Raw genomic sequence first — 288,358 nt, forward strand, 5'->3', positions numbered from 1 at the left:
GCCAAATAATAAGAGGATAAATACTCAATCCAATCCAAACATGGCCATGCTTTCAGAGGGCAGCACTTAATTAAATTGAGTTACAACTTTGCCTCATGCATACATAAAATAACAAGGAACAGCTACATTTCAAAATCATTTATGATGTATTCAAATATTAAACAAACCCCTAGTCTTAAAGTATGTTTGTTAACATTGTTAATTTAACAATTTAAGATGTTTTTGTCCTCTTTGTACCTACAGCTCCTGGTCCTGTCCGTGTCTATGTATCCTGGGTTAAGGTCCATTGGGATCCAGCTTCATTCAGCGCTGACAGGAAGTTATATACCAGGCCACCACTCCCTCCTTCTCATCAACAGTCCCAATGAACAAGCAGCAAAAGACATTGGCAGGTAATTCTTATAGTCTGCTTACTGTATTTATACACTACTATTCAACAGTGACTACTTGTAGCTCATGTATAGAGTTTTAGCTGGTGAAAAAAGACTGAATGAAATACTGATGGCTAACGGCTAATTTCACTTAAAAAAAACAAAAAAATCCTAGACAGCTCAGTTGAAAATTCAAAAGTAATATCCACCTTGTGACATCAGACATACTTTTTTTTTTTTACCATGTTCTGTTTTTCTGTTGTGAAATTATCACAAGTTCCTTATTTTCTAACAAAATAAAAGCAGGTCTGTATCCAAACAGGAAGTAAAGTACCCTTAGTTAAGACAGTATGAAAATAAAAAAATAAAAGCATAACAAACATTTTTCAAAGGCAAATGAATGGAATTTCAAATACGTGATAAAAAATGGGATTAACTATTGAATTTTAATGTTTAATCCCGATTTAAATTTTGTATTTATTTGACAGCCCTACTTTAAAGTGATTTGACTTACAACACAATACTGAAAGTGCCTTGGTTAATGGTTTACTTGCTTAACTTTAAATAGAAAGCAAGATAAGATATTATATGAGAAAAACTTCTTACATGTCTTTGAGACAGGATAAGCCAAGAGATAAGCCTTTTTTTTCCACATGGGTCACCTATAACTTTGAATTTAAAATGAAGTCAAAGTCAAATTTTGAAAGTGTGGTTTAATATTTAATTATAATTCAACCTCAATACATCAAATAGTTTGCTCCAAATTTCAGAAGGGGGCATATGGCCCATTATCAATAAGAACATCAGTACTAAAAACTTGGGAGTTTGATAAACATTTACTATTTCCGGGCAAACATAATTGATAGTGTCACAGGTTATTATAGGAGAACAGTTATAAACATCCAACATCTTGAATATTAATACCATTTCCTTTTGTATCCTGTCATACTATTAAACAGCATTGTTTGCAAGGGAGTGTCTAACGCTTAGCTAGCTAATAATAAGCTGATGTCTACTGGTAGCTAATCAGTCGTCCAACATGTACTTTTAACTTGTTTGGAGTTATGCTCAGCACGTGGGGTTAGAGAATAGAACAATGCTAGCCTTGCTCGGTCCAAAGGTTAAAAATAACAAACCAACTTACCACATCCCTTAAATTCCGTAATGTCTTCTCTTATCTTGTTTGTTGAATCCGTAAAAAACTGTGTAAAAACACAAGTTGTGGTTTAGCTTATATAGCATATTTCTATGGCACACATGGTGAAAACAACACTTCAGGGAGACCCCTCCAAGAAAACCACAAAAGTAAGGGTTTTACACTTTAGTTTTTCTACTTATTAAACACAAGCAACAAAATATTAGTTACAAGTATTTTAAAGGTTTTGGACTCGTGTTTGTCCCTGCCCCCAGACCTTGTGCTAAACTAGGCCAACCCCCGAGTGTTTCAATCTTCTTGTTGACCATACTGACATGAGAGTGGTGTCAATCTTCTCATTCAACTCCTGGCAAAAAAGAAAACTTATCCCTGAAATCAATCACACTTTTCCTTTTGCATGGATTTATTTTGTCATTTGGTGTTAATTTATTATTTTTATTACTTAAGTAAATCAGAGTGACTTGAACATTTCAAAATCAGTCAGCCAGGCCATTCAGTGACTTTTCTGTATTGAGATGAGAAACAATCTCGTCATGAGTAGAGCGCACTGTGTTAGTGTTCTCATCTTCTTTGTTGGTATTTTAGCTGCATGTAAATGAGCTCTATTTACCACGTGTCCGGGCATAATGAAGCCAAAGTGCGGGTGCCAGTTATGTAAATCAACTCCTTCAGAGACACTGGCTCGAGGAAGGGGCACGCTGGAAATGAACTTTAATATCAGGCGAGCAAAAAACAGAAAGCAAAGTTTATCATCTTGTGCATGGAAGTATTTTCCTGCAGGCTGCTTTAAGAGCACCTGGATGAAGGGCTCAGTTACATGCCGCAATTGATAAACAGCTGGTGGTTTGTAAGTGTTTCATTTTTTCTTTCCTCTCTTTCCACGTCTGTTTCCCTCTTTTTCCATCCACTTTCCCTACCGTTCTATCTTTTTTTTTCAGGGCAATCATGGAGAGGCGGATGGCAGCCAGCATTAACATTCTCTCCAGGACCTCCACAATGTAAATCATAATTTACCCATTACCTTGAATCAACTTGGCTTCTGACGCTCAACCACAAAGCTTGGCTTAGTTGTGATTTCCCTCACATAACACATAAATACATAAACACTGATGTAATTGCCAAGGCAACGACAGGCTGAATGGGCTGTATTTGAATGCTTTGATCAGTTTTTCCATCACTAGATACTGACTGGCAGTTAGCATTCAAAGGGGCCCATATGTTTCTATGCATGGCTGAACTTTCCTGTTAATGCATAACCACAAAAGGAAGGGGAAAAAACTCAGGGTGTAGAGGACGGAGTGTTGCTGCATAGAAGAGACAGTGTTAAGTCCTGTTTGCCAAAAAGAGGTTTACGCTAAAAATACAAGATGTGGTTGGGTTAGTTAAGGAGTGAGGGTGTTGATGGAGGTGGTAGGGGTGGTGCAGGTTTGTAAGGAATGTGTTTCAGTTAGATCCAGTAGTGTTGTACTCCAATTCTGACGTGTCAAAAGCCTAAATACAGGTTCTTAGTTTGTGTTTTGCTGTCTTTCACATATTTAAAGCAAAGAATACTTTATTTAGCTTACAACACCATAAAAGCCTCTAAGGAACAATTTGACAGTATTTATGTGAACTGTAGCCAATAATAAATGGTTGGTAAGGTTAGATTGATGTATTCTTCAGGAAAATATCGTTTTAATGAAAGCTTTCGTTCACTTGATTTATGAGCTTTGCGTAATGTGCTGGTAAGATTCAGGCTTTAGGTACATGGTACAGTTCTAATTCCTTGTGCTTGACGCTTCTTCAGGTACTATTGGAAAGGTGAAATCCAGGATGCAAGTGAAATTCTGATGGTAAGCTGGGTGAGAAAGTCACATTGGGATCACCATTAAGTCAGCAGTTTAAGCGCAGTGTTTGAATGGAAAGCCAACGTTTAAGATGAGATGTCTCTGTTGTTGCAGCTGGTGAAAACAAAGACCTCCAGGATCCAGGAGGTCGTGGACTACGTGAGGTGAGAGGTTGCTTTATGTAATCGTTATTAAAAATTGTTGTAATCTAAACATTACATTTCCTGTGTACCTTTTGAATTGCTTCACCTCGGCCCACTATACTGTAGGAGTGCATTAAAGATTCACTGCGGTAATTTTCAACTTGGGCCCTGTTGTGTACTTAAACTTTCATGACTTCCTTTTTAGACTGAATACATAGAGCATCTCGAGGGCAGCTGTGCTGTTCAACAGAGGCAGTCACTGTGATCAGACAATTAAATCATATATTTATGGAAAGCATAATTGAAAATACATCGGTGTTGCTCACATACTTTCTCATTTACCGTTGCTGTGTGGAGAGGAAACTTAAACAACTACAACAGGATGTACCTGCCTCAACTTCAACATTAAAAACATTACTTAAAAATAATCTTAATAACCTTTGTTCATATCATGCAATTTTTTTTATTGAGTTGAACTGTTGTGTCTGTACTAACATTTCTACAATTAGGATGATATACGATTAGAAATATACACTACGTGAAATATAAGCCTATGAAATAACTATTTAGAGTTAATTGCAATGACTTGTAATTGCACCAGTTATTTAAAAAAAAAAAAAAAAAAAAAAGAGGTATCTCTTACAACATACAGCCCGTCAGTATTGGATTATCAGAACATTGGATGATGGCATGTCTTGTAATCTGACTACTGTTGTGTTGAGAAGCATTTGAAGCACTTTTTGGTAACAATAGAGGAGCCTTATTTTCCTCCTTTAGGCATACTGTGGAATCCTTATTCCAAATTAATGGAGGTACAAAGCTGCTATGTCAAGTGTCAAACACCATAATGAAAAAACACTTAGTCCAAGTTGAAAAAAGTTGTAAACAGTAAAATCTAGTAAATGCTTGTGCTTTCTGTTTTGCTTTAGTTTAATGCACTTCTGAGTACACTCAGCGTAGCTCTTATTATTTCTGTTCGAGAAGAGCTGGTAAAAGCTTGAGGCAGTCTCCTTTAGCATAGGGCAGAAGTACATTTCTGGTCTTCTGCTCCATTATGAACTGACAAGACCTTAAAGATCGGTTTACTCTCCTTAGAGTCAAACCTTAGAAACAGAATAGAATAGAATGTTTATAGTCATTGGACAGGTGTACACAACAAAAATGTGCTGTCAGCCTGAGTGTAGCTCAGCCCCCCAACACACACACACACACACACACACACACACACACACACACACACACACACACACACACACACACACACACACACACACCAACACCAAGCGGAAACCTCTGGTGTTAAAAAAAATGCAGCTGATGCCGAAGTGCGAAATCATACAGTTTGTCGAGTGTCTGCTTGAGGCTGGTTGCTGAAGCACCAGAAGTCACACATTCACCCTTTCAAAAAAGCAGTTTTTAAAGCAGAAATTAGCATAAACTTACAGCCTAGTTCAAAAAACTAAATAGGTCTGATAAGCTCATACCTTGCACATACTGTGCGGAGGTTGATTTTTTGGATAACTCATTCCTTTTCATTTGATGAAGGATAAGCATTATTCACAATAAGGTGCGCAGTTGACCTGATTGATAGGCAGGCCAATATAACAGTGTGTCAAGAGGCTAAAAACCCGCCTCCAGCCTTTAGCATATCTTTAGGTTGACTGAAAGTTTGGTTGAGACAGCATTTACAGCATGGCGACCTCCATTGATAGGACTCCAAAGCCTCCTGCATTAACAGATGGATGACACACGCGTATACTTACAAAATAAGTTGCATTCATAGTACAAACGTATACTTGAGGTAGCCGTTAAAGACAGCATAATTGCACTGGTGGCAGTAGTCTATAACGGTATTGGACTTGTTAGAATATTTTACACAAAAGCAACATTGCACTGTAATTGTCTATCTGGACTATAGTGTTCAGTATGGTGATGACTTTAGGCTGGAAACTGTACTTTAGTCTCTTGGTGCGTGCTTTGATTGATCTGAAGCACTTTCCCGTGGGCAGGAGGTCAAGCAGGTAGTGGGCAGAGTGAGATTTGTCCTTGAGGATGCAGAATGTCTTGCGTAGGCAACAGGAGGTGTAGATGTCATCCAGGGCAGGCAGATGTGTTTTTGTGATCTTCTGTGCTGCGTTGATGACCCTCTGTAGGGCCTTCCTGTCAGCCACAGAGATGCTGCAGTATCCCACTAGGTTCCTGTGTGGCAGTATACTCTCAGGTAGAAATCCACCAGCAGCTGCTGTGTAATATTGACCTTCCTGAGTGTTCTCAAGAAGTTGAGCCTCAGTTTTGCCTTTTTAAAAATGTAACTTTTATTTTATCAGGAAAATATTCTCGCCGAGATAAGTAGAAACGTCACTTTTCCAAGAGAGTCCAGGCTAAGGCAGCAGCATAAAATACAGACAATAAACAAATATAACAAAAATCAGCCAATCAGAAGTGTTAAGCAGAGAAACATGTGCATACAGCGGTTGAATGATCATTTATTCTGTGTTTAACATCTTCCAAGCCAACTAAATGCTCTAGCTGAAGGTGACTCTGCAACTCAGATCGAGAGATGAAGGAGCAAACACACTAAAAGCACTTTCACCAAAGACAGAGTGAGTTCATGGAATGACGTACACGATGAGTCCTACAGCTCCTGAGAGCTTTAGGAATCAGCAGAGAACATACAGTAAATAAGAAGGCAGTTCATGTAGTATGGCCTTAGAACGAAAAATGTACAGATGCTCCATCCTTGGGTTGTACAAGGAATACAAACCTTCTCTCTCGTAAAAGACACAATGACCTCAACCAGAGACAAAGTGCAGAGCAGCATGGTACACGGAGTCCAACACTGTTAGTGAGGATGAGGTAGCATGCATATAAAAACTATCTCCGTAACAAGGGAATGTTTGTTGATAGTCCAAGTCAGTTCGTCTGAGAATTGGATGCCCAGAAACCTACAACTGCAGACTTTCTCCACTGTCTGTACATTTATGTGCAGTGCAGTTTTTTCTGAAGTCAACAATCAGTTCTTTTGTTTTTTTTAGTGTTGAGTGCCAGATTGTTTAGAGAAGCAGCCGTTTGAATGTACCAAACACAGAAAACTGATATCAATATCAAACCTTACTTCCATTTTTTTTTATCTGGGTTGAAGTGTCTTCTTTTTGCCACACCTTTTTTTTTTTTGCGTAATATTTGGGACTATTTGTTTGTATCTTACACATCTCATAGAAAACCATTTGAATTGCCTTGTGTTTAAACAGCTAAATTAACTTGCTTGGCTTTTTTTCTTCTCGTACTATTTCTCTATAAGAAGGAGCTTTACAACGTATATGACATGTTTTTGCCTTTGTTGGTCCCTTCAAGGTCTGTCCACCCCTATGCGAACCCAGAAGTCCTCAGCTTCCCTGTGGAGGACGGCAGTCTGGCTTACATGAAATGGATGGATGAAGCCATTCCAGATGACTAATGTGTCATTACAAATCAAAGACAATCTCTATATGGACCTCATCTCAATAAGGAAGCTGAGCCATGAGCCTGAGCTGGTTTAACAGCTTTGGATTGAAGAGTTAAGTGAGCACTCTACTGAACAACAACCATAATATATTTATACTGTTTTGGATCTCTGACCTTTTAATTGCGCTGTAGAGATTTGTTTTATACACCAGCTACAGAAAACACTTCAGTCAAATATTTCCATTTGACAGGTCAGTTTTCTACAAATGAAGCCTACCATAACAGGACTAATGCTTTGTGCTGTGGTAGTCTGATAAACATAAATGGATGAAAACATCAACAGCCTGTGGAAAATAACCACAGTATGGGCTTGAATGTGCAATCACTCCTCTGTATAATGCATTCTTTGCCCACCTCTCAGTATACATTATGCGTATGCATTATTGTACTTGCAATATGGATAACACCATCCTCTTAAAGCAGTAATCTTTCAGCATTTGCATTTCATTGACTATACTTTTTAGTCTGGCTTTTTATCTATTGAGATTATTTAAGATGTCATCATTCTTGTGTGGTTGTGTTCCAGATTTGCCTTACAGGAGGGTTCTAAATAGTATTAGATCTTGTTAATGACAATGCATAACTACTGCATTGTCATCAACATTGATGCCTGATGTTGAACACAACATTGTTTATGTATTTATTCTTATGAATTCAAAAGATCTTTAAAGCTCTTTTGGAAATCAGATGAGTTATCTTTTTCAAGGGAAATGTGAAGAGTGACACTCAGAGCAACATGTTTCTAGAGCAATCTATGTGTACTTTCAGTTCAATAAAGTATTGATCTGTCAGGCTGCAGAAGATTTCCTTTATTTGTACAAAAGGGGCTGTAAGCAACACACAACTGAATTACTTGCACACTGTAAGTAAAAGGAAAAGAGCAAAAGTGCTGAATCTCAGAGCTGCTCTATTCTGGGTTATCTCAGCGTGAACTGATTTACAACCATTTTGTGCAACATAAATTAAAACTACACAGAAGCACGGAGGATAAATTAACAGAGAGGTATAATCGCCACCCTGTCTTTATCCTTACAAATTATTAAAAGCTTTTTTTTGTATCCCAAAGAACAAATGCTGACTTGATCAGGTCTTCCTTAAAAGACACATCCTTGATCTCTGCAAGATTTAAAAATGCCAAGTAAAAATTTTCAAGAAAAAAATGTGATTGTTATTAAATCCAGACATCACTTGCACATATGAATAGCAGCACTGTATGTATTGACAGGAAATTTTGTATTTTGCTGGATTTTATTCCATACCTGTTTATATCCTGTCATCACAATTTCTAAAAAAGGCTTTGAAATTCACAACAAATATGCCAGCACTATGCCACATTCAGGATAATACAGGTCAGACAGCCATGCATGCTTACCTCATTCTACAAAGATACACACTAAGCCTCAGTCGGCAGAATGCGTTTCCGGCACGAGGCCTCAACAAAAGAACTGCAGACACATTTTAGTCGGCTGTTGTCTGCTGAGCCAAAATAATCCTCCCCATCAGGTCAGGAGCTCAGGCCATTTGGTGAGAGTGCGAGTGTGTTTTTGTGGATGCAAGTTTCTGCTTATGTGAATGTCTGTTATTTGAAAGTATTCTGTATGTATTCTCTGACATTAGTATGTATTTTAGGGACGTGTGTACAAGGCATGTTTGAATAAACCTTCATTTGCACAGGTACTTTTTGTAATTCATGATTGCTGGAAAGGTTTTTAAAATCTGCAGTGTGGTTAAAAGTCCACTAGATGGTGATGTTTCAATGCACAAAACAACACAATGATATTTGCATTTGAATCATATTGAGTCCTTACAGATTGCCTGTTATTTTTGCAGATATTCAAAAATATCGTCTTGTATGTTACAACTACTCGCTTATTGAAAGGCCATTTGAAATAGTTTCTTAAAGCAGCCTTAATTCTCTACTTAATATGAAATCAGACTCATCCTTATAAGTCTCTACGGAGATTAAAAAAAAAAAAAAGGAATGAGTGTAATGTGTGTTTTCCATTTATTGTAATTATTATTTCATGGTATTAACAACCTCAATTAACACTGGCTGCTGAACACCAGATGCATAATTAGTTTTCTCTTCTTGTATGATCAGACAGTTCATGTAAAGACTCTTTCTCACCTCCTATTCATTATTTCACCCTAGATCTCTCTTAGTCTGTTAAGACGGTGTCTGCAGAGTATTCAATCAAAGACTTAATTGGTTGAGGCAATTTAAGACATACCATATATTTTTGCATGAATATTATCCAAGTTGTGTAGACACACAGAGACAAATGACTGGCTCTTTCCCACCCCGTTTGTCATTAAATTCTCCATGGGATAGGGAGTTAGGAAGAGGGTAATTAAGAATAAGCTTTAAGAAGCAGATGCTGATAACATGCTCCCACTGAGCAATTCAATAAACTGGAAATAATAACACACACACACAGAGTCACACACACAGACAGCTCTCTGATCTAAGCAAGGAATTGATGTTGTGCCAACATAGAATTTGATGTGAACTTGATGACGATGGATTGGTATCAGAGCAGTTAGGAAACAATACTAAGAAAGGAAGTGTTAAGTAAATAAAATGTGTAGTAGGTCACAGCAGCAGCACGGTCAATGGCATTTAAGATTTGTTTTGCTAGGCTGTTACTGTGTCTATCTGATTGAAGTAACTACTGCTCCAACGTGCAAGATGTGCGAGTTCTGGCTAGGTTTTAATTTTTTTGGATTTATGTTAGAAACACTGTTCCTGATTTCCTAAGAGTTCAACGCGTTGTCATGTAATTACACTTTCTTTTTTTTTTAAATTAACATTGCATTCAAATTTCTTGCCAAGCCAAACCGTGCAAATCCCATCCTGCCAGGACACAAAACCTTGGTTTATTTTTGCACAAGTGCATTGTGTTACTTCTAGTGTAATCAAACATGACTTCAACCTAGGTTTGGGTGGGTTACAGGCAATACAGACCAGGTACTGAAATATTATCATTCAACTTTTTAAGCAAGTTTACCACATGGCAGTCAGTCAAAAGTGTATCATTCTCTTTAGAGTAGAAAAACAGGCAAGTGGAGCACTGAAACAGGTGAACAACAGATGTGGCAACTCAAATAGGTCAACATGGTAGAAGAAGGGGAGCAACAAGAAGTCAGCGCATGACAAAAATACTATCAGGGCTGCTCTTGTCTTTAAAAGTGTACCTAGTTTGAAAGAGGCTTGTCGATTCAGTTATGTAACTGATCCAGTTTTTTGTCTATTCCCATGCACACAGAATCACTAAACCGTTTTAACAACTAGGCTACAACACAGAATCTTGTGCAAGCAGTGACACAGTTTTAGTTTAGCTTAAGGAAGCTGACAAACAAAAGCATAAAACCAAGGTACAACATTCAGCAGTGTTTCTTCTAGCTGGATCATCTTAATAATGCTTAATCGGTTTCATATCCTCCCAAGCTGGTTAGGATGCGAGGTAAAATGCCTTATAATGATATCCACAGCAATCACGTATCAACATAATACTCCACTTGAGTTTTCTACAGAAGCAAGGACCCCAGAAAAAAAATATTTAAAAACAAGTATCCTGAAGATAGATTTTTCCTTTACTGAAAATGAATTTAAAATCTTAAGTGTCTCATGTGCTAAGGCTACAACAAGTTACTAAATACATCATCCCTGTCTGTTGTTTCTTCATTTCAGAGCTACGGTGTAAAACTGCCTGTCACCTGATTTGAACAATGAACAGTTAAAAAACTAAATTGCTGTCTGTTGTTTAGCAGTGTTGTTGCTATTACTGGGTTTTTAAGCACTCAAACAAACGAGGGTGGAGCAGGGTGAATACATTGAAGGTAGGAGGAATATTTTATCAAAGAAGGTTGACTAATCTGGGGTGCTGCTATTGCTTTCCTGGGGAGGTGAAACCTGATTATGCAACATACCAGAGCTGCTTCCAAGAGCATATTATCTACCCTTTTTTTTTGAATGCATATTTTAGAATCATATTATACATTATTTTTGCTTTCTTTAAAGTTTGCTCCATGATTTTTCTTGAATGTGTATTAGATAATAAGTCCTCCCATATGAACCAGATGCAATTTTAAAGTAGGGTGATAATTAGTTCTCACGTTTATCAAACTGGGTATTAATTTTTCACAAGGCAGGCCTGATTTCCTTCATCTATACATCATCTTACCTGTCATGGAGGAGGGAAGAGAGTTTGGTGTTACTGCCAGGTCCGAGTTTCTACTCCAGGCTGCATGGTACACAGTTTAGGCCTACATGAGAGACAGCCTACATGTCGGGCACAATTAGAGAGAGGAAACAGAAGAATGAGACTAATAAACTTTTGAGAGCATAAATAAGAGAAGGAGTACAGTGACTTATGATTCGTATCATAAGCCACATTGTCCAAAGTGTCATATGTTGTTATAATGACCAACAAACCCACCCGTCTATTTGCCATTTATACATTTTACTTAAATTCCTATGATCACTCCCCATATTAAAAATGCCCAACTTTAAAGAAGAATTCAACAATTGCTGGTGCAAAACATATTGGTCTCTGTAGCTGATATGTCAACCATGACAACTGTGCAGGGTTTACTGTACATTGATTGATTAATTGATTGATTCAATTTATTTCAGACATATCAAATAAAATCAAACATATCAAAAATACAAAACAAAATGAAAAGCACGAAAATACAATAAACAAAAAACAATGTTCAAATTATTTCACAAAAAAAAAGAAAAAGAAAACGAAAATTACATATATTCAATTGTAAATTCTGCTTGGCGTTTTTTTGTTTTGGATTTTGAAAATTTAAAAAAAATCTGAGAATCGAAAAAGTACTTTGAGTTTTCTGTTGTATCTTTCATCACTACACTGATTTACACAAAAAAACTGAAACTTTCGCCAAAAGAAAGTGTCAAGCGATAACTTACCTTCTTAAATTACATGAATGCTTTATGTTTAATTAGGGGCGTGGTCACTATGAGTGACAGATGAAGTGTCGTCACTGAGTATTCTAGCCACTGAACTTAAACCCCCCGGTTGTTTTTTTGGTGCTGCTGCCTGTGGTAGGGTTACCAATGCAAATATTGGACAGAATATGGAATGCTTTCCTGTTAATTGCACACAGACAACAACAGTCAGACCGTCCAGGAAGTCTTCGCTTCGTATTTTTTCGGTGAGTGAAAGTTCAGTAGTATTTCATTTGAAAGGTAGCACTTACTAGCAGGTGTTGTGTCTGCACTCGCCATCCCCATACGGTAATATATTTATGACGGCCTGTGTTTTGGATACAGGAGCTAGTTAGCTAATATTACCACCAGAAATAAATGGCTTTTTCAGGAGTTAACACTGTTGTTTATTATCTTACTGGCTAGCTAATGAATTAGCTTCGTCATGTTCTGCGTAACTATTTACTTTCGTGCCAGCCCCTCCTTCCGCACAGGGCGCCATCATTTGGCGGACTAAAAAACAAGATGGCTGCGGCCATTTAATTTAAAAAAAAATCACAGCCTTGTTGTGTTCAGAAGTGAAGGGTTGACCGTCTTTGATCTGAATTAGGGCTTAATGAGGATTTTATTTGTTGTCTGACACACTTTGAAATGTTTTTTAAAAAATGATTTTACTTGAGTTAAATTGCACAAATACGCCTTACAATCTATTTATCTAGTTGGTACATTTTTGAGTGTGTTTTCAGTTTAGGGTGAATAGTGGAGGGTTAAGGTAGCCCACAACTTTAGGGTTAATGTGAGTCAACGCTGGGCTGAATGTAATCTTAAAAAAAGAAGATTTGATGTTCTTTTAGTGAAGGCTCACTATCCCACAATGTATAAAACCCCTGAGGGCTCATTTATCAACAAAAAGTTGCTCTAAATTCTATCATATGAATGAAATTTAGAATGTTTCGAAGTAGTGGTGGGCGATATAACGATCTTAGATCCGACGAAGCAGAGAGATCGTAGAACCGGTCTAATGTGTTTCTTCATTTATCATGCTGCAGGTTATGCTCCGACACAGAGGCGTCTCCCCCGCAGGAAAACGAAATTTAAGAGTAGTCCGCAAAAACAACTCCATCCCGGTTATATGCAACTGTTCTGATATTTTTCCAAACCGACTCGGCGTGAGCAACAGTTAACTTATCTGCATAGTTTGCACAGTGAAGTTTACATGTCGGATAGCGACACAAGAAACCTTTTATGGAGCTGGAGAGACGTGAACAGTCTGCAGAGAGTCAGACAGTCAGTGATGAGAGATATAACCCCGGTGTTTAAAATGATGCTGTCTGTGTTTTCTGCTCTCTCTCAGTTTTTAAAAGTTACTTATCAAGCTTCTCCACCCGAAGCTCACCTGTTGTGATAACCGAATTTATAGGGATTAGGCTTAACGACCTTACACGTTGTGTACAGCGGCAGGCAGGTGAGAGTGAGTAACCATGGTGACTGTCTGTCTGTCAATCAACGATGTCCCGCCCCCTCTATGAATTAAACTCTTCTGTCAGTAAAACTTACTTTGATCATGTGTCACAGAATGAGATTATGTTTGATTATATATAAACAAAACTAAAGTTAGTCCAATGATGTCATAAAAAACAACAAATGCTGCAGAGCCTGTATGAAGCTACAGCTGTAGGAATTCTGCAGGGCTAAAATAGAACAGAAACACAAGAACTTGAAGTCTACATGTTTTTAAATGAATGCATCACTGTGTGAAAATGTTCCTGAAGAACATAAAAAGAGGACACATAACTAAATCATAATTTCAAAGTGGTGAGGAAAACCTTCAAATTGTTCATAAATATCGATCAAATTGAGGGAAAGACATTTCTGTTGCTAAAGATGTTCTGGGTGAACCTCCTACAAAGATGTTTTTCAAATAGACTAAACTTGTCAGCACAGTTTTTGTGCATTTAAAAACATTATACAGGGAAATAAGTTTGGTTGAACTGGTCAGTAACTTACAAATTTGTCTAAAGATCAGTATGAAAAAAATCGTGATAAAATCGTGATCGTGATTTTGCAAAAAAAAAATTGTGATATGATATTTTTCCCATATCTCCCACCTCTATTTCTAAGTACAAAAAAAACTGTATTTATCAAACATGCGGACGGCGATCGTACGCACATAGGTTGGTAATCAGTGTTGATAAATCCCACATGTTCTTAAACAGCAGGCTTGTGCATGTTCGGGGACATTTGCATTCAGAAATGCCTCCACTAAACCATTTATGGTAACAACACACCTCTTTAAAAACCACGTGAACATATTTACCTCGGCGGAATAATACGAGAGCAAAGAAAAGGAGCTTTATAACAGAAATGGAAGTGGATGAGGTTGAATAAAAAGCGGTAATAAATAAATAGATAAATAAATAAAATAAGGTTAGTAACTCTCGCGCTGTGATCCAATTAAATTATTAGTCTTTTCACTTAGTCGAAGTTACTAACAAAAGAACAAATGCTGCATGAGTGAAGGTGACAGGTCAGAGGAGAAAAGATGAAGTTTGAGATTAGGCTCAGTGCAAAAAATAAAACGCATCGCGGCACAAAAGCGAGAGGCATTTGCAACTGGAGCATAACAGAATAATCCACAATTTCACCCAAGAACGGTGCATTTACAGCGTCATCGGGGCACAGCTCTCTCTGGGAAAAAAATCAAACAGTGACGCTCTCACAAGAGGACAGGCTGGACCAAACAGATCAGTGCGCTCTTTTGAAAAGCCCTTACTGCAGAGCGCACAGTTTGCCAAATCATCTAACAAGGCAAAATGAGCCATGATGTAACATTTCATTCTGTCCCAGCGGTCTTTTTTAAGGTTTTGGAACAAATTTAGGCAACACATCTGTTTCAAACTTGACCAGGGGTTTTCCTGGCTCAGAATGGGCCTTTGGGGGGTGATTGTACGCGCTGTAGTAAACGTTCGACCTGCGTATAACAGTATAGTCTGTGAGTCTGTATTACCTTATTTGACAGAAATCTGTGCATTTCCTGTTATTTCTGAACATTTTATAAATAATATTATCATTATGCTTAAGTTACTGAAACCCCAATTAAATCTGGTAAGGAGTTTTTTTATTGCAACAGTGAAACATGGGAGGAGAGGGATTTTGAGGGAGAGGGGTGTAATGAGATTGGCAGAGGGGGAGGTCACATTCACCCTCTTCCTATGATGGCTGCTCTTTTCCTTTAAATTGTGTTTTCGTTTTACATACACATTTGTTTAAGTACATTTATTTGAGTTAAGGTATTATATCAAATAATCACAGATTTAAGTCACAGATAATTTGGATCATTTGATCAGATCAGAAAATTGAGAAATGATAAAAATATATTTGCTGGCTATAACGCAGCGCTGTTTGACAGTCTGTGTGGAGAAGTTCACAGACTACAGCTGGCTGACGTTACGGTCGTTAAGTTATTGATTGTTGATAAAAGCAGACACGGTGGAAGTGAATGGAGAAAAGTTGAATGTGCGTTCCTGACTCGGTCCATACGGATGTGTTCCGTTGCACAGTTTCACTACAAGTAAACAGGGGTGTACGGTGGTCGGCGGTCCTGTGTGTGTGTGTGTGTGTGTCTGTGCGTGCGTTTTCAGCCATGTATGTTGGTGTGTCTCGTCTCGGCGTACCCCCGCGATGACCCGTCTGCAGAGGACCAGGGACAAGTAGCCGCAGCTACATCATACGTGGTTTAGTATAGTTTTAACGTGACTGTTGGGATAAATATTTACCGCCATGAAGTGGATTGCTCTTTGAAATGAACTCGCCAAACAGAAAATCACCCCGCATTTAGCGCTTGTGGGAGTCTGCGTAGCGTCATGAACCAGAAGAAACGAACAGACAATCAGCTGGCTATCCAGCGCGAGCCACATGCGTAAATGGATGAGAGGGGAGATGACTGCTAGAAGTCAAAGACGTCGTATTTAAGTTTATGTTCTGATTGTTCAATAGTCGTTTGATGTATTGATATTTAACATACATTCAGAGATGATTTGAATCGTCTTTTTTTTTCTTTTGGCGCTCGTGATTTTTCTTTGGTGCTGGGTAAAACCTCTTTGGGGGGCGCCAAAGAATTCTCTATGCAGGAAAAACCCTGTTGACAAATCACTTATTTGGGGGTTTTAATTAAAGAAAACTCGGAACATGCATCTAAGTTGAGATTGATTCTGGCATGCTGTGACACTCGTAGTGCTTTTTATTTGTAGTTTCAATGTTCTACCGCTAGATTCTGTGCGGAGACACCAGCTCTGGTGTTAAATCACTGCTACCTGGTTCTAATCAAGTGACAAAGAAGAATCTGAATCATCTTTTAAGTGATCAAGAACAACACTATTAAGATTCTTTAACTAATATATCCAAGAATAAACATATTTGTTATTTTCAGTCAAAACTTAATTGTGTTTTCAGCCCATAAATGAGCAGTCTACAAAACCCCCCCAAAAAACCTTTTTTGTTTGATTTTAGGCGGTGACGAGAAGATCTAATATGGTAGTTTTTCTAAATGGCTTATCCTTTTTCTCATGTCCATGGTGGCATTTTTCCATTTAAGCCTGTAAATTCCTATAATGATAAGATCTTACACATCTAAACAGATGTTGTGGTACATGTAAGCTTTGAATTGGCTTAGCGTTGTGCGTTGCAAGGTTACATGGAGGGGAGGGAAGAGTAATGGCTCAGTGCCTGAATGAGTAAGCCTACACTAAAGGTGATTGCTTTCTTTCCCTCCTCAGAACCTCCTCTTTTTCAACCTCAACGGCTCCCTCCCCTCCCCGTGTTCCTCCCATGCCCCTGCCTCCCCGCGTGCGCCTCATAAATCACCATCTGAACAACATGTGTTTTGCGTGAGCACTCACAGAACATGAGAATGAGAGAAATTTAGGACGAGATTGGAGGCACTTGGCGAGGTTATAGAGAAGCTCTTTCCGCCTTCTCCAATACCCTCCTCCTGGCTCTGTCGCTTGCTCGCTTGCTCCCTGAGCTGCTACGCGGACTCCGTCATCAAAACACACAGTGAGGCGTGCTGGAGCGCTCACTCCCTTCAGCTTGTGGACGCACACACAGTCTCACACTGGAGCCAACACTCAAGATGCAGCAGCAAGATAGAATGTCTTCTGATTCCCTTTCAGGTAAATGCAAAAAAAGATGTGTATATCTTTGTCATCAATCCCCTTTTCCCGCATAATTATCCATCTTTTTTCTCTGTTAAGTGTCACAATTTTTTCTTGTTTCTCTGCTTCTCACTCTTGCCCACTCTCCCTCTCTGTATTCATCTGTCTATTATGCATTTTTCCTGTGTATTTTCCTGTTGATATGCCCATGAGTACATGTGTTGTTCTGTAAGGGGTGATGGCAGTGCTTTAAGGAGTGCATGACGGTAGAGTAGCTCCTGATACTATGACTGCCTCATCTTAAGCGCAGCTGTGAAAAGTACATATTGGCTAGAGAATATTGCATTCTTCTGACCTAGATACAGTGACACAGCTTGTGCTACTTTAGCTTGTTTTTCTTTAATTTATATCGTCTGCAATATGCTACAACTGACTGTAAAAAGTGTTGTTTTAGGATCCTCTGTTGGAACAGATTTTGCATACAGAGTGCTATGGAAATGATGTGCATATAAAACATTTAAAGAAAGGGTGGGAAAGTGAGAGATCAAAGCAAGTAACTTGGTTTGTGAAAGAGTGGAAAAGTCTGTCAAAATATGCTGTGCCTGGTCTGCGAAGGCTGATAATTGTCCTGGCTGATGAGGAAAAACCTGTCGATTACTGTGCTGGGAACCAGTTATGTAACTTGCTTGATTGGAGTCAGTTAACATTTTAACCCATTGTTTAAAAATAACTTAATTCAAAGTTTGGTTATTCTAGTGAGAATTATTGCATTTCAAATCCTGGTAGTCATACAAGGAGCTTGTTTATTCTAGTGTTGCACTGCATCAAACTCATTTAGCAACTTAACGAGAGCCTGGAAACTACAAAACCTGAGAGCAGCAAATAGTATGGCTTTGTTTGGTGAATGTTTATTTTTTTCCTTTGGATTCATTTAAACTCTGAATGACTCTGAGGATTTAAAGCTAAACTGAGGTTTTGGGGTTCAACAACCAGTATAAACAACTTCCTGATATGCTTCTGATTTGACATTGCATTTATGTAATTTTGTTGGTGCGGGTTTGGTGCGGGCTGTGTCAGGAAGATCATTTCCCAGCATGCTTTGGTAAAGTATCTCCTCTTGCGTTGCTTCAGAAAGTCTGAGGAACGCATCAAAACCACACAAACACATGAAAGGATACATTTGATATCATTGTGACTTGTGAGAATTATACTTTACCCAATCAGAGATTATGATATTGGTTAATTTTGGCAGGGTTTCTTGTCCTTGGCCAAGTTGTCAGGTGAATATTTTATCTTGAGTCTTATGATTGTCAAGAGAATAGTTTTTTATTTGCCCTCTGTGCCTGCAAAATGGTTGATAGTGTTTCATAGAGACAGGTGACTCAAATGAAAGGTTCACAGTGCTATTTACCATGTTGAATCCAAGACAACATACAGACAGAACTTTGTGGTATGAATTTTTTTTCAATAGCAAATCAAAACGATTTAATGTCGCTCATGTTAAATGCTTTTTACCAGGTGTTTTTGGGCTGCTGTTGTGTTATGCAACTTACTCTGGTACACTCTTTTTATTCTCTGTTGCGTGCCAATGTTTGAGATGCAGGAATAAATTAGTCATGCTACTGCTTTCAGTTGCCACACTCTTTACATAAACTTTGAAGCGGATAGTGGGTTTTTAGAGGTTGGACGCTGCAAGATGGAACCACTTCAAGAAGACTCGGGAGCCTTTTAAGGGGAACACTCGTAGCTTTTTTTTTTTTTGCTATGTTGACTTTTACCTGTGCACTCTATATATGAAAAACTGGCCCCCAGAAAAGCTTAATGTCAGTGTGGCTTCAATACTTATTTTAAAATGAAAATAGATATTCATTTCAAAACTTCATTTTAATTAATGTACATTTTTTTGCCAAACTCTACATGCAATCTAATAGATGAGCGCAAACAAACAAAAAAATCCAACAGTTTTAATACAAAGATCCCTTTCTCTAACTCTGCCTCTCTCTTAGCGTGAGGCTTGTTTGCCCTATGTAAAAAGCCGTCAAGATTGAAATAGAAGTGATTTTATTTAAAAACACAAAACTTTTCCAGAGTTTCACAGTTAAGCTTTGATCGTTTGACAGACAAAAATACTGTGACTTACAGTTGCACCATGGTGTTTGGAGGAAGTCAGAATCTAAATTGATATGTTGTTGTGCCTGCCTCAGTGTTGTTCGTGATTTAGTGACACTTCAAACATCACTCTTGTTCCTACTCCTTGTCTGTCACCCCTCGCTGAGCTCCCAGGTGAAATCATTATCAGTAAATTCTGCGGTTCAGGGTTGATTCACGTCACCGATGTTGCTGCACTTAATATGTGAACAAACCAACTACACAGCAGCACAGCTCTTAGGTGGTAAAGATGCACTGTTTGCCTCATGGGCTGCGCAGACAGATGGGCGTTATTAGTAGTGCAGTCTCAGCATGAACAGGAAAGAAATAATTTAGCCTCAAGTGTGTTGTATTGGCCTGCAGCAGTGACAATAGCAGGTGGCAGGCAGGCATTACACAATGTGTGAGTGCAAGACAGAAATGTGAAGGCTCACAGGAAGTTAATGCGAGAAAAAGTTTGAACCGCCAGAGAACCGACTTGTTAACAACATTAAACAGAGAGGTGAACAACATTCACCAGCATTTGCTGTTTGTTATGCTTTTCTGCAGCATGCCTCTCTGGTTTCCATACTGATGACAGTACACTTTCTGATTGCCTTGGCACGTTTTCTACAACAGTTTGGATACAGAAAGGTCTTAACCAGAGAGCCAAACTGCCCTGAAAAGAACTGGCAGACATTTCTTGAGATATGTGGTATTTTCCTAGAAGTATGAAAAAAAACAAAAGACACACATAGCTATGTACGGCTCTGACAAAAAAAATGAGACATGCACCAACAAGACCTGTGGACATGCATTAATTGAGAGATATCAGAGTCAGGCTGCTACACACTGTTACACAGGGAGCTCGTCAGATCTGTTGGGGGTTCTGTGCCTTGCTCAAGGGCACCTCTCCAGCCACAAGACCAACTTCCATACTTTGGTCTGCACTGGGACATGAACTGGCAATCCCTGTGGTTCCCAACCAAAGTCCCTACAGAGCTATTGCCACCCATCACGTGTGCATTTCATCAACAGTCAAGCAGGTTAGAGTGTACAGGTGTGTGAAAGATAAGCTTTCTGTACACTCCATTTTCTTGACACAACTCAACCATATAATACATAAACAGTTCATTATTGAAGACGCTAAGGGGGAAAAAACGTACTTCAAAGATGCCTTGAAAGAAAACATTTCTCTGGAAGATTGGCTTTTTGCAAAACCTTTTTCTAAAACAATGCCTCACCTTGAAGCTGACCATTGTTTTGTTATTTTCTGAGAACAGAATGAGCAACCAACATGGACATGAAGTCAATGTAAATTGGCATATTTCACTGTGAATATTCTATTGCGGAAAAGAAAGGAAAGGTAGGAATTCTTGCTCACCTGAGAGGGTGTAAAAGTATCCTTTAAAATAACTGTAGCGTGCACAGAGAAAAACAGGAGAGGTTGTTGGTAAACCACAATGGGCTAAATAAAACTAAAAGATGTACTGCAGCAGGTAACCTGGGACTGCAGAGTAGAAATAAATCCACAACAAACACAGGAATCTAGAACATAACTTGTAGCTCCCGTTCCATTCACAATGATTTTAGCCCACTAAAAGCCTTCAAGAGGGAGAGAATGGAATATAATTCCTAACACTTTGAAGAATAGAGGTTTCATATTAAAACACTGATATCCTTGAGGACCGACAATTCTGCTGTCAGATATTCATGGTCTGCTTCTAAACAGTTTGTTTGATATCAAATCCCTTAAATTCTAAAGTACATTCTCTAAAATTCACAGTTTAAGATACAAACATTGTTCACATGATTATCTTTCCTTATAATTTCCAAATGATTGCAGTTAATCCCTTTTAAGAAATTGTACTGTAAAGTGGGGGTCGTACTACAAGAGAATCAAGCTGATTCAATGTCCAGATGTTTTAATAGTTATTTTGCCAGATAATCCTGTGGTGTGAGTTGTGCGAAGAGTAATCCGATCTGCTGAGAAGAGATGGCGAAACAGACCAGTCTGGCTGCACAACTTTTTTCACATCTTTTCTCCCTCACGAGGTCATAATCATGCATTTACAGAAAACAGCGGTATATTGTTCCGTAAATAAACCTTGTGGAGTGCTCTTTTGATTGAAAGAGTCCTATATTAAAGTTAAAGAGTGACGAGCGGAGTCGGGCATCGCGACTCGCTAGCTAGTCGTCTGTGCCTCACAACTTTCCCTGCAGGCTGAGAGCTCAGCTACCGTACTGTAGCTAGTAGGAGGGCAAACTCTCGAACGTGAAAACAGACGGGACTAAATGAATGGCACAGCTGCACAGAAACTGCACGTTGTAGACGTTGCTGAACACAATATAAATTGTCATGCGGGAAGAGTTTAAACTTTTTTTTCTCTCCAAGAGACCTTCAAAACAGGATGCGTCTTATATACCAGTGCGACTTATATTCCGGATTTTACGGTAATTGATGAATCTCGATGATCTTGTTTTTATGATCGTGGGAAGACAACATTGTAATTGAAACTCAATTAATTGCCCAGCCCTAAGTAGGGTCTCTCACATTTCAAAATCTGTTAAGATTTGCATCATCTTCCTACAATCCTCTTACCTCTTAACTGAATCTAATCTCACGCACACCGGTTCTACTTTATGATCTGTCCGAGTCAAATTTGATGTTGACTCTAAATCAAAATGGTACATAATTTACTCCAAACTAGGCTACAACCGCTGGCTTTTTTTCAAGAATTGTCTTATTACTTATTACTTATTACTGCAGTCCCTGTATGTTTTGTATACAAAATTAGACCTGTACCATGTATCAGTGAAAACCTGGCTTGATAAGAAAACAGAGAGACTGCAAGACCATTAATAAAAAAATAAGTTTTTGCTGGCTTGTAGTTGTAGAATTTTACTTTTCTATGTCTATTAATATCCCAATGTTGTTTTGCTATATTGATCTGTTTGTATGTGACCTTGCATGTTTTAGCACATTCTAAAGTTTTTAGCACAAGCTAACGATTTTCCTCCACAACAAAAACTGAAGTGCAAAAAAGTACTGTTGAGCGGGGATGAAGGTTTGTACTAGAGGTGGGCAATATGGAAAAAATGTAATTTCACGATTTTTTTTTCGTCTTTGTATGGAGGTCTCCCACAGAACATTTTTAACACCAGAAATGTCTTCTGATCCGTTTTTATGAACAATTGAGCATCTTCTGATTTATTTTTTTCATTTTAAAATTATGATTTAGTTATCTTTAAATCTATTTTAGTTTACATCAGGTACATTTTCATCTCTGCATCGCGATGCAGTACAATTGATGCATCGATGCAGAGACAGGACATAATCGATGCTGATGAGGGTTGGAAAAAAATCTGCCAACCGCTAAATGCAGGTTTTTTGCGCAGCGTTGAGTGAGTTTGTTTTACCAGCCACAGTGGTGAGTGAACAAAAGTAAAGTAGGCTAACAGAGGGATTTGTGACAGAAAATAACGTTAATTGAATCCCGGTCCTGTGCTTGCTCACTTAATGAGCAGAGCAGCTGGTCCTGCATGCTCAGACCACAGTGCTCCTTGTGTCAGTGTTTACAGTGATAGGCTGAAACGGCTTGGCCTTGTGTCTCTTTAGCCGACCGCAGCACGGATAAGAATCTGCTGAAGGTGTGTTTAAACTGATGCCTCGCTGTCTTAAGTCCAAGATGACTAAAAGAAGGGGGCTGTGTTGGTGACTCGTGATTAAAGGAACGGATGTAAACACAGATGACTCCCGACAGCGTCATCGAGAATCACCGCTAAGTGTAGCTCCGCTAAAGCTGCTTTCTTTCAAGAATAAACACATTCTATTTCCTACATGTTTTTCACAATAAAAGTTCCCATTTTGTTTGACGTAACATTGTTTTTTTCGATGAACATGTATCTGTCATGGCGGCTCTGTTATGGCTGCTGTCACGTCACAACTATAAAATTACATATTTCTCTGGCTTTGACAACTGTTGGAAATATTTGAGGTAATGCAAGTACTCAACAACAAAACAGTTTTAATTTAGTTTTAATTAATATCCATTTTTTTGTGTAAAATTGTACGTTTAACGTCTCTTGGGCTCACTAGAAGGGTTTGTTGTCACCATCCAAAGTGTAAACATTTACAGTGCAAACTGCAAAAAAAACATTTCTTGTGCTGCATCGGTTTGGAAAATTCTGAAACAGAGTTATTTTTTTCAGCCTAGCTCTTAAGTTTTGTTTTCATTTTCAGCTATGAATTCTGATGCCATGCGCATTAAATGATAGAATGAACACTGTAGCCCTATTCTACGATCTCTGCTTTTGGAAATCTTCAACACATTTTAGTCCTTCATGATCTAAATCTGTTTTATCACAACACTACTAGTTGGTACATGCCGTCTTTTGTCATTTTAGATAACCTGTGTAGTTGTTGCAAAACCTCAGTTTTTGTTGCCTGGATCATTTCTGCACAAGTGTAACACTGTGTGCTTGGCAAGTAAAGTTACGCTGCTTCCAGAGCTCGACTTCATTCATATGTAGAACACTGATCTTTGATCATTTCCTCACTTGACTGAGGGCTGCAAATGTAGATTAAATTTTAATGAATGACCAGGAGCTACAAAACTGCTCAAGCTTAATATAAATGCAGAAGAGGTCAAAAGCAGCAGCAAATACTGACTTCTTCTTCTATCTTGCTCCATTGTGTTATTGACTGGTTGACACAGCACTTCTGGTCTCATGCCAGCAGTATCTCTCTGCTCCTACAGTGCATTTATTGCTGCCATCTATTTGAGCTAGATACTTGACAGTTTTGGTTTAGTGAGATTTACAACATTGACAATAAGAGCTTGTTGGTTACCAATATGAACCAATGCTAAGATGTAATAACTAAAGTCTTGTTTTTATTTTTTTGTGCATTTGCATCCTCACTGTCAATGTTGTACCTGTATCCTAAGGTGTTATTAGTGACAGTAGGAAGTTAAAGGTGCCAGGCAAACTCATGGCATTTATTTGCTTGACTGGCATTTCCAGAAAGCTTTGAGAGGAAGTTCAATCAGCGGCTCTGCATGTGGGCTTACCTCGTGCCCTTTGCAGTGCTGCAAATGAGATGAAGCTTCCAATCGGCAACACAGCGAATCCAGGGGCTCTCAATCTCTCAAAACTGCATCAGAGCATGCTGGAGTATCCAGCGGCATGCAGAAAGGCTGGATTTATCACTTGCACAGCCTGAAATTCATTTTTTCAATTGGGAGGGAATTCTACCCACTAATTTCTTCACATGGGGGGGATTTTTAAGCTTGCAGGGAGGGGGACAAACTGTGAGGAGATTTTATTTAGTTATGAAAAGACTGAAATAAATGCTGATGCCTCTTATATTACCTACAAAAACTAATAGCAACAAATATTTGAGTATACCAGGAACCTCTGTATGCTCTGAAAGGGTGTTCTCGTCAGCAGGTAATATTGTAAGTGAAACGAGAACTGTACTCAATCTCGATCAAGTTAAAAGTTGTGTTTTGCTTGGTAATTTTATTATTGCTACGGTAAAATGAAGTCTTTGCACGGAGGGGGGTTTGAATGTCTTAAAAAATTGCCATATCATGTTCTAAGTTCGATTCGATTAAAGTGGATTTTTTTGACCAAGGGACAGCACTCAACTACACTTACAGTCGACGGAATAAGTGAAATAATGTCATATTTCTGTGTCTGCTTTGTCAACAAGCCGTGGACGGTCCGCAAGACTAGCATCTGAAATGTTAGCAGCGATGGCTCTTGTTCTGCTTCTTGAATGAATTAAAACAAAACTTTGGCATGCCCACAATGCCTGGTGAGAGTGACAGCAGACCTAAAGACAGCACACAAGGAAACAAACATTTGTCAGATTTAGATATCCCTTTTATCAAACCCTCCCCAGTCCTGGACAACAGTTTTGAAATGCTGTTTCCATGACACGTTGACTTAATTCTGACTGTTAAAAATTAACTTTTTATTTGTCTCTCTCTGACTCGTTGACATGTACATAGCAATGTTCCAATAACCAGTTTTACCATGTCTTTATATATGTATTATCATTGTGTATTATTTTACAATACTTTGGCATATTGGAGCTTTTTATGCAACAAAGCTTTAACCAAGAACTGAGGTTGCTGAATATTCAATATAAATATAATGCATATAAAACTGCAATGATGCTGGAGTGGGAGTGAGACGAAGAGCATTTCAATCTGGCATAAATGTGAACGCCTTTTGATGCAGAGTACTAAATTCTCTGTTGTCTAGAGTCTCTACTAACAGAGAGTAATGGTGACAGCTGTCTCACATCACCGATCCCTCAGCAGGCTGAACATTATTTTGGTTATGTGTACGGTTTATTTTACATTTTTGAACAAATAACTGGTACAGACATGTCCTTAACGTCAGCAGAAAACTTTTAAAGTTTATGCCAGGTGTAAGACAGGTAATGAGCATTTCTGATCTGTTTTGTTATGTTTGGTGTTAAAGAAAAGCCAGTAGAAAACCTGCCTTCAAAATAAGAGCCGGAATTAATGTCAAACATTGCAAGAAAAACAGATAAAGATGAGACAGATTTGAAATAAAAGCTATTGCAATTCAATGGTCATTTAAAGGTTCATTTAAACACTTTATTTTTGTATGACAGGAAAAGCAATGGTATATTTGATCAAACAAATCATCACTTCACTCCCATTTTTTTGTTTTCTAGATAAGCAGGAACGCCTTTATACACTCACACTCTGTGTTCGTGCTTTGCTCTAAAGCCCCATATTGGATCACATCCTGTGTCCCATTTTCTTCTGTCACTAACATACTACTTTGTGTTCTGTTGCTGGGACAGCAAAGCAGAAATTTTAATCACAATCTTGGAGGCATTTCCTTCAAATTTCAAATATTGATCTAATACCATTAACCTTTTTTATGTTTCCTATATCAATACCTGACTCTGCAGGAGCCAGTGAAAGGTATTGTCATATTGCAGTGCATAGCCATTGATGCAGGGGGAATAAAATGCTAATGCTGTGCAGCTATTGATCTCAGTTAGCCAGTGTATAAGACACAGGAGGAAGCAGAATAGCATGCATGTAAGTGTATGCAAATACAATGTGGTTAAGCTTTTTGATAGAGCTAGAGTGGAGCATCTAAAGCTGTTATCTGATTGGAACAGTCCTTATCTTTCACAAACAGAGTGAAGCACACTCAGCCATGACACCCTGCTGTCATGGACACAAACATCAGTGTTCTCATTCACCAGATGAACATGATCTGCGGTCTCATTCCATGCTATTCGTTAGAGCGCAAAATGTCCTTGATTACATAACAGCCTTACAATCAACGGCAATTCAAAATTGTTGAAGGATGAATAAGTAGTATAAAACATTTTCCAATTAAGTATTGTTTATTAAAAAGCTGCAAAGTTATAATTATTTCTTGTTTCAAAGTGGTTTTTTTTGTGGTTGCCTATGCTTTTGTAATATAGATGTCCCTTTTGCTTTTTGTGTTTTCTGAGAGATGACAGTGAGATGTATCAGAAAGTGGATGTAACACTGTTTATGTACCCACAATAGAATCAAATGGTTCTTTTTTCTGTCATACTCTCCCTTAGAGTGAGCCATTTTGCATTTCTACTGTCTCTGCTGAGAGTTACGTGTGCAGAACAGCGACAGGGAAACAAAACGGCCAAATACAGAACTAAATAAGACTGAACATCAAGATAAGCCAAAATGCTTAAAAACTATCCATTTCATTGTCTACACTGAAATGTAGGCTGCATTTCTGTTTGTAGCATGGTCAGTTTGCAATACAAATAAAAATAGTGAGATAATTCAAGCTGAAGAAGCCTTTAGTTCTTCTGGTCCAGTGTAGACAACACAAGATGGCACTAGACACCAGAAGTACACAAGCTTCTAACAATATGCCGAACTTTATCCCAGCACAACACTTTCAACAGCTTCAGAAGTTTTTCATTCTATATACATAACTTTGTTAAAAACTGATAAGGTTGTAACCAGTTAAATGAACCAATGATGTGCTCTTTTAAACTTCTGTGGTACAAGCTGTGCAGATTTCAACCATGTGTCATATTTTCTACAGGAAGCAAGATGTGCTCATAATTCCATCTTTTTAATTAAAAAGTCTTCATCTTAGACTGAGCTGTTTGGCCTTTTAGAGCCTTGTATTTGGACAGCGGTTGTATTTTCATACAGTGGAAATTGAAATGCTGTATTTCCCTCATCAACCGACCGACCATCTACTACCTGGGACAGCAGCTCCCAGGTAGTAGATGTATTGATTGACAGCAGGACATGTATCTGTCAAGCCTGATCAATAAATCACCAAGGCCATGAGACAGAAATCTATGTAATTTATACCACATCAGCAAGATGTCTTAAGGTCTGTTCGTCAACCTAAGTCAATAAGTTCTATATAACACCTGCTGGAGAAGTGAAGTGTATTGTGTAACTTAATTATAACTACTGTAAAATCTGGTGTATAAGACGCACTTTTAATACCTATTTTTTCGTCTTAAAAGTCGGCTGCGTTTTATAGACCGGTGCGACCAATATACCAGCATATAATACTGAAACACGAGCCGTTATTACAGCGGGTGCAGCAGCCACTAACTGCAACCTGACATGATTAAAAACCCATCCCCATTCATTGTGTATTGAAAGCTGAGTGCACGCTGTGCTGGGAAAGACAGCGACACAGACCAGGCACGCGCACGACTTTCCCCACATCTTTTCTCCCTCACGAGGTCATAATCATGCATTTACAGAAAACAGCGGTATTTTTTCCCCCGTAAATAAACCTTGTGGAGTGCTTTTTTGATTGAAAGAGTCCTATATTAAAGTTAAAGAGTGACCAGCGGAGTCACGGAGCGCGACTCGCAAGCTAGGAGTCTGTGCCTCACAACTTTCCCTGCAGGCTGAGAGCTCAACTACCGTACTGTAGATAGTAGGAGGGCAAACTCCCGAACGTGAAAAAAGACGGGACTTTAAGAAGACACAGCTGTACAGAAATTGCACGTTGTTGACATCGCTGAACACAATATAAATCGTCATGCAGGAAAACAGTTTACATTTTTTTTCTCTCTCTCTAAGAGACCTTCAAAACAGGATGCATCTTAGGGCGCGGTCACACTGGTCATCTGTACCGTGCTGTACCCAAGCACGACTGGATTTCTCCATAATGAAGGCTGTCAGGGTTGTGTTCCCGCGTGCTTGTGCTCGTGCATGAAGTGTACCGTGCTGAAGCACACCTCTCCGAAGTGTGCCAAAACCAAGGAAGTGTACCGTGCCTGAGCACGATATGGAGCGGTCACACTGGTCAAACGAACTGGACTTTAGCGTTGAAGCGTGCTTGGGCACGGTACGGATGGCCAGTGTGACCATGCCCTTACATACCGGTACGACTTATATTCCGGATTTTACGGTATATGTATTTTTTCAGGACATTGAGTGTCTTTGATTTGTTTCTCGCTTTCTTTCTTATACTGTGAATGTAGAACAGCCAAGTTGTTCAAGAGATTAACTCCATCTGCAGCACAGATGAGCTCTTACTTTCACCCCTGTGAAGCTGAATACGTCTGAACTTTTTTAATTTCAGTCTTTCTTGCCTTTCTCATTCTTGTCCCGCTCTCATAACTCCAAAGCTTTTGGTTTCTGAAATGTGTAATCTAATTAACACCAGGATGAAAAATGTGTCACTGCTGAACGGAAAAGTGTGTGTGCTTGACCTGCCCCTGTCCACAACGTGACTGTAAGCTGTTCAGACAGATGCCATGAGCATTATCTGTATGTGAGCGTGTTTGTGCATTAATGTGTCCGTGTACCTGTGACTTAGCCTAATGACAAGTTGATGAGGCTACCTGGGATATGAAGCTGCATAATGATCAAAGCGACACCAATGACAGTGTCGCGACAAGTGTAAACTCAGTGGATGTTTTACTGGCACTTCACACAGTCAAAAATTCTTAGTGGAATATATGAAAAAAAAGGTGTCCTGTGATATTCTGCAACACTTGATAGTTTGATATCCTCTCTCCCAATTTTGTCTTTCTATTTACAGATAAAACCCTACTGCTAGAAGAACGAACTGTATAAAACAAATAAGAAGGATACAGATCAATTCCTATCAGACATTTTTAATTATGTAATAGGTCTAAAGCTGAAGCCGTGCTTATTTCAGGATCTGCTCAAAGTCTGCAATCAAGATTGGATTTTCCTTTGAAGAAAAAAAAGAAAACATTTCCACTTCAAATTTAATTAATTATGTTACCGTATGATAAGATACAATACACTTAATTGTCCCTGTTTTTAAATTTTCTGTGCCTTGTGTGATGCATAGATTGAACATTTTTCACAGTTATATCTGTAAATAATTAACGATGATGTTTTCTCCCTGCTTTGAGCTGGTACACTCAGCGTTTTCTTCAGTGTCGCTATCGCTCATTTTGGCTGTGTTTCCATTTCGCTCCAAACGTCTGTAAGCCCACCAACCCATATCCCTGCGACATGATTGCCTGTTCATCGTATTTTTCTTCTTCTCTTTAATGTCGGGTGGCAACTAGCATTCAAGGCGCATTAGCTTTATACATTGGCTGAACTAGACACAATCAAATCAACAAACATTTGAGAAACACTTGGGATTGAAAAGTGCTTTCTGTCAGAAAGTTGTACTCTGAGTCAGCAGATAAATGCTAATAAAGGTTTACAGCAAAGATCTGTATGGAAACTCTCGTATTAGGCTCTGCGTTGATTGATGTAGTCACAGTGTCTCTGTAACAGTAACCCATGTGTAAGAATTGATGGATTGCATTTCTCTGTGTGAACAAAGCATATGTATTGCTTTCCTGAGATTTATGTCAGCTCATCATTGGAAAAGCAGGAGAATCCAATTTACGCCTGTCTCGGCTGTTTTACACTTTTTTTTTTTCACCTGACATCTACAGAAAGATTGAAGGGAAATAAAGTAGGAAACATAAAGCATCCATTAACTCTCCAGTGACATTTGTAATGAAGAACATTTTTCTGGCATCCTCTGAACAAAACAGTCACCTGAAAGAATTGAAGAGTTATTGTCTTTTTTTATGGAGATGAAGATCCAATTTAACAAAACATGTCCTCTTTATTTCTATTCTGCCTACTTCATCCCTCGTCTCTCCTTGTTAAGAATCTTATTTTAGAAACCATCTCTCTTCATTCATATGCATCAAGTGAAGAAACAATTAAAAGTTTTTGACAGTGTCCTATGCCGGCTTCAAAACTGACATTTTTCTTCGTCTGATTCTTTTTTTCCCGTTTCTAGATGTGAGGTGTCCATCGAGACACTGGATGTCACGCGGTCACTCCTATGAAGAGCAAACTGTGTGGAACCCGAAGTACTGTGTGGTAGCTGACTGTCAGATGCTGCTTCTGAATGAGGAGGAGGTGGTGAGAGCAGACAGTACAATCTCCTGTCTGTCATGTCCTTCTGTGTCACCATTGTGTTTCTTGTCTGTTCATCTTCTCTTTTCTTTTCTTTCTTGGTCCTTGTCAATGTCGTTTTACTTGCTAGTGCTTTGTAGGTATTTCCCATCCAACCATTCTCCCTATATATTTCATAACAAATCTCAAATTAATGTTAAAGTATTCTCTTGTTCACATGTCATTTAGACTGTCTAATCCTAATTGCTGCTTTTACAGCCTATGAATATAAATTTAATGACGAAGATGAATCCCAACTGGTTGACTAATGTCATCATTTGCCTTGTAAGGTTCAGGGTTCATGTAAAACACAAGATGTTGTGTTCTGTCATTTGATTTAAAGTGAAATTGATTTCAAACATGTAAAAGAGAAATGAAACCACAAACAAGCATACAGACAGAGAGAAGTCATAATTACAAATAATGACAAGCATAATGCAAAATAGATGGTCAGTTACCATAAAATCTGGTGTACTTTTAATACCAATGTTTTCATCTAAAAAGTTGGCTGGTTTATACTGGTTATATACCAGTATAAAATGCTGACGCGCTGTTATTATGAAGAGTGCAGCCACCTTTGCACACTGTACATGAGGTGACGCCAGTGAAAATCCATCCCCATTCATTGTGTATTTCAAGCTGTGCTGGGACACACAGCAACATAGACCATTGTGTAATGATGACGTATAATAAGGCTGGTTGTCTTGTTAGAGTCTCGCAGCAGCTATGTCCTCAAAGCCTGATTTAAAGCCTGTGAAGCAGTAAAGACAGTATGAGTCTGACTGGCTCGGAAATTACACAGTTACATTATAGTTTGGAAAATCAATGATGCTAATTTAAACACGAGAGAAATGCATTTGGAAGTAATGATTGAATAAACTGAGTTCAAAACCACCATTGTAAAAACACAAGCTCCTGTGTTAATCCTACTTTGTGCTGGAATTAATTCTACATTTATATTCCCGTCAGCATAGACCTCCTGCAGCCAGGTTATGCAGAGTGAACTAGAGTCAGGCTCTTTGGCTCTGTTGTTTTCATTAGTGTCACGCTGGATTATGCAGGTTACTGTGAGATTAGAGGTGTTGTTGTTGGGAATAGATCAGGAGTCAGCAATGTAATTTAAATTACATTGTGCAGTCTGCAGTATCCTGCCATTGTTTAATGGCTTCGAATAAGCTCAAGTTCATACCCAACAACTACAAACACAGGCACTTCCACCTTCTCTTGTGTACTTTTAAGACTGTGATTGATAGCACCGATTTGTTTTTTTTAAGTAAAGCAATGTCTCAATAAATGTCCCAAACAATCCAAAACAAATAAATGAACATAAAGGAGATCAAATTACCGTAAAATCCGGAATATAAATCGCACGGGTATATAAGACGCACCCTGTTTGGAAGGTCTCTTATAGAGAAAAACAAGTTTAAACTGTTTTCCTGTGTGACTATTTATATTGTGTTCAGCGATGTCTACAACATGCATTTTCTGTGCAGCGTCTTTTTTCACGTTCGGGAGTTTGCACTCCTACTAGCTACAGTACGGAACAATATTCCACTGTTTTCTGTAAATGCATGATTATGACCTCGTGAGGAAGAAACGATGTGAAAAAATGTCGCGCAGCCAGCCTGGTCTGTGTCGCCGTCTTTCCCAGCACAGCGTGCACTCAGCTTTCGATACACAATGAATGGGGATGGCTTTTTAATCACGTCAGGTCGCAGTGATAGGGGCTGCTGCAACCGCTGTAATGACGGCTCGTGTTTAAGTATTTTATACTGGTATATTGGTCGCACCGATGTATAAGACGCAGCCGACTTTTAAGACGAAAAAATAGGTATTAAAAGTGTGTCTTATACACCAGATTTTACAGTAATAAAGTTATCCGTCCAACGCAGCTTTCATTATATTCATTTCAAAGGATAGACTTCATCAAATGTGAAAAAATAACAAGTTTAGTAGAGGATTATTTATTGGACATCAGATTAATGAAGACTAACATGAAATATCCCTCAAACTTCAGTATGAAATATCTTAAATTGAATGACAGTTTGGTTTTGAAACAAGGGCTTTAACTTTCAAATGCACAATATAATGATCTGCAATATGTCAGTGAAAATAATCACTTGTAGGCTTTTAGTAGTCCTGTGTTTCCTCACTGCGGCCCCATCTCTGTGTCTTCTACATTAATTTCCACAATGTACCACTTTGTTACCTACCAAGTGGTTCATTTTCTTAACCTAACTTTTGGTTAATCTAGACACAGGATTAGAGGTAGAGCTGAGGTGTGCCTTAAATCTCCCAGCAAATGGCTACTACACACCCACCTTTCAACATCTCAGCTACGCCCCCATTTATGCAAATGTATGAATAACTCTTCACCTTCATGTGAAGTGAAAAGTGCAAACTGAGATGATTCTCTCAACAAACTCAATGAGGGGCAAGTGTGAGTGTTCATCACAGCAACTTTAATGTGAGTCTCTGGCTATGCCCCAATTCAAAAGCTGCAACCTTCAAAGTGTGCATTTAAAGGCGGAGTACATCACAGCAGTGGGTCAAAGGCTGTCCCATTTCGAGGGCTCCTTCAAATGCAGCAAATGAATGCATCCTTCTTTACCCTAGCTTTTGAGGGATCCATCTGGTGCTTCCTTCATGGCCCAACTTATCCCAGGATTCATTGTGTTATCTTCTGTTTTCTTTGAAAACCTTTATTTATAATCAAAGTCTGAAATTTCAATTATGCGCATACTACAGCATATAGAATTACAGACCAAGCATGATCTAATATAAGACACAAAACACGACTAAATGTTGTTAAATATAGTTAGTAGTTCAAAAGATTCAGAACAGTGATCTTGAATTAAAATAATCCCCATTTGTGGAGGAAATGTTTGGTGATAATAATTAGTGTGTTCTACATTAGCTAGTCACAGTACAGCTGTTGAGGTTGCTAGGCAACAATGGCGGCACTTAGAAAGTTCAGGGTAAAGGCAGGAACAGCTGGTGAATGAAACAGGGAATCCGCCATAGAACCAGACCATCTCATTTCAGTTCCAACTGAGCCGTCTACACAGGCTGTGAAGGCAGTGTTCTTTGTAGGCTGGGTCTTAAAAGGATAATGTCCCTGAATTAAGACACTGAAGCTTTTCAGTTTCTTCAGTTTCTGAGCTTTTAAACCCCATATTTTGGCCATTTCTGCAAGCACCTTCTGCTATGATTGCCAATAACACTTTAGTGTCTGGGGCTGAACCTGCGGAAGTGCAGAGATGAACAGCACAAAAATAATATTTAACATTTCATGGAGGCTTTTGCAATGAATAAGAAAATAAAAAAAATTCAGTTAATCTCATGATGTGCAGTTAATAATAGTCTTAGTAAGAAGTTTGCATAGTAACAATACGACAATGATGAAAGAACATAAAACAAATTAAGGGGATAATTTATGATAAGACGAGTTTAACTAAAATCCAATCAGCCAGAAATAAAAAGAAATTGCAAAATGATTACGTAAAATCAAAATAAGGGATTCTTAAAAAAGGCTGAATTACATAAACGCCTGTTTTTATAAGATACAAGTCATTGTGCTAGCCTTATCTGAAAACAAACAGCAGCTTCCTTGGTGAATTCCTAAACTCATCCTCCTTCATTTATTAATGCTCAAGTTCTACACAATAACTGGAACAGAACTCTGCTCCCCTTTGGAATATAGCATCTTGTGCAAGAACATGGATATAAGTGCACCTTGTTATTCAAGTTTAAAAACCCTTTTTGCATACCAACATAACTGCTGTAACCGAGGCAAAAGTCTGTTCCTTAGATTTTCCTTTTTCTGCGAGTACTGAGGTGTGCCGTGTTGAAATGGAGCAATAATTGCAGGGGGGAATTATTTGAATCGACCCATTGGCAGCCTTTCCACCAGAGTGCTTTTTAGTTTCCCAGAAGCAAAGAACAACAGCTTTTAAATGCCTCCATCTGGAGACTCAGACTCTGAAAGGTCACCTGTAGCAGGGCTGGGTTTCTTTGATGTCAGCAAACTGCTGATCAAAACAGTGACACAATCTGAAGTTAAACACTTTCCTGCAGAGCAGGTCGGAGCATCCAAACAAGCAATCAAACAGTCCAGGTCAAACATTTACGTGCACTTCTGAGGAACATTTCAGCAACTCTTTATTCTCCAAGAAAGAAAGAAAGAAAGAGTACCAACAATAGTGAAGCTTTTTCTCCATTTTGAAATGCCTTTTTGTCAAAAGCAATATTAATATGAAAAAAAGGAACTTGAAGCCTTGAACATCCTATGAAGAATCAAAATGTGTTGGTGTTCTGCATTCTTTGTAATAAATCTGTAAACATTCAATCCATAATACATTCATGTCTATGACAGCAAACAGACCTTTGAAGTACGCTGAATATTCAGATTTGGCGACAAATAAAAAATGAGAACAGTTTGAAATGCCCATTGGCTTCTTCTATTTGTGATGCTGAGACATTTATTTAATTGCCAGACAACTCTCGTGATTTCAAAATAAAATATTTTTTAGAGGAATATGGATACATGCTAAATATTTGAATCTTCAATGATTTATTATTCAATAATACAATATAATTTAGTCTTCATTTGCTCCATCTGCGTATATGTAGCCTGTAATTCTCTCCTTTCTGTACCACCTTGAACAAGCACTATAGTGAACATCTCTCCAAACTTCTCCAAAATAAGAGGAAAGAAAATCCATTGTGTTCAGCAACACTTGAAGAGTCCCTCTGCAAAAGTTTGGATTGATTTTTGCCTGTGAAGTTTGGGTTTTTGCTCTAGGGGTTTTTATAAAAGAGCCATTTGTTTCTCAGTTGTTTCTGTCTTTTTGTTATTTCGTACCGTGTTTTATTGTGTTTTTCTCACTTCTTGTTTTGTTGGAATTTTATTTTTGTGCTTCCCCCGATGATGCAGACTTTTTTTTTCTCTCAAGCCATGGTCCTGTTTCTGTTCCTTGCGTTCATGGTTCACTTGTACTCTGACAATTCAGCAGGAAGTGCAGCATTACAGTGAGCATCTAATGCTGCTGTTGTCTTTTGTAGTAGAATGTAGTCTTAATTAATGACTGTCCCTGATCACGATTGGCAATTAGACCTTCAGCCACTTGTGCAACCAACTTATTCATGTGAGCAGGTTTTATCTGTAATGAACCTTAACGAGTGCAAACTGTGCTGTGGCCTGACACACACAGATCTAAAGTGTCTCTCTCTCTCTCTCTCTCTCTCTCTCTCTCTCTCTCTCTCTCTCTCTCTCTCTCTCTCTCTCTCTCTCTCTCTCTCTCTCTCTCTCTCTCTCTCTCTCTCTCTCTCTCTCTCTCTCTCTCTCTCTCTCTTTCTCTCTGTTTGTCGTAATGCACTGATCCCAGTCCAGGTAGAATAACCTGTGTCAAAGTTTCTATAACCTTGAACAGCAATATTAAAACATAATATAATGATCTCAAACAAAACATAATTATTGATGTTTTCTTCTGTAATGTGGTACATTTAAATATTTCCATGTGTCAACATGCAGTTTGCAATGACAGAGTGAACCCCTCTGCTTACTGTACTTTTACATTTTATGTGTTAGCATGCAATTTTCTATACAAGTACCTTTTTTTGTCTTTTTTTTTTTTTAATCATACATTAGCCTATACATCGATGTGTTGAGCTATAGTGATGTCTACAAAATTAGTCCGGCCCACTTGAGGTCTCTTTTGAACAAATCCGGCCCCCGACCCAATAGGACTTTGTCACCCCTGCTCTACACCTTATTCTTGTTTAAAAATCATTCACATTATATGACAGTTATGGAGAGCGATTAAAAAGGTGACCTTATGGCGTTAAAGGCGACGCAATGAAAATTTTGGGTGCACCTAAATTTTGTGCTGGTGCACCTAAAAAAAAAAGAAAAAAAAAAAAGAAAAGTTAGGCGCACTAGTGCAACCAATGCAAAAAGTCACCTTGACTCGTAAATATCAAACATATACATTTCTTCAGTCTCAGAGTCACATTTCCTTTTTCAGCTCACAACAGACATTTGGCTCCAATCCAAATATAACTGCTGCTATGAGGTCTCTTACACATATGTATTACAGCTTCACAAACCTAAAAGAAGAATTACTCTTAGATGGTTGAAACAATTTCAAGATATATCCACAAAATTATCAAGATGAATGAATTCATGAAAATACGTAGTAACAGTAACAAAGGAAAAACTCAGAGTTATTACAGAATTGTGCAAGAGGAGATAACAATCTCTGGATTCAGCAGGTGAGGCACGTTTCTTGAGTGCTGCAATATCAAGGTTGTAAAAATGAAAGAAAAGTGTAATTCTAGAGGGGTTTCTAAAGTCTTGTCTTTTCTCATTTTCACCTTCAGTGTGTTGCTTTCACTTTTCCCCCTGGTTCCATGAATTTCACCTCTGGAAAATCATTATCCTTATTTACATTTCTGATGCTGCACATGACTGCCTGTAGAGGGGGCTAACGATTCAGGATGGTTGAAGTTTTTAATGCCAAAGCTAACAGTCAAATGTCCTGCTGGATTGAGGACTTTTGAAGGGGCCTTACCAGTGTTTAAATGTAGCCTCAATGCTAATGGGCTTTACCATCTTAATGAAATCAGTATAATGATGCAAATGCTATCATTATTGAAGAAGCAGGGAATAGTAGATTAGTTTGTAACTGTGTCCTATGTGTTTTTCTTCACCGTTAATATTACAGGCATCTTAATGCAAGCAAATATCTTGTCAACTATTTCAAATATATAATTAGACAATCTGGAAACTGAATATATTGATAGATTATTGATTATTGATTATTGCGAAACAGAAGGGCTGTACACAGCGCAGGATTTTCTCAGCCAGTTGCCTGTTCATACAAAGCTGTACGGCCTCGCGAAACTCATGCATCAGCCTGCATGAGTCTTCTTTTTCGACATAAAGACTCAAGTTTATACACTTTCAATAAGGCTGTTGGACAGACATCTAACATGTGGCACTCTATTTGAATTTGGATTTTAATTAGCTGCGAGCTTGAGTTAGCAGCAGCTCAACTGGCTGTCTCTGAAGCATTAAACTGCTTAATTCAGGTTTTAAAAAACATACTAGTTAAACACTTTCAAGGGGAGGGACGTAAGGGGAAACTGTAACTCCTTCATGTAACACAGACGTTCCTAACCTAATTAACTAAGCGACTACAAATCAAACTTCTTCATTCAGTGTTTGTTCCAGTTATGATCCCTGGGTTGGTTTCATTTGCATATCTAACCTTGTGATCTGGAACACTGACGAGTCAATTTGAATCTTTGTTTATTCGTTGCTTATACCTGGCGATGCAAGTGTAAATGTTGTAAAAAGGAATGCAAGTAGGCGTCTGCCTCTGCCTCGTGGATGTTTCAAATTGTCAGCTTTTAGCGGCTACCTTATAATAAAGCCAAAGATGATCCCTGGTTTAGGCCAGGTACAATGAGCCTGATAACCTTGCCATCGCTGTATTAGTGTATATTCCTGAGAGGATTGTTGTAGGGAAAAGTGACACTCAAATTACAGGCTTATCTTGCTTAGTCATAATGTGTCAGAGGACCAGACACTGTCTTTACATCACAGACAGCTGTCCATAAACCCTTGAGACAAGAAAAGAAGTGACTATTAGAGAGATAAACAGATGGACACTGAAACAGAGGGACGGTGAAGTAAGCCATGCAGGTTGTGTGAGGATGTTCGATAAGCCATTATCACTCCTCATGGAGGACATCAGGCCCCTTTTTCTTCTTCTTCCAGTCAACACATTGTCCCTGCGGTCATTCTTTTCTCCTTTGTCAGGCTAATCTTTTGGAGGCAAACATTCTGTATGCGAGCTATAGGAAGATATGGGCTGACACAGACTGATGGGCTGACACAGACTGATGTGCTGCGAATGTACGCTCTGTTTTATCCAATGATCCAATATCAGAAGCTGTACAGCTATTGTGTGCTATTTGCTTCTACACAGCATTAAACAAAGTGTCCAGAATAAAACCATGATGACCTAGATAAGGACTCTTCTTTGTGCATTTCTAGCAGCCCCCATTTTTCTCCTCGTTAGCTTTCCTTCTTCTGCTGTGTGCTATCAGTTTTCTCTGTTTTCCCACTTTGTCTCTGCACATTTTGTTAAATTTGCTGATTGATTTAGTTTTTAGAAATTTAATTTCTTGTTCTATGTCTTTGTCTCCTTTCTTTTCCTCTCCCTTTTGTCATAGCAGATCCATCCCTTGTTTTTGCAGGAGAGGCGCTCTGCATCAGGCAAGGTCCATCTCCTTCGACGCACCATCAGCGTTCCCGTGGAGACACAGTTTCCCGAGTTCCACAGCCAGCTGTCCACTGGGAGCGGTGAGTAGCCCGAGGACATTCCTCTGCAGTGTTTAAGCAGACACGCACGCACGCACACACACACACACACACACACACACGCACATGCACACATTCAGATACTGCAAAAACTTTAATAGAATCCTTGAAACCGTTTAATTTAAATTAGAATAATTAATGAACTTGAAATGAAATTCGAAACACTTCCTTAACATGATTATGGACATTAAAAATATAATTAATTAAGGCTCCTGAGACTACTATTTCTAAAGCTTCCACTGTTAACTGAAAGTCAGCCTTATGCAGAAGCTTGGCCTAATCAAAGGGTCAAAGGGGTGGTGTAACATAAGAGAAGCACTTTTTCCTTCTCAGTGACATCAGCAGCCAACCACTCACACGTGCAAGTGAGCTGTGCATTGCTCACACGCCTGAGTGAGCCTTTTAAAATTGCTGAATCGCTTTTCTTCTACCTCATATCCACTAGATGGAGAGCTTGCTGCTTCATAGCACTTCTCTGCACTCCCCATGCCTCATACAAACCACTTGAGCTTACACCCATTCAAATGTTTTGGTCTCTTTCTAACAGCAGGTGTCATGTTGCATTTCCCCTGTTGCTTTTATGACAATGTAATATCTATCAGGCTGTGTAAGTATATTCATTCTCATATATTGACAAGATGATTCAGCTCAGTGTAAACCGGTGACACCTGGGAATGTGCATGTAGAAAACAGTCAGAAGGCACAAGGGGGCGCTAGGCTTTGATAATCAAGCAATTGTATGTCACAGTAACTGTTGCTGGGTTTTTCAGCTGGAATGTAACCTAATACAACCCAGCTATAAATTTACACTATTGCATTACCACAGGACTGTACAGAGCATTTAGTAAAGGCTCTATTTAGACCTGCCGGTGTTGATGCTTTCTGTCTTTAGACAAAACATTTAGTAAGTTTGAGCTTAACCAAAGTTCTTGTGTAAGTACATTTTAAGCCAAAATTCTTGCATTGTTCTTTGTGATTTTGGTAAGCGTTGTGCTGGATGAGAATGAGACTTTCTGCAGAGCCCCTGCTCAGGATTTGTTGCAAAGATTTAGATTTAGTGATTTTAATTAACCCTTGACCATCACAGAAACCCATTCAACTGAGCATTACCGATAAAATTGTAACTTTGAGAATCGTTAGTCCACTTGTGGAAACATATTTAAGAAACTATTTGTCTTTCAAGCCTTTTTATTTGATACTGATACTGTAAAATACTTTTAAGATATCACATCCAAGTATTTTCACCTTTTGTTTTATCTGTGCAGCTCAAGTTTTCTTCTTAACTACACTGTCTTTGGATACTTGTCTTTTTCTATCTTACCCCATATCTCCAAAGTGAGGTCAAATTCTTGTGCTACATGTAGATTATGAGATGAGCGGTGATGTCCTTGTATCGCCTCAAAGTTATGGCTGGAACCCAAAGTTCTCTGCATAGCTCAAGTTTGGCATTCAAAAAATACAAGGACGATTTCATGCTGGAAACGCTCCGTGCCAAATCACACACACCATCAATTTCAATTCGCTTTGAAACAAGTGATGACATGATGGTGAAAAGAGACAGAAGACGTACCATTTTGCTGCATCTATGATTTGGTTGATTTTGTTGATCTGAGAGGAGACAGAGGCTGAAATAACAAACACAGTCTGCCAGCTAGTTCACTAATTACAGGGTTCCTCTGCGACTCTGCCGATGGCATCCTGAAACTTTTCCACAATGATGATGATAGATAATTTCTGAATTCTGCTGATTCAGATTTCCATAGTCGGGCTTCACTTTTTCTGCATGCTAGCAAGAATACATTACAATACATTATTACATTGTACAGTGTGAGCATTGTACTGTGAAGCTGTTCTGACACATTAAGTGTTGAATCAAATGATATCCACAAATGAATATTCATGAAGATTAATTTCTATATCACCTGACTTTCTATGCATCTGGATTTGATTCCACAAGCATTGCAAAATAATGCAAAGAATTGTTCACAGACTAGGAGCAGTACTGACTGATCTTACTGAACTAGTGGCAAACAGTTTGATATGATGATTGTTAAGTGTAAAGTGTGAAGTATCATCTCCATAGACTTCATAGTTTTTGGACTTGGTGTCAATGTCTGAAAAGTAAAGCCCATTAGAAAGTACCCCAAACCTGCATTCTTCCTGTAGCCAGCAGGGGGCGATTACCTTGGTACTAAAGAGTCAATTTCCACATAGTCCAAGAGCGCTGCATTCCATAAGTCCCTCGGTTTTGCACCATCAGACAGCTTGCGCCCTACCCCACTGGGTAAGTTTCTGGAGTGTGATCGCAGCCAAGAGCAGCTCTACATACAGGATTATAAGATCACAGGAGAACTACAAGATCACACCGGAACAAAGAGAACCACATGCAAGCAACATGTTGCTAGGTCGTGGCTGCGCGGAACTTCAATTCCTACTTGAAAATAAATCTTCTAGCTGTTTGGTTTTACTAAAAGACACTGTAAGGACTTAGCTGTTTAATATTTCATCAGTATATTTTGATTATAGCCTGTCTTTTGGATTTTTACACTTAATATCACCGTTATCTTGAATGAGGAATGCATCTTGCTGAAAACATGGTGTTCCCCCATAGCTACCTCCTCTTTAACCTCACCCCCCTCTTCCACTCATGATCATTCCTGGGGCCAAAAAAAGATCAAGATTCCATCATGAAAAACTAAAATGCCGAACCAGAGGCCTCAAAACAGAAGTCCATAAACCAGTGGCTGACATAATATTGGTTACGTTCACTTCTGATACACTAAATCATTAAAATGAACAAACTCTTTGACAAAAACACTATTGAGCCTAACAAAGTGTCTGCTCTTTGAATATTATATTCAAAGAGCAATGTATTCAATCTTATCCACAGTAATACATGTTGTAGTGCACTTGTTAATGTCTCAACTTTAAAGTTGCATTAGTGTGTGTGTGTGTGTGTGTGTGTGTGTGTGTGTGTGTGTGTGTGCACACGCACCTGTATCACAACACTACCACACACATGCATGCTCTATGTTTTACAAAATTATTCATCGCTGTAGGTCCCACCTGCTCTTGTCCTTGTGTGACACAGGCTCTACGCAAGCAGCGTGATGAATAAATACTACACGTAGATGAATCGGAATCCGCAGCGAATCAGAGATTGCTCTCATCTCTTCTCATCCTCCGAATGAACAGAGAGTGGCTGCTTCCTCTCTGCTTTTGTTCATGTCAAGGTTTTGGCACAAACATGTTGCAGACGAAGGGTGCTGCTTCACTCCCACCAGAACAAATACACTTAATTTAACTGAAAAACAGTTGTTTTTCCTTGATGCTGCTTTGGAAACCTCTGGGATTTTCAGAGATGCTATCATGTTGGCCTATTTTTCAGTTTTTTCATTTTATTTTCATGGAGACTGCAACCTTTAGAAAGGATAAAGAGTGCCTCACATAATTTGACAAAGACCTGCTGTCCTCAGCCTCATTAGCTTATATGAACCACAATGGTGTTTGTTGACTTGTTGCCAGTCAATGTAGTCTTTACTGTAAGCACCACTAACTGATGGATTGTTTTGCCTCGTCAGTGTCTTGTCTTACGAATCTGATGACCTCAAAACATCTCAGATATGTGAGGCTATAACTCATTAAGGACCTGGGGCAGCTGAGATTAAAGTAGAGTTTGGCAGTGGTCCATTTGGCCGTGTTCTTTTGATGAAAGGACAAGAAGATCGTAGGGAGTGGCGGATGGAAGCAACATCCATATCAGCTGATTTAAAAAAAAAAAAAAAAAAAAAAGAAGGAGCAGTAGATGATGTAGTAATGCATTTTCTTCAGGATGAGCAGTAAAATTACTAATCTAGAAATAGAGATTTAAAAAAGGAAGTGTTACAAATTGCAAGGTATTCATATTCAACCGACTGGCATATTTTTTAAATTTCAACTTTGATTTCAGTTAACAGCTTTCAGGCTGTAAATACCATAAATACTTCCTACCCTATAGCGATAAATGCATCAGACACTGCCAACCATGCCCACCAGAGGGGGAAAAATGGAACCACAATATTTAAAGTATTTCTGATATGCTAACACAATGACTGTAGCTAGTTCTAATTATTATGATTTAAACTTTTAAAGTGTTTATTTTGTCACCCAATCTCTACCAAGCAATTGACAATCTCTGACAGTCTTGTTGGTGCCCACTTGTAACATTGTTTTTTTGGGTCAATAATCCAACTTAATAGCAAGAAGTGGAAAAACTTAATTTGCAACTCTGATGGAATCACTAGGTAAAACAACAATATAACCAAAACAAAGATAAATAACCACTACATAATGGGGCCAAATGACTTATTGCAGCATCTTTGATGATGTCTCCTTATCATCTTTTCCTTTTGTGTTTACTCTCCTAAAATACTTAGTTTTTCTTTTCTGATGCATATGTGAACTTAGCTCTTGGTTATCTAATTTGTCATTAGTCCATTCTACGATTATATTCATAAGTTTCATCTGCAACAAACTTCATTTTATTTTGTATTTCACTTATTTTTAAAGAACAAGTCATAAACATTCTCTTGTGTATTTTGCCACACAAGCTCTCAATTCATGACGGCTTAAGTGGCACATGCTGCTTGCTGTGGCAGATTGTGCCAAACGGGTCACGTTGTTTGAGTCCACCCATTGTTCAAGCCCAGGCTGCATCACTGTTTAAGTCCCTAAAGTCCTCTGACGTGTGAATGTTTTCCAAACTTATGATACTAAGTTCTCTTTATGATGAGAAAAAAATATGCTGAGGGTGTAAAATTGATCAAAGTGGAAACATTCAGCATGGCCACAGCCTTCTCCACCCATATCTCCCTCCCTCTCTTTCTCTCTCTCTCTCTCTCACTCTCTCATTCTCTCTCCACCACAATGTGGAAACTGCTTCTCTCTCGCTCTCTCGTTTTCTCTCTCCTCCCTCTCGTCCGTTGCTCTGTTATACTTTCTCTCTCTCTCTCTCGCTCTCTCTCTCTCTCTCTCTCTCCCTCTCTCTCTCTCTCCTGGCTCTCCAGAGAGGGGCTCGGTCAGACAGATGTAACATAGCGGTAGCAGTCTGAGCTGAGCTGGCAGGCTGCAGGGGCCAGACCCGAGCCAGCAGCTCTGACTGAGAAGAACAGTAGAGAGCAGACGGCAAGAGAAACTAAACAGTTTGGTCGTAGGAATAGTTTCAGTCCAGTTACAGAGCTGACTTTGCCTTAAGGATATGGGTGTAATGATCTCCATGCTCATCAAGCTGTGAATTTAACATGGACCCCGACACCAGCACCCAACCGGAGGCGGAGAATGGTGAGTGAGATTAGAAGTGTGAGGTTTGGAGAAGAAGATGAGAAAGGATCAGAGCGATAACTGTAGGAAAAGTTTGTGAACAAGGGAGTTGGGTCACATGGTTTTTCTGTTAGCTTGCTACTCCATTTGGCTCTTAAGCTGTTGACTAGGCCCTCTGTGGTCAGATGAATGGGACTTCAGTGTGTCCTCTTGGGCAGGGGGTCAAGGGGTGAGGGGTGTTACATCGCAATGTGATGAAATCAACACTATGCTGACGACACTACTTCCTGAAGTACTTTCTGTTATATCTCAACAAGATTATAAAGTTTTTTGATTTGTTGTAGCTAAAAAAAAAATTTAAAATGTTGAATGACAACTCTCTAGAGTTGTCTTCTTCCATCTGGCTGTTTTGATCTCAGCTTCGCAGAGCAGGAAGCTCTCCTCTTGTTCTTTGAATGGAATAATTAACTGTGGCAGATGTGAGGGGCCGTGGGTGTACCGTTTTCTCTTCAAAAGCAGCAAGATAATTTGATGGTAATGTGGATCTGTATTTTTTAAAAATATATTTTAGCGGTTGCAGCATGTGGGTGTTTGTGTTAGAGACGCAGAGCAACACAAAAGAATGAAAGTGGGAGAGATAGAAAGAGAGAGTTATGCACACACATAAATCCAGGGGGATCTAGACTGCTCTGTAGGCCAGTGAGAGTGCTTTCTCGTCCCCCTCATTTTCCGCTGCTCTCCCTTTTTTTTTTCTTTTTCTCCTCTGCTCCAAATGCTAGAGTCTAAAGTAGATAGTTAAAAGGCAGGGAAAAATGGTGTGTTATTAACTGGGCCAGAAAAGATGGTGTTTTGTCTTTATGGCCGATGGGAAGGACTCTGCTGATGAAGAATGTGGTAACAGAATGAGTCAACAGAGAACATATTTCCAAGAGACCATAGTTTCTCTAAGCCACATCGCTTTATGCACCGGGCTCTCTGCCATGATGGAGAAGGAAAGACAAAGAAAAGGGAAAGAACACAGCAAAAGAAGAAACTTCACCATATGTAGCCATCTCCCGAGACTTTAAAACTTCTGTTTTAACAGACAGAAGTGGGAACATTCAGCTTTTCCTTGCCTTCACACTAAGGTTTCCCAAAAATAAAATGTAAACATACCATCCCTTTATCAATAAATGTCTCTCCTCAATCTCCCACTCTGCTGTCTTGTTTTAGAGTGTACAGGCCTCAGAAGATCCCCTTCTAATAGTGCAATATAAATAGAAAAGGGAGAGTAGAAAGGGCAATAATCTGATATCATCCGATTACATTCTCACCTCAGGCTCACGAGTCTCAGGAAGAGTTCAAGCTTCCTGAGGCATCAGTTTCACTCTTACACTCACACACAAACACACGGACATGATTGCAGTTGATTATAGTGAGACAGCCTGCCTATACTTCTTTTTTATATTCATGTATTTATATTTAGCATATAAAGTAGATCTTGATCTCCTGTCTGCAACCTGCTGACTACAGCACATCCCCTCTTACTGCATCTTCTTCCTGTCTTTAACAAACAATTGCTGATGCTGGCCAAACCCTTCTTCTGTTACACACTTCATGTAATATTCTGAAGGGTATTGGTACAAGGTTACATGTTGTCACTTTAAATAACTCCAACAGTAGTCACCATGATCTAAATCAGCACATTAGTTTATTGACACACCATTCACATGAATGCCTTAATAGGACACCCACAAGTTTTCTCAGGTGTTAATGTAGAATCCCATTACAAATATTTCTCTGACCAATCAGCTGTGAGGCTGTCAATCACTGAAGATTTTCCAAGTTTACTAGTGAACTTTAGTGAGAACCACCAGTTTTTGTAAAATATGTGTGGACAGCGATAAAAAGCAGTTCAACTTTTATCCTGCATCAAATTGAGGACATCTACTAGCCTTTAGGAAGACACAGAGATAAGAGGAAGTGTGGAGACGAGGAGAGGCAAAATCCTCACCCATGGCCCTCATTGACATGTAAATAGGTCTCCACGTTATTGTCCTAGTTGGGAAAGGTTGAATGCCTGTTCCTGACTGGAGGAGTAAAAAACAGGGACAATATTTATGTGCTTATGCAAAACTTAATGGTAAAGACGTTAAACCATTGGGATTTTTTCGTTTTGTCTTAAAGCATCTGTGACAAACGAGGGCTTTTTTAAAAAATAACATGAATTAGGGTTTCTGACTACATTCCTAAATTTCCCAGATTTTATCCAGATGAAAGTGTGGTCTTTGTGGGGGGAAAGCACTGCAGGGCTTTGTCTTGAAGAATGTTCAGCTTTTAATGAAAGATTTATTCTTGCTCGTGTGGTCATGTGCTAAAATCTAGCCTGACTCTGGAGCTGGGTGGTGCAGGATGTGTAATTTTAGGGACTGGGCTGTCACCTTATGAAGTTTAATTCAGTTTTACAGAGTTAACCGTGTCTTGGTAAATTAAATTTATTCTGTTTAAAAGAGACTTTCAGCCTTTCAGGATGGTTGTTGTCTAAATGGTTCAGAGACTGATAAAGGCATGATGTTTAGTCTGATCTGTAACCAGATGTAAACATGATTTTGGTGTGTTAGACTGTGTGGTGACAAGCTTTAGTGGAAAAAATTGTGAGAAGTGAGTTCATTCTTGCCTGTCCTACTTCTTCAGAGTGTGTTTTTTCGTCTTTAAGAGGACTTGGGTTTAAGGTTGGGGTGTAAATGTCCACAGTATTCAGAGAAAAATGATTAGGATTCGGATTATGAGTAATACAATGAACTTAAAAAAGGCCTAAAAGTGCAGAGCTGTTGTTTTTTGTCATGTTAGGCTGATTATTACAAACACAACAGGTTCTTAGGCCACTTTGCGGCAACAACAACAAAGTTTGAAGAAATATCAACATTTCATCACCTCTTAGAATATTTGACAAACTTGTTAAACATTGCTTGCTTGAACTTGTAGCCGTTACAAAGAACAATTTCAAGTCCTTTTATTGCATTTTTGGGCTTTTTATGCCTTTTATTTGGATAGTACAGGGGGTATAGTAGGGAATCTGGCAGAAGGAGAGTGGGGAATGACATGCAGGAAAGGAGACACTGGTCAGACTCGAACCCGGCAAACGTCCGCTTGGAGGACTGAAGCTTGCATGGGTGGGCTAGTGGTTAGTCGTGCACTTTGTGTACAAAGGCTATAGTCCTCGAAGCAGGCAACCCCGGTTCAAATCTGACCTGTGGATGAAAACATCCCGTTGGCAATCATTTTATTGGTCAGTTGTCACCGACTGTTTCTTTCAACTACTCCCCGTCCATCAGCCAGTAACAACAAAGCAGGGCTAGATTGCGTATTGATTGTGTACCAGTGTCAGTGTTGACTTCAGGATATTGAGTAGACTGCCTCATGCTGTGATTTGGGGCAGTCAGTCTGTGTGGGGCAGCTGTAGGCAAATGTTCCACATGGTTGCTCTCCTGTCCCAGCTGCTTTTGGCACTATCAGAATAAGTCTATACTGTATGAACACATGAAAATGAAAAAGGAACTCTGCTTGTCAGTTTCCCTCAAAGGTCACGGCATGTAGCACTAGATTTGTTTGGCTGGAAATGAATATCAGGTCTAGTTACAAAAAACTGGCTGTGAGTTGTGGCAAAGCTTTTTCTTTTATCAACAAGCTTTATAAACTTTTAATTTTGGAGGGTTAATTGAGTTTGAAATGAGAAGTGAATAGGGCTTTTACATGTACATGTTTTGTTCAGGGCCCGACCGATACAAGATTTTTGGGGCCGATACAGATATCGATTTTGGGGAGAGAAAAATATATATCTTTTTTAGATTTTTATTCGATATGTAAAGATAGATTTAGATATACACATTTATTGTGTTGTTTCTTCAAATGCAGTTATCAAACACTTGTGGAAAAGATAAACAGTATAAGGAAGACAAGATGGACACTCAACTGGGAAGTTACTGCGCATGCACGTGTATCACCACTCTGGAGGGTGATAATGCTTGTTGTAATCCATATAACACACTGCTGGTGAAAGAGAACTGCTAGTGTAATAGATAGATAGATACTTTATTGATCCCGAGGGAAATTCAAAGCATCCAGTAGCAGGTTACAAAGACGTACATGACATGAAACATTTGAAAAGATAGATAGATAGATAGATAGATAGATAGATAGATTACTTTATTGATCCCAAACTGGGAAATTGTGGTGTAATATTACAATGAAACTCAAATGAAATGCTATTTGACTAGTGAATAAATGTACTAGTATCGGCTAATATCGGATGATATTAGTGGCCTCTAGTTTTGTTGAATAAAAAAGTTTTCCATCTCTGAATACTTCAGGATCAGGACATCATGACATTGTCAAATGTGTCCACATTCAGACGAGACTGGTTGCATTTGATACTTGTCCTTAAATTAAGATAAAATACACTGCTTGTGCTGAAATCTTGGCTGAATGCTTTTTTTTTTTTTTTTTTAACTCCTTCTGTTTGGTAAATTCAGTATTGACTGAAGACAGACGGAATAAAACCTGAAGCTAGTACATTTGTACTCAATCATGCAGCCAAGTGGATGGCTGTGGCTATTTGCATAATAGATTGTTTTACAGCAAATAATCCAAATGAGAATTAAAGAGTCATGAAAAGGAGAGAGGGAGAGGACAGAGGGAGGAGACCCTGTTGGTCTCTGTTAAGAGGCTTTTTAGAGCTAAGTATATTTACTACAAACTTGACTGGGTGGTCCTTCCAGGAGGTCAAGGATACATTTGTGTTGACACTACATATTTAGATAAATGTTCCTATGACCTGACCCCATCTAAATGTAGCTGTAACAATTCATCCTCCCAACTGCTTTAATTAGTGTTGGCTTGTACTCGCTTGTGCTTTTTTCCTGCAACGAGTAAATCCTGCTGCTGCAAGTAATTTCCATAGGATAACTTGTAATAGGTATGATGGAACATGTTCTTATGCAGTTTAAAAATATTAATTATAATAATAAATAATTATACAGATACAGTTTGAGATCATTGTGTTGTTCTTTATTAATGAATGAGTGAATTGTAATGTACTATGAATAAGATATTTGGAGCATCGACACACCAAGATATTTGTCTCCATTGTGCTGAATGCGATATTCTGTTATTGCATTGGTGAATTCAAATAGTAGAACTTTTCATTCCGACTTTATGCAGAATTTTCTTGCCAGTCCCCTAGTAAAATTCAGCGTATCCCACTTAACAATGCAGGAAGTCCAGGAAAGTTCCCAAAAATGCATATACTACCTCCAAAACACAGTTCGGAACAACTATATTGATTTACACAATAGTACAAATAAAGCAGTAATAGTGATCTGTCCTGGACCATTTTGTCTTCTTTCAATTGAATCCTCTTTTGCAGTTTTATTGAGAAAATGTGAAGTCATGTGAAGCTTTAGTGAAGTGATTAATTCAAGAAATCCAGCCTGTATTTTTAATACCGATATATAGAGGACTACATTTTGTCTCACCCAGATATAAGAAAAAGCTGAAGATTTCTGAAGCCCACAGAGGAGAGATGGCAAATGAAAAGTTCATCAAACACTTAAAACTAGTCTGGTGATGGTGGATATAAATAACACTCTAAGCGCAGAGCTAAGCAATAAACTCGGAGAGCTGACTCCGAGCCAGCAGCAACAGTGGCACAACTCCATTTGGCCCCATTTGTCAGAAAGCCTCCCTGATGGGAGACTGTCAGTCAAAGGGGGGGGGGGGGGGGGAGAGAAAGCATTGCATGAGACAACAAAGACTGGGAATGGTTGTAGAAATGTAAATAGTGCCTTTGCAGTATTTTACGTACATGTTTAGCATGTTAGTGTGATTTGCATGTGTGGGTGTATTTGTGTGCTGGTTTGTGTCCTTGGTATGTTTTGCTGTTGGGAGTGTGTGACGTGTGTCTAAGTTGAAGTGACTGGAAGGCGCAGAAACGGAGCCAAGACACAGCCTTGAGCTTGTTACATGCTCACAACAAATTTATGTGGGGAATGTGCTTTTCATGTGTCTGTGAATCTTATGCAAATGTGCCAGTCCCACACTGAGAGAAAATGCCAGAGAGGAAGAGAGAAGGATGAGGAAAATATTGACTGTGTGAAAGGAAAGAGGTGATGTCAGAGAGAGCATGAATATCAGCATACTTGAGCCTTTTTCCTCTGAGATTCTAATCAGAGGAGGATGCTAGAGTTGCAAGATAAACTGATCCTAATCAGTGTTTTGTTTATCCTTCCTCTTTGTTTGTGTGGTTTACCCAGTTTCTGATCTCTGATGATCCGCTGGTGTGTTTATTTCAGCACCGGCGCTGGTGGGAAAATGCAGCAATTTGAGCCTGAAATGAGGGCTTTGGAGCTGCAGCAACAGTGACTTTTTAGAAGTTTGACATAAAGTCTTTGAGTCTCTCTCTCTGCTTTGTTTTTCTGTCAGCCAACTTTACAACAACAACTTTACGAAAGATTTCACTGTTGCACAAAATGTTCCAATGTGGGAATAAAACCAATTGAGTTTTGCTGGAGTTGAGTTCCACTCCTGTCATCTCAATCAATTTGTTATCATAACACTCTTCTGCATCTTAAAACGCTCCGTTTGTGAGACATTTTGTGGCCTACATAACCAATACTCCATTGACCCTTAAAGAAGCAAGACTATGAACCCTAAGCCAGAGTTCACCAATTGGAAAATAAGGGCAATGGTTACAACTTAGGCTCTAACTTACATAAGAGAGAAAAGAGGTGTGATTATTATGTGATAAAAGTCCTAGTGAAACCAAGTCCTTGGCAGTTCTGTGGTATGCACATTAGACCACAGGGCCCCTGGTTGTCCGAGTGCAAGCCTTTTATAAGTTAAATTCTCTTTTGGAGTCCTTCCACAAAAAGCACTTGCAGTCATGGTAGCAGCCTGACCCCACGTGCCACACACAAGTGCCTTTGTCTCCAAAATGGCAGTTGTCAGAATTCCTTTCTGTCCTATGTCCAACTCTTCCTACAGCTGAATTACACATTGCTTTTGTTCGCTGCTTTTTCTGGCAGGAGAAATTAAATATGACGTATGTGCAAGACTCGGATTTGATGTGACTGTTTTATGTGTTCATTTTCTTTGAGTCAGCAGTGTCATTGTGTAATGCATTAGGTTGTGCCTCTGCACAAACATTTTGGAATTTGTTTCCCAACCGAGCACTCAGTAGAATACGGAAAGACATGATAACATCTATGGACAGATCATTAGGATCCTGTAGATACACATACATTTGTTTCTTGAACTGTCTCCGATGGTTCAGCTTTTTTATCACTCTGGCATTTTCACTAATTTGTCTGTCTGCTTGCTACTGGTATACTTCGGTTTTTCCTATATATCCGTTGTTTAATTTAATTTCTGTTGTCATGCAATGTACAGCAACATAATTGCTGTTTCTCAAGGGGAGAGAAACAACTTTATCATGCTCATAAACAAAAAAAAAGAAGTGCATAAACAAAACCAAAACAAGGTTAAACAAAGTCCTCACTGCATGTGTCTAATATTTCAGACTTTCTTTGACATAAACACACACAAATCGACTTAAGAAAATAAACAGGGTGGCAGAGGTTGAGGGATTAGGGAGAGAGAAAGAGGGACAAACAGTGAGGGAGATAAAAGGGGAGGCGTGTCAGACTTGTCTATAAAGTGGGCTCCACTGCTTCACTTTTTGTCCCAGTGTAATTCTATAGCCTACATACCAAAGAACTCACTCACTGTGTCACTTCAGCCTCTGGGTCTCTGGCTGTCTCACTCCCTTCCTCGCAGTGTTTCTCCTGGTCCCTGATTATTCATTGAAGGTGGAATTAGGTTTAGTCAAACTTTGGCCCAAAGAAGCATTGTCATCTTACCAGTTTAACCTCAGTTTGGTTAAAAACCACCAGACAACCACATGCTAATGTAAGCAGTATGTGGTACTACGGAGTTCCATGTGAGAGATGAGTAAAATTCAAGTGAAAGAATAGACCAGATTGACCCAGGAGAATATGACCCTGTTGTTGGGTATGACGGCATTTATTATATAATGAGCCAGGCTCTTACAACCCCCCAATGCCACCCCACACATCACACACACATACACACATATACACAAACACATCCAATTGGGACCCACTTGATCCTCACCTGGATTTAACTGGGTATGGGCTTAGAGTAAGCTATTAAGTATGTTGTTGTTGGGACCCACATGAGGAAACCAGAAGAAAATACATGGCCTAGAAAGGATCCACCACCCATCTAGACAGCGATCATGGGAACAGGATGTGTCCTTAGTGGGCTAAATTCATACACGAGGAGCACTGTATTTAGCCCTTTATCAACCAAGCTAGTTTGGGCTGAGCCATGTATGGCCTCCATGGAAACTGAGGAGAGAATCCCTTGAACCCCAATTAGTGATCCAAGATTTATCCAACAGAACAACATGGATTTTCTCCCTTTTGGCACCATTTGGGTGTAGCTGGTAAGGCAGGTGCCACTTTACCTAGCTGGGTCCTAACAAGTTGAAGCTGTAATTAGGCATGTTGCGGGTAACCGGTTACACTATTAACGATAACCTCATGTTTAATTAATCATAAACTTGACCAGGGATTTATTCAAGATGCTCAATTAAATATAAACAAGTCATTTAAAATCATCTGTGAAGCGTTAACAGTTTAACATAACACAGTGTAACATAAACAAAGGCAGTAACGCTGCATGTCGTCTATGGAAGATAAAATAGTCCATTGAAGAACTTTAGTCTGTGACGGTTCAGCATTTCTTCCTCCCATCTGTGTTGAGTAAAATCGTCGGCAAGATATAAAACTGAAATCGTTACATAGAACATAAAGCGTGTTCTGTAATTTTGGGTTATTTGGTGTGGGTATGTCCTCACTTTTCAGCTTTTTTTAATAAGCCCATCAGTGTTTTTTCATGAATAGTTCTATCCTGACACATTTAACTGTCATGGGAAATACTGAGGCACTGCCCCATTTAGTCCAAAACATTGAGGAAGAAAGTCTCAGCCATTTTTGTGATCTATTTTTCGAAATGTGGAAATGATCAAGCCAGTCATTGACAAAATGTGTTGAAAGATTCTCATCACAAAGAGCTAGTGCACAACAAACAAATACAAACTCACAACAAGATGTCTAACTGGAGAGTTTTATTGTGGTGCTGAATGCCTCAGCAGCAAAAAAACACATGGAAGTCATAGATCGACATATTTATCTCATCCACAACGATGTCATAGACTGCTGCTGCACGGGAACAATTTGTATCATTTAGCATTTATGGGATATGTTTGAAAAAATATGCTTTCCATTCGGTTACTAAGTGTTGAGTGGAGGGAACATGGAGCTGTCTGTCTTTAAGTTTATTCTAACCTGTTGGCTTTATTAAAGCTCTTCGGCCATAATTATAATGAGCTTAATTATAGATGTTAAATAAAGGAAACATTTTGTAACCACAGTAAATCAGTCAGTGGAAACTGTTTGCATTAAACATCAACGTATGCATTTAAGGGCTAAATGGTCTATTAAAGGCTTAGTGAATGGATTAAAATAAATATAAGATGCAGAAGTAGAACCACATCAATGGTTTGAAAACTGGGTTCTTTTAAATCTTTTTATATTTATGTCCTGTGTCCTGGCAACGTTTTGGTGGATTGTCATGAAATTAAGCACAAACGTTTGGGTTCCAAGGCGATAAAACCCAAAAGACTTTGTCGATCTCTTGAATGGTTCTCTTGCACTACCAGGAGGTTGACAATGATGGTTTTTAGTGAACTCTGTTGACAAAAGTAGCATGTTTGCCCTTAAAAAAAATTATTTTAAATCCATTAAAGATCAGTAAAAAAAAAACCTTCATTTAGCACAATCGTGATCACGTTTCAAGCTCGATTTCAATTTCATTACTTTGGTTTGTGTTCAGTTACCTACAAACTTCAGATTTTGAAATCAGCCATCAAATTAAACTTAATGCTAATTGCTAATTAGCATTCAAACAGGCTTAACAAAGGGTGGTATTTTTGGTCATCATCAAACCTGTTTAGCATTCTATTGTTGGCTTCCTGTCATTAGCATTTTGTCTATAGTATTGCATTTGTACTTACAGAGTCATTAGCTTAGATGCAGATTTAAATCTTTTAAGTAATACTTTATTTTCTGATACAAAATAAACACATTGCAGCAACCACCACCGACGATCACAAGTGATGTGAAAAATTGGGGTGGGGGCTTACATAACAAAGTTCAGCAGTTCACTGCAAGGAAAAATCATCATATGATATTGTTCTTATCTTGTTACACAACCCTCTGGCTTTTAGTGCGACGAGATGATGGTGATAAGGACGGAGAAGAAAGGGGGGGAAAGTTGAAATAGCCAGAAGTAAACTGGTGTGAATAGTGGGAGGAGGGGTGGATGTGGTTGGAGGGGGTTCTGCTGTCACTTCTGTGGACAAACGCCTTGCTTGACAAATGTCTGGCCAAGGACATCACCGAAACTTGAGAGTCTTCTTTTTCTCTGGCAGGGAGGAGGGAGGGACGTGGGAAGAGACTTCACATTACATTTGCAGTTTGGGCTTAGTTTTGTGTGTTGACTTAAGTCTTTGATGCTCAGATTTATTTAGAACATTTGATAGAGATAAAGAAAGAGATAACAAGGATTTTTTTCTATGAAAGTCTTTCTATTTAAGCATATACTGATCTACTTTCTGTCTTCTTTTAGCCAGATATATATATATATTTTTTAATTTTTTTTTTACCTTTTATTAACCTTTTTGACAAAATTTGTTTGTACCTGAAATATGCCACATATTTTCTTTCTTGCTTGCCAATTAAATAACAAGGATTTAGTACATATTTTAAACATGCACTCATTTCATTTTTTTTTAAATGTTTAAACAAAAATTAGAAAACTACAATGCAGTTAAATAAAAAGACTAGTTACCTCAAATGATAAATACAGTGATGACCGTCTACAGCAGTGAAACAGAAACTCGACTAAGTGTACAGCAGACTCCAGCTAATGCTTTAAAGCTGCAGTGTGGCATTGAGGCCCGGCCCGGCCCCGCGGATTCATGTTCAACCGCAACAAGGCCTCCAATTGGTTGGATATGAAGCAGGAATTCAGCTCTCTGAGGTCTAAACTCCGCCTCTTTCTCCTCCTTCTCTCGGCCCCTGGGCGCTGAGGCATGACGGCTTTCCCTATGCATACTCACACACACTCATTCTCTTTCTCATACGACAGTAGAGCAGCTAGTTAGAGGCATCTGAAGAGCGAGGAGGTGAGAGAAAGCAACGAAAGACAGAGAGAGAAACTCTCCTGCCCTGCATGGTGGTGTGTGAGAGATCTTTTTCTTTTTCTTTCTGTGAGCCAGGAAGGGGGAGGACCTGAACCTTCCTAAGAGTCAATACCCCTCCAGGAGTCCACACACACGCTCACACGCTCACACCCTTCACACACACACACACACACACACACACACACACACACCACAGGCATACTTGCTCAGTCCACTGCAGCTCCTGTAGCCTGAATGAGCGCAAAGCAGGAGGAAGAACAGAGCGAGGAAGCAGGAGTGCGAGAGAGGGGAGGAGGAGGAGGAGGAGGAATCTCTGGAGTTACTACTTGTTGCTGTTGATGTGCTGACCGTACTGAGGATGATATTCCTTCTGCTTTCCCTGCGGCTACGGGACCTCGTCTGAGGTGAGCACTATGGCATTTGCTCCTTTTTTTCCTTTCCAAAGAGAAAAAGGGTCTCTGAGTCACAACATTTGTCAGCTTTTGTGAGCTTTCTCTATAGGATTGTTCTCTTGGAATGGCGGAGGGGGTTGAAAGAGAAGGGGAGGAGGAGGTGTGGAGGGAGGGTTTTCTTTCACGTGCCAGAGAACAGACTTTATCATGCTGGCCTGTCAGAGAAAGAAGAAGCAAAGAAGAGGTGGAAAGATGAAAGCTGTCTTTTTATAGAAGAATAAGGAAAGAAAGTGAGAGAAAATATGTAATTCTCAAAAGACACAAAGAGTTGTAACTTGAATTAGAGTTCTGCTGCAAGTGGGACAGCACAAGATGAAAAAATAAATGTCACTCCAGCTCTCAGTCTCTACTCTGATTAGTTTTCCCCTTGTTTTGGTGGTTTTACTTTGCTTAAAGCACTATGCAACATAAATGTGACATTGATTTTCCATTCTTCAACCTTGTGTGTGCTGCCGGAGTCGTCTTATTCCATTACATTGTAGCACAGCAAAGGTGGTGTTTAACCACTTTAGGAGACTGTAGCCTTCATTTATCAGCTCCAGCATGATTACAGCGTGACTCTCTTGACTCTACCGCAGATAGCAGCGCACTTGAGTGTGCAGCCTCATCATCATTCCTCCACCAACATGTGTTTACATGCTGCAGTCTATTAGACACAGAAGAGAGTAAACTGCAACACCTTGCAAAGTTGCTCTCTTGCAGTTTGACAAATAAACTTTGAATGCTGATTTTATGATCTGGTTGTGTTCAGAAGTTTATCTGTTACTTGTTTGGGAAACTTGTTAAAATATTTCAGATTCCATGCAAAGTGCTTTTCGCTGTAAACGTTTTTTCTTCTTCCTTTTTTTTTTTTGTTCGGTAGTAGTTGCACTGTGTCCGGGCGTGGGGCGGGCATTGTTGTCCTATTATTAGAGCAAGCTGGGCCAGCCAGCAGCTGTGGGGAAGGAAGTCGGCTCAGCGCAGCCGGAGGAGAGGGATTACTGGGAACACTGAGCGGGAATTATGGACTGACTGGAATGTCATTCCTAAGGTGGCGGAGTCAGTGGAAGGGGGAAGATATCCAGAGCACTAGATGAGGGTCCGTGTGGGTTGTTAGAAGCACTTGAGGTTGGAGGTCAGCAGTGATCTGGACTCAACAGCTAGTGAAGATTACAACTGTTGTACAGCTGGGTGAAGTGTTGAATGATTGACAAGGATTTGTGAAGCGCAGCCAAGTAATAACGTTTGTTGATTTATTGGGTGGTAGTTAGTTTAATTAAAGGTTGGTGGGATGATCATAATCTAATAATTAAAATGATTTATGTTCAATACAGCAGATATCTCCTTGGGAACACAGAACAGGAATTAGAGACTGACTGGGGTGACAGGCTTGCTGCATGTTCAATGCTTTTAACATTACCCCTAACAACCTTTAGCTTTTTTTAAAGAATGCTGTTGAGTGGTTGTCAGACAAGGAAAACAAAAGAAAAGGGTTTCATTTAACTGTAGAAAGCTATCCAGTGATTACATTAAGTCGAGTTGATCAAGAGACTTGTAAACAGGCAGTTGGCTTACACCACAATGATGATCTAATGTGAGAGATCAAAGATGTGTATTCATGCAGATTGACAACTGCCTCTTTACGTCACAGAAGAAAAGACTAACTGTTTGTGATGAATGGCAGGAGGGTGCCATTATTGGCTTATCAACCGTATAATTTCCCTGTGTTAAGGCAAGTTAACATTTTATAGCCTGGAAGACATTTCAGTCTACCGTTAAGTGTCGTAGGTACATTCTCAGTACATCATATACATTTACTAACCCGTTGTCATCTGCTACAATGATATGTTTTCCGTCTGCATGAATCCTATGGATGCAGCACACAGTCTACAGACAACGACGTAGATGACACAACGTCTTGTGAACTGTTTGTTATAGTTGGTGTTGTCACAAGTCTTTTAAGTGGTGACCAAATGTCCTCACTTTGTCTGATGCAATTTATTTTGTGCACTGAAAAGAAATCTGATGTTTGTTACAAAACGAATATGAGCAACCTTTTTATAGATTAGCACAATATCCAAAGTCCTTTAGCGTGCAGTCAAAAGAAATCTTCATATTTAAGAACTTAAACTAGCAAATGTTTTGTATTTGTCTTGATATAGAAGTATGTTTGAATTGAATTGTCTCCAGTATAATGATAATTACAGTTCCATCAATGAGTTACTCAGCTCGTAGTTTTAAGACTAAATTTTTCTAATAACAACCCCTTGAATTGCCACACAGATGTTAGTGTAATGGAAAGTAATTTACTTTCAAATAGACCATGACTAATAAAATACATGCTAATATAAGCTGTCTTAGATTCTGCTCACTCCCTCCCTTTTACATCTTTATCTCAGTCAGCGCAGGCTGTGGAAGCAGACTGAGTGCTGTCAGGCAGTGAAAGTGGAAGGAGTTCCTCACAGATAGTGATTACTTGGTGATTGACTGCTCAGATAAACACCGGCTAAAGAGATAAACGCGTCCCAGTATTACTCACATATCTCTGCTTTATCTGCAACACTCCCTGTAAATCTCTTGTGTGTATTCCCCGGAAATACGCTCACTCAGTGCTGTCAGATAACTACAGCAACAAGGGCTTCATTATCTGGAACCTCACTTTTCTTTTTTTATTGAACCTAGCTCATTTTAAAGATCACTGCTGAGTTTTCTGAATGTTTTCAGTTTTCTCAAACTTCCTTCATACCTGTAGTGTTGACTTCAGGCTGTGGTGTGTTTAATCAAGATTGACCCTTTTAGCCAAAAATCAATCAATCAATCAATTTGTATTTGTATAGCGTCAGCTCATAACAAGTGTTATCTTGAGACACTTTACAAAAAGCAGGTAAAATACCTTACTCTTTGTCTGTTAACATTACAAAAGAGCAGGTAAAAAGACCTTACTCATTGTTATGTTACAAAAAGCAGGTAAAAGACCTTACTTATTGCTATATTACAAAGACCCGACCTATCCATCATGAGCACTTTAGCAAAGCAGTAAAAGTTACAGTGGTAAGAAAAAACTGCCTTTATTAAAAGGCAGAAATCTTCGGCCGGATCCCCGGCTCATGATGAAACAGCCTTCACAGGCCTAGACTGCGCCGGGCTTGGAAAGGGATAGGGGGAGAGATGGGATAAGATGCAGGAAGAGGGATAGGGAGCAAGGGGGTGGGGGGAGGCAAGCCGTCCATCAACAATCCGGTGGGGGGTGGGTTGTTCTGGCAGGCCGTCAACCAACGATGTCGAGGAGCCTAAGAGAGCTCAAGAGCTCCCAGGAAAGTAGGTGGTTAGTGAAAGAATAAGTCAAAGCAAGATTCAAGTTCACATCTCTTGTCTTGAACAAACTTGTTAAGATATTGTGAGGGATTGTGAAATCCAATATTGCACACTAGATGCCTTTCCTCTGATGATCAAAATTGGGGTGGGTGTAAGTGTGATTTGATTAGAAATGTAACCTTTACAAATACTGCATATTGAATGAACATATTAAAAGACTTCATAGCGAAGTATGTTAGAGCCATAACCAACTCAGATTTTCTAATCGGTTTTGGCTGTTCAATACGCAGCTGTGGCTGTCATATACTTTTTATGTATAGCGCTGCTATCTCCCATATCATCTAACAAGAGTCTCATGCTTTTTCTTTCAGATTCACATTCATCAGTTTTCCATTTTTCCCAACTGCCACCTATCAAATAGATGTCTGTTACCGACTTTTTACATGTTGATATAGTTAACTGAACTTTATTTGTAAAAGGCATTTAGTTCGCATACTTTCGCCCTTCCAGCCCTTTCCAGCTTTCCATCAGCCTCCAAACCTAGCTATCTAAAGAACTAATATGTAATTTGTAGGAGGCATAAATCACAGACAACAGCAGTGATTTTCAAATGTTTGACAATATGCAGGGGTGGTCTTGTTGTGACTGGATTTGGGGTTTGTGAAGAAGTGGGGTAGAGGGTACATGTTTGCATAATGTAAGCTACAATTACGTACATGTGTTTGGCAGGGTATATTCTCTGCATCTACACACACACACACAGCACACACACACCATCAGTGTGTCATCACGTGTGAGATAAATGATCTATTTACTGTGTGTCTCAATTTCCTCCAGATTGCATGTTTGGGCATGTGGCTGCAGCTGCTGCTTTGTGTGCACATAAGTGCCAATGTGCTCATTAAGATGAAATCAATTAACCGTTTCATTGTTTGTTGTCCTGAGGACGACTAATGGGCACTGTGGAAAATCATTCACCGAATATTTTTTTGGCCGATTAAGTACTTAACTTCTGAATTCATTGCGAAGGCTTTTTGTGGTTTGAGGCTAAATTATTATTTTTTATTTTTTTATTTTTTTGCCTGTCTCCAAAACAGTCCTTGTTAAAATATTTTTAATGCCGCTCCTGAAAGCTGTGAGAACATAGACTTACACAGAGTGATGCACTATGAACACAGAGGTCATACTCGAATATCTTGGTGAGAAATAATGCATTTCTTTCATTCAATATATTAACTTTAATTGGACTTACAATCAACCCAAAAAAACTTGTGAACTTTGACTTAGCCTTTAAGAGGGGAAGAGAAGTTGGCATTGGTCTCAAATAAGGTTCTAAAAAAAATTAAATTTTCATGCTTTTCAATACAACATTTTTAAATTGTACTGAAAGAAAGTAGTTCAGAAGGCATCAAAAATATGTATCTTCAGTCATATTCTAAGAGAGAGAGCACTATCTAAATTGGACATTGGAAACATTTTATGTGAAGTTTCGACAGTGTGCAGGAGCCTGCTTGAAAATATATCCAGGCTACTCAGACCTTCATTTGAATTGCTGCGGCATTGAACAGGTATCAATATCTTGGTCAGCTAGATTCCTTTTCTGGTCATTTCTAAACATTTGGTGAAGGTTGCTTTGACTCTGGAGGTAGATTTCCTTTGTAAGCAGCATGCACAGTAGCTGAAGCCCATTCACATGACTGTGTTCTCCTCTGGTGGGAGCTGAAGTAAGGAGGCTCTATTTTCGCTGACCTCAGCCTTAAAATGCTTTCATAGTTGTTAAATCTGCTTTACTAATTTGCGCTTCCAAGTGGAAGAAAAGTTTTAATTTTGGACTTTTGCCCTGGCGCAATCATTACATCTCTTGAAACATGCACACACAAAAGCCCTCTGCACGCCATGTTAGTGTTAGTTTGTAAAACAGTAGGCATCTGAATTTACATTCTTCAAGGAAGAGGGCTTCAAAACATAGGCATGTTCTCATAATTAGAAATAGTATGTTATTAATCTAGCTGGAGTCCATATGTAGTGGTTAATAATTTAATTTTGCGGTTTCTCTCAGCAGATGTGGCCCTCAAAGGCTTTAACTATGACCGTGCTTTTTGGAAAGGCCCAGCCTCCACTGAAGCTGCCAGATAAACGGATGTATGGGTTCACTGTGTTTCTGATTGTGTGTATTCATGTAGGCTTACTGTTTGAGAAGGCACATTGCAGAGTCAGCACATGAGTGCAGCGTGCCACCACACAACAGAGAAAGTTAGTTTGACACACTTCATCAGAATCAGTTCAATTGGAATGTATCAGTCAGAGCTGAATCAATAAATGCTCTCATGTCCTAGTTTAATTATCATGTCAGCTTTCAGTAATGTCCCCAGAGTTGTTCAGCAGATCGGCTGGTGTCAGTCCTTTACGATTCATCATTTAAACCTGGACCAGATCCTACATTTCAAAGGTACTTTAACCAAAGCAGTTTCCAAACACTGACGGTGTCCTATCTTGTCTAAAATCCTTACTTTATTGCTACCTAAGGCAGTGTTCACACTTGACTTCTTTTTTCAACTGCCAGCGCCTTTTTTACATACAAGTCTATGGGAAAAATGAAAAAGGATGACGCCTTTTCAAAAAGCGCTGCGCCCGACGCCTTTTTCAGTTGAATTATTTCAACTTTTCAGAAAAGCACTGGGTGACGTCAAGCGCCTTTCTGACAGCTGACCAATCAGGACGAGTAGTAACCTACGTCCCTAGTTACCTGTGCCCAAAAACGTCAAACTTCCACCAGATATGTGTGCATTGCGTATCCGCTCCGGTCTGTTACGGGTCCGTGCATCCTCATCCGTCAACACCCACCAGCTGCGTTCTCAGTCCACAGCACGGAGAGCACAGCCGGACAGTTGGAGTACGGAGACAAAGGAAATTCCGTGGTAATTTTACAGATTCACTGGCGACAGCACGAGATAATACGATGTTCGTGGTATAAAACTCAATAAAAACCTTATAAACACATAAACACACAAACAAACGGTTGTTTTTCTGAACTGTCAAAACGGAGGGTGTTATTCTGAAAATAAACCGGATGTTTTAATGTTGTATCGGTGACTGACTTCCCGTCCCGCTTGTTCTTTTTTGTGCTAAATTGATGCGTTGTGCTCTGGCCGGCTCCGGCGCACTTGCACCGCAGACTAGATCCTGTTGTTAAGGTTACAGAACACTCGCGCATAAGCGCTCAAAAGGTTTTTTCTGAAAAAAGAAGTCAAGTGTGAACATGGCCTAAGGAATCCTAACCTGAACTCCTGTCATTCTAGTTTCTGTTCATAAACAGAGCAACAGACTGTCTGTAACCTAAACTAGAAAGAAATGTGTAGAGTTTTTCAAGTTTTCCTTTTTATTGTTGTCTGTCTGTGGAGAAGAGAAGTGAAGGGAAACTTGTTGAGCTGATGAGTTGTATGTATACAAACATTATTCTAAGATAGAGAATACAAACATAATTTGAACTACCGTAAAATCCGGTGTATAAGACGCACTTTCTTTTCTTCTTTTTTTTAAAGATTTATTTTTGGGCTTTTTGTGCCTTTAAAGGTCCCATATTATGCCTTTTCTGGTTTTATATGCTCTTTAGTGTGTTTCCTAAGTGTCCTGTGCATGTTTAGGAACATCTATTTGCAAAAATTCAAAGTCTGCGGAAATGCTGCTTCTCCTACCTCTTCCTGTTAGCTGTAGCATTAAATGCCCTGCATGTAACGCTCGGTTCTAGCCCCCCTCAATAAAAATTTGTCAGTCCGACGTCATTGTCAGTGTGAGATCACTGATCTAAGCCAATTGGCTCGTTGTGGCAAGCCCTGCAGCTCATGTGCACGCCCGTTAACTTCTGTAGCACGCCCACAATATGCCGTAGCCTGCGGTAGCACAGTAGTGCTAAGGTGCTAATGTTTATGCTCCCCTCGGACGGAGCCAGTGGCTGCATTCCCAATATGGTAAAAGAGGCGGGACATTTCCGAGAACCGTGCTGAGCAACTGACCAATAACGACAGAGCGGATCGGCAGACCAATCAGAGCAGACTTGGCCCACGTGGGGCTCTGCAGTGTGGGCTCAGCAGAGTGTAGCTGACAGACTCAGAGCGTAGAGGGAGCAAGGAGGAGCAGTACATGAAAACAGACACTTTTTTCGGACTTTAGCTATTGTGAACGTACAAAAGTAGGTACATAGATTAAATATATACGAACCCCAAAAAGGGCATAATATGGGCTCTAAAATGGATAGATAGGACAGTGGATAGAGTCGGAAATCAGGGAGAGAGAGTGGGGAATGACATGCGGGAAAGAAGCCAAAGGTGGGACGTGAATCCGGGCCGCCCGCTTGAGACGACAACCTCCATACATGGGGCGTGCGCACTAACCACTGCGCTACCAGCGCCCCATAAGACGAACTTTTAATACCTATTTTTTCATCTTAAAAGTCGGCTGCGTCTTATACACCAGTGCCACCAATATACCAGTATAAAAAAGTTCTTCCACTACAGTGCTTTGGTCCTGTTGCTGCGTAAGTGCCCCTGACTCATCTCTAATTTGTGAGGCTTCATAAATTACCTTTTTCATCAGGCACCACTGATGAAAAAGCCCCTGGAACGTGAGATTAAAGTCTGTCTAACTCTTGACATGTCACTGAGCTTTCAAAGACGCCAGGAAACAACTATCCAACTTATAAATATTCAGCGGAGGCTGCTGTGGCAGTGAGAGTTCGTTTGAGAAGATTTGCAGTTTTTCACAGCAATGAAGCAAAAAGAGAATTAAAGAAAAGGCTAAAAGTACTGCACTGAATTGTGAAGTTTAAATACAGAACTGAAAGAAAGTTAAAGCTAAGAAACTATCCTATGACATTTTGACTTTTTCTTAGCATAATGGGACTCTTAATGGCAGTATGAGCACCTGTTCAGTGACATTTTCAGCCTGGCATTTTCAGTCTTTTAACTTTGTTTAATCCTTTTCTCATTTGCAATCACAAAGGCTGTTTCTTTAGAAACCAGCAGTTGGATCAGTAACCAGCTAGGCCCATGCTGTTGAGAGAGACTGAACACATTATGGAAACTTTAATTTACATATCCACAAGTTATTTTCCCTGAATAGTGTGAAATTATTTTACGTCCCCATGACAGCAAGGATGATTTTCTTTCATGCACACACAAGAGGCGGTAAGAAGCTTTCATGACACATTTTGAGCACACCTTTCATGATGAATTATCAAATGTACAATGGGGAATCTTCTTCTTTTAAAAAAAAAAAATCAGCTCTGTTCCTCAGTTTATCTTGCACACACACAGACAGACACACACTGCAAGAGACTGCGAGAAGTCATGTTGAAGAATTAAGAAGGTGGCCTGACATGCTGAGACAAAACAAAAGACAGGAAAGAGAGGAAAATGAACTCCACTCCCAGAGGTTCTCCCTTCCCTCTGATGTACCTCACTTCCTGTCACATAGTTCCTCTACACACACGGTCCTCAGCCATAACTACAAAAGAACTATGTTCATACTATTATTTAAGAGTTACAGTTGTTGGTCATTGTCTTTTCAGAAACAACTGGTGGACACTGCATTGTCCCAGATAGTCGTACCCCTCCTGTGTGTCCTGCCCTGGATCTCTACAAATGCACACATATACTAACACTACACATACACATATATGTAAAGATGCAGTACTTTTTGACATCAGGGCTTTATCACTTTAAGAAAATGTGCATATAAAAAAAGTACCGTAAATGTGTCTGTTTCCTCCTCCCTCTGGGCTTACTGACAGCTACCAATTCGTGTGCGGAAGGACGCAGACATGCACACAAACACACCCACAATGTGTCTGTGCATGTGTGCTAAAGAAAGAAAACTGAGGTTGATGTTTACAGCTCAATGTGGATTCCCACGCCAGATTAAGTGTTACTTTTAGAGGTCGCTGCCATTAAGTAGGAAATAGAATTCACTTTATCAACGTCTTATAATGTTTATTGTTGCTGTAGTTTGGGTCTGCGTGGGTCTTTGTCTATCTTTTTTTGATGTAGATATGGTTACATTTGGGCTGCCATGAAATTAACTTAAAAGCTGAAATCAAGGAGCTTGTTCCCAAAGTTGTAACTCACCTTGATCAGCTAGCAAAGCGTTGATGGTTTCCCAAAGTTTGTTTTTCCTTTTCATTTGTGACTCTCAGAATGTTGCTGTTACTCGACTGGATCTGACAGATTCAAAGGCGTCGAGCTGCTTTCTGAACTTTCTTTCAGACTGAGACAGAACCACAGCTAAAAATAGAGGGAGACCAACTTTTATTGTGCAGGGAATCAAGTCAAGAATTCCTGCGTCTGCTTCATAGTGAATCCCTTTAGCAGTTTAGACAAATAGAGTTGAGTTGTACCAGTTGTGAAAATCAGGACTATAACTGATACCGATGTTTAACCTATTGCCAATTCTGATACATATATTTATTTTATTACATCTTTGTTTGTTTTTAAAATGAGCTCTGGGATTGCATTTATTCAAAGTGGTGTTACTCTCGACTTGAATGGCACTGTAACATGTCTTACAAAATGCAATAAGTAATGATCATAATTCTATCACAGGAGAAATTAGCTAGGAGGTGCTATATGTGCGTATTTTGGTATCACTATCAGTTTTGGTATCATGATATCCAATCAGTCAAAATAAGCTAAAAATATATCAAGAAATTTAAGAATTGAAATAATTAAGTGCTTCTCTGTCAATTTTCTATGGTCTCCAGTGTTTCCCCTACCATTATATTATGGGGGCGGACCACTACACCCTTGAACTGAGCTCAGCCTCCTGACATCCTAATCACACTCCACTCCTTCAGTATCACAGCGTTTGTATGGCACACAAGTTCAGAGGTCATGCAGTGGAATTATTGGGAACAAACATTGAGCCCAAAACTGTCGAAAGTCTTAATCTTTATGGAAAATCACAATAACAAATGTTGTACTGCATATCAGGGGCATCATCAAAGGAGGTTTTAGTTTTGCTGTTTAAGTGCACTAAGATATACTGTGGTGGTTTGCAAGTATGGAACTTAAGTTAGTTACCAATAAGTTGAACACACACAAAATCCGGCAACAAATAGGATAACTTAATAAACAAATGAAAAACAAGGAAAATGTCTGCCTATAGCAGCATTGACAGGTAAACGTTTGAATATTGTTGCATTAGGAATTTTCCATGGGCTTACATTTGGTGAACTTTAGGCTTCACAATATATTGAGAAATAATTAAATGGAATTACAAAGTAAAACGAAAAGATTCTGGCCATTCAGATAGTTGGAGTCAATTTAAGATGCTTTTACCCAAAATCCACCAATATAATAATAGAGGTCACCGGAATTTAGTCTGTGCTACAACATTACAAAAATGTCAGCTCAACAAAAATTCATCACCAACGTCTCCTGACAGAAATTATTATTTTGTTACTTCTCATCCACAGAATGCAGACTATGTCTGCAGTTTAACTTTAAGCTGGAAAGAAAAACGTTGATGTAAACACTGTCAACAATGTGGTATAATGAAACCACTGATAACCCATCACTCACCTCATTTGAGCATCTTGCTGAATCAGCTTCATTGTGTAGCACAACATGATTGTACGTTTCCAGAGCAGCACCTCTATACGGACAAGGCTCTCTTGTGTTTGCATATTTGTGTCCATGCATACTTATCTTTACATCGCATTGACTCTTTAATTAGGGAGAAGGGAGCAGGTGTCTGTAAGCCAAACCTGTGCATCACTACTTCCAGTTGAAAGTTGTTCCTACAAATGCACATATAACAGGTGATCTGTTGATGGATAATTAACTTTTATTGTACTTTAAGTTCCTGCGTCTGTATTTCCTGTTTCACTGCCAAATCCCTCAGCCCCCCTCCACAGTCTAACACTCTGAGGACCGCTTAAATTACACATGGCCATTTAAAAAAAGTTATGCCTATTGTTTGAATGACAAAGGAGTCTCTGTGGCAAATCTGAAGCATTGACCCTTATCATGGGCGGTGACTGAATTCCATAAATTCCAACATCAATTTGAAATATTTGAAAATTGCATTCCAGCTTGCTGGATTTACAATTTTAGGAGGTGAACAATCAGATATTCATGTATCAGCCATTATTGCAAATATCTTTTTATTACATTTAATATTCAAAATCCTAATGGTACCTTTTCTGGTGATATGTTTGTCAGTGTTTATAATGTATCTATTCATTGCCTTGAGTTGGATATTAGCATTTATTTTAACCATTAGCAATAATGCCGCTGCCTCAGCCATGACAAGGACTAGTCTACCATGTCAAAAAAATATGAATTGCAGAAAAACCGAAGTGATACATTTGTCCCATGATCAGCTTCTTAGAGATTTGTAGAATATGATAATGTCTTCACAACCTTAGAACCCTATCAAGCTAACTCAGCATTAGGGTGTCTTAGAAGAAAATAACTTTGGCTTCGATCACAGAACATGTTCCCTCTTACCCATAAGGTATGTATCTAATGAGCCAATCTCTGCGTATTAAGCTTTCTATTATGGTGTGTGTATGTATTGTAGGTTATAAAGAAATCCACTTCATTTAATGCTACATCCGCATATCAGTACACACGGTGTTTGTATGCTTGGCATATGGAAGAGTTTTGTGTCATTTCAAAAGGAAACTAGGGGTACAAAGAAAAGAAAGTGAGATATTGATGAAAGAGAATTGGTCATGATGAATCTTCCTTACATGTATATGAGAAAGGGGCTTGTTATAAAAAGGTAAAGTGAAAAGTTTAGGAATGAACTAGGAGGAGGATGATTAAAGCTGTTCAGACTCACTTCTCTAATGATATTCTTCATCACCAATAAAAGCTGCTTCCTGACTCTCTTTGTCTGTCCTCTGTTTGTTTGTGCATCTTTAAAGCCTCTCCTGACAGAGAAGAGACTCCTGCAGATTGAGGAGATGCTTCTTACAAGGAAGAGGATTCATTATTTCAGCATCTTGTAAAAAAAAAAAAAAAAAGCCCTAATAAAGTGCTTGCTGTCAGCTGCCATGGCTGCCAGAAAAATATCAACAAATCTAGGACATGAAAAAAGTATTGTCACAACAGACTTTTTGGGGAACTTGGAATAATGTTTGTTTTTGAGAGGTTGCCTAACACAGATGAGTATTTCTGTTTTTATTCATCTTTCCCTCTTTGATAGCATGTTGTTTGACATGGGATTTAAACTGGAATTGCAGTTTGGATTAAATAAGAACAGGATTACTATAACGACGATGGACAGCGTGAACCTGTGGGGAGCTTTCATTGTATGAACATGTGTCCAGGATCCCCCCTCCCCCCCAGCTGGATCAATGAAGACTCAATCAATCTGTCTTAGATGGAGATGAGTGTTCAGATGTGTGTCTAGCCATGCAGCTAGTGATCCCTTCTCGTGTGTGTGTGTGTGTGTGTGTGTGTGTGTGTGTGTGTGTGTGTGTGTGTGTGTGTGTGTGTGTGTGTGTGTGTGTGTGTGTGTGTGTGTGTGTGTGTGTGTGTGTGTGTGTGTGTGTGTGTGTGTGTGTGTGTGTGTGTGTGTGTGTGTGTGTGTGTGTGTGTGTGTGTGTGTGTGTGTGTGTGTGTGTGTGTGTGTGTGTGTGTGTGTGTGTGTGTGTGTGTGTGTCTTCTGCTGGCCTCGGTGTGTTGCGAGTATTTCTTTGATCCACACTGGATTGATTGGAGCAGTGTTCCCCTGTGCGAACATTTGCTTAAATGTCAACAACAGACTGTGGGGCTATTCACACTGTAAGCCTGGCATTGTCTCTTTGATGAGCATCGCACAAGGCCTCACCATGTGTGATTGCTTGTGTGTTTGTGTACTGTGTCAGTGTGCGAGAGCAGGGCAAATGCAGAAGCTGCCATTTTCCTTTAAAAAAAAAACAGTTTGCTCCACTGTGGTAAATAATCACCAACTACATGATAATCAGGTCATTATAGGTTTGGTTCCAACCTAACAAATGTGTGGATGTGACTGTTGAAAATAATTTAAAGATGTCACCCTCTTTAATTGTTAATCAAATGTTTAAACAATAAACCTAAGAATAACTGACAGCAGGGTTTTTCCTGGCTCTGAAAGTGGGGTGACTATGCACTACAATAGGCACGATCGGCCGTATACTAAAGTAAAGGCTATGACTGTGTCACCTTATATGACAGAAATCTGTTTCTGACCATTTGTTTTAGTACATTTAAATGTGTTTATGTTCAGTTGTCAGATCACAGCTTTGTCACAGATTGGATCATTTTATCAGATCAGTAAATTGGAAATGATAAAATTAGAAGTGCCCAGGCTCTCCCAGTGCAATGGGTCCGAGTCAAACCTGGGCTGCCCACCTAAAGGACTTAAGCCTCTGTACATAGGGCACACGATATAACCGCTTAGCAATTCCGCTCCCCTTAAAATGACTACGGTATTTATAAGTATTAAAGAGAATCTTTTGTATATTTATCACAGAAAGACATTGCAAGAGGCATGGACAGTAACAGGTGATGTAGTGCAGGGCTGGTGGCATGGGCAGATGTCAACTGCTATGAATGGATTCATGTTAATTTGAAGTTTTCAATATGCGGTTGTGTGTGTTACGTTTTCTCTGACTCACTGTAACCACTCCTCCTCTGTACATGAATACAAGTGGCTTGTGACTGAGCATGATGGTGCATGAATGCGTATGACTGTGTGGGACTTTTGATGTCACATCTGAAAACAACACTGCAGTGGTCTGTCTGTGTTCGTCTCAAGTGGTTGCTTCATTAGCGAGACCTCTCTATTTCTCTCTACTCTTCCTCCCTCTCTCACTCCTCGTTTGTGCTCTTTATTCCTTTTAATCATCGTGAAAAAGAGCTCGCCCCCTCTCCTCTTCCTCCTGCTTCATCTTGTTTGTCTCTGGGCAGCCAGCAGTGTCACACTGACTCCTCTGTTCTACGTCTGTCTCTATGCTTGTATAATGAGTTGTGCTTGGGTCGGGACATTCTGCAGTTTGGCCTTTACTCTGGGGCCAGAGAGGGATTGAAAGGCCTGAATTAGAGGAAGAAGAAAGGGCAGCATATAGAGATGGCACCCGTCTGTAGTTAGAGCAGCAGGAGTATCAGTTAGTTTGGTCAAAGTTTGTGTTCAGACAGAAAAAAATGTGTTGTCGGAAAACTTAAATCACTGTCTCTCTAGGTATGGAAGTTGTGGTAGTTTTTAAAAGTTACCAGCACTTCACATCAATGATTGGACTGTCTCACACTACATCAAGAGTATTCTAATATTTTAAAATGTATTCCCAAAAGGCATTTTTTGGTTATGACATTGTGTCCACAGGGGCATATGGCATCTCCGTCTCTTAATTTCCTTTTTAAGTACCACCCCAGGGGTCCTCAAGGGGATTCCAGGGGGTCCCGGGAAATAGATTTACTATAATCCCACTCATAAGTAACACAACGACAGAATATATTCTAATTTTGGTCATGAGATTACTACACAGTGATTAAACATCTCAATGTAAAAATCATATCATATGGGTGATGCTGGTTTTTAATTATTGTATTGTATTATGAGTATTTTTTGTAGTTTTGGGGTCCTTGACGTGACATAATGAGGACAGTTTATACTGTACACCATTTATTGGCTACATACGTACATATGATTCATACCTTTATGGTTTTTAGAAAGTAAGAGTAGTATTTTCTTTCCAAGAAAACAGGATGCAATTCTGTCTGTACAATCGTAAACTGTCCCGTCAGTGAACCAGATGATCTTTGAGTGGATTAAAGGGTTGCTTATAAGAAGATCAAACACTAACACATCTTTGTGATGAAAGCCTTAACTGGAGAACAGAAGCTCTCCTGTTATTGGAAAGAGGTCATTGATTCATCCGTCCTTGTGTTAAACCTTTCTCAACTGAATTTTTGTGGATTAATACGGATTAGGAGTTTATTGGTCTGCGTTATTTAGATGCTACAATGTCAGGGTGCGCTGCATAATTTGGACTGTGAAACAAAGTGTCTTATATAGCTCTGTCTCTTGCTGTGTTGCTGTAAATAAAAAACCTGAATTGGAAGAATATGTTCATATGCATTGGAGTTGTAGTTGTGTTTGAAAAACATGTTCCAGTAGTTCCCAGCGCTGTCATTCTATGATCTACAGTAGTTCCCACCGTGAATTCAATGTGACTGCATCTGTTAAAACTATCTAGAACAATCCGGACAGTTTAAAGTGTTTCTGTCACCATCGGTTGTACGTTACCAGGTTCTCCAGAAGGGGTCAGTAGTGATGCACTTTTGATCGACCCTGTGGCTCATTCTCAGTTCATGAATGTTTCTCACAATCAGAGGCTGCTCTTATGTCATAAGACAATGACTCAGGTACAGTATACATATTTTGCATTAGCTTTTTGACTTAATATACAAAACTTAACTTGAGTCAATTAACAGTTTGGAAGTTCTCTGAAGATTTGACAAGGATATGCTGCTCTTCTGTTTACAGAAGACATGCTGTCACTGGATTTTGGATCAAATTTTGGATATATTTAGGATTAGGACTTTTTTACTGTAAAAGAAAACAAAAACAAGGGGGTTAAAAAGGCTCAAACTGTTCTCAGAGCATAAAGGTACATTATTACATTACAATATTTGATGAGGTACACTATCATTACCTCCTTTTTAATAAAAAAAAAATGGTCAAAAACCAAAAAGAAAGGCAAACAAATGTTACTGGCAAATGACTGAAACAAAAATATCTGAACTAATTAGCAGCTCATTGTCTTTGAGTTGAGTCATTTTTGCAATCATACTGTATTGTCAATCAAAATAAGTATATAACTGCATCTCCCTGGACTTTTTGAAATTAGTTTCTGTTTTGCCCACCTTACATTTTTAAACCAAGACAGGGTTAAATTAATGAAAAATTGTGATTCAACAGCATCTGGAATTGAAGATGAAAAAAACAACTGCCCACTCTCGTCTCTGACTGACATCAAGGATAGTTTGTTGCTGTTTACACGGGAGCAGTTCCGACTTTATTGTATATAATAAAGTCAAGTTGTCTTTCAGAGGGTAAACTATTATCTGCCCAAGGAGATTCAAGCTGCAGTAGCTATCAATTTTGGCTTATCCACTGCCCGTAATCCATACTAATGTGTTTTGTCATTTCCACACGAACAAGTTTTGCCCCAACTCTCCATCCTTGAATCTTTATGGATTCTTATCACATGTGGATCTACTCTGTTATTTCAAAGCAGACTAATCCCTGTGACTCCCTCTGAGCTGTTTTCTTCTAATGGCTGGCTATATATCAGGTGTAATAGCCAGTGTGTGTCGCTTTTTCTGTGTGAGACCCACACTATCCATGTGGAGACAATAGAGCGTGCTGTTAAGAATCAATACATCTCTCTTTGTCTTTTTGTTTGCTCTGAATTAGTTTAATTTTCTCCTCAGCTGGATACTTCACAGCTGTTTCTAAGCAATATGTTAGAGCTCAAAAGGCTTTAGTGACTTGACTTCTATGGTCTAGGGAGAGTCTTATTCACACAGAAATATAGGATCTACTCTGTATTGTGCTTCCACAGTCATCCACGTTCATCCTGATTGGGCATGCGCGTGTGTGTATACCATTGTTCAAGGTTGTCTTTAATTATCCCTGTGCTCCAATCCAGATCCAATCAACATACAATATAAGAAGGACACTAAGAAGTAAAAGTCCAATGGACAATAAATACAATAGATAAAAACAGATGAAATAGCAACACAGTTGCGGTGGTCATTTAAAAAGTCAATGGCAGCAGGGACAAATTCATTGCTTAGTCCCAGGTACTTTTTTAAAAATATTGTACAGCCTCAACAACCTGGTTATGATGACAGGGGAGATGACAGAAGGATTTTTCCAGGAATCCACTCTTACTTCTTTTGACTTTAAGACATTAATATCTTTAAGGGACTTGCAGTATACCCCCAATCCCACCATACTCGCGCCCTGCCCCACTGGATCCATATCTGGAACGTGCTCCCGACCCACAAAATGTGAAATAACCCATCCAGTCCTTTCGTTTGTGTTCTGCATAAGTCTTCCTACATGGAGAAATTTGCCCCATTTCAAATTTGCTCTTCTTGTGACATCACAGTGGGATTCTGTTAAAAAAAACAAATCCCCTCTCCGCAGGTCTGCCATTTTTATTCTTGCTAGCGAAGGAGTGATGTCTACCAGGAAAACTCAAGGGGGGCTTATTGCATTAAAAGAGAAACACACACCACAACGGAGAGAACTGGTTTATAAAGGGTCACAAACCTCCTCTGGTGCTTTATTCACGTTATATTTTGACCACATCACATTTCATTTAGACCACAGGGGACTATTTTAAAAGGTGGAAAAGGGGTATTATATGTCCTCTTTAAACTTTGCCTCGATGTTCCCCTGGATTTGTATTATTGTTTCCCTTTTCAGTTGAAAAGTCAATTAGGAAAGGGTGAAATCATGACGATTTGTCAGATTCCCTCAGCTTATATATTATTAACAACCCTAAACACAGTATTATGACATTGTCCTTTTTTTTTAAGCAGCATTTGAGCCTCCCACCCAGAGTGTGATGTCAGAGAAAAATGTTGTTTCAATGCAAGCCTGTCTAACTTGTGCTTTTCTTTTTTTCTTTCCTGTTTGCTGCTGTTTGGCTTCAACCCTTCCCTCCATTTGACTCTTCAACAGGTAAGACAGCTTAACTCTTACTTAAGGGATTATATTTTGTAAACAAAACTTTTACCACCAAATTTAATCATTTTACCACTTAGACTGCAGTACACCTTTAACATTACCTTTGTTGTTGAGTTCAGAGTGTTTTGATGATATTTGAGAACAGGAAGTTATGTCATCCCTTAGGCTGTGCATACATTCACCATCAAACAACAACACACTAGATGTCGGGCTTATGCTTAAGGATTCTGCACTCACTTAGTAAACGTAATGGCTTTGACTCATGAATGCATTTGTCTGGATATTCTACAATTCTACAATTCACTTAGCAGACACTTTTATCCAAAGCGACGTACATCAGAGAGTAAGTACAACACAAGCAAGGATCTAGAACAAAAGGGAACAATGTCAGTAAGAGCAAACGATCAGCTTTGAGTCTGCTTGATGGTATTGGGTCCAGAGGACAGGTGGTGGGCCGAGAGTCTAGCACAAGCTTAGAGACTTCGTCCTCAGTCAGAGAGGAGAATGAGTCGAGTGAGGCACTTTTGATTGGTGCCTTTGGGCTGAGTTGGTCAGGCTCAGAAAAGTGGTTACTGATGGTTGCAACCTTTTCAGTAAAATACGAATATATATTCATGTTCAAGTCATAAGTGTGCCTGTATCCGCCTGTAAGACTCGTTTCCAAACCTTTTCCTCTCTGCTCATGTGAATTAACAACTCAGTGTGCTGACTGACTGGAAAGTGGACTATTAAATACCTAATGGGAGAGCCTGGTTTTGAAGTAGTGCCATCAAAGTGTGTAAAGAAACTTGCAGATCAGCTTTATCCTTTTTTTTTTACAGCCCATTGAATTGAATTATGAGATGCATTCATTTCATCCACATATTTCAGTGTTGGGAACAAAGGATAAGGTTGCCGATACTCGATATTTGGTCCTTGTCTCGCATTGTTTGTGTTTGCTTGGACTCAGGCTCTCAGCTTTCTACTTAAAATTAAAAGAAAACGGAATAATTTCTCTAAATAAAGATAGGTACTTTAGTTTTAGGCAAATTGTTGATACTAGTTATTTATCAGCTGACTGTTGCTATGTTTGGTTATTGGTCTTCATATCACACTTTCAAATCGCAGCACATCTACAAGCATTTGTATCAGCTATCAACATTAATGTGTACTGTAGATAATGGTAGTTAATGGTGGTCTCCCAATGGATATTCCTCTGTCTTTTCCCACTATCTGATAGATATTTAGCTTGTTTCAACACTTCAACATTTCAGACCTATTTGGACAGTCATTGATCATTTGTATGTATCTCATACTGCAAGAGTTCCCAACTGGCATTCCAATGAAAACAAAAGCCTTTAGTTTACTTAACCTCTTTGTCTTGACCTTTTATTGGCCCTCACACTGCTCACTGGTGTCTTTGTGGTGGAGCTGGCGTAGGCCACGAGCAGAACACAAACTCTGCATGACCCTGATTTTCTGGTCTGCCTGTGTATAGACTCTGCGCCTGTCTAACAAGAAGTCATTGAAGGTAGCTATTCCCACAGTGACTATTATACAGGCAAGACAAATAGTTCTGCTATGTCATTAAAAAAGTAGACTGGCTTCACACGCGCCTCTTTTGTCTGTGTGAAGTGGATTTACTGATGGCTATTTGTTGTGGCCTTAATTTGTGTATATGTGACATTCCAAGCTAGTTCTTAAAACCTAGACACACCTTGTGTGTACCACGGCTTTCTCTATCGGTGTCTTCAGGGTGTTTCATGAGCCCTGCAGCAGCGGTGTAAAGCCTGAAGGCCTTCACATTCCCTCTGCTGGAGCCCGAGTGATGTATACCTGCTAATGGTCCTGCTAAATACTCTCTGCGGGACCTCAGGAACAGTGAAGCTTATGTTAGAGACGTACAGACACATTCGCACACTGCTGCACTCTGTTTCTGTGAGTTTATGGGTCGAGGTAATGACAAAAACTCTGCACAGCGTGTAGCGTTATGGTACCCAATGCTCCCACTAGCAACAAGCTGCAACACAGTGAACAATTGAGCTGCAGTATAGTGAGAGAGACTGTGAGAGGGCAAGAGGGAGTGTTTGATTAGGTACTTGCATCACATATGTATACTAGACTATGTATTAGCGATAGGTCATGATTTTCATATATTGAAATAGCAAATTTATGAAAGATACAAGTTTTCATTTGACTTATATCTCATCTTTAAATAAAAAAATGCCATTATTTTTACTGGCGCTAAATCGTAAAACGGTACTACAGCCAGACAGTTGCTGTCGCAGATTTGAAAGCTGATGCTAGGCTAACTGAGATTAAACAACAACAGAAGAAGACAGTAAGAGTCAGGTGACACAACTGTAGTGTTACAGACTGTAGAGATGCTAAAAACTAGAAAACCTCAGAACCTAAGAAACCTCTTAGCTAAAGAAACATTCCATTTTACTCAGAGACTGTATACAGGCCATGATTGTACGTAACATTTAGTAAAATAGATTGATTCTTAAGTCAAAAATACCGCCATCGGGATGCTAAATCTGTTAGCCTGTTAGAGGCAATCTCTGTTATGTGTTAGCATCAAGCTAACAAACTAAGAACATCCCAGTCCATCTGTAAGAAATTGCTCGTCACAATTACCCATAACCAAACAGTGCACAATCTGTACATGACCTTTAAATAGCTTCTTTTGTCCAACCACCAAACACTTTTTCTTTACATCATAAATATTTGCCTGAATATGACTGAAACATTTAAGCTTTTATCAAAGTAGTTGACAGTTTTCTTTCATCAACAAGTCAATTAATTGACCAATCTGTACATCTTCAGTTTGAAATTTCTCTTTCTGTACTGCCGCTTTATATATGTGTCGACCAGCATGACAAGTCAAAATCACTATGTGAACATGTTGGCATCACTGAGCCCTATTATACACATTTCTGCATCACTGCAATTGGGTTTTTGTGTCAGTAATTCTTGTTATGGACTATAGTCCATCTGCCTGACCTCTCTGCTCCAGAGCTCTCTCTGATTGGCTGTTTGACATCTTTAACAGCCTTATTTACATCTGCGTCTGATAGGCTGTCATTCCCTGCCATGCCTTTCTTGCCTAGGGAGGGAAATTAAAGTGGTTAAGCAGTAAAACCAGGAATGTGACTAGGACTGGATCAGGAGTATTTAACAGTGGTTAAATACAGTGGTTGTGTATTTTTTTTCAGACTGACACTAGTCAGACTTGTTTAGTGCACCACATGTTGTTTTATCTATACACGTTAGTGTGGTTGGTGGAGGTAAATAAAACATAGTGTAAACTGATATTTGTCTTTTTAACTCCATTCCACTGAAGGCTGCTTTCTGTGCGTGTTTTCTATACAACCCAAAGTTTCTCCTGTTGTTCTCAGCCACATAGCATGCACTGTGTGTGTGTGTGTGTGTGTGTGTGTGTGTGTGTGTGTGTGTGTGTGTGTGTGTGTGTGTGTGTGTGTGTGTGTGTGTGTGTGTGTGTGTGTGTGTGTGTGTGTGTGTGTGTGTGTGTGTGTGTGTGTGTGTGTGTGTGTGTGTGTGTGTGTGTGTGTGTGTGTGTGTGTGTGTGTGTGTGTGTGTGTGTGTGTGTGTGTGTGTTTCTGTGTGTGTGCCTGTTACACACACTCAAACACAGTCACAGGAGTTAGACATAGTGGATTTGGTTGGATGTAACTGTTTAAAGAGACTGCTTTACTGCTCTATGAAAGAGAAAATTATAAAATTCCTTTGCTGCACTCTGCCAGTGGGAACAGGAGCAGCTTTCCTGTCATTCAGGATACACACTCACCAGTATTCCGGACATCATGCCTCTGGGATATCGCTGTGGGAAACTTTGAGGGGGAGTGTTCAAAGGTGGAGCAGAAGCCTGAGCTTCTGGGACAGCACACAAGTATTGAGCAGAAGTGGAGGTTTGATGCTTTAGTATTCTCTTTCCTCACAATGGAGTTGATTTGATCACGACACAAATCCACGAGGACTTAAACTTAAGTAGAAGTGAGTGTCTGCAAGAGGACTCTTTAGAGAAGTTGGTGATAAACAGAAACTTTGTCTGGACTTTATCTGCACTGATACCACACTCAAGAGGACTTTTTTTTTTTACTGCTGCTGAGCTGGGATATCTTGTTGCTGGTGGAAACTATTTAGCACCATGGCTGGGGTCACGAGGAAGGGATCTGGGAGACCCTCGTACTACTACAGATTCCTCGGCAAGTCTAGGCTGCAGCGTCAGCGGAGCCGGTCCCGCAGTCGCACCAGGCCATCCACCAACAGGGGTAATAAAAACGATTACCACTGCTGAAAAAGTTCAACATGCAGCACTTTTGGCCTCATGTTTTCCACTACACAGCCTCAAGTGAACTCTCGTAAATGTCTTTCTTTAACATTAAAAAGACAGATAGGCCATGTTTGTGCCAATAAGCATTTAGACACAGTGTTTCTGATTGCTTGTAAGTTAGTGCATTTTCTGCTGATGACTGGTGGTTTTGAAAGCTAAACAAGAACAGGCAGTTGTAGTTTTCAAACAATTTCAGTAATATTGTTTGTCAGAAACCATCTTTAGAGTAGTATTCTTCCCATGCCATTATCAATTTATAATACTGATTTAGGTCTTAAATACTGATATATGAACACATCAATACATCCTCAAATGTAGTCTTGGGAATTGGTGAGAAAAAGTCATGAAAAAGGGTCCAATACTAAAATCCTGTCAAAGGTAACAAAGATGTCAGCAGTCATTTTCCCAATATTTTTGTTTTATTGCACTGGTAAAAGGGGAATGGATATTGGAAAATAATTTAAGTCCAGCTAACAGAATAATAATTGGAAGGAATACATTATATCTTTAAATCTCTACTTGATAAAAACGGTATTATAGACCTAATGGAAACACTCCACTCCACAAGTGTTTTTCTGCCTTGGTGTGTGTTCATGAAACACAGTGAGCTGACAATTTGGCGTCACTATTCACAAGATGATGCTACTCTCTAAATTGCACCACCACCACCAAACACCTGACACTTGACAGCTCGGTGTCAACTTGCCAAGTCCCACCCTGTTGAGGTGCTGTACCTTCGAATATTGTTTTGTCCAAAGCAGCCAAGCAACGCTGCAAGACAGTCAGTTTGTTTTCAGCACTTTATTTTCCGTTTGCACACGTCCTCAAGCGCTCTGTTTCTTCACTTTGCTGCCTCGCAGTACGCCTGCACTCATCGCTGCAGGCTGCGTTTGAACTGCAAGGTTATAGTGATAAGTCTGCCCGCAGGCTTGGCTCTACTTAGTTGAATTGAGAGAAAAGAAGTATCTCGGAAATCTGCAGCTTATTGATGTTGTTTTTTTTTCTCCAAGTGAACTGCTGTAACTTGCCAACCAAGATCATAAGTAAAAGACTGTTGCTGTGCGGATATGATGCAAACTTTCTCCAGACAAATAGCTCTGGCAGGAAAACATCAAGATCCATTCTCAAACTATTGCAGAAACTGATTCTTGCTCCTTTTCTTCTAAGCATAACTTTCATTATTGTATTTAATATAATGTGGTCAGGCTTTTATATTGAGATGCAGGCAAAGTGACACACAGTCATGAAAGAGGCAAACAGTGTATGGAGGTGCTGGTTTGTGTATCTCCACTTTGCTCCACTGGCTGATGAAAGAGGTACTTTGAAGTCTCCCCTACTGTATCATTCAGCTCTCTAAAGAGCCCACACTCATGCATTTGAGCTTATGTACAAAGACACACACGCAAACACACTCTGCCTTGATCTTTGTGGCTAAGAGCTGGCTCAAACTTTTACACACGACACATTAACACAGTGACACACACACACACACACAAAGGGGGAAGAGAGGTTGTTACCAGATGAATTAGAAGACCACTTCTCTCAAAAGTGCTTTGATATTTGTGAAATAATCAAAAGAGTTGTGCTTTGAGAGAACCTGAACTGACAACTGTGTGTCCCTGTTTGGCAGAATTCATTAGCTAATCTCATGACTCTAGAGCAATTATTAAAATTGAATCAATAGGAAGCAAATGATTAGTGAAGCTCCTGAGAATGTTGGAGAAGTTGTCTTTATTATTTTTAAACTTCAACATTATGAAGCCCGATGACAACACTCCCTCATCCAGTTGGGAAACAACATTTGACTGGCATATCAGGCTTGAATCTATCAAAAATTGTAATTACTTTAACTGACTAGTAATTCTGGTACAGACTATCAAGAGTGATGATGTTTAATCATTTGTGTATTTGTTGATTTCAATTAGGTTTAAAGGCCCATCTAGGGGCCAGCATTGTAAATTAGCTTAGGCTGTAAAGGCTGCAGTGTGATGCAATAGTTCACCTCAATTATACTTGCACCTATGCAAGTAAACATTAGAAAGATGCAAAGATAGATGACTAGAACTCTCAAGAACTGCTGTAAATGCTGGGCTTTGCCTCTGTGCATGGCCTGTCAGCACCTGTGTGCCGGACTCAAAGCTGTTAGTTTGCACTTCCTAATGTTGTTTCCTCCTTTCTAGATCCTTGCTTGTGTTGTACTTACTCTCTGATGTACGTCACAAAAATTGAATTGTACTTAGATGGATCAAATAGAAATAATTGCACACATCCCTAGTTCATTGCTTGGCCAAGAAATTCTTATAAATCATCAATCAGGAAACTCTTGTGTCCTTCTTGTTATTGTTTAAAAACTGGTAACATCAAACTGATGAAATTATGTGAAGTTCAGCCGAGCTACTTAAGTATATCTAGACAGACAGTATGATGCAAATCATGCCCGGATGTTGAATAGATGAAGTTATTGAAGAGGATTTTGCAGCCAAATGAATTTCTTTGACCTGTCAGGGTTACTAACTTTATATCTATACACGTATTGGTTTTGGGCTTTAAGATAAGATAAACAAAATTATATTTATCCATGTTTTCCACCTCAAAATGTCAGCGTTTTTCTTCAAAATCAGTCTTCTTAGAAGAAAAACAAACTTCCAAACTGTTTACTTGAGTAAAGAGTTAATTCTGCCTGGAGCTGGATGATATTGCTGAAAACTTGTATCTCATTGAAGCAGCCCAGCAGAAGTCCAGTATATAATTAGTATATTTGTTCACACACCAAAGCCATGAACAGCTCTGTGAGTTTATCTGTAGAAAGTTTCTGCCACCCCTCTTGGTCACCGGGACAGCTTAGGAGGCAGTTGCATGAGATCATGTGTTATTGTTTTCTCAGTATGTGTGTTTATGTCAAAGCACCATTATCTGTGGATGGAAAATGTTATATCTTTTTACGGTTCACAATCACATTCCTCTGGCTCTGTTTCCCCTTCTTTTGCTTTTTGGTTATTGACATTTACATGCAATGACTGCTTATCTCAAAAAAGAGACGTGCAGACAGACGGGTAGCAAAAGACAGAGCAGCATTTTCTGATCAGACTTTCTTGATGCTGACAGTTTGTCTTCTTCCAATGAAACTGTTTGTCCCCAATTATTCTGAGTGCTATACCGTCATTATTCATCACTTGTCGTACATTCTTAGCCTCATGTTGTCCAGAACTTTTGGTGGAGAAGTTTTACTAACTCTCTAAAAGTTTTCATTCTCTTCAGAAAGGGAAGTTTTAGGGGTCAAATGAATCAGAGGCAGATTTTTCAGTAAAGCCTCTGTCTCTTATCTTTTGCTTTGTGTCAGGCAGTTTCTTGACTGGGTTGAGAAGATCATTCTGTATGTTTTTGTAAAGATTTAGTTAGACTGCTGTCAGGAGTGTTTAACAGAGTTTGGGTTATTTTCCCTCCGGTATGTTTATCATCTGAACCCTTTGGTTCTCTAGGAAGTAATCACTTACGGTCTTCCTTTCTTTCCATTGATCTCACTCTTTTTGTCCTGAACTGCATTTTCACTTCACGACTTGCAACCTCTCACCTAAACACCAACTGCCTATACTTACACTGCCTTGCTCAGGGGCAACTCTGCAGTCCTCAGGAAGTGAAATCTCTAGCTGCCAGACTAATTTCCAGATTTGGTCCTTAAAGGAACTTGAACCGGCAACCCTCCGGTTCCCAACTCAAGTCCCTACAGATTGAGCTACTGCCGCCCTTAAACATCAACCGAGCCTTAACATTTGCACAAGAAGTAGTGTTTGACATTCATTATTGAGCTAAAGCCAGCAGTTTGTTAGCTAAATTTAGATTAGTTTAGCTATGCTGAGACAAAGTTTGTTCGCCAAAGTTAGCATCTAAGACCGCTTCGATTACTGTACCGTGAGCTAAGAGTTTCCATCTTTTCTATATCACTGTGTATTACAACCAAACAGCAATATTAGCTGAAGTTTGCATCCAGAAACGCAGCTTACCACCCTGAGACTGAGGTTTGTGGAAAAATGGCCACATTGTGGTTTTTGCTAAATGTGACATTATACAAACTGAACAGACAAGAAAACATGTATTAATCAGTTTGCTTTAGATCCTGATGAACAGACTTACTTTCCTTCAGATTCTATTACCCAGACAAACTGTTTCACTCTCTTAAAGTGAGTATATGCTTCTTTCCCAAAATGTTTACCTTCTTATAAAACTGTTCTTACATGAACAAAAAATCAAAGTGAAATGTTGGGGGATGAGGTTAGCAGCTGCAGTCGGGAAGACAAGTCCAGTCAAGTCTTTGTATAGCCAATAGAACACACAGTCTGTCAGTGTGCCTTACAGGTCCATAGCAACCATGGTTACAGTCTTTTAAAACAAAGAAGAACTAAACAAAACACAACGAAGGACACATTACAAGAAGAGGAACCAAAAACCAAAAAAGTTTAGTAGAGGAAGTTTAGTGGTGATGTTTAGTGGTGATGGGAACCAATTATCAATTGTCGATCAAAAATCTCTAACAATAGTTGAGTCTAACAATTGTACCGGAATAACATGTCCAGCACAATGTGTCGAAGGAGGAGATCTATGTAAAGTAAGTGCACAAAGCATGTTTTCCCAAATTTCTCTCACATGAACTAAAAGATGCAGGTTCCTGCCATTACAACCCAAAACTAAACACAGCTGGTCTTTAACAGTAGCAAAGTAGCAACTGTGTAAAAAAACATCAAATATAACAACAGTAAAGAAAGACTCAGTGCAAGCAGCCTGCAAGAAAGTGTTTGAACCACTCGAAAACTACTCAATAATGCATTACCACTGACAGTTTCTCCTTGTTAATCCTATTCTAAATGGGTCATTACCCAGAAACACTTCTGATCAGTGCGTGTGTGTCATGCTTAGTTTTTGTCAAGCTGTTTATGATGATGTCGCCAGATTTCCCTCTTAATGTGTGTGTCTGTGTGCTGACGGGAAGTGAGGACATAAATACAGCCGATTGATGGGAAACACGGCCAGAACAACACACACATTCAGCGTGAGTCAGTTTCCGATGCCCAAGTCACATTAGCACCTAAGCACAGGGAGGCTGGACATGTACAGGTGATAATCTTCTATAGATGTTACAATGAAAGGGAGTGAACAAGAGATTTAGAGCCAAGTCATGCCAAGTTCAAGCCTTTACTTCATCGCAAAAGGGAATCACTTTTTTTGTTTTCTCTTAAAAGATTAGTCCTTTGATCAGTTTTTTTGGGGGATTTTGTGCAGGAGCATCCTCGCTGAGATTAAGGTCATGTTTTTGTTAAACAAAGGCTTCGCTAATCGACGTAGGCAGCCTCCTTCTTTGATCATTTCGCTGTCATATTTTCACCATATACCATCAGGCCAAGGGGCAGAAGAATACACAAGATAAAACTGTTGGAATTAATGAAGATAACACAGCGGAGTTTCCCATTTACTTAATCACTTCTGTCTTACAGGATGAGTAGAGATAATGTAAGCAGTATGCCTCTTAGATCATATAAAAGAAAGCATATACGTGAGACAGAGGGCGAGGAAAGTTAATATATTGATCAAGCAGTGAAGGGATACCGCCATATCATCTCAATGTTTAACCCGGCATTACTTTCTGATCTGAGTCTCATCTCCGGCGTCTGGGTTCTTGCCTTCCCCTCTTGTCTCTCAGCCTGGTGAATCATGGAGAAGTGCCAGATGACGGCGTGCTTCTGAGCACCCAAAAGAGTCCAATAACGGGGGACAGGTGCAGGCTAATCCCCCCTTTAATCCATAGATATCAACTCAGATTACAAGGCAGAGCCAGGAAAGGGTTTTAGAGAAAGAGCAGTAGAACTACTGATGATCTCTGCCATCACTCATTCTGAATGCAGCCTCTCTAGCAGATAGTATGTGCTAGTAAGCATAGTTATTTTAGGATATGTATGCTAAAGCAGACACAACTGAGGTTGAAAAAAAGGTTTTTTTTTCTGAAATGCATTTGGTTTGTTTAGTCATCTGTCTTTGCAGAAGCTTTACAGAAGTACTTGAAATCCAGCCAGCAGATATTTTGGTTGGAATTCCAGTGTCTGGATGTAATATAACTGCAATATGCAATAAAACACGAGGGATGACAACAAATCCTGCACAAACAGACTTGAAGAAATGCATCCATTGCTTTTGAAAAATAAAAGAACTTGGGTAGAAATGCTCATGCTGAACTACAACTTTGCCTATAAAGCAGGACAATCATTCAAAGTTGGACTTGCATCAGTATCTACTGTGCTTCGAAACATTTTACTTGTGTCATTCAGTAATGTCATAAACTGTCACCAAACCTGCAGAGATTACTGTCATCGTATCTAAAGGTCTGCTTGGTATTTAAGTTAGTTGGATCGCGGATGGCATTCACAGGAATGCGGCTGCCGTGTCACCCTCTACCCAAACACAAACTTCCTCCTTCTGCACTCAACTCTTCTTTTCCTCCAGCTCCTCCTCTGCCTTCCCATAATACACTGCAGACAAAGGCATGCATGTGCCAAAGTAAACATGAAGCAGAGTCCTTTCCACCCAATTCTCTGGTTATCAGCTGACATGGTTGAATGTAGAGTTTTTGTTGCACTTGTGGAAAAAAAATCAAACTCAAGTCAGCTGTATGAAGTAGTTGTTTGATTATCCTGATTTATTTTAAACTGGTTATTTGGTGACTATATGGATACACACTTTTTAGGGCTGAGCCTTAAGGCCTTAAAAGCACAAAACTTGGTAGTCTTGGTAGAGTTTTGGTGGCCCATATGTATAAATTAAAATAATTGTATTTATCCGTTAGGAACTTAAGTTGTGTAAAAAGCATCAGTGTGCATGAATGATGGCACAAAAACAAACCACACACACACGTATGTGTTGTACTATGCTTTTAGTGATGAAATAGTTTGTTGGTTTAAAATTAAAGAGAAAAAGCACTAAGGCTAAATGCATTTTATTGAGAGTTTTTTGCGCTCCATTAGCTACAATAACTTCACAAACTGTTGTGCATTTAGACAATCAAGCAAAGACACATCAGGGTTAGTAAAAAACTGACCAACAGTATCAGTAAGTTGTTACCAATACAGATAAAAAGCAATTTGCCTTTCTCTCAAAGCATTACTTCCAAATAAGCTACAGCCAGTTTGCCCTAACCAAACTGTTGCTGTTCTTGCAAAGTCACAGTTATTCAGTCTAAAAGAGTTCGTAACCGAAAGATGTTTTTTTTTCTTAAATAAAGAAGAAGGCGCTTCCTTAAAATATGACCAATTCAGTCCAGATATGAATTCTAAGAATTGGCTCATAGAGCGTTTGAAACTTGTCTATTAATTCTCACATGCATGCAGTCGTTTGTTCTATTATTAATATTATTGTAGATTATTTATTATATCTGCTACATAAAGTGTTTATTTGACCAAACAGAAAATAACTCCCACCTGTGCTCACCTAGCTAATAATATTGATCATAGTAAATGAGAGTTAGAGAGCAGAATCCTCTTATCAATGGCATCAAGCCTCAGGCAGTTCAATCAGTCTACACCCTCAGGGCTGAGAAATAGCCTCAAAAAGAATGGATAGCTCTGGTGTTATGACAGGAGAGGAAAAGAATTCAAAAACACAAACACACACATACACTAACACACGAACATATGCTGTGAAATGTGCAGAAAAAGAAACCTCTGGCTGTCAAGCTCTGTTTACTGTGTTCTCTCTACCTGGAGAACTATCTTCTCTTGGTCCAGCCCCCCTTCTCATCCTCCCTCCTTCAAAAATACTCCCCCCCCCCCCCCCCCCCCCCCCCCCCCCCCCCCGTTTTTCCCCTCAAGTACAAGACAACCAGAACTTGTGTTGACTGGCTGATAGTGATGTCGAGAAATGCTCAGTCTTTCTCTGGAATAAAAATGATAAAATGATGTCAATCAAAGAACAATCAGAAAAAAAAAAGTTTAAAAAGCATTTTCTCATTAGTCAGGGTTTTATAAATGAATCTTAATCCTGTATGGACAATGAACTATGTAATGGAGGTCAAAGTGGGGGCATAGTCTGTGTATCGGAGGCACTGCTTCTATATAGCTAAGTCTAAAAACGTGTTGGTTGTGTAAATATACAGAGATTAAGAGTGTGAGGAAGAGTGTTTCCTTGTGTAGGCACACAGAGAATATAATGAGGCTAACGCTGAACCATGAGTAGAGAGCGCTGGACTTTTGACCTCTGAGATGTGGTATTTGCTCAGTGCACAGATGATGGGGTGATAAAGAGGTGCTGCTCCATCTCCTTGGAGCAACCCTGTGGACTCAAGGGAATAAAAGGAGGATGAATTCAACCCTCAGCAACTGTGTTCTTTTGTGCGTTGTGTTTCTTACTGTGTCTGTGGTGAAGAATGACTCTGGTTTTGGCCATGTGTATAACAAAAAGACAAAAACCAGAAAGACCTGGTCAGGACAGTGATAAGTTTGTAACATTAGCAGTACACAGTGTACTTTATGTTCTCAGCAAGCCACTATCATCTGTAGGCAAATGAAATACCCTGTGCAACAACAACTTGCTTACAACAACCTTTGTGAGTTTCCTCTTTCATCAAAGAGCCACTTAGCACAGCCAGCTCCTCCAGCAATAAAAGATCATAAAACACATGACTCCAGGCAAATAACAATGTGGGATTGTGAAGTCATTAACCGTTATTATTTTTATATCAGCACAGCAGTTTGGCACAGCCACACCAAAAATAAGCTGTTATGCAAAATGTTCGCCGCCATTCCTGTTATTCTGTCTTTGATGATTAACTAGGTGCTTTAGTTTGCCAGTCTATCTTTTAACAGTTGACACATTTCCATCTGCCTGCCCAACATGCTGTTTTCCAGTTCACCTCAAATTGTTTGTCTTCCCTTCGAAAGCAAACCACAAAAATTTGAGAATATTGAGCAGCAAAGTTAGTTTTCAGATGTAGGAGAGGCCTTCCTCCCCCACCCTCATCCACAGTCATTTTGCAAGGAGCAATATCCTGTACTGGTGAAGGCTGAAAGGAAGGGAAGGTTAGCTGGCACTAGTAGATGGTTGGAACATGCCTGATCAGAAAAAATAAGGGGAACTTTAAATAAGAAGTTAAGAAACATTCATCCTCTTGTTGCCTGACAAACCCTAGGTGCAAATAGAACCCCATAATACCAATACACAAGTTGTTGTTTTTTCTCCCATTTTGCTGTCTTTCCCCGTACGCCCCACAGCAGGAGTGTACCAAAGAGTTTTAGGACAGAGTAATGCTAGCTTTTTACCACTTCTTCAACTGTTAGAGAGATAGGCTAACTGTCTGGCTTTACTATCCGCCTGCTGTCTGACTGGCACAAGATAAGTGTCAATGTTCTTGTTTTACTTTGGGCATTTCCTTCATTTAAAACTTTTCATTTGAGATGTAGTCATTTAATTTTACTCAATGTTCAAAAAGTGGTCAATGACTACCAGGTGGCTTTTCCCCTATCTCTGTTAATTTGACTTGGACACACAAACAGTTGTTGTCTTTGGACCCTCTGACCATTTGATTGGCCTTACAGCTATGGATCTATCCTGGGTCCACTTCTATTTACATTGTATATTTACAACACTTCCGAAAAAAAAAAAAGAATATTGTAATGTCACCTTACTGCTGATTATACAGTATACTATGTTCTGCAACCTTAAACAGTCGAGCTATTTCATTATGCATGCCAACAAACTCTGCTTGGTCTCGAACTAATGACCCCCTCGGGCACGCGCAAAAAATAAATACAAAATAAATAATTTTATCAAAAGTGTACATTAAATTGACCTCATTGATCCTTCATTGTCTACAATAAACATGCATTGTTTGGCATTCCTGTAAAGTAAAACAATGTGTTTTTAATTTTATATGTAACTATTTTATATATTTTTACTGTTTATATTATATTATGTTCTATTTTTACATAGAGCCTTGTAAGTTGATGCTCCAAAGCACATATGCACCTTCAGATAAAAAAACAGGTCTTAATCAATACCAGGAGACAGACCCCTCTGAACAGGAAACTTCACAATCTGATGCCAGCCACCACATGCAGTACAAAGACACTTTGATGATTTACTTTGGAATCGCACTTTTAATCTAAGTTTTATTGAGATCCAGTGTCTGTATAATGTCATTAAGGTGGTTAGACCCAGACATAGGAGCGAGTTCTAGCTAGGCAAATTTTCCGTGCTTTTACAGAGATGCATTACACGCAGATGGTGACAGCATGTGGAAGCACAAACTGCAATTTCACCCGGCAATTAGTTCACAGCTAAATGATGTGTGTTTATGTGTGTTTGTAAGCTTTTCCTATGAGCGGTCTTAGCAACCAGCTGTGTTAAAGTGGGGAGGTTTCCTTTAAGAAATAAAAAATTCCGGAGGGGTAAATTCAGTGAAGTTGAGCACAGAAATGATAAGTGACTAGCAGAAATTCACACTTTGGCTTCAATGAATTACATTTTATTGATAACATGATCTGCAGTCCCATATGCTCGTGAAGGATTTTCTGATTTAAGAGAATTAAATGCAGTTGTTGTCATAGCAACAGGTATTTCAATGCCGCTGTGTTTGTCACAAAGTGAGACAGTATTTTGTTTTTCAAGTGTTCTTCCAGTACACTTTTGTTCTATGTTGCGTCATGATGATAGATTGAGAAGGTTTTTATGCGCCCACTTCCCCATGCATTCATTTCCACTTAGAATCATGTTTCACTTTTTGGTATCTCTAGACAGCTTGTGTAACATTTTATTCAGAGCTGCAGCTCAGTGACAGAACAGAAGTTACACAGAAGACGAGTTAGATTTCAGAAAAATTCCTCTTGAAATTCTCATTGACAGAGAAACGATTAATGACATGGTGCTGTAATACAACCAGGAGGAGACAGGACTAGCTCTGTCACTCTGAAACTTTTGCTAACCAGTATACTCGCACATGTGGGCAGAACCTTTAGAAATTACAGCCAAATCTGCAGACTTGAGACTTAAATTTTAAAGGTTTCTTCAGAAAACTTAAATTTTGACCACAACATTTATGGCAATAACTTGTTATTGCAGGCAATTTTCTTAGACGTCACTCTAAAAGACAACAAAGAGATTTTTCTCTGATGTTAATGCCGTCTTTGTTGGATCCTTAAATTTGAAAATTATTTTTGGGGATTTGCACTAAATTTGGAAGTTTCATCAGCTCTTTACTCAACACCATTTTCAGGGTACCACAGAATACTGAAAAAACAATCGATTCATGCTTTCATTGGGTTGGCAGTAGCTCAGTCTGTAGGGACTTGGGTTGGGAATCGGATTGTTCACCGGTTCAAGTCCCAGTGCAGACGATAGTGTGGAAGTTGGTCTGGTGACTGGAGAAGTGCCAGGTCACTTCCCGAGTACTGCAGAGATTGCTTTGAGCAAGGCACCTAACCCACAACTGCTCGGGCGCTCTTTCATGGGGAGAGGAACCGCATACCTTACATATTTGATTGGTAGAACTCAGCAATGAAATGACTAATCACACTGTCAAAATGAATGTCTTGAAATGTTGGATGTTTGTTTTGAGAGGGTTGATACTTGTATCGGACCACATCTCATCAGTCACTATTTGAGTATTTTTTCCCTTGCGTAATACATGTAATGATGTTAAATGGGAACAATGCACATTGTATTTGTCTCTTGCTTTAGATTTCCCATCCCTGGAAAACAAGAACAAACCAGGCTTAACATGTCTCTTTAGCACAGAGTCTAAGCTTGTTTAAAAATCAAATCCCCCTTACCAAAGCAGAGCAATGGCTCACTATTCAGAGGATCCAGATGGTTCCGGTTTTCAATTACAGAAATCTGATTTAGTAACAGAAGACGTCTGCTCGATGTCACAGCCATGTTGTGTTTGTCTGCTGTTTGTTGTTGTGGACTGTGTTTATGTTAATGTTAGGCTGGGAATAATGGGGGATGGGAAGTGAGCCAGTGCTCTGCACAGCAGGAAGAGCTATTCCTCCAATCGTTCTTCAATTACAGCGTGCACTAATTCAGTCAACCGGCCTGTTAAGCAGCAGAAAGCTAATTTAGCACAGCTCAGCTTGACAAACACAGCATACTCCAAGTGTGTGCTCTAGTGTGTAGGGCTTATTAGAGATGCTCCGTATGCAAATATCACATTAGTTACAAATAATGTTGGCACAAAATTTGCTCTATCTAATTTTTGGCACCGTCCTCATTCAAGCTGAAGCCAAAATGCAAATTCATGCCTGTGTATTTGTTTAGTTGCATATTCTAAATTAAAAAGTGTAATAAAAAAAGCTAACAGAGTGTCTATTCATGTAAAGTTTGCCATTTATATTGGCCAATCACATTTGATGTTAAGGTATATTTAAGCAACTCATCTAACTTTAAACAAGAGGGAGTTCATCTTCAATATGAAATTGAAATTTTATTGGTACAACAATTCAGAAACCTTTAAATCCAGGTCACTACAGAAAACACAGATAGATAGATAGGTAGATTTACTTTATTGATCCAAAACTGGGAAATTGTGGTGTTACAGCAGCAGGATATCAGAGCGCATAAAACAATATACTCCACTTACTTACAACATTAAATATAGCAAACATACAATGTTTTTGTCAGGGAAAAATTGGGTTTGGCAATCAGTAAACCTTTTATTTAACATCTACAAATATTTATAGACCATATAAGCTATTTGTGATGAAGATTTCTCATTATTATAATTATTGCTGTGTTATGTATTTACCAAAGTCATTCTTTGTCAATGAGGTTCCATGTTTACCATTTACTCAGTGTTTGATAGCTTCAAGTACAGACAGTATAAAGATGTTGCATACCAAATTTGGAGTCGATTGGATCAGCAGTCTTTTGGGAGTTCCCAATGAAATTGTGAACTATCCTTATACTAATTATATTTTACAGTGCGCGTGAGGTAGAGCGGATGCAGAGGAGGGGATTTCGCTTCATTATTCAGTTTCACCCTTATTAAAGTCACTCTGCTACACACAGTTAACACTAATTTCATTAGCTTCCAATGTAACTGACTGTCATAGATCTCATTTAGATAATCTAGCACAGTGTCTGTTAAGCAATGACCTCATGTGTTTCAAAAGATTATATCAGTATATTTGACCTAGATATACACATTTATTTTTGACCCAGTCACGATCTTTATTTGGGCCAAATCAAGCTACAAATGGTTTCTTTGTTGTGCAATGTTTGAATTTCTATAACATATAAAGTAGCAATTTTAAACAACTTCCCATTCATAACTCAGGGTTATACAACACAATAAACTAGATCAAACATTAATAATGAGCTAACAGATAGCAGTGATTCGTCTATCTGACATCTGTGGAAACATGCACATTCGACAACCCTCACATTCCTCTTGGACATGTCCGGATTTGCTGCTTTTACACACATGCACAGTTTTTTCTTTCACAACTCAACTACTAGGGGAATAATAAGACAGACATGCACACAAAAGAAAGATAAAACAGTGTAACATACTGATACGTTAAGTATAAAGCAGTGGGTAGGATGGAAAAAACTGTAATGGAAAGCAAAGAGCCATTTAGGGCCTGAATAGATTTATTGATACATTAATGGAGGAATGGGTAACATAAAGTGACAAAAGCCTAGAATTAGACAAGCAGATTGATACCACACAAGCCCCTACTATAAATATCAAGCCAAAGCTAGCATGTGATTAGCTTAGCTTAGCATTGTAACAAGATGCAGGGAGGAAAAGCTAGCCTGGCTCTATTCAAAACTCATTTTTAACACATACCTGTTTTTTAATCCATACAGTTTGATAATCAGGGAGCTTTAGAGGTGCTGAATTCTGTTTTTACTTTAAAGCTAATCTAGCTAAAAAAAAACTTGTTTGCTTCAGATCCTTTGATAACAGACATTTAGATGAGTTGTACTGATCTTTTTATCCAAGTTATTTTCAATAAGCTAATGCTTGGTTTTCGTCAAATATTGAGCTAGTCTATGAATGCATTTTTTTAAAGTTCCCTCTTCTATTTGACAGAGTCTCCTCCAGAGAGGACAGGACGCCGACGCAGCATGCCAGGCAGCTCCTCCGACAAGACCACACCAGCCATGGAGGCTACACCCACTGCTGGCACACCTTTCAGAGTCACCGTGAGTACTGTGAGTTTGCTTTTATGTATTGTCTCTGTCTTCTTCATACATTTTTACTCTGTGAGTCTGTCTTCACCTTGGTTTATTTCTCAGTTGAAGATAAACGTCAGCTTAAGGCCGGTCTGGGGTCCAGATGGCTCCATGCCAATCTGAGACTCATTTACATCAAATGTTGGAATTGGGCCTTTGATGTTTGGGGTCTAACACAACACACATCACCACGTCTTGGGCTTATGTTCAGCACACCATCCTTTTACATCCTGTGGGATTTTTCATTGCATTTCACTGAATAATTTCAACATGCTTCATGTGAGCCGACACGCACACTCCCACAGCTGTTCACGCTCAGCACAGGCACTTTCTCACTCACTTCTAAGCAAACTGTCCTCCTGTCAAACACACACACGTGCACACACACACACACACACACACACACACACACACACACACACACACACACACACACACACACACACACATACACAGGAGTCCTTTGTCTGTCATCTTGCTCTAATTCAAATTGTGTATGCATTCTGCCATGTTTAATTCAATAGATAAACAGCCAGTTAATGAAGCAAGAAATTCCTCTATGAGTCATCAATTTAAAGCTAATTAGCAATTAGCAGTGCATATTTCCATTAATAAATAATGACTGGGGAGATGACAACTTGAGGGTGAACTGTTAACAGAAGATGTGAGGACAAGCAGGGCCACAAGCACTCGACTCTCAGACTCTGTAATAAACAACACACTAGTAAAGAAGTGTAGAAAAACACATTTGGTTGCCTTTGAGTTTAAGACAAAGCTCACAGTAAATTGTAAGAGAGATAGGCTTGAACCACGAGATTTCGGCAACCTGCAGAGTGAGAATTAAGTGTTTAATGAAAACAGTTCTCACTTGTGAAATCACCACAGCTAGGTGAGATTGAGTTAGCCAAGTTCTTGAATGTTCATTTAAAGAGTGAAAATGGTGTTTTGGGGAGGCCATGAATTTCACCTGCTGTGTGTTTTTCTTGTCTCTCTTCTTGCTGCATTTCCTTATTTTCCACTTTTCATACACCAGAAAGGCTGTGAATTGAGTAATTCAGCCATTTCAGTCTGATAAACCAAGGATCAATGCATGAGAGAGTGATACAAAACAGTAAAGAAGCCTTAAAAGCTTGTAGGAGACAGAAGGGGTCAGATAGAAGGGCTTGATATTGATTAAGTGTCTGTTAAGCAGCTCATGCACTCTCCTGGGAAAAACAAGAGTGGAGAGGAGCACTGCAGCAAAGTCATCCAGTCTCTCTCACATGACCACCTCACTTCTTCTGTAGGATTATGGCTAAGCAGCAGTGACTTGTTGCACAAAGAACGCTTCCTTATATGTTTTACCTTTTCCTGCACATTTTCTTATACTGCCCCCTTCTGGCTGTTAAATGTAGCACCACCAACAAAGTTTCCCATAGTTTTTCATTATGTTGTGTGAGTGTTATCTAGTAAACAAACAAGGTTTCTGACAAAAATTGTGTTGATACTGGATCTTTTTGTAAGTATTAAGATGGTCGGATGGAAAGATTGAATACTAGCATGGTGGCATTCACAAAGATGGGAATGTAAACTGTAGAAATGCAGTCAGACATTTGTATTCTCCTCCACTCTTGCATCTCCTACTTTTTGTAATGACAAACCACCCCTCACTTACCCTCCCTCCAGTGAAAAGAGTTGTGGTGACATCTAAAGTACCCCTCCTAGGCCTTGAGCTAAATCTGTCAAAATGTTTTTCTCTCATGTTCTTTGCAAGGACTGGGTTCAGTGTCTGCACACACAAACGGGAGCCACACATACACACACATTCATACACAGAAGCACATCCTTAAGTGCTTTCTTTATAACTATTTCTCTCTAGCATGGGAGAAAGGTACAATCTCTCTAAAGCCTAATCTTCCACTGCCAATTCAGGAATACTAAGAGATTGCTTACCTTGAATTGAAAGTTACAGTTTGGTAGGTTTTCTTATTCAGTGCTGGTTTAAAGAACAGACAAACAAACCTTATCTAAGTCAGTCATGTCCATGTCCCGCTGATTGCACTCGCTGGCTGGATTGATTCTCAATTGTGACTTAGGTCCTTATCCAATCTCTTCTTGACACCGATCCCCCCCACCGCCCCCTTCTACTCTCAGATAATAGTAGGGGGGCTAATTGGAAAGGTATGTCTCTTGTTTTCATCAGGTTGTGCAAACGGGGGACAAGAAAGGTGGATGTGGAAGCCGGGAACACCCTGCTGATTGTCCAGGCACTGATTCTATCAGCTCCCATTAGGGAAGCCTGGAATTGCCTGGCTGAGGGAATAGTGTGTTGTGAGAATGTGCTTTCATATCATGGAGATAAAAAAAAAAAAAAGAGATGAAAAAAGAACAAAATTGATCAAACTACTCAAAATTGAGGTGTCATTTTACAACTTAATTAATGGGTTTGGACAGGCTGAGATTCCCATCAAGTATGCAGCAAACCTATTACCTGTTATGTACTCTCACAAACACATCCAGGCATGCACAGATTTAAGATTACATATTTGCAAAGAAAACAAGGCATTGGATAAATGTGGACTATACAATCTTTCCAGAAAAATCAAATTCTCCTAAAGGTATTACGATGAGCTTACGGAGCATGAAGGATCATGAAAACCAGCCTCTCCTACCCTTCAAGAATGCATTTGGAATTAAATTATTCTGGCCCCTCCTTCCACTAATTAACTGTCAACCATAGAAATGTGGAATAATTACAGAGCTCATTGAAATTCAAGCTAACATGTGACACTGTAATGCCCCCTGTCAGGTAGCACGGCTTGTAATAGCCCTTATCATGTTTCTGTGTATGAGTAGGTGCTAGCAAAATGTAAAATAAAGAGCGGGATATTACAGCAAAACCAATAATGTTCATGGGAGATCAAAGGTATCAATTAATGAAGAGTATTTAGCTGTATTTATGTCCTGAATTCAATCGTGTTGTTCATTAATGTGTTAATATTTATAGGTGTTGTTGAGCCACAGGGTAGGTGTATTCTCAAGAGTTGATTCTCTAGCGCTATAGAACAATAACACGATGTACAGCATCTTGTTAGGTATCAGTTTTCATTGCATTTGTTTAGGCTTTTGGAAATATCACTTTTAAAAGCTGATGAGATACAGCAAGATATACTGAGGAAAGGTCAACTACCTTAAAACACATAATTACACATGGGGGAGGTTCCATTCATCATGATGGACAGCTGTTGCCCATGAACCTTAGGAAGGACTAAAGTTTTATTTGACCATCTTTTGTTTCAGCACCTAGCTTGATATTCTCCGCAACCACCGTGCTCCTCTCTGCTGAGCCCTGCGCCGCCTGCAACCTTGTCACTCATTTGCTCTACTTTTCTCCTCACTTTCCCCCTCATTTATTTTCATTCTGTTGCTTTTTCTATCAACTCATGCTCTGCCACCTCCACACTGTGCTCCACTTTTTTTCCACTGTTCCTGCCCCTAAAGCTCATCCCTCTGTAGCAAGGCACTCAGTGTCATTTTCTCAATTTTTCGACCAGTCTCACCTCTATTTCTGTCTCTTAGTTTCACTATATATGTCTCTGTCTCTGGTTCTATTCCTACATGTTTTTTTCTCCGTTTGCAATTTCTCTTGTCATCTGGTATGAGCAGGTGCTGACAGGAATTAAATGCTAACATTTTTGCTGGGCTGCCAGTGTGTCTTGCCTCCCGGGGGTTTAATCCCTTGTTAATGTAGTCATCATTCATCCTTATTGACTGATTGTAAGTGGCAATATAGGCTGCTCAAATCTGCTGACCTTTAACCAGGGAAATATCTCTACAAGAGCTCTGACAAGCTGATTAAATTGGGAGAGAAGGGTTTTTTTTTAACATCACATGGCTGTACATGTGCACCAGAGAGGGGGGGGGACACTAACTACAGTTTATGTATCTTCTCATGATATCGTTTATTTTTATTCCTTAGTTTTTCAGAGTGCAGCCCATCAGTGAAGGCGGAAAAGTAAAAACAAAACAAGCAGCCACTAATCAATGCAGCTCACCTGCAGGGACAGGTTTCTGTTGGGACTTATTTCTGTGAATGGGAAAAAAAGAGAAGCTTTTTAATTTGTTAGCTGAGACTATGCCAACAGCTGTGGCAAGCACACACCATCTCTAGAGGCTGCTAGGGAAAGTCTATGGAATTACTGTGAATTTGGAGGTGATTGAGAGTGATATCCAGAGAAGAAGTGTGTCAGTGTTTGCGCATATGTGTGGGTGTATACTTTTTTTTTTTTTACTGCACCGCCATCTTTTCCTTGTCATGTTGTTGAAGGAGCTGATTTGAGGTCGATGCTCAGTAACTGAGGACATAATATTCCTGCTGTAATGTTTGAAATGAGCCTACCACTTGCCCACACACTCATATAATGTGAACTGTGTATATACAGCTAATACTTAAGAAAGGGAGCTGGAGTTTAATTTACAAAGGAACCTTGTCAAGAGCCCCAAGTGCTGCTTCACAAAGTGATGACTCAACCATGTTCGTTTAGCTAACAGCCCCTGAATAGAGCTCACCTCTGACAGGTAGTAATAGTAACCCATTAGCTTCCTACCTTATGTTTGCCTTATATGCAATGTCAGATTCAGTCTGGTTGTTATTTAGCATGCTAACAATAGCCTTTGTTGAGGATGACAAATGAAAAGCAGTTGATTTCTTGTGTTTTGTTTGAAGTCATACGAAAGATTGAAATACATAAGACAATCCGACAACCTTAAAGAGTTAGCAGTAACGGCATGTTCATCAACATTTGTTGAATCCAATTTTCATGTAATGTCTGCCCCTGTAGTTTGATACAATATGTTCAAAAGCCTCATTTAAAGAAGTAGCAATAAATCATTGTTACCCACCTTTTTGTAACAATGGCAAACCATCCAATACTTGCACCAACTGACATCAATCAAAGTGGGACTGTGGAATACTTCTGTTTAACTCCGTCCTGCTGAAACGAAGGGTGTATGGAAAGTTTAAAGGGGTTGTACTGCCAACTCTAAATTGGCATTAAAAAAAGAATAAAAGAATAGTCATTGAGGCTTCAGAGGCAAAAACAAATCTGACTTTAAGAAGCTCTAAAATAGCTGAATTTAATTTAACATGACCTAAAAGTGCTTGTGACTACAAAGATGTGTTTTCTGATAGAAAAGACATGCTGGCCAGGGACTCAAGAGTGCTAAGATGAGGCATCTGTACAATTTCAGTTTTTAAGGCTTTGATAATTTTTCCCCACTGTAAGGTTGTTTGCTCTTGTGTGACTTTTCTCCTGCTGTCACTGCTCAATCTGTCAGCTTTAGAGTAAGGAGGATGTAGGTGCATGGCATGGATTCATTTCAGAGACCTCCTTCATGAACTGTTTTTAAAAGAGCCTGGCTCTGGCAAATCTTTTTCTCCAAACATGTTGCATTATCTCCATTACCTTTAATACCGTTATGTCCCAGTCAGTAAGGTTGGTTGCTTGTAAAAAGTCTATGAAGACAACACCATGGCCTTTCTGCCACTTGGAATGAAGCACTTACGCAACTTACTAGCACTTCTTGTTACACTCTCCCTACTTGGGAAATTCCTGTGTCTTTAAATATCCTTCTAAGTTTGTTAAAGGTCCTATATTATGCTTTTTCTGGTTTTATATGCTCTTTACTGTGTTTTCCAAGTGTCCAAAGTCCGCGGAAATGCGGCTTCTCCTACGTCCTCCTGTTAGCTGTAGCATTAGCTGCATGTAACGCTCGGTTCTAGCCCCCCTCAATAAAAATTTGTCAGTGCGGTGTCATTGTCAGTGTGAGATCACTGATCTAAGCCCATTGGCTCGTTGTGGCAAGCCCTGCAGCTCATGTTGAAATTTGCGAGACGTGTGCTGAGCAACTGACCAATAACGACAGAGCGGATTGGCAGACCAATCAGAGCAGACTTGGCCCACGTGGGGTCTAACAGTGGGGGCTCAGCAGAGCGTAGCTGATGGACTCAGATCGTAGAGGGAGCAAGGAGGAGCAGTACATGAAAACAGACACTTTTTTCGGACTTTATCTATTGTGAATGTACAAAAGTAGGTACATAGATTAAATATACAAACCCCAAAAAGGGCATAATATGGGCTCTTTAAGACTTTCTGTTGCAAATGTGCAGTCTCAAAGCCAAAACATTGGAGCAGTGCATTTTGGGGGTGACAGTGTACATCAACAGCTCGCTCAAAGCTGCTATAAATAAGTATGGGATTTGGTTGCAGCTATTGTTTTTACCAAACACTAATAAAACAAAAACTCCCATGACTTGTGTGAGATTAAACACTGACAGTAGCATGCCATTGTGCACAGCACAGGGTGTTCTACTGATGACAGGTGTTGTTCATCAGGATGCTGTTGCTCCTCTGTGATCAGCTGGCGGCCTGTCTGGAAGTCGCTCTGTAATTATTCCAATTCCACTGTTGCCCAGGGTGACCTGTTCACATTGTAGGTGGTAATTATACAGGTGTGTTAATGGCCTGACTGGGACAGAGGGAGGTGTATTCTCTGTGTAATGCCTGACCTGGTTTTGAGATGTGAGTAAGAGTTTCTTCACTGTGCCGTGGTTTCTAAAGGTGTTCGATCTATTATTCAGCCTTTGAATCATTGTTGTTTGATTGTAATAAAGAGCTGCACCTGAGCCTGAACACTACATGATTTAGTACTTTTCTCCTGCATACTGGCTTACTTGTTAAGTTTCCATCTTCTTCGTGCTGCCCTCCTAAGTTGCTCTATCAACCCTCATAAACTCACTCTTTATTCAAAGTCCTTCTTCTTCATCCTCTTCTCCATCTTTCTCCTCTCCATGCAGTGAAATCGTTTCTCTTTTTTTTAAACAAGCTATAAAATATGAGGGTTTTTTTTCTCTGCCATTTCTGCACCACATCTCATTTGTTCATATTCTCTCGCTCTTAATGCCAGCCAACAGTTGCTATGGAGACGGCGAGGTGCTTGGGGGAGTGTGATTGCAGATGTTGGAAGAAGTTAACACACAGACTCCTACAAAGAGGACCAGAAAACTCATAAATGAGCGTATTCATTGAATTGGTGTATGTGAGTGATTATAAAACCACGTTCATGCGGCAGAAAACGAGTGACAATAACTGACATAAGCACTACTCTTAGAAACAATCTATTATTTTTGCATGAATATCACCTACATGCTAATTGTGTCTACTCTCAGAATAATCTTATTAAGTGTGCTGTCTGTTATTGTTTGACCTTGTCCCACCTTATTAACAGTCTCTCCTATTTCAAGGTGACCATCTAAACACACTTAAAACTCTCCATTAAATCCTGTGTCTAAGAATGTATGACCAGGAAAACAAATATTAGTATTAATCATTGACTGTATATAAAGATGGACATCCCATCTCTGCGTCCTTACATTGTACGTTGGTTCTGACATCGTGCCTTTTTCGGCTCAGTCTGCGCAGTGGATGGAAACACATATTCCACATATTGATAAAACGGCAAGGGAACCTTCAGGTTGATATGGTCCAGAGCAGAACAGAGTCTAGTGGTGGTTTGAAGGAGACACTCAAGGTTATGAAAAGTTCAATGACTGTAGCATTAGTGTTTGTAACGTTTCCGCTCGTTGCTCCTTTACTCTGCTTATCCTCTACATCACTGTCCTGTTCACACAGCATTGCAGGAGCCGCATTTGTTAACAGAGCTGTCATCACGGCATTATAACCCTTTTAATACCATAACTGCATAAATAATGAATACCTTAACTTCTCAGAAAAGGGAACTCTTGGGCATAAAGCAACATGATGCGATCTAACACAATTGTCAGTAACCGTGTTTTTGTCCATCTTTTTGTACAGTCCATGATCTATATACTCATTTCTAACCCAGCATGACATCTCACATCTAAGAATCTAGGACATCCAAAGAAAATGTTTGTATATGGTGTTTCTTCCAGGTTGAGTGTAATGATTGACATCTCGCAGACTTTCCTCATGAACAAGAAGTGACACTGTGTTGCTGTCTGTCTCTCCCTGTCAGGGCTTTCTAAGTCGACGGCTGAAGGGCTCGATAAAACGCACCAAGAGTCAACCCAAACTTGACCGCAACTCCAGCTTCAGACACATCCTTCCTGGCTTCAGGAGTGTCGACAATGACAGGTAGGTGTTTGTTCGTGGTAGCGACGTTGGTGTGTGTATGCTGGACTTGTTCATATGTCTGTTCTATTCTGGTACCTCTCTCTGCTGATGGCTGGATATTCAGGTCGCTGTTGACATTTTTGTGTTGTGTTGTCAGTGCTTTTGTAAAACCAGTGAATACTTAGTCTCCAATCTGTCACTCTTTATATGTCTGGCTCTTTCTCACCGTAATACATGATGACTCTCCTGTCCTCTTTTGTATCATTTCATATTTTCTTTTCCTTTTTTATATTGTATAATAGATGCATTCAACTCCAGTGTTTGTAAAAAAAAAAAAAAGATGGCACCTTTGCTAAAATATGATACATTTTACTCTGTCCTGCTTTAGATCTTGTTAATAGAAAATATAGGAACACTGGTCACAATAAAATAATTTCTCGATACTTAATTAGAAACTCAATTTCTGTTAAGTTGCATAGATTGACAATGTACTAACAACCAATCACATCACACAAGCAGAGCTACAACAAGCCCTAAATGTAGATGAGATGCATAGAAAGAAGATATTGATTGTGTATCAGAGACAGTTAAGAAAAGAGACGGTGTACTTTAAGTCAGTACCTGATCCTGTGTCACATCGGTTTTGCTTATGGAGATCCAGAGCCTGTTCACTTACAATGAAGATCCCCTCCTCATACTCACCGCAGACAATTTTAAACCATTTTTCACAAGCCACAAATCTTTCAAACATTATGGCTCTAAAACCTGCTCCTATGTCAGACATATCAACAACCCACAGCTACACGTGACAACATGCATTTCATTCCTCAGTTGGTTCTGAACCGTCAGTGTTTCTTTTCACCCAGATGAACACATTTTAAAGGACTTTCATGTTAAACCATCACATATATCCTCGTAATATTATTCAATTATAATGCTGTTATTGTTATTGCTCTGTAACTGATTTAGGAAAAGGAATAAAGATCGCGTCCATCCAATAAGCAAGGAGCATACGGTATATTATTTCATACAAATTGCAAAGCTTGTAATCAGACATTTACAGATGTCTACAGATTTTCTGCCCATACTTTAACTCTTGGAATGCCAGATTTGCCGTACAGTTGACGAAACAGCCCCAATGGGTCAAACACATTTAAATTACAACATCAAGCATGTTGTATTTGAATTGATGAACCATCAACAAAGTCCAAACCCTGTACCAACAGAGAAATAACCATCTAATAATAAAGCATGCAGAGTGCAAGCACGGCAACTAACTTTAATCATTCTCTGTGCTTTCCCCTGATAATAAACACTTAGACATGCTGCTGCTTTTTAATAGCCAAAAGAAAATGATGCCAGTATGTACTGTCAATAAATAAATAAAATACAGGCTCAAATAAGTCATCTTTTGAAAGCATTTAAATAAGAATTTTTAGTTTTTTGTCCATTAATGTTACTTGAAATAAATATTCTGCTTTTAGCTCGAAAGTTGATTGGGGTCTAAATTGTGTGGAAAGGAATTCCAAGCTTAAGCAAATCTTCCAAATAACAAAAGTGATTTAAAATACACTATGATATATAACAGTATAAACTGATATGACAAAAACAAGCGATGAAGTGTGTTTCCAAGCATCCCTGTGTAACATTTCATCAATCTCTGTCAGATGTGGCTTCAGAGTCTAAACAGCACCTCTTTATAAGTTCTTCGGTCCACAGTGGGATGTTTTTTTTCGCTTCAGGCTGTGATAATCGCCAGTCCCCTAATTTCGTTAGGAGTTCAGCCACTCTGCAAACATTTGCCCTCGCTTACTGACGTCAATTAGAATTCCAGACCACTCGGTGTTGACCTGAAAATGCACTGCCCGCAAATGTTTTGCTAGTCTTTCAATGTATGCTTGAGTAACAGCTATAATTCCCAGCACCTATCTTGGCTGTGTCTGGAAAACAGCCAAGGTGTCCATCTGTGGAGTTTAATTAAGGGAGGTACCGCTTTTGAAGAGATCTTCTATGGCTTTCGGTTTTCAAAACTTGGAGCCGAGTTGCTGCCACTCGAGGTACTTTTAATGAGGCATTACCATCACTGTCAAACTATCACAAGGGCACACGAACAATTGTTCTGGATGGAACATGGTGAACTGTTCCTCTGCTACAGTCGGTCAAAATGAGCTCATACCTCCTCTGCTTTGTCCTGCTGTCTTTTCTCATTCAGCTTCCCACTCTACCTATTTTTTTTCATGGCATCTGTATTTCTAACCTTGCTACATTTTCCCCTTTTTGAACTCATCACTCTCCAATTTCATCCTTCTAGACCACCCTCCTTTTTCAAACCGTATTATGGTTCCCTAACCTATCAGCATTCAAGTTTCCTCTTGATAAAGCGCTCTACGAGAAGGCAAATATCGGACAGGAAATTGGAATGTCCAGGAGGTGTCTTATCTCAGATGGTTTAACACAGAGATACACACTACATAACCCTCGCCTACAAATGCACACATTGACTCCTATATAAAGACAGGTCTCCAGACAGATCACTTCATGTAATAAAAGAAGAAAGAAGGGCGTCTTCTGTGCCTTCACTCTAGCAGTGTGTTAAATTGACAAGGGACGGATATAGTAGCATGTGTATGTTTGTGTGCTTTTGAGGTTGTGTGGAAAATAGGGCGAAAGCATGGAAAAGTGGCAGAATGAGAGAGTAATGTGCTGTGAGAGGAGTCGGTGACACTCCCTGTCAGCCTGGTAGCAGCCTCCCCACGGGCTAGAAAACACTGCAGTAGAAGACAGGCTTGGGAACTAGCAGTAGAGGGAGGCGAGATGATGAGACGAAGGGGAGATGGAGGAAGGAGGGAGGGAATCCTATACCCGGAAAATCCCATCGTGTGCAGATGTCTTGAATATGATGGATGCAGTATATGCAAGGAACATTTAGTTTTCAGTGTACATCGCAAACATAGCAGCACCATGCTGTATATTTTCCTAGCCATGTATTTGTATAAACACAGCACAACACTCGCAAACATTCCTAAATAACAAACAGTGGACAATCCTTCTAAATCACCTTGACAACCTGAATGTCCCCTGTTGACTCAGTGTTCCCTTTGGTAAATCAGAACAAAAGTGAGGTCCACTGTTGGATAGGAAACAAACACACACACACACCCACACACACACACACACACACACACATTTCCAGTGTGTATGTAAGCTGTGATGACATTGTTAAGCCTTGTAGCCTGAGGTGGTCTCAGGAGAAACACCGGCAGATGAGGAGCAGCTGGACTTCTGAAATGAAATATTCATTTGTGTTAATCAGAGGCCGGACATTCACTGAAGACGCTTATCATAAGCAGTGCAGAAACACACTGGCCCTGCATACACGCAGAAACAAACTGCAGGATTATTTCCCCCAAAGTAAATACATGTATTTATACTTCCTGACATAACAAATCTTTGAAATACAGTGAGGGTAAAGGGAGCACAATTCTCAACAACGGTATCACTGTAGAAGTCAATTTTAATTTTACGGACAGCAGAAGAGGAAGTTAAAGTATCTTAGGAGCTTTAAAGTTGAGGAACTGAAGATATTTCAGAAATGAGGAAGCACTTACAATCTTTTACGGAAGCAGTGACGTGTATATATATATTTCGATCTGCGATATGTTGCATAATTGCTTACTATAACTTTACTGTTAATGACAATAAATCATTAAGAATTTGTCTATGCCATATACTGTAACTTGTATGGCTAAACAATGTTATGAGAAAAGGATATAAATGTATAACTAGCTCTACAGCTGAGCCTTTAGGAGCAGAGATGGAGCCTGCAGAGCGATCACTGAGACAGTTCTGTGATTATTCTAATGTAAATAGTTGAGTTCAATGTTGTCTTCCGCCTAGTTCAAACCCACAATCCTCCCTACAGACTCCCTCCTACCTCATAAATATCACGTTCATTATTAAATGTCTTCTTCTTTCTGATCATATCTCTGTAAGTCTCTTGTTGCTCTGATACTCTGATCTTCTCTGCATACTTCTCTCATATCAGAGAGATAATGTGACCCTTACAAGCTTCCTGCTTCCTCATCTAATCTACACTGACCTTTCATGGACACTGATTAATATCACAGTAGTTGCATTGTGTCTGCTTTGAGGTTATTTTGCAGCAGCAGAGAGGTTATGTTGGACAATGCAGCATGTGGTAGGGATAACTTCATCTGTTCATTCTGATAAACAATCTGCACATACAATTTTTACATTATTGAAGAAAAGCACTATTTATCTTTGCCTGTTATATTGCAATAGAGACCTGTATTAGTAATTTTCTGCTCTGTTAGTCTAAGGCAGCACATTGAAACACTTTGAAAGTAGTTGCAGTAATTAGTTCTTGAAAGTTATCTTTTTTTATGGATTGGGTCAATATATTGCACAGGCTACATGTTCTTGCTAATTGTGTTGCACTAGCCAGTGGTGGGAGCTGCAAAGATGCAATGCAGTGAAATAAGCTCATGAGAATACATTTTGATTTCCAAATTTCTAATAATTTCAAATGGTTTATGAGTAAGAGATTGCATCCAAACACATTGCTAGAGATCAGATCAAGGATACTTTGGTTGAGCAGCACTAAATGTGAATGTATGTTTTGTGTGAATAATAACATTTTACAAGACACCTGTCGTAATCATCCAGATATCTTAAAGGCAAACGTTTATTTTCCAAGTCTGTGTTTCTTTTAGTCATGTCCCTGTTTCTCTCTCTCTCTCTCGCTCTCTTTGCTTTCCCCCCTGTTGCATCACACAACATGCCGCTTACCATTGTATTTCAGGGTCATTTATGTGTTTTTTGACTCATTAAGCACACAAGCAGGAACAGAACCATCCCCCCTTGTCTCTGTGTATCCAGACCTCTGCTGTGTAAAAAGAATACTCGTCCTTGTGGATTTTTTTTGACAGTGTTTCAATGGAACTCGCTGATCTTCATCATGTGTTTGTTTTTCTGTTTTGCTAATTTCATGCATGTGCGTGTGCGTGTGTGTGTGCTGCTGTTTTCAGCTCTGTTGGCACCAGTGACTCATGCTTTTTTATGGGAAAAAACTGCTTCTGTCGCACAGCAGGAAGGCTTTTTCGCCTTCACTCACAGACTTCAGCTCTCAATATTAACAGATGGATAAAACGGCTGAACCGATTTATTACATCCGTTCTTCTCTTCCTGTGCCTGTCCCCTACCTCGCTTGTCTCAGACAATATGCACATCATATGGTCTGTCTAATGAGGTTTGCCTTGCATAGAATAGCATACAGATAGTGAGGGATCTTATACAAGCAGACTGGAGGAGGCTCTGGAAAATGGATCCTCACAAAATTCGAACAGATCAACCAACAAGACCAAACAAAGACACATTACCAACACACAGCACAAGGAAAGTAGATAAACAGGACTAAGGAGGAACTACTTCTACCATAATTTATAACCCTCTTTTAAATATGAAACACATCATTCTACTCTACATGACAAGATAGACAAATATTCTGCATGATATTCAAATGTCAATGGAGTCTTTCTTGTAATGCCTATAAGAGTAATAAAAAGTGTGTATCTTATAGAGCATATGTGCCTGAAGTCAGAATTACAATGAGGGTTACTATTGATTTAGGGGTGGTTTATTGAGTCATATCTTAGCTGGATATACAGCCATCATAATACTATTTTAGTGACCATATAAGGAAGTGATGCAGTGGTATCAGCTTGTGCTTTATAAGAAGCTTTAGCCTGTAACTCTCAATAGCTACCTGTAACAGTACTCAAGAGCCCTTGATACAAACCCCCTGTCAGTTTTCATAAAGCTTCACCAATGGTACCAAGGTAATTGTTGCAGGTGGGGGTGTCAGGAGTGCGTATGTGTGAGGTGGAAAGAGAGCAGGGTGGTGAGGGAGTGAGAGACATCCGTCCATAAATCCAATAAAGTGATGCCATTTGGAGTTATTGAATTCTGTAAACATTCCCCAGGTGGTTCAACTGTAATAACCAACCTTTTCTCTCGCATCCTCCTCACTTCTCCCTCTTCCAACTTCCTTCTGCATCTTACTCGCTCACTCACTCACTTGCTGACAATGTCTTTCTCCTCTCCTGGAACCCCAACATCTATTAACCCTCCATATTATAAACCAACACATTATTACTTTTGACTTTTCATTAAGACAGCTTTATCAGTGAGGTTCAGTTTTAAAATACAAAACAATGGATTCACTTTGGGAGATAGTAACGGGTACATTTTAGGCACCACAACTTCTTGGTTAGATAAAGTAAAAAGGTCATAGTTTGATTAAGCTTTGTGATGTCGGTTTCTTGACCATCATACATACATTATGTAACTAACATTTCAAGTGGAAGTGTGCAGCATGACTCAAGAACATTACAGACTCTCTCCCCATGAGACGTTAACATTGAGTATTTGTTTCACTCTGGGAGCAAATGCCTAACTTGATCAGAGTCCTGCAGCTATTTTCTCATTAAACACTCCACACTGCTGCTCCCTTTAAAACGTCTTTACCTGCTTCAACAGCGCATCAAAGAGTTTAGAGTTAGAACTGGCCGTAGAATAGCTCTCATAACTCTTTCATTTTGCTTCTTCTCGTGTATTAATTCCCTTTTTCTCTCTGCTCTGATATTATTCGTGGCTTCTACTCTCTCATATCTGCTCTGTTTACACTAACAGTTATGTCTGTTGCTGTTGTTTGGAGCTGCAGTTCACTGGTGAATTTCTGCTACATTAAACCCAGACTTGTCCCTGAATCATCTTCTCTTCTCTGCCCCCTCTCTTCTTCATTCCTTGCCTCTGTGCCAGCCTCCTCCTCTTGATCATATTTGTCATCATTTTCTTACTCCAGTTACAGTTGTCTCTCTTCATTTTGGGGGGAAAAGTCTTCATTACCAACTGTTCATACTCCTTTTGTTTACCAGTCTTTCCATCAATCCCAGTCCTCTAATAGTGATGGTCACACACTTGTTTATCAGAGATGTATGTAACCCTTTACAGGCGCAAAATTAAACATATACGGACACATTTCATTGGATAATGATTAGTTGTAATAGCTATTAACTCTGGCATCATCTCACTGTTCCATTCTGATTTCCTCAAACACTAATTCAGTGTTTATTGGGGATGATTGTCGGCACAAAGAAGGCATACACAGTAAGAATGTGGACCTCCTGGACTGTATCCAAATAAGTAATGCACTTAGTGGTGACAACAGTCAAATGCATGGTAACTGATTTTTTCTGCCAATCTGAAGAAAAGCAGCAGCAGGGCTTTTATTTTGTTCATCGCAGCAGCATAATTAGGCAGGGGAAGACTGCGTCTTTCTCCCTCTCCTGCTTCTTTTTGGCATCTTTCCCCTCTCGCCATCTCATTTGCAATGCATCAGCATGATTTGGCGTGGATGAAACAAAGCTCTCAGGGTAATAATGTGTCGTACAGAGCAGGTTTCACCTACAGCCGAGCGCTGGAATGGATATCAATGAACACATCAGCAGGTGGGCGATATTACCTCTGATTCATATCACGGTTAGGGATGAGCCGGGTAACTGCGATTAAAAATGTCACTAAACCAATCCCAAAGACTCTTGCGACACCGCATGTTTCTGTTCCCCTCAAAAAGGGGGCCAGAACATTAGTTTTGTCGCAACTTACACTCACTAACACTACACACTAGCTAAATGGTCCGTCCTTAACAAGATAAGCTACATTCACTTTACTATGGCAGGGGGACCAAGCAGCGGAACTTTATATCCACCGAGGAAAAGGGTAAAGTCGGCAGTGTGGGAGCATTTTTGGTACAGCAGGAATGACTAAGGAGTCATTCAAGATGGCAAAACCTGCCGAAAAAATAATTGCAGTGAAAGGCTCGGATACATCAAACTTGATGAAGCATCTGCGGGATCACCACCCAGCAATAGTACACGCCTGAGTAATAGTAACGCATCATAACGGAGTTAAAAGCAGTTAGTGTCAAGTCTTTGAATGAAACATCAAGTTTGTCTGTAATGAAATATAAACGTGTCACTTACAATCAGCAGTGTAGCAGTAACATTTTCGCTTCAGTGAAACGTAAACAAACAGCAGTAATGTTTTTCTTCTTCACGTCTGTGTGGAGCAAGCGCTGGGCACTGTAGGTTAATAAACCAGGAGTAAAACACTGACATTACATGACGAGCTTTGGTCTATTTCATCTCAAAGATATGATGCCGTTTTGAATTGAAAACATTGGTACATTTTGAGTTCACGTCTTGATCTTCAGAAAACTTTTAAGGATCCTCCATGTTTTGTCTCCAAATGTCCACCTAATATACGTGAACTTATTGTCAGAGTAGACCAACCACAAGAAAAACACTGTCTCCTGTTCCTGATGGCAACTACAGATGTGCACATGTACAATACAAAATCTAATTTGACTCCTAAGTGCCATTTTTTTCTCATCCCCACTCAGGCAAACAGCTTAAGGTGTCATTGCATGCAGTACCAAAAATGTTATTTATATGAGAAAATGCTCATGTGGTCTCGCAAAAACTCACCGTTTTCTAAAAACTTGCATTGCAAACTTGCATACTTGCAATACAGAAGCAGCATAAGACGAAATGATCAGAAAATCAAGCGTTGGTCCACTTCATTGCACTAACACATAATCTATCTACTTGGAGATATATTGGTATTGAACAGGTTTCTGCACATAGATGAGGGGGTGACATCAATAACATTCTTCTTAGGAGAGTCATTTCACATGCATACAGTTGGCATTCTGTCACTAAGAGGTCTTAACATGCAATTTGATTTAATACCATTTCTGTGATTAGTGTGAGAGCCCATCATGTAATGTAACAACTGAAGAAGTTGAGTTTTTTTTGCTCGGCATTTTGACGTGTTCTGAATGGTCTCTTGCTCCAGGATTGACTTCCTTACCTTTTTGCTGCTATGAGACTATCTGACTAATTTTGTAGATTACTTTTTTTGTAGATCTATAATCTATTAGCTCTATTTTCTCTATTAGATGGTCTGGTCTCACTAAATCTCTGCTAGGACATACATTTGTAAAAATATTTTTGCTACATTGTAAATTACAAAGAAGTTTTTTGATTTGGGTATTTGTTGTTTTTTTTTGTTTTTTTTACAGTTTTTTTACAGATTATGAAGCTTCATGGCATTGTCTCTTTCGAGTTGAGATTATAATGAGGGTTTTATTCATTCAAGAGTAACTCGCTGTTTTTTAGGTACTTATGCAGCGGTGCGTGTTTTTGAAAAGGTTGACACATCCTGCTTTCATAAACCAAGTGCTCTTCATTTGCTTCAAGGACAGAGATGGCTATTCAGGCTTGGAAGTTCTAAGGGTTTGTCTTCAATGTTTTCCTTGAGTCAAACAGGACAAGAAAATACTGAGATTTTTAAACTAACAAGGTTTGTGAACCAAACAAAGGGAATGATGCACATATCGTATTCTTCAATGCATCCATATATGTCTTTTCAGATTCAGTTAACAGCTCATCACAGTCCTTTAAACCAATACAAGAATGTCCTGTAATTGAAGGTCCCATTATAATATGCTAATTTGCATTTGTTTCCTTTTTTATCTTAATACTGATTGGAAAGTTTTTTGTTTTCTTTTCGTCCTTTAAGGAAGCATACATCATCTCTAAAGTTAACGTAGCAAGTGAGTTTTTCACTGAAGCAGTCTTAGTATTAGGCTCAACATTCAAAGGCGATGTTCTTCATTTTGCTTCTATAACCACTTCACTATCTGTATTCTTTGTAGCAGAATCATCTCATGAGTGATCCTAGTGGTGCTGACACCTGCCCAGCTGGTGGGTTTCGGTGGCTCGGTTGATGTTTAACCCTGCTGGGCCTCCTATGAGCGGGGGCGAGCATGGCCAAGGGTCTCCCCTCTTTCATTCTCTCCCCGGGTAATGAGCTGTAATGGATAGGGCCTTGAGCGTGACTGGAATACCGAGAACCCCATCAAAGAAGCGGCCAGAGCATCCCTTTAAAGGGCTGCTCAGTGCACATGCAAACACTTATTTACTCATTCATCCCTCTCTCTCTTATCTCATCCCGTCCTTTTTAGTTATCATGTACGGAAATAATAACTTAAATGCATTTTTGAAGCATCAACGTCTGTGTCTATATTTAAGGAATATATTTTTTTACTCTTTGGGGACTAAAGCATGGGCATGCGGTAAACTGGAGAGTGAGACATATCAGTATCTCCAACAGGTTGATTTCTAAGGGGAGTTATACGCTGATGGGAAGCGCTCACGTTTCTAGAGCTGCAGCAGCTGTACATTGATAAGTAAATCAATAGATAAGTAGATGGCATCTATTTGAAAACCTTTAAATAATTGAAGCCATATTTTAAACTAAATATGCTTCCTTGTTCTACTAAAAAGTGAAATAATAACTTGCTTTATTTCACGATTTATGTTTCACACAAAGAGTGATGGAGTTTGAAACTATCCATATAGGATTGCTGTGAAATATTTCAAAGACGATAATTAAATTCTAGACATTATGTAATAAGTCGGTTTATCATGAAAACAATCTGCAGAAAAAATGAAAAGAAATGATCTCTTCAACCACCACTCCACCTAAAATGATGAATGCACATGTTGCAAAAATAGTGGTCAACATTTTGGAAACCCAAAAACTATGGTTACTTTTTTGTTGGATGTTCAAGTAATGTCTTTATATTAACTACACAATTAGGTAAAAAGGTTCAGTGCCACTGACAAAGTAGATGATACTCACTGCCTCTCGCAGCCCCACTAAAATATCATGGTGATGATTTTTCACCACTTTGCCTTCACTATCAGGCCTCCCCGCCACTTTACTGCTCACTCTCTCTTTCAGATCTTTTGTGTGTGTGTGTGTGTGTGTGTGTGTGTGTGTGTGTGTGTGTGTGTGTGTGTGTGTGTGTGTGTGTGTGTGTGTGTGTGTGTGTGTGTGTGTGTGTGTGTGTGTGTGTGTGTGTGTGTGTGTGTGTGTGTGTGTGATGTGTGATGTGTAATCTTTGTGACAGGAGTTCGCCAGGGTTTTATTCTGCCTCGGACTAATAAAAGCCCATATATTGCAAATGTCAAGCCCTCGCCTGCCTGTGAGCATCTGACATAGCAGGATATAAAATGAATTTCACAGCACTTCATCTGAACTGACTTGCAGGGAGTAGAAGTGTACACCATTTAGATCACCAATTATTTGATGTTAATGAACCAAAGTGCCTTAACAACATCTGGCTAAAAATGAAGCCCCAGGATATGTAAATCATGTCGAACAGAGGGTTGAAGATGTTCTGTGTTTTGATAAAATGTAAGTGTTGGAAAACAGATGTGACTTGATGCAGCTGTCAGGCACATCTTTCATATTTCAGCCTATAGGAAACATATGCTTTCACTTTTGTCCTGACTATGTGGTAGCGGCTGATTTAAGGAGCAGAGCAAAATCTGCACTGCATCTTAGCTTACCGAAGTCCCTGCACTTGGAGGAGGGAGAGTTTGTTACATCGCCAGTTACCATCTGCCTATCCAGTATGTTTAGATAATTTGCAAAAACACGGAGCTCTTTTCAAGTTTCAGCAGGCTGATCTGCATCATCCTCACTTCTGTTTCTGTTTGTTATTCAAGCCAGCAGTCATCTGGCAAGCTGACTTCCATCCCAGTTTTGATCAGTCCTCCTGACTTTCCATGGACTGATTCATCATTGCAGGTGGCTCGCATGACCAGAAACTGAACACAGGCAGTGTGCGAAATGCCTCCCTTGTTTACTCACTCACTGCACCCTATATTGTAGACACCAAGTAGTTTACTCATAAACAGTGAATAGATATGTCAGGCATTATTGATATTGGACAACTTGATCCACTGCAGCCCGGGCCAACATCATATTTAAAAACCTTTGTAACAGCTAGCAATGGTAGCCTTGAAACCAACCGAAACCAACAAATATTGACTGACTGAAAAGTCCAAGTTCTTACATCTCTTGTCCACACTCCTAAATCAAGTTTATTCATGTCATATCAGTTCATAATGTTAAGGCTGGTTAGAGTTTCTTTTGCACCCATGACTTCAAAAGATGATTCAGCTGCAACTAAAGCTCAACTGAGAGGCAAGATAATAAATTTATTGTTTTTAAAAGTATATTTGGTTGCATGAAGCGACTCATTTCAATCTGCTGGAAAGTGAGAGTTTAATTTTTATATACAGTATGTCTTTATAAGTCACTCTGTGTTCAGTTCTCAGTATGTTGTAGCTTCTAAGTGATGTTGTGAGGGTTGAAGTTTAGTTTCTCTCCAGCTTCTGTTTTTCTAACATCTGAGTTGTGTTACTGTAAATTGCTTATGCTGGAAGTACCCCATTTCCTGATATAGCTGCTTCACAATAAAAGCATGGCAATGACGTTTAAACCTGGAACTATTGTGAAGAACATTTCCAAAATAGAATATGTTTATCATCGAATGAATGCAGCTTTAGTAGAGCTGCCATTAGAGTTGATTCATGATAATGCTGTGGCAGAAGCGGCTATTGGCCACAAACCCTGATTTTGGCAGTTGAGGAAACTGGCTGCCTTGTGAATATGGTAAATTGTTGGTGAGAATGCAAACCCAAAAAGGGCCCTTGGAGTTTTTTAGTTGCTCCCCAAGAGAAGGTGCTACCATGTAGGCACTTCTTGTTTGTGCAGTTTGTTCCACAATACCCATAGAAAGACCCACCTTTTAAAAATCTGAATATAGAGAGTACTCGTGTGAGATAATGTTCTAGCAACAATAAAGATCTCACTGACTACCTGTATGACAACTCAGTTTGTCAAGAAGACTTGGTCTACTTATCTCTCCCCACTCTCCACTAAAACATTCAGTTCATGAAAAAAGGCTTTCCTGCTGCATAGCTGGAAATCTTCGGGGCATAAAACTCATGTCTTATGACCTGCCTTCTCACATCAACCTCTTTGTCTATTCCAACTTTTTTTTTTACATCTTTATTGCCGCTGTGGTCACTGCTGTTATATGTATTCTTGACCTGTATCATTAAGTGTGTTCAGAAACCTTGGTGTGATGGAGCACTTCAGACTTTGATTCAGCAGTGATGAAGCGTAATGGGCTCCTGCTGTGCTTCACCATCCACCACTCACTGAACCTATTCCAGACACTATCTCATCAGACTGTTGTGGTGTATGGGTGTCTGTATTAAAGCTTAGCCACTGTGACCCATGTCTCTATTACACAGATGCATTGATAGCAAGAAAGCACAGGCAGAGATAAAATGAATTCTTTAATTCCTAATGATTATTTTAGCCTTTATTTCTTTTTGACACATTGATACAGCCACCATGCATCTATTTAGTGGATCTCCTGACATTCAACATTAAGTAATATGGGTTTTACAGTGAAATAGAGATGGCCAAAAAATTGCATTTGAGGCACAACAACAGCAAAGCATTGATGCAGCATGACCCAGTTAGAAAGAAACATACGTACCAACGTGTCAAGATGCAAGGTTTTACATCTTTAGCTGCTCATATCTCGTACTTTGAGCTCAAGATGGACAACCAAAAGATTCAAAGATGCAACATATTTCATAGTATGCCCTCATGTAATACTTGTCCCAGTTAAAAAGTTGGAATCTGTCACAGCCTATCAGTCTGATTTGTAGAGTCTGATTGTTGCATTTTTTACTGATAGCTATCATTGCACAGTGTTGCATGCTCACTATAAAGAGAATGGTACATATAGGGACAGACACTGAAGTAAAGCAGAGATGAGATGGCGCCAGACAGATCTAAGAATCCCTTTAATAAAAGCCGATGTTCTCTGAGTGCTGTCATTGTTAGGTGGATTATGTTTGGGTCAGACGTTCAGCTTTTCATTGTGCATTTACAAACCCTCTCAAACCTCTCTCTGCACTCAGACCACACTCTCCTCCTCTCCATGAGAAAACAATGTATTTTTCAAGCAATACATTCACAGAGCATATTGTCTATGATAATCCAAACTTCACCACATTAAATTAACTTGCATCATGCTGTAATAAAGACAACTTCTAACTAGCAAATGACACCATGAACTCAGTTAGTGATATATGTACTGGATAAATATCAAAGAAAGTATGACAATACTGTTACGAATAAAGGATAATTTTGTCATCTACTTCCATACATGCTGATTTCTTTTTGCAACCAGTGGAGTCACCCCTGCTGGCAATTAGTAGAAACCCCAATGTCTAGGAATGCAGGTTTAAGGACTTAAACAGCTTTACATAAAGATGCCCTCGAAAATCACATAATCCTTTCAATATGTCTCACCATGACAGAATGGAAGATGTAACATTTCCCCCTAATATGGAAATCTCATCCCACTGGCAAAATCACTCAAAGCTACTGCAGTTTGATTTCTCTTCTCTTACGGCCATAACATAAAGCTCAGGACAACAACAGTACCTCCTAACTGATAAGATTACATCAGTGAGGCCTGATCTATTTTTTTGTTAAGTTCTGTTGTAGAAGTCCTCATGAAATGGTAGAGTATCTAACTGCCATGTTGTGACGTATTTCCAACTGAAACGCGATAGAACCAATCACAAGATAAAAGGGGGAGGCGTAATGTGGGGATGGATTTGATTGGATCATCAGCTTTGGCAAAGCTTTTTAATTGAATGAAAAAATAGTTAAATCCCTTGAGTGCAGGATGAGTCATCAGACATTTGAAACATTTTACAGGAAGAGTAAATACAGTTATTTTGATGTAAGAATACTCAGATAAAGTGTTATTGAAAGACATTTGCCAGATAATGGCAGATAAATGAATGTTTAGTACAAGAACGCTGAAGGGAAAATGTTTTTTTTTTTTTTTTTTAATTTGAAGGGGACTTTAAATGTAAGAGAACCACTTCCTGTTTCCAAATATTCAGCCCTTTAGATAATGAAATGGGTACATTTAACTTTGTACAACAATACTTAAATCAGTACTTAAATTCAGCAGCAAGCTACTGATACTCTTTAAGATGAGGTAATTTAAGACTCAACAATGTGCATGTGACCGGTGCGGTCCGATGTGTGTGAACTTTGTCCCCAGTGTGTGTCACCTCCCGCACACCCTATTGTGTGGTCATTGTGGTGTGCAATTGTGTGTGTGTGTGTGTGTGTGTGTGTGTGTGTGTGTGTGTGTGTGTGTGTGTGTGTGTGTGTGTGTGTGTGTGTGTGTGTGTGTGTGTGTGTGTGTGTGTGTGTGTGTGTGTGTGTGTGTGTGTGTGTGTGTGTGTGTGTGTGTGTGTGTGTGTGTGTGTGTGTGTGTGTGTGTGTGTGTGTGTGTGTGTGTGTGTGTGTGTGTGTGTGTGTGTGTGTGTGTGTGTGCTTTTTTTATGTGTGCCGTGTGTCCAGGAGAATAAAGGGGTAGGGGTGATGTCATGTTTGATGACATCATTGCAGACGTGCTGGGAGTGCAGATTAGTGGCTGTTGTTTCTCTTATAAACCAGTTCTCCACAGCTGCCCTGCCTTATCGGTGCTTCCCCCTCCCTACAGCCTTTTCCCCCCTTGTGCCAGCTCTAAAATAGCCACAAACTTGATCTTATCTCCTCTGCCAGTCTACCAATCCTGCCTTAAATTGAGCGTGGCGAAAAAAAACCTCCCTCCTACATTCCTGTCTCACTACCACCAACCCTTTGGCTGGACCTGAGAGCCAAGTAGCTTTGCCAAAGCTGAGCTCCAGCATCATACACTAGTGTTTTTTTTTTTTTTTCTGTCTGAGCCTCAGCATGAGGTCCTCGTCTGTTTCTTCAGTTCAAGCTCAGGGCAGGTTGACGGCACATGCAACAACTCTCGATCCCTCTCTCCCTCCCTCCTCGAGTCTTAGCAACAGCAGTCGCAGCAGAAGTAGTGGCTGACAGGGGAAAGCAGCACACCTCGCAGTAGAGTTGACAGGACAAAGAGCACACACACTCCCATTAGAGCCACACTGGGGGGGGCAGGGCCAAGCTGGGCTGGGCTGGGATACACACACACACACACACACACACGTGCCCCCCTCCCTCCAACTCAACAGCATATTCAGGCTCCTCCCTGCGCTAGGAGACAGAAATGGGAGGTGCAGTCAATCACTGACAGTGAAAGAGAGAGCTGGAGTTAAAGAAGGAAGACAAGAAACAACAGAGGAGAAGAGGGAGTAAATCTTCATCATCCCCAAATGAGAGCCAAGAGTCGGGCTGCTTTTAAGTCCATTCATGGGAGTGAGAGAAAACAAACAAAAGACAGAAGAAGAGAGTGTGTCCCATTTCAGAGACAACACAGGAACTAGGGCATGCTCTGTACAGGGTGAGCGAGAGAGAGAGCAAGTGAGAGAGGGTGGGAGAACGAAAGGAGGAGAGGGAGCAGCAAGCACGGTGGTGCTCATTCTCCACCCCTTGCCTTAAAGCAGCAGCAGGAGGAGGAAAGAGAGGAAGAGTGATAGAGAGGCACAAGTGAGGAAGCAAAGACGAGAAGAGCAGCGGTCTGCATCGGCAGCAAGAGGGGGGGTGAAAAAAATGGAGCTTTGAAATTGCCTCTGCCCTCATCCATCCCTGCCTCTTTTTTTTTTTACTCCTCCACCTCCCCTCTTGTTCTGGTTCAGCCTTGGTCTCTTTCTCCGCCTGCCTGTGATTGTTACGGGGAATTCTGACAATGCCTGGTGAGTGTTTATGCTGCTTTTCACGTGTCACTCTGCATCCCTTTGTGTGTCGATTTCATGCAGTGGGAGGGTTTTTTTCCCGGAAAATGTGTAGGGGATGCTTCATTGAGAGTATTTACGCTCCCCTACCTGTGTGTGCAATTTATACTCCAGCTGTGCTTCTCTCTATCAGTGACAATGCAAGGGAGGCTGCTTGCTCCCCTGAGAACACACACACTCTACTACATCCTGCGTACATCCAGGTTACTCTGTCATTATTATATAATTGCTTTAAACTCCCAAGAGGCTTCCATTCAGAGCTTTTTGTGTGCAAAATTATTCATACAACACTTGGTATGATAATGCAGATATGTGGTGACAGTCAGTGTATCCTCCATGTAGCAACATCACACAAAGCTGGCCTGTGTGACTGAGGGCAGCCAGCTAACATGAATCAGATGACTGGGCCACGCTGTGAGGTCAGCCACCGACTTTGGCTGCCATTCTCAGTCCATGTCGCATGTTAGAGGCAATTAGCAGTTAAAAGAGTGTCGAGGGTGCCAAGGATTGAGAGTTTGGGAGTCTGAGAGGGAGCAACAGCTCATTTCTTCGAAACATAGTGACTGGGTGAGTGGAAAGGCTAACGTTGATGGTTAGTCATCATTTCGTCCATGCAGGCCTTGGGGAGTAGTTTCTTAGAATCTCTCCCTCTTTTATATTCATAGATAGTCTAAAATAATCTAAGAAAATAGAATAAGGTCAATCATTAAACATCATAATCTAAGTTTTCACCGATGAATTAACATTTTACCAACTGTTCATGATGATTCAATTAATTTATCAAACTTTAATAGTCAGGTCAATGCACTATGGATAGTCTTGAAATCATTAAGTTGAAACATGGCAAGTATACTTTAGTTAAACTATTCTATTTAGTTGAGTATTTCCATTATAATTTGGTTGGTTTAATATGCACAGAGAAAATACAGATGCTGTCACTGTTCCACACAGCCGAACTTCCCTGCAACAGTTTCTGCCAGCAGACAGCTGAAAGCCAAACATTTATTTTCCTCCGAGGTGGCTTCATGGGGGAAAGCCATCTTTTGTTTGGTAAACACATAAATGATAGTTTGATGGTTTCATTACTTGTTGACTGCAGTATACGTTTCAGTGTGAGGGCTCAGCTGGTGGTCCTCTTGATTGTAGCCCCCCTGAATAAAACCATGCTTGACTTCTGCACATTATGCTGCAGGCATTAATGTCAGTCTGTGTTTATATGCAGAAACAGTGTGATCCTTTCTGCCCCCCACAGCCTTGGGTACTGTATCTGCCTGCCTGGCTGCCTGCATGCATGTGAAAATATATCTTTGTACATTCATGTATTTGTACATACTGTATGCAGATATGCATATGTTGGGAGCGTGTGTGTTTTGCTTCTATTTTAGGGGCGAGCTTGCTCACCAAGACGAGGGACGGCAGAGTAAGAAATAGAGATGTTAGTCATTTTCACAGCCTTTGACATGCAGCAGTTGGAGCAAGAGGGGGAGATGGTTACAGCCAATATGAGATGGAGATAAGATGACAGACAGTCTGACATATATTGCTATGTTCATTTTCTTCTGTTCTAGCTATGCACCAGTTTCTTTTTTTAACGTCTTATTCATTGTTCATGCACCTTCCAGGATTATTCCCTTGTTCCCTGTTGTTTGGCTGTTCTTATGTAATTCACAAAATAGCCATTGCAGAAGTCCCCAATTATGTAAAATGATAAAAATGAAATGCAATATTTTCAGGGGAAGGCAGGAATATAGACAGAGCTTAGCTTTGTACAGTATCTTTACTCTCTTCTCGTCATTCTCTGAGCTTCCTGTCTCCATGTAATTACTCTGTCATAGATCCTCTCTGTGATGTCCATTGATTTACTGAGAGCCAATGAAGTAGAGCAGAGCATTTGATCAGACGCATGCACAGACAGGGAGGAGTGGGTCAGTCAGCGCTGCACACCCAGGGGCCACTCAACTGAGGGGGTCAAGAGGTCTCAACCACTGGCGGTTTAGAAAAGAGGGGGAGGGAGGCCAGCCGCAGTTAAACACTTAATCAACAACATGAAATCATGAACACACAGGCATGAACATCGAAGCTAGCACAGGTGTTTGCTTAGGGATTTCCTATGTATAACTTCCATGAATATAAATCTAATTTAAAACTTTTAAACTTCAACTTTGCTGAGATATTATTTTCCTCTTTAATTGAAGGATTGAATGTTCTTAGTTGTCTTACAAACAACTAATAAAAAAAATGGCATCAAGATGATCTGAACCCTTTATCTGAATCCACCAGTAACATCTAAGCATACAGCAACCTATGTAGACCAATTGACACGTCTGCAACTGGTACACTGTTTTAAACGTACTCTTCCCTGCTTGAACTTTGTTACTACGACAACAGCCTCAGAAACAGGAACATACATGCTAAAAATGGCAGAAAGTAATACAGATTTAGAAGCAGTTCTTTCAGCTTCTGTCCTTACAGGTTTATGTTTTATTCTGTTTAATGTGATGTTCTTTTGAGGAGGCGTAGCAGTTCTAATGCCACGTGTTTCATCCCCAAGTGCAAATGTTCCACCAAAACAAATTTGCTCCCATAGCTGCATCCTGAGCGTAGCGCTTCCCAAGATGATTGTGATTGCTGCAAGAAATATGAACAGCCCTGAACATGTTTTTTTCTCTACGTGCAGAACAATAATGGGTTAAGCCGGACCTTTCTCTAATGCTGGCACAGAACAGTCTGAAGAAAAGTCTAGCTATTATAGGCCAACAGGATCAAAACATTTAAGGCAGATTATGGGCATTCAACACAGATACAAGCACATAAAAAGTACAGAGGTTTGTTGTCCTCAAAATGACCAAACTGAAAATGATTTAGAGCATGAAAGGCATACAGAATGATAGGCTTTATACACAAATGCTTCTACGAAAAAAAGCTTCTTTTCAATTTCTTTAATCCTTTGACATTGGAGGTTAGAATATCATCTTTAGTCTGCCTTGTTGCCTTAAAGGAAAGATGCTGCATAGGCTGCATATAATACATTCAGTAGCATTATTCTGGATCTTCTCAGCCTGGCCTGGGAGGGGGATGAAAGAAGAGCATATGTTCATGATGGGCAGCGCTGTGCATTGTCAATAATTGAATCCCTCATTCGAGCTCTCCTGCCCTGAAGGCTGTACCGCAGTCAGTAGAGCTCTCAAGCATAGGTCCTACAGTACATGACTATATGTCCTTCCACTCCCATACTCTTTATATCCTACATTTACCTAAACAAAAACACAGAAGAACGATGAACTCTTCCTCTCCTCTGTTGTGTCCCTTCCTTTATAGAAAGCTGTTTTATAAAAGCAAAATGGAGGCCAGGTTGGGTTAGATAAGGATGGGTGACAGGACGCAGGATTGGATCTCTAATGCCTATATTCAACATAATCACACTGATGCCATTTTCCTCTGATGTCACACTACGTGTGGGGACCCGAATTGATATAATGTTGAGCTGTTTGCCATCACTGTCAACAATAATGAAAACAAGCTAACAGTAAAATTTGCTAGGTAATTACTTTCAGCTAGCTGGAGTTGCGTACGTAAAAGGGAAATTATTAAGTATCAGTAATAGTAGCTATCTAGTAACTGCTAACTAGCTTGCAATGTCATACAGAAATGTGTGCAAGCTAACAGTAAATGAATAGAATAGAATAGAATGTCTTTATTGTCATTATACAATTGTACAATGAAAGTATTTGGCTTCACCTTAAAGTGCACACATACAAGCATCCACAGCTAAAAACAACAAAAGAACAAATAAAAAAATATATATATTGAACTGTCAGTTATGGTAGCTAGCTGATAACTGCTAGCTAGCTAGCTAGCTTACACTGTCTACAATAATGGGAGCAAGCTAACAGTAAATGTTGCTTGGTAATTACCTTCAGCTTGCTAATGTTACTTATGTTACTTATGTTGATGTTAGCTTGCTAAAAGTAACGTTAGCAGTAATGCAAACCGTAAAGTTAGCTAGGAATTAGTTGAGTGCTAATCTAACTTGGGATTTCAGTCTTGGTAGCTAATGTTTTATTATGTATGTTTGAAATTACATTGAATGTTTGTTGGTCATTTTTTGGTCAATCATATGGTAAAATGATAACAATTGCAAATTGGGGAAAATGAACTTCAAAATTATGAAACCTTTTAGTTTTAAATTGTGTGTACCTCCAAAGGTAAAAGGCAGCTGTGAATATGTTAAATTGCTTACAACCCCCCCCCCCCCCATCTTTAGCTTCTTCTGTAGGAGGAAAAAAGAGACGTTATATTTGGCTTAGGTTTATCTTTGAAAAACATTTTGCAAGATGGCCAACAATGGCCTCATACTAAAAGGAGGTACCCTTGCCAAATTCCTACACGGAAGTTATTACCTTTCAAATTTAAAAGCAGAAGTGTCTAATTAAGTTTGATCACTGACAGCCCAGATTTTGTGCAGCAGCATTCACAGTTATTCATTATTCTCAGTCTTGCCCTCCTCCGTATTGCAGTGATTTTCATATTCTCTCTACTTGACTCACTGGAATACTGATGTAAGTTCAGTTTGCTCTTCTCACAGTCTTGTCAGTCTCTTCATCTTTTCCTTCCTCTTCCCTGCCCTCTTATCGGCGCAAACTTGTCCAACATGTCTCACTCTCTCGTTCTTACTATTTCTCTCTCGCTCTTTCTCTCCACCACCCACCTCTTTGCGATGCAGACTTGTGGAAGCTTGCCTGGAACGCACTGCATCCACCAATTTCCTTGCTTTCGTCCCTCCCATCCTTCTGTTTACCTCTGTCCAGGCAGGCGGGGCTTTACTAAACAGGTTAGCGGTAGCAGGGGGATAACTTCTCAGAGGGGAGGCCTCAGGGGAGCTGCCTACAGACACACAGTTGGCCAGGAGGGCTCTTTCCAAACCCACCCCCTCTTGTGACCCCGTCCTGTTGCCCGCTACTGCTGTGCATTGGGCTCATGACCTTGCTCTTACTCTACCCACACAGTCTCTGGCACGATTTGACATTAATTTTGTGCGTGTTAGGCTGTTAGCACAGAAACTTTGCCTTACACACTAACACACACATACACAAAGTAAAAAAAAAAAAACTGAGAACAGAAGGCTATTGTTCAAAATGCTTTCTCTTTGAATAATGTAGATTTTTAGATCTGTCTGCATTCCTCTCCTGCTCAATGACTACAAACAAATATCTACAGATAGAACGGACTCACTTTAATCTGTCCTACATTATATTTGGAAGCTGTACACTTCAAACCGCCCTATGAGGTATGATATTATCATGATCTAGACCAAAGGAATGAGGAAATCCCCCAGAGAGTTTAGTCGCCTTGGCTTTGTAGTTAACCTTTACCCAGCCATTCTTCCAAACTGCAAGGCATGCAGGTCTGTTTACTCTTGATAAGAGCGAGCAAGTCTAATCCATTCTATCGAGAGGAACGAGTACATTAAACCTCCTCTAGTTTCACCTCCCAAATGATACTTAAATTGTTTTGGGACTGGAGAAGTGGTCCACCAATAATGCAGTGTAATAGCCTTCCCGCCCTACAGTTCACAATGAATTCCATTGTTGAGTCAGACTGCCTCTACTGTAGCTCCTGTAGGGTCACACTTCTGTTTTTGTTTTTTTTTACATAATGACGGCTGCAGGTTGCTGAATGATTGAACTGAAATTTTCTCCAGTTGTTTACGGAACAGAAATACTTTAACTGGACCTGTTTCCATGTAATTATTTCACAATTATTTATTGTTTGGGGCTTTGGAGCTCAAACATCATTTTGAATTTGAGCATCTCTTGACAGGATGTCTTAACTTTTGACATTAGTCATCCCTCACATGGTCGACAGCTATTGAACACAAACATACAATACATCTGGCAGCGCGTCTCCCCCCCTGAACCTGTCTGGCCTCATATTCTTCTCACATTTGCCCAGTTTTTTTCTTTTTTCTCCCATTTCCTGGAGTCCTTCTCTCCAGCCAAAGACCTAGCATTTTCCCACAGAGTGTGCTGCTCAAGGCTGGGCCATTGTTTCCTGCTGCAGGGAAAAAACAAGGAGGGAGGAGTAGAGAGAGGAGGAGGCAGGCCAGGCTGACTTCCTGACTGCCAGCTCTGAGTCTGTGTCAGTGTGAGAAAAAGCAGGGGAGACAGTTCTGATGATGACAAAGGATCTTTGCATCTAAGGGACTGACTTCAGCTAGAAAAATATAGATTTTGCTTTATTTTTCAGACAGGAGCACCTATATAACATTATAACAGGCTGATGGCTCTTTCTGTTTTTCACCATTCTCTCTCTCTCTCTCTCTCTCTCTCTCTCTCTCTCTCTCTTTCTTTTTGTGTTCAATCTGTTGTCTCTTAATTTGGAAAAGAGGATGTAGGAGTATGTTACACTGGCCTGGCAGTTCTGCCACTGACTAAAAAAGATTATTACTATGCATAATCCACATCAAAAGTGTAAGACAGATAAACAATACAGGAAAGGAAAAGGCTGTTACAATAAAACCTCTGGATAGTAAAACAATGTACATATAAGAAATACTTTTCTTTAATCCACAGGATATTTAGTCAACAAATCCCTCCAACTCAACCTCTATAGTTCCATGCCTTGAGCATTAGGTTTTTGCACTACCTCATCACACTATAGAGTTACACTAGACCATGGGCAAGCTTGTCCTAAATAACAGCACTGTCTTTTTAAATGGGATGTGGAGAGGGGTGTGTTAGTAGCAACAGACATCCTTTGGGAGCGGTGTGGTGTAACTCAGAGGGCAGAGCCTCCAGCCACGTTCCCAGAGTCTCAAAAATAGTCGGGAAAACACTGAGACCAGCCACTGGTGAGGAATGCGACCCAAATTGAAGCTGTGTGTTTTGGGGATCCAGTGCCGAGAGAGTCTGCTGGACAATGTTTCACATATTCAGTAAATCGTAAGTGTCTTTTTTTGTTTGTTTTAAAACTCAATCTTTGGAGCGCTTGTTGCTGATTATTCAAACACAGCTGCACATTGTGGTTTTTTGGAAACCTCTGTCTCTGCATCCGCCCACGGTTCACTCAGGACAGCAAATTGTAGCTACATCTAACTTTCTTCTGAAAATGCCAAGTAGTACTTTCAGCTGGAATTTAAATGTAAAGAAAGTTTGAGTATGTTCATTAAAACAGTAAAAATGCAGCATGTCAGAAGAAGGTGCTGGCAAAAAAACCTGGGACACGCTCAGACTTGCACATGAAGACTTCAGGGCGAACAGTGAATCTTTGCTTTAGAGTGCAAATAAGATCTTAGTATTGACAGCCCATGTTACCATTTAGAGCCAATCATGTGATATAGCTTCTTCACCTTTCTAAATTGGGTTTTAGAAAAGCAACTTTGAAAGCTGGAAAATTGAGGGAAGCAGTTTTTGTAGAGCTCACAGGCTTGATTTTGTTTTTGCCATCAGAGTTTTGCCATCTTGCGTGGGAAGATGAGTCTCTGCCCTCTTTTTCTCCTTGTGAACTTGAGTGTTTGCCTGTTCCTTTGTCCAGTGCCACGGGGGTGTTTGAATATTCAGGTCGAGAAGTCGAAAACACACTTCCTCATTTTCTCTTCTCCTTTGCACATGTTGTTATTAGTTACCCAAGCACCAGTTATGCAAGAGTTCAAAAGGAAAACCTTTTTCTGATTGCAACTAATGTATATTTTCATCCCAATTCTGCATGGTTTCCATGCAGTTTGGTGTGCATTTGTCTTTCAAAGAGACACAAACACAAGTATGTGAACCTATAAACACTCTTTGGGACATGAGCACTGATGCACACACCATATCTGCGACCTTGGCGTGCCTTAAGTATTCTCAGCCTCATGGTCAAGGCTGAGTCATTACCTCAGATATGTGACTGTCTTTCTCCTAATAGACTATTATTGTAGCTTTGTGGTTAAAGCAGACTAATATTTTCACAGCACTTAGTACAAATAAATAATGGCTTATAAGGGACAGGAAATGTAAAGGTTCAAAACAAATAATGTTCTGTTTGGCTGTGGTATGGCGGGGGGTTCAGTAATATGTGTAACCTATAATTTTATTAATAGTGTTATACTTCAATGATTCATGTAAGGACATTATTATTCCCCCCTTCTCTTCTCTATTAAGGTCAGCTTCTTAATGTTGAGGGACAGACTCTCAAACCACTCTGACACCTCGCTGCCCTTCAGGGTTTAACAGTTAAGGATTGCTCAATGGCCCGAAGCCAAATGATAAGGTTGTTAATTGGGCAGACATTGGCCCAATTAAGCCAACACTTTCATTATCCCCCTGTCTTACTTTGGTGATAGCTCTATTATTTTGCCTTCTTCTACCACTGCTTCCAATCTTCCCTCTGCAGAGGTATTTTAGTGCAGAATTAATGAGAACGGAAATGGTGGTCAAAGGTTCTTTGAATTTCAAAGCCAAAAGAAAAGGATGTTTCTTTTTCTTGCGAATGCTGTTTTCTGAGGTTTCAAAAAATGAATCCGCTTTAACCTGTCAAGGATATTCATCTGCAGTTTCCATGTGGACGAGTTGGCTGGTGTTTTAAAGCACATAATTATCACAAACACATTCTAAAGGGTAACCAGCCATCATCAAGCACCTATTCTGCAAAAATTTATCTCAGCCGTTAAGATGAAAAATATTCTCATAGTTTCAAAGAATACAAGGACACACTGTAATGATTGTACTTGTGTTAAAAACATGTTATCAAAAGACACATTTGATTTGCACTTTTTCAAAATAAACAATGGTAATAAGCAAAAATCTATACAGTAATCATTGTATTGATTTGGGTTAATTTAATTTTGCCTGTGTGAAAAAATCAATAATTGGCCAATGACTTAACTCATTCCCAGGCTCAAATGAATACTTATAGTATAACTTTAGGATCAGGTCAGTCTGTCCTGGGGTCCACACTGAATCTACTATTACTCGACTGAAATTACTGCAGTATAAGTAGATACGTTTTTTTTTTAAATCAGCTAAATTGATTAAATATAATAGTGATTTTTAAGATGTTTGTATGAAATGCACTAAGGAGAAGGGTTTCCTGTGTTTGGAGGTTTAGTTAGATTTAAAAAAATAAAATAAAATCTGGTAGGGCGAAAATAAAGATGATAGCAAAGGTTGTTTTGAAAGAGGTTCCAATAATTGATGGGCTTTTTATTTTAAGGCTGTACCTGAAAAACCACTAAATGGGAACAGATAATGACATTTGGTCGGATCAAATATACAAAGACAATGAAACTCAATTCTTTGTGTTTTGAACAAGGATTTATATTTGTTCAAAAGATGGCTCTATGTCCAAGGAATAATTTGTTTTGATATTTATTTTGTCAAATTTTTTATGTTATCAAAAATGTGTTTCTAGTGTACCTACCATTTTCTAACAGGGTCCTTTGTGTGAGTGAGTGTTGTTACTGCTTGGGGGATTCCACTTTTATGTGAATGTGTGGGGGTGACGAGTCACAATAGGCGATTTGGACATGAAGTCATGAGACAGAACATTCCACGAGGCTGTGTGACAAAAACAAACAGCGTATTCTTGTAAAGCCATATTCAATCACGTTTTGTACTGCAACCACATGACCCATAAAGTGCATTATTTAAATCAATATTCCGATCACAGGGCAGCGGCCAATTTTGGGAAAGCCATTAGTCATTAGTATGACATTTGGACTTTGCCCTCTGACCAGAGTTGCTACTTAAGGAGTCATTCATTGACTTTTGACCTCATTATACATTCTCTGTCCTTGTGGTGTTTTGGCTGCACACATGTAATTACTGTGATTAGATCCATGAACAGTCGTTTTAATGTTACAAAGCTCATTTTACTGTAGGAGCTACATAATATGCTATCATAACCCTTTGACTCTTGACTCTTCCCTGGGAACAGGATTAGCCTGAGTTTGACAATTGCACCACATGGGTCACATCTTATGGAGCTTCGCATGCATTTCTACTTAGGAAATCATCCCAATAAAACCCCACAGTCCATGCAGATCATCACAGGTAATTTGCATGTTGTGCTCTGCAGCTGCTCGCATCATCTCCCTTAGTCCCACAGTGGTTGGTTGAATTTCTCGGCCAGCTGTTCCGTTCCCTTCTACTCAACACGATGACCTCAGAGAACCAAATCCCAGCCAGTTCAGCGCTCCGTATTCCCTCCTGCAGTGAGTGTCCTAGCAGATGTTACACTGAATTACCTTCCAGCCCTAGCAGGAAAGCTACGCTCTCACTGTAAATAAGCTGTGCCTGCATGCGTGTGTGTGTTAGCAGACAGCCTGGCTTGGTTGCTGCGTTAGCTCTCCCAACAGTTGTTCTCCTGCCACCTGATCCTAGCCAACTTTTCCCATATTGTAGAATATCTGCCAGTTCTTTGAGTCAGGCATCCCTGCAGACACCTTAAAAGGAGCCTAGAGTAGCTAATCATTTGGATACTAAGTGTTAAAGCCAGCTCCCCCCTTCTTAAGTGTAAAGTGGGAAGGGCCGTGCTTTGCTTTGCTTGTGTCTCATGCTTGCCTTTAAAAGCTTCCTTCCTGCCTGTAAATGAAAGGCAGTCTTTGTTTGTACAGAGCTATTCCTTCTATACTTAAGATGACGTGTGCTCCCATCTATAGTGCTAACAAAAGCGGTCACACCAAAGCTTTGAGATGCCCTGGGCAGTGTGTTTCTCACCATCTTCCCCAGTATAATCTCTTCTTTTGTCTTGTGTGCATTAGACCACTGGCGGTGTTTGAGCCTCAAAAGCCGACGCCATCAACCAGCACAGGTTGCTGTAAAGCGCTAATGCACTGGATATGCATCAACTCATCCTTGACTGTGCCCACTCATCTGTTTTTACCCATCTGTTTAAATGCACATAGTCGTGTTTTCATTGTAAGCACTTTCCTAGCTGCATGGCAAAGCCAATCAGGACTCAAAGATGGTCATGGATGGATGGGCAGAGTGGATGGTTTTTGATTAAGAGTATCAGTCTAAGTGTGGAAATTTTCCTCTCAAGGCCGTATACAATGGGAATAATAGTATAGCTGTCACATAAGCTGCCCTTCACTCAATCAAATCCTAAAAACATACGCTCTGTCCCCAGAGGTCTGTCTTTCTCTACAGTGTGTCGAACTTCAACAGAGAATGAGGTTTGCTCTGCTGTTCTGTTCACTGGACTTTTTTTTTTTTGACCTCCCCTTATTGGTGTTTGGGCTCTGAGGCCTGTTGCCACATGTCAGCGGTTCAGCTCGCACATCCAGCGTTCTGCACCAGCACCATCTGACAGGATCCCCCTCATCTCTTTCCCTTGCCTCCTACTGACTACTTTTCTTTCTGTCTCTCGCTATCGGCCAGACGTTTGTATTATTGTCGGTATTCTCTTGCCACCCATCAACCAACTGTTCTCTCCAGTTTAGATGGCAATCGACAGATGGCAGGCTAATGCAGGAAAACAGGTAAACCCAAACCCAAAGAGTGCATAAAAGAAGTGCTAGTAGCCACTGTGACATCACCCATTCATTTTATAATTCTCTATCTTAAGGCCTTGAGTTTGACCTTTTTTTTTCGCAGTCGCCATCGTTTTTGTTTTTTAAACCAGAAGTGACTATATCAGACAGCTTTGCCGTACAATGTAATGAACAGTTTTGTAATATTTCCATGCTGGTTGACAGCTAAATGTAGAAGTGACTTGTGAACATAATTCATTTTCAATTTAGACCATACATTAAAAAGCATCTACTGAGGTAACATTTTGAGTTAGAAGTACGGTAAAGTTGTCATGGATAGCTATGAAATCAAATTGCAATCAACAGAGGTGCCCCTTGCTGGCCATTAAAAAGAATGCAGGTGTAAGTCACTTTTGCATCGACTTACTTTTGAAACCAAGAAAATATGAACACTTCTTATAGACAATTTTTCTACAAACAAAATTGTCCTCATATAGCTTGATAATAATGTGAATAATATTAACATGCAAATCGGGACCTGTAGAAGCAGAAAATTTAGACATTCACCTGTGGTAAGTTTAACTTGCTTTTTGATCTGATACTGCCACTTTCTTCTCACCAAGCACAGAGAGACCAACCACATGTGCTCGGATCAGATAAGTGATCAAGCCTGTGACAGAGTACCCTGCAATGTGACAGACACGTAATTGTTTCATCACGGCCCCTGGTCCTTTCCGCTGAGTCAGAGCCAACGCAGTGGGCATAATGGACACTTTATTATGTGACAGCTCAATGCAGGAACAATAGCTTATTTGTCTGATTGCCTGTCTCTGCAGTCCATGTGTTTCATAATCAAGCTTGTTAGGTGTTAGCAGTTAGTATGTAATTCATGTTTTACTGTGATTTGTCCCACTTTGATGTTGGTGTTCAGACACATGTGCTCGAGAGTGGTTGTTGTTGCTGGCTAGTTTGAGCCCAGACTACAAGCTGAGCCAGGTGTGAGGATCAGTTGATGAACTTTGAGACTCCACAGGGATATGAATATTATGAAAACTCAGTGTGCTGCAACCTCACCTTCAGTACACTGTTACAAATAACTTCAACCACTGTGCTGCCGTTCTTGCGAAAAATATCTCACATGGTTGTTAATCTACAGTTTTCAACATTTCTGCTCAACCTTCTTGTAACATTTAAAGGAGATCAGAAACCAATGTGTTACTTATCCTGTCAGGCTGTTGTTATCTTATTTAAAATTCTGTAATGTATAGATGCTTTCAAATTAGAGGGGGATTTCTTGGTTGTTGGCTCATGGCAGAGCACTTGCAATACCAGGCCAGAAGGTCTTAATCAACACTTACTGCTGTTCTGAAGTTATTTTCAGAATCCTCAAACTTCACTGCAGAATAAAACAAAACTTTAACCTGTCCTAAGTCAGATATAACTAAACTCTATTTCACCAAGGTAGCCCAAAATAGTAACACTGTACTAAAATTAACCAAATGAACAAGACTCATTATCAGTGAATGTGTCTGCATTCATGTTTATTAGAATGTTTGTACATTTTCTTTGCCGGATACAAGTTATATATTTCAAAAATGTAATGACCTGCTTTTCACAAGGATCAAGTTAGGAGAAGCACATCCATCATTTTCTCTCACAGGAAGCTTCTGCATTTGTTATATGTCCACTCTCTAAGCCAGCTGTTTCCTTTCAGCTTTCTCCAAGCAAAACGCTGATAGAATTACAATCATTGACTTGTTTTATTAGAAGTCTTCATGATATTGTCAATAATGGAAACAAAGCCAACAAGGTTGTGTTGGCATCTGTAGGAGAGCATAAGAAGAAGTTTGGTAACCACTACATCTAACATCCACATGAACAACAGCTAAAGTCCTCAAGATTGCCAATGCTATGTCTTCATTTGTATGCCGACTGGTTCACAGGTCTAATGTGTCTGTTTGGTTGGGAGCATTAATAGCAAGTAATTGCAGTGCCAGTCTCCAAGTGGAAAGCATATTAGATGTTCTAAATGTTGTTCTAACAGCAAAGCTAAATGCTGTGTAAACACTGTGTAGGGCGGCGACCACAGTAAACACTGTCGGCAAGAAGACTTAACATCAGACTGCTCAGCGTTAGCATTAACTGGAGGCCTATCTTGAGGAGAGTTGTTTAAAGTTATGTCAGAAGCTTTAAGGTTATTTTGCATGTCGTCACACCACAGAAGGAGTTTTGTTTCCCATGTGCAGATTAATACCTCTTCACATGCATTACAGCGTGCTGTTGTTGTACATGTAAACCCAGTTGGATGTACATTTTCAAGGCACTGTTATTAGGAGTTGCAGTACATGAATCCCTTGTGGTCGTACCAGCCAGCCAGCAAGGCAGTGTTTAAAAAGTCTTAAGTGCTCTGACGCCTTTATGGGCCCAAGGTTTTAGACTATATCAGATCCCAGAAAGGCTATCAGATGAACTGTTCTTACAGGATGCAGAAACAAAGCAGACTTGGCGCAGCCCAGACACACTCAGAATCCATTACTCTGCTCTGAACTTACTCCTAACTTAGTTTGTATTGAACCTGAGCTGGGTATTGGGCATAAAGAGCTCAGTCTGTGCTGATAGGATCTGGCCTGGTGCAGAGGCACAAGTTCCTAAAAAGTGAACTACCAGCTATCAAGGTGTTTTTTTTATTTTTTATGTAAGGGATAGCTAATCAACTATCATCAATTGTTGAATCATACCCGTTTATTTTAGGTTAAGTCTGAGATACTCAATTCAAGTTTGAGTATCACCCGGTTAGGTGATGTTTTAATATTAGGTGTGTTAGGTTTGCGTTTTTATATTAATCGTGATTTATTCTCTACATTATTGTAATTTGTGTCACAAATTATTTTAATCTTCTCATCTTAATTCCCTTCCATTCTCTTCATTCTCTTCTCTACACACACTTGCACTCTGCACCTTCTCACAGCGTGTTGCCCCGCCTTATTACACAGCTTTCTTTTTTGTGTGTTTCTGCTTTTTTGACAATATTCATAAGCAGTCAGCTAAAGACGCTAAAATAAGATTACCAGTTACTTCAGTTATTACTGAAGTGTTTCAGTCAGTATTCCGTTATCACATCAGGTGATCCGCTAGTGTTGAGGCTTGTTGATGATGACAGTTATCATGAGCTTCAATGCAGGACGGCATCGGCAGCAAGCAGCTGCAGAAAAATATTGACATGAAGGCTAGATACGCTTCAGTTTGAACAAGAGACATCACAACTCAATTGGTGCATTCAGTGGAGGGAATACCTGCTGATTTGCCTCTTTCGTTCTCTCGCTCCAGCTCTCTCTCTTGCATGCGCATGTCATATAATAATATACTGATTAAAAAAATACTTATACTTGGGCAGCCGTGAATATACATTGGCGGCACAACCAAGTTTTGAAACGCTGTAATTGATTGGTTTGACTTGCTATAAATAATCTGTTAGCAATATTTCCTTTAAAATCTTTTTTGGGAGATTATTATTTTTTTTTTTTCAAGTAGGACTTAAAGAGCCACAAAGTGACACAAAAGAACTGCTTGTTCAAGTATCGCTGCTCTAGAGATACACTTATGTGTTTCTCAAATGTTTTGCTCTCATACAACCAAAACTTTCAGCCAAGCTCCATTATGAGAAGTGCTCGTTTCTACTTCCTCTTCTGACAAAGTCATCACAGCCTGTTCTTTATGCCTTGACCTTTTCAATTATGTATTTTACTACAGGGCTTTATACACTTCGCTGTATGTGTAGGAGCCACTGGAAGTGTCTCAACTATCAAAGGCATGTGTTACTCCAGTATTTATGTGGCCCGAGTGAAGCCCAGAAGAAAACGAGGGGTACATTGATTGGTTACCAAGAGAAGAGAGTATAAACAGAGGGAAAGAGAAACAGAACACTGGAAGAGTAAAATAGAACGATGGAAATATGTTGACGTATAAAATATGTTCTGACAGAGAGCCTGAAGAATCCCAGAAGATAAACTATCCCTAGCTACCACAGGTAAACAGTGAATAAGAGAATAACAGGACAGGGAGGAAGTAAGAGGCAGAAAAATGGAGGATTGTCAAGGACGAAGAAGGACGTTTGCTGAGAATAGATGATGTTGAGGGGGAGGGAACCACAAATTTAGCAAGCCCTGCTTTTAATATCAGTTGTTATTTGCTGCGGCTGACACGAACAATGTGTCAGACTTGGTGACACACAAGTTACGAGCACATATCACACGCTAGACACTCTTTCACTGTCATGGTTACAAAGTGGCCCACAATAGGCTGTAAATTACACGTTACAGCACAATTGAATACAGCGCCGTACAGATGACAGGCAGCATTATTATTCATCAATTCATACTTTCAGTCTCCCACCATTTCTACTGACACTAATGTTCTAATATCTTATGCAGAGTGAAAAAAGGAATCATAATGGAGGAATAGAACATATTTCTCTTTGAAGATACATTCCTCTTCTTGTGGTAATTTCTCTTCAAACATGCACAGAATGACTTCAGAGGAAACTCTAGCTGCAGCTCATTTTTGCAGGAGAAAGCACCAAAGATGTTTCCGAATAGTAATGGATTAACATTATGTATTTGTATCTCACAAGTAGTTAAATGAATGCCATGTGATTGTGTCATTGTCTGGTTTGTTTGTGAGAAATAGAAACATTATCTTGCAGGATGGACTATGGTTCACACAGCTAGTTCTTATCTCTTCTTGCCTCTAATAGCACATCCCTGTAGGGGGAAAAAAAAACATGTTTCCCCTCCTCCCGGCTCTCTTGACTCGCTCTCTACTCTGCCCGGTACCCAGCCGGCCAATCAGAAAGCAGAGCTAGCTGCAAACACACTTCCCCTGCAGCTGTGCTTTGGAAAGGCTAGCAGCTCTTAAAACTGGATTCTAATATTGTGGCATTTGCGCATCAGTTTTTTGTTTCTCTTTATTTCAGAGGATGTCATTATCCTTTCCCTTCCCTTCCCCGTGTGTGTGTGTGTGTGTGTGTGTGTGTGTGTGTGTGTGTGGGAACTTGAGAGGATCATTATCCACTCCACATTGGACCGTAGATTGGACAACAAAGCTGGCGGACTGATCAAAGGGCTGCATGTGGTTGCTAATCTGTCATTACGGCTGCTGCATTTTTTTTTCCTGAAAAGCTCTTGGTGTAGCACAAGAGATGGACAGTACGCACACTCAGAGGGCCTACTCACATACATGGGATTAGTCTGTAAGCCGTCCATAGAGGGCACTATTAACAGAATGTTCCCAGTCATTACACCAGACGTTGACCCCCATCTCCCTAGTCCTGCCACTGTCTAAGTGTCAGGAATTGATGTTTGTGTATCCGCCGGTCGCTGCTCACATCCCTTGCTAGCGTATTTAGCTTTTCATCCTCTTATCACAGTGAGGGCTGGCTGGGACTGGGGTAATTCTGACGGCAATAGAAAGACAGGAAACAAAGTGCTGATGTTTGATGCTGTAATTATAACTTTAAAAAAACAATTGGTGAAATCCACTTAATGAAATGTTGTCTTGAACTTCCCATGGATATTATAAAGTGTCAGGAGAGCTTTACGCTGGAGGTGAATAGAGTTTTTGAAGTAAGCTTGTTTTACTCATTTTTCAATTGGCGGTGTATTGCCTACATTAGATCGCACCCTGTTAAGAGAAGCTTCATTAATTACAAGATTGAAGCTCCTGTCAGGTTTTTATTAACTAGTTATGAATAAATATTGATGTGTCATTATGAGACAATCAGAATAAAGATTGACCATTTCTATCTTATTTTTAATGCCAGAAACCTTTGCTGCCCGGGTAGGTGTCGGACATAGTTATTCAAATAAAGAATGGTGCAGAAACAACCTTTATTTACTGTTTCCAAAAAAAGATTTCCGTTGACAGATATGTTTGACTGTTCAAAGAAAGAGGATTGCACATAAGGTGTGCGATATAACCACTAGGCTACAGGAGCCCCAACATGTTGTTTTTAAGGTTTTTTTCAGTCCTCTATGACAGTGAACTGAATGTCTGCGTTTTGTGTACAAAACAAAACATATTGCAGGTTTATAACTTTTTGTAAACTCTTGACATTTCTCCCAATATCCTGACAATGAACAGAACCAACTATTTGATGATCCAATAACATAATGATTTGAAAGTATGATTCATTCAGCTCTAAAGGGATTTCGATGTGTTCACAGTGTCTGCATGGATACGCTTGATTTGCTCTTTTCCTGGTCACTAACTCTTCTTAAAACACAGTGACAGCAAGTACAACAAACATCGGAAAGCTCTTTACTTTGACTCCCAATCTTCTCTGGATGGATGTGTCCGTGAATGAAGATTCAGTGTTGTCTTTGTCAAATATTGAACTTCATAAAGTGCACTCTCATCTGCTGCTGAGAGGAGTTGACAGTGTTTGTTTGATGTGTGATGTTGAAATCATGCAAATAGTTTAAGCTTGACCATTAGTGATGATCAATGATTTGAATTACTTCCTGGTTGTTGTGTTTCCACTGCAGCAGTTTGCACTGCAGCTTGACTCAGATCTTCTGTGCTTTTTTAGTCATTCATTGATGTTTCAATCTGTAAATGAGAGCTCATGAAAGCACCCATTAGCAAAGCATCGCAGAATCAGATGCATGAACATGTGTTGATAAAGAGTTGTCATGTTGAGCACTCGCTTTCTTTGAAGCTAAAAAAAAAAAGTGAAGCATCCTCTCTTCGTCATCCTCGCACTCTTTTCTACACACTCACCATGAATGCTCGCTTATACACGCTCTGCATATGCTCCGTCTCTCTTTCTTTCTGTCTCTCCCTTCCTCTACTCAAACTGCAGAGTGACTCAGTACTTTTTTTTTCTTTTTCTTCTCCACTCTTAGATCTCATCTGATGCCAAGGCTGAAGGAGTCTCGCTCCCATGAGTCATTGCTCAGCCCCAGTAGTGCTGTGGAAGCCCTGGATCTAAGCATGGAGGACGAGGTTATCATCAAACCTGTTCACAGCAGCATCCTCGGGCAGGACTACTGCTTTGAGGTGAGGCGGTACACACACACATATACATACATTATAATAAAATACAAATCCTCATGCTGTGTCTCCATAGTTGAAACATCCCTACGACTCACCCTGTCCATCATAGCAAGAGTTTTTTCAGACATCAAACGCTCCAAAAGTAAAACTCTTGTTCATTTCTTGCACATTTAAAGCCCCACTCTGCTGTATTTTAAAATTTGTATGATCTTATATGTATTTGGGAGTCATGTCCCGACATTACAGAGTGCTGAAACTGTTCCAATAATGCTCTTACTTCATGAAATTATGACAAAATAAAGTAATATATTAACATTAACATTGGCACTGTCGAGACCTGATGATGCTGTAGTTTAGGAGTGTTTCTGATGGCTCCTTGACTTCTTTAGAGAAAATACATCTCTGTAACTTAACTTTTATTCCTAGGTCAAACAATGTGCCGTCAACTCTCGTTTTTTTTATGGTAATGAATAATGTTCTACTTTTTAACATTCCTCCATTCTTCTTTTGACTGAAACGATTCAAGCACAAGTCAACTGTTCAAACTCTCTCATCAATGCTTTGTTTGCTTCTGCGAAAGGTTGATTGATGGAGTGGTCACTCGATGCATTAACTCAAAAACTCTGCCGTCTGATCAGACCTACAGTTAAAACAGCTCAGCTCCTACTGCTCTCCTTAACCCCGCAGCTGCAGATGAAAAAAACAATCAGGGTTTTATGCAACTTTTCTTCTCTGACTAATGGTTATTTTCATTGCCACTTTTCTCCCTAAATTATTTTCTCTCAAATCTTTGTTCTTAAAAAAAACAGCAGAAAATGATTGACATAAAAGAACAATTACTCACATTCATATTAGGCCACCAGTGAGCGACCATGTGATTTTTCTGCACGTAATAGCGCAGCTTCTCTCTTTTCTGCCTGTCACTATGTTCTTTTCCAAAGTGTCTGACTTTGCTTCGCCCGCCATCTTGGATATTGTGTTATTCAATTTTATTTTTCTCTGAATATCACGTCCTAGCTTTGCAGACACCCCCCCGCCCTGAAATTTGAAGGACTGTGTCCGTGTAAATAGCCTAACAGTCAGGTGTGAACAAACAAACACTCATTTACAGCTGCAGTGTTAGCCTATGGAGCCTTTGGTAGCCTTAAGGGGAGAGAAGTTGATGAATACTTGAATCCTGTAGTGTCTATTGTAGAAAGGCAAAATTTTCCCCAATCTCTATTATCCGGCTCAATACATCACTGGCTTTTTTTTCCCTTTTTTTTTGATCCCTCGTTCCCTTTCTGTCCCACTCTGCATTTTTTATCATCCAGTCATCACCCAGGCTGCCAAAACAGTCATCCATCTCCCCTCTCCATTCACACCATTCAGTTGTTCCTCAGCACTGCCGAGTCATCTCCGCTCTCCTTATATCCCTCCTCTGTGTTTGTGTGTGTGTGTATTTTTCATAAGCTTCTTATCCGTCAGAGACAAAGTGGTTTTTATGAGCTAAGTTTAGCAAAAACTGTCTGTTCCACTTATGCTTCCTCATTGCTATGCACAAGGTTTGATCAATTCTCTCTCTCTCTCTCTCTCTCTCTCTCTCTCTCACTCTCTCTCTGTGTTTGTCATGGCGGTAGGTCACCACCTCCACAGGAAGCAAATGTTTTTCCTGTCGTTCATCAGCCGAGAGAGACAAATGGATGGAGAATCTGCGGAGAGCGGTACAACCCAACAAGGTAAATATGTAAATACACCGTAGGTGGGACGAGACGGTGTGTTGTAATCAGCGCTGATAAGTTCATATATGAGTGTCCCAATTACAAACCACGCATACCAACGCTGATTAGTGTAAAGACAGTGACATATACAGTGTTGTCATTGTGCAACTGTTGTGCATACACCAATGCAATCTGATGTGTTTGCATCCAGCTGTGCTCCTAAACATCAGGAGCAGAGGACACAAAGGCTGTGGGAAGAATATCACAGCTCCACTGAATCCTTTTCCCTGCAAGGCTGACACCATCTGTGATCTTTACAAACACAGATGTAACAGACAGAGGGTGGAAAACATGTCAAACAAAGAAAATAATCTTGATCTCATAGCATCTTTGCTCCTTCATGTGTCATTATTTAGCAAATTAGCCAATTATCATGACTTGGATGAGGGGAAAGTTCCCTTGTGGTGTGAATTTGAGATATTAGAGGAAGGGCAGAGTTTTTGACAAACAGAGAAACTGGAAACTGATACTTAAATTGTTTGAATCAGATAAGGAACTCTCTAAGCTTGTTCTGAATAGATGAATCAGATTCCAAACCTTACCACTGCTAATTTAATTACTGTAAAACTGCCTTAACAATAACTTCTCACATATTAAAACAGAAAAGACCCAACAAAAAGATAACCTATCCATGTGAAATCAATGTAAACACGTGTTAATGGGTATGAATGAGTAAAACATCAAACAGACAAAAACACATGACGCAACCTGTTTGACTCAGTGGATTTCAGGTCAATATTAGCATCCAAGGCCACACCCTAAAGTCTCTATAATGCTGCTGGTGTTTTTAAGAGGAAGTTAGGCTTATATGGAAATATGTGGAATAATAAAGGACATAGAAGCACCCATCCGCCAGAGATAAAAAAATCAATGGGAATGAATCGAGCTGGTGTAAAATGCTAAGCCTGCACAACTCAGCTCCTGTGTAAGAGGATAATTACCGGTAATTATGATAATAGGTCATTTACAGGGGGATCATCCTTGTGGGCAAACACATTTCCGTGTGCATGAAAAGGTATGCATAACTAAAAGTCTTATTTCTGGTGTATGGTATAGAGCACCTTCATTTACGGTAGAAAATCTTTTATCGATACCGCTTTTCCCGTTCGGGATCACGGGGGGGGCTGGAGCCAATCGCTGCTGTCATTGAGCAAGAGGCGGGGTACACCCTGGACTGTATGCCAGACAATCACAGGGCATATAGAGACAGACAACCAGCCACACTCGCATTGTCCGACAGGGATTCAAACCAGGAACCTTCTCGCTGTGAGACAACAGCGCTAACCACTGCCCCACCTTGCATCCAGGTCCTTGCAATTCGAGGAAAACACCAAGACTAAAATCCTATCTCCTATTACTGATCATCTGAGGAACAATACAGCAAAGAAAAACAGGCTTCATGCAGCAAAAGAAATGTGAGAATGTAGATGCTTCATGTAGAGACATACAGTCAGACTATAGGAAGGCCCTTTGAACAAGTTTTTCTAAAAATGGAGAAGCAAAACTTCCACCTCCTCTGATGAAATGACCTAGATATCCTCTAATTGTAGACATATTCACTCCTCCTCCCTCCTGTATTTTAAGAGTAGTTAAAGACTTCATACAGGGGTTTGATTTAATAAGCAGAGACTCAAAAATACATGAAACATTTTAACAAACTACGTCCCATTGCATAGAGTGTATTTGTCTAAAATGTGAAAAACATCCAGATATTATCAAGCTTTCTCAAACATAGTAAGCAGTATTTCAAACATCCAGTGGCGTCTTTGTAATTATGAGAAGCTCTAGGTATCATCCTTACAATGTAATTATTAGTTCATCCTTCCCCCTCTTCATCCACTGACGCAGTTTTCAAGGCCCTCTGAATAATGGGCCAAAAATATGCCCCACTCTTTGCAAAATCAATTGATGACATAAGAATGCGTTAGCGCTCTGTGAAATGATGTACGAGAAAAAAATTGTCTGGCTTTTTTAAAAGGCTTCAGACGCAGGAGGATTTTGAATATCCATCATGAAATGATTGAAGTGCTGTTTGAAATGTTCTTGTCATTTAAAATGGATGAACTTCAAAATGGGAATTTGAGGCAGATTCCTGTTTGAAGATCTGATGGGATTTTCTTTGCAGACGTTTGATTTGTTAAGTTACTGTTTCTTCACTTGATTCATTTTTAGGTTGATTACTTTCTTCTAGTGCATGTCCCCCAACTGAAATTACCATTTTTTTCTTTCTTAAAGTTTCTTGCGGTGTTGTTGTTTGCAGAAGTTTTCCTAAGAAGACCTCACTAAACTGCAACCAATCATTTTCTCTGTGTCCAGGACAACAGCCGGCGAGTGGAGAACCTGCTGAGGCTGTGGATCATCGAGGCCAAAGATCTGCCGGCCAAAAAGAAATACTTCTGTGAGCTGTGTCTCGATGACTCGCTGTATGCCCGTACCACCTGCAAACTCAAGACGGACAATGTGTTTTGGGGAGAGCACTTTGAGTTCAACAACCTTCCCGCTGTGAAGAGCATCACGGCACACCTCTACAAAGACACGGACAAGAAGAAAAAGAAAGATAAAAACAATTACATCGGACTTGTAAACATCCCTGTTGCTGCTGTTACCGGGCGGCAGTTTGTGGAGAAGTGGTATCCAGTCAGCACGCCCAACCCACCTAAAGGAAAGACTTCTGGGCCTATGATTCGGATCAAAGCACGCTATCAGAGTATGAACATCCTGCCCATGGAGATGTACAAGGAGTTTGCAGAGTACACCACCAATAACTACATGCTGCTGTGCTCGGTGCTAGAGCCCGGGATAAGCGTCAAGAACAAGGAGGAGATGGCGTGTGCACTGGTCCACATTCTACAGAGCACCGGCAAGGCCAAGGTTAGTACTTTATTATGATTTATTTCTATTTTCCCCACCTTTGTATCCTCTATGGGGGAGTTACAGATAACAAAACCAGAGTAGAATACCACCATCTTCCAGTGAAGCCGTGTCCAGACATTAAAAACAGAATGAGGTTAAATTGGTCTCCGCTGCCTGCTCGTCTTCTGAACTTTTGACCCCCATAGCAGAGCAGACAAAGACCAGACAGAGACAGGTGATTTCCTCTCGCTGCACCAGCCTGTATTACATTTTTAACTCAAGCTAATCCCTTACATGTATCCCCCACAGTGCTTCACAGCATACCAATGCAGTACAGAAGCACAATACTGTATATCCACAGCTGTCTGTAGCACTGCGAGTGAAAGGGGGGAGATTAGTCTACCGCAGTGGGTTCTAAGTCTCCCATGACAGTATGCAAGTGGACTCTGATAATCCCCCCATCCATCCAAAATAGCAGTATTTCACTTTACTTTGACAGCCCAGCATTTGTCTTTTCAGCATTGTGAAATCAAATGGTGCCATTTTGACCCTACAAAGCATCAGTGAGATGTGACGGGGAAAGACATTTTGTCTGCCGTTAAAATGAGGATGTAAGTGCAACAGTCACTTAAAACTAATCAGTAGCAGCATTTTCAAGCTGAAATTGCTGTTGAATACATTTGAGTTTTGGTCAGTTGATGTGACAAAAACTAGACACTAAAGATAAGATACAATTAGCTTTATTGTTCCAGTGGGCATAAATAAAGATATTTTCACACAAAACTCCTGAAAATGTAACTGAATTTTCAGGTTCAGCTGCATGTGAGAACGAAATGGCTGGACTTTCTGGTCCTCTAGTAATATTACCGTGAGAAGTCTGAGTGAGCCGATATGTGAACACAGGAGAAAGTATTTGGGAAGAATAACTCGGAGCAAGTGGGCTCCAACTATCAATCAGGTGATGATTTACCTGTAATTGTTGTTTGTGACACTTTGAAACAGAAGTTCACAGTGGCAGCCACAATAGATCTGTTGTGGCAGAACAGAGCAACTTGCTGTATAGGCTGATGTTTCAGGGCCACTCCTGAATTAATTTCTGAGAATATCAAGTTGATTATTCTCAAAGCAAATAATTAACAGTTTCGGCTAGGTGCACTGACTGATGTTTCTTGATGTGGTGTCAAGATTGGAAAAACTGCAGTTTCCTTTTGTTGTAGATCAAAAGCTAACTGATTAGCTGATAAACCAGTGAGCGAAATCCTTAGTTGCAAGTGAAGTCAATAACACTGATGGATTGAACTCTAATGAACAAAAGATTTTTCTATCAGAAAACAGGCATTTTGTTGTCTTTGTAACGTCTAAAATAACTGCTTTAAGTGGAATATTGCTTGAGGCTGCTTTTTTTTTTTCTTCGTAGCATCGACTTCTCTGTCTTCTCTGTCTTTTCTGCCTCATCAGTCGCCAGCGTTGACATGTGCCTTAATTTAGGTTCCCTGACGGTATCTCATCAGCAGAGCTTTGAAACTTTGATTTGACTTTATCACAGCTCAGCGGCATGATGAATGATCTGTACTTAAGAAGTGATGTCTATCCACACTGTACGCCACCCGTCTCGCGGTTTAGACTCCGGAGTGATAGCTGCTGATTGATGGGGGAGTGGGCCTCTTCTGGTCCCTGGAGAGACGGGACACGTCCTTAATTACTTTCAATTAATCCTGAGCAAAGCAGTAAAACTTTTAACTTCTTTCTCACCTCCCGGAATTCTTTTCTGGCTTGTTTTCTGCTAGCTTTGGAGAGACTACTTTCAATACTGCACCAGAGATTGGATTTCAAACTTGCTGATCCTTATCACATCCTTACTACACCTTAGTTCTAAAAAACACACACAAACATTTTGACTAAACAGGAAGAACTGGAAGTGAAAACTGCAGCATACATTTTGAGTGTCAGAGCTTCCTGTCAAAAAAGTATTTTATCATTTAAGACATCATGATTTGATCGAAACTTTTAAGGCATTACACACACACTCTTTGAGCTCATTTTTTCATTTCTTTAATCTTGGATCGATTGAGCTGTCATGTTATGCCAAACACACCACACCCCCATACCGACAAACTACTTTCCCTGAAACAGTCCCGAGGCCTAATTAGGATATCCTCTGCTGTAGCTGCGTACAAGCTTCATAAGCACATATCTTGGCCAGTGTGGCCTGGTTCATGATTAATTTACAATCAAATCATGTTGAATGAATTTCTTTTTCTCATGTGCTGCCAACTTGGGTCCACTTTCTTCTTGCGTTGGTGAATTATATTTAGGAATCAAGAAATTAATTCTAGCAAAAATAAACTCCCATAAGCCTTGTTTGATTGTTTTCCTTCAAGTGTTTAAAAGAGCCTTTGGTTATTTACCCCACTCATCTGGTATTGTTGTGTAGTCCTCTAACTATCTAGTCAAAAATCCATGAGTCAGTATATTATTCCACATCCCTTGCCAAGACTTTGCATTGTTCGTTGCATTAGACATTCACAAAGGAGCGTGATGCAGCCTCTCCTTCTCCAAGCAGAGGTGAACAGGAGGTGAACGCTCCTCTTCAGGGATGCGGCAGTATTTCTCTGTTGCTCTGAAGTTCTGCTGATGTGCATCGTGTTTAATCAGCTGTGTACAGGTGGGAAACAGCTTCTAATTGCAGCCGGCTATTGTTAAGAGGCGCAGATTGCCGAGCTGTAACGTCCATTAGTATGCAACACATCCAGACTTCTGTTTCTTCCTGTGTCATTTTATCACCCATCACCGAATAATTACTCACCAAATATTCTGCTCTGTTGCACACTCCTTCTATCTTGTTCTCCCCCCTTCATTCCGTGTTTGTCTTCCTTCATCTCTTTTTCATGCTTCATTGTGTCTTGAGACTAAAGCTCTGTGGAGAGATGTCATTACTGATGCTGAATTGGTGTGTGGCTGCATTGGCAAGCATGACAACCACGCCCTGCCTCGCTGCACAGATGCTAACTTTAAACACCCACAACTACTAACAATGTAAACACAGGCATTAGAAAGTGGTTACCAGGCCTGGAGTTAAATATGTATGTATACTTAACACAGCATCGACATGTCCATGTATAATGCAGGTTGAAGAAAAGACCCAATTCACCTTTCACCATTCGCCATTTTTTCCTTATGTAAAAGATCAGGTTGCGAGCTAAAAGTGCTATCATAGTTTTGTTCTGTCTGGCGGGACATCAGCCATAATTTAAGTTAAAATTACATACGTTTGGTAATTCAATAGCTGCCATTTGACAACAACTCATGTTAGCTTTCCACCTCTTCCTAGCTTCCGTCTCTGGTTAGTGGTGTCTCAGGATACAATTGGTAAAGGGTTAGTTCCTACAGTAGCTAGCAGTAATCTAAGCAAGGTAACAGTAATTTTTACCTCGCACATTGTATTGTTTGCAAGCTAAATGTATCCTGGCTGAAAAAAAGATTTCACTAATTGAAAAAAGTTTGAGGACTGCTGTAGTAATGCATAATCTATTTTTGAGTCATCTGAGTGTATTTAATCTTAATGTGCTTAATCCACTTGAAATCAGATCAGAAATCCCATCAACAATTCTGCTCGTCTTCTGTGCTGTAAAGTCTCCCCGCCTGTCAGACACGCCATTACATCCGTACACCACAACAGCATGACTGGAAGCTCCACCGTCACAATAACAAACACTCTGCTGCTGCATGTGTTCCAACTGCCTGGAGAACTTCACCTTTCTTTCATGTGTAAACATCCACTCCTGGCATGAATCCTCTGCCTTATTGATCTAGTCTTGTCGGCGCCTCAGCCCCTTCGGGAAGATTAGGTTCTAATTTGGTTGCTTCTCCTTCCTGTCAACGGCGCCGACTGTTGGAAGTGACGATAAGGAGGATTTATCCGTATGATAACTAGGGCTAGAGGAGGGTGGTGTTCTGGTTATTATGTCATTGCTCCTCAAGGTAAACTAACAACCCGGCTTAAGAAGGCGAGATATTCGAGTCTCTTCCCCTCTTTGTAATAAACTGATGCCAGATTCAGCTATGTTAGACACCAGCATCCTTTTAGTGCATTATGTGCAGACAACAGTGCTATGCTCATCACCACAGCTGTGGCACACAGACACTATTTGTTGTACCTACACAATATAGTTTGACAAATGATTTGCTTATATGACACAAAGGGCTCTAGTAGTTTAAGTTCCTCTGGGCTCCTGACTTTGAATTCATCATTTGTCTCTTTAGAAGGCCAGTGAGAAATAAAAGCTGCTCCTCAAAATCTCCCCGGTGAAAGGAGAGTTGTCAGTATTATTTTTGATTTTGAGAAAACCTGGAAATGTTACTTCTCCTATATATGGTATTACTTTCCTTTCTTTTTCTTCTGTTATATCATAACTAACCCTAAAAAAGTAAAACATGGTGGTTAATTTCACACGCCTTTCTTGTTGATCAACAACATTGCATGTATATTTTCATATAAAGCAACACTCGAATCTAGACGGAAAGATAGACGTACCTTATTGATATTTCACTGACAAACTGAGAATCTACCTCCCTCTCTGTATTATTGCTATTTCTTTATTATTGTAGAGTATATTTTTCTATTTTGTTTATACCATATTTCAATCTTTTAGAGTTATTGTATAAATAACGGTAATCAATGTTCTTTGATATTTCTAGATAATCTGTAGCTGCTGTAACACTATAATTTCCCAGAAAGATGAACTAGAAGTTTCACTGTATTGGCTCAATTCATAAAAATATATATTTACAAAGCACATCAATGCACTTGTCCTTATAGTACTTATTAAGTTTTCACCACAAAAGGCAGTACACCATATTCTCCGATTGTTTAACAATTCTCGGATGCTTCGATTGACTGTCTCCTGACAGCATGGCAGCACATCCAAACAGAAAGATGAAGAGAAAGGGTGAAGGCTCCGACAAACATTTAGAAGAAATCTTAGTTTTATCTTGCTGAAGCACAGTTTCTGGCTGACTGTGGAGCTGAACAGCAGCAGGCTGCATCGAGTAAAGATTTAGCTCTTCAGTGACGCTCAAGACATTTATCTCTCGACGTCATGTTAGCTCTAAGATTACTAGTCTCTTTCCCCACCTCTGCATTTCCTCTTTAACCAGCAGTCACTTTTATCAGTTTAGTTTTCTTTCACTTAAATTATATTTATTAAGTTTGAAATGCCTGACATACCTGGGCAGACACATAAAAGCTCTGAAACAAACAAAAAATCTGGAACAGAAATGAATTAGTGCAATAAATCAATATAGTCTCCTCTTGTGTAAAAGTCCAATTTATGAGTCAGAGCTGGTGTTTATTACTTACTCAATAAAAATATAGAGTTCCCTTCATTGTTTCATATCCCTGGTCACATGCTGGGCTTCACCCCGTGTTGAGTTCATGTTGGCTAGCGCTTCCATCACTGTTTGTACCTGCTCCTTTTTGATTGTGTGTGTTTCCTGTTGCCCGCAGGAATCCATCCCAACTAAATCTTTGGAATGCGATCTGTTGCAAACATGCACTTTTCAAAACACGATAGTCTCTTTATCTTTGTATCTAAATCTACAACTGTTTACAGCCACATCAGCTGCATTGATCTAAACATGGGTGATCTATCGGCCATTCAGTTTGATCCAGACTGAAATAACCCTTGTGTTAAATGCATTCTCATGAAGTTTTGTACCAATTCTCATGATTCTTAGAGGATAAATCCTGTTAAATTTGGTTGTCCTCTAACCTATCCAGTGGCAGCACTTTGAGGTTTTTTAAATGACTTTGGTGTTGTCTCCACTTCTGTTGTATCACCATCATCAGGTCAAAATGTCACATTAAATGAGGTATCTGCTGTACTTGCAATATTAATTTAGTCTATTATTGTTGATTGACCAAACAAAAGATGCAATCAACGGACTTACAAATGTACAAATACAAGGAGAGACACAGAAGGAGCATGACCACAGTAAGTTGACAAACATGATGTAAAGATGCTGATGACACTCGCTGCAATAGTGACTTCAGTCAAACCTATCTTCATAATGAACATGTGCACGAGCGGCTAAATGAGGTGAGCTACTGCCTTTCCTGTTTTTGGGTTGAATGATAAGCCTGTGTGCCTACGGGAGGAGCTACTTCCATTCCCATTCAGCCCCCAGTCCTCTCTGTCAACCCAATGTGACCCTCACAGGAAGAGCTGCAGGCTACGATGCTGTAATACTAGCCACCGGTCTCTGGGGAGAGAAAGAGACCGGGGGAGGCAGAAAGAGGAGGAGAGCGAGGGATGGAGTGGCTGGAGTGGTTCCTGTTTTTTGTCCCATGAGTCATTCTTTAGCCCTTGCCCCAGGCTGGAAAACCAGGCTTATCGATCAGTCATGGTGTTAATGTTTTCGGCTTTCTGTTTTCTCCTAAAATGCACTCTACTATACTACAATGGAATTACTAAACACAAACTATGTCCCTTAAATAATCTGAAATGAGATTCTACCCCTGAATATAAAGATTTAAAGCATGGCAGGTAGAGCTTCAAGAAGGTAATCCCCATTTGATTTGTAATCTTACTGAATCTGTTTGTTCCAAAGTGACTATGACTTTGAAATTATAGTAAATTTAGGCTTTTATAAGATACCAAACAATCTATAGATACAGTATATATATACAGCTGTGGAAAGTGTATGTCCAGGATATAATAACCAACCAATACTTTCCCCTACTGTCCAGGTTAAGACAGTTTAAAATACATACAATTTGTATGAAAATGTACTTTGAGTCGATCTGAATTCTTTGCTGGTATTATAATTTTAAGGCATTCTATTGCGCTCAGTTTGATCTTCTCTTCCTTGTATTACCATAGAAACCCACACACAAGGAAGCACAAAAACATCTGGAGCGATTATGTCGTGTAAACGTGACCTTTATTCATCTCTATTTTATTCATCTCTATTTGTTGCCCGTCTCAGTTTTTTTTCTCTTCCATTGCAATTTGCGAGCATTGAAACATCACTTAACTGTTCTGTGTTCGGGTTTGTCTGAGAGTGAGTGAGAAATGTAGAGTCCAGATCATGATTTTGCCGATTGTGTTGCCTTTTCAGACTTTATTAAGGGCCTGAGTTTTTATATCAACTCAAAAATGTGGAATAATGCTCGATAGTGATGTAAGCTCTGAATACTGACACAGACACACACACACACACACACACACACACACACACACACACACACACACACACACACACACACACAGGGCTGGTGATGAGACCATTGTGTGTGTGCGTGTGCGTGCGTGTGTAGCTGCACAATGGACACGACTTTATGAGTTTTTACTGATCTACGGGGAGCTTCTCATCTTTTCCAACAGGACTCTGTTCCCGACTATTTATTAGATCTGATCATCGGGGCAGCACCATCATCCCTCTTCTCAGACCCTGTCTGTGTACCACCCTCGTCTCTCCTCTATCTGTGTGTTGGGGGTGTAGGAGAGTTTTTAAGGCATGGTTTGGCTGATGGGATGTGGCAGCAATACAGAGAGCGGTCTACTTCTCCTTATTAGCACTGAAGCAGAGGGGAGGGATGGGGGACAGGCAGCAGGATTGAGGGCGTCAGGAAGAAAACTGAGAGGGGGGAAAATGAGCTTCAGTGTCTTAAGACACGATTGTGTTGACTTTTGTAACACTCTATAGATAGATAGATTTCACCTTTTGCAACACATCACTTGTGAAGTTAGCATTACTGCTGACTTTTTTCCAGCTATGTTTATACATGAATTTACCGCCTTTCAGGAAGTCAACATGGTATGAATATGTCTAGAAAAATTATATGCAGAGGTTTTCAGTTTCAGGGAGACAATGTCAACAGTTTTAGCAAGATGTTGTTGGCTACCAAGCTTTTATAGATGACACTCGGTAGCTTGACCTTTTCAGTCCAGGCTTAGATATCGGACCAAATAGGGTCTGGATTGCCATTTATTTTCCCTCTACTTCTACTCTACCTTGATGCAAAACTTAAGCTAGCTCCCTTTTTGTAAAACTATTAGCCTTAGCTGTACATTGTGTTTTATGCTAACTGATGTGTTTTAGCTCATTGCAATTAGTTTATTTACAACTTATCAAAACATTTATAGAACAATAAATACAAGATTTGTCAGGAAAAGAGCCACCTTTAAACTCAATTTGATCATTTCTCTGTATGTATGGGACTGTAACTGTATAGTACCTGTGTTTACATACTAGCATTGTGAATGTTAGCATGCTTGCATTAGGCATTTACATTTAAGTAACATACACTATGGCTGAGTACAGCACTGCTAGAGTGGCTGTGTAGACTGAAACAAGAAACAAAGAAGAGTTCAGGTTGTCGTAGGTCTGTTTTATAACAGAAAGGAAATAATAACAAGAAGAAGGTGAGAAATCTTAAGAGCCAATGGCATGACAATGTGTTCAGTTTTTACTCTGGCCATAGAATCTAATGCAGTATTTAAATCCAGAGATGTATGCCCTTGTTATTTTCTTATTTCCATGCGCTGTAATTAAGTTTCAGTCATACTAAGTTCTCAAGAAGAAGTGCACCTTTGCATCAGCACACATGTTGTCTCTAGTTCATGAAGCATGTCACATCTGAAGGAGATTGTCAGAAGTGTTTGATCAAGCTTTTTTAGGCTGCCAGCAGAAAATAACATTACGTCTCCCGTTTGATGTCTCTTTTCTGAGTTTCCCTCTCCCACTCGGTCTCTCTCCTCTTCCGTTTCATCCGACCGTCCTCTCTAATCAGGCCTGGATTGGCCTCGCCTCAGTGGCCACATAAGCAGTGCAGAGCAGAAACGAGGGGGAGAGAGAGACAGAGCCACAGAGGGGTAGAGGTTAGAGGAAAGATCATAATTGGGATGACATTTTCTTCCAATAAAAAAAAAACAAGACCTCTGGACTAATAATGGGATGGGTGTCTGTAGACCACAAAAGGTCACGCTTCCTCGAGCTTCTGTGGGTTGTGTGGGCTGCTCTCTGCTGCATGACTTATTTATGTAACCATAAACTCCTCACTGTCTAGTGAGTTATTGCTAAAGATGACAAACATTCAAGGAATATACCATAACAAGAAGTATAATGGCTTATCTGAATGTTTATTTACTTGGTTTAATGATCTGTTAGCCATGATCATACAGGCTAACAGAGTAACTGTTTTGTGCAAATAATTACAATAAAAGATATTGTACGTGGCAGATTTTGACATTTATGAGCAACAAACGGCTCTATGATGTATCAGTGATCTAAATAAATATAAAATACATGTTGGATAGTTTTTAATCCACATCAAATAGGTTTTCAGTCGATGCATCTGCAGCAATTGCAGCCTTGAGCATGACCATCATCGTATCTAAACCAGTGCAGCTTTGATTTTATCTGTCTTTTAAAATAAATAATAAAGTTGAGTTTTATTACAGGCAGGTATCTTTCTCTGTATTTTTCACGACTTATTTCACCCTACTTATTTCTCCCTGTACCCTCAGAAGTCTTGTGGGGCCTGTTGCAGATCCCCACAGCATGATGCTGCCACTGCCATGCTTTGAGGTGGGGATGCAATGCAGTGTAACATGTCGTTTAGTTAGATTGCCAAAAGGCTAAATTTCGGTCTCAGAGTTTAGAAACTTCTTCCAGCTGATTTCAGAGTCTCCTACTTGGTTTCTGGAGGAATGTAGCCAAGATGTCATGTGAGGTTTTTCCTTCGTTTCTTTTTTCTTTTTAAGAGTGGCCCTGCTACACCCCCGTAAAACTCTTACTGATGAGGCATCCATCCAAGAGTTGTTGGCACAGTCTCTCCTACCTCGGCCTATGCAACAACAACTTAGAAATCCTTTGGGGGGTGGCAGAGGTCTCCGTCACTCTCCCTCGCTCAAATTTTGATACTCTCTCCATTTGTTAACGGTTGATTTAACTGTACTTTGTTAAGTGACTCGGAAACTTCCTTTGAAACCTCCTCTGACTTGTGCTCTTGTGCTCTGACATTTACCTTTTGGAGTAGTTCCTGTGATTGTCCCTCAGTCTGCTTGGTGTTGGCTTTGCCACAATACTGACTCACAAAATCTCAGACTTGTATTCATGCTATACAATTTATGAAACATCATCCCCACACAGAGGTGATTGCAGCTGCACCAGTCCTGATTTAGTTGTTTCTTGATGCTAAAGGCATGCAAACATGTACATAAGTGTTGCAACTGACTATTTTAATTTATTTCTATATTTATTATATATCAGTGGATAGGGTCATAAATTAGGTAGAGAGAGAGAGAGAGTGGGGAACTACATGAGGGAAAGGATCCACAGGTCAGATTCGAACCCAGGAAGTCCACTTAGAGGGCTACAGCCTCTGTACATGAGGCACGCACACTAACCACTAGGCTACCGGTGCCCAATCCTGTGATTTCTTTTAAGTTGCAGCAAATCTTTACATTTAAGAAGATGAAACCAGCCACTTTGATGTTTGATCTATAAAATCACTCTATAAAATCAGTCGCTAATTGATTTGCTTTGATTGACTCGCCAGATGATCCAATAATAATGCAGCTCTAATGTACAGTCGACTGTAAGTAAATTTAATCACATTGTAGACTTTGTTTCTCTCTTGATCAGAAGCTACATTAAATCCCCTTCAGTTCAGCAATGTATAACGATGAAACCAGCGCCACACACACCCATGCCTCTGTGTGCACATTCTGGGTTTCTTTTAAATGTTTATATGTGCATTTGTTAAAACAAAGTTTAGTTGCTCTTCTCCATAGGTGTGTGTGTGTGTGTGTGCAAATACTGGGCTTGTGTATGTGTGCGATGTGCAAAATGTGTTAACCAAAAAGGCCTCTCTCGCTTCACATCAGTGGGTGATTGGCTCCCTGCGGTGTATCTTTGATTAGCCGGATAACAGGCGTCTTTCTGCAGCAGCTATAGAAACCGTCTGAGAGGCTCCGTCACTTTCTTTCCGCCTCCTCCTCCTCTGTTCTTTTAAAACTGCCGCCGCTCTGTTTCTTCTTCCTCTCCTTCTCCGTTTCTCTCTATACATCTGTCACTCGCCTCTCTTCTTCTCCCCGCAATGCTACGCTGGTTCCCCTAGTTTAACAAGCTGCCAGGGGACTTGCATGAGAGTACACCCAGAAATTTGTCGAAGGGATCTAAACAAGGGATGATTCATCCCCAGATGGCTCCATCTCTCTCTCTCTCTTGCTTTCCCACTTTGAATTTTGGGAGCTTCAATGCCGTCTGATCCTGTTATTTTCATTACCTGGTGAATGATATATAGGCACTGTAGAGATCACTTTTAGACAGGCCAAGTTATTTCTTCTGAGGCAAATTAGGAAGAGGATTCAATCAAAATAATTCACTCACCCAAATAAAAATAAAGACGATACATTTATATTTGACATGCTGTTTTGAAGTGAGCATAACTTTGGCTGGAACTTGAGTACTGCAGCTTATTGGCTAAAATGTTCTTACTCATTTCTGTCAGCTGCTTGTATTTTTCTGTTTGTATCTGGAAAAAGAAGCAAGCATTTCTTTGTCTTTATCAACTCGTTGAATAGCGAAGCAGGTGTCAAATCCCTCTTTGACAATTTGAAAGAGTGACGGAAATTTTCTCTGCCATTATATTTTAAAAAAAGAGTCCTGTCATTTTTTTTGTTTGTTTGTGTCAGTGTGAGGCTGTTTCTCTCTGCATGCGGAATTTCAGCTTCTGGTGTCTGTCATTTTCAAAGAACCATAGAAATAGAACTGTTTTGCTCTGTTCCTGGTATTGTAATGACATAATTTCTGTCATCTGGTTTTCTTCACATTAACTGGTCTTGAAAATGTGACAAAAAAGTCTTCATATCTTCCAGACATATTTGGACTTATGGCTACTTATGGAGTGTAGTGGGAGTTAATGAAAGTGAATATACCTACATGCTAGTTTGTTAGCCACAATGCTAACATTTCATTGTTTGCTCTAGTGTTATATTATTGTCGATGTTCATTGGAGATGTTCCAATACAACTTTCTCTCCCCAGTATCCCAATTCCCCAGAATCCAATGACTTGACTTGAGTTTTGGTATTGAAAAATTCAAACCCCTCTGATACTAGCGTGCAAAAACACTTCACACAACATCGGTGTAAAAGAACTGATTGCTGGCATTTTGAAAGCTTTGACTTACATTGGTAACACGATGATCAACCTCAAACTAGTTAGCTTTTGGGAAGGCTCATAAATTATGGAAACAGATCGTTGCATTGACTGGCAATGTAGGCAGTATCCAAACAACTCAAATGTCAGTTTAATTCTAGGGAAGGGTTTAAGATCCCCGACCCTATCAACAATTTATCTGTATGTATGAACTGTTTTTTTGCTAACAGCTTGTTTCCAGGTCCTCTAAAAACATGTTGAAGTTTTGTTTACATTCCAGTTCATGTGTCTCCAGGCTGGTTCTGGCTTGTTTGTTTTGATATTGAGGAATCTCCAGTATGTGTCTGTCGGTTAAGGCCAAGTTATGCTTATGTGCAATCTTTTGCACCACACTGTTATTAAGGTGTAGATGACTGTTATGTCATGATCACCATTCTCCACGCAATCCCACAGTCAGACCTGTGAAATGTTAAAAAATCAGGGTCAGGCAAGGCAACAGGTTTTACAAACAGGCTTTTAGTTGTTAGTAGTAGAGGTCATCAAATGTACAGCCACTTTCATAGAAACATTTGCAGAATTATGATGGCTAAAGAAAACATGAATACTGGCTTAGTGGAACGGTGGGATAATGTAGTCTGAAAGAATAATATTATGTTCAGTAAGTCTAGTAGAATATTACAGCTTGGACAGCCAAAGTGGATAAAGATATATTATATGAACCACAAAGAAGACCCATCTGATTATTGGGGGGGGGACCTTTTTTGGGGGGGATAATTTATCTCCAACACCATCACCACCTTTCGAGATGCTAATTTGCATTTGAAATTATAAATCTAATTGATTCCCATCTAACTTCTTTACAGCTGCTATATTTTCCTATGTGCAAAACTGTCCCCTTCAATGCAGTTGAGGATATAACAGCATGTCTTTACATCCACTCATGAACCCTGTTTTCTTTCTTTAGGACTTCCTCACAGATTTGATGATGTCAGAAGTCGATCGCTGCGGGGAGAACGAGCACCTTATCTTCAGAGAGAACACATTGGCGACGAAGGCCATCGAGGAATACCTCAAACTGGTTGGGCAGAAGTACCTGCAGGACGCCCTCGGTGAGTGAAACAATGATTCAGAAGGGAGTGAAGGCAGAGGCTGTAGTCTCCTGACAGACATCTTGAGATATTCTGAAACAGTCTCTTGTTTTTTTTATATTTCAGTTTTTCTTTTCAGTTTTTCTTTGCCTTCCTTTCATTTGTTCACATCCCATCTCTTTGCTCTTTCTTGTCCTCACATTCAACCCAAAAACTTTCCATTCACTCATCCTTGAAAAGGTTTAGAGAACTGCAGCGTCAGTAAATTCAATATATTGGCTACACCAACAATATTAGAGATCAAATGAATTTGTCTGCCTCTCTCGACAATCATTTTGACAGCGAGACCAAAGAACTCATCCGTCGTTTCAATTTTTGTTTGCCGCTAACCGTGGACAGCACAATTCAGTGACTGCATGTTTTGGTCTCGCTTTGACTGTAATTATAAATCACTTAGCAGATCAGTTTTGTAGCAAATCATTATGAGGTGATTGTTTGACCCCCAACGCCCGTTTTGGCAATGTTAGTCCAAGGTTAGATGGAGTGTGTTTGTCTGACTGCAGTCCTAACAATAAGCACTCTGTATGCACTGTGTGCTTTTCTACCTCCCCTGCTCCAGGAATGTACACAGAGGCAGTTTAATCTACAAACGGCACACATCCTTCCTGGCACTCATCACATTTTTCTCTGTATGCTGCCAATGTTAATGCTCAACGTGTGTGTTTATGTCACTCTGTGTGTTACGTGTGTGAGTGTGTGTGTGCATGTGTGTGTCTGCCTGTTTGTTTTTGGCAAAAAGAGATGCTGCCTGGTTGCTTGCTTGTGTCTCTCGGGGCTGCCTCAGAGAAATATTGAAGGCTGGTCTATTTTAAATCACTGTTCTTTTGGTGATGTTTTTTGGTCAACGTCCAACTAAACTGTAAGAATCACTGACACAGGAGCAACAGAAAGGGCAGCCATGAGCTCCCGTTACAGACAGTTGACTCGTCAACTTTTTGGTACACAAGGTTCAATATTAGATTGGAAGTAACGAAAAGGACAGTAGTGATTGGAAATATGGATTTTTAAAGGGAACCAGATCTTAATTCTTTGTTCCTGTCCGGGATGTTTTTTCTCAAACCCATCTGTCTATAAACAAAGGGTTTTCTTTTTCTTCTCCAATTTTCCCTCCTTTTCCTCCTTTTTCTGTCTTTTTCTTACTCTTCTAATGTTTGAATTATTGGCAAACAATCTCTGAAGTGCATTACTGCCACCAACTGGACTGGAGGGCAATAAGGGGAATGGATTAAGGCAATTAAATCTGAGCTTTTATTCAAATGTCGGCTCAGAAGTAAGACTCTATTCCCTTCTTTCAGCTTTAAAAAAAGAGGAAGATAATTCTCATGAGTAAGAGCGATGGCATTCAAGAAGCTCTGAGATCTTTCAACGGTCAAACTAAGGGGCATCTGTATTTTAAAAAATAATTCCTTTTTGTTGTGTTCATGGTTTCGGCTTTACAGGATTTCAGATATCAAAAACCAAATCATCTGCTGTTTTGGCATCATGTTTTTTTCTCCATCCTTGCTCAGCTCAGCAGGACTTTGCAACCAACACAAACAGTTCCACCTCAGTTCCCTTTTTCCTGCTGGATCTATCTCACAGATGCTCAAAGAAAGACACGGATCCCCAGAAAACCCACATGTTCATACATTTCTTATATATTTTCTTGTGTTTGTTTTTGTTTTTTTCTCAGGTGAGTTCATCAAGGCTCTGTACGAGTCAGATGAGAACTGTGAGGTGGATCAGTCCAAGTGTTCGTCTGGTGACCTGCCAGAGCATCAGAGTAACCTGAAGATGTGCTGCGAGCTGGCCTTCTGCAAAATCATCAACTCATACTGGTGAATACGAGTCTGATATCACAAACATCTGAACAAATCACTTATTATGTTTAACATGTGATACAAAAAAAGAAGGCAGACTTTTTAGCCTCAAAATATTTTTCTGAAAACTGACTTTAATTTTTAAAAATATCTCAATGAACAATTAAAACAATGCTATTAAAGAGGGCTTCTGTTAGATTGTGCACCTGTTAACAGATGTTTGTAGGTAATAAAGATGTCTGTCATCTTTTGATTTATGCATTTTTAAAGCATCTCTGGAGATCAGGAATTCTCTAAAAAGCCAAATTAGGATTCAAAACTCTTAAAGTCCAAAGTAAAACAAAATTCTCAAATGACTCTCTCCTACTCACAGCGATGCGTGGGAGTAACCTTTAAAAACAACTCTCAGGGGATCACACGATTAATCACATACTCACTTGGCCAATCAGAGACGAGGATTGCATCTTATGAATTTCAATCGATTTATGCAGCGTTTGAACAACCCTCCAATCAGATTCTTTTAAAATATTTAAATTTAAAGTATACAAATCGAGATAAAATGAATTGATATGATGCAGAAATGAAAACAAAGGAAAACCAAAACAGAAGTCTGAATGATATTGTGATTATGATAATTGAGTGTTGCATCGAGAAAGCAGACGATATAAATGTATGGAAAGGTAGCAATCAAAGCAGCGGCAGATTGATTCTTGTTAAAAACCCTTACAAATGCAAATGAGGAGAAATCGGTACAATATCCTTTTTGAATGTTCAAATGAAATGCAAATAAAGACTATGCTTTTCAAAATGATATATTTTTAATTGAGCTAACGTCTTGGTTTGTGCTTTTGTCTTTGTGCTTGTCTTAAGAAATTAATAAATAACTTTTAGTTTTAAAAACGTTAATTTAACAAAATATAGAAAGCTTTCACTCAAGTCCAAAGCACATGAGGGTTTTTTTTTTGTTCCAAAAGACTGAGGGAGTGAACTGACCGATAACCTCTCTCCTGTATTTCTTTATTCACAGCGTCTTTCCTCGAGAACTGAAGGAGGTTTTCGCATCATGGCGTCAAGAATGCAGCAACCGGGGTCGACCGGACATCAGTGAGCGTTTGATCAGCGCCTCTTTGTTCCTGCGGTTTCTCTGTCCAGCCATCATGTCGCCCTCGCTTTTCAATCTGATGCAGGAGTATCCCGACGACCGCACAGCACGCACACTCACGCTCATCGCCAAAGTCACACAAAACCTGGCAAATTTCACAAAGTAAGTGTGCTTGGATTTTACAAAAAAGACTTGGCTGCGCCATTTTTTTCATAATTGAATATATTTCCTTATTCTTGTCCCTGATTTCTCTCTGCTTTCCCTGTTTCTTGTCAGGTTCGGTAACAAGGAGGAGTACATGTCCTTTATGAACCAGTTCCTGGAGCACGAGTGGACCAACATGCAACGCTTTCTTCTTGAAATCTCCAACCCAGAGACAATCTCTAACACAGCGGGCTTTGAGGGCTATATTGACCTCGGCAGGGAACTCTCCACCCTGCACTCCCTCCTCTCTGAGGTGGTTTCCCAGATGGACCAGGTACTGAACGTGGCATACTGCACTACGTTAAGTAGAAGATGATGCATGGATAGAATCAGACATAACGTTAAAGCACATTCAAAGTTAATAAAGTAGACGGCAAACTAAAAGCTTGCAGCAAGAATAAGAGTATTTGACAGTAAGATCAAATAATATCAGACAAAAAAGTTAAAATAGCAAATCCATAGGTAACATCAACATGTAAATACATACAGTGATACAATGATTTCTGGTGAATGTCAATGATTTTTTACAGACGGTCAAATTTGCTTCAGTGCATCATCACAATCTTAAGGATTTGAAACATCATTTGACAACATTAAGAAGTTGTTTATCTTACATGAATCAATAATGTATTATTGCGTTACATAAGCAGTGCACAAGGGAAAAACACTGTGGAGCCTCAGAAGCTGGCGAAGGCTTATTAATGGATTTACAAGGACATTTACATTCGCTCTGGTAGCAGATGGGGAGCTGGCAATAATTAGATAAAGATAAAGGGTGGAATCATGTTTTTTTTTTTTGGGGGGGGGGGGGGGGGGGGTTTAGAGCATCCAGCTTTCTGAGACCTTGTCTTTCAATAATTCACAAATCATAGTGAGTCTTGATTTTCCAGTCCATCAGACCGGCAGGAGAGTTAATTATTTAGAATGTTGTCTGAATAAGAGAGTTGATTGCACGGCCTCCAGAAAAATAACTTGTTCTAAAAAATATGCAAATGTCTAATTCAACAAAACTCTTTGAACGTTAAATGCAATGAATGCCCTGAAGTTGTCCTGAGTGAAATTTATTTTGACTTTAAAACAAAATTATGTGTTTCTCTTCACAGAGTGCAGCCTCCAAGCTCGGCCCTCTCCCCAGAATCCTGCGAGAGGTGAACACAGCTCTGTCCAACCCGTCCAGTATCCAGATGACACCCGGACAGTCTACAGAGCATATGGGCTCACCCCCTGCTGAGGCAGGGTGCAGCATCTCCACTGGCCTACAGAAGATGGTTATAGACAATGACCTTTCAGGGTAAGACATATCTAAGATCTCATCCAGAATGCACACACTAGGTTCATTCATTATTCAGATGACATTGTTTTTGTATATATTTGAATCACTGACTGCAACTGAAGGCGAACAGGCATCAAATATAATGGTGAAAGGGTGTGGCAGTATGATCGAAATATCAGTTGAGATAATGTGAAATGCTTTAAGCTGGTGTTTGAGGGCAGACTCTGTTCAATTTGCGCTGCCAAACACCTCTCTTTTCAGCTGAATGCTTCTGTTTGGTGTGCTGGAATAAATCTGTGGTTTCCCAAACTTTAAGCAGACATTTTTGACAGCAACTCAAAACTACAGACTACAAAACCAAAACACTTTCTGACAACTGAGGAGCACTTTCTGTAAATAAACAACTGACTTTAAGTAGTGCAATCATGCTGCCACGTTGAAGTTTTAGCCGCCTCTTAATCATGCAATTGTTTTATTATGAAGTGTGCTGCTGGCCAGGTCACCCTGAGATCTTGATCTCAATGGATCAAGATCAATGAAATAAAGGTTAAATTAAAATCAAATTCTTAAGGAACATTGACATTACTATGCATAACGAGAGCTTAATGAATGCGTTGTAGGTTCTGTATCTCGATCATCACAGTTAGATTAAAAATGTATTTTAATTTTTTTAACATCAGCCTTAACAATAAATAAGAATCAGTTGATAAAATGATTTGACCAGCTCTAACTGATGTGGCCACTGCTGGCATGGGTATATGCATTAGCAGATATATTTGTGGGAAATAGTTAATAACATATTATTAATACATTTAAGCTCTGTGATTCTGCTCCTTGTCCTCATCTTTAAAGAATACATTTAACTCCTTCCTGTGTATTTAATATGAATTATTTTATTTACTGAGTATTTTTCAGCTCTACTGGTTACCAGTGTTGATGGTTTTAATTGGTTGCTCTTCACTGTACCCTGAGTTTTGACTGATCCTAGGACAACTGTGTTTCCCTGTCAAACAGAATAGGGATGGAATAATCTTCTAAAATGTTGTATTTTATTGTGTAATGGCTGCCTGCTTGGCCAGGTCACTCTTGTTAGTGAAAATTTTTTAACGGGACATTTAGATCTTGTAAGGTAAAATAAGGTGTAAAATAAAACCTACATTATCTTTTTAATTCAATGGGGGAGGGGGGTGTAGGAGGTCAGTTATCACAAATTAACAATCTATTTGGAAAGCGTGAAAAGGTACTTTGTTTCTACAGCATGTTAATGACTTTTTGTCATTAACTCAGTCCCAGGCCACTTCTTGCCCACAGTGCCCTTGTGCTCCAAGCGTTTGCCTCCACCGCCTACGCCAGCTCCACACTCTTGGCATATTTTATTGAGAGTGAAGTCATTTAAGGACAGACTGATTGCAGAACAGGTTGATTTAAGGAAACAGTTCACCACAGAGGCAAAATAAAACACACCTTCAAAGTCATCTTGAGTGTGTTCTCTAGCTAACTACTTCTGCAGAGTGTGAATGTTTGTCATCCGAGGCCTTGACACTGTGAGGGTGTCACCCTCTCTTGTTTACATCAGCCGGATGAAACCTTGTGTACTCTCATGTGGATGAATACACACTCGGACAGCACCGTATCTTGCTTATCTCCTTTCCTCTCGCTCTGTGGCAGCACGATGGCAAGGTGACACTTGGAAAGATTAACATTAAAGCACAGGGGGCCAACAGGAGGAGAAATACATGATTGATAGCCCGACAAACTGTGCCCAATAAACAGCAGTAAACACAAGCAGAGCACAACTGCAGGCAGATGAGATCATGCAGCACATAACAGGAAGATGAGACAGCAGGAGAAAACAGGAAGCGAGTCAGACAGCTGCTATCATTATGCTAAACAGAGGTCCAGAATCAATAGAGCTAATTAAGTGTTGTCCCTATATGACCGGATGTCAGAGTCTGCCCTCTTTAGTTATCACAATAACTGCTCATACTTGACAAATACAGGTCTACATTTGTCTACTTGTGGTTTATCCTCATAAGCCAGCCATGACACTGAACCGGCCTTCAAATGAGCTCACAATTCTCGCCTAATTGCTTCTCATCCACCAACCAACCAGTGGCACAAGGAAAAGCAGACGAAGAGAAAAGCAGACAGTGCCAAGATTGAGGGAGGGAAGAAATTGAGCAGAATGAAGAGAAAGAAGTTAGGAGGGAAGGGTAATGGAACAGAGAGAAAAGGACACAGAAAGAGGGAGGAGACGAGCGTGATGTGAATGATAGAGATTATTGGAAGATAAATCACGCCTGTCAAGGTAATCGTCTTTTGGCAATACAACCTCCATCTGCCATCCAGAGGGAGGGAAGAGAGGGGAGGAGGGAGAAAGCAAATCAGTGCAGTGGACTCATACCACATTATTAATGTTTTTGACTGGTAAAAGTTACCAAATTGAAAACTCGTTTAAGATTTAGTTTGCTGATTGTCATCTTTTCTATGCAAAGAGTATGTAGCTTGTGCCACTGTTACATTAGCTTAGCATTTAAACTATATAAAAGGATGTAACAGCTTCTGACGAGTAGCCCTTGTCTTATGTTAGCGTTCACTCACATATTAATAAATAAATTCAGCTTTTTCAGAGCTGTAGCGAGTGCTGCTGTTAGTAACACAAAGGCAGAGCAATTCATCTAAACACTTGTTGGTAAAATATTTGACTGCTGAAAGTTCAGTGTTAATCAAAAGTACAACTTGATTAAAGTTTAATTTTAGATTCCACTTTTGGTTTGTTTGAATGATAACAGCATTGTTACATCTATTAACATATTTCACATATGCTCTGTCTTCTGTTGTCACACATTCTTTCTCTGCCTGTTGCTTACATAGATGCCTACAGGATTATATTTGCCTATTTAATTGGTCCAAATTTCAGGATTTTTGTTGTTACTCATTCTAATATGCTGAGGTTTTTATTATAACTATTCTTTGTCTTTCTCTTGCAGACTTGTCGACTTCACCCGGTTACCCTCCCCTACCCCAGAAAATAAGGACCTATTCTTTGTGACAAGGAGCTCAGGGATCCAACCTTCCCCAGCACGCAGCTCAAGTTATTCTGAGACCAATGAACCTGACCTGGGCATGTCCAATGGCAGCAAGAGTCTGTCCATGGTGGACCTCCAGGACCCCCGCAGTCTGGAAGGTGGCCAAGGTCCCAGCTCCTCAGATGGCCTGGGTGAAGGCCCAGGATCAGGGGTAGGTTGGTCAGCCAGAATCCCACAGGGTAATATCCCTGGAGGTCCCACCTTGAGGAGGCCCGGGCAGGCCCCCACAACCATGGGCACAGAAAGCACCCCAGGAAGACCCCCCCAGCTACTAGCCCCCCTATCCTTCCAGAACCCAGTCTACCAGATGGCGGCATGCCTGCCTGTGTCCCCTCGCGGTATGACAGACTCTGGTTCAGAGTGCCACAGCTCTGTCAGCTCCCACAGCAACAACGACGACGGACCAGCAGGAGGTAAACACTCCTTCTTGAATCATGGAGGAGGAGGAGGAGGAGGAGGGGGAGGGGGAGGAGGTGGGGGGAGCAGCGGGGACGAGTACACCAGGCGTTCAGGGGAATTTAACCGCAGGCAGCTGTCCCTCACAGAAACACAGCACCAGCCCACCGTCCCCAGACAGAACAGCGCCGGCCCACAGCGGAGGATAGACCAACCCCCGCCTCAGAGCATTACCCGAGGACGTACACCCCCGAATCTCCTCAGTGGACCTTACCCGAGACCCTCCTCTGGCAACATGATGACATCATCACCAGACTGGCCAGGAAGTGGCGCTCGATTACGACAGCAATCCTCCTGCTCGAAAGGTGACAGTCCTGAGACCAAACAGAGGACGCAACACAAACAGGTATGGGACTCGGCTGTGGTGCTCAAGTCTTAAAAAATAAAGTAACTGAGGATGATATTCAGTGTTCAAGAGAGCCAACTATCCATTAACAAATAAAGAAAAAAGGCTCTTATTACACAAAATCCTTTTACCGGTACCTCATATCATGTCAAAAACGACCTTGTGGGTGTACTCTGAAGAGACACTGCACATGGAGCCCTAATGAACTGCAGTCATTGTGCATTTAATTACAGTAATTTGAATACAGGCAGCTCATCACTTCACCACTGTTTTACTGGTAAAGTTTAATAGGCTGAGGATGTGGAGCTATAATTAGCATCGGATTAGCATGCGATATATGTGCACACACAAACAGAAAACGGATCTTGTGAATACAAACAGATACAGTTCATTCATGCTAGGGTCATCTTAACAGACAGAAAGTGTGTCAGTGTGTGTGTGGTCACTGGGGGAGGTTTGCATTTAAAAGCACCAATCCTCCGCTGGTAGATTTATTATTGGCAGGATTATACTGTAGGCTGTGATTACAAACCGTAGTCAATGCTTGCCCAATGATTATGATGACTGGCTGAAGGGGACGTTCCCTGCAAATAACCACAATGCCTTGCCATCCTCTCTGGAATAGCCTTCAATGTTGTTTCAATATTGGCTGACTCTCTGATGGCACCAAACCTTTAATTTGATTTATATGTTAGGGGAGCTCAACGCAGGCATTTATTATCAGTGGTTATCCATCAAGGGCCTTTAAGCCTCTAAATTAAGATGGTGACAAAAGTATTCCAAGTCCATTTATTTTATGAAATCCTCAGGAAACACATTGAAGGAGACCCCTGATTTCAAAGGTGATGAGGTACAGACACCAATAGAGTACATACAAGTCAAACCAAGCAGTTACAATAAAACCAACAGAGAAGGCTAGGGGTTAAACATAAAAGAGAGCACATGGATGAAACAGGAAAAGTCATAATATTAAGAAGTAAAAGAGCAAGGATTAAAATGACTTTAATATTGTCCTTAAAGTGGCTCTAAGGATTTTTTTGTCAGTAGCTTCAACACAAAATATGTAATGGGGAGATTCCCATGAAGTTTCATACATGAATAGAGGATGAATCTGAACAGGTTTTTGTGATCTGCTGACACTTTTCATTAGCAGGTACAGTTTTACAGTTTTCTGGCAAACATCTCAACACTTAATCCCACTGTGCAGGCATTTTTGACTCCTTTGATTTTATCCTACTAACTTTGGTGATCCCCTGACCCTTCCCCCAGCGATAGCAGCAGGTGATGGGTATGCTTTGAGTTTGCCATACAAAGGGATGTTGCAACATTTTTTGTAGATATTTTTTGTTCAAAATCTGATAAAATTTGATGAATTTGGTTCTGTAGCTCTGTTGAGGGCAATAAATATTATTCCAAGTTACCATCCTAAAGAATTTACTCTCATATTTTTGTTAAAACAGCAAAACCTTGGTGTCTCTATATATATTCCAGTTTTTTTTTTTAAAAGCCCTCAATGCAAATGAGTGTGTTGAGCTATAAAAACATCCTACATGTTTTCTCATGTACTGAAAAAGCCCAAAGCAACACTCTCTCATCTGTCCATCTGGAAACTGGGAGATAGAAACACACATACATCTTTAATGCTAGTATCTTTCTCCAGGCTGATTGGAATTCCACTTATCTAATTTTACAGTATTTACACTCCTTGCAGCTAGTAGGCTGAATGAATACACACACACACACACACACACACACACACACACACACACACACATACACACGTTAGGTCGGTGCTTTGAAGTGTGTGCTCTGGTGTTTGTGTGAGCTTGAAAAAAGGAGTGTGTATCCATTCCACCTGCTGCTTTCAGTCCAGATGAGTTGAGTGCATTTCAAGCTTGTTTCTGTGCTGTTATTGCTACCTGCCCCCAGCCCCCCCCTCCCCCCTCCCTCTCCTGTCACTTGCACTCAGCTCATGTATGTGCGTTTGTGTGTGTGTGTGCGTGTTTGTTTGTGTGTGTGTGTGTGTGTGTGTGTGTGTTGTGTTGGTTTCACTAGGCCCCCTCCCCAGTGAACCCCAGTGCGCTGGACCGCACAGCAGCCTGGCTTTTGAATATGAATGTGCAGTATTTAGACCATGAGGGGATGGAGCCCGAGTCACTGAGAAACAGAGAGGATCTGACTCAGGTGGAGAAGGTAACCTGCCTCCTCATCCGACCTTTAACCAAACCCCCCTCCCCCCCCCCCCCCCCCACTCCCCTTTCACACACCACCTCAACCTTCAGCCCTGATACTCCCACTTAACTCCCCCTCCTCTCTTTACCTCTCATTAGTTCCCACATTCACCTTCCTTCTTAAAACATCCCTTCTTACAATAAATAACCTGTGTTAATTCCTACTTTGCCCTTTTCTAGCATTAAAGTCAGAGGTTACTTAAACCTTCCCAAATGGCCTCTTAAAGTCATCATAGTTTAGAATTAAATTAATTACGGTAAATATGATAGATTGTGTGCCTGACTAGCACTTCAATTGGCTTAGGACATCAAGATTATTATTGATATTTTATCTAATGATTAGCTTGTGAATAAATAGTATGGTTACAATGTTGGTCTGTAAAGAGGGATGAAGACAATTATTTCAATTGAGTTGTCTTGTTTCATTCGAGCAAAATGTAACTACAAGATAATCAGTTTACTCTCATGAACTAAAAGCATCAAAACCTCACATTTGGATCTTTATTTTTTTTTATATTTAAAAAAGAAAAGAAAAAGATTGAACAGGTTAATTGAAAATGAAACTAATCCCAGCTGAATAATCTGTTCAATAATAATTTTGAAGACTTCTGCAGTAAATACACAGAATAAAGCAGGCTAATGTTTAAAAACCAAACTTAGGATGAGCAGTTGCTCTGCAGAGGCTGATTTACATATCTGTTAGGATTCCTTACTGGTTTGTTTTTCATGATGTTTCTTTATTAATCAAATCCTCCAGACAGATCTCTGCCTCTCTACAACAAATAGAGCCAGTAATTAAAACCGATAAGAAAAACAGAATGAAGCTTTTCCTAATCAACAATCGTGTTTTTCTTTATGCTCCTTGGCTGAGCTTCCGTTAGTTGTTTCTTACTTTTGATCAACTTTGTTTCCATCTGGACTTCCACATGTCTGATAACTAACTGGGAGTAATTCAAATGTCCATTCTGCAGACTTAAAACCAAAAGCTGGCTTTTGTTGCATCTTTTTCTGTTTGGCAGGATGGTAGATCTACCGTCAGCAAGTTCAAAATATCTATTTTTATTATTATTCTTATGATGGACAAACATTTCATTTTGATCCTCCAAGATGGTTTTATAACGCAGCCCTAACTGCACTTAATGTATTAAGCCAATTGTCAATATTGTACTCAGTCCAAAACCCAAAGAAGATGTGAAAAAAACAACTCTCATATCTCAGACAAAAATAAAGAATAAGTTGTGAGCATTTCATGTGCAGCGAGACTTAGCCTTCAAAAGTTTAGCTTGTGTAGTTTGAACCTTCCTGCCCCGCCACTATAACTTTCCCTCCTCTTTCTTTCCAACTTCGGAATGAATTTAATAGCCCAAAGCCTGTGTGTGTATGTGTGTGTATGCACATGCAGTACATCCACACAGCCATGTTGCAGCTTGTGTGTGCTTGCTTCTATGTGAGACACAGAAAAAGAGGTTTTTTGCTGCTTCCTCTGCCTGCGTTTCTGCTTCTCTTCTCAACAACCTTTACAACCATTCACCCTCTGCTTCGCTTGCATGCTTTGATTGGCTGCCACTTACTCTCCCCCTGCTTTTTTTCTTTTTTCTTTTTCCATCCATAATGAGTACAAACCTGTCATCCTAACATAGCTCACACTTTATGGAAGCCAGCAGCCCGAGCAGGGAGAGCAACCAAAGAAGGCAATAACTTCAGTCCTAACAAAGAAGCCACAGACACCTTAAAATAGCCGAGCAGCAACAAGAGGAGGATTGGGAAAACACAGCGAAAACACAGGCTGCAGCTAATGATCCAGACGGTCCCAACAGAACAGACCGCCTTTTCATACATTGAAAATGCATTTAGTGTATTCAGTGATGGAGAAAATAGAATAGAAAATATAAGTCCATACACCTCTTGAGTTAGCATCAGTGCATGAAACAAAAGTTATAATAAAGCAGGTCATTTGCTGAAATGAAGAAACATTATCACAATCATAATAAGATTTATATAAAAAAATAATAATAATAATTTGCAATAGCATAGACTATGTGAGTGCAAGTGTTTGATTACATGTTTAAGTGTGTGAGGTCTGAATGGTGCCAGGAAACTTGATTTCCACGTCTAAATCAGCATTCAGTACAAGATGAGTCTTACTGTCGCTACTCTATTCTTATTGGTTTATAAGGTGTAAATAAATATGACGATATCAATAAATTCTCATTCCGCCAATGACTTAGCGGTTATGTCACGCGCCCCATGTACAGAGGCTTTAGTCCTCGTCACAGCGGCTGTGGGCCTGAATACGACCTCGGCCTCGACCTTTGCTGAATGTTATCTCCCAACATTTCCTTTTTCTCTAAGTCTGTCCTATCCAATAAAGGCAAAAAGGCCCCGAGACCCTGATTTCAAAAACTAAATACATAAAGAATCAATGGTCAAGGTCATGTCAATAACAAATACATTGAAAATAAATCAAAATGGTACATTCAGTTCTTGTATCATAATTCTAGACCATCTGTATCATTCATGGAATGACCAACCTGCTGATTTCATGATACACACACTCATTCCTATGTGGTTAGATACCAGACAAGTCTATTCTCATGGTTAACAGAATCCACACGTCTTTCATAGATGTTGGATCCATGACTAAAGGGAGTTTCATGGTGTTCTCACAATCGTACATATTGGGTGAACAAATGTTTAACTCAAAAATAAACAAATACTGCTAATATAGTTTTTATGACAAAAATCTTTTTTTAGAAACATCTAGATTGTAATTACAGTGAAACCCTCCCCCACTGACACAACTGTGTCTCATGTGACCAGTGTTCTGTTAGACATCTTACCCACTTAAACTTCATTAGCTGTAACAATGCACTAGTTCACATCCTCTGTGTTTTCCAACCGTCGATTGTAACATATTAAATAATCAAAATCCAGATGTGTTGCTTATATATTTACTTTAATAAAAAATTTTTTTAAAAAAGACAGAGATTAAAAAAATAATAATTATCTTGTCTTAGTGAACAAAATATCTCTAAAGCAAGGCAAAGGGTTCTATATCAGCAAAATAGTTATTACACTAGATAATTCGACACAGCTGAAATAGTCGATGAGACGTGATCATGTTAGGCTAAAAATAATGATTATGTTTCACTGCAGCAGCTTGATTCAAAAGGAGAAAAGGAAGAGGGGACATCTGTGTAATTCTGAAACTCTTGTCAAGGGTTTCTATATTTCTGTCAGAGCAGGATTTGTCCCGCTGACAGGAAAAGACACGAGGGCTACAGAGTCGATGTATTGTGCGTCTGACTGACACGACAAAGGCACTCACAGATACAGTAGATGTCATTCTTTCTCAGGGGATGTGGTGACAAGAGCAGAGGGATATTAGAAGAGCAGAGAGAGGTTAGGGGGGGCGATAAGAATGATCTATTTGAGGTCATCACTATTCCTGCTAGGAAGAGAGAGGGCTGATGGGAAAAATGTCACAGTGGTCGGCTATAGAGTGACATGGGGAAATAAGCAGAAGGCCACAAGGGAAGAGAAATGATCCCAGCAGCATCCTCGCTGTGTGTAAATAAAAGTGATCATTCACAGAAATACAATATTAAGATAGAAAACTGGTCATTTACGTTTTTATTAACGCAGACACTAACATGTATATACGAAAGGATTTCATGATAGATGCTTTTTTAGGGAAGTCATTTTACTTTTTGCCTTTTTCATGGAGGAGTTTTGTCCGGATTTGATTCAGAAAGATGAAGAAACATCGGTTAGGATTGATCTCAAAGAGATGTAGCATTTCTCTGTTGAGCTTTTTCACTGATAAAGCAGTGGTTTAATCAAACAGCAGACTTATTATACCAATGTACAATGATCTGTTAACACCTTTTAGCCATGCTAGAACTGCTGCCGGGGGATAGAAACGTTGGTGGGCCGATCTTTTCATGTTAGCTAGACTGAAATATCTCACTACTATTGGATGGATTGCCGTGAAATGAATTGCAAACATCCGTTTTCCCATGATGATGAATTGTTATAAATTTGGCAATCCTTAAGAAAGTATCTCGAAAACATTCGGTTGTATAAATGTATCAGTTCAGTAACTATCCTCTGCAGATGCATGCAATACTCCAACCTAATATACACTAAACACATTAAAAACTTCACCTTCTCAATGTCAGCATGTTGACATGGCTTTTAATCATGATTTCAATGTTTAGTTCAGAGCCACAGGACAGCCTCAGAGAGCTGCTGGTGTGACTGTAGATCAGTATTCCTGTTTCCTTGTCTGTCCTTCACGCTGACATGTCCTCCTGTGACAGGCTGGCCAAACACTGTAGCCCTCATTGTTTGAAGCAATGTGTTTTTCTGTCCGAGAGAGATTTGATTCCCTCGATGGTTTCCCCCTCCTCACCTGAAGAAAACTCTTTCTAAATCCTCTCTGAGGTCCAGCAAGAGGTCAGGGAGAGATTTTCAGGGCTTATCTCACGGAGTAGACTCCCACTTCAGTGGTTGCATGCCTCCCTCTTCACCTCCACTTGTCCTCATTTATCCTAAACGTCCTTACGTTTTTTTTTTCTCACCTTCTTTTCTCTGCCTGTTTAACTTCTCAACAGGTCATTGGTTTCAGAGCCAAATGGTTGAATAAGGACTTTCCCTTGTTGCTGAAAGGCTCACTTTGTTAGTAGGAGTGTTTTATTGGAAAGAAACAATTATAATTTGATTTATAAGCAAAAAAGATATGAGAGAAACAGTCTAAAAGGGCAGCTATACAGGTCTCATATGGAAGGGTAATCATGTAAATGAACCATGTAATTCAATGACAAGGACTTTTCTGGATAGATATTACACTCAGCCTCAGAAACAACAGAAAATAATCTCAGGCTTGATTGAGAGATTTCCTTTCCTTCGTGTCATTTATGTAAATGAAGTGATCAGGGTGTATGATGATAATGGCGGCAGCAATCGTCTTCATCTCTCCGTGCTTCTTTGATCAGTACCAGCAGGAGATTGCCATGCTGCAGGAGAAGCTGCGGTCGTCCGTGCAGAAGCTGGAGGAGTACGAGGCCCGTCTGAAGGGTCAGGACGAACAGGCCCAGAAAGTTCTGATGGAGTACCAGGCCCGGTTGGAGGAGTCAGAGGAGCGCCTGCGCAGACAGCAGGACGACAAAGACCTCCAGATGAAGGGCATCATCAGCAGGTAGGACGAAGACGAGACGAAGAGGAAGGAGCTGTTGTGTTGACATCTAGAAGGCCTGAGAAAATGAAGCCAATGCTAATGTTCCGTGATTGGCCACTTGGTGCCGGCTCCAAAAGCCAGCTATTCCTCATTAGGCCTCATATTAAAATGCCAAACTTAGCCATTATTAAAATGGTGCATTTCAAAACTCTCGTATAAATTGTATTAAGGCTTAAGGATTTTAATAATTAGGAAATTGTTGCTTTGAGCGACAGGTTGTAGCTGCTACTTGTCTGTTTGCTGTCATCTCAGCTAAATCAGTCATTGAACTTGACCTCTGGGCCCGGTTTGTGTTAGTGCCGTTCAAAGATATTTGATGGAATTCTAGGACCTATAGTGTGGCTTTCTATGCTGTGTACTATAATACTGTGCTGTCCAAGAGGTCTCTGTTTTTTTTTTTGGTGAGTGAAATTCTATGATTTCAGATGCTATGTTAGCACCAATAAGCTAGTTCCTGTTCTGGACATACCTGGATTAATATTCCCTCCAGTATTTCTCAGACATTGATTTATATATACGATTAGAATAGCGTTCTAGTTCATTTGAAAGCTAATGAATTAGCCACATGCACAGACTGTATAGCTTTGATAACTGTACATTTGCTAACCTCCCGCTCCTTTTTTTCCCTCCAGGTTAATGTCGGTGGAAGAGGAGCTGAAGAAGGACCACTCAGACATGCAGGCAGTGGTCGACTCTAAACAGAAGATCATCGACGCACAGGTCAGCTTGATCTTGTCGAGTATAAATGACTGACATATGGTCCTTTAGATACATTCTGTGTTGGTGTGTTTCCATTTGTATGTGCTGCCACTTGTGTCCTCTGCTCGAGAAGCAGAGGGTCACTGAGATACACCGACATGTTTAATTCATAGCTGTCTCAGCTCTGGCATTGACAAGCTTGAATGGCTGAGAAGTATTTCTCAGCTCACTCCCACTCTCTGTCTCTCTTATAAAACATACATCTACACATTTGTGTTCTGGTTGTCTGTCACCTTGAAGCTCTTCTATAATCCATGTGGCTCTTATTCATATAGAACTGTGTTTGAAAGAGATTGCTTTAGAGCTCTGAATGCATTGAATTCTGAATGTTGATGTATTGAAGATAGTCATACATTAGGCAGATGAGGATTGTGTGGGTATAACAGTTCCCATGAAGAATTAAACACAGCTGGAGCGTCTTCTTTGGATTCCATTTGTTCGACAGAACACACAATTTGTGCATCTTTGGAGATGAATGCGATTGAATGCAAAGAACAGTGAAAGAAAACGACTTTGCTGCAACATGAGATGTACACAAACCCCGACACAAACATGCATTTGTGATTAATAGCCATCACGCCTAAACTAATAAGACTTAGCATCTGCAAACAGAGGTTACGGCAAAGCAATAAGTTGTCTCCCTCAGTAAACAGGCGAAGGGAATTTAAACCAAAAAAAGCTCATTATCAAGACGGGAAGGAAAGCCTGCTGCTGAGGCTCAGCCCACTTTATACATCAACACAGCTGGTCTCATACAAAAGTCGCCCTAACAATACAAATCTACACATTCATTTGGGGCGGCAGTAGCATAGTGGTAAGTGCACGTGCCCCATATATGGAGGCTTGTTCCTCGAGAGCGAGAGACCTGGGTTTGAATGTGACCTGTGGCCTTTCCTGCATGTTGTTCCCAACTCTCTCTCTCTCTCTCTCTCTCTCTCTCTCTCTCTCTCTCTCTCTCTCTCTCTCTCTCTAGTTTCTGACTCTATCCACTGTCCTATCTCTAGAATAAAGATTGAAAAAAATCCCCCTCCGCAATAAAAATCTTAGAAAAAATAACTACACATTCCCAACTTCCTTGTCATTAGAATTTGTCCCGAGCTGTTACTGACAAAATGCATTAGATTTATAAGTCCTTCATGTAGTTAAACTTTGAGATCAAGTGTGTCCACAGATGTCAACCTAAAAACAGTTAAACTAATGTGAGCTTCGCGCTGTGGCACCCCGGCCTGCACAGCACATCTACTACATTTCCCCCATGAGATTCAAACTGTTGAGATTCATGCACACCTTCAGATTCTCACACACAGGAGCGTAGGAGCAAATATCCATAGGCAAGAGTAGTCCTTTTTTTTATTATATAATACATTTAATTATATAAAAATGATTTACTGCAACTGAAAGAACAGTGTGCAGGAGCTCTCTCCTCTCTTTCCCCCAGTGTCTTTCAGTATTAAAACCTACATTTTCAATTCAGTAGAAAGTTCTCACACTAGCAGCAGCTTCAGTCATTAAGGCCTGTCACTGTCACTTTGGAAGATGACAACATTTTGAAGCCCCACCCCTCACCATTCACATCAACATATATCCACACACACTACACACACTGTCAGTCACGCTCTTTGCTAACAAGTACATATCATTTTTAAATGAATCTCAAACACTGTCTGAAAAAGTACAGAATAGCAGTTCAGTGTGTGACCACGAAGAGAAGAAACGAACAAGCCCCTTCTATGAAGGAAGCGATTAAGAGCAACATGTAACATGAAATCGTCTGGTGTAGGTTCATTTTCAGGCTAACGTTTACCCTGAAGTCCAATCACAAAAGTTGAATCATTTGGTAGCAGTGAAAAACGGGGGGCATCGTTTTTTAAGCCATGCCATCTTCATTGTCCAACTTGTACATAAAAACTTCTTGGCAAAAATTAAAAGATGATGAAAATACAAAATAAATTTTGGACTATGGTCTTTTTAACCTCCACTGGACACAGAACAGACCTTAGTCTTTAGATAAAAAATCATTTTGTTTTGACTCTGCAACAGGGTTTTTTCTAATTGTGGGAAAGTGACCGTTAACTGAAAGAACATAAAACCTGCTGAGATCCCCCCGACCCCCAACAATACAGATTTTCAAACGTCTTTATTTATTTATTTTCTTACCTTTGAAACATCTTTGACTTTCCTTTTCAACATTTTTAAAGATTTCAAGCGTATTCATTTGTTAAACACCGTTTGAACATTGTGTCTTTTTTAACATCTTAATTGCGCTCAGTCTAAGGATCTCTCAAATTCACGCTTATCAGCTATATCAACCTAAAATTATTGAACAATGAATCCTCCTCCTCACAACTTCAAAACAGCTGCTCTAGAGTGTTACTAAATAACTGTTTCCATGTGTGTCTGCAGGAGAAGCGCATAGCATCTTTGGATGCCGCCAACGCCCGCCTGATGAGCGCTCTGACCCAGCTGAAGGAGCGATACAGCATGCAGACCCGCAACGGCATCTCGCCCACCAACCCCAGCAAACTGCAGATCACTGAAAACGGAGAGTTCAGGAACAGCAGCAACTGCTAAACAGACTTGAGTGTACTGAGTGCCTGCGTGTGTACAGTTATTACAGGAGAGAACGTCTACATACATGCATGCATGGAAGCATGCCCAGTTTGAAAGACTGCAAGGGTGTGTGAGTTTTTAAAACAGACATGATGGAAGAATTTTGGACACCAGTAAAGACATCACTCAGTTTGTAGAGGCGGGACTGCAGCGTGATGGACAGATCACTTAGAGATCACCAGACAGCCTTCATTACGAGGGTGGCGGTTAGGGGAGGCAGGGGCGGAGCCTGTACATATGAAACTATCCATCGAACACTTTATCAGTGGATGTATGCAGTCGGCGTAACATTTCAAGACCCTGCAGACGCCGGGGACGAACCACTAAATACCCACACACAGTGAAGACGGCCTGACAAGGTCACTCCAGAAACCCTCCTCTCTCTCTCTCTCTCTCTCTCGCTCTCTATCTCTCTCTCTCTCTCTCTCCATTTCTCTAAATCCTTCTCCCTCTTGACGACCAAGCGGACTCACTTAAAAACAATAACAAGAATGGAGGATTATCACTTCAGCTGTCCTGAGAGGATTACTTTCTAGTGCTTTATTTCAAAGTCATTGTTTATTAAGAACCAAATAGGAGCTCAAGAAAAAATATTTTTATTCCAAAACAATCTTCTTAATGTCATTTGGGTGCGTTGGCCCCCCTCCTCCCCCTTCCCCCTCCCATCCCTATGTAGTGCACTTTGTGAGAAGCTATTGGTACAGAAACGCCTTAAGTAAGGAACACACCTCGACTTTATTCCCTCTTTCTGCAAAAAAACAAATCAATGAAAAGGCACAACTTCTACTGTGGATTTGTAAAGGATACAATAAGAAATTGTACACACATAAATATATAATGAACACTCAAAGTACATTTTATGTGATACTATATAAATGAACTCTAAAATAGATATATGCATTTTCTTTTCTTCTATAGAGTATACACACATATCTATATCTATATTTGATAACCTCAAATATATAAAAGCAGCCCTTTATTAAGGAGGCAGATCTACTTTTATTTTTCTTCTCTTACGATGAAAGACTGACGTGTGTAGCTTGCTTTGGAGCCCTGGAGGAGGAGACCACACCGAGCAATGATCAGCACCATCACCTCAGTCATCCGCCCAAATCTCCCCGATGCTTGCTTAACTCTTTACATCCAGTCAGAAGTACATCCGATAGATTTCTGTACAGCAGTGAAGTCACACCATCAAGTGATCGTCTCTGTCTCGGTGCTCATCATTGCTTTGAAAGTAAAGATGAATTAAAAACCCGGTTTTGAGTTTAATCTTGACTGGTGTGTGGTTTTCTCTTTCTAGTAGCACAAGAGCTTTGAGAGATGTGTTCAGACACACTCGCTCATACTATACACTGGACTGCTGAGCCATTGTAAGAATGGTCTCCTAGGTTACAACATTTCCTCTCTTATCTGCTTCGTTCGTCAGTGGTAATGAAGTTTGCTGCATCCAAACTGTGACTCTATTAACCCTTGTGTTATCATCCCTTTGTGTCTTTTTCTTACTCCCCACCACCGTCCTTCATAAAACGTATCACACGGCAGACATTTTGCTCTGACGTCACACTCGAGGTGTGAAGCTCAAAGGTTGTTAGCATGTTGTTCTGCTGTGTTCCACGTTTAAAGTCATATAATATAGGAAATCGTCCAAATTGTGAATGTTTCACCGCTTCCCTTTTAATCAACTGCGAAAAAAATGTAATGGATGGTGAAAACCAAAGCATTGTTGTGCTAAAACTACAAGCTAAAGCAACATATGTGCTTACCAATAAGCTACTCTGAGACAACGGCTAACATTACGTTTACATGAGATGTTGTCCATGCGATTGCATCAGCAGCACAACTACATCCTTTTAATGACAACTTTGAGCTTCCCACACTGATGCAATTTAAAAATGGCCGCCGTGTGAATATGGTGAATTCCCTCATTCTTCTGAATGTGAAGGTGCTAACTCACAGTTGGTCTTAAAATGAGGTTTGGTCCTACTCTCTTTTGGTGTTGCCCTCTGCTCCATTCAACTTCTGTGCATCTGTATTTTGTATATTTTTGTATTTGTTTTGTTTTTTTTCTTACCTGTAACAGACTGTGTACATCAAGAGTGAGGCTCTGCATGCTTCGCTCCAGAGCCAATGGTAGCGTTGTTTTTACAATTTGTTTTCTTTAAATTGCCAATTGGAAGGTTATGATGATGACGATGAATGGCTGGCTGCAGATAGTGAATATATATGATTACTGAGTGCATCAGGAAGGCTGGACAGCCTGGGAAAGTGTAAATAAAAAGCTCACACTATTTTTACCTAATGTTAACAGAGCTTTTTGTAAATGTATCTTGTGCTCAAACTCTGCTGTATCATTATGATTATTGTAAATACAGAATATCTCAGTCGGTCATATGTCCTCATCTGGTAGAACTATACAATGAAAAATTAACCTGTCAGTGTTCTCCCTGTTATAGCTATTGGTTTTGTATTTTAGAGTGTAGTGTCACTAGCCAAAAAAAGGATTGCGTTGGAGTTTGACTCTTGGGAAGTTCTTGGAGGATGCCTCCTTGGTTTCACCCCAAGCTGAGTCCAGTCTCGGTGAGATGAACAAGCACAATCTCATCAGTCTAGCTCTATGCACTTTTCGTTCGATTGGTTGGTGTTTCAAAATCAAGCTCTTTTTGTGAAGCAAAGCACCTATTTTAATCGTCTGACAAACATGGCAAAGTTAAAAAGTAAAGAAAGGAATATTTATCAAAACTCATCGATAAACCCTGTTATGAGATAAACATTAGATAGCATTTTAAAAAACAAGGGGATTTCTTTTGACATCATATCTTGACAGGCATTCAGTCCTTAAAAATATTCCACATCTGCAGATGAAAGTGAGACTCCAATACTTTTAATAATCCTCCTACCAATGGATGAACTCGACGTAATGCTGAATCTGATACTTACTGACACTGCTAGCCAAAAGCCTCAATGCGGACTCATCTCTTTTGGCCTGTTGCTTTGGCGGCTAATGCTAGTTTACATTTTTAAACTGTTGTTAAAGGCACATTAATGACTATTCACTGCCTTTGATTATACTTCTCTCTAGCTGTTGTATCAAATAATTTTAGCTAAATTCTTTACTTTGCTTAGCATTTAAGCTAAATGCTAAGCTACTCTTTAGCATTGACTCTAGCTAAACAGGCGAATGATGTCATGCCTTCAGTCTTAAATGGTCTGTAATCACAAACAGTCTTCTTCACTTGTGCTGCTGCTACAATAACTTACAAGCAACACTAGATACTGAAGTTAGCTGAGGCCTAGCTTAGCATTTAGCTGTGACCATTGTTCAGCAAAAGTTTCTCAGTCTCACTTTGATCTGTAGGGTAGGCGACAGTTAAAAAAACTGAATTATTCAAAGACGTCATGTTTAACACATTATTACATAAAAAAAAAAAAGATGTGGTCTTATTCATTTCAGATTTGACTTCTCAGTTGAACTTTTATTTTTTAATCCCTTCCATGTTCTCACCTCGGTTTCTTTTTTCAATCGCTCTTCACACAGTACAGCCAGGACGACAGAAGATCAATCAAAACACAAAGCTATAAATAAAGTAAAAGATGTTGTATGTTTTCTATTATCTTGTAGAAAATACTTTTGTAAGTATGTTGAAAGTATAAAGTATTTGCTGGATTCTGCTTCCTTTGACGACAGTGATAAACAATAATGTACAGAGGAAATTGTGTTGACAAAATGTGGCTGTGCAATTTATGTACATTTGCAACTAGACCTATTAAAGTTTTATTTAGCTATTTTAAAATCTCACCCCGTCGTTGTCTTGTCTCTTATAGCCTTACCTGTGACGCTTTATTATGAAATTTAAATGAAGCTTCATTTGAGGGCATGCCACATGAATCACATGTTCATTAAATACTCGAGCAGGCCTAGATAGATGGCGAGCGGCTCGAGAGAACATATGTTCAGATGCGAGGTCTAAAGGCAGACAGGAGGCTATGACGGAGGGATGTGACTGACTGGTTTCTGAGCAGTGCCTTCTTCTCAGTGAGCCTGACCTACATACTGCCTGATTGTTATTCACAACAGTGGGTTGGAGAAAGTCTGAAATGGCCACAACAACAAAAAATGGAGCGGATTTTGTTGCAAGAATATCCCTTTTAAAAAACAGTAACTAAAGAATGAGCTCATTTCCATATAGAAATGCCTCATATTTTTCTTCCAAGTATAGCCCAGAGGCAAAACTAATGCAGCATGAGAGCCTCCGATATTGTTATTACACAATAATGTGATCGAATGTGAACAGCGGACCTCATTAACAGCAGATCCTCTTCATGTGCACTTTAAAAAGAGAAGCTCCTGTGTTGTTAATTGCTCCCTGTGAGGCACACTTGTTTCTTTGTCCAAGTGGAACAGGCTTCCCGGAGGGATCGAGGCATGCTCTCAGGACATCAAGCTAATAAAACAAGCTACTACTCTAAAAGTATCAAAGGCTAAAAAAACATAGACACATAATTACGCCACATGTTGACCGGGAGGTTGATTCCCTGCCAACAAGCCAAGCAGTACGTAGTGGTACTTCAAATCCTCTTCAGAACATCTTTAAATGGAGTTGACTGTTTGGATGACTATTTTCTACACTGTAACAAAAATGTGAAAAAAATAAAAACCTCTGAAAGGCTGTCCTAGCTATTTCTATTAAGAGAAGTTTATACAAATCAAAAAGTATTAGTTAAAGATGTAAAAATGTGTGGAAAGATATGAGTCCATGTTCATCAGTGGTTGAATTAATTAAAACACTAAAAGAAATTCTAAGATTATGTAATTTGGTACACATTTGCGGATTTTGTTATTAACAGGGTCTTTTCATATGATGCTCCTTTGTACTTTCACCTCACTATATTTCAGACAAATGTACCTTTTTCCACATAGTTATCTCAAAGTAGTGGTTGAGTTTAGAAGCTGCTTTGTAGATTTTGATTTTGAATTGAAAGCAAGAAATCATTTTATAAAATATGATGTGTAGTTAGATTAAAATTCTACTATTTGTAAAGTGTGCCTGATCCCAGAGCCAACCAGCACTGGAACTCTGCTGGGCCCACTGTTTTTTTTGTTTGTCCATTAGTTTGACTTTCATTAAGTTTGACTTGGAAAATTAAGAGAAATCCTCTCACCAGTTAATAACGGGACGTATACTGGCACAAACGGACACTGTTTTCAGGGAACGCAGTATAAAACTTACATTTTCAATCATTTTCCAACACCAAATACGTAAGGCTGACATCAAACACTTAGTAAGTCTAAGCAAAAATAGGTGCTCACAGGCAATGATCATCCATTTTATAGTCACCTGGAAAGTCTCTATTTCTGTTTGAGATCCTTCAGTTTAAGTTTTTTTATTTGTTGGCTTACTTTTTTTAAACTGACTGAATTTGCTTTAATTGCCTGTTTGAAAGTTTACTCTTTAATTGCAACCTATTATGTTCAACTTTCAGGATTCAGGATGAGCCTTGAAGCTTAGGTTTCTTGTGTTGTAGTATTATGGCTTTTTTTGACTGAGCAAAAAAACAACGAGACAACACAAAAGTAACTAACGTATGGATGGATATATAAGCAGTCTTTAAAGAGTGCTATTCAAGGCTTATCTATTAGACTTGTTCAGATCACAGATGTAAATAGTGCCAACAGGGCTGCCATTGTAGGACGTAACATCCTCTAATGATCTGACAAACGTTGCTCTTTAATGAGCCCATATGGGAAATCACGATGATGGTGCACGAGTGGTGCAGTATGTTTGCAGCAACACACACATCTAGCTTTTGCATGATTACATGATCTCAGTTGATTCTTTATTTAAGCCTCGATATCGTTGAGGGTTTACCCATCCTTAGAAAATGTTGTTAATAATTCTATGTTTGATGAAAGAAAACTAAAAGTGCAGAATAAACCAGACAAACTTGAAGCTTTAGAAAAACTAAAACTTTTCAGAGAATTTTATAAGAAGCTTGATTCGTTTTTGTACAAGAATTGGTTTGCCTGCTAAACTTGTTTGTTAGGACTAAACATCATCAGCATTAGTAAAATGACACATATATAAATCATGACGAAAAGAGAGATTCAGTTGGAAGGTCAAAATTAATTTTATTTGTGCAGCAGTGTTATCAATATATTTGACCCATATCAAGAACCTTAAATACACTTCATATCATAAGGTACATACTGCGGTAAATATGTCAGCCCTACAGTATAAATACCAGTGTCTTTTAGTGTTACACATCACTCTTAGTTCACGACTTGGTCTGCTTGTGACACATTTCTTTAATCATCTTAGTGTGAGTGAAGAACAAACAAACAGGCGTAACTGTAGTAGTGATCATTGGAAGCAAGGGTCTAAAACCTTTTTATTTGTTCAATTGTACGTGTAACCAATAAAAGCATCAGACAGAAGAGGTTTATTACAAAAGCATCTGAAACAATGCAGTATTAAGATCTTGAATTTATGCACCATGCAACTATGTCTGAAATATAATATTCCCGATGGCAGTTGTGTGGCTTTAAAGAAATCATCCTAAGAACATGTTTGCTGGAGGTCTTTGACTGCCTGACTGGAGTAGCTGCTGAACTGAGAGAGGATAAGTGGCATCGTGGCCTTTTCCCTTTGAATACTTATTCACTTAACTCGTCACTAATGGGCTCTCGGAGCACGGACACACAGCTGAGCCACTGGCTGTAAATAGACTTGCACTATTGAGCTAAACCCAAATAAAATACAGTACAGTACAGTATACACACAAACAGCCACAATGGGGCCAAACAAAGGCTGCTCAGTCACCCTCACATCCATTTCTGTGCAAATGTTTGAGTTCAAAGAGTTTTTGTGCAAATTCAAGAATATAATACACTTAGTAAGGTCACTCCCTCGCACCCGTCTGAGTTTAAATGCATCAAACGTGACGAATCTGGAAGTTTGTGTCAGTGTACGTGTTGCCAGATGAAGGTGAAGGGTAGCAAATAGCTGCCCTGTAGAATCCTCCTCCTCCTCATCCTCCTGATTGGACCTAACGCTCATGTATGATCTTCACTTCCTTATATACCTCATTTTATTTCAGATTCAGCAACCCCTGCAGACACACTCCTCTGGGAAGAAAAAAAAGCAATCAGGCTGAGGAGAGTGATCCTGCAAGTCAGCCAGCAGGGGTCAAGCTAGTCCTTCTCTCAGCTCCCATCGTTCATCTCTCCAGGAGCAGAGGAAGAGGAGATGGATAATCATTTAGCTCCTGTAGAGAAGTCTACCATCAGTTCTCTACGTTGGCCCTGAGTGCGCGTGGTTTGAGCTTCTGATGCAGACGGTAGTCCTGGCTGGCTGCCCTCCTCAGCGGTGCCGGGGAGTTGAGCTGAGGGTTGGTGGTGGTGTGGCCGAGCGTCTGAGACTTGACGGCTCGGGTGTGCACCCGGCTGCAGCTCACGGAACGCCTGTCCTCGACGCTCGACTGGGCCTCGAGCTGAGCCTCACACAGCTCCAGGAGGGTCACTATCTGCTCCCTCAGCGACAGGGATTTGAACCTGCGACCTGCCAGGATGAAAAAGGCTTCCACAAAGGCTTGGAGTCCCATACCTGAAAAAGCAGAGTTATTGAGGTGAGCCAGACTGATACATGTGTGTCAATGTCAAACAAATTTCAAATGAAGAAGTAATCTCTAACTTGTTTTGCAGTCAATGCAGTAAGAGACATCACTACCTTCTTCCAAGATCTTCATACAGCTTTTAATTACGAAATAAGAGAAGAGTACAAAACCGTGTTTTTCAGATATTAATATGCGTCCCTAGTCGGTCTACAAACCCCTTAAATATAAGAAAAGTCTCTCTCCCTGTCTTTTGCCTGCTCTACTTTTCAGAAAATGTGTGCTCAAACAGGCTGTTTGGAGATTTTCCCTTTGTGACATCACAAAGCGCAGTAACCCCTCCCCCAGGTGAGTGACACTCCCACAGCTAGGTGTTTGTTCTGACCTCTGAGTCTTGCTACGAGGAAAATAGACAACTTCTGTTTCTGACTGCCACCACAAGAAGATGGTTAGCTTAGCTTAGCATTGGGGATTAAAATAACATCATCGGTAAGACCTTTGACAATTGTGTGTGAATGCGCTCTCTGATTATGTTATAGAGCTGAGGGAAAAAAGTCGATTCATTAAAGCATGGCTATATGAATTGCTCAAGGGCACCTCGGCAGTGCTTGGGAAGTGCCCTGGCACCTCTACAGCTACCAAGAGCTGTCTCTCCTGTGTGAGCACTAGGATAGATCGCTAATTAGCTTCTAAGATAACGTAATGAATACTCTGTTCAAAAATAAACCTTCAAAACATCAGCCGCAGTGGACCGCTGTGATTGATACGCAGGTATTTGTTTCATGCTGCCAACCACATTCTACAATTCTACAATTCACTTAGCAGACGCACAAGTCGTGGCGTGCCAACTTTATTATGTTACTTGATGTTTTTGTCCCTTTAAACTACATAGCGAGAAACGTTTTGTCTCGAAAATGAAACATTTCACTTTAGTTTGTCCACTTTATCCTTGAAAAGCATTTCATTGTAAACTTTTTTTTTTTTTTAAATAAGTGATTGCATGCAAAATGATGCAGGAGGTAACACTGAACTGTTCAGGAAACATGAGCTGCAGGAGGAGCTCCATTTCCTCCCTATGCTCTCCAGAATATTTGCTGCTGCAGCCTCAGTTATTATTGACCACGAGGAGGAAGACACAAATATGTGCACAAAAAATTAAAAAGATACCAATCCACACCAGACTAGCATGGTGAGAGTTGTTTATTTACTAGAGAACTTTTAAACGGTCACTAACCACAAGAAGAGACTGGTGCTCAACACAGCTTTTAAATGAATTCCTTTAGGTGTGACTCTGGAGTCTACGCAGGGTTTCAAACAAAGTTGCATTTAAAAAATAAAATTAGCTAATCGTGATTTGTAAACAAGTTTTCTGTCTTTTCTTAATTCTCCACAAATGCTTCGATGCTCACTCACAGAAATAACAGACTCTGACTTCAGTCTGCCTGAATACATATGAGCTCAATCTAAATTCAGCCCACAGTCTCCTCTGTACAGACCCTTCCATCCGGGTCCATGTGATCTCCATCCATCCATCCTATTTGCCTCGCAACATTCCTCACAAGGTGCAAAGTGTGAATAATTCATGTCGGATACTCTCTTTGCTGTCACACTGTGATCTCAGCTCATTTCAATTACAGCAGCTCCGTGTCAGAGGGAATCTGACAAAGAATGACAAGCAATTATCTCAGAGCACGTTATTAGCTCCGAGTCTTAAAGATATACTCCGACGCTCTCCGTCTTCTACGTGTTGTGTCTTTGCCTTTTTTTTGTTGGCGTGTGTGTGTTTGTGTGTGCTTTACCTGCTTCTCTGGAATCAGGCGCCGCTCCTGACCAACGACGTGTGATGTCGATGTAGAGGATGTCCACTGAGGCCATGGTGAAATTACTGTTGCTTAGCTTACAGGTCCTAAACAACCAGAAAATCTGATAAATTTCAATTCTGACTTCCCATTTCATTATTCATTGTGTTGTAAAAAATCAGGCCAAGTTTCTTCAAACGTATTGTTAATTGAGTTTGATGATCGAAAAGGAGGAACAGGTCCTCCTGGAAACATGTTCAAGTCCATTTTCTACACTCAGTTTTAGGGTTGTGTCAGTGTGCCAGTAAACAAACTTGTGTTATATATTAAAAGCCAGTGGCACATAGTAACGAACAGAACTCAAGTCATATTTGCAGGTAAGTTTGTATGCATTTTAATGTGCTGCTAATTGGTAATCTCAGTTTGTAGGTAAAATAGCTAATTAACTCCCCTTCCAAAAAGCAGTGGCCTTCATCCCAGAGAGGGTTTGTGGAGTGGCTTGTTCAACAAGCAAAGGTACAGGACAAGACATCACATCTGTGTTTTTAAACAGGCTTTTTTGCAGGTTAGCTTATAAGCTTCTTAAGACAATCAGGATGTAATGATCAGGGATAAGCACAATGCAACAGTTCACTGTCATTGTTTGATAGATGATATGTAGAATGCATACCTGATGAAGGTTCGGAAGGCAGTGGGGCCCAGGCGCATGTTTCCCTTGACCCCGAGGAAGCGTATGAAGAGCGCCGCTGTTCGCTCCACCAGTCGCAGGTAGTTGAACTGTTTGGTGTATTTGGGGTAGACCTGCTTCAGACACAGCGAGGGCAGACTTCCTTCATCTGGGCTTCTATCTTGAGTCTCCGCCTCCATGGGAATCTCCTCTGTGTGTTCAGTCCCACCTGACCTCGGTTGGGAACTGTGGTTATAAACAAAACAGAAATAATAGATAGTTATGAGCTTTAAACCTCAACTTAAGAGGTTTTAAGTTCACCAAAATATCTGCATTCACTTCTTTTATGCTGTTCGACAGCAGGGATGAGAAGTAGCCTTCAAGCTCTGCAGGGCCGAGGCAGAAGATTCTGAGAGCAACCCAGAGAGCTTTAGTCAGCTGAGTTACAAAGAGCCAGCCACCTGAGGTAAATAAATGCACCGAGCTTTTCACTGGAGTCTGCACTTACAGTCTGGTTTGGCAGAGGAAACAGGAAGAGTGATGTTCTAAGAAGGATAGATTACTCTTCATCCCTTTGTGCAGTCGCTTTTACTGTGCTTACATCAACAGCATTTAACTGCATTAGTGGCCAGGTTCATCTGCATCAGGCCTATTGAACGAGTGGCCACCGAGCCGGATACAACATGTTTTTATTTTCCTATGGCCCCAGAGAGGCGGCCTCGATCTGTTAGCTGTTTCTGCATTGATAATGAATATTAAAGTGGTTATTAAAATACAGTTTTTCCCACATACACACACTTTTACTCAGCCACCCACTCAAGTATATTAACGTTCACCCTAGTAATATTGTCCGCACATAGTAGTTCTATTTTTTAAAGATTTTTGTGGGGGCTTTTTGCCTTTATTCGATAGGACGGTGGATAGAGTATGAGGGATCAGGGAGAGAGAGAGAGAGAGAGAGAGAGTGGGGAACGACATGCGGGAAAGGAGCCGCAGGTCTGAGACAAACCCCCAAATATAGCCTCCAAACATGGGGCACGACCCAACTGCTAGGCCATCATGCGCCACAACATTTTAGTAATTACATTTTTTTTTTTTTCACTTTTTATGTACTAGTTATCTACAACAAAAATGTCCATCACCCATGAAGACACCCTCCTGTTCCAAAAAATCCCCCTTGTCCACCCTCTCAGTCACAGGTCATTGTTTTACCATCTCCCTGCCTGCCTAGATATCAAATTGTGCTTTTCTCGAGGGATTTGCAGCATCAGTGATGCATTCTCAAAATGATTGGAAGCCAGCTATTCTGGACCATCTTACCCTGAGACGTGTGTGTGGACATGTAGACACTGTTTCTGATTGACGTTTCCATCTCTCTACTGCCGGCCCTGCTGAACCCGTAACTACAGGTCAGTACCAATTACATCTTGATCTTTCTTCTGAGGTCAAAGAGAACAATGACCTCCACTGATTCTTGTAATAGTAACATGAGAGGCTAAAATATAAGAACAGCTCGTGTGTGTGCCGGGCCTTTAAGGACAAGTCCTATGGTCAACACTGTTTCATGAAGGCACCGAAGAGAAACACACAAAGGTACATTCACATCGAGGGGTTACAGTGCTGTTGACTTTTATGAGACAGTTTCTTTCTCCATGAATTAGTAAGCAGTGTGAATGGCACTGAGGGAGCACTGCTGAATGTTTTATAGAATCAATCATCCCTCAGCTGCAAGAGAAACCACCCACATCTGTTTAGACAGGACAGGCTCAGCTAAAAACGGACACGTCTTCAACAGACGCTGACAGCCAGACAGACAGTGAGGAGAATGTCTCCAATCATTCCCTGCAGACGGAGAGCAGGAAATGATGGAGGCAAAGTGAGAGGGTAAAAGGTGAAGAATGGCAGGTTATTAAAAAGGCATACAGAGGCCCACTGCCAAACGTTAGCTGAGTGCAGCGAGAAAGAGCAGGCCCTAATTCAGCTGTCATTACGCAGCATAAATGCTATTTCTGGCCTCCTGGTGAATCAATCTTTGAAGCTTTTCTTCATGCTGTTAAACGTCTTTAAAAGTTGGCAGATGTGTCAATGTAAAGATATCCAAACTGTCCACACACTTGTCGGAATTTGGGAACTCTGGATGCAGAGTTTCTTCTCAGTGCATGAATCATTCTGAAGCCCAAAGCAAACACCCTCCCACTGACAACACTAAACCTTTAGTGTGTGCAAAAGATTTAGACTTCCCTCCTTTTTTTCACAGGTTTCTATCCACACACATTTATAATAACAATGCTGTCAATAACAATATTAAAATGTGAAAATATGATCCGTTTCTGTCCAGCGGCTAACAAAGTGCTATTTAAATTTGCATTTCTTTTGTTTGACTCATAACTGCTGGCAAACTTGTGGGTCCGGTGGGTCAAAGGGAATGACCAATTTGACAGAGTTGTCCTTTGCTCGAGCTGCCTATAGTCTGCAGGCTAATGTTAGCACTCTTTAGTTAGCTCGTAGCTTCACATTGCATGTAAATTTACACAGAATGACCATGATCTATAAACGCTTCATTGACAGTCAAATAAGCAGTGAGTATGTTATTTTTCTTTTCTGTAATCCTTGACTAAAACAACTTTCATAAGGGGGAGGAGCTGGCCATGTAAACATGATGTTACCATGATGTAAACATGGCTCCAACAACAACACATCCAGCAGGACTCGTGCTTCTCACTCGTTGACGACAGTCATGACTCAGAGAGATGTTTACAGAGGATATACTTGATTTCTGCTATCATTATGTGTGAAATGTCGCACATTCTTCCTGTAAACTTTAAAAATACATTTGGACAAATGGTTTGAGCTCAGTGGCTTTGAATTGTACTTCAACCACTTCTGCACATATCGTTTCCTTATATGCAGATGATGCTTTTGTAATAGTGTCCCTCACTTTATTTCGAGGTATGTGCGTCGATGAATTTCAGCCTTTTGTCCACCCACACGCTCACATTTCCTCTCATAATGGGTCATAAATCAGCCTCAGAGACATTTAACACCGGAATAATGAGCTGGGGTGAGAAAAGAACATATCTGAGAGTCACTGATGCCGTCACAACCTTCTCCTCATTTATCTCTTTCTTCTTTTTCTACAAAATGTCACTTCTCCCCATTTTTGTTCTGCCACTTTATATTAACGTATCCCTCTTATATAAGCTCTGTCTCTGTCTCCTTTAAATAGCCACACTTTTTTTGTGCTCCGTTGTGCTTTTTGTATTGTGTGCCTGTTCAGTTCTCATCTCTCTTTCACTTTATCTTGACAATTCAAACTCGTACAGGGGTGACTTCAGTCGAAACTCTGTGTTCTGAATGATTGGATCCCATCCATCCCACTGCACAACAGCTGTCAATGACCACAACACAATATTTAGTCACGTTCTAGTAGACCATCTGTGAAGAACACACTTAACCTCCTGTAACCATGTTGGGGAAATGTTTGTTTGTAATTCTAAAATTTAGCAGGACAAAAAAAGATCAAAACAATGATTTGTTATTAAAATAGAATTAAGTAAATATATATCTATGATGGTAAATCTTAATAATCTTCTTAACTTTCTGTCATTCAACTAATAAAGCCATTGATTAATGCTCAAAAGTCACATATTATACAGAGAGAAGCAGGCATTAAGGTTCACAGAGCCTTGAGATCGAAGGGAACATTCAAAGTATAAAGGGCATTAGATTAAAGGATTAGGGGTCTCTTAAAGTATGTATATAATAGTTAGTGTGTATACTACATTATAATTGAGTTTAGGTAATCCAAGCAGAGGAAGTAGTTCCGCTTCTAGCTCAATAAAAATAAAGCAATGGGGGCGGGACACGGATTATAGATATTATAGGCGCATTATATTAATATGATTTGGTTCATAAGTACAATAGTTAAGCAGGTATTATCCCCGAGAAGACATCCCTCTCACTTGCAGAACAAAGCAGATCAAATATCGGATACAGCAGATAATCTGGGGAGGAGGCATGGGGGAGACAAAGGGAGAGGGAGGGGGAGGGAGGATAGAAGTGTGGATTTTGGTAGAATAGAAACAGTAAATCTTCAGAAAAACAGATAAGAGATGTGGAGAAAAAGCAAACACAAAATATAGAGATAGTGAGGCAGCACACACGGCCAGTCAACCACAGAAACTTAGCCACTAGACTTGTACAGTAACATTTGAATTTCCACCACAGATCAGCTGAATTTAATTCCTCCATTTAACAGGCTTATAGAGAGCTGTGGAGAGGTGCTGAGCTGGGCTCTGAGACTGAGATAGCACGACCCTGAAAGTGGACTTTTTAAGACGGGAGGAGCTAAAACTTCAATGTGTGTGTATGTGTGATTATTTACATTGAAGGTTTCTTGAGGCAGGGGTCCATAAGGCGTAGAGTGTCCCTGATTACACCCACTTTGACCTCCTCATCAACTGGACTGGGCACATACTCAAACACTCCAGGTGAAATCTGAATACACACAAACATATGTCATTAAAACACAGTGAATAAATAATGGTAGATGTTCTATATGATTACATTAAGGTTGACATTCACTTTTACCTCTTGTTCATGCTCTATTCTCATACTGGGATTGGAGTTGACCTCTAGTAATACTGGCTTCAAGTTCTTCATCAGCAGGATGTCAAATCCTAGTATCTGGAACACAATCACCCTTTGCGTCACTATTTTAGTATAAAGGAAACTGCACTGAGAAGTAAGCAAAATATACTAGGTTTGTCTTGTTTTTGTTTAGAAAATTAAATGAAGTCCTATCAGAGTTGTAACAGAAGTGGGTCATGGGCTGCTGGCTTATATGGAGTTTAGCCTTTTTCTTTTGTTAGATTCATCCTTAAATGTGTTGCTGCTTTTCCCTGAACACCTGGATCATTTTAACAGTACAATCAAATGCTGATAAGGAAAGATTGTGTGGTAATAATTAAACATCTACATCTTTACCTGATTGTGCTGCCTTCCAAAACTCAAGTATTCAAAACTTCAGTCAAAGCTGTGAAATTGTATGAAAACCGAAAGAGCAATGCTAACATAACTTTGAAAACAAATCTTAGAATGATCCTTCAGTTTTTCATCGTCACTAGGCCTCTGTGTGTTGAGGTGCTGGTAACTTTAGCTTAGCTTTAGCTTACTCTGTTTGCAAAAATGTGAAATTACTAGGGCTGTCAAACGATAAAATCTGTAATCTCTTTCATCGCAATTCATCCCTAAATACCGATAGTTAATGGGGATTAATTGCGTGTTTGAAATTCCATTCTTTCGCATTAAAAAATGAAAATTATGAGGCTTTTATTTTGAATAAGTGTACTGTCTTAGACTGAGAGTAGTTAACTTGAAGTTTGAATTCAACCCTGCTTTTATTTTGAAATAAAGTAAGGACCCTCTGGTAGATCGAAGGTTACAAAATTAACTTAACCACGGAAAATAAACTGAATGAAAACTGTTTAAAGGAACGTTTTTTTTTTTTACATCACTGTGACTACAGGGAGACACTGCGGAGGTTTATCCACGGTGCACCTGAATAGCACATGATTGATCGCAATTTTAAAAATCCTGAATTTATTTTGGCTGGATATGTTTTGATATTTGGTGAACACTGTGCTTATGGAGGACTGATGAGGTGTGTCTTACAGGTGAAACATGAGACTCACATAGGCTGATATTGATCCCTGCAGTGGCACAGAAGTCAATAAAAAAACAGGAGTTATAGTCAAAGCCTCCTACTGAAAAACCTAATCCGGGTCAAATGACAAAATTCTGAGTCGGGGTCTGCCCTTTCCACCCGCTGCCTACCTGAAAGCATGTAGGTCCTGGTTTGCCAGGCGGTATATCAGCCTGATAGTAGACTTTGAGTTCTGGCACCACAGCGATGACAGTTTTTATGACTAGAGCGATGATGTCAGACCACACCCTCTTGATGTCTACACCTTTAGCTGCCAGTCTGTACAGCACGCTAGAGAGGGTGCGCTTGCTGCCTGTGTTCTGGCTGTCGGAGTGAACGAAGTTGCCGCTGTGGACGTTGAGGGAGTAGTTAGTCAGGTGCATGAAGACATGGGTGAGATTCTTCTGGCTTGGTTCCTACACACAGAACAAGAGTGATGTTAATCATCCTTTGGCCATCAAAGTTTCCGAGTAAATCTGTCAGCATCGTCATGGTTACCTGGTAGGGCTCAGTGCAAAAACGTGTCAGGCCTTCTTTGGCAATGTAGATCTCCAATGGCTCCATAGACTTTATTAGTACATAGAGGCGGATATCAAACTTGAGCTTGTCGATGAGTAATGGCTTGTGGATGTACTCCTGCACCACAAATTGTTTGGCCTGCGAACCCGCCATGACTTTAAGTTCACTGGGGTCACGGATGAGGTAGATGCCGTCCCCCTGAGAGCCCCCATCCGGCTTGACAATGAAGGTGGGATTCAACGTGGCATCCTTTTCCTTCACCATACGGATCTACAGCAGATATAGGAAAGAAGAGAAGTCAATCAATCAATTTTTATTCGTATAGCGTCAACTCATAACAAGTGTTATCTCGAGACACTTTACAAAAAGCAGGTAAAATACCTTACTCATTGTCTGTTAACATTACAAAAGAGCAGGTAAAAAGACCTTACTTATTGCTATGTTACAAAGATCCGGCCTATCCATCATGAGCACTTTAGCAAAGCAGCAAAAGTTACAGTGGTAAGAAAAAACAGAAGTAGAATCAATACAGACCTAAAGGTATATATATATACATATATATATTGTCAAAGCAAAGCCTTAGAGAATTTTTTTAGTTAGATTTCCATTATATTGATTTAGGTTAAAATGTTGATTATAAATACATTTGTTGCATATATTTCAAGAGGGAAGCTGGTTTTTCTTCCTTACTTCATTTGGAATGGAAAATGTGTGAGCTTCTGGTGCCCCCTGCTGGTCATGATAGTATACTACTGCTATACAAGTATGTGTCAAATCCAAACAAAACATCTGCGCCTGCCATTACATCCGTTTAAAAACACTAAAAGAAAAACTCTCTCACTGACATCATTACTGAGAATAAAGTGTAATTTAACCGACATACAACTAAACTTATAACAACTAACTAAACTATTAACTAAACATATAGAAATATTTTACAGCTCAGTCTGTTTGTCTCCTAAAAATGTTAAATATAAATCTGGTTAAGTGCTTACAGTGTTTTTTTATATAAGTCTCTTTCTGGTTGTGGATGAGAACACTTGGTAACTGTGAAATGCCTGAACTCATAATAAATAGAAGAGAATAAAAAGGAAAACAGGAAACAGCAGCTGAAGGACTCTATTTTCTTCACAGCTCTAACTCTCTGTCCAATAAGACTACACTCACTCTCGACACCTTGCTTCCTCCACAAGATCATCTACTAGATTCAGTCATGTGTTAAGGAGAGCCTCATGACCATAATGGGAAATACTGAGAAATAAAGAACAGTTGGTATTTTCTGCCTCAAGGAAAATGAGCAATGAAGACTTCAGCTGCACATCGACTGTTACAGTTCAAAGCAGTCAGACAGACAAAACGTCACTGACAGTGTTAAGAAACCAGCAGAGTCCCATTTAGAATGTGTGCTTTTATTTCTAAGTAGCAACACTTTTGAATAATTAAAGTAAAAATGAACCCAGTATTTACAGTCTGAACATCTCTGTTCATACATTAACAGAGCTACTTTAATATTTCATTCATGCAGCCCTTCAGGAGATTCATCCCGAGATCAGATCACAAGACATAGTCAGCAGTCCGCCCCATTTATTGGATCCAAGATGGGAATGTTCTCAGCTTAATCTGCAAACAGAAGCCCTCTTTTGACCTGTGATAGCAGGATAAGTGCAGGTGTGATTAATGACATTTAGATTGGCTGCATTCCATTTAGAGAGACCAGGTTCAGGTCAGGCTGCTTCACCTGCTTACATGCTTGGCATGGCCTACTTGTGCACTTGAATGGAATGCAGACATCATTAATGGCATTAGTTAAATGTGCTTGTGCTGTTTGTTTCAAGTCAAAGTGACTGGTGTGGAAAAGAAGAAGTAATTAAACTGTAAACTCTATTTGAAATGAGTTTTTTTCTCATCATTTATTTATGTGTTTGCATTAACCCCTGGAAAATATTTAATAGTACCTCATATTGGTTTATGACTGATGCATACGATAGTCATTAAAAATGATGTATAGAATAAATAAAAATCCAAATCCAAAGTCCAAATCAGCAAGGATCCTCTTCCCAGAGTTATGAAGCCTCCAAACAATAACGGTATGTCAGCCCTCAAAGAAAATTGAGGCACCCAAAAGGGTTGTACTAGAAAGTTAGTTTGACATGCCCAGGCTTTCTTTGCTTGTGCTGACTGAACAAAAACTTAAGCCAAAAAAATCGGAGTTGTCACCCTTATATCAGAGGCTGTTATGTAAAGTGTCCATCAGTATTTACTTATCCCATTCATCAACATTCACACACCGCTGAGGCAGCGGGGTCAGTCTCTTGCCCAAAGACACTTAGACATGTGACTGTAGGAGCTGGTGAAACCACTGAGCCACAGTCGCCATTTATACTGTATATATAAAAAAGTAGTAATGTTAAAAACAATATAGTTGATGCAAGTAAGAAAGAGAACTGCAAAAAATAATTTATATTGTTTACTAATAAAAACACTCAATGGGTAGACAGCTCAGTGCTATAAATAGTTTCTGCTGCTGTAACTGCATGGCTGTCGTTCGTCTGCACTTCTAGCATTATGAGCTGTACAACTATTTTTTTAATATAATGTTGTCCCCATGGGTCACAGCTAAGAACCTTTGGTCTGCCGGCTTTTTATTATTATTTTATTGCACTTAAAAAGCAAAAAAAAAAAAAAAATAGATCAATGGAAAAACAGAAAGTACATAATGATCAGTTAATTAACAAAATATGCATTTTGAAAGAAATGTGCTGGAAGAGCCAAATAAACCCAGAGGGGCTTGTCGAGTGGCCCTCCTAAAGAGAAACATGTAACATAGAGACAAACTATTAAAGTAGTCCAAGCAAAAACAATAAAGCTAACAAGAAAACATACTCAATAAAGTAGAAAAGATAATCAATAACTAAATTTTTAGTATGCATATACATTTATGAAGTGCTTTGCATTGACCATTTATGGTTGAATGTGAGCGTGTTGAGGACAGACTGACAGACTATAAGTCTGATCCATTTGTGCACATTTCCAAGAGGATCAGTGATTGATTGATGAGTGAAGAGAAAAAAAAACTAAACTTGTTCTTCATGTGAGCTACAGTCAATTGAACATTTTGTGAGAAAGTTTCAAGTCTGCCTGATTTCTACTTAGAGAACATGTAGTATCAATGGGCCTCATTCACTAATATGTGCGTAGAAATGTTCTTGCTGTGCGCATAAAATAATTGCATACGCAAAATCACCGTCGGATTCATGACACGTGCGTACCAGCCAATTTTGTTCTCACCACCTTGCGTATGATAGTGAATCAGAATCATTCTAAATCTTGCTTTGCTTCAGCAAGGCTAGATCTTTAAACTTTCTTATACATAAATCATAATCATGAATGTTCCCTGCATGCTCTTAAATAGGCTCCAATTAATCAGCTGGTTTTAGTTACAAATGCGATATTTCATAGCAATATTAGTTGGAGTGGTCGACGGTTAGATTTAAGATTTTAGATTAAAGGATGATAAGGCGAATATTTCATGATTATTTAATACATTTAGTCAATGCATTAGTTAATCCACATTTTTAATGCTTGTCTTTTCAACATTTAAAAAAAATATATATATAAAAAAAAATTTACTGAATGTATTTTTAATATGTCATGCATTTAGTTAAAAGAGTGTGTGTTAACATTTTCTGAGAAAGCTGGTCAATCCTTTGTGCGTACGTATGGTCTGAGGAAGTTCTATTTTTGTTTGCAGAGTAAGAATAAATTCAAGTAAGAATATATTGATGAATCCCAGATTTCTACTTCAAACGTCTGTACGCACAGTTTAAGCACATATTTGTGCGTACGCACTTGTTAGTGAATGAGGCCCAATGTTTTTAACCATGCAGAGAATATAACCATATTAATTTGAAAAAGTAAAACAAAATCTTTAGATCATATCCAGTATCAAAACACTTTTGTTTTAAAGCTTTTTTTTTTTTTTTTTTTTTACCATACCTGTGTAGAAAACTGCTGATACTCTTCCGGAAGGATCCAGGAACGGGGATAAAAATCGTACTCATCTGGGAACAGCTCCTGCATAGTCCGCATTGCACGACTCATATTTATCTTTCTCAGCATTTCTATCATTCCTGAAATGTATAATGCACCGAATCAGAGATATCCTGCAAATGCAAGAGACTGACATGTATAGAAATTCAAGACAGGAGATTAGGGGGGTGAGATTTCTTACTAATACAATAATCTCTAGAGTACTGATAATTACCATGGAATGAAAAGGTTAGCATTGGAGCAATCAGGATCAACAAGGCTTTAACTAAATCCCTCTTGTTGTGATTACAAAATACCAAGAACACAAAGTACTGTGAGCTGAGATGAAGCCATCTCTTCACTTACACTTCAGGGAGCATTTGTAACAAAGTATAAGTATTGTGGCCTTATATCAGCAGAAATTTACGTAGGAGGAAAGAGACAGAAGAAGTTAAAATACCTGGGAACTTGTTCACCTGCCCTGAGACGATATTTTCATTGTCGTGGAAGGAAACGCCATGCCAGTATATATCACAGGGAGCTCGTCTTCCAAGAGGAAACTGAGAGAGAACACGAGAGGGGGAAAGAAGAGTTAATATTAAAGAATAAGAACACTCCACTCAATTTAATTAAAAAAAATAATAATTTTATTTTAGCACATTAAACTGAAGGCTTAAACTGCTAGTAAGACTCAGGACATGGGTAATTGGTGGTTGTCCTTCTGATCCAAGAGTGGAGGGATAATCTTGTGCGTGTTCACTTGTGATGCGCCAGGAAAGAGGTGAGTTAGTGATACTATAAAAGGATTAAAAGAGCTAGGGAATCCTACTGGCACCTCGGCTGCTGCCCACACTAACACACTAACAGTTAACAACATACTCAGGACCAAATGTGCTGTGAAAATGAAGTCAACAGAGCAGGATGTTACTCTCAATGTGCGATGTACAGAACACACATTTTTAACAACAATATGTGCATTTGGATAAGAAGTTGTACTTAAATGTAACTGCAGGGCAATGAAATTATGTTGATAGGAAAAAACTATTTACTAGCATGCTTTGGTTATTTTAAGTGAAAACGAACAGGTTAAGCAGTCTATCAGGCAGTAGAAACACTGACAACAGACAGTTAGTCTTCAGACTTCAGCTTTCATGTCAAGTAGAGGTCCAACTACACACTACTTTCCAGCGGAGAAATTATGTATTATCATTTCAAGTGAACTTCTGTTGGCAAAATTAGTAACATTGTGTCAGTTACACAGATGTTGATGGCAGCTCAGCTGGAAGCCTTATGTCGACTAAAGACTTTTAAAGAGTTCAAGAGACACTGATTGTTTGAAGAGTATCAATTCTAACCTACTAACAAAGCAAAACACCTTGGCACCAACTAACCGACAGTTGGCAGCAGCTCAGCGTGCAGCCTCTCCTCATAAGCTTTCTGTTGAAGAATGAGGGACACTGATTTTTTTAAAACTCAAAACTGCTTTTTGTTGTGTTTTAGCCATTATAATTGTGGGGTTTGTTTGTTCAGAGTAGTAGGAGACCTCTACAGATAAATAGGCTCCTGTTAAAAACCTTGTGAGTGATAAACATTGGGATTATCCAAACCTAAAAACAACCTGGGAACCCCTACTGGGAGCTTTGGACAGACACTGAATTTTCACACCCAACTTTTTACCAGTTTTGACCAGTATTAATTGTCGTACTAAAAAAGAAAGTACAGCCTTACAAATATAAAAAAACTATAGATAGCACATTTAATTTATTTTGAAGCTATACTGTTGAACCCTCTTTTTTCTTCTGGTGAATGTCATCATGAGCTTTCTCTCCCACCTGGCAGCTCAGCTGATGCTTTTAGTCTACAGTCTGGATTCTTACCCCTGAAAAAGTTTTGAATTATTTACTCTGAAGATGCACTCCCTGGTCTCCAACCAGCTCATTTTCATCATGTTACAACAAAAACACATCTGACACAAAAGATCAACAGTGAGCTGGGAAACATTTTGTTCCAGTCTTTCTTTTACCTTATTAAATCAACTCTATATCCTGTAATATTGGAAGGTCAGCAGCAGAGTGTCACTACTACTAAACTCATGTGACTGCCAAGCTACTCGATAGATCGCTGATGGAGTAGCATCTCATTAATGAGTTATCGTGTGAGCATGTGAAACAGGGTAACCCTGCTGCACACAGCTATAAATACCAACATGGAGATGGCATCAACTAAGTGTTAACCCATTGAATCGAATCAGGAAAGTGAGGTCAAATTAATTTAAGTTTCATTTCTTAAGGTAAGGCCCAAAAATAGCCACGATTTGTCGGAATGGAAAGACAGACATTAACCAAGTGCAACCCAATGTTGTGGACTCATCAAAGTCTGCAAAGAGGGCAAAGTAAATTTTTTGAACCACTTTCTGGGATAAAATACAAAAGTCAATTACATTTCATTTTAGCAACTGTGGCAAAGCTGCACCCATATGTAGATATTTCAAATTGCATCCAATATGCCATGCCTCTAGTTAATAGAATTGATACAGGTAAGTATTTTCTAAATATGCCACAAGGTTGCCTCTGGATAGCAGTCATTTGGAAAATAATTTGCTTTTATTTAAAATGTCAGTTTAGTCTGTAGGATCCTGAGATTAAATAGTGTGCGATTGTTTGTTCAGATTCAGATTGTAAATTCAGAAACTCATTTTCCGAACTTGTTGCTCTCCACGCCTGCCAATCTCTACGTGCCGTAAAGAGAGGACTAAAACTCCATTGGATTAGAGGAGCTTAAGGCTAATCATTTCCCACTGTTTAAGGGAGTGCCATATGCTGAAAGGCAGATGACAGCAGTAGCTCAGGCCAGAAAATACTGCAGATGTAGACTGAGTGGTAATTTTGGTGCGAATGGACCTGTTTGCCAAATGTCTTCTGTAAATGAAATGTCCTAAAAAACTGTATATAGTATCTCTTTAAACATGCTACCTGTGTTAGAACTTATTTCAGGGATTTTCACCGATAATTTTCTTTATTAAATCCAACAAGGTCTATTAAGTTTCAACCCCTCACAGATCTTGACAGGTACTTCCAAATGGCACAGGATCCATAGCACCCTTGACTTTGTTGGGGGTGGCCAATGAGGACAAAGTAATGTAATGTATAGGTTCCTATGTATCGTTTGTGATCCCAGACCTGGAGGGGTTTTAAGTGTCACTCCTCGGTCATGTGTGATAAGTAGAGTCTTTACTTTGCCTGTCTTATGACATTGCCCTTCTTTGCTTCTCATGCATAATAAAGAACATGTTATTAATAGCTGGTGGCAGGTTTTAACCGCAGCACATTCAAAGTGACCAGATGGTGTTTCTGCCTCTGACTGATTACCTATCTTATAAATGTTTAAATTGCACTGTTTTTCCAGACAACTTTTGTCTAAATCTAACATTTCTAAGTTTATACACAAGAGGCAAACAAACAGACACCGTCAGATTGAGGCTGGCTTAAAGTTGGTCATGTCATCTACTTAATTTTGTTCCTAGTTTTCATTAAATGACTTCTTCAAACCTTGATCAATACAGTGGAAATAATCAATCAGACAAGTTATGATACACAAAATTTGAGCTTTATATAACACCTGCATAATGGATTAATCTGTAGATTATTTCCTCACTGAGAAATCAGTTATAAAACATCTGAGACCAGTGCAAAATGTCAGTGAAATGCATGTTTACAGCTCAAAGTGACAACATACATTTTACTGTCTAAAATGTTTCTAAATTAATGCCAAATGACAGTTGCCCCTACTATTTAAATTATTCAAATGGTGCCTTAACTTTCAATAAATACCCCTTTAGTTTCCACGGAACTTCTGTTTTAACAAACTTGTCTTTACACGTGTTAAGTTGCATCAATTTAATATGTTGTTGAGGCTCAAGTGTGGAAAAAAAAGTTGGACAAAAATATAGCACACAGCTCCATTATCAGAAAATACAGCTTTGTGTATCACACTTTGTCAGAGCTGCTTAAAATAAAATGTACCAGCTTTGATGACAAAGACAAGAAAAACACGAGGGAACTATGACATAAACTCGTCTGAAGTCACATTTAGAAAGAATGAGTTTCCAGAGGGAGGTTGGTGAATGTTATTTGAACAGATTGATTTGAACCCCTACTTAATTAGCAGTTACAGTAAAGTTTATGGGCTGCAGCATTAAATGATCCTATTGTCTTTAATAGGCTCTTAAATGTGAGTTAAAGTTATCTCAGGTAAGTAGATATTTTAAACTGTAGGTGGTGTGCTTGTTTACCTTATCCAGCTGTTACACATGAAGCTCGTGGACATATCGTGTGAGGATTATTATTAAGACTTTTAACACCTTTCAAAGCTACAGTCGCCGTAAAAAAAAAATCCCCTTAAACCACGGAGGAGGAACCAATTCCTCCTCTCGTGTTTGTTTACCTGGAAGATAAAACTGCAGGAATATTGTTCTTAAAGGCAAACGATTGGAGAATGACAGCAGAGGTTTTCACACATGCATATTCGTGACAAACGCCTAAGCTGGTTTTCTTCAAAGTCAAACCCTGACTGCTGTAATGAGCTGATGTCAGAGATGATCTCCGGATGGAGCTTTAGAAAAAAAACAGCTGCTTAAAAAGGAACAAAACCAGCTCAGGGCTATTAACATTTTTCCAAGAAAGACAGTAAACAAAAGAAAAAAAGTGACACACCTCTTTCCACTTCAGCTGCTTGATGCTGATCTTCAGTGCTTCCAATGATGTTTTGGCTTTGGCTGTATCCACTGTCACTGGCCTTCTTTTCCTTGCAAGTTTAAGTGCCTCCTCACGACTCACTTCTTGGATGTTTTGGGATGGATGGTTGGTCACATAGTTCCCATTATTCTCCGACTTGCCCTGCAGTATCTTCCCAGTGCCTGTCATGTGAAGTGTTCGCTCCTGGCCCAGTCTATTCAAGTTCTTCCCAGCATGAGCAGAAACCCCAGACCCGTGCAGTGACAGGTCTGGGATGTTTTTGCCACTGGAGTTCTTGTCATCTTTCACCAGCCTGCCACGACTTTTGCCTCTTTGTTTGCAAGTGATGGAGGTGTTGGACGCATCCCGTCCACTTATGGTGATAATGGGAGGGTCAGCTGAGGGGGGAGACATGGGAACCTGCTCCTCAGTGTCCACACCCTCTTTCTCTCCAACCTCACCTAATGATTTCATTAGCTCGACTTGCACTTTTACATAGTTATCACTCATAGTTCAATACGCTATAACTGTACCATAGAGTGCAGCAATACGACACCGGCAAGCTAAAGTTATTCTGATATAATGTACGCATTGCTAGCTCCAATGGCTCATTAAACATTAAAAGCCATTTTCCTCCAGTCAGTTTTTTTTTTACTGAAATAGAGTGAGCAACCAGGCTGCAGAAATATGCTAAAACATTTAATGTTATTTTGCAAGTAAAAGGTTAAATTAGCGTTATTTGCCAGCTGTCATGAGAACTTCATGGCTCTATCAGCTGCATTTAGTAAACCTAGCCGCTACAGGCAGCACTTGTAGCCAATACGCGAGCTAACAAGCTAAATGAAAAATAGCTGCCGTTATCATGTTTAACTTCATTAAGCAAACATATGGTTTCTTACCATGTACCGCATAATAGACTTTACCTCACAGGCACCGTTATCTTTTCTAGAGGCGACCGGGCCTTGTAATGATACCCACGGTCCTCTGCTGTCTTTATGTTATCGTCCCTGTGTTTGTTAAGCAGCAGTAGCTCCGACAGCAGCAGAAGGCAGACCAACCCAGTGCTGCCCAGCCTCCATCTGTATCTAACCCAGCTGATGCCGCCTTTAAAGATCCTCGTAATTTCCGACTTCAAAAGGAATATTGACCTCCTGCCTTATCGCTCATGCAATGCTAATTAAATAAGGGTTGTGGTGATATGTACAGATAGGGAAATTAAAAACGTGTTTGATTTTTTTGACCTGCAATATGTTTGACCAACCGCTTAAATATGTTGCAGTAAGTCAATCTGACACCAAAACTGTCAGAAACGAACAAAAAAAAACCAAAAAAACACCAATGATAAATTAAGGTCGAAAATGATCTGCTGTTAGAATTTGGGTTGATTTTAAATGTTGTCCGTACTTTAATATTTTTACCCGTGTTATTTACCTTTTGATAGATACGTATCCGAGTAGGACAGTAATTTATTTCCGACAGCACGTGAAGGCGACATGCAATACCGGTATTTCACTGTCTGTGAGTTTGTGGCACCATAATAGAGAAAACTGTAATGAAAATTACATGCAAATTATGCAAAACCCCAAAATATGTTAAAAATGTATCCCAAATTCCTTAAAAATTAGCACTGATTAATACCATTTAAAGGCAATCTCTAGTCTTACATTGATTATATGTTGTGAAAATAATGTGATTTACCCAGTCGATGTAATTCAGGCACCTGCAGATTAACTGAAACAGGGGCTTAAGGTACTATATCAGTTATATACTATAAAAGAGGTGAGTGAAAGCAGTTAGGCTACACAATGTAGATCAGGTTCTACCATGAGGAACTTTTTCACTTATAAATTAGATGGGAAAACAGACACCTTTATTCATGCTACTTAAGGCAATCTAAAGGCAATTTCACATACTGGGGATGTGAAACTTGTCACGTGAGGGCCAAGAAAATTCTGCACTGTAAAAACAAAAAGTCATAATAACATAAAATTCTAAGTTAGTTTTACTTCAAGTCTATGAAAATGTTGTGTTAACTCAATATTATATGCCCCCTGTCTCTCACCCGCCCCCTGAGCCCGGGGGGGAGGAAGATCTCTCGCGCAAGAGAGAGATTTCATCGGAGGTTGGGCCCTAGAGATGACCTAATTGTTAAAGGGATACTTCACCCGTTGAAACATTAATCTGTATTGACATTGGGTCATGTATGTAGTGGAAATGTGAAATACATTTTGAAGTTGGTGCCTTCTTGGCCGAGAAAAGGCAGAAAGTGTCTTTTTGGCTCATGTGGATGAAAGACACCAAATCCCAGAATGCACAGCACCGCAGGCCACTCCCACTAAGGTCTTCTATTTCAGAATCAGAATCAGAAATACTTTATTAATCCCAGAGGGAAATTCGATCGTTACAGTTTCTTCAAAATATACAATATAGCAGAAGAAATATAGTAATAAAAACATTTACAGACATTTACTTCAACACATGCGGCCATTTCCTCAACTGATTCAGAGATTTCTTCCAGAATTGATCTTGGAAATTCTGGGCAGAAAACAGACTCTATATCTGTGTCCATAGGCAAACAGTGAGAGCACCGACACTACCAGTCCGCCCCAGCTCGAGCCGGCCCCGGCTCCTCGTCCTCACCACCGCCGACAGGCAGGCATTATGTCTCAGCTGCTGAGCTGGCAGCGGCGGCCGCAGCAGCCAGAACACAAGGCCGGCCTATCGGCCAGCCGCTCTCTCATCTGGATGACATAAGATACAACGTTAACAGATCCCACCCTCCCCTCGCCTCCCTCCCCGATCTCTCTCAACAGTGCCAATGACCCTGAACTTCATATCCATACAAAAGTTCAAAAGGAGAGAAACCAGTTGATTATTGGGGTATTTCTCTGTATGCAAAGACGAGGTAGGGCAGCCATTGATCCCAGTCTGTACCAGTGTCATTTACAAACTTCCAGAGCATCTGCTTCAGGGTCTGGTTAAAGCGCTCTGTTAGCCCATCCATTTGAGGATAATATGTTGTGGTCCTAAGGCCCCTGATACCCAGTAACTGGTACACCTGTTTCAGCAAAGTAGACATAAAGTTAGTTCCCTGATCAGTTAATATTTCACAAGGGAAGCCCACCCTTGAAAATAACTGTACCAAACAGAAAGCAACCGCTTTTGCCTTCATGGATTTTAGTGGAAAGACTTCTGGATACTTGGTAGCATAGTCTGTTATAACCAGCATATAACGGTTTCTTGCTTTGCTTCCCTCTACAGGACTAACAATGTCCATCCCAAGTCGTCAAATGGGGTGCCAATAATGGGTAGTGGTTGAAGTGAGGGGTGTTTTAGCAGATGTTATTTGGCACTGAGGGAAAACTGAGCCCCATCTCTGCGCAGGCCAGGCCAGTGGAAATGGTTTTTAATGCGAAGCGTGGTTTTGTGTTTGCCCCGGTGGCCAGCCCAGGGAACTGAGTGCCTCAAGGTAAGTATGGTGTTTCTATCTGCTTGAGAAACACTAGCTGCAACGCTGACTCTGGTTGATGATAGCGGATGCCATTTTGCTCCATCGGATGGCGCGCGCCCATTCACACTGGATCCGTTTCTGGAACGTCAGCACAGCAGAGCGAACCCCACATCACAGGAGAAGTGAACTGCAAGATCACACAGGAATAAATAGAAAAACATACAAACAACATGTTGCTTTGTCTTTTTGAGGATGATTTGTTGTTCATTAGTTGCCTGTTTTGACGTAATGTTGATAAAGTCTGTATATTGTGTTTTATTTAGAAATTGACCAGATGCTCTGTGCGTTTCGTTGTCTGACATCCTGTCCAGGTTGTCATATTCTGTCCAGCTTGACGCATGCCTGCAGCGTACTCCGTCGATTTGAAGCGGATCAGAGCGTAGTGGCGTTGGGGTCACGCTCCGGAGACGGATCGCAGCGCTCGCTGTGTGAACACAATGATTGACTAGAGTGGCAGTTAAGTACAGCAGCGCACTACGCCTCACTGACGGACCACGACGAGCACAGAGTATGTGTGAATTGGGGCTAATAATGCATCAAATTCAGCCGAATGTCCTGCTAAAGGCTTTTATTTAGCCTATCATCAAGTTATAACAACTATTCTTTTTCACAGAGTGTCTGTTCCTCACTTCTTTTCCACTGGACTTAATGAAGTATTTCTGATTCTGATTTAAACATGATGTGTGAGGGTTAGGTTTGGGTTAAGCTTCCATTAAGATGCTGGGATTGCATTATGTCAACGGGGGTCCTCACATAGGTGTGTGTGTGCATGTATGACACCATAAATGTAAAATAAAGGAATTGTGCTCCTGTTCCGCTCAAAGAGACTTTAAGCACATCTTTAGAGCTTAAAGCTTAGTTTTCTTTAGTTTTCTTCAGATGAGAATGGTTAGTATTCGATAGGATGTGTGCTTGCCGTGGAGGAAAAGTTTGCAATGCATGGAGTGAAGTACATGTTCTGAACAATAGCAAGCCTTCTGTCGGGTCAAGTAATAAAGTTGTTTTGGTTTAGCTTCCATATGAAAACTACTCATTTAAGCTCACCGACCAATCCTGTTTCATGACAGATATTCTTATATTGAATTTAAATCTTTAATATAAGGTTTTTAAAAAAAATAGAAAGACATTTCTGGTTATATTTTTTCAAGACTGATAACTTTATTTGGGAGTTTGTGAAAGGGTTAATACACAAATCACCACCACCTCAGAACCATTAACTTGAATACTTAACTTTACCGTGTTTAGGTTCTAACTGCACCAGAAATGACAACTGGTTAGTTTGTGTGTCGCTACTTTGCCCAGGCCTTTGCCACTAATGTGCAATTAAAGTGTGCTCAAGTAAAAAGAAGGGCTTTTTTCTATGCAGAGTAAGCATACAGCTCTCTCTGCTGATGGAAATGATGTCAAATATACAGTTACACAGATTCACACATTATCATAACAAGTCGATTACTTACGTTTATTCATGGATTACATGTTTGTAGATTTTAAATCATGTGTGATTGTCCTATACAACTCCAATCTGTAAAAGATTGATTTGTATACATGATCAATACTGGGTCAATACTAGCCATGGCATGTCAGTTCTACCTATATATATATATATATATATCTCCTTTGCATTGTGACTCATTCATTAATGCACAGGGAACAACAATATTCAACTATTATTTACAGTGGTACAAAAACTTTCACGCCCATGTCCATATGTCTATATGAGGGACATGTTAGAGAGTATTCTAAGAAAGTATTTTCAAAACTACTTCATTAAGTTCACATTTTATTTTACAAGTAAAGTCATAGGCAATGCCCTGAGAATAGTATGTCTCAACAGATGAATGTGCTTCTCAAATAATGCATGAAAACAAGAGCATAATGGGCCTTGTACGAGGCTTTATGAGAGAGTCTGCATCATCTGCTGCTTGCTTCATATCGTATTTTAAGTGTTTCACAGTTTCCTGTTATTCACAGTCAATATAACACGAAAAAATAAATTTATAGACACCGTTCTCCAATAAAGCATGTTTTTTTTCAAGAGTACTGAGTGTTTGAAATTTTCTTCCACAGTAATGTCTTTAGGTTGTTAAGGACTAGTGAGTGATGCACCTCCATCTGGCTTGCCAGACCGCTGAGTGTCACACAGGTGCGTAGCTGCTTCTCTAGATCTCCACGGAGGTCTGAGGGGGCTCCAAACAGCAGATAATCCTGCAAAAGCACACACACCTTTGCAAGATTGGGCTGCACGACCTCGGTGTTACACTGCTTCACGAGTCGGTCACAGGTGGCCGTACAGTCCTGGCCATAAGTACAGTCTGCGTTCGTCTCACACCGCCGCCCCCGCAGATATCCCCTAACGACTGCCTCAGAGGCAACACTGCGCAGGTTGGCCATCTTGCAGTCATACTTTGCGTTGTAGCCCACGTGACGATGGCTGGCGTCACATATGAGGAAACTCCCGTAGGAGCCGTGGAAGACCTCTTCCACAAACTCCAGCAGGCCGATGGTGATGCGCGCCCTGCGGGGCCAGGACGGTGCCAGCCAGTGGTTCAGGCTGGAGCTCAAGGCCTCAGGAACCACAGCCTGCAGGTAATGAGGAACCTCCAGCCTGTAGAGGGAGCTGTGGCCCACACGCTCGGTCACATACAAGTCTCCACAGAAGCCCAGCAGCTTGGCCGTGTGCTCCTTTTCCTGCAGCGCCACCATCAGGAGGAACTCATTTATCTGGAGAAGAGCCCAGATGGACTTGGCCTCTGCCAGAGACACTTTGCCATCCTGGTTGACATCAGCCATGATGATGACCCTGTCCACCAAGGTGCTCAAAGACGGCTGCTCACCAAGGTTAGCCTGCAAAAAGAAGGGTGACATAATAAATAAAAATAACAACTAATTATCTTGATGATAGATTGGGAATGATATCTTATATGATGTAAATACTTATAGTATAGACCTTAAGAAAACTATGCAGCATCTCTTTGAATTCGTCCATGGAGGTTCCACGAGTGGGTTTGTCGAATAAAGTCATCTCCTGCCTCAGTACAGAATCAGGAGCGCCTTCAATCTTCACTGGATCCTCAAGGCCACATTTTATTACAACAGGCCTCTCCTTCCACAGTCCACTGTACACCTACAGGTACAACAAGTGAGAACAGTAAGAAGTAAGAGTACAGTATGTATGTAAGTTTGTTTTTATGTGATACAACAAAGCTAGTAGTAAGGAGTTTTTTATAACCTTAAAATTCCAAGCATGTTGAGTTATATTTCAAAATAAAACGTGCATTTATTTACAGTCATTAAAAAGTCTGTTTCTGGTAAGCGTGTTTGGATCTTAAATAAATGTAGACATTTTTCTACTTGGTTTGGTTTGAAAGTGTTTTAGTTAGTTCATGGGTGTGGTTTTTTTTTTTTTTTACCTGATAAGTGGAGGAAGTGGACATACAGCGCTGTAGAGTCAGAGTTCTCTGATCACACAGAGCCTTGCAGGACGAGCCTGATATTATGCCTCTTCTGTAGTGATCACACTGCAACACCAAACAGAACATTGCATCGCATAAACCACAAGAAACAGGTGCTCCTCCAAGTGTCTTGTCCTCTTGCAAATTCAATACATCTACATCTAACACTTAAAAAAAAATGTGTTTATTTCCACCTCTCTGTGGTCTAAAAACAATAACCCAAACATCTGGTGGAACAGATTTGCGTGTCCTTACCACACAATATCAGACAATGTTCAGGTGTGTAGTGTATTTGTAAAGCGGGCTTTTGAGGCCTGCAGAAGAGGTTCCTAGTTTGCACTTTGAAACAGAATGGAGAAAGCAGCTAACCTCTGATGTGCATGCCCATATGAAGCCACAACAACAGCTTGAATATGACAGCTTTGCAATATGCACAGTTTAGCTGTGAAAAGGCTCAAATCCTGGTAATCCTTCACCCCAAACAAGCAAGTCCTGCCAGATTTCTAATAACACATGCCCCGACAATTTACCTCTCCACTCAGTTCAGACCGCTCATGTTTGTAACAAGACTCCGAAAAACAGAAAGCAGCAACAGGCAAATCAAAAAATGTGTGTGTACCCTTCAAAAATCCCAGCTCATCAGCACTAATTCTGCTGACCACAAACGTGTCTATGTAATCATGCTAGCCTTCCATTTATGACATTGTCTGAAAACCAAGGCACACAAACTGTTAATCCACACTCACACAAGGTGTCCACACTGGATTATTTGTTTTAATGAGGTCACACAATTGATCTTTCATTATGCATGCCATTGAGTTTGTCAATGTCTCATTAAATGTCAGTCCTTGTTCTGTTTCGGGAACAGGCCAAACAGCTGGGCACAGCAGGAATAGTTTTGCTCATGGTGGTTTCTTTTTACCAGAATCAAAGGCCGCACGTATGAAGGAAGAAGCTAACCCGGTGCAACAGGATCATGCTTGAGGGTTATAATATGTGACTGTGATGATCTCCAAACTCCAGATTGTACTCATTTTGTAGTTCAGAGACCCTCGTCTGTTTTTCTTCTTCTGTGATCATTTTCTCTGTTTTCTCAGAGGGAGAGAGGATTGTCCTCAAGTGTTCGGTTCAGTTACATTCCCAATCCATCCTCTCAGTCATCATATTCTTTTGTGTGGATTTTTGTCGGTGATGTATAAACGTGTTATGTAGAAGCTGGAGCAGGCAGTAGAATTAACACAGAGGTTTGTGATCATCAGGTTTGTTTTAAGTAAATATATGATTTATATGGAATCCCTTTTGCCAGTTTTCCCCCTTTAGTACGAGTACCCTGTTGAAGATGTCGGCATTACATGTTTTCGGCTACTTAAAAAAATCCTAATTTATTCCTTTCTTTTTTGATTTTCTTTTTGGAATTCTTTCATTTCCCAGAATTGTACAATGACTGCCGGTCTTCTTATCATATATATTTCCTTTAACTATCGGGGGAAATGTTTTGTTTCCTGCTAGCTTAAAGCTACACTATAGTTAGCTTACATATGTCAAGAATATTTACTTTAACTGTGTAGAAACTGGAGTTCACAGGAATATGAACATGGGCGTGATATGTTTATCAGAAACTGATATGATGTGGATTGTTGTCTGCTTTTATTGTTGTTGTTTTTTTAATAATAATACTTTTGTGGATGCAGTTAAATGTGTGCTGCACTTGAAGTCCAGGGACAAATTTCACAAAGGGGACAATAAAATGTATCGTATCGTCGTAAGCTATTGTCAACTATAAAGAGATCCCGATGTCACAGTGTCTTTTCATTCTAATGAACGCTGCACACCCTTTTGTCACTCCTCTCTCTTACAGAAGACAGACGTCTTGGTCTCGTCCTCTTTCCTTTGCTTTCAAATTTTGAATATTATTTAAATGTCTCGAAATTTGACTACAGAAGCTGGAACATTATCTCCCAGCCTGTGTGATCCGGTTTCTGCACTTCTGAGACCACAAATTAGCTGCTTTTAAATCCACCTCACTCATGGTCAAAAAGTGTTGTAAAAAGTGCCAACGTGCATGAAATATAAGAATGGTGCACAGCCGGACAGTCTTAGGACAAATTGCACTGCATGTTCTTTTTCTGGGTTGAAAACAAATCAATGTCGTATTGATGTGCTATTATAGCTTTCCCTCCATTATTGAATTTGGTCTTCCTGTGTGGGTTTTATATTTAACTTGTTGTTAGGGGTCCTGGGTGAACTGAAATCTGATCTAGAATATTCTCTTAAATAAACCCTCTAACTTAGCAACACAATATTCAATCAATAACGGCTGTAAGAGATGTTAATTCAGCAGAATTTGAGGACATACATTCTTACTCCATGAATTTCTGATGAAAACCATCACCCTGGCGAAGTTTTGAAACTGCTTGTCATAATATTGAGAGGCTATACTTACAATGACCATATGGCAGACGTGCCCGCGGCACAGTTCAGAGTAAGAGGCGTACTGCATGTAGATGACCCAGCTGGCAATGAGGATGCCCAGCCATGCCAGGAGAAGGTACTTCACCTTGATGGCTGGAAGTCGACTCTTTGTCGGGTTTCGATGGAAAGAGACAGGCAGGGAGGAGAATGAAAAAAAAAAAAAACAAACAGATGATGATTTATCATTCACTCAATCAACACAACATGATGTGCTCTTTGTGGACACATTATTAGCCAACAATATTCCCCATCTAATGGTAGGCAACTATACTGTACATTACGAAATGTACTCAAATCTGTACAAAAGGTGCAGTCTTTGCCATCTATGTGTAACGATTTTTTTTTAAACAATTAATCAAATAGAGAATACTGAATAAAGTGTCAAACATTTGAAAAAGCTGTTCGTCATAATTTATTAGAGCCAAAATAAACCTGTACACTTGTCATACAAATATATATATTTTTTAAAAAAAACAGCATCTCATTGAAATGTGAATTAAACACCAAAACCAAAACTGTTCACTATTAACACATTTTTGGGATTTTAGTTGTTAGATCGACCAACCGATTAATCGTTATACCCATTACATGTACTGGATTTATTTGTATCTTTTAGGCCTGCACGACAACAAATGAATGACCAGCTGATCATTCGACCTTAAACTTGATAAATATCTCGGTTTTACAAGTACCCTACACCATCTCTCACGACATTCTTGATGCGTGTTACTAGAATCTCGCCGTGGCGCAGATGTTCTGTTCTGGCAGTTTGACATTCACGCACACGGCGAGGAGGATCCTGTTGGAAACAAAGGCAGACTGACATCATAGCCTACCTGCAGACCTTTAGACAGAGGGCAGAAGAGCACCAGATGAACCAGTCTCCGCAAAGCCCTGGGCATCATGAGCGACTTGGTGAGGATGTGGCGGAGCGTGAAACCAGAGATCTCTGTCAGATCACATCCCTGCTGAAAACCTGCGCCATGCGTCGCAAAAATAACCCAAACCAGCGTCTACTTATTAATCGCATCATATGCCATGTGGTGTGTCCTTTGTAGCTCGTGTGTTAACTGCCAACACGCCACAGTGACGATCTTTAAGGGTTGTTATCCAATTTGTCAACACAAATATTTCGCCGAGGAAAAAACACGCGTCCTTGAAATTGAGCAATTTCGGATTTCTGCTCCATATGCGCGACTATATTCAGAGCTTCAGCCCCGAATAATAAAAAAAAAACAAAAGAACCTCCTCCTTGGCTTTGGCGTCCAGCTGCGATCACCCGGCCAAGCCGATCAACGGAAAAGCTGTTCCTTCATGATCTAATCAAATCAAACTAGACACAATTGTGAAACCGAAAAAAGAAAAGCCCGACGAGCACACACAATCTCTGTTCCCCAGCGACTCATCTCTGCGCTCCTTTAAAGGGAAAGATGCGAGATCTCAGCTGTGAGATGATTTTTTATTTTCACTGCCGACATAAATCTCGCCTGGGCTTCCTGTCCTTCTCTTCCTGCCAGGAGGAAACACACACACAGGCTGTTACAGGCAGACACCCTGTGAAAACACATCACTTAATAAGATTTATTAAGGCCTACTATTAAAGGAGGCGATCGCTTATTATCTCTGCACTGTCCCCGTTTGAACTTTAATGAATATATCAGGATACTCCTATAGGATTGACAAAATATTTAAATCCCTTATTACTGGTTATTTAGATTCTAGTGGATAGAAGAACAATTAAAGGTCTTTAAATTCAATATACATGATCTTTTAAATTTCATTTAATTTTTGTATTCATAGTTTTGTCTTGAATATGCAAAAAAATCCATCATATTTTTGTGGTCAGGTAGGCTTTGTGGAAACCAAAATAAAGGATAATCTTATTTCATGGTATCTAACATTAGATCTCAGATGAATCAGTCAGCTCATACAGCAGCTTACTTGACATTTGAATCAATGAGGCACAGCTGAATATATTTGGCACATTATTGAAAAATGAAAACTAAAGGTTAAACATGTTGTGATTTATTATTGACCTTTTACTGAAATAGAAAACATATGCATAAAGTATTGTCTGATCTCGGTTTTACATATAATATTATACAACAATATCAGAGGAAAAAATAGAAAAGGAATTTAAAAAGTACAAAATCGGAGTAGCCATAAAAAAACAAACAAACATTACTGTAAACAAACATACTGACATTTTAAATGTTATTTTGAAGTCGTTGAGAAGACAAATCTTTTTCAACATGTCTTCAAGATATACATATCATCCGATATCGTCCAGTGTCTTTGTCTACAACTGCAGAACCATCCTGTGAAGACAAAAAAGATCAAAACTTTTCATTGTGTTTTAGTTACATATTTAACCAAAGGTTTTTTTTTTTTTTCCAAATCTGATCCGTTGGTTAACTATCACTCCAAATCTCAATTTGCATCACCTGAGCAGTAATCCTGGTATACTGGTTTACAAAAACAGCTATGGTCAGAGATCCATTTTTCACACATACATTCAAATCTGGAATGAGATCCCTTATTATATCAGGACAACAGCCTGCGTTTTACATTAGAAGTAAACACCACCTGATAGACGGACAATTCTTGTAATCACTGATTTAACTTATATCTGTTCATTTCAGTTACACCCCCCACTCCCATTCTCCATTCTGAATGTCTGCGATGCTGTTCCATCTGATGTAATCTTTGCTTTTATATGCTGCAGAACAGGAACTGAACAGAGTCAGGCCCGTCTAACTGTAACTTTTGTAACGTTCCTGTTAATATTTTATTGTATAGTAATAATAATAAACTAAAGGAAATTAAACTGCTGCCGGAATTAAATGCAAATGATAGTTTACAGCTTTAATGCTCTGCTGCCTTGTGACACAGGCTCAAACACGAGTCACAAAGTTGGACAAGAGAAAACACAGGAACAAACTTTGTCCAAGCAAGTTAGCATGAACTCTTACCTCAACAGTGCTGCTGCTCCACAGGTTGATCTGGTCCATCAGAGGTACATCCATGCTCTCTATTGGTACAAAAAAAACCAATGTTTTTACAAATCTCAATGTGACTTATGTTTTCCCATTACAGAGTAGTTAACCAGCTGAAAGTAGGACTTTTTTTTAGTCAAACAGAAAGGAACTACAAGGAAATACAATTCCAGAGAAAATTAAAGCCACCACCCAAAAAAGAAAAAGTTGGTGATGTTTCACAGTGGTGGAGACTTTCTTGACCAGGACGGTCAAACTGGGACCCGACTGATGCAGGGATGGAATGACGTATGTCAACAAACACACAGATGATAAGCATTATTTAGCCTTTCTATCTGAACTAATAATATCCATGTTAACTAAAAACTCCTTAGTTTAATAAACAAGAAAAGTGTGTAAAACAAAAATGTGCAAACCTCACTCACTGTCCTTCTCTGACTGACAGGATTGATGTTTGTGCTTCAGATAAACATGGTTTATCCCTGTTAGGCTGTCATGTCATGGGAATACAACATCTTTGTGATAAACTAAATATCTGGCCCGGTTCCTTACCCAAAGTCCACCACGCAGAGGAAATTGAGCCATCGTGAGCCAGTTTCTTACTGTCTGCCCGCTCATTGCACAACAGAGACACTGCAGTCAGAGTTGAGTCTCAAGGGGCAATTTTATCCCTGATGCTGAGTACAATTAAACCGACACCAGTTACCATTCTCTTGAATGCAGACGTCTCAATGTCTGACACCAGCTCCTCATGAGGGAAAAATCCATGCATCATCATAAAATTGTATTTGCACTTCAAGAACAAGAGCAATATATAAAAAGACTGAGGAGGCTTTACTCAAAACTAAATCACTAAAATTAGAATATGTTTTACATACCAGCAATCATCGTCTGCGGTCCATTAACTATTGGAATCCATAAAGCAGCGCTGAGGGCCGCATCTGGCCCTGTATTTGGCATGGTGGTCACATATCATGGTGCATTCTGCTTAGGCCAAGTGTGACTATGATTGGGAAAATATGAATAACATTACAAAACGCCATGTCACACATTTCCATACAAAAGCATGAATCTTCTGTCGATTGTTTCATTCACCACCAGTACATTTCTTCTCAAATTGATTTTGGAGTGGACCACTTGTGAGCAATTCAGAAAATGATTTTTACTTTTGTTAAAGTCCAGAAAGCTGATAATCATTTGAGAATGTTAAAGACTGAATGAAAAAAAAAAGGTTTCTGTTTTTCAATTTTTGTTTCTGTCTCTCCTTTTAGAGTCAGATTGCATAAATATGGAGTTTGGATTGTAGGACTTTTGATGGGCATGTTCCCTACATATCATAGGTCAAGTTATTTATTATTTGAATCTCTAAATGATTACTGTGTGGAAAAAAATAGTAAGTTTTAGCTATGTTTTTAAACATTCATACATTCATTGCGTCATTTAGTGTCACACTATTATTATAGGACAGGAGGCTCTCAGCAGGGGGCGGCAGTGACGTGTGCACCAGCTTATGAAGCTTGGAATGTATTTTTAACTTGTTTTTTTACATTTCAAAATATTTATCCCGACCAATTATTAGTTAGAAGAAATTTAACTAAATCTGGGGACGTGTGTGAAATAAGATATTAAATGACACCTTATAGTTTAATACAGTTTTGGCAGGACTGACAGGAATGCCAAATGTTCCTTCGAGCTACCACACCCACTATGACACTACTACAACACTGAAATATGAAGGAAAAACAACGTGGAAACATTGGATTAATGGGTCGTAATACAACGTTTGTACCCAAACATTTTCATGACCTGAAATATCCTGAAACTTAAAATAGCCTGTTGCTTGCCACGTGTAAGGAAGGGTTCACAAAAGCAGGAAACTATTAATCCTGTACGAGAAACAGACAATTGAAACAAGTATTTGGCTTAAAATAAACATCGACTGTGATTACCTCAACATAAGTTTGTTATATTAAACACAGTCAAATGGAAATGTGACACAAATGCGGGTCATTTTCTCAGTCTGTGCATTCCCACACATATTAAAATATACGGGGAATCGCTGTTTTGACAGTTCTACGTGATATTGTTCGATAAATTGCAGCAGTACTATCATGTCCTGTTTTGAAACACTCCCACTCACCGTTTTGCAGTCGCAGTGGATTCCCTGGTGGTGGTCGACGAGAAGGTCGTTACAGAAACACTTGTTGTGCTGCTACGGAATCCGAGAGCGACCAAACGTCATCAACTTCGCGAAGAACTACGAGTGGAGTGTTGGGCTTAAAATTGTGTGTTTCAAAACCCTTTCGTTTGCCTTTGGAATTCACTGACATATAAAAACGTGTTAGTATTGGGTAATAAATACCGCAGAGAAGCTTTCAGTAAACAGGATAAAAGTAATACTACTAATACAAACCATTTAATAGCCTGGATTTGGTAGCTTGAAATAAATTATAAGCTTTCTGGCACATTTGAAAGCCTCTATTTTATCGTACTGTATACACCGACATTTTTTTGTGATTTTGCTTACCCAACTTTTGAAAAGGAAAACTGCACCTCTTGTCAGGGCTGGTTCTGGCATGTCAAATACAGGTGGGTGGATACAAATTTCAGGTGGGCAATGTTGTAGCCCAGAGGTTACAAAATGGGAATAGATTACCACATTACAGAGTTTATTTAAATATAGTGTAGCACAAGAGAAAACGACGAAGGTGCGTGTACTCCCCAAGGACATTTTAAGTATCCAACACTAAATTCCCTGCATTCTGGTGATTATTTAACACTTGGAAATTATACTTATTCATAAAATATATGCTATCAGGAAATATGCTGTCAAGCAGTGATGCACCATCCAGATGAGTACGCATCTTTTCTGGATTATATATATTTTACTTAAGTGTTTGATAACTGCATTCGAGGGATCAATGCAATACATGTGTATATCTATATCTATATTTATCTCTACAGATAGATAGAAGAAAGATATCGGCATCAGATTTTTTCTCTTCCCAATATCAATATCGGACCCAAAAATACCATATTGGGCGGGCCATACTATTTGTTTTTCAAACTTAAAATTAGAATCTAGTTAATTATATAAACATTGTGTTATTATATGTAACCAAATTTAATTCAAATCTACTGGGAATACTTATTAGATTCAACAATAGAATAAAGTATCTGGCTGTGTGTAAGTGACTCGTCCACTGCTTGGTCGACAGCTGGTACTTCTGAAAGCACTTAATGTTATATCAGTGGTGTAACAAAGCTTAATTAGGACAACTTTCTTTTACATGGTCTTCATTGGTATATTAAAATAAAGATTGTAAAATTTAAACTCAAGGAAAATGATGTGTCACAAAAAAATGAGAAATGTGGAATACACACTTCAGATTTAAAAAGACAGCATCCTGGCATATTCAACACAGTCAGTAATGCAGATGCATGATGAAGTGATCCAGCACACACGGACGTGACGTTTAAATGCATTTTTAATGTCTGTTATTTTCTAGATAGATTACGTCATGAGCTTTTCGTGGGGGGTGCAGAAAGGCCTTGCAGTAGCTCCATTTGCTTCCTTTTGTCCTTGGCGCGGTTGATAGTCATCTTGAATAAGCGACAGTACAGCTCCATGGCGGCCGGAGTGTCATCATTCCCAGGCACCGGGTATGTCACCAGGCTGGGGTTGCAGTTCGAGTCCACCACACCCACTGTGGGAATGTTCATCTTTGCTGCATCTCTGATGCCCATGTGCTGCTGGAACACATTGTTGAGGGTGGAGAGGAAGACGATGAGGTCCGGTAAGCGGACTCCTGGGCCGTACTGGACGGGGGCATTGGTGAGAAGGCCACCTTGCCAGTACCGAGTGTGTGCGTACTCCCCACAGTCCTTAGCGGTGCTCTCCACCAGGTGGCCGAACTGACGCCTGCGGCTGACAAACAGGATGATACCACCACGATACGCCACATGTGCTGTGAAGTTCAGGGCTCGCTCAAGGTGCTCCACAGTCTGGTCGAGATCAATGATATCTTGGTCAAAGCGGCAGCCATACAGGTAAGGCTCCATGAGCCTTAGAAAGAGAAAGAGAATTCAAGATAGGTAAAAATGACTATATTAAGATAAGGATTGTAGCCCTTCACATTGGAGAACATAGTTTTGAATGTGATGTTTATACTACGCTTTGCCTATGGATTAACAGCAGAATATTTAACAATTCTGTAATTTATAATAATAATTTATACTTTATTGATCCCGCGAGGGGAAATTTGGTTTTACACTCTATCTAGTTAACATGCTACACAAACATAGGCCGAAATACACACACATGCACAAACAGGATCTTATGGACATGCACTAATGGAGAGGTCTCAGAGTGAGGGGGCTGCCCACAGTGGGCGCTCCTGAGCTGGGGGGGGGGGGGGGGGGGTTTAGGTGCGTTGCTCAAAGGCACCTCGGCAGTGCTCAGGAAGTGGACTGGCACCTCTCCAGCTACGGTGCTCTGCTCTCCTCTCAAGCTTATGGTGCTATATACATACACATACATAGATATACAGTGAAATGTTTGGTGCTTCCCCAGTAAAGTCATAAATAGAGACTGACTTTTAACAACCAGGTAACAAGTGTGTTGTTCAGCACTGACATTAAGAATTAAGAAGAGAAACAAGATCAACACCCTTTGTTATACACAACACAGTACGTCTGTAATGAAACATCCCTTAATGGGAGTAGTGATATCTATATATTATATAATATAATAATATAATATAATAATATAATACCTGTGTCTGCAGCCTTTTTTATGTCCCAGATGAACTCGGGCGTCAAACAGTTCCTTCAACGAGATGAGCTCTGACACACGGAAGTAGTCCGGCTTCTCAAGTGTCTGATTTATGATCTTTTCTGTGTGTGGAATAAATAATATAGATTAAAGTTCGTCTTAAACAATATGATGGGTTCAAGCTTACTTCCATTAGCTTACCTGTTAGGTCGTCGATTTGGGGTTGTTGGGATTTTACCGACGCTGCAGTGGCATATTGACTTCCACCACAGGAGTATCCTATTGTAACAGCCCGAGAGGGCCGCAGCCCACAAAGACCTAAAAGAACATATTGGTCAAAACAGCGGACTTAAACTTAAAACATTTTTGACTACATGCTAGCTTCTGTGCTGGCTATAGTCGTTAGCAGTAAACTAAACGACTATTTTGCCTTTCAGTAAGTACTGCATCACACAATGCAGTAAATGGACAGCAGGGCTACTGTTTTATCAAACACACCCAAAATTTCAGTTCATAACGTTGCTCTTTCTGAAAATGAAAATATAAGACGTGAAGATACCTTTCGCCAGAGCCCGAGCTGCCATGCTTGTTTGGAAGGTCAGCAAACTGCGCCTGCGCGGTGGAACGTCTTCTTCTTTGTTTACTGGCGCGTGTCAATTAGCGTTGTGTACTTTACCGCCACCTAGTAAGCTTGCCGGTTATTGGAGTATTAAGTACAAGGCTTTTTAAGCTCAAGTGAGAGTCACAGACAAAACCAGACTCTCATTTACAAAGATAGTTTATTTTCAAATCTAAAACTAATAACCGTTCTCGTTTTATTGAGCTAAAAAGGATACCAACATCCAAGAATACTCAATTGCTTTTCTTTCTACATTTAATACTTTAAATGAAGAGCTTATGAAGTTGTGCAATATCTATGTTTCTAAATGTGCAGTGATGTCACTGCAGCAAACATTTAAGCAGTAAAAAAAAAAAAAATGTTTTAAACAGTTATAATTCCACAGGACAGAGAAAAATGTTTCATTTACATTGTGATGACACGTTATTGTAATGCAATTTGTTCTGAATCCAATGATACCAATCATTTGGTAAAAATCTGTGTAGTTTTTTGAGATACAGCCATTTCTGTAACATACTATTTTTTGTTGATAGACGCAAGCATCAAGGTTTTTAAAATGTTCACAGAAAACTCTGTGTAGAAAGAGGTTCCTGTGATCACGTTCAAAAACTCTTTGAAACTTAAATACCAGAGAAACTCGAGTATGAATTAATAACGTCAAAATATTTCTCAATCAAACCATCTTCTTCCTGCTGTGGGCCCATGGGCAAGTCTTTTAAGTTTTAACAGTCACAACTAACTTAAAAACCTGACATTTGTAAACTCTAATACTTGAGCAGCAACATGAAAAAAATAATAAGAGACCAATGGCATAATACTGGGGTGGGTTCATGAGTTATGATTAACTTTTTAGCCAAAAAAGTGCAAAACAGAGGAAGTGCTTTATTGGCTTCATTAACAAGAACTGTGCACTTAAACATTCCTCATGGACTGTTACAATTTCTCTTACAACCGAGAGAACAAGGTGAGTACCATGTACTGCAATGCACTTTAGAAGAATGAAAACATTTCTATTAGCCTGAAACTTCTGACATTAACTTCTATAGAACTTGCAAAACCATTATCTAACAACCAAGACTGGAATATCAAACAAGATGTGCATACTTCCTGGAATGACCTGGTGCTTCATTTTCCCTGAAACGGACAGAAAATAATCTGAGCTGTACACATTTTTTATTTCACTGTGATCACTTACTGAGGAGACATCACCCAGATCCAGTGACATACCTGTTGACTTGGATGAACTGGAGCTTTCTTTTGACTCGCTGCACCTTGTTCTGCACAGGACCACTACCATGAGGAGATACCCCCTGAAAGCATCACGGACTATGTGGTTCACACTTTCAGACTCTGAACACTTATTTTTCTTAGTTATTTGTAGTTTTTCTTGAAGATGACATTTAAAAAAAAAACCCACAAGTGTTAGTGTAACACATTGCTTCATAAATGTACCTTCTTGCTTTTTTCAGCATGGTACCTCCTGTTGAACATCCTGCTCCTCTCCTCTGTGGTAAGAGCTATACAAGGTCTGAATGTGATGCCAGGGTCAATGGCACTGGACAAAGACCTGAGCAAGGCAGAGCAGGACACACATCAGACCGGTTCTTTGATTAACTTAACATTAATACTTCAAGACAAAGTCCATACTCAACCCAGTGACATTCACCTCTAAAGAAAAAACACCAGAAATGTTAACATCATAAAAACAGCTGTACATTTATGACAAAGACACATTGCTGCTAGGATTCCAGTCTTTATTACACAGATGCACTTAAAAGACACAGCAAAAGGTTTTTTTTTCTTTTCTGAAAGAGTGAAAGAAAACACCGAACATTTCTTACAAAATATTTACAAAACCTGGCAATGCACAGCATGTTCAGTCGTTTCTTTTTTTTTTTTTTTGATAAACAAAAATAAATAGCCTTTTTTTCACATATGAAATTCAAGAAAATGTTGACAAATGACAACGAAATGAATTCACTAAAATGTTAAGTTTAAGATGGAGAGGAGTTATAATGTGGCCTTTGAGGAATCGGAACAAAACCAGAGTCAGAGAAGTAAGTACAAGACTGTTAAGAGTGGCTTCAGAGCTTCAAAATTCCTGTTATTTGTTTATACCTTATAATAAAGTGAAGGCACTGTGCCTGGAAAACAAAAGTTTAGTAAGATGGAGTATAATAGTCTGAGTTAGTGAAGAACAGATACGAAGTTGTTCCTACCTTAGATTAACAAAAACGGCTGAGTAAGGGTAAGAAGTGTACGCCGTCCTTTAAACCCTGGTCTTTTCTCTTTGTGTGCAACATTTTTATAAGCTAAGTGAGTGGGTCCAGTGAAAAGCTCTGTTTCTCAAAGCATCGTTATTAGAAACTGTAAGCCGTTGACTTCTTGAAGTACATACCAGATATAAGTTGTGTATATTTATGTAATAGCATCAAAGATTAATATTGCTAAGGTGTTCTCCTCTGGTATATTAAATAGAGAAATCTAGCCGTTTATGAATGCATGTAACCTTATATCTTGAGTCATTGATCTGTTCTTTTTCTTATTACATATTAAAGGTATTAATCTCATTTTCTGCAATAAAGCATCCTGAATTTTGATAGTGGTCATACAGTCTGACTTTTGTACCAACGCATCACTGTATTGCTTTCAAAGGTTTGATGAGTGAATAAGCAAAAAAAACGTTTAATTGTGTTAGTTATAAAGCTGTATAAATGTACAAACACTTAAAAATGCCTGTGTTGATGTATGGTGTTGAACGTTCCTTTGAAAAATAAATGAATATGCTTGATAGTATCCTACACTGAAATGATAATTAGGGCACATTCAAGAAATGGACTGATATAAAACTGGATTATGGTGCTATTGGACAATTGGACCAACAGTAAATACTTACAACGTAGGAAAGCCCTGCTTCTTCTCTGGATTTCTCCTGTTGCCTGACTCACAATCTGCCTCATCAATAAATTCATCCTCTCTTCTTTCTAGATGTACTTCTTTATCATCTATCTTCACGCTCTCTTCTTCTCTTTTAATTTCACTTAGCAAGTCCACTCTCTCCTTTCCCTCGCTCCTTTCCCTGCTTCGAACCTGAACATGGTTGGTCCTATTAGATTCCAGTTCAACAAACACGCTTTTATCCTTAGATATGTGCACCATACTCTTGATCTCTCCCTCTATGGGACACTGTGACCGGTGGTCAGGTGCAAGGCTCCTTGCAAAGGAAGTCCTAGGATGCTGCCTGGCAAGCGATGAAAGATTTAAAACAGTGGATCTGTAGGTTGTATTTACGGTCGTCTCTGAAGAGCAGGGAAAATGTCCTCTGCCAGTCTTTGCAGAGGACCAAACAGTGACTGGAGTCTGTGATTTGGGGGTGATGACCCCACTTTGATATGACGAAGTCGCTGATGAGGTCTCGTTGATTCTAGAAGTGGTGATATGGAATTGAGTCTGATTAAGAGTCTTAGCGTCAGTGGGTAGTCCAAAGCTCTGACGCCACTTGATCGACTCAGAGCGGGAATGAGCAGCGCTGGGGCTCAAAACTTGTCGAACTCTTTCAGTTGGTGGTGTCACATCATTGATGTCATTTCTCCCAGCGCTAGGCCAGTTTGGCTCAGTTCTAGCGGCCCCGGCGCCATCCGCTGGCTCCAATAGACTGGGGCTGCAGGGCAGGACTGCGGACATACGTAATTGTACTCCAACAGAGGAGATGTCTGGTTCCGAACTCTGTGGCGTAGGAACAGGCTGATTACTTAGGGGAGACCTTCCAGAGAGAGGACTGGTACTATTTATTGGAATTTCAGCCAGCTGATATTCCTGTTTAATGTCTTTATTTTGAAGAGGGCTACAAGCAACATCAGTGCCATTCCTCAACACATCTTCATCTTTGCCTTTCTCTGCAGTGGAACCTTTAGCCTTGTCAGCCAGAAACCTTCTGATCTCTTGCTCAATGCTATCATCACTGTCTACTGCACTGCTATCTTCCTTGATCTGATGAGCAGTCTGAGTATGGAGCAGCAGGATGTCTTGACACTCCGTCGCTTTCAAATTCGCTGTTTCAACTTCATGCGTATCATGCGCTTTAATTTTGTCAGCTTGCTTATGTTGTAAAACTATCTTTTTACTCAACCCAGATTTGTCTTTCATGTCATCCTTACACTTTTGCACCTTTTTCAAAGCACTGCGCCTGGAAGTAGGATTTTGTTTTAACTTTTTGGGTTGTGAAGCATTTCCAGGCACAGGTTCTTCGTCCTTAAGGAACTTCCTTGATTTCAGCTTTAAATCTCTCGTTTTCTTCTTTGACTTCTTTTTTGTCTTGAGCAGGTCTTTTATGGCAGTGTCCAGGTCTTCGTCACTGTCAAGTGAGCTGCTTTTGTCTCCACTTTGCTCTTTCTCGTGCAGTCCAGCGAGGTTTTTTTGACTTCTCTGGCTTGCTTCTTTTCTGTGTGAAGGTTTAGGAGATGATTCTTTCACTTTGTTTTCCATCACCGAGGTGTTGGACAAGGTTTTGTCCCTGTGTTTTCTTCTCTGTGTCAAAGACAATCGGAGAGGTTTCTTCTGGGTTGCAACAGGCTTTGCTTCTTCTGGTTGATTTATACTATGAACCTCTTGAGTCTTATCAGAGGCAGATGGCTGTTGGTGCATTTGGGCTTTCTGCTCTAGAAATTTCCTGATTTCTTGCTCAATCCCATCCTCACTATCAATTGAGCTGCCATCACTTTCTTCTTCTTGGCCGTTATCAGCAAGGGAAGATTGCAGGGAAGATTCTGAAGGGGCATAACTGCTAAGGCCAACATTGTGATGGAAGGGCCCAGGCATAACAGTTTTTGAAATGTCCAGTATTGCCTCAGCACACATAAGCTCTGCTGTTGTATTAACCTTTGGGGGGGCAGACGTGTGAGTAATTGCCTCATTAGAACTCTCCATTTTTAGAAAAAGCAATCCATTTCCTTTAGCTTTCAAACTCTCTGAAAGTGTATTCTTGGGTACAGATACAGATGAAGGAGGTTGAGCAGCTTTCACGTCTTTCTCTGTTCTTGTCTTTTTCTTTATCAGTTTGCTTTTCTTCACGTTATCCATGCTTGTACTTCCAACAGCATGTATTAAGGATTTAGGCTGGTGCAAGAATGGCTTCAGAACACTTTTCTCCTTGAGTTGCTCAAGTTGGTAGCAACGAATAGCTTCTTCAATCCCATCATCACTAGTCGAGTCTGACTCCTCACTAAATTCGTGGGGAATGAAAGCTTCCCTTTTGATTTGCTGCTCCTTTTTCTCTAACTGGTATCTTTGAATGGCTTCCTCAATGCCGTCATCACTGCTTGAATCATTTGATTCGTCCTCCAAATAATAGTTGACTGGGCACTTTACTTTGTTGATGTGGCTGATGGTTTTAGAGGGGCTTTGTGTCTGCTCTTTGGGCAAGACTAAACTTTTGGTTGGTGTATCAAATTTCTTAACAGCATTTTCTTCTAAGGCTTTCTGTTTAATATACTTCTTTATAGGTATACTAGCTGGTGTTGGTGGAGTCTCAGCTTTGAGGCTTTTTGGAAACTGATTATTAGCAATCAAAAATGTGTTGCTGTCGGAGTCCTGTTTGGAAACTTCATGAGCAGGTGGGTTTTTCCTGGGAATTTTGGATGATTGGAGCATGCTATAGCAGGGTTCCGCCTTGCGCTTGTGACCATCCTTTTCCTTCAGGTATTCCAGTATGGCCTCCTCGATTCCTCTATCCACAGAATCATCACTGTCAGAGTCATTGCTCTCATGATTCATTGGGGACGAAGCATCTTCTAGTTGGTTTTCAGTGGGACCTTTAGTTTTGGACTTAGCTCCCATATAAGAACTCACTGCGACCTTGCAGGCTTTGGGATGACCTTCTTGTCCTGATAGCACATTTCCCTCAATCTCATCGCCCATCTCAAGTGAGGACTGGGTACTCCTAAGGCTCTCTATGATCATCTGGACCTTGTCTGAGATAGGTGTGCCTCTGGTGGACAACTCAGGGTCAGAGTCATTGAAGCAGATTGGAAGGCTATAGCCTCCAGGTGGGCCACATGTTCTCCATTCTGTTTGCGTCGCTGCGACAGGAGGTACATTCATCAAGTACATTCTAGTGAAGAAAGTTGAGGTCCTGGACACATTGGAGTGCTGCTGCCTCCGATCACAATCACATTGTTCAATCTGAGAAGAAAATAGAAACAGGGAATCAGTGACAGGCAGATTAATTGTGCATAATTGTATACTTTAGTTAGTTGGGTTATTTATAAATTTGTATTACTTAATGTAGCCCTTTTTGTTTAAAAAAAAGTTATTAAGAGAAAGAACAGAAGTTAAAAAAAGAACTGGTGGCTTATCTGTCCCTCTATTAAAGAGTACCAAGCGTGCCAGTGCCAGGTTGGCAGCTGTGCCCTAATTTCTGTACCAATTACATTAAGTTAACGGTGTAACATAGAAGCAGGTTAATAACATGTTTAACCAGTTGGGCATTGTCCCCAGAACATTCATTATTACATCACTACGTTGGATGTTTTTTTTAACCTCTCCTTGATGGACAACTTTGAATGGGCACTATCCAGCTGTGTATTTCAACACCGAACAAAAAATTATAGCTGTAACAAAATGAGCAATTAATCAATCAACGGTGGAAAAATAATTTAGTTTTTTAATGCAGCAATATCCCAATTTTATTCTTTCAATAAAAAGGTAAATGTTAAGAATTTTACTTTTCACTCAAGCAAAGAATGTAAGTGGTTTCATTTAATATCAGAAGGAGTTTTGAGGCTAAAATTAATGAGAGGAAAAAATTCTAAGATTACAATTACCATGTTGTACACTTTTTAACTTGAGGAAATAATAGACCTTTTCTACATGACTATGTGATTTGTTCTGTTGTGACTATGCAATGCTACATTGAAGGCTGCTTACCAAAAACTACTTTGACAATAAAGCAATTTCTTAGTGGTGTAAAGATAAACCAATCTGAATCTGTAACCTATCTCAACATTAAAAAGTAAATCAATCCGCAGAGGCCTGAATTGTTTAAAATGGACAACAAATGGCCAGGTTTCAAAGTTATTAACCTGCTACTATAACTGTTCAGCGTCTTTGATCTCGTGAGACTTTGAGTTTGACCTATTACCTATCATGAGAGGAATGTGAGTTTAGGAGTCTTGCCAGTTGGCCTTTTGGCTCGCGAGGAGAAAACACCAACGTCCAAAGTCGCAGCAGCAATATTCAGTTCTACAACATAGAAATCAAGTCATTTGGACTATGGAAGAAGAAAGACATTCCAAAATGCAGCCCATCTTTATACTGTGCAGAAAGGTGATTCAATTAAACAACAATAAATCTCACCTGTTGAGATGGCAGATGGTAAAATGAAACCTGTGCTAAAATGCTAACATCAGCAAGCAGTAGCCCAAACAGACCAGAATATCAAACACTTTCTCTGGCCACAACTCGCTGTCACTCAAAGTCCAGGGTCTATAGTTTGATATGGCTTGTTTACGACCTAATGGTGTTGTTGGAGGTGACTGCTTTTTTGACATTACATACATTTTAGTCTGGTTACAAAAAGACAAATACAGCAATTTCCTAAGAGCGTACCAAAAATATTAATCAGTTTAAGAACGAAGTTAAACTAATACTGTCTAATACAGAGCGAATGTCAATCTCATTCTGAACATCATGTACACTAATAAGTGACAATCAGAGACATCTTTTTTTGTCCCTTAATAATTTCAAAGTGTATTCATTATTTAATTCCTTATAGTTTCATTGGCTTTAATGTTTGCTTCTTGGAGGAATTAATTAGGCAAAGATAGATGTAGCCTACAGAAGAGCTAAGATTTTTGTGATGGGAACAAAATCTAAATCTTGCCCCAACTACCTGTCAAAGTGAGACACCTGAGAATGGGTGTGTTATAAAGACGAATAATATAGACACCTAATATACATCAAGTCTGAATATTTGTTTGTACAATGGGGCAATTCTCTTGTCTATTGGAAAAGTAATAAACACCCAATTTCTACACAGACAAACATTTCTAGTATGGATTAGTTCCAACAATATTGTAAACCTTGGAGTCCATGTGCACGCTACCATTTAAACAATTTCTAAATCAACCTAAATATTGTTTTCCGAATTGCTATTTTTGAAATAAAATAAAATAAAAAAAATAAATAAAAAGGGTTTATATAGGCACATATCAAAAACAGTTACGCCCATGCCAATATCTTGCCAGGCCAATATCAGCCAACCGATATCAGTCAAGCTGCAATAAAAAGTAGAAGTAGGCCTACTCCCTTTGCAGGAAGAAATGCAACTTTCAATCATTATATCATTAGGTAACATATTATTGGATTATTATTACTTATACTTTAATGTCTGAAGTGAATTTGTATTTTGTGAGGGTGGAGCTTTTTTTCTCCATTTTATAAAAAAAAAAACCAACATGAACTGTATCTCCCATGTATTTCATTCATACACTGTCTTAATGTCCTATGTTATTATCCACCACATTGGGTAATCTTAGTTTTAGAAATATTTTTGGGCATGTTTCAAGTTTTGTCTTTTAAACACAAAGTGGCGCTGTTTTTTTTTTTTTTACATCAGTGACACATTGTTACAAGCCTGCGGCTGGTTTAAAGTACAAAGACAATCTTTAGGCTACATGTGAAACGGAAATGTTACTCCATGCACCTGACAGCCAGGCACCGTAGATCTACATTGAGACTGCTGTGAGTAGCCTTTATGTTTAGAGTCGAGCCGTTCAATAGACAGTGGAGTGCCCACCTTGAAGAAGCATGCTTTCGGACATTACCTCAGCCGAGGAGGCGCTACACTGGAGCCTTTGCGAGCCTGCCGACCCCCTATTTAAACCCTCCCGTCCGGCAGTCCGCAGGGGGGGGAATGGGCAACCTGACTACAACTAAAACCTAAAAGTCACCAGACACCACCAACTCTTAACCAATGCCTCCAATGAACCTGCTGAAACGATAGCAAAATACGACTGACGCTACAGGAAGCCGGAGATGGTCACCAAAAGACGCCCCGCTGAAAATGTTACCGAGAAGCCCATAAACTGTGCTAAATTCGAAGCCCATCGTTGTCGTCAGCCAACTTAGTTTGTCATAGCAATGTGTACAAAGAAAGTTTTGTCACCATATATCAGGTTTTAGCATTTTAACTATTACATAACAGAACCTGTTGTCGCGTGTTTTTCCCCTTCCGGACGCTCCACTGGTTTCAACCGAGCAACCCCGACTGTCCCCGTAACCCTCTAGCGGCACGGACTGCACTGATGCCCGGCGTGCAGCGTTACGAGACTCCGCAGAGCAACCATGTTTCTTGGAACCGGCCACGGTTGTCAAAATCCGCGTTACTCTGTGGATATCGCCGCTAAATGTAATTCATATCCGTTAACGGTGCTATATAAAGGCAGTATTACTCAATTTTTGGCAAAAATGTACAAGATGGAGTTAAAAGGTTGGAGGGATAACCGTTGCTGGTCGGCGACTTGAAAGACACAGGCGGGCCTCCCGGCTGCTGCAGCCCCGGCATTTTCTCCGGCAAAGAAAGCCTTTGTATAGAACCCTCCTAGCATCGGCTATTTCTACACGGATTCAGCCACAAAACATAGCTGCATAAGTTTCACTCACCTCTGTGTGACACAAAACGCCAGTTACGGTAAGAGATTGTTCAGCGCAGCGTTTATTAGAGATGTTAGGAGAGCCGTCGACCGTCGTTGAGATATTTCGGTGTCCGTCACCAGCTCACTCACTCCGCCTGAAGCTCGCTCTGTCGAGTCCCCCTCCGCTCCGACTGCCGGGCGGACAAGCTTCCTTAAACCCCTGAGTTCAGCCAACCAGGACCCGTTCAAACATGGCAACGGCTATGCAACCGGAAAAAATAACAACGTTACATTGGAAATGAATTCATTTGACACAGGGACATTTAAAGAAATATAATGTGAAGTCGTGGTCGTATCTCTGCATCCTATTGTAAAAAACAAGTGTTTTCAGGAGAATAAGTGCATAGGGATTTAAAAAAAAAAATACTTCTTGAGTGGTAAACACATTAAAGACAGTAGACCTATACACCTTTTTTATAGCCTTAAAGCCTCCAGTTATCTTCCATATGGAATTATATGTTTTTTGTTGGAATAAAAATGATGATTTTCTGTTATAAAGTTTAGTTTCGATTTTATATCTGCTTTATTGTCAAGTTTTTTTCTGTAGCCTGACATCTGTATTAAGCTTCAAATAAGCCAGCTCTATGGGTTGCAGTCAAAAGACTTTCCATTGCCCAGACTAGAGTATCCACTTTACATGGTGTAGTTTCAATTTGATTAATGAAACCATTAAATTACAATTCAAGATTTAGGAAAATACATTATTTTTTTTTACATTTGATTCAGTTTCTCGGATATGATTAACCCACTTCTAATCTAAATGAATATATAGCCTACTATTGCCATGGTTTATAACAGTATAAAGCTACTTTTTTAAGCCAAAATACATTTTTATTAAAGGTCATATCATCAACTTTTCATGATATAACACTAAATCACAACAACAGCCATCTAAAAACATAACATTAAGAGCAGAAGTAGATATTATTTTGTATAATATTAATAAGAGAGAGTCGACTTAATCCACTGTTGAAAAAAAAAGAGGTAGTTATACGCACACCACATGGCCTATAGGTAGTCAGGCATCTGCCAGATGGACCGAAGGATAGAGGGATTGGGGGATAGGCAGAAAGTGAGAGAGACACAGACAGACAGATGGAAAAGCAGCAATATAAGATATATAAATTTGGACTCAAAGTGATAAAACTGATTCTATGTGTAACATTACATTAATAAACATCACCTGAATTATTTGTCATTGTATGTTCACTTTTTTATATCATGTACTAAACTTTTGCACATGACTATGCAAACCGGGCAGCTCTTTTTATATTCCAATTAAATATATATATTCAGATTCTGTTATTTATTTTAGCCTGTTCCATTAAATCTTCTTTACAGTACTGCAGCTGTTTACTTTGTTTCCTATTTTCATACTCAAGTTCCATTCTTACTCTTATTCACCAAAAAAAAGACATATCTCTTGTATGTGTGAACTTGCTTGGAATAAAAGACCAATTCTAATCCAGAGAAATAAAAACTATAAACATAAGTGTAAGTCACAATAATAATCACAGTAGTGGGAGACAAGAAGGTTCATGGCAGCAGGCGGTCCACAACAACAACAACAACAACAGAACTACCAAAACTGTGAGATGCGAGAGTGCGAAAATTAGATACAAAGTAACACCCATTTATGGAACATGAGTGCACATGGAGAGAAAGGAGGAGACAAGACAACATTGTATCAAGAACCTATGGCCTCATAGCTACAGCAATATCAATCAATCCACACTTCAGTATATGTTGATCAACATCTTGGGGGCAAGGCACCTTGTTGAAAAGAGGTACATTTGGCAGATGGTGTGCTATTTGAAGTGTCCCCACGATGATAAAAGAACTGTTGGATGACGTTGCATCGCAGTCCCTGCCAGTCCTCTGCCTCAATAAATACAACAGGAAAACAGAAGACAGTTCAAAACAAATTGGATTAACAGGGTTTAAAACCAACTTGACAAAATTTTACTGAGGCATGTTCACAAGAGACGGTCGTCATGATGACACATATTTAAATGCCACCTAGTTTACATTTAATAAGTCACAATTAATCTTTTGTTATTATAATCATTGGATTTACAGTATGTATTCAGTGTTCAATTAAAACCCTGGATAACACTGAATCGACTCATATCCCACAGGTATTCTTTACATATATATGAGAATGGAACGGATAGATAGCAAACATGTAAACTTAATATTTACATCACTTTAGACTATTATGGTATGTATCTGTATCACTGGATGATGTGACAGAGTTAGCCTATAATAAGCCATTAAATACCTGTTTGCACAGATCTTAGAATCAGCCAGAAACAACAACTTCACAGTGTGCCTTGGCTTACAAGGGATCTGAGACAGGTTCTATTGTTTCAGGTTTCAGTTCTTCCCCCCACCTCTGATTGTCTGTGTTGCTGTTTAGTCTGATTGTAGGTTGGGTCATTTGTTTGATGTGATCTTTGCATTTTCTGTGCTGCAGAACAGGAACCTGCTGTAAACCAGTTTTAACTGCTTGTTACTTTGAATCTTTCCTGTATAATGAATGAAATGAAATGAATGGGAATGTCATACTTCAATGAGCTCCTTAAAGACATCAACATTTCCGGCTATTCAGCACGCTGCGCTCTATTGCCATGTTTTTTGGACAGCAAATTGAGCTCCGTGAATATTGTAGATTCAAATATTGTATACGTTTACATCAGAATCTACCTCTCATTTCTGTGTTTTTACACTACTTTTTAGTGTTGCAGGTTATACCACTTAAGATACTTTCTACTTTTTTTCTGAAGATTCAATTGATGGTATAGTCTTTGAAATGTAGAAAAAAAACTACTAAAATCCTAATCTCCAGTCGTCCATCTTGTTCTGTTCACAAAAGATCCAATATACATTGAGCTTACAGCGACAAGTCCTCACTCACGTGTGAGCACAAGTGTTTGGAAAGAGGATTTCTCTTGTATTTCTTTACCAACCATCACATGTGATTGCCTGTCCAATATGATCTATGTCTACTTATCCTCCAGTGTATTACAAACTGTTTTATCAGTTTAAAAAACATTAAAAGTTGTTGTTTCTAAAAGTTGTTAGAAAGCATCAGATTCACTTTCCATTAGTGTTTTTGATAACCTGTGGTTATGCTCACTGGGCTTGGTCATAGCACCTTGGTAACACCCAATTAAAAAGTCCCTTTACCAGACAAAACAATTGGCCTGGCACTGTTACCGCACAGATAATACAGATTTATTACACTCAGGCAAACATTGCAGATCAAACGGCAGTATGTAGGCTGCGGGAATTTATGCAGATTTGTTGCCCGTGGCTCGTGTTGTGTTGTTTAAGACACCAGCTGCTTCAACAACAGACAGGGTCAGTATGATTCAAACAAACAAGTTCAAAGTAACAGAGTGATTCACTCACATTGTCACACTGTGTGATGATGAACACGAAAAAATAAGTCTTCTTCTTAAGCCTACTGCTGTCTCAGTTCACCTTTGATATTTCATGATGTAATTACGATCCATCGTCTTCACTTTTCACCAAGCATTCCTCGTCATCCTCATCTCATGTCTCGGCTCATAAATGGGCGCAAACGTTTGTCTTTGTCAATCAAACACTCAGGAAATATAGAATTAGTTTTCAATCAGATGTGAAGAAAGTCTCAGCTTCATTGAAAGTTACCTTACATGTACATGTATTAAACATTAGATAAAGCACTTGTAGATTTATACTTGAATATATGTGAGTCTGTGGATGTTATGTGGGAGATGTGATTCAAAAATAGCCTTTTATATGTTAGTGTCCTTACACAGCAGTGCAGGAGGCAATGACCAAACATCACATTGTAAACATGCTGCAATCATTGCAATAAGTTGAATAACCTTTACACACTCATTTGAATTACCATGGAGGATAAACAAACAGACAGCTGATATGTGCGCCCTGTTCATTACTTGACTAAACTTTATTTAGAGGTAGGATATTGATTAAGGGAGTGTGCCAAGTCACTTTATATTTTTGGAATTCTAAATTGATCTCAATTGTGTAAAAACTGGTATGTAAGACAGGGAAGAGATTTTTTTTTTAAACCAGCCTAATGCTGCATTCATGTGAAGGCCACAGTTCAGGAAGTGTAAAGTTGTAGGAAGGGACTTTAAGGTGTATTTTTGTATTTCATTGCTCAGTAAAACATCAATGTCACTGAAGGTGGACAGCAATTAGCAGTTACAACCTAATATCCTTTTACAAACTTGATTTTATTCTACCATCAAGCCTCCATGGATTTGAAATGTGTTATCTTGTCATCACACCTTAGGGTGGCTCCTTATATTGAAAGTATTACTGTGTGATAATTCTGTTTGTTTTTGTTGTCGATGTTTTGGTGTTGGTTCTCTCGCCTTCTGCCCCTTTTCTTTCTGTTATTTCTCCTGCAGGTATGTGAGCGGCAGGAGGTGTGGCTGGCTTCTCCTCTCAGCAGCAGGCAAGGCACACCTGGCTCCACTCGGCTCATCGTCTTGACTATAAAAGCTCCTTCACAAGACTTCACTCCGCTACTCTGCCAAATAATTCCATCTTGTTCGGTAGTGCTCTGTGGTCTCTTTATTCAGTGTTTCTTCTAGTGATTTTTCATGTGTGGTTGAGCTGATTGTTTTTTAAGTGTTTTGTGCTACTGGTATTTTTGTACTTTGAGTGTTGTGTTTTTTTTTTTAGCTCAGATATCTTGGTGTGCCTCGCTGTTTCACCAGTCTCAGTGCCTGAGTTTGTTGTTCATCTTCATGTTGTCTCTGGGAGAACTTTTCTGGCCGTCCAGCTCCCTACCGCCACTGCTTGCTCTTTTTCATTTTTAAACCTTTAGTTACAACCGACTACCTGTGCCAGTCTCTGCTTCGGGGTTTGCTGTAAACCAAAACCTAACATACTGTTTATAATTATCTGTTTATTTTCATAGATGAAAGCTTAACATTTAAAAGAAAGGCAGAAGATTGGCTTTTTCTACAGGAATCCGGCTTTCCTTTTGCACTGCAGAATAACTCTGGTCGAGGTAACTTTTTATTTTATCTGTGTTAGATTATGGTGATACTTTGTCCAGGCATGCTTTGGCTGCAACTTTAATACCCCTTGATGCAGTTTTCCACTCTGCGATTAGATTCATTACAGGTGATGCTTATAGCAGCCATCACTGCATCCTGTATAAAAATGTTAGATGATCCTCTCTCTCTGTGAGATGACACTTACATACGTACCTTTTCCTTTAGAAAGAAAGCTCTTATTGGGATGCTTCCGCCTTACATTTCTTTTGTCAGTCTGGTCCTCTGAAGTACATTACACAAATTCTAATGACTGGTGCTCCACAATCCTAGAGCTTGTAATTGTTAACTTCTCAACTTCTGATTGCACCTGTTTTGATTGAACTTGATTTGAACAATTCTTAATAATTGTATGTCTGTTTTAACTGATCTTTTTTTCTCTATGATATATATCTATATATATATTAAAAAAATGTTTTTCATTGTTTATCTTTTTAATCTGCTCGCCTTTATTGTACATGAGGGATAGTTCTCAATGATTTTGGAATTTAAATAAAGACATAATAATATTATAATATAATCATTGTCTTGATCTGGGACTACTTCTTCTGATTATTCAGGTCACTCTTTATTTTCATGTTCATGCAAAATAAACTAAATGGAACATTAATGAGAATGGGTCTCACAAATGGAACATGAAAAGGAGAATATGAAATGAATGTCAAATCTAAGGTTCATGGTTCTCATTTTGCACCCTAACATTAGCTCTCATGAGGGGTTTGAATACATGCCACAAATCTACATGTAATTCAGCCAGTTGTTGATTTGCAAAATAACCCAATTTTTTAATTTAACTTCATCCATAAGAAATTAGTTTAAGAAAAGCAAAATATCTTCGGCTATAATTCTGCTAACACTGTGTTGTGATTCAGCAGTAAATATCAGTTGGTCTCTTTTTACACTTTTTTGGGGGGAGTAAATGAGAATGTATTTGAGCTCAATGAGCCAATAAACTACCAATGGCACCGTACTAATTGATATTATAAACAGTTTGGAGTTCTATTCTGAGAGGAGAAAGGGAAATTCTTATAACCACATAAACACTAACAGCAAAAAAATGAGCTTTTAGTTGCACCATGTGGTAATATGACTGCAAAGTGCTTTATTGTTTGCAAAGTCTGGCACAAGCAGCACTTTAACACATGGGTGTGTTCTTGACCTTTATTGGTATGCATGTTTTTGGTGTAATCATTCGCATGCAAATATGAAAATTGTTGGATGGCTCTTTGTGGTATTAGCTGAGCTCCACAATCTGCCTAGAACAGATGACAGAGATCCATGTGAGAAGTTCAAACCAGTGTTCATTTATTTATCCAACAAAGTTCATGTTAAAAAATACAAAACAGTCTCTTTCTGTGTCTGTCTTCATGCTGCATTTTCTCAATTCCTGATTTCTCAGGAAGCTCAGCTGTGCAGGCAGGAAAGTTAACAAAGTGAAAAAAGAGGTTCAGCACCATGGACAGCAACTCTGCTCTCTACATCAGACCTCGGAGCACTAAAGTGTGGGAACATTCAAGATATGCCAAGTCAGCACATTCAACTCCTACCACAGAAACCCTTTATTTGTATCCTTAAGACCTTATAAATATTGTTTCCCTGTCCCACTTTGGGAGATATAATGGTACAACTACAAACAAGTTAAACTGAGGTTGGTCAAGGAAGGCAATCCAACAGATTCCCTGCATTAGCTTGAACCTGTCAAAGGTTTTGCTGACTTGGCTTTCTTTATCTGGATCTTGACGTTCACACCACTTCAGGTATGCTGACAGATGATTCATGTCTCTATTATAGAACAAAGGATAACCAACAGCAGGTGGACAGATTGAACAGCCATGCGAAAGTGTCATATCTGATGGTGCTGACTGATTATATGGATTGAATTCTCTTTAAAAACTGAAGTGCTCGTGTTATTTTAGGTCTAGGAAGAGACTGTAGTTCCCTGACTGAAAAAAAATAAATGTAGAAACGATTTCTTGACAGGCCCTAGTTTAAAGCTCTCGTCAGAAACTTTAGGGTAATGACACTGTTAGTACCCCCTGTGGACAAAGTGGACATGACAATAAAAAGAAGGATATAAAAATAAATGATCTACTTCCTGATGGCTGGGTTTACTTTTGCTCTCATAGAGCATGCATCAGTAAAAATTTCACTATGTTTACTAACCACCTAAAAACGTCTCACAGGAGCTTTAAAGTCCAAATTGTTTGAGGTAAGTCTGTCTACTAACTGGAGTTGGAGCTGTTCCTCTTTGAAAGTGGAGTCTTTGAAAAAGCTTAACTTTAATGATCTCTACAACCTCTCTGTGGGAATTGTTTAGAGGAAGAGCAGCAGCATGAAAAATAGGGTAACAAGCAACCTGTATTCATAGTAATCTTCTGTTGTGTTAAAGACAGATAAAAAAGGCTTTTGCTCTGGTTGCACCGCATGTGTTTTTACTCAAAGTACATGTAGGCTGCCGTTTAGGACTCTGTGGACCAAATCACAGCTAAATAAGATATTGTACTATAACTTTATAGCAGCTTTCAACAGATCATAAAAGAGGGATTAATCTTGACAACTAGTTGAAGCATTCAGCATGCAATTTGACATAATCTACCAAATGAATGACGAGGCCATTTTCCATCGATGTATTTGTGTTATTGTATGTCTTTTGAGTAACATCAAATGCAAATCGCTGCTGAGTAAATATGGTCAATGTAAACACATCTACACTGAAGCTCTGGCACATTTGAATCTTTCTCAAGAAATCCAAAAAGAATCAAAGTCTGTAGAAGGACCACAAAAAGTATAGCACAATGCTGCTTTTTGATAGTATGATTTATTTCCAACCCTGTAGCAGCTCAAAAAAGTCAAAAAAAAAAAAAAAATGTTGTGTGCACAAGAAAATAATTTACGTGCAAGTCATTTTGTCCCCAATTTTTTGGGACTTCAGGGGCTTCGGGAAACAAAGTGGGAAACACTTAAAAAAAAAAAAATTCGAATACAGAAAATCCTGCAAATTATCTTATGTTATAATCGCCCATTATGAGATAAAAATAAAAAGCAATTTGAGTTACTGTTTTTATATTATAGTCAGTGTTTTTTTTTCTAGGCACTTCTTAAATGTACCACCAGATGGCAGTATAGACCTTTTGTTAAAACAGTAATGTATGTATGTATGTATGTAGGTGTATTCAAACCACCATGAAATCAAAGCTTTGTTATGCACAGCATGATGATAAATACAATAAAACTGATGGAAATAAACAGGAAGAAAACATAAATAAAACATGTTATTTATATTTATAAATAAATGGTCCCAAATCCATAAAATAAATATGCTGAAATCTGAAGGTTGGTGAACAGACATACTGTTTTTTCACTCAATATAAACTCTGTCTGTAGGAAGAACAATACTTAGCATTTCCCTGTGTTCTTCTGTAAATACATTCTGCCCTGGCATTGTGCATTTTTTAATGCAGTGATACATTCAAAGTATACATAGAGACACACAGGTATATTGTGGCGAATGTGGCTCAGTGGTAGAGTCGATCGTCTCTCAACCGGAAGGTTCCTGCAGCCATATGTGCGACATTTAAACCAAAATTGCTCCTGCTGCTTCGCCGCCGGTGTATAAATGTGTCTGAATGGGATTACCTGATACTAATGGACACTTTACATAGCAGCCCCTGATATCAGTGTGTGAATTTGTAAGTGACCTGAGGTTTAAAATGCTTTGAGTAGTCAGAAGACTAGAAAAGTGCTATACAAGCTCAAGTCCATTTACCATTTGTTTTTCATTATTTAAAGAGTTTATTGCAGCACCAATATGCACCGTCAGCATCTTCATCCATTAATACGTTTTAATTCTTATGTGAAAACTTGACCAGCATGTTTTCCTTAAAATACCACTAATATTAAGCTGGGTTTCTCATAGGAGCCATTAATTGTTATAATAGCCATAAATCATGAAGTGCTGTTGCAACAGGGGGCAGCAGAGACCTGCTGTGGAGCGTGCAGGATTTGACTTTGCAGTATTCCGAGTATTTAAAAAAGGGGAAAGTAAGTCAAGTAACAGCCTTAATTACAAAACAAAGTTGAAGTTTAATTTGTCTTTTAGTCTTCTGCACCATCTCCTTAGAGGCTGCTTGTCAACTGGTGTGATGGCTGATATTTATTAACAGCAACAAAAAAAAAGGATCCAGGCTTGAAATGCCAGCTGGCAGGGCCATTATTTTTCTTAATGCGGCTGTCAAACTCCAAAAGTGCACATGTCGAAGCTGTCATGTGTTTTGCAATCAGAGCTGGTGGTCTGAGAAAAGGAGATTCTGAAAGATCCATATAGCAGGCTGACAATGTTTCTCTCCAGGTTAGCCATATGGATGCGAGAGAGAGCCGGAGTCAGCGGTGTTGGTAATCTTGTCAAGTTTCAGCTGTTTCCTGCCTTTGACTCAGCAGCTGCAATGAGAATAAAAAGGGATAGCAGGAAACTATATTAATGAGATGAACACATTAGTAAAAGAGGATGAGGAAGAAAGGAGTTTCCCTGAAGTGCTGCAGGCCATCACAGCAGAGCGGAGGTTTCACGATGAGATGTAAAATAAAAAAAGGCTTGAAGATGGTTTTCAGAGAGAAAGCCAAGACCCCGGCTGTGCCCCCGCTCCCACTCACCAGCACATGTATGCACATATGCACGTCCACCCACACTCAAACAGTGGGCCTGTGCTGATTCGTGGCATCAAAAGGCAAAGCAGCATATTTACACCACAGGCATATAACAGGTACAATTCTTAATATATTGACATTTTCCAATGACGAAATGACTGTCAGTGGAGAATCATTTAGACATTCTTGAATTCAAGTTCTGAATAATCTTCTTATTGAAAAGCTTATAGAAAGCTTACACGGTTTCTGTTAGATATAGTCTATAAAACAAGTTAAGCTGAATATTTTAATTTAGCTCCAGCTGGCTGTTGGCCATGCAGAGGTATGACACCATGTGAGTGTGAATTTCACTTCGATATCCACTTAATACATTATCTAAGTGAAATACAGAATTTTCTATTGGAACTCAAAGACCATCTCAACTTTCTTTTTGCAGTTTCCAAAGGCTGAAAACTAACATTTCAAATTCTTATTTTTGATTCTTCATTTTGTTGACATCCTGGCAGCTTATTTTACATGAATTCATGCATTTCTTTTAGCTAAATATGAGAATCTCAGAACTCAAAACAACACTGTTGCCTGTCACGAGTGAGATGTAGGATGTTTCAGTGAGTCACTGATCTTTGACATGCTGCTTGCATGATGCTTCCAAACATGAACAGCAGCAAGTCTCAAAGTGTGATGGCGTGAGCTGATGCGTCGTGTTTGGGGGATGACAAGGCGGCAAAATCACACCTCAAGAAATGAAAACTTGTTCCTTTTTCATTTACACCCATTATTTGCTGAACTCTTCTGCAGAAATTGGAAAGAAACGAGGGGAAATTCCAGCATAATCAGGGCAGAGCAATCTGCCTTAATCAGCTCTGAGTTTGTGCCATGTTCAATTAGTTCTTGTATCCCACTCTGGGGAAGTGGAGCTTGTCAGCATGTTTGTTATTGACCAACAAGTGAACACAAGCAGTTGTCCCATTGCACTCAGCTCTCCTGTTATTGCAGCATTCTCTGGCTTATGTGCTAAGTTTATGTCCTTGCTTTTTTTGCAGTCAGGACTCTGTGATGCTCAGCAATGTCGCACAGAGGCTGAGTTATATAACCAATTTTTAGTATCGACCTCTGAGGCAACCTTTGTCTCTATGTAACAGAACTGGTGTTTTTCCATCCAGTTATTGTAGAATCTATACATTGTTGCATTGCTGGTTTTTGCCCTTTTGTCCTGCCTGCAAGGGAATGTTATGGTCAGGTGCACCATGGTTCAACATGTGTGGGAGGAGGCGACTGCTGTTACTATTTACAACAGCTCTGCCGACATATTAGCATCTAAATAATCCATAAACTGACATTAAATAGAGAGGAAGGTCACGCTAAATGTGAGGTGCCAAAGATGTCACAAGCACATTTTCTCATCTGGAAAACCACATGAGCACAAAATAATAACCTAAATCATTGTACACATGTTCCTTTTCTTAATCCATAGCAATGTTTTCAAATGTCACGCATGATACTTGTTGAATGTAAGAAAAGTAAAAGGATGGGCTCCTTCAGCGGCTCATTTGTAAAACATGTTCTAAACCACGACTCCTAAAAAGTTGGGACTTTTTTCAAATGTAAATGACACTTTGATGATTTGCAAAACATTGAGATCCCATGTTTGCATGAAAATAGCGCAAAAAAAACAACAGCCCGACATGTTACATTTTCAAACCTCAAACTAAGAAATGTAATTGTTTTTGGAAAACGATATGGCCTATTTGAATCTGATTAAATCATGTTTAAGAAAAAAATGGAACAGTGGGAACAACGGACTGGAAAAGTTACGAAATGCTTAAAGTTAACAAGGTTAACTGGCAACTGCTTAACAACAGGATTGTGTATTAAAAGAGCTTCACAGAGTGGTCGAGTCTTTCTTAAGTGATGGCAGGGAGGAGTGAAACACTGTGCTGGCAAACACTGCAACATTTTAGGAGTAATGTTTTGTAACATAAAATTGCAAATCATCTGAGGATATCTTCATCTACATGTTCAGTGAATCTAAAGAAATCTATGTGCAGGGGGCAAGGCCAAAAACCAATGTTGGGTAGCCCTGATCTTTCTGCCCTGAGGCAGACCTGCATTCAAGTCTCCATTCTGTAGATGATGACATCACTGCATGGGCTCATGAACACTTCTGTGAACCATAAACAATTCTCGAGTCTGTTGGGGCCCATGGCAAAAATTATTTAAGTGCCCCTCCAACCACTATTATATCTTTGAGCTACTGCTGTGGTTTGAAGTTTGTCAGCCCCCGGGGGCCCCTAACTGGCCTGGGGCCCCAGTTGCCTGCCTTGCCTGTTGACAAGCAGCGCCTCTGTGGGTGACTAATCAACTCAAATCAACTGCTTTTTTTTTAGCCAAGTTAAAACCTTAGCTTATTATGCTACAAATGAGCTCATGATTTCCATTGTGACACACTCTCTTTTCTATTAAATTCCATATTACTTTTTTTCTAATCAAAAACTTTTAGGATAGTTGTCACATGTTTCCCTAAAATGATGAATGAAAAATTACTCTGAGGAAAAAGTGCAGACTAAAAAATTACAGATTTTGGCATTTTATTATTCCCACAGACTCAAACTGTATGAGAAGAGCAGTATGAAAAGAAAAATGATAGCAGTGCACCAGAGGGGAACTTTTGTTTCATTATTTTTTACTCTGCTATAATTAAATCCATCTTGACACCATCAATGACTTCATTAACTCATGAAAAATCTCTCTCTCAGGGTGACGATGTTGTAGGTCATTGCTGAGACAAATGATATAAAGGCTGATTTAGCCGTATAAAGCTTTCTAACTAAAGTTTGTACATGCAGAGTGTGTGTGTTGACCCTGAGAGCTTTCAGGACAATGTCATGTCAGATAAACACTCTATTTCTACCCCAAACAAACCTCTATCATCTCAACACAGCGGGGTATTGATTGGTGGAGAAAGTGCATTTAATTTCTCTCGCAGCAGGTCAGCTCTGCCCAGCTGTCCTTTAGGCCCCTTTTCCCTCTGCTTAATGGAATATTCCCGTCCAACGGAGACACACACACGCACGCACGCACGCACACACACACACACACACACACACACACACACACGCACACACACACACACAAAGAGAGAGACAGGGTGATATGATGTGTGCCTTCAACACCTACACTCCACAGGGAATGCTGAATTTGATGAGTTCCTGTCATGGAAATCATATGGCAGGAATGCACTTGGGAGCTTTTCCAGCGCTCATTCATTCTGTCATTTGAATATGATTCATCTCATTGTGTGGGATGCTGCTCAGAGTCGATCATCTGCATTTCTGTACAGAACAAGAATTATTTTCTCCTCTGCACAATGGAGATGATTTCAAAAGCTCTATGAAACAAGGCACTAATGCATAATTTATGTACAATGAAATGCATGATTTCTCTTTTTTGGCCCATAAATACAGAGACCCAGTGTTCCCAGAAACAAATGGAAAGGAATCATTAATTTTGTATGAGAGGTCAGTGTTGTGTTGTTTCAATAACTGATACAGAGCGTCTAATTACTCATATCTTTTGGCATGAATTTAAAGGTAACACAACAGTCAGTACAAACACTGAGTAGCACAATGAATAATGTGAATTATTAGCAATGGCCTTTATATTCAGGATCTAAACCTTGTTTAAAAACTAGAGGGAAACACGAATCACCTGCCCTGAATATTAGGTGACAAAGAAGTCTTAAAATGTCGTCTTTTTGTGTTGTTGCGTGCCAGACTTGTAGGAGTAACAACAGTAATGATTTGAAACTGAAAGTCAATCGTATACTAGCCGCCACTGCCTGTCAAAAACATGTAACATGATGCTAACTTCATAAAATAGCTAATGGTTGTTTCACGTTTTGTTGTTTCAGTACATGTAAACCACAACAGTCGCGCAGATATCAGTTATGTAGTAAGGTTGATAACCACGCTCAAATATATGCTGTAGGTTCACTACCTACCCAGCCATGCAAGCACAGTTCACCATCATGATGTAGTTGTTTGCTCTATTAACAATGACCCAGCCCTGTACATTGCTGTCTTCTATCCTTGCTGCTGGCGAGGCAGAACTTCCGACCTGGTTGACAAAAAAACTTAAACGCCCTCAGTTTACTACACACACTCCAAGCCAAAAACGACTTGCTAGCTAGCATTGCTAACTTGTCTGGAGGAATGTTTTGCCTCCAGCTAAGCCCTGCCCACCGAAAAAAAGGGCACATTGTTAGCTAAAACTACAAGGGTCTATGAGCCAACCTCACTAAATTCTTGAGAAGTAGCAACACAACACGGCCAAAAAGAATACATATATCAGCATGAATCAGACAGACAAAACTGTAGTTAGCCAACTTACTCAAATAAATTCTCTTATTTTAAGATATTTCCTGATCAATTTGAATGTCATCAACAACTTCTAGCAACCGCCAACTTCACCACAACTTGTGTGCTTTTTAAAATTTTCCTGAAGCAAGTGGCATTCATTTTCTGTAATGTAGTTTGTGCAGTGCGAGGACACAGAAGCCATTACCGGTTAAAGAAATATGGCCTTCACCTTTTTACTTTTGTTCCTCATGACCAAACTGAGTTTTACATTTTCTAAACCTTTAGCAGCTGACACATCGAGCCTCTGGGAGTGTTTATGGATTTCAAAGTACAGCCATATGTCTCCTAAAGGGGCTGTATCCCCATGTGTCCTTTGTTTTTTTCCAAGTAACCCCTCCTGTGGGACTTTTACAACCACATTCAACCTCATTATAAGCGAATATGACATCATGTGCAGTCCTCTTTTACTCCCAGAAGGCCCTGTGTGGAAGAGTGTTGCGAGGATCACTGATAAACACAGGAGAGTTGGACCTATAGACAACCTATAGACATTTAAAAATCTATTTTATAGTTAGAATCCGCTTTATAGGCTGCACGGTAAGTTGATCTGCAATAGAAAATAAATTCAAGAATATGAGTAAACCAAACTTTCAATTTTTTTCATGTTTTAAGGCATAGATGAACCTTTAAATAACAAATGGACAATAAAGTTAACAGCAATATTTAACACATGACTCATAAAAATGTATAAAGAAATCAGTTTAGAAAGCAAAAACTCAACAGCTTTTCAAAAACATCACTGACTGAATCCTATTTTATTAGCATTTACCGTCGTAGGAAATATCAAATATACTAGAAAACATCAGGACAATTTCTGAGCTGTGTTATGCTCTATGATCCATTAAAAAAACAAGATTAACACTGATTGAAGTTATCCACGTCCTGCTGAGTTCTTGGCAGCTGAGAAGAAAAATGTTTGCCGAGTCGATGTGACTTTTACCCAGAATGCCCCCTTGGGTTCAGGACTGGGATTGGAGTGAAAGGTTGTCTATAAAATATGCATGTCACACTGTGGGCTGGTGGTGGAGTAAGTGTGTGTGTGTGTGTGTGTGTGTGTGTGTGTGTGTGTGTGTGTGTGTGTGTGTGTGTGTGTGTGTGTGTGTCTGTGTCTGTGTGTGTGTGTGTGTGTGACGAGTGGGTTGCTGATGGATTACTTTAGAGCCAGAGAGGTGTATTTTAAAATAAACGGAGTAGATTTATGCTGTGACCTGTGTTGAATAAAGCCATAATTCAAATGCACAACAAAAAAAATCCCATAAATTCCTGTGCACTATTACATGAAATTGCACTTTTACATTTTCATGTTCAAATGCAACATTAAAATAGAAATGTAAAGTCAATATCACATTTAATATTCCATATATGAATCATACACCTCTGTCATAATTCATGGAGACCGCCGAACAAACCAGACAGAAACACAAAATCAAACACAGATTTGATATTCAATCATGAGACTCTCAATAATTTACAACTTACTTACAACTTTACATAGGAAATATGGAAATGCAATACAAGAGTACTGACCTTATCATTTCAGTATTTGCAGTTTCTCACCACACTGCAGCCTCCATAGAAGCTTTAAACTTCTTAGAAATTGTGTGTTATTAAGCTTAGTTATAACACTAGACTATATAAAAAGATGGACCACATGACAGCTCCTCCTACAGACTGGTTACAGTATAAGTCATACGCTCCTTTCCCTCCGTGTAAACAGATTGGACATGGAGTAAACTAGAACATCTAAATATATGTCAAATAATGTTTTCTTAAACATGATTTCTATCTTTGTAGTTAATGCTTATCATGCTGATTTACACCCGAGTGTTTATTTCTCTGAGAGGTTTAAGGCTAGTTTACACTTGTGAATAAGATTTGTGTCGGTAGATCTGTAAATATTCAAATAATGCTTCCCAGTTTCAAATGAGAGGAAATGCATTTCTAAGCAAATCAACAGAGACCTGATAGAAACTACCAGTAGCCATGGGCAGGAGGCTGAATTTGCTTGTTTTTCGCCATCAAGTTTGGAATTTGGAGAATATCAAACTCATAAAGACAATGTGACTTTGTATGATGTATAACATATTTTAGAAGAACATCATGACTCAGATTAACAATTTGTAGATAAACAATTCTTTAAAATCAATTAAACTGACTCGACAATCAACATAGAACTGAATTAAAGGAATACTGCCGTACTTGAGGGAAATTCTGTACCAAAATATTACAGAGGGAGGGAGTTTTGCAGGCAAATTGGATATCATGGAGATTCCCATAGGAATGAATGGACAACCGGTTGGCCTTGCCTCATACGTATAGAAACCAGGCATTAATGTTAATTCGTTATCTGATGCTATTAAAAGGGCTGTAATGCTATGATTGACAGCTCTGTTGACAAATGCAGTTCCTGCAGTGCTGTGATACAGATTAGTAGAGGAAGATAGGCGAGAAAAAAACGTATTGAACACCAACACAATAGTCGTTGATCTTCCATAATCATGAGTGTGTACCTAAAATTGGCACAAGAATAAGATTTGCTATGGATTGTGCGGACTTGAGGGATCTGTTGGTTTATTGCTCGACTAAAAGTGCTTTTTGGTTAGCTGAAGAGGTGGGACGTCAATACCATTGCACAGTCAACAGCTTTGAATCTGGCTACAAATGAAGTCACCAGTGCAATATGTCAATTTGATAAGGGCAGAACTTTTCCACAACCCCTATGTTTATCAGGCCAACATTTCAAAAGGGTTTGTTTGCCCCTGTGACTCGGATAGCTATGTTGTCAAGGGCAACAACTCCTTGGAGGGGTCTCAAGGTAAACTGCCCAGAGGTGAATCTGCTTTGTCAGGCTCAATCCAGTGAGACAACATGTCGCTTAAGGAGTCTGTACATCACAAGAAGCTGGGGGCTTCGGCAGATTGATCCCTGGATTAAAACTGACTGATGGGACTAGACTGATCTACAGACTCTCTAGTCCTGTAGGTACCCAGTTACTCTGCCTTTATTGTTTGACTTTTATTGTGCTGACTAACATTCAGCCAACTCAACCCTTACACACTATAAAAAAAAGAACTGTAAGGTCATTGCTGTAGACCTACTGTACTTGTCAGTAAAATGGTAATCTCCGCTGAAAAGATTTCTTGTAGCTCTATATGCAGCTCACATTAAATATGAATAAGCTTCTGAAGCAGGTAAGATATCTGTCCTGAGTGCTCCTTCCTGCTCCTATGACCGAGAATGTATCTATCTGATGTGGCTCCTGAGTAATAGCTTTGAAAGGTTTGTCTCACTTTTGCGTTGTAGTCATAGATTGTTTACAGAAAGTGGTCGAAGCCTTTTGGTACACCAATGCTAAAGGGCCTTAAACCGCCATTGCTTCCAGAGGCAAGCTGGGGGCGACTCCACTGATGTAATACGAAGTCAGATTGTATGAAACAGCACAGGAGCTGACCCTAAATCCCAGTCGATTTTTTATTACATCAGTATATATTTTTTAATAGGTTTATGGTCTTAATTTCTAGTTTCAAGTCTTCTTCAATGAAACGTGATGTTCATTTTGATAATTATTTTCCCATTAAGAGTACAATTGACAATAAAGCTGGGCTTTACGCTTGGCTTCCTGTGATTGACGTTTAGCTACCCTGAAGACCTGTCAGAGTGGTGTTCAGACTTTTTTGACTGGAGGCACTGGCTTATCTCAGGGTGGCATAACAACAATAGAGGAGCACCATATAACACTTCCATGCATTTTTCTTTAATGACTTAAATTTTCTTTTTGAGTCGGTTAAAAATCGAAATTTCTAGCCGCGTATTTTCAGCAAAGTCTATTTGAATATAAGTATCCGTAAGTAATGCCCTGACTGGGCAGCTGGCCAATCATGGTTTAGAGTTATGGGGTGGCCGATCAGATTTCAGGCAGTTCACTGTGCCACCCAAGACCACTACCTGGAGCACCCCTGCAACCTTTCAGTCATGACTTAGATTTAGCAATGTGTGTCCACCTGTTGTCCATAAGTGGTCATATGGTCACTTCTTGCAACCCCCCCCTCAAAAAAAAAAAAAAAATTGAAGGTGGTGGGGTATCAAAAACTGACAAATTACAGCCATACTTAAACTCTTTATCTTCTCTGCAAAACAGCTGATCATATAACACACACAACATTTAGTTTTTAAATTCTTGTTCAGACGAAGGAATCCTAAAATGAAGATCTTCCATAATTGATCTGTGGCAGTTACAAAATCTGAAAGCAGCTCCCCAATGGTCTCAACCTTAATATTCCTTTAATAACAAATGAACATGCAGGCACTCAACTTTAAAGATGGAATCAGAGGATGATGGTCTGGGATAATGTCACCTCTCACTGCACTGCCAACCTTTTTTGTTGGTTGCTAGGAGACAACACAGTAGTGCCTAAAGGTTTTCAGAGGTAGTGTAATGTTCCAGAGCCCTACTTTTCAGCCCGATTGTAGAAACATGTTTGCATAAATGGCAAATTATTTTCTGATGCATGTGCCAAACAGAGCCCGTAAGCATTTTCAAATGTTAATCAATGGATGCTGAATATGTGGTAAAAAAATGGTGCTCAGTTTAAGGAGTGTTGAGTAGCAGTGGTGAAAAGTGCAACTTTCTGTGATTTGACAGTGTTACAGATGAGAAATCACTCCAGAAAACAAACTGATTACATAACAGCTTGATCATATCCAGGGATTAAATAAGACTTGCAAGTTTATCTTCTCGCAGTCAGTGTTTGATTGTAAGACAAACGTGCACATCTCCATCAGTGGGGGGCAGTAAAGTTCTACAACAGGTTGACGCTCATTTATTGGCAACTTTATTGTTCTTTTCCCCCTCGCCTTTGCTCTTCATTATGTTTCAATTTTCTGGCTAACCACTCAAATTCAGTCCCACAACAGGAGTGTGGAAACCACAGCAGGCAGGCTATTGGAGGAGAACCATTCCAAACACCAATTTGGAAGAGAAGGGAATTTCCCAGGAGAGCTTTCGGAGTTCATAAAACCCCCTCCCCTACCCCCTAGTCCCAACCTCCCCCCAAAAACAACTCATATGTGCAAAATATACTGTTGGTTCAAACAGCAGTGAAGATATTAAAGCTATTTATCTATCTGAAATGTATTTAGAGGTTAAGACCATAAAAGCGGACACCCTTTCCTTTAAACAAAAATCTCTCCAATCTCATAAAACTTCAGTTAAAAAAATAAAACAGTGGCACGTAAGGTGAATTGATTGATGCCAAAAGAGTTTGCATGTGATTGGGATTTAAGATTTGTACAGGGATTAAGATAAGAAATTGTGTTTGAATACCAGATGGTGGAGGGAAAGCAGAGAATCTGTAAAGCACCATTACGGCACATATGAGGTAAATGAGGGCATGTCTTTTCGTCATGATCTCTTGAGATATTTTATGATGATGTAACAGAGAGGTAAAGTCTCTGACTCTGATCCCATGAGACTCACCCATCTCACTTTTGAGTTAGTGATGAGAACTATAAGAGAGTAATGTAACTAAATTGTAAAAACAGATACGGTAATTGGTCACATTTACGTAGTAAAGTGTTATATAGTATCTGATCACCATTTCACTGATTACAAAAATGGTGGAGCCAATTAAAGTATTTATTTCAAAGCTGTTTGAATATAATATTAATACTATTGGTTTGCCTTTTTTAGCAGTGCAAGAATGTCTTTTATATTTTTTTTAGAATACGATTTCCAAAGCCATTTTGGAAAAATTTGAGTGTAATGCCATCAAAGGGTTGGGTTTACAAGGCGCAGTCTCCAACGTCTAGACAACACATTCATTGCGAAGTATCGGCTCCAATTTTGAGTATATTGTTTTAGATTGCTTCTCTTGTTTGCACAACCTCCAGTCAGCTAGACTAATCAACGAGGGTTGCTCTGAGCATGCCGAGTCTGCCAGGCCTGCAACCAATTGATTATGTCAAAGTGGAAGTCAATGTTGTCAGACAAGAATGCCTTTCAGTGCTGAAAATTCAACACTAGCTTCCTTGAAATCAGACCCAGGCTTTGACATCACACTCGCCTGGTTGGCGTTTTAGGCCTTTTCAGTTTTATATCGAAAGTATTGCAAATTATTTGCAGATTGAGGTGAGGTGATGTGCAAGTGATAACTTGCTACACCTTTAAATGTTTGGGGTCCAGAAAGTGTTCAGAAATGAAGTGATTAAAAATAAAACCATGTGGCAGCCACGGTGTCTGTTTTCCTCTCCACTACCTCCTCCTCTAAACTTAACCTGAAAAAAAAAAGAGTTTACAAGCGGCAACCTCTGTCTGTAGGAATTTAAATAACTTCAATAATTTAAATAACACCCTCAAGAAATTCCTAGTGTGGTAATAAAGAAAGCCTAATGAAATTCATAAATTTGCTGATATGTAGAAGTTACTCTGAGGTTTGTAAGGAAATCTAAGATGCTGCTTTGAAATATGACTTACTTCAGGCGAGTTACAACCAGCATGGTTGCATAGTACAGGGAGTTATTGGACATTTGTGCAAGAAAAACAATTAGTCAAAAGCATGTTTTTTCCCCGATACCACATCATGAATCACGGTGTGTCTATGCTGTTCTTGCTGGTTTTCTCCATTTTCCAGTTGTAATATAGGCTCAGAAACTAAAGGATGCCTCGAAGAAAGCTGCAGTGTTTGCCTTCCGAAGCACAATTTAATATCAGCTCTGTAAACTGACAAACGCTCCTGGAAGGAGAACACGCAGTGAAGCAGCAGTGTAAGATGTGTGGTCTCATATCAGCTTCAGAGACCCACTTGCAAACTGGACTGAGAAGAACAAAGGTTGCAGAGAAGCGTTGTATAGTATAGGGGTTACTTCCATTTCAAATGTGGAAACTACTGCTGTCAAGCGGTATCTGCAGAAAAGTACATGTTTACCAGCAAGAGTTGTCTTTAAACTTTGTAGACCAAATAGAAGCATTAACTATATTCATTTTACCCCTACACAAAACCCCAGCCTCGTCCTTTAAGACAGCCATTTGTTAAAGAACCATAAAGTTTGAACTCCTCTAATGGGAGTATTTCCTAGATGCAACCCTCCCGAGTCACAATATTGTTTTAATTGATCCTGGTTCCTTTTTCAGGCCTCACTTGTGTTAAGGTTGAAGTCAACTCAGAAAAAAGAAGATGAAGAAAATGTCAGGCTGCTATAGACCTCTGAAACAATGCGAAAAAACCCCTGTATTTCTGTTCTTTCGTAGCTGCTGGCTGTCATTTTTTTCTGAAGAATCACTCTTTCTCCTTTATCCCCTCTATCTTTCTCATCTTTCTCAGTCTAATAGAAAATGGAGAGACATGCCTGCAGCTACAATACATGAGAAGACTGAGTTTGGTTCATTTCACTGAGACAGGTACACATTTATAACTAACCTATGCACGTTTAAAGTAATCCCAGTTAAAGTAATTATTTTACATGCACAGCGTATCTGAATGTGAATTGCAATCAAACAATGTATACACAGCCATGGGAACTGTGACACTTTAACTTGGCAGCGTTTGAGCTAAATCCTAACACAACATGCAAACTTGCACACTGATAATGTGGATGCTTTTCTTGTATAATATTTAGTCTGTTTACTATCATGATTTAGCATGTTTGCTTGCCAGAAAAAGGCTGAATTGTACTTAAACATCCAATAATTTCATAATGAAATCTGTTTCAATTGATGAATGCAAACTTTACTGGCTCTCAGTGAAAAAGAAAACTGATATTGTTACCAATTTTAATAGCATCAATCCTCTGGGGAACATAACAGTATGTGCAAAAATTCACTGTAATGTGAGATATTTTACTCAGAGCAGAGGTAAAGATGGTAAGAGGTAAAGAAGATCATCTGTTTCTTACATTGCAATGCTTTAGGCCACTCTCCTGCAATTCGTGACAACCAGATGGAACACACTGTGGCAAGAGGTGAATGCCAAATTGAATATATCAAAGCCATCACTGTGCTGACGAGCCAACTTAGAATCAGATGCATTGATTGCAGCACAATTGGAGCGATTTGCCTTTGTCAGCGCAACATTTTTAATTGCTTATTGCCCCCCCCCCCCCACAAATACGCACACACCATACATAACCATGTGCAAACACACATATCCAAACAAGAATCCCCTTTTGAATTGATGCAGAACTCTAGTGAGTTGGAGGTGTATCACTGTTTAAAACCAAAATAAATACTGACATTAATTTTGATGGGAACTGAGAAGGGGCATTGGATGTGCATGTTTCTCCTCTCTGTTTGAGTTATAAACTTCAGACGAAATTACATTGCATATCAGTGTCATCAAGTTAGACAAACAGAGCACATTTAGAAGTTAGACGAAGGTAAAAGAGTCACTTTCCATTTTACCATTCCCTTCTAAACAACATCAGCTTCACATAGCACTGTAGTAAATGTCAACGCTGCCTCCAGCACAACAAAACAAATCTCAATAGAGGACAAATAGATCAAACACACCCATAAAACAATACATCTGCATGGCAAATTATAGCCATGTCTGTTAGGATTTGATTTGTTTGTGTATCAGTTTTGTTCCAAGGTTCAGTGTCTGTCTTGACTTTTTAATTTCAGATTTGATGGATATAGTTTGGTAATGGCATTGATAAATATTTTAAAGTGTTTCCAATTCTTTATATGGCTTAATGTTTGAGCTTGTTCTATAATGTAATAAAGTTATAATGCTGTCTGGAGTTTTAGAGATGGAATTCAGGGAATGGATGTTTCTCTGATCTGATTTGGGTTGTGATGGTCAGACAGTTTTTTCTCCCAGTTTCTTCTTTGGTATTCTTGAAGAGTACAGCGTTTTACTACCCTCTTGGGCGTGCAACTCGCTGTGCTGCCTCTGATGTGATCTTCATCTTTGGGGACTAGAAGAAGAGCTCTACCCTCTGCTGAGAAAGGCTCAGAGTTTATTTGGCATGCCTGGAGGCCAGTGTACCTGAGGTGATTTGAGATTTGTTGCGAGACACTTCGCTATTGTGGCAGCGTATTGGAGGTGAAAAAGTTGCATTGAGCTAATGGCCCATTCTTTTTCCGTTGACAGGATACTAGTGGATCTGGACTTCGGCCATAGGTTGAGGATTTGTATGGTCGTCTGCAGCTTCCCTTCCAGGAAGCATTGTGTAATCCTCAGAGGGATGAAAATGTATTTGTTGTAAGAGAGCAATTTGTTTAGCGGTGAGCCGAGTCTCGCGAGGAAAGTCAACAATTGAAAAAAGTGTAATGGATGTCTCCACTCTGAATAAAAGAACAGGGAAACTACAACACAGTCAGGCTATTTAAAAAAGTAGTTATTCCCCAAAGATTGTTACCTACTCAGGGCCACTGAAAGATTTTCATTTAGATTCAATCAAGACAAGACCACTCTGAGCATTTTAAGTACAATAGATCTGCACTTCAGAAGTTCTTGCTATAGAAGACAGCATGCATAACTAAAAGTTTTGTGCTCATCCATCTATTACCCTAATGAAGCAACAACTTGCATATCAAAAGGCCTGGATGGAATAATTTATATAAGTGGATTTGAGTTTCACATTAGACTTTAGAAGGGAAATGCTGATGTGTTGTACCTGTTTTAATTGACCTGCAGGAGAACCCTGCCACATGTTTTATGCTAATTTTTACCCAATAAATAATGACCTACAACGAGCATGTGACTTAAATGTCACACTCCTCTAAAGAGATGAAAAATGGTTGCGGATGAAAACATCAGAATTCCGTGCTGTGATAAGGAGACAGTAATGCCACAAAAACTCATATAGCCTAACTCAGGACAACAGGCTTTCCTCATGGTTCTATAACTGTTTATCTCATTGCACACATCTATACAATTAGCCTTACCAAAGTGTATGAAAATGTAAATTAATTTTAATTTTTTCCAAACTGAGAACAGTTTTTGCACATTCGGAATTGTTTAAAATGGGATGGTCTACAACCGGGAATTCAAAAGAATATTCTTGCAAAGTAAGGTACTCACAAAAGCCAAATAAAATATGCATCAAGAATAAGGATGCTTCCGCAAAGTTTGGTCTTGCAATTGAAAATAGATGCCTCAGAGGGTTTTGAGAAAGGAGACAAGACATCCGTCCACTAGCAGCAGCCAGATGTACCAAACAGTGCACAACGGAACAAAACTGCTGCTGAATTATTGATGTACATTTGTAAGCTTGGATAGACAGCATGCCTTGCTGTGATCATACCTTTCGTATGTCACTTCTGATGTTTCTAACATGCAGTTTCCGTTGCTAGTTCAAAAGCTATCAAATGCTAATGAATTGCTCGACCTGGTAAGTGTTATGATCATTTATTTATAGGTGGCTCTTATACATGTGTATACTATTGGGTACAGTGTCTGAACAAACAAAGGCTGGTTTTCATGGAACAGTGCTGATGAAGGTGGTCAGACTGAGACCTGGCTGTCAAACGCAGAAACGCTTAACGAGGCTGCACCTGTCGTGGATGTGTCACAGCACTCAAAGTGCAGCAGGGCTGAAGGGTTATTAGGGCAAGAAGCCTTTTTACAGCACAATGACCTGCTGTTTATACACCACAATGTCATTCAGATTTTTGAAAGAGATATTGAGGTATAATGACTTACGTTTGGTGCATTTATTTCAAGATCTGACCTCACTGATGCAAGCGCAGCCCCTAAACTCAAACTGGTCACACAAACCTAAAGGCTACCTTGTTCCTTAGCCAAGTGAACCCATCACATGTTCCAGCTGTAACTGCTGTTGAACTCGTGATCTATGGAGATAAAGTTAACCAAATATTGTTCAGTGTGTTTAGATAGTGATGCTGAATGGTTTATCCATTACTTTAGCTATCAAAGTTAGCAAACAGTTTCAAGTGTGTTCAATTACTTTGGCTTCATCTTCAAAGTATGCTAACTATTTTGTTTTTTATCCATTAAACTACCATTTCAATAGCTATCTATCTCCACCATTTATCTATTACTTTAACTATTTCAGCTGTTTGTTGATTACTTTAGTTACATTTTCAATGTGAGCTAACAGTTTTGATTCCATTACTTTAGCCAGCATTTAATTGTAAGCTAACAATTTCCAGTGGTTATTCATAACTATAGCTACTATTATGACACAATCCCGCAAAACATATTAACCATTTGTCCATTACTTTAGCGATTAAGCTAACAACGAACTTGTTTAGTATTTTAGCTAACAATTTCTGTTGGACTAATACATTTGGCTAAAATGAACAGTGCCCATGTCAGTTTGTATGAATTGGGAGTTTGTGTTTAAATGTTAATCATTTGCAATGACCAAACAATGCTTGTTGATTCTGACTTATAGCTATAGGCTACATCCAAAAAAAGTGTCATATTATATTCTTTTCATTTGCACATCCTAATTAAGTCACACACCACTCAAGCATTACCAAAAAACAAACAAGTAGACACTGACTCAATCCTCTGTGATTTACCACTTTTATTTGTATTTTTTGTTTACTTAAACTCATCTTGTTATGTTTTATTCTAGGCCTGCTGATGTGCTGGTAAAATCTTAAGTCTTTTTATGTTTTTATTCCTTGTACACTGAAATTGTATGAAACTTTAATGATTTCTGTCCACAAACTGGGTCATTTCAGCAACTTTGAACACAGTATAATATAAAAAAAACAGAGAACATTGAGAATACTAGAAATAACAACGCTTCCACATAAAAGTTGAGTACAAATATAGCAGATGTGCAAATGCAAGATATGTATAACAGAATATCAAGTACTTAACACCACATCAGATTCTGACATATTGGCTTCTGCTGTCAGTCCACCCACTTGCTCTGCTGAGCCATCAATCTTTCCTTCTGTTTATCTTGTTAACTCTGTTTCTTTATCCTCTTCTTCTCTTTCCCTCGTGGTTTTCAGTCCTGTTCTGCAGATGAACTCATATCAGCCCTAGGGACCATAAAAAGGTTTTTTTTTCTTCTGGGGGTAGAAGATTAATGACATGGGGTTTTGCCCTGCGGACTGATTGTGATGTCCAAATCTGTGGTGGACAGTGGCGATGGAAAACATGAGCACACAAAAGAATGTAACCAGACTGAACGGGACATGCTTTGAATTCAATCAGTTTTTTTCCTGTACAACAATAACACCGATAATAATAACATAAAAAAAATTATATAATAAAAACATAGAAAACATAGGAAACTGGTTTTCCAGTGCAAACATTGGTCCTTTCATATTACTTAAGTAAAACCTGTCAGTGTGCTGTCCCTCTAAATAACAGCATTAAAAATAAAATAGAGTACAGGTTATTAGGTGGGGGATTATACAGGATGTATGTTCCATGATTGATTTCATTACTATGAACAGATGGGTAGATATTATATTATAGATATTATACTGTAGTTGTTGAAAAGCAGATAAGGGGAGAAAAAAGTGTAAAGATCATCCATACTCCTTTTTGAACATGTACTGGTTTGCTTTGTGAATACCACAGTGGATTTAAGGTTTAATTCACAGATTTTTGGGGGCCTTTTAACATTTGTTTTTGATAGAACAGTAAAGAGAGACAGGACATGTTGGGAGAAGAGAGCGGGGAAAGACAATGCAACGTATCACAGGTTTGACTAGACTGCAGCCTCTGCACATGAGGCGCACACTCAAACCACGGCATAGGGTTAATGTTTTTAATATCTTCATTGTCTTGTTTTGTCATGTGTCTACTTTTATTTTATTAACATGTTTAAAAAAATCATATTATAGATTGATACATTGAAAACCCAACTAAATCTAAATGATGTTTTTCTTCAAGTATCATTCAAATAGATGTAGATATCAAATCAGAGACCTATTTTTTTTTTTGTTCATTTTACTTCAAAGATTTGTCATCACTGAGTGCAGTTGTTTTTTTTGCCACCTTCTTGTGACTGCATTTCACCATATGCTTCTTCCTCTTAGTTCTCAAATGTGTTATGTTTATGGCCCTGGAGGAACAACATTTTATCTCACTGTGTAGTGTACTTGGTTGAAGTGACAATAAAGAGAACTTGACATGACTTGTTTTCTCCGGCTGTGGATCAGTGGTAGAGTTGGTTGTTTCTCAACTGGAAGGTCGGGGGTTACGTCAGCAATGTGTGATTGTCTATGAATGGGATGAGTCAATACTGATTGACACTTCACATAGCAGCCTCTGCCATCAGTGTGTGTATGGGTGACTGTGACATACGGTGTAAAGAGTGCTTTGAGTAGTCAGAAGACTATACAAGCTCAGCCCATTTCCCATTCGAGCTAATTACAGTAGTTCTTCAATTATGTCTGTGGCATTTTCAGCCTTTTAAGCCCTCTTTAATACTTTCTAACCAGGCTGTGTCACAGCTGAGGTAATATAACAGAGCAGCCTTTGACAAATGGGAGCTCCACAGAGACGTTGTGTTTATCTATTAGTACATTTATTGAACACCTCATCACCTTCAGCTTCAAGATTAGTGTTGTTTTTGTCAAAATCTAGCTTAACAGGAAAGATTTCAAAAAGGGAGAGAAGAGGTGACGAATGTCTTCCTTTTAATTAGACAAATGAACTCAGACTTTCACTTCTCCTCTCTCACTATAACTTCACACTTACCACACCACATTTTTATCATCCCTCCTTTTCCCTTTATACTGGATCCAGATTTACACAGAAATAAACTTTTGTAATTAAATGTTCTTAGTTGTCCTCTAAAGGTTACTTTTACTTTTGTTGTTGTTGTCATGGTTGCTTGTGGTTACAAAAATAATCTGCACCAAGCTCTTCAGCTAAAACACATTCATGTTCCTCACATAAAATCTAATTTAAAAACGTGATATGAGGAAATATATTTTTTTACATAAATGTTATGAAACTTAACTCACAAGTTACATAAAGGACTTCAAACACTTTAACAAAAATATGAAGAACAAGTCCAACAAAGAAAAAAACCTGAGATATGTGTCAGGAATGCACACAGGTACATTTTTTGGTTAATCCCGAGAAACTATTGCCACATTTCACAAAAGTTTTTTGCTATTGACTATATTTGTTTCCCCTCCATGTCTCTAAAGTAGCTCCATACACAAGTGATGAAAAATACATTAAAGACAAACAAATGTATGCTTAAAGGCTTTATATGCGATTTTCAGATCCAGCAGATGTCGCCCTTGAGCAACAGCTTGAAACCAAAACAACTTGCGGTGCATTGTTGTGTTAGCATGCTAATGCTAGCGATCTTTATTATGCTCGTATCTTCACACTGCATGTAATTTTACCCGAAATGACTGTGATCTAGAAACGCAGTTAAGCAGTGAGTACAGTATGTTATTCTTCTTTTTTCTAGTCCCTCAATTAAACAACTTTTATACGCGAGGGGAGGAGTCTGCCGGCCGTCCTGGCGATATAAACAAACTGAATATAGAACTCGGAAAACTCTGAAAGCATCATAGACAGTGGGACTCGGGTGTTACACCCATTGTAGACAGTCATGACTCACAGAGTTATTTTCAGAGGATGTACTTGATTTCTGCTACATTTAAGTGTGTGAAAAATCGCATTTAAAGCCTTTAAATTAGGAGAAATGGCAGCCTTGGCATTTAGTTTCCTAATGTGAGATAATATTCAAAGTACCAAGATTTGAATACTTTGTAGAGTCCAAAGTCCAAAGAGTCCAACCTTTGGCATGTTGTTCTTTGCTCAAGTCTATATATTGAATATTGAAAATTAAAAAATAATAAATAAATAAACAAACATATCTTTGTGATTTATTGTTGTCATGTCTTCACATGCTCCTTAATTCATGCCTTTGTTGTTTCCTTTTTTAAGTTGCGAATCATCCCTCCCTCTTGTGTTGACTCTTTATTTCCTACCATTGTGTGTTTTCCCTCCTTTTTGCCTGTTTGCCCCGCCCTGATTGTTGTCACCTGTGTCTGATTGGCCTTCCCTCCCAGTAGCCTATATTTAGTTCCTGTCCTTCTCTGTCCGGCTTTTTAACAATATTTTTTTTGTTTGGACTTTTGTTCCGTTGGATATTATCTTCTATTGGCTTTCGTCTTCTGTTGGACTTAAATGTATTATATTCCTGATAAGCCTGCGCTGGACTTACTTCCTGGTCTGGACCCTGGCATGCCTGATTCACTGTAAGCCTCCTGTTTCTTCCTTATCATTTCTGTCTTTGTGTTGGGGGGGGGCCTAACACCCCTGTGTTACATAAAATATGAAGAAATGCAAACATATCCCTGAATTCTTCATGTGTGGTTCAACTCTCTGGTTACTAAAAAATGAATGCATAATTCTAATCAGCAATTGTAAAAAAAAAAGAAAAAGGATTTAACACTTTGTGCTTGTGTTACTCAAGATTAAATAAAACAAAACTATGCTGTTTTCTTAAGCAGATTTTCTATGTACCACCATAGCTTTTTATGAAATTTCAAAGTTTAGAAAAGTAGTTGCTACAACCTTAGAAGCCCATTAAAGAACTGCTCTAAACAACTGCTTTTGTAATTAATTAAATCTGCACATTTGTAGTGACATTTTGGAGAAATTCCAGAGCTTCAAAATGAGTAAAATGTTCATGAATTTGCACCTCTGGGAGAAAAGTGAAAATAACTTTTTATTGGTTTAATTAAACTCTAATTCAGCTTGTGGTTCCATTTTCCCAGGAAGTAATGCAGACCCCTCCCCCTCCCCCTCCCCCTCCTTAAATCTGAACTCTTCCTATTCTGTCTCTTAGCATCTTTATTCGGTTTCCTCATCCCTTAGCTAAGTGCTTCCTCTTTTTTTTTGTCTCACATGTGTCCTGTCGTGTCCAGAGTGCATGCAGCCCTTCTTCTTGCACTGTTTTAATGGAAACATACTGGTATTGCTACTCCAGTCAGTCCCCACTGGCTGCAGGCCTCATTAAAGCTGCGGAGGGCTCAATGGCCTGTCACACCACATCTCTCTGCCCATTTATCTGTAGGGGGCGACCATAGCTGCATGGCTGTGTGTGTGTGTGTGCGCGTGTGCACAAGTGATCCGGGATGTGTGCTAGGATATCAGTAGGTCACTGTGTTAGGGATGTTTGATGTCTGGGTCTATTTAAAGCTTTGCTGTCAACACAGGAGTATTTAATCAGATACTTTGAGAGACCACACTGAGGAAAAATCTTCAAAATGTGTTTCTGTTTTTCATTGATTGCTATTGCTTTTGCTACTGATGGTATACTGATATGTAAGGGGAAAAGGGTAATGGAAGAAAGCTAAAAAAAATCATTTTACAGATGGCTTATGTGGTATAAAAAGTTGAAATAAGGATAAAATGTCCAGTCACTCAAACCATTAGACAGTGGCAGGTAATTTATGCTGCGGATAAATCCTCTATGTTTTATTTTTTTTTTGCGAGTTTGCCCCCGCAGTCTGTCTACGAGTCCTTGCACTTTTGGCATTTTTCAGCACATTAGAATTCCCAGCAGGCCTCATCCAAGGACACCCCTGTTCTCCAGGTGGATCGTTTCAGCTGTCAGGCCACATTTCTTTCTGCCTGAGACATTGTAAACAGTGCGTGAGGAGAGTGACAGAGAGAATCGCCTCGGTGACACTCCGGAGAAGAATGAAGCATGTCTCGGATTAAATTGGTGAACCCAATATGCGACTTGTTCGAAAGGGTTGGGCTATATTTATCCACACAGATTATTTAATTCTATCCAAGAGGACATAAAATGGGGATTATTTTCACCGACCATTCTGCAAACACAAATGTTTAACAGGTTGATTAACTATGTCCCAAACATCCTCTGTGACCTCTGTAGCTCATTCAGGACGTCACAATTAAGTGAATTCAGGCAAATTTAACAAATCCTGGCAACATTTCAAAACCTTGCAAACAATCTCTGCAACTTGTCACAGATTTGACCAATCACTCGATTTCTTGAACAGTGTTAATTTATCACTACATTGCAATTTACTTAAAGGGGATCTATTATACTCACTGTCACCGTGAAATATGTCAGTCTGGGACACCTATTGAGAAGCGTCTGCGTTGCATGTAGCTCAAAAACCTCCTTATTTATCTTATACTGGCGTCAGTAAAATCTGTAATTTCAACCTCTGCCTGAAACAGTTCATTTCAGAGGCTGTCTCTACCCGTGTGCCCGCTTTACTCTGATTGGCCAGCTCAGTTTGCAGTCGCAGGGAAATTTGAGTGAGGTTGGGCATGTCCTTGAAAGAGCTGCCTGGGTTGGGCATGTCCTACAGCTTTGCTCTATGTCAGTTCCAGCAAAGTTCTTGTTAACGTCTCGTTCAGAGCAGCAGGAAACCACGTCCAGGCATTAAGCTAACAATGGTTTATGTTTTGTTTAAATAAACGTTGCCCTGGTTTAGTATGGACATCCAACATCGTAACTTTATATGTATGTATATAAATATGGATCAGCATTATAGATCTTCTTCAATTATCATTTTTACGCAAACCAGAAGGTTTTGCAGTGATGGCAGCGAGCAAAAGAACTGGTCCAGATAGAACTAATTCTACCAAACCTAAAAGCAAAGGCATTTTTCTAATAAGCTCCACGACCAGAAATGTGGTAAAACTAGGACAAATATTGGAGATGCTTTCGAAAAATGGAGAGAGGTCAGAGCGTAGAAAGGTTTCAAGATCGATGCAGAGCTGGCTAAACACTGAAGCTTCAGTGTCTGCAACATGGCAACCTGCATCGACTCGAGGGAGGAGGGGGCAATGGGGAGACGGTATCTCTTTAATGTTTAGAATTTGGTCTGCAGCACCAATTTTAAACCCGAGGTGTCAGAGTTAAGAGTTAATTCAACTCAAGTAATGAATACGACACAAAGTCATGAAGCGTTTGTGGAGGGAAACTTGTCTTGATTTTGATGTGGAGTTGCTTTATTCAGTGTTTTCATATTTTATAATCTGTTGTGGAGTAAATCTGTGGATATTTTTAGTATAGATCCGCAGAACCATGATCACTGAAGGGTCGTTTCGGGACACCTATTTTTTAAAGCGTATAGCCTTCCATGCTGTAACTATCACTCTGTATGTGAGGATATAAGACCACCAAATTGCAATTCTTTTTGACGGATGAATCTAATTCTTTACTTCAGGGGACTCTTTTAAATGTTTTTGTTGTTGTTGTTTAAATCTGATAGAATCTGAATGTGATCCTGCTGTTAAAGCTTGTAATATGGCCATCCACTGATTACAGCTTGATTAGTAATTCTGTCTTAAGTAGTGATGGCGTAACTTCAAAGACTTTGCATCAAGCTGCTGAAGAAGCTCCCACAGGTTTGGGATGCCAGCAAAGATTGTTCATCCTGTCAAGACAGCACTTATCTAGCTGAAGAAAGACTTGGTTATCTGGCACTTTGCTGCAACTCACATGTTTCAAAGCTTTTTGCACAACAGGCCTCCTGCTCACAGAAATAGTTGCTCTTTCCTCAAATTAAATCAATGAAAGAATGATTTAAAGGTCAACACACAGTGGCAATCTGAATCAGATATAAACTTCCTTGTGTTGCTTTTTCCCCCCTCTCAAGTAAATCTACTGTTTGTATGAGAACACTGATCATGCACAATTGCATCCATCTGGTAACAGAGTTGATATGTCAACAAGTGAGATGCAACACGGAGCGATCTATAAAAACTACCCTATGCTTTCAGGTTCTACATAAATATGCTTGTGTAAGTTTCCAGTCTGAGCGAAAAGCAATAAAAGTAAATTAAAAATGAATCCTTAAGGTTTAGTTTGATAATCAAAAGAGTTCTCAGGATAAATCAAGTGATGTGTTAGCCTTCAAGCATCACGGTCTGTTCGTCTTAATTGGTCAAGGACAGACAACCTTCTGTGTGCAGTGGTTGCTTTGCATGCAGACTGGTTGATCTTCACATTTGGAGAATGATTTTGTCTCAAAGGAGAACATAGGATACATAATAAACTAAGACAATTAGTAAGGCATGGAAAAAACAATTAATATTCATAAAATCAAAGCTTCAAAAATACTGGATCCCATAGTGGCGCAATTTGTTTTTATTTTCAGTCCTGGTGACTTTTTGAAGAGGAACTATCCACTAGGGAGTTCCCTGAGAACTACACACCATGGGGACTTTTTTTTTTGTCTGCATTCGCACCGCCATGGTACCTACTCTTAAGCACAAGCTACAAAGGTTCCTCTTAACAGGGTACTAGGAACTAAAATAGATCATAGTTCCTGCAGTGCAGAATGAATAAAGAGGAGGCGGCTTCCAACAGTTCTTAGAACGATGAAAAATGTCCTGCAGTCTGAAAACGCCGAATGGGACCTTTTTTTGTTTGGAATCATAGTGTCCAAAAGCCGTTTTCTCTTGTTTGTTGTTTTTAGATTTCTGAAGACTTGTGAGAGATCCTACAGAAACACAGAATACATTACACAACTCTCCAGAGGAAGTCATTCTCACTATGAGTCAAGATATGACTCCTTTTGTGTGCAAAACAAAGATATCTATGTGAATTCTCCTTCAACCAGTCTCAGAAGTCTGAGCTATGTGAAGTGTTTTCACAGAATTCATTTCTTAGTTATTTGAAGAGCTTTAATACATTCACTGTGAGGATCCCGGTTTTAATCATTCAGAGAAAATCCGTGTGTGGTTTGATATGAAACCCTCAACATGAATCCATACAGCAGCCATAGGAATCTTTTGATAATGAGAAGCAGTGATGCAACCTTTACTGCATAGCGAGCCATCAGCAAAGAGTAAGAATGAGATACTTAAAACATTATCTGTTAAACATGGAGTTGAACATCGCTATCACACACATGCTGCTGAGTGAAGGTGTTACAGCAGCTCGTGGTGCCGGGTATCGATGCAGAGGCAGATGTGTTTTTCTGTATGTAGGTCAGGAGGAGCGCAGAGTCAACACATTATACCACACCAAGGCAGCCCCCCCCCCACCACCACCCCCATCTATGAAGTGGAAAGAGTTTGACCTTTTCCACATGCTTATACCACTAAGCGAAGAAAATACAGACAATATTAAACTCTTCTAAGAGTACCACATGGTTTTGAGCAAAATAACAAGATGTTTTAGAGACCGTCTGCAGGAAAAAAAAAGAAGATAAAAAAAACATTTTTTAGCTAGGAATGTGTTTGTACGCATTACTTGCAAGCTTGTGTAGTAATAGTACAGATAAGAATGCAAACGTCTTTATTCAGATTTTGCCATGTAATCCCAAGGGTTTTAAATGATTCAGCAATAAATGCATGGCATATTTAGGGTTGGTTATAGCTCTATTCTTCTTAGTCTCTCAGGATTCCTCCTTCTCCCTCCCCTTTATCTGGCTTTAAAACTTCCCTCTTATATAATTTCTGTGTCAGAGATTCTTCACTCTTGAGGTTTTGCTGTGACTCATCACTTTGATGGGGCTGATGCAAAAATGGAGGGAGGGATACAACTTCTTAAAGGTGAATAATATGACCAGGATTGTCAGATTTTAACCCCTTTCTCATCGTACTCTAGTAATATATTATGTTTCCTTTGTATTTCTTAAAGCAAACACTTTGACTATTTCAACAGCTATCTTTACTGTTGATAGATACTGTTTGGCATGTTCAGGTTATTGATGAGGTCTCTTTGTGTCCCTTTTCAAGGTGCATTGCTATTTCCACTCTCACTTTGTCTTTCTAGTTTGGGACTAATTCCCTTGCTTATCATGAATAAGTAATGAGTGATCTCAGCGCTGCAGAGAGAGGGAAATGCAAGCCTAAAGGGAGGCGTGTCAATTTGGAGCCATTGCAAACATTTTTCACCTCAGGAGAAAAGACAAAAGATCGATTATACTAAATCTGCAAATCCATTTCCCACTCAGACACAATGATGGATGTTTTTTGTTTTGAAGGTATTTCAGTCGGAACCAAAGTATTGGGAAAATAAAGATTTTGACTAGATGATGAAATCTGAGGAAAATTATTAGATTATTATTATTATTATTGTTAGAAATGTGGGGAACATTAATACCTCCATCTTTGTATGAATGTTAGCTCACAAGCCAGTATTTAACTTCTAGGGACTGTGAATGTCTGTTTTGAATATCGTACCTATCTATATTGATCTGACATTTTTAGACAGTGTCGTACATTATATGCCCAGGCCAATATGTTGGCAAGAAAATTTCATATGTGTTCTGATCATGTAAAGATATGTCTCTTTAGAGCATATTGCACTCCCCTGTATACTGCCCCCTTATGGGGTAAGTTAAAAAAATCAAGTATGCACAGACTGCAGGTTACTTACAATGATTGTTTTAGGATCTTACTTAAAAAGCCAAGGTGGAGTAGTGCAAGTGAGCTATTTGTGAATGCAGGAGGTAACACCTTACAAGCTTTATTGAGGAACCTTATGTACAGATGTATCGGTCGCTTGAATGACTCAAAGAATGTAATTATAATGCTGCTGTCGAACCCAAGTTATAGTGCAGTACGCTACCAGTCATACCTTTGGAGACATTGGTATAAGTGCCTTTTATAAGAGGCGGGAATGTTTTTATTCTAATGTATATGTGTGTTGTCTATTTTTTTGTATTGTATGTCTTTTAAAATGGACCTTGAGTCTAATAATAAAAGTTGATGATGATATATTGAGGTAATCCAGTCAGTAAAGATAACTGCGACTTAAAAGCACAGTATGTTATTTCTGCCACCAGGGGGCTCTCAAACAAAACACTCACAAAAGATAATGTCGAGGCTGGCGGGGAATCATGGGAGTGAATCTCTTTGCTACACCCCCTCCACCACCCCTGATGAAAACAAACTCCCAGTTGACCGTAGTCAAGACGACCGGGGCGAAACAGACATGAGGAAGATAATGTTTACTGATGATGCGATCCAAGTATAATTTACATGACCTTTTTTTTCCCAGCAGCACATACAGTACAGCAACAGTTTGACAGCTTTCAGTAGCAATTCCCGCTTCCTTATGCAGCGGTCTTTGACGTAACATCTGATGTTTCCAAGACAAGTCGTATCTGTCATGCTGGCGGCTACGACAGAACTATTAAATTACTGATTTCTCTGGCTTTGATGACTGTTTGAAAAATTTGTGTAATAATTCTACATTATACGTTTAAGTGCTGTTTCTGCCATCTGAAGTTTAGTAGTAAGATAGCAGCGTCTTCTATCATGTTTTTGTAAGAAACATAAACCTGATGGCGAGAGAGAGAGACCAGCCCCTTTCGGCCTGGTTACTTTTCCAAAATTTGGAAAGGAGATTGCTTCCTACATTTGGCACTAAAGGTGCACACATAGGCATTTACTTTAATGAACGGGCACATGCAAAAGTGTGGGTGGTGTTCCAGGGCAAAGGAAGGTGTTAATTAACTTTACCTGAGGGCTTCGACACACAGATTTCCAAACTCAGTCTTCAATTCTCTTTACTGAACTGAAAATAAAAGAAACATTGATTCATAAGCGATACAAAAAAATACTTTAAGAAGACAAATGACAGTATAGAGAAGCATTAGCATTTCACTGTGTGCATATTGCTCTCCTCCGACCTCATACAAAAATGCCTTTGGATATCACAGCTGCCTATTAGTTTCTAATAAGCACCTTCCCATCCGCAGTGGATCATTAGCAGCAGGGAAATAATAACAGCAGGTCCAAAGAGTCCATCCAGAGCGGGAGCCAGAGAGACAGACTGAGATGGAAGAGAAAGTGGAAATTTCATTCTGTGCAGAGACACAGATGAATGAAAGGCTGTACACACTTCCCTGAAGCATGACTACTTTGAGGAAAAAAGAAAAAGAAAAAGAAAAAGAAGAAGAAGAAGAAGAAGCTAAATTTAGAGCAGGACTGAGCAGCCTTGATAAACACAGAAAGAAAACACTGATGATTGTTGCACCAATGGAATGACGAAAAGAGCATTGCAGCGTCACTGGAGCAGCCAAAAGTGCAGATTTGAATATGGCAGGGAGAAAAATCTCAACATTCCCCCTTGCTGTCACAGGTTGAGTGCACCAAGCCCTGAAGCAGCCTTGAATCTGAATCTCGTTGACCCAGCAGAGACCTCCTGTCAGAGAGGACACTGTAGTCCCTGATAGCCAAGGAGCTGTTGCTGCTGTGCCAAGTTGGGCTGTTCCAACAACCATCCCGACACCTCCCGGCTGTGTGACCCCTCCGCTGTGAAGCGCCCTCGCTGCTCTCTGATCAGACTTTCCATATATAGCTTTTCGTCTTTTACGGGGACACATCTTTGCCCAGCAGTCCCAGCCCATCTTCTTGCCTAATCATACATCAATTCTTGATGAGAATCTTCGCACACAGATAAAATTGGAATGTCTCATGATGTCTATTAAGCTTCTGTGATACTGAGTTATCAAAGACCTGAAAGCACAGCTCTCAGGTTTTTTTTTTTTTTTAAAGAGATGGAAATAAGAGAGGTAGTAGGTCAAAAAAAAAAGTATGTGTACAACGCTGTTTCTGTTTGTGCATCTGGACATCCAGATTTACGAAAGCCCAAGCTATAATCCTGAAGATTTCAGATGTCATTTCCAAATGATTTTATGGCAGCTTTTGGTCACAGGAAGTACCCTTTAATCTACAACAAACAAAACTTTGAGAACGACTGGTGTTTATTTACAGGGCACCCCGTTTCATAAGGCGCTTTTAAAGAGCTAGAGTCTGAACTACTTGGAGAAGGAACTTGCAACTGTTTTAAAATGTGAAATCATTTAAATGGACATGGTTTGCAAGTATGAGCATGTGTTTCAGTGTCTATGCCATTATTGTTTAATTGTTACACACGTTTATATTTGTTTTGTTTTCATTTGCTGCAGGGCATCCCAGGAAAACAGACCTCAGTCTCAGTGGGTCCTCCCTGCTAAAATAAAAAAAAAAAAATGACATTTGGAGTTTTACTTACATCTATTGTTTGGAAGTCTGAAAATGGACCTCAAATCTCCCATCAGTTAAAAAAAAAAAAACACAAAAAAACCCACTTTGAACACAATCCTAGTTTCAAATCTTTTTATTGCAGCAACGCTTTAACTTTCTGAGTAATCGTCCCATTCAGAGTGAAATAGACGGTCAAGCAGAGTTCACTTTAGGGTGGCACTTCCTGTGATTGACAAGTCACAATCACAATAACCTGTAAACCAGTCATCTCTGGCAAGACGTCCACAAACCAATGGGTTGTCCCCCGGTCCCTATAGTTCATGAAAAGAAAGTGGTTTTCTTGTGAGTCCCTCTTACTTTTAACAGATGAACAATACAAATTATTGAATGATTATTAAATGATGAATTTATTGGCCTATGCAGAAAAGACTAGAACTTTAAGGTGTTTAATGACTTTAAAAAATGCTGCTGTTTCTCTGTCAGTTAATTTGATAAATAACTGTATGGTACATTTGAAGCTACAGACACTTGCTGGTTACCTTAGCTTAGCATAAAGATTTGAAATGGAGGGAATACCAAGCTGGCTCCTTCAAAGTCAAGAAAAGCTTCAACTATATGGACTAGTGGCATCAGTCTTTTAATATAACTCTGGGCGAGGGGGTGAAGCACATTTCTCAAAGTGTCAAGCTATCCTTTTAATGAGCTCTCACTTAATCTCTTTCTGTCATGTTGTGGGCTTTCATTTGTTCTCTATCTTCTTCTTTCTCCAATTTCCCCCCCCCCCCCCACCAAAAATCTCCCAACGTTCCTCCTCCCTCCTCTGTATTACCACCCCATGTCTCTCTTTGTTTCACTGCGCTCATCCCCGTGTCTTTGCTGTTCTGGATTTGAGGCTAAATTAGTGTGTAATTATAGTCGCGGGCTCTTGGCCATGTAGCTCTGATGGAACAGAGCCTCTGTACACCTCGGTAATAGTCTGACTGAATCCAAATGAGAGGGGCTCACGCTCCCAATCGCTAGCTCGATCCTCTACACAAACGTCTTTCCGACAGCTTACACCATCGGAGGCTGGGATCAGAACAAATGAGATGCAGAGACGATGACACGGCCGATAGCTGTGACATTTCCAATGATTGTTGTTGTTGTTGTTGTTGCATTCGTTTCTATTATGATGTTTGGATCTGAGCGCACTGTGGATTCTAGTCAAGGTCTTGTGCCGCTTATTTGAATAATGAACCAGATAGAGACGTTCATGATGATTTTTGCTGTCACACGGGTGGAATTTTGTGTTGGGTCATTAGGAGTACAGTATTTTCTTAAATAGAGCTAGTCACGCACACACTCAGACACACACTTTCGCACGTACAGACAGTGATGCTCATTATCTCCGCGGAGTTGTCCCCATTTTCTTTCCTCCAGCAGCAGTAAGGAGGTTTGAGATATCTCTCTTGGAAAAGTGAAGCACCACAGAGGCCCATCCTGACCCAGATTTACCTCCCCATTGTTTACTGGCACGGCTCAGTTCGCAGCCGCAGGTGCGCTGTAGGTATACAAAACATTTCCCCACTCTTAAAATCTATCTTCTGATGCATTTTCTCAGCTGGAACACCTTCATAAGCTGTTTAAGAAAGCTGCATCATCGCAAACTGGGGTAATTTGATATTGTCTTCTGTGGAAGTGTGAACAATCAAGCTTTAATGAAAGTTACAGGGAGGAAGGAAGTAGAGGAGGGAGTGGAAAAGAAGACGGAGATAAAGACTGCAACAAGGGAAGGCTGGGATAAATTAGGAAGGCAGCCGGGTTCGGTACGCAGCGATAAAGTTGTGTGAGTGCGAATGAACAGCCGAACTGCGGCGGGAACTTGTTGAGATGCCACTTATCTCAGACACTAAGATGTTCTAACAAAACATCCCGCTGTGATTCCCCAAGTAACCAAATCCCAAGTCTCTTTAGTAGCTCTGCCAAAGAGGACAGGGGGAGAAAAAGAAGGCGGTTGTGATGTAATTGCCCTTCTTCTGCAGCTTTTAACCACCGAAGACAAAAAAAAGAGACAGAAAAACAGCAAGTATGTCATGGCTGAGGAATGAAAATGTAAAAAAAACACATTAAAAAAATAAACATTACAACGCCATAAACAGATAATAGAACAAAGACATTGCCACCATTTATTGTGAAAGTAAAAAAGTGACCTCCTGAAGGACATTTCTTCCAGCTTTCTCTGTGCAAAGCAAACTTAACCTAGAATAAAAAAAACATTTGAAGAACGAATCAGGCTTTTATTGTCTTTACAAACCTGTTGTAGGGGAACGTCTCTGCATTGATAATCTGTCCAGATGGTGGTTGTAATGTTTGCTGGTTTACTTCATCCATGACGCTACATGTTCTTTCTGTTTTTTTTTCACCAATATTTCATGAACTAGATTCTGTCAAATGTTCATCACTGTTTTTAGTCTAAAAGCTACAAATAAGCTGCGGCTGTGGCTCAGTTGGTGAAGTCGTCGTCTCTCAACTGGAAGGTTGAGGGTTCGATCCCCAGCTCCTGCAGCAACATGTCCGATGTGTCCTTGGGTAAGACACTTAATTCCGCTGCTTTGTCGGCGGCGTAGGAATGATTTTATTTTTCTTCTGATGGTCTCACTACATAGCAACCTCTGCCATCAGTGTGTGAATGGATTTGAATGGGTAGGAGTGACATGCGGTGTAAAAGCACTTTGAGTAGTTAGAAGATTAGAAAAGCGCTAAATAAGCTCAAGTCCATTCACCAAATTTTACCATATTTACCGCAGAACCTTTCCCCAGGGTCAGGAGACTCAGTGCTGTAGGACTGATGGAGTAAGGGTCTTATTCAAGTCTGGGGTCCTCTAAATACCCTTTCAATTTTGGAATAACAGCTTATGTCATGTCAGTTGGTAGATGTTAACATAAACACCATGAATCTTCTTCTCTACAAGTTATTGCCCCGTCAGTTTAGTTTAAAATCAGCCTTGGAATCCATCGTCTATCGTCAGAAGACAATTCAACCTCTGGTTCAGATGGTTAACCCTTCTTGGAGTTCTGGTTTAGTCAGCAGTTTTCAATAGAGGACCAAGACTCCCTTCTGTGCATCGTCATTATTTACTGTTAGTCTAGCAACTTGTTAAGTGAGAATGGAGTTGTTGAGACTCAACATCTGAGAGCAGATCATTTAAGAAATACATTTAAATAAATCCATATCTTCATCATGTGACTGAGACTACTTTTCACAATGCATTGTGGGATACATTGAGTGGACTATATAGGGTATGACCATGCTCACTCAGAATTCGGATAGTGCTACAAAATGGCGTAACGACTATATAGTGAATAGGGAGTGATTTCGGACACAGCCTATGTCTAGATGTCCAGAAAGCCATGCTAAATCTTGCAGAAATACACATCTGAATGAAATATTCCCCACAAAAGCAATTATTTTTTGTGGTACTTTCGGGATTAAAACTAGTCCGAACATAAATATTTCAGAAGAGACGCCTAAAAACTCGACTTAAGTACAGAAAAAGGAATATTTCTAAGTTGTTACGGTACTTCAACCCTCTGACCTGAACACAGAGCTCTTCATGTACACCTTAATAATGCATCATAAATGAATGATTGTAGTTTAAATTTACCATATGGCTCTCTCCGTATCTCCAAAGAGCCGGCCACATTGGGGCTTGTAAACCCAACACTGTGCTACAGATGAAGTGTTAGTCTGCCTGTTCCCAGCAGTACCCGCAACTAGAGCAGCTACTGATGGAATATTTAATGGCGGAGACTCTAAGAATGGATTGCTGCAACATTTCTCACATCCCCTCGCTCTCCACCCTTCCTCTCTCTTCACAAAAAGAGCCACACAGAACAGATGCAACACAAAACGCATACAACTGTGTTTGCTTAGGAGTATTTTAAAGGTGAAACGGTACCAGTCTGGATTTCTTCCTATTTTTTCTTTTTATCTGTAACTGCATCAAAGAAGGCACACAAGCCAGTAAGAAAACACAGAAAGGAAGGATGTTTGAAATTGACTAGGGGGCAACCAGAAGAGAGATGCATGAGCCACGCAAGGACACATCTTACACTGCTGAAATGATTCCAATTTCCATTGTACTTTTTCTTAAAGAGCCACAGCTGCAGGAGACGACGACTCACTCTCTGTAGACAGAAAAGAGATGCAGAGGCAACAAGAAAGGGGACGGATGGTGGGATTTCAGAGTGACGTACAAGAGCTAATTCTATAGGGGGAGAGAGAGTAGGTGTGTGTGTGAGCTAGAGTGACATGTGTTAATATGTAAAGTGTGGTTTTAATTAGAATCAGTGCATGGGGGAGGAGAGAAGGAATGGAGAACAATAAGAGGAATGGGGTTGAATGACAGGGAGAAGAACAGAAATATGTTGAAATCTTCTTATGGGAATAATGTTCAAGATCACTCACACATATGTTGCTGATGGAAAAATGTAAATGTATGCACTTCATATACGGCTCTCATTGCCCAGCTGTAAAATATTACAGTTCTGTCAGTGGCTCAAAACAAGCATCAAAACATGACACTGTAGGTACCCGCTCTTGCCTCATGATAGGGATGAAAGCCGGGGATGATAATGGGATGGTGGTCAGGAGTGATTGATGGTCAAACAACCACAGGACTACCAGCCAGGAGATTGGGTATCAATTAAATTATAATTAAATTATTACTTCATATTAGAGGAATTATGCAAAATATGTACATGCACATATTTTCTGTTGAAATAAATTGAAATATTTACTTCAAATATTCAAGTAACGCCAAGTGCAATGTGGGCTTTTTATGCCTTTTATTAGAGATGGGAAAGTGGATATGGTCAGAAATCAGGGAGAGAGAAAGAGAGAGACAGAGACGCCTGTTGAAAGGTGCCATTCCTGTCCTGACCATGTCTCTCCACATATTTTGTGCATTCGCTCATCATTTGCTTTTTCAAATGAGTTGTAGAGGAAACCCTCATTGCTGCGTAATGGTGTTGACTGTTTTTTTTTTTTTTTTTTTTTAACCAATGCAGGAAGTAAGCCACCCTTACACGTTCACAGAGAGCAGGACATGTTGGATCAACACTGAGTCAAAATGAGATTAGTAAAGCCCAACTACTCATTAGAAGTAATATGCCATCTTGAATTAAAAAAAAGACTTGACATAGTGAGAAATGTTGCCATGACAGCATCGACCCAGTCATAAAAGTTTTTAAATCAATCGTTTTCACTTAAAATGCCTTTCATTTCTTTTTTTTCCCCACAATACATTTGGAATGCTTGATTAGTTTTGATGTAAATGAAAAAAAAAACAACAACAATGTGAGTCCAAAGCTTCAAATCAGTCTTGAGGTTTCTGGTGTTCAACCGAGACAGTCATCAAAGGCTTTGAATAAAACTATAAATATATTTGTTTTGTTTTTTTTCGGAGCGGAGTGTCTGGGATAGAAATTATGTTGACAGTAAATGGAAAAAAAAAGTTCTCTATAAATATTTAGCATTGGCTCTGAACTGATGAGAGATCTGTTTAAAAAATAAAAAATGCTGTTCTCATTGCATTTAATATTTATCATCATCAAACTTTAAGTCTGGACAGATTGGATATTTTTTTTTTAAGTTAACCATCCAGTGCATCACCAAAGAGGACTTCGACTTGTCATTTTTATGATTCATTTTTAATCTCAGTTAAGATAAAGATTTTTGTAACTTATAATTGTTCTTCCAATTCAACTGTTCTCTGAACTCTGTACTCTGAATGCAGTTATGGAAGGTCATGATGCAGGTTGATTTAGTAGGGTGCTTTTTGCAAGAAGAAAATGCACCTGCGTCTTCTTTTATTGTGTGCAACATAGAAAAGCATGATTTCCTTATCTTGTGAAGCCCTTCTCGACCCGTATTTTTTCTTTTGGGTTGGCTTTTTCTAAACTCACAGCTTAAGAATATTCCCTCTATGTACTCATGTTTGTAGAAGCTGATGATCCAGATCTGATCATACACTTCTCAGATTTATTAGTTTAAGAAAAACATCTATTCAAAGTTGTCGATGTTTCATGCAGCGAAACATCTGGCAGCTCCATCAGTTAGTGAGGCTCTTTGTATTAGGCTCAACATGATCACAATGGAGGATGTGCTTGTGAGTATGCATGTATGAGCACAGAACATATCTTCTCCTCGTGAGGTTGTATGAGGCTTTCGGATTTGCATAATCATGTCTAGTTTCAAATTGCTCTTCTGAAAAGATACAATGAGTATTACCTCCCCTGCAGGGGTGGTGGTTTTCATCAGACAACGTAGAATAGTATCAAGCCTTTTTTAAATCCTTTCCTGGCATTTGTTGACTTTCCTGTCACTGTGTTGTTGGTTAGTTTATGATTTGCAAACCACCTGCGTTCCAAATTATTCAGCATTTTTCAGGACAGCAGGTTTCATCTGTTTTTTCCTAACTCCCCCACCCCGAAAAAGAAAAGAATGCCTGAATAATTCAACAGATGTCTGCTATCATCACTGGTCTTTAGTAATCTGACTTTTTCAAAAGACATTGTTTTCGACGGCACTGTCCTGATATAACTTCTTTTACTATTTTGTGTTTTTTTTGTAATGAAGGTGTTGGTCACCTATACACACTTGTTGGCAAGCTTACAGAGCAGGATGGTTGTTAATTTGAAGAAACAGGAAGCACCAGCATTTGTATTTCATGGTTGGTTTGGGGCTAAATCAATTATACTTGGAGTAACAACATCTTATATTGTTTTTGATGTGTTTTATCTTTAAGTTTCAATTACAGCTTGCCTTCTATAAACCTGAAGAAGTCAACAAATACTGGTTACTTCAGTAACATATCCTTGCTCTTGTCTATTTTTATAAAATGTTTTTTATTTAATGTTTTCTTAGTTGTACCTCAGTGTCTCTTTTTGTTCTTAGTGATTTAATATATTTCCGGAAATTCTCTCTTAGGGAAGAACATTGCCAATTAGAATCCCCTACAAACAGGGGCGTGTCCAGAGAGGTGTCAAGGGGTGGCATGGGCCCCCCTTGAAATCTGATTGGCCACCCCAAAATCAAAATCCATGATCAGCTCTTTGCCTAATCAGAGTAGGAATTAAGTTCAAATCAACTATTCTGGCTGTTTTCAACATGCTAATGGCACTGTCAGTTATAAATAAAGACTTTGCTCTTTCCATAAACAATTCAAAGGAAAAACTTGCACACTGTCTGACTTGCAATGGATTCAATTGCCAATAAATGCGTTTTGGCAAGTTAGACAGTGTACATACAGTAAGATTGCATTCAATTTTAAAAGTACTTAAAATTGTGACTTTGCACATACGTCTTTTTTTTTATTGTGTTACTTCCAAGTACATATCATTAGTGTGGATAGAAAAGGTAAAAAAATGTGAAATCAATTTTGCATGCATGTGCACACAAACTTTAGCCCCCCTGCATAAGTCAGTGCCACAAGTGGGCCACCCCAGTTAAAAAAATCTGGACTCGCCACTGGCTACAAACCCCATACTTTGTAGCAGTTGGGCGACTTGTGCTAGCTGGATTTAAAACTGACCTTTCTTAGTTCCTAGTTTTAAGTTCAATCCCATTAAAAGGATACAGTAACCACACATTTCCAGACTGATATGTGCCTGCTTTTTAGAATCAGAATTACCCCTAATTAACTAAAAAGTGTTCATTCTCTGGAAAACCTCCATTCCAAAAAGAAACATAAAATAGTTCATAAAGGGTTATCCAGCAACACAATGAGACATGTTTTACATTAGTTTGTATAATTGTACGAGGAGTTGGCCCTCTTCCCAAAACTCTAGCCACAGTAAGTGAGACATCTTAATTTTTAGACATCAGGTGGGGTCATAGCTATAACTTGTGCTGCCCTATATCATCCTAACTATCACAGGAAAACAAAGTCTATTTCGCAAGTCACGATTTATGCATAAATGGATCAAATACCAAAACATTATTTTGCAGGGATTAATCTTTTCTTAACCTCCTTGAATCAAGAAGACCTCCTAATGCCCTGTGAATGTTTGGCACTCCAGGATGGGAAACCCTCTTCATGGTTATAGAGTGAATAAAAGCAAACACGGAGGGTGCAGAGGATCTTGCAGAGAGCTGGAAGAGTACTTTCAGTATCTTTGATAAGTGCTTTCAGAACAGCAAAACTGGCAATGCACTCTGCTGCCATTTTCGGAGAAAAAGGTTGTGTGATCTCTCTTCTCGCTCCCTCTATCACTTTTCCTGCTCTATCCTTTTGCCCGAACAGCACCAAGGAGCTTCCAATTTTACACGTTGACACAGCCTAGGCATCTTCACAAGAATCACTGAGGTTTCCTCCTCTGTTTAACAAAAAAGAATCCCGTCCACACAGGCTAAATTCTCAACAACATCTTTGTCCATATGAAAGCACAGCTTTCTTTTTTTTCACAGTTCAGTCAGACAACTCATATTTATGTGTTTAAATACTTATTGCAGCAGCAGAACACAGTTAGTGTTCAGCATCTAGGCTGAGACCTCATCGCTCCTCGCAGTTTGATTTTACATGCAGAAATTGGAGGAGTGATGGGATCATATCTTAAACCCCCAGTCGATGCCTGCAGGTGGATGCCGGGGTGATGGTGGGTCTTAAAGCAAGAGTGCAGCAGGGGGCAGGTCAGAGCTGGCAATGAAAAAGCAGAGGGAGAGACCAGAAATCTTGCAGCTTAAATAGAGCGCTATTTGGATGGAGGTGTTGTCAGGTGATTGTGGATAATGACGCATGTCAAGTGTGAAATCAATGCAGCACGAGTTGAGTGCCTGAACTAAACTCCTCATTTTCGTTTTTCTGCGTGGTTCAGTCATAAATCATACAGCTTTAAAGAGATGCGGTGTAGTAATTTTATAGCGGCTCCACTGAAAGAATATTTTGTGAGCTGGGAACATGTCTCAGGGCGATTCAGAGCAGATCTGAAAATATACCACCTCCCAGAATTCGGCACTGCATGAACATAGGAAATGCATTACCTTAGGGCACTGCTATGGGAGCGCTGTATTTCTCTGAGAACAGAACCACTCTACAACCCCATCGTGTTGTGTTGTGCACAAAACATAGCTATGGCAGATGGGTTCAAAATAGATTCCTCTCGACGATGAAGGCCTGGGGAATAGCAGGATAACTTTTTTCAGGGCTGCAGATCTGGGTTCAAAAAAATAATCTATACAAAACAAATGGAGAGAGGAATTATAGATTTAATACGAAATGTTTGTTCAAAGTTTTGTTTACATGTATGTATTACACAAAAACAGCAGATGCCTTATAAAGTTCAAGAAGAGATGATGCAATGTCATTTGAAACTTTCCAGTATATTGCATGGTTACATATTGTTACATATCTTTTTTAATTTCTGGGCTATATCTGGACATATACATTAATTTAGGCATACAATACATGCAGCAGTGCCAATGCTTTAATCCTCACAGTGGTACCTGGATAATATCTTTTCAGGCGTCCATTTTATCAACACCATCACCTCATCCTTGCACATAACATCTGTCATTATCTTTTGTTTTAGAGTTATCTTTGTTACAAACTGATCCTGTGGTTTGCAAGAATGCTGAGCTGTAGCAGCTACAGAGTGCCTCTTTCACTTCATGTACAAAACAACTAGAGCAGCCGTGGCAGTGAAATTATTCATAGATGGGCCGGTTGAAATATAAAAGCTGAACCCACTCACCTTAGCGTTGGGCACACGAGTTATCTGTTTGTGAAATTAATGAAGCCACACGGTTACAACAGCTGTGCAGCGACACCATGTTCACTTAAAACCTTCGTCTATTGCACCAACTTTTCCTGCAAACTGCCACCACTCCAATAAATTAATGTCTTACATTTGACTTTAAAGTAGCTGTATTAGCATAAAAAGAGCGATGCCATGGTTACCGAATCGCAACAACACTGGTTTGTGTTGTATCTGCATACTGCAGAGATAAAACAACCAATCATCAGCCATGGGTTTGTTTGGTCAATTTGATGTCCCAGTTATTTCTGAGTTATTGGAACTATTACATTGTAATTGGAACGCACTGCTGCTCATTAAGATCTGATGTTAGGAGCAATGGCAAATCATGTTTGTGCTGATAGAAAAGTAGAATTCAAAAATGTGTGGATGAGGAAAAAAAAGGAATTCACACCTCTTTCTCTCCGTTTCTCTCTCCCTCTGGCTCTGTTGCTTGCTTCTGTTTGTCTCATTGTTATGTCACAGGTTTGTGTTTATCACCCTCCTACGTTTTCCCACCTCTGCATTAACTTCACCAATATTGCTAAAATGGAAACTCCAAACTGATTCTTTTTAAACAATGTCTCCTGTGAATTAAAAACAAAAACGGAACCTGCTACAGACGTGACACACGGAAATGGCAACTAAATCCTCCCAAACATGAGCACAGAAGCAGCTCTATGATGCATCCTGTTTTGTCCCCAACACAATTTTTAATCAGGCGGCTCTTCTGTTGTTTCACCGATACAAGCAGATGGACCCTTATTGTGATCTTCCACAAAGAAATCTGATGTATTATGCAGTCGATCATTTTAACAACTTGTCATCACAGAAGATTAAATACTGTTTCTTTGACAATACAAACACCATCAATTTAATATGGGCTGACTTTCAAATACATCTTTTGCTGGTCTGAAGCATCCGTATTTGGTTGTCAGCATGGACTGCTAAATAGAAATTGATGTTTGTCTGAGAAGTGAAGGCAAGTGACCTGAACCTGCGCTATTTCAACCACGAGCAGGGGGTGAATTTGCTGGTGGCAAAGCAATTCCAATTGTATTGAAGTCTGAGGAAATGCTAAGCTTCAAATTCGATGTATCACCTTAGTAAACATTTGTCATTCGAGTTAATGATTTCACTGTCTATTTTCAAGTTTTCATTATTGGAGCATGATATTCATTTTGTAAATCAATGTCCCATTCATAGTAAAAATTGATGGTTAATCTGGGGGATGCTTATTGGGTGTCAATATTCAATCTTCTTCTGGCCTTGGAAAAACTAGTGAAGGTCAACAATCAAACTGGAGGCTTCAAAGCAGTTGTCCAAAACCAATGGCAGATGTCCTGTTGGGTATGCCTGCGTTTTTGTTGTTGTTTAGTTTAGGGTTGCTAGAAATCTTCACTGTGCACCAATTCAGATAACTTTGGTCTTTCAGAATGAACCTGAGTTCGAGTCGTGATTTTGATTGCACCAAACACGATGCAATCCTGACACAAGCATCTAAAGGGATTTAGAATAGGTATACATAGATACCAAGTTGCTGCCTTTGACGGATAGTATTCCAAGGTTACCAGTGTCTCTTTCTTGCCATGGCATGCTCAGTCCATAGAGAGTGCTTCTAAAAGATCTATTAAATTATAGTCTTTAATGTAATTGAGTAGAAAGCTTGTCATGCAAACAGTTTATTCTGTTGTGTAATTCTAATGTGGCAGAGATCTAAGCCTACTGCTCCCACAGATTTGTTAAAAACTTGTCCAACTGCATGCTGGCTCTATATCGGACTGGGAGAATAAATGGGCATCTTGCAGTCATTCCAAATCTGACGTGTCATATTGTGAGTGACATGTCGTGCAGTGGAAATCCCACTGCTCAGTACACAACTGGATAGTTTTTGTTGCAGTCACTACAGATAAATCAGATCTTAGGCCACAGCGGGAGCTGTTGTGGTGATCCATGTGAAGGATCCTCTGTAGACCATTAAAAGCATCCTGGACAGGCAGGAGCTCTGGTGCATTTCTTCCTCAATGATGGACACAGTCAGGAAAAAGGAAAAAAAAAACACAGAAAAACACATGCATGTGTGAAAACAAACACTCTACTGGTCTAATCATTTTGTATCATGTTGTGATTTGATAAGGTGCTGATTTGGTGTGTGTAGCATTACCTTTAATTTGCTGCTGATTGCTTTGTAAATAACAGTGCTACGTTAATTGTGTATTGGCAAATGACCCTGGTTCAGCTCATCATTGACTCTGTGCTTAACTGTCTTCCATCCCATAGTATTGATTGCCAGGATTATAAGAGAAGGCTGGCCTGAAAAGTGGATAAGCATAGCATTTGAATAATAATTAATCATTACTTTACAGCTAAAAGGGTTATGTTATCCTATTCAGCGGAAATATTTGATCACTTTTTATACATCAAACTTTTGAATGCCAGTCTACCTACCCCCATTCAAATCTGCTCCATGGAATACTTTCATGGCATTAAAATAATAATAATAATAATAATAAATTGGAGTTTGGAGACGTGGTGGCAAAGTGTTGTCCTGGTTTTTATGTGGCTAAATGTTCTTTGTCCATTGTTTTTATGTAATGTCTTGACTTTGATTATATCTATCTATCTATCTATACAGAAAGGCTAGCTGGTGATTGCTTTTTGTAAATGTATAGATGTCATGGTCTATTAGCCAGCAAGGTTTATGATATGTACTGTATATATATATTAGTAAAGCTTCCTGATAACATTTGGATGGCTTATGGTAAGATACAAGACTACTCATTTCCCTTCACTTTTGTCCATTCACATTGATACTGGCCTTAGCAGTACATTTTGTTTCCAGCTCATGAGCAAATTCTAGCCTGTCTATGTGCAGTGGTTAATGTGACATAAAGAGTATGTTAGCACGCATCAGATTACCATTGAGCCCAAAAAACAATCTTCAACACCCACATAGTCACTACAAAACATGGAAATGTCGTTTTTTTGTCTCTAAAAGTGAATACAACCCGAGATTGTCCATAACCACTGTAATTCAATAAGCATGTTATATAAATATACAGGAGCTAATTTCTGTTCATATTTGCATTATGAAAGATGTATGATTTACCTACCCTTCCAGTACCTCTGTTATACATTATTCATTATTAGTAGACTTGGCACTGCGATAATAGAGGTCACATGTAGTCACATTTGCACACAGACCTTTCTGACAAATCTGAGATAGAAATCAAGTTACATCCTACAGTACATGTGTTTGTGTGCACACGTGCAAGAAGTATTTTCTGTTCTGTCCTTCATTCTTCTCCTCTCCCATTTGCTCTCACTCTCTCTCTCTCCTACAGAATCACACATCTCTCTCGCCCCTCCATATCTATCTGTCTCACTCTCTGTCTCTCTCTCTCATGTTTATTTCATAGGGCCCTCCAGCGTCTCAGAATAAATAAATTATACATTTCATTATGCACTCATTTCAAAGCTCCTTTCAGGAAAGGGACTTAGCTCATTTGTCCCTGAGCTTGTGTTTATCCTAAATGCCTGCATCAGACATGATCACGAGAGTCTGGGAGCCCCGACTGTCCGTGCTCATTTGTCATGTTCCAGAGCTAATTCCTGTAAAGTCCACATTTTTTCTGTCTAATGCCGCAGCCTGGCGTTGATCCTAGGATTAGATACAGAGAGTAGACAGGGAAAATATGTGAACGCACACACCAAAGGAATGTTTGGACAAGTTATATTATGGTAGGTGTTACGGCTGTCCCCTTCAAAGTCGACAATTCAAACCTTTGGTTGAGAAGACCCCAGGCGGACGAGAATGTTTTCACCCAAATGTTTAAACCAGCTGTGTCATTATAAAGAGCAAATGCATTCACATAATGGCATGCTGTAAACTTAAAAATAATAGTCTAAAACGATCCATAAATGTTTATGACATGGTTTTAAACGGGGGCTCAATCATTTGCAGTTCTCACATCAACAACACAAAGGCTTTCTATGCCAGCTGTTGCTAGCTTATTTCTAGGTTTCCAGTTTATTTTAATGTCATATTTCCTTCAGTGTTCATGGTTCCCAAGGTTTTACCAGAATGTTAAGTTATCTAGAGGTCTTTTGTTTTACAACACAAAAGTTTCTAGTGATTATATCAGGAAAACAACCCAAAGTAGGGCAGCTTCATATAATAGAGTTTCTCCAACGCTCTCTCCACTTGCTGTAACTAGCTAGTTGCCAGCTTGTTGCTAGTTTCACCTTGCCAGGTGCTCACCTTGTACTATTTTTTATAGACCTGTAGGCCTAGTGATAAAAAATGAAGCAAATGCAGAAGTGCAAATAACTGCAGTTCCTGGAATGGCCACATGAGGCTGGCTGCAGAAGCCCCAGCATTTATTTTACAACAGAAATAATCATGGATCAGAAAACACATTTGGTCTGAATGATCTCATTTTTGACAGGAACACATTGTTTTAATCCTTTCTGATTTTATGAAGGGTTATTCATAATAAGGGGATAAGTGGCTTATCTGACTAAAAGACAGGCTTATTGTAACTGTTTGTTAAGAGGTGTAAGGCCGTGTTCACACTTGTGACTTTTTTTTTTCAGAAAAAAGCGCTGCCTTCAGCGCCCTTTGAGCACTTACGCGCGAGTGTTCTGTAACCTTAACAACAGGATCTAGCCTACGGTGCAACCGTGCCGGAGCCGGCCAGAGCACAACGCATCAATTTAGCACAGAAAAGAACAAACGGGAAGAGAAGTCAGTCACCGATACAACATTAAAACATCCGGTTTATTTTCAGAATAAAACACTCCGTTTTGACGGTTCAGAAAAACGACCGTTTGTGAGTTTGTTTATGTCTTTACAAGGTTTTTATTGAGTTTTATACCACGTACATCGTATTATGTCGTGCTGTCGCGAGTGAATCTGTAAAATTACAGCGGAAATTCCTTTGTCTCCGTACTCCAACTGTCCGGCTGTGCTCTCCATTCTGTAGATTGAGAACGCAGCCGGTGGGTGTTGACAGATGAGGGTGCACGGACCCGTAACGGACCAGAGCGGACACGCAATGCACGCATATCTGGTGGAAGTTTGCCGTTTTTGGGTGCATGACATCTTTTTGGGCACCGTTAACTAGGGACGTAGGTTACTACTCGTCCTGATTGGTCAGCTGTCAGAAAGGCGCTTGACGTCACCCAGCGCTTTTCTGAAAAGTTTAAATAATTCAACTGAAAAAGGCGTCGGGCGCAGCGCTTTTTAAAAAGGCGTCATCCTTTTTCCATTGGCTTGTATGTAAAAAAGGCGCTGGCAGTTGAAAAAAGAAGTCAAGTGTGAACACGGCCTAAGGCCCACATCAGCTGCAGCCTGATACTAGGTTGACCTAAAGTTACTTATACTTACTAAATATGGCAACAGCCACTGATGAGCTTCAAACATCTGCTTCAGAAACTAGTGGGTGATGTCATTGAGACTATGTCCATGTTTATATAAAGTCTATGTAACAGACAAGGTTTTAGTGGGAGTCTATTTATCAATAGAGGTCTCCAAAAACGACAACAACCCTGTAATTAAAACTGGTAGAAACCCTGAATAGGGTTGTTTCCAAATGTATGTTTTTGGGCTCTTAGACTAACTACTACTTTCTCACTAACTGTTCAAACTGTCATCTAGTTAAGTAATACAGTAAAGAAGGACAGTTACACAACTTAAAAGTCCTGTCAGGGGTTTATTGCTGGTTATGAAACAGACTCAAATAAATATTGATGCCTTCACTGCCACTGGGTCAGTGTCAGACAAGGAGATTAACAGCATGCTGCAGAAACAGCCTTTGTTTACATCTTCTATTCAAAGATTGTCTCTCAGTTGACTCAACCGAGTGTTGTCCTTGCTAAAGTGATTTCTTCTTTGTCAGAAAACATAATTTACTCATGGACAGGACAAGATTAGCAAAGACACAAGATGTACCACAAACCGAAAGTTCCCCACAGGAGCTTTAGAACAAGAAAACATTATATTGGATATGTTTTAAAATACTGTGACAGTTGGTGCTCATGGAAAACTCTAAAAATGTGTTTCTTACTGATACACCATGAGATTTATGAAGGAAGAGAGGCACAGAACTTAAAAAAAGAGAAACAAATGGTTCAACCCTTGGTAATGAACAGTCAGAACTGATTTGACTGCCAAAATTCTAAGATAAGCACAACCCCAGAGGGTGTTTGTCAAGTTGATTCCCATACCTGAAATAGACAGTTCTCATGTTTTTTTTAAATCATCAGGGTTGGAATGTTTCATAGCATTACTTTATACTCTGCCCTGTATAAGTTTTTATCAGTGCGTGGCAAACTTTCAGCATTTCTTCTTCAGTTCCTTGAACATATCTGTTTCAACGCCGCCTACACTGGTCCTACTGGGTCACGCTCTCAGCTTCTTGCCTTGGTGCTGCTGCTGTGCCATGATGGCGGGCCATGTGCGGTCGTGTTCTGCTGCTGACCGACTGACGTTAGTTGTGTCGTGCACTTGGCTATCCTCCTGCAGACAAGCCACACATGCTGAGGGTCAGTTTGACCCATGGTGGTGACGGTGTCCGAGCCAGTGAATTGTCCAAAAAGAAGCGTATTCCCTTTACACACGAATGCAGAACATGGCCGATTCATCTTTTTGCACCTACATTCACAAGTTACACAATCCAAAGATGCACATATGGTAATTTTAAATCACGTAGATTCACACATGGACACACACTCAAACATTAAAACACACACACATGCATACATGAAGACAACACAATGCCAGTGGAACTATTGGACACACTTTGCCCCATATGGACACTCACAGCCATCTGTCCCGCTGTCTCCATGCCAGACGCTGCTCATTCAATCTCCTGTTCCTCTATTGGACCGTAGTGTTGCCCCGTCACAGTAAGCCTTAACATTTCAGCCCTTTTTAAATGAACTGTAGTAACCCAACATGGGCACTATCAACACTTCAACAAGCAGAATCCCAGAGCACCAAGTCCCCAGAGCTTTTGAAGGTAAAGCTCTTTCCACTACAGTGCTATTGCATAACAGTTATTATGGAAATCTCTCCCGAAAGATAAATAGATATCCATTAAGGGCTGCACAGAACAATTAAATGCAACCCTAATACATACACAAGGGTACTTTTCTGACAGTTACATTTAAACTAAGTATAAAAAACATTTGAAATACTTATATTAGCGCTACAATATGACATTTTATGTAAGTAATATTGTTTTAATTTCGATCCTAACAATACAATGAAAGGTTACATCAATAAGCAATACCATTAAATGGTGAGGTACATGTATATTATATATTCCTTGTTGTATCACATCTCCCTTAAAATACAGAAAACTCCTGATAGGAAATGACAAAAAAAATGTCTTTTGACAACTAAAAAGAATTCCATCTTGAATCTTAAGGTATACAAATTGGCCACTATCCTTGGGAAAATGAGCTATCCAAGTCAGAAAGAATAGGATGGGTCCAACACAGTGCTGGTTTTAAATCCTCATTTGGACCCTGTATATATTTAAACCTATAATATACAGACAGATGATGTCTTTGTTTGCTGTGAGTGTTAGATTTAAGGCAACAGAATTGACAAAAGAGGCTGAAAAATGTTATCAATTCTCTTATCGTTGGTACACATGACACCGATGGCAAATCTTCAAATGCTGCTACATCTGTAACACTGATTAATAAGTGTCCTGTTGGATCTCTTGAACTCAGACACACTGTAGACACATCTCTGTATTGGATATGTTCAGCCAAGATCCCACTTTACATTGCCCCTCTGACAACTTGCTCCTTGCATGTTTGAGTTACAGGTATTATTCTTCTCCTTAAATATGTAACTGGTACCATCCTGGCTTCTGGGTGCTGCAGCAGTGATATCTCAGGAAAAGTATGACTCACTCTCTCGACCCTGACTCTGTGGAGCACGAGTCCCCAGGGGAGCCAGTCTGTTAGGAACACTGTTCCAAGGAGCTGATAGGCTCAACCTTAGAATGTGTGATTCTATCCTCAGACATGTCACCTCATCCCCCAAAAAATCCACCTTTTCACTGCCTGGTAGAGTTACTCTTCAGATGGAAAGCAAGTGAGAAAACTGAGGGTTATTTTAGACTTTTTTGTACCCACCCCTTTGATCACACATCTCTGTCTTGTGTAAATTGCAAACAGACGTTAGTCCTCATGGAATAGAACAACAGTGGCAATCGTGATGGAAAAAGGGAAGGTGGGAGGGAAAGATACGGGCCATATTTTTTCACGTTTTTTTTCTTTTAAGTATTTGTATACAAAATGTACTGAATGTATATCACATTTGGAAAAAAAAATATGAAACATTAGGAGAAATCCCATATAAGAAACTTCTGTTAATCATTATCCATCTGTCTTTCAATAATCCATTCATATCACCTATTATAGTGCACAACATGTTTGGCATTTTTGACTTGCACATGATCGACTACATGTTTGACAAAAACAACTTTGCTTGCTCATGCAGAGGACGGAGAAATCCCCCATTGTGTGCTAGAGGATTCCTCTCCCAGCATAGCAATGACCTCACACATGCATCAAATATAAGCCAGGCCTGTTTGAAGTCTAAGAAATAGCAAGCTGTGCTGCCTTGCAGGCTCTCCCTCCACAGTCCGACAACCCCTCTCTCTCTCTCTCTCAGAAAATCATGGTGTGTCATTCACAACACACTTCAAAGATTTTTGTATGAAAAAAAATTGGCAAGCATTGCTAAAGACCGATGCCATCTTGTTGGCTAGGAGTCCTCACCACCATTTCTTTAATCAGCACAGAGAGCTATTTCTACCTTCTCCAAAATTCTGGTACAACACTCGGATAAGTCCAAACCAGATGGTCTGTATTTGACCTCCTCACTTGACAAGGGTTTTTTCCTAAGAACTCAACCAACTATCCTCTACAACCAGATATCATGAGATCCACAAAACCACCTAGACCTCTTGACACCTCATCGTTGGTGTTAGCACGTAATGTCATAAAATGAGCACTACCAAAGCCATGCCAATGCAAAGTGCTAGCAGGAAAAGAAGAATGGATTTCTAACATAGTAGTGGTGTATGTAATAAAACAGTTTATACTTGATTATTTTAACTCACCAAAATAATTGGTGAGATGTAGGTGACATTACCTCGTTATGTGGGAGTACAAAGAAGGTAATGACTCATTGTTGACTTTCTGTCTCAAACCAGGAGCACGCTCCTTTCACCTCCTTGAAGTCCTTTGTCGGAGTAACTGATCCATCGCCCCCGTCTACCAACACAAATGTACCTCATTACTCTTCAAATTACATCTCCAAGACTTGCTGAAGAAGTTTATGAGCACATCAAACATAATTGGCATGGACTTTCCACTGGCATTTCCATCGTTGCAACCAGAGATTTCAGCCTGATGAATCAAGTGCCAACCCCATATTCCTGAGGTTACAGTACCAGACACCAGGCATGCTCCATCTATAAAAATCACAAAGCCATCTAATGACGAGGAAGAAATTGACACGTCAATATATCCATTTATATGCTGATACCACCAATATCAGAGTGGTAGTAAAAACTAACACATGCACCTCTCTAGATCATGTTCAGGGAATTAAAAAATGTTTCACTGGTGAACTCTGAAACATTCCACAACTTAATTAGAGGGTTTTTTTTGTACTAAAGTGTCTCCAATTCCTTGAACATGAGATAAGGTGGCTAGCTACCCATAAACGCTCCCACTGCTCATATAGACACTAAAAACAATAGCATGCATATTCAAAGAAGCCTCTCCTTAAAGGGATACTTCACCCGTTGAAACATGAATCTGTGTTGACATTGGGTCATATATGTAGTAGAAATGTGAAATACATTTTGAAGTTGGTGCCTTCTTGGCCGAGAAAAGGCTTAATGCAAATGGGTGAAGTATCCCTTTAACTTGATGATTGTTTTGATAATCTTAATAAATGCAAGGATGAATATATTCTCTGGAGTTTCTATAATTGTTGCATAGTAGAGCCAACCATCTTGTCAGAATCATGATAGGGAAGCCTGAAGGTACCAAGAACAAAACAGAGATTTTCTGTAGAGGTGTGTGCAGAAAGAAGTCAGATATATACAGAATAAAAGAGAGCCCCCCCTGAAGGTTACCAAATGCCACTCTAAGGTTTTCCAATATTGGAAGGAAAAGATTACCATTCAGATTTAACAGAATGTTATGTTACTCTACTTCCTCTGGTGAAGAGCAAATGTGGTTTTTGTAGCATGGGGATGTGTGCCTTTCTCAGCAGCAGGGACGACAGGACTTGTAAGGATGAAGGGAACAACGAACAGGGCCAAATTCAGATACATTTGAAAACCTGTTCCAGAGCACAATAAGCCCGGGCAATGCTGGAAAGGCTTCTGAAAAATCCCTGAATGTCCTTGAGTGGTCCAGCCAAAGCTTGGACTTAAATCTCTGATCCCAGTGAAGATCACAGTTCACTGATTCGCCTGAGCCAATCTGTGAGGGGAAAAATGTGACAAAATGCCCCAAATCAGGCTGGCAAAGCTGTTTGAGATGAAGGAGTCGCTTATAACTGCTACTGTAGCAATCAGAAAGTACTGAATAACAAAAAATGCTAAATTCTTAAAACTGTATCATATTACAGTATACTAAAATATCAGTTTAACAAATGACAGGGGTTTGGAAACTGCAGAACACTCTTTTTTTAGTCAGCCTTACAAACCTAGTGTACAATACCTGACAGAAACAGTTAGCCATTGGTAAAGGAAATTCAATATTTAGTAGCTAAAGAACCTGATATTTTCTACAGAAGTAGGTAGAATCCAAAAACTACCTCGACTTATATCTGCAACACCAGGCTGGCTTTGAATAATGCTAAGCCCACAATAAGCTACAGTGGTCTCATTTTTCTCAGATATCAAAATTGATGTCGTTTGTGTGGTTAAAAAATAAACATCACAGACGTCTGCGCAATGAAGATGCAGTATTTAGAAACCAGGATACTAGTATGTATCATGTATAAAGGGATGTGAACAACCATGTTCTTCTGTGTTCACGTAAAAGCCATATCCCGAGTATAAACCAAACCAGGATAAGGCTCATAACTGGGATACTGAAGGCCATGTGAACACACTCAATGACTTCATGTGACCAGAAACACAGAGCCAAATAAATGAGAATATTTTCCCTAACTGCTAAAGGTTTGTGCAACTACTGCAAACAGATTCCCAAAGTAAGCTTACAGTAGCTTGAAAGATATGTCGCTGCAAATAAGTTCCCATCGTGTTTTGTCATGAATGTATAAAATCACAATGCAGGTTTCAGAAGAAAAAAAACAGGATATGTGTTTGTTTTTGTTACCAAGATATATCCGTTGGCTCAGTGTTGAAGTGGAGAACACTTTGTTTGTGTAGTGCTTGGAGTACATTAGCTGTTTTTTTTTGTCTGTAGTAGTCCGTACAAAATATTGTGTCAGTCACTCCCTATAGTGAGTTACAGAGGCACTGTGGCACGAAAAGGTAAAAGCCAGATATGTTCCCATTTCAGGGAAGACTGACAGATCACCTGATCCCAGTGCCACTTACCGGCTTGAATCAGACATGTTTTTTTGTATATCGTCATGTCACGACAAGGTACTCTGCTTTGAAACCTGTCATAGCTCTGCATATCACAGAACGCAGGAAGTATGTAGGAACAGGGAGGGAAACAACTTCTTCATTGAGAACTAACTTTGGCATCGCTAACAGAAACCAACTGGTTAATCTGGTAGTCATCAATGTTTTTTTTGCTTGATAGAGGTGTGGGGCATGTGATTGGTTGGAATCTGATCTGGATGCATCACAACTATAATAAAAAAAAGAAAAGAAAATGGTATGTGGCTGTGGAAAGCGAGCAGAGTTTTAGTCCCCATGAAATGAAAATCACGTTTTCCCAGTTTGAATCCAGGTAAATGTTCATTTATCTGCCAACCATATTTCAATAAAGCTTTATCTGAGTATTTGTTAATTAAAATAACTTTATCTTCTCTTCCTAAAACATTTGTAAACGCACTCACAATTTTTTTTGTGTTTACACATTTTTTGACCAATTAAATCACTTTGTATACGCTAACAATCTAATCAATTCCATCCAACATTATGTCCCACCTTCTTTCTTGTGATTGGTTCTATCCAGTTTCAGTAGGAAATATGTTAAGAGTTTGATATTCTCGAAGTTCCGTTTCATTGGGACTTTCTTTTGTTTAATGTTTCTAACTTCTTCAGTGCTCTACTGCCCGACCAAATTTGATCGTTTCAATGATTCATCACCAAAGACATAATAAAAAAGTTGCCTGATGGTAAAAACCTGTTCTAATTTCTTAAAGTCTTCAAGGTATAGTTTAGGGAAGTGTTTTAGTACTTGAGATCGGTCTTGGTCTCGAGACCCCTTCTTAATGGTCTTGGTATCGTTTCTAAATGGAAAGCATTTTAACTCGGTCTTGTTTCGTACTCGGACTGGACGGACTCCAGATTTGAAATCAAGACCACCACTAAAGGCTTCTTACTCATGTCATTACTGTGATTAGAAGGAAAATGCCCCTTTCTAAAACAACAAATAACTTTAATTAATTTGTGGTTTGGTTTGCCCCGCGGTTACGTACGCAACCTTCCCAGTTTCCTCATGATTTTTCAGTCATATTTATGGTCTTGGTCTTGACTCTATCTCGATCCCTATATGTCTTGGTCTTGTCTTGGTAAAGGAGTTATTGGTTTAAAATGATCACTGCAGACACAATCCATGACCAATGAAGTCCCATGGAGCCTCTGCATTCTTGCCTACAAAAAATCATTTATCTGCTGCTTTTCACATATGATTATTTTAAACAAGTTGCTTGAATCGATAAATGGAAGATGAACATGAAGTTGTAAAGAGACATTTTTGATGAATTGTTGAAAATTGGTTAAAGGTCATAATGTAATATAGATCATTAGTTGGACAGTTCATTACAATGTCAAACTCAAAGACACGAATGGATAAAACAACTCTCATAACCTGTATGTTGGACTTAAACCCAACTGATGCTTTTCTATGAAGCATTTAACATGTTGTCAAATTCATTCATCCTTTTGAAAAAATGATGCGACAGTGGATAAAAGAAACGCTTCACAGGAGTATATTTTAATCCTCTTTCTTATTTTAGCTTCAATGATTTTTTTCCCACGCAAAGGATAATAAAATATGAAAGATTTTGGGGCTGTGACATGCACGCAAGCACAAGTGAAAATGATGTCTCTGACGTGGTTTCTACTTTATTCCTCCCCGCAGCAGCAGCAGCCACGGCAGATGAATTTTTCATAAGTTCCGACTAAAATACAAGACAGATAAAGCAAGTAAATATATAACTGAGGAAAAAATTTGCAAAAATAACATTCTTACTTCAGGCCACGCCAATAGCTTCAGTTTGCTCTGGCTGCACTGACTTTGATGTAAGAAAAGACTTATCAGGGCAGATTTGTTTGTTTGACTGAACGTGTGTTTTTAGCTGAACGACGCGGAGGGTGATGAATATTAATAGTCCGGTCAGAAGGTTGAGTCTCCGACCGATGCGGAGAATTGAGTCTTGTCAGGTCACAGTCTTGTGACCACATGTCAAAGCTGCAAGGGAGTTTAGATGCTCATGCGTTAATCCTGTCACAACTCAGACATGACTGATCCATAGTGGAGCTATCTGATTGCACGATATTGATCATTTACATACCTCAGTCACTAAGTTGTCTGCCTCGACTCGTGTTATTGGTTCTCCTTTATCAATTTGTCCGGAAACACAATTACAGTCAGCTGGACAAGGAACAACAAGCATTAACATTTAACATTGTATCTATTCTGAAGTGTTTACTAATGAATGCCAGGCTTTGGATCTAATCACGTACATTAAGCGAGCACATTTTAACGAATGTGCTGACATGCTGTTGATCCCAATCTGTGTAATGAGATTTTACATCCTTTTGTGCTTAATTGGGGCTCATTGACACCAAATGAAGGCTTAAATCAGAGTGACTCAAATGTCACACAGTGATGTACATTCAGCCCGCTGTTATTTTTTCATTATACACATCAGTATGATAAATGGATAAAAAAAGGAGCTTTCTCTAAGCTTAAAACCCGCCTCAGCTCCAGCTCTCAGCTTGTCATTAGGGTTGACTTAAAGTTAAGGTGGGACAGCATTTTCAGCATGGCGACCGCCATCGATGGGACTCCAAAGCCCCCTGCAGTTATAGATGGGTGTCATCACTCAGGCGTCGTCCATCAATATTTACAGTGTATGACTATCTCCCAGGTTTTGACTGGCAGTAGAATAAGAAGCCACAAGGAGGTCATTGAGTTGGCCCAGTTAACCCAACTTCTAAGACAACATATATAATATCAACTTGTATAAAGAAAATCATTGCATGTCGAAACAAATTAATCCTTGAATTTCTCTGATGGTTCTTATGCAAAGGTGTCTGCTGCAAGTCTGATAGTTAAACCCTGCCTCCTGTGTAGGAGTTGTTATTTTTTGCACTGGTTGTTTTCTGCCCTCTGGGGACTTGTGAAGCTGCTCTGCTGTGTCAACTGTGCAGGATCAGGAAGAGGCACGAATCAAAGAAGGCAACTTGAAACTGCGGCTCACATGCTCGACTCACAGGAGCACGGAGCACCCAAACACAGACACCAGACTGACAACGATCATGGTATCAAACTTCACTGAAGAACATTCAGGTTAAGGTGACAAAACACCTACTTGTGATTTTGACTCAAGTAGAAACTGAAAATATGCAGAAGTACAAGTCTCA

At 39.6% G+C, this 288,358-nt stretch overlaps 7 protein-coding genes and 1 long non-coding RNA gene across 18 annotated transcripts in view; 3 read left to right on the forward strand and 5 right to left on the reverse strand.

Moving 5' to 3' along the window:
- The window catches only part of zgc:63972 (protein CutA homolog), a 9,277-nt gene extending 600 nt beyond the window's left edge, over nucleotides 1-8,677 (forward strand). The window contains exons 3-7 of one of the 2 annotated variants that reach the window (XM_061060856.1): nucleotides 244-392; nucleotides 2,466-2,525; nucleotides 3,314-3,359; nucleotides 3,468-3,517; nucleotides 6,851-8,677. In XM_061060856.1, coding sequence (XP_060916839.1) covers nucleotides 244-392; nucleotides 2,466-2,525; nucleotides 3,314-3,359; nucleotides 3,468-3,517; nucleotides 6,851-6,953 — 408 coding nt within the window. In that variant the 3' untranslated portion in view covers nucleotides 6,954-8,677. The remainder of the gene's footprint in view (nucleotides 1-243; nucleotides 393-2,465; nucleotides 2,526-3,313; nucleotides 3,360-3,467; nucleotides 3,518-6,850) is intronic. The other variant, XM_061060857.1, reaches the window with a different exon arrangement.
- Nucleotides 8,678-16,744: 8,067 nt separating this feature from the next.
- On the forward strand, nucleotides 16,745-39,271 carry si:dkeyp-72a4.1 (uncharacterized protein LOC100148058 homolog). The gene is made up of 3 exons (XM_061060805.1): nucleotides 16,745-17,125; nucleotides 30,551-30,672; nucleotides 38,953-39,271. The coding sequence occupies exons 1-3, from the start codon at nucleotides 17,086-17,088 to the stop codon at nucleotides 39,085-39,087; spliced, it is 297 nt and encodes a 98-aa protein (XP_060916788.1). The 5' UTR covers nucleotides 16,745-17,085; the 3' UTR covers nucleotides 39,088-39,271.
- A 4,893-nt stretch (nucleotides 39,272-44,164) lies between these two features.
- Nucleotides 44,165-176,943, forward strand: dab2ipb (DAB2 interacting protein b). 9 transcript variants are annotated; one of them, XM_061060797.1, is made up of 16 exons: nucleotides 44,165-44,416; nucleotides 92,602-92,723; nucleotides 100,779-100,897; nucleotides 135,958-136,111; nucleotides 137,728-137,826; nucleotides 140,185-140,739; nucleotides 153,853-153,997; nucleotides 155,709-155,853; nucleotides 156,863-157,099; nucleotides 157,214-157,415; nucleotides 158,245-158,432; nucleotides 161,405-162,305; nucleotides 164,361-164,498; nucleotides 169,534-169,736; nucleotides 170,408-170,495; nucleotides 172,938-176,943. In XM_061060797.1, exons 1-16 carry the CDS (start codon nucleotides 44,377-44,379, stop codon nucleotides 173,103-173,105), a joined length of 3,504 nt encoding a protein of 1,167 aa, XP_060916780.1. In that variant the 5' UTR covers nucleotides 44,165-44,376; the 3' UTR covers nucleotides 173,106-176,943. The 9 variants fall into 9 exon arrangements, with proteins under 9 accessions (XP_060916780.1, XP_060916781.1, XP_060916783.1 ...); XM_061060798.1 differs by having other exon boundaries at nucleotides 92,602-92,714; XM_061060800.1 differs by lacking the exon at nucleotides 44,165-44,416 and adding an exon at nucleotides 55,187-56,125.
- Nucleotides 176,944-179,254: 2,311 nt separating this feature from the next.
- Nucleotides 179,255-199,227, reverse strand: ttll11 (tubulin tyrosine ligase-like family, member 11). The gene is made up of 10 exons (XM_061061329.1): nucleotides 198,186-199,227; nucleotides 193,934-194,033; nucleotides 193,441-193,574; nucleotides 189,424-189,714; nucleotides 189,057-189,341; nucleotides 187,812-187,907; nucleotides 187,606-187,718; nucleotides 183,225-183,467; nucleotides 182,555-182,661; nucleotides 179,255-180,748 (listed from the first exon to the last, which is right to left on the reverse strand). The coding sequence occupies exons 1-10, from the start codon at nucleotides 198,714-198,716 to the stop codon at nucleotides 180,429-180,431; spliced, it is 2,220 nt and encodes a 739-aa protein (XP_060917312.1). The 5' UTR covers nucleotides 198,717-199,227; the 3' UTR covers nucleotides 179,255-180,428.
- Nucleotides 199,228-203,484: 4,257 nt separating this feature from the next.
- dipk1b (divergent protein kinase domain 1B) lies at nucleotides 203,485-209,151 on the reverse strand. Of its 2 annotated transcripts, none has more exons than XM_061060947.1 (5): nucleotides 208,478-209,151; nucleotides 207,613-207,747; nucleotides 205,128-205,235; nucleotides 204,665-204,841; nucleotides 203,485-204,561 (listed from the first exon to the last, which is right to left on the reverse strand). In XM_061060947.1, the coding sequence occupies exons 1-5, from the start codon at nucleotides 208,544-208,546 to the stop codon at nucleotides 203,749-203,751; spliced, it is 1,302 nt and encodes a 433-aa protein (XP_060916930.1). In that variant the 5' UTR covers nucleotides 208,547-209,151; the 3' UTR covers nucleotides 203,485-203,748. The 2 variants fall into 2 exon arrangements, with proteins under 2 accessions (XP_060916930.1, XP_060916929.1); XM_061060946.1 differs by lacking the exon at nucleotides 208,478-209,151 and adding an exon at nucleotides 208,339-208,471.
- A 499-nt stretch (nucleotides 209,152-209,650) lies between these two features.
- Nucleotides 209,651-212,906, reverse strand: LOC132991938 (uncharacterized). The gene is made up of 4 exons (XR_009676279.1): nucleotides 212,778-212,906; nucleotides 211,516-211,640; nucleotides 210,614-210,672; nucleotides 209,651-209,959 (listed from the first exon to the last, which is right to left on the reverse strand). It is a non-coding gene; the product is annotated as an uncharacterized LOC132991938 (long non-coding RNA).
- Nucleotides 212,907-214,107: 1,201 nt separating this feature from the next.
- On the reverse strand, nucleotides 214,108-216,090 carry mrps2 (mitochondrial ribosomal protein S2). The gene is made up of 4 exons (XM_061061557.1): nucleotides 215,971-216,090; nucleotides 215,613-215,729; nucleotides 215,413-215,533; nucleotides 214,108-214,703 (listed from the first exon to the last, which is right to left on the reverse strand). The coding sequence occupies exons 1-4, from the start codon at nucleotides 215,993-215,995 to the stop codon at nucleotides 214,157-214,159; spliced, it is 810 nt and encodes a 269-aa protein (XP_060917540.1). The 5' UTR covers nucleotides 215,996-216,090; the 3' UTR covers nucleotides 214,108-214,156.
- Nucleotides 216,091-216,892: 802 nt separating this feature from the next.
- ppp1r26 (protein phosphatase 1, regulatory subunit 26) lies at nucleotides 216,893-225,983 on the reverse strand. The gene is made up of 5 exons (XM_061061001.1): nucleotides 225,691-225,983; nucleotides 218,927-222,210; nucleotides 217,483-217,597; nucleotides 217,258-217,340; nucleotides 216,893-217,164 (listed from the first exon to the last, which is right to left on the reverse strand). Exons 2-5 carry the CDS (start codon nucleotides 222,136-222,138, stop codon nucleotides 217,116-217,118), a joined length of 3,459 nt encoding a protein of 1,152 aa, XP_060916984.1. The 5' UTR covers nucleotides 222,139-222,210; nucleotides 225,691-225,983; the 3' UTR covers nucleotides 216,893-217,115.
- Between the last annotated feature and the right edge of the window lie 62,375 nt (nucleotides 225,984-288,358).

Source organism: Labrus mixtus, chromosome 17 (genome assembly GCF_963584025.1).
Source record: "Labrus mixtus chromosome 17, fLabMix1.1, whole genome shotgun sequence".
Taxonomy (NCBI): domain Eukaryota; kingdom Metazoa; phylum Chordata; class Actinopteri; order Labriformes; family Labridae; genus Labrus; species Labrus mixtus.

Excerpts from the sequence above, each read along its gene's own strand:
- si:dkeyp-72a4.1 (XM_061060805.1), top strand. The coding sequence starts at position 17,086 with ATGCAGCAGCAAGATAGAATGTCTTCTGATTCCCTTTCAG. Across the intron at positions 17,126-30,550 it reads GTCTTCTGATTCCCTTTCAG|ATGTGAGGTGTCCATCGAGA; the intron begins GTAAATGCAAAA and ends TCCCGTTTCTAG. Across the intron at positions 30,673-38,952 it reads TGCTTCTGAATGAGGAGGAG|ATCCATCCCTTGTTTTTGCA; the intron begins GTGGTGAGAGCA and ends TTGTCATAGCAG.
- dab2ipb (XM_061060795.1), top strand. The coding sequence starts at position 78,345 with ATGGCTGGGGTCACGAGGAAGGGATCTGGGAGACCCTCGTACTACTAC. Across the intron at positions 137,827-140,184 it reads GAGCGGTACAACCCAACAAG|GACAACAGCCGGCGAGTGGA; the intron begins GTAAATATGTAA and ends CTCTGTGTCCAG. Across the intron at positions 157,416-158,244 it reads TGGTTTCCCAGATGGACCAG|AGTGCAGCCTCCAAGCTCGG; the intron begins GTACTGAACGTG and ends TTCTCTTCACAG.
- ttll11 (XM_061061329.1), bottom strand. The coding sequence starts at position 198,716 with ATGAGTGATAACTATGTAAAAGTGCAAGTCGAGCTAATGAAATCATTA. Across the intron at positions 194,034-198,185 it reads AGCAGCTGAAGTGGAAAGAG|TTTCCTCTTGGAAGACGAGC; the intron begins GTGTGTCACTTT and ends GTTCTCTCTCAG. Across the intron at positions 187,719-187,811 it reads GAATAGAGCATGAACAAGAG|ATTTCACCTGGAGTGTTTGA; the intron begins GTAAAAGTGAAT and ends GTGTGTATTCAG.
- dipk1b (XM_061060946.1), bottom strand. The coding sequence starts at position 208,470 with ATGATGTCAGTCTGCCTTTGTTTCCAACAGGATCCTCCTCGCCGTGTG. Across the intron at positions 205,236-207,612 it reads ACGTCTGCCATATGGTCATT|TGTGATCACTACAGAAGAGG; the intron begins GTAAGTATAGCC and ends TTGGTGTTGCAG. Across the intron at positions 204,562-204,664 it reads TGCTGCATAGTTTTCTTAAG|GCTAACCTTGGTGAGCAGCC; the intron begins GTCTATACTATA and ends TTCTTTTTGCAG.
- mrps2 (XM_061061557.1), bottom strand. The coding sequence starts at position 215,995 with ATGGCAGCTCGGGCTCTGGCGAAAG. Across the intron at positions 215,534-215,612 it reads CCAAATCGACGACCTAACAG|AAAAGATCATAAATCAGACA; the intron begins GTAAGCTAATGG and ends TTCCACACACAG. Across the intron at positions 214,704-215,412 it reads AAAAAAGGCTGCAGACACAG|GCTCATGGAGCCTTACCTGT; the intron begins GTATTATATTAT and ends TCTCTTTCTAAG.
- ppp1r26 (XM_061061001.1), bottom strand. The coding sequence starts at position 222,138 with ATGTACTTGATGAATGTACCTCCTGTCGCAGCGACGCAAACAGAATGG. Across the intron at positions 217,598-218,926 it reads AAGCAGGGCTTTCCTACGTT|GTCTTTGTCCAGTGCCATTG; the intron begins GTAAGTATTTAC and ends TGCCTTGCTCAG. Across the intron at positions 217,165-217,257 it reads CAGTTCATCCAAGTCAACAG|GGAAAATGAAGCACCAGGTC; the intron begins GTATGTCACTGG and ends TGTCCGTTTCAG.